Raw genomic sequence first — 288,358 nt, forward strand, 5'->3', positions numbered from 1 at the left:
CAAAGGTAGTGTAAATAGTAGGTTCCGACAAAGAACAGTAATTTTAAAATAGAACCCAATTTACGAAGAACCAAAAATAGCCCATTTCACGAGTGGACCCAGATTAAAGAGGCTAAGGGAAAAAGACTTATCTATCCTGGCTGTACGCAAGAAGTTCAAGTGCTAGTTACAAAATTTGTTCTTACTCTGCCAGTGGCAAAATGGACTTTTAAAAACCCTAATTCCTATTAACCCTTATATATAACCCATTCTTAGTTTCTCTTCCCTCTGCTTCGCCTCATTCTCACTCGCAAACCCTAACACTCCTTCTTCCTCTTCTATTACTGCAACACAATGCCGCCGAAGTTTGACCCATCCCAGGTCGTCGACGTTTTCGTCAGAGTCACCGGTGGCGAGGTCGGAGCGGCGAGTTCGCTCGCTCCTAAGATCGGTCCTCTCGGTCTCTCCCCCAAGAAGATCGGAGAAGACATCGCCAAGGAAACTGCCAAGGACTGGAAGGGCCTCAGAGTGACCGTCAAGCTCACCGTGCAAAACCGTCAGGCCAAAGTCACGGTGGTTCCCTCTGCCGCGGCGCTCGTCATCAAGGCCCTTAAGGAGCCCGAGCGCGACAGGAAGAAGACCAAAAACATTAAGCATAATGGAAACATCTCTCTCGATGACGTCATTGAGATCGCGAGGGTTATGAGGCCTAGGTCTATGGCGAAGGACCTTAGCGGCTCGATTAAGGAGATTCTCGGAACTTGCGTCTCCGTGGGATGCACAGTTGATGGAAAGGATCCTAAGGACTTGCAGCAGGAGATCACTGATGGTGATGTTGAGGTCCCTCTTGATTGAGGAGGAAGAAGGCTTTGTTACTCTTTTTTCTCTTACCTCTGTTTGTTTCGTGTTTCTTTTTATTATATAAATTTGGGGAAACTATTGAACTTTTTGTTTAAGTTTATTTAATGTTTTGGATAATTTAGATGATTTCGAGAGATCTTATCATGGGCTTATTAGTTTACATCTGCTCATAAAATGATATGTTTTTCGATATAATTTTGTCAATGGATTGTAGTCGATTTTGCGTATATATTCTGGTGTTGCTCTGTTTGTTTTCATTAGTTAAGTTGCAATTGCCTGGAATTTGAATTTTCACACCTTGAAGTCAATCCATTGTTTTTTGGGATATACGTGTAGATTAAATCATATCGTTCATTGTTACGGTTATTAATTTCTTTGGCATTTTGTTCTCTGTTTTTGCTTTGTTAGCATTCAGTTTATTTTTAATATTTAAGTAGTTTGATTTTGTCAGTTGATTTAGGGTCATAATTTAAGTGATGTTCCATGTAGGTGCGTTTGTTTTCTGGTTTAATGAAATTAACGTTAGACATTATTGATATTTGTTGAAATTGCTTGATGAAAGTCCTTGCCATACAGTTTCGTAAAGAAATTTTCAACGTGCAGATATGATGAGATCTACTGTGTTACTCGATGTAGAAAATCATCAGTTTCCTGGTTAACTCACCTAGTGTGTGTATTTTGAGAATTATGTTAGTGTGTAGTTTGTAGAAACAGTGCCAGATGCTCTCTAGCTTATATCAGATTGTGTTAATGTTCAGTATTAAGCAGTATTGAATCTTTGCGCAATCAACATTGAAGATACTGGATTACATGAGATGTCTTGGTTTGAAATCTGCTTTTTATTTCATGCATATTGGATGATGCTTTTCGTTGACAGTAAATCATAGTGTGGATTTCCTTTATTTTGGTAATTGTTTTAGGGGATTTAGATTTAAGCTATGATAGTGTTTGGTTGATCATTGCCGTTTTCCTCATATTTGTTTGTACTTTTTTAATAGTTTACATTAGTTGGTTGCAATGCATCATGCGTTTCCTGGTATCTTGTGAGAATTGCTTTATTACTTGTGAGTGGTAAGTTCGCTAGCTGATTGTAGATGCCTTGCATCATTTATTGCCCCTATATCTGCATTCTTTATACAACTTCCTTCTAGCATGTTTGTTTTATGCATGAGTTTTCTCAGTGCACAGTGATTTTGTCATATCAATTTGCAAACTTCTAATGGCTACTCTTAACGTGTAGTGTTTTAGGATTTTGGTGTATGACATCTGAATTTAAGGGTTCAATATGACATTGATATGTGGAGTGCGGGTTTTGGTGTGTTTTGCTTGCCTGTACATCTGAAGTTAGATAGGGTCTCAACAAATTGCAGGTTTTTATCCTTGTTGAAAGTGTTATTCTTAGACAATAGTTAACTGCATGTGCATCTAAACTGGCAGTTGCTGGTGGTAATCTTTCAATCATAATCATTACGGTTTCCGTGTTTGGATTTCAGATAATACATTTGAATCAATCATGTGTTTCCTGTTTGGTTATAGTCATAAATAAAATCTGTTAGACTTTGATTGCTTGTAGGTTTTGAGTTTCTTTTTTTATTTGCTGCTGAGTTTAAAAAAACTTAATTTTCTGCTTAAATTTAAAGACGCATGTTTTGTAATTTTATTTGCGATCCAGAATTTCTGTTTGTTTCCATGTGCCATACATATCACCGAGTGACTCAAAAACTATGTTAAGTCTGAGGAGCGAATTGTTTAAGAATTGTCGTCCAGTTTGAATTAAAAGTTTTGATAGAATGATTTTATTTGTATAAAATGTTTTTAATCACCTATTGTACGAAAAATCGAAAAAGAAATCAAGACTTGTCGTAACTGCAAAATTGATACGAATCTGCCAAGATAAAGTTTCTTCGAATATGTGCACGACGCTGTGAGTTCTATGTTCTTTTGCAGTATTCTTTACGCTCTGCTTGTTTGTTTATAAAAATCAACAGAAGGTCTTACGATCTTTTCCATGCAGTTTCCGTATGTTCTGGAACAGTTCACAACGTCTGAAATAATTTATAATTTCTTCGTAATTAATTTAACATAAATAAAAAGTTCTAATAGTTTATGAATAGTGTGAAAACCATATTTAGAGAAATTAATTGAAAGCACTTAGTGCAAATGGTTCAAATTGTAGTCTATGGAGATTTAATTTTACTCTCTCGAAAGTACATGTTTGTCAATCGGGTTAATTTTTATAAAATTTTGGAAAATTGATCTTTAAAACTTATTTTGTAGATAATTTTTTGTAAGTTAATTGATATATTTTAATTTTAGTTTATGAAGTTGTTTATTTTATTTATTTGTTTAATGTGTTTATGAAAAAATTTAGAAATATACTAAATGACGGTTTTATTTAAGTTTAAAATTTAAAGTATGTTCTTAAATCGGAAGATGTTTTGGTTTGATAAACCTTTAACTTAGTTTTCGAAGTAAATATATTAACCTAAAAATTTAAGGGTTTTAATTTAATGTTTTTTTGATCATGTGTGAATTTAATTGAAACTTGGCACTGCTACTGTTTTAGTAAACCCCGTATCTTTACTAAAAAAATTGGGTTTTCTAGTAGTTGATCCTGTTGAGAGAAATGTTTTCTCTTGGAATTGTGTACATGTTATTTGGTAGCATTACTTTAGGTTTTCTTTCTTCTTATGGTGGGGAGATTTTATTTCATCACAAAAACTGAGATGAAAAAAATAGGAATTTCATCTTACACCTCTAAGATCTCATCTTCAACTTCAAAAATTCCACTTTCAACCTTCTGACATCTCATCCTTCACCTCCAATTTTTTTAAAACTTTCAATTTTAACTTAAATAAATATTTTTCCATTTTCTTTTTTTTATTAAAAACAATTTTTACCAGTTTAATAATAATTTAATTTAATTTAGAATTTAAATATTATTTAAAATAATTTTGTATTTTAATAATTATTAAAATATAATTTATAATATAATAATAGTTATATTAAAAACCTAAAAATAAAATAATAAAAATAAAAATGATAATAATAATAATAAATAATAATAATAGATCTGATTTAATATATTCAAATATATTAAATTATAATAGAATATTAAAATAAATTAAATAATTATTAAAGTTTAAATAAAAATGTAAATTTTTAAAAACTTATTTATATATTAAAATCTGTAAAATATGTTAATACTTTTTCTTTTTATTTAAAATTTAATAAATATTAAACTTAAATAAAAATTATAATATTACTTATTATATTTTAATAATTAATAAAATATGATTTATATTTTTAAAATAGTTCTATTAAGAAAATAAAAAAAAAAACTAAAATAAGAATAAAAATGAAAATAAAAATAATACTTAAAATCATATTTAATATATTTAAATTATATTAAAATTTTAAATTAAATTTAATAATTATTAAAATTTTAGGAAAACAAAATTTTGAAAAATTTGTTAATTGGATATATATATGATAAGTTATGAATAGGATATGATATCCGATAAAGAATGATATGAATAGGATATGATATCCGATAAAGAATGATTTTTAAAATTTTATTTTATATATTAGTTTTAATAATTATTTAATTTAATTTAATATTTTAATATAATTTAATATATTTAAATATTTTATTTAATATAATTTTATTTGTTATTTGATAAATAATTGTTTTAAAATTTTATTTTTTATTTAAATTTTAATAATTATTTAATTTAATTATATAATTTAATATATTTGAATATATTAAATATTTTATTTAATATAATTTTATTTTTATATTTTTAATATAACTATTATTATAACATAAATAATATTTTAATAATTATTAAAATATAAAATTATACTAAATAATTTTTGAATTTTAAATTTAGTTATTATTAAGGTCGTGTAGAGTCTTTTAACAAGAAAAAGAAGAAAATAAAAATATATTTATTAAAGTTACAAATAAAATTTTCTATAAAGTTAGAAGTGTAGGATAATAATGAGATTTCAGAAGGTTAAAAGTGGAACTTTTGGAGGTGCAGGATGAGATCTTGGAGGTGTAGGATGAAACACTCAAAAACTAGTGTTGAATAGCTGTCCGTAATAACTGGGCCTTTGTTTTTAGTTGTCCAAATAGTTGGGCCTAGCTATTTTGTTGTAGGGTATTGCTTCTTGCACCCCATGGTTTTTAGTTCCATTTCTCCTTTCATGATTTTTGTTTAAAGTTGTCTGTTCTTGGGTTACTGAGCTGTTAGTGAGGTATGGGGAAGGTGGTGAAGATTTCCGCAACCGAGGCATATTGTGAGATATCGGAAAACAATACGGTTATCATTTTTGTGATGTGATCTGGGTTATCAGAAAACAGAACAGGCCTTCGGAAAATAGGATCCCGAATAGGGATGGGAGGGGTAAACTGGTTTTCAGATTACTCTTTTCGGAGTTGATTGTATTCCACAAAGTTAATTCCGAAATGGGTCTTGGGTGTACTGGAAAGATGTTGGGTTTGGGCGTCCAACTAGTCCAAAATAGTGGTGAACACATTTTTTACTTAACTTTCACAAAAAGCCTAAAATTGTGGTTAACGCATTTTTTACTCACTTAAGTTAAGTGAGGGAACTGCTAAGTCAGTGTGTAAGTGTCCTTAGAGTCTTAAAATAGAGTCAAGCGGTTTGGGATAGAAAATTATGTAGAATTTTCACTATACAATCTCGATAGAATGATGATCATGGATTCATTGAATGTTGAATTTTGGCTTAAACTTTCACGAGATGTTCTCAACACCTGGTTGTTCGTTTTAATCGATCATATCGTTGATTGGATGTCTAAAGTCAGAGATGTCGATCTCGAATAGTAGTTGATTTTAAATTTGTCTTTTCATTTTATAAGTTTTCTAGCATTACTTTGTGTAATTAAGGAAGATTATTTTGTATCACTGGTAAGATATTGTCCGCTTTGGGCTAAGTCTTCACGGATTTGTTTTAGGTACCACTCCTAAAAGCCTAAAATTGTGGTTAATGCATTTTTGACTCACTTAAGTTAAGTGAGGGAACTGCCAAGTCAGTGTGTAAATGTCCTTAGAGTCTCAAAACAAAGAGTCATGCAGTTTGGGACAAAAAATTATGTAGAATTTTCACTATGCAATCTCGATAGAATGATGATCATGGATTCATTGAATGTTGATTTTGGCTTAAACTTTCACGGGATGTTCTCAACACCTGGTTGTTCGTTTATCTTATGTTATATAAATCCATGTCAATTTCTTATTTTATTTGATGTGAGACTTTGTTTGTACCCAACAATTTGAACTATGATTTTTATTTTTGAATTGAAGGATTTTTCACACAATTTTTTGGTGTGTTTGAGATATGATTTTTATAATTTATTATTGTTAATCATTTGTTATTGTTCCTCATATATTCTAGCAAGTTAAAGAGAATTTTATTTGCTGCATTATTTAGTATGTTGGTTGCATTGAGTTGTTTTTCTATTAAAGTGGTACCAAAGCTCTTGGTTTAAGGTTATAATTTTTTGTTTGGATGACGGAGACAAATATAAAGATGATTGTTTTGAATGGTAACGATTATTATATATAGAAGAACAAGACAAAAGACTTATTGTTTGTGAAGAAATTGCATCTTCACATATTTGCTACACAGAAGTCAGGATTTTATGTTTAATGAAAAATGAGACTTTGGGAATCAATAAGTGTGTGGTTTTATTCAACAATATATATAAAAGTAAGTGTTTATAATCACATTACTAATGAATGAGACACGTGTTAGAACTTTGTTGGAGAATATTGAATCTTATGCTTCTAAATTGGATAATAATAAATTGTATTTATTGAAGTGCATGATGAATTTGAGGGATTGGGGAGAATTATTCTATTTCAAATCATTTAAATATTTTCAGGGCTTTTAGATCAATTATTAGAAATAAGTATAAACTTTGATAATGAAGTTTTGGTACTATGACTACTAAATCTTGGGACGTATTTTGGTTTTGAATTACAAATTTCACCACGAATAACATTGCTTCTTTGCAAATGAAAAAAAAAACGACAATCTTAATGAAGAAATGAAAATGAATGGTTTTTCATTTAAGTCTGCAATGTTTGTCACAAAAATTAGGAGAAAAGAAAGTCATAATAAGGAATCAAAATGTGGTAAAGAGAAGAGTAGGAACAAGTCCAAGTCAAAATACACAGATATAGAGTGTCATTATTATAGTAAAATTGGATACCTACAAAAGTACACGTGGATTATTGATATTCTTATAACAAAATATATTGACAATTAATTCATTTTATCTGAGTTATATACCAAGTTTATCGGATATGGGTAACTATAAATATTATTATACTAAAACATTTATTATAAACTAAGTTTTTAACGTGCATCTTAAGAAAAACGAAAATCAACTTCCTTGAACAGTGATTTTTAAAATTTTTAAATAGTGGTTTAGTCTCATGATAGTAAGGTTTTGGGAGAATCTATCATCTGGTTTCTGGTTATTTCTACTACATTTAATAGTTTCACTTTAAAAGTTGATGGTTTAAATATTTTTTATTTATACAATTTTAATTTAAAAAATGAACAATATATTGTAATCATAATTAAAATTTTAAGCTCACAAAAATTAAGTACCGAAAAAATTGAAATACTTTTTCTGCAATTCTCACATGTTATTTTGTTTTATTTTTCTCATTTATGATAAAATTTAAAGTTTAAATCTTACATTAAATAAAAATTAGAAAATAAAAAAAATATAAAATATTATTATTATCACAATATATTTAGTTAAAATGGTATTAGTGCCACATGGAAATATCCATAAATATTACAATACAAGAAAAACATTAAGATGCACAGACCAAAACAATTTGTGGTGCTAAAGTGCTTAGCTCATGGAATTGCACTTTTAAGTTTAAAAACTTGGAAGCAGCCACCGTCCAGTGAAATTATCATTCTCAAATCTTAGGTTTTACACACAAACCAAAAGAGAAAATGTATTTTATTTATGTCCACCATCAACTGTTCAACACATGCCACTTTTCTCTCCACAACATCATAGTTTACAAAATATTGTTCAAAATTCAGACATTAAAATTAATTATCAAATAATTATGAGTTAAACAATGAGATTAATATGAAGATGCACTGAATTAGAGGTCATAATCATGATCATCATCATGACAACTCAGAAATGATTTAGTTAATATATATTTGGTGGTCCATATGTTGATGTTGTATAGCAGGGTGGTTCGAAAATTAAGTCCACTATGTATTTCTAATCCTAGCTACTCTGTAAAGAGGACCAACCAAATTTTCTCCCCACAACTACTCATCAACCCTCTCAAATATATATATATATATATATATATATATATATATATATATATATATATATATATATATATATAACATATTTCCACTTCAAATCATTCTAACTTTTAATTATTAGGGCTTCCATTTTCTCACCTAGTTAGTAACAAATGAAATTTTAAATTTTTTTGTGTTTATTGTTGGGACTTTTCGATAAGTATACCGAATCGTTCAAGTAATAAAATCGGTAAGACCAGATATCGTTTTCCAAAAGACTCGTGTCACCAAACAATCGTATGCTTTCTAACTACTTTAGATTAAAGAATGATTCCATAATTTGAGTTTTTATGCAATTAAAGTAACGATGAAACGTGAATAGTAAAAGCGATCTTTGATGACTCAAACACTTGGAAACGGATAAGATTAGAAGTGATATTAATTGATATTGTTGGGGTATGATTTCACCTACTTCACTCTTATGCATGCAAATTTACACCTTCTTCATTTACTTACTAATGTCAATCTTATAATTTACTCAAACCTAATCCCTTGGTAGAGAGAGCCTAGACTTCCTTATTAAGCTCCAATTCCTTGGAAAACCTAACAAGTTAATCCGCTTTAAGACTTGAGACCTAAGACAACCAAAAGTTCAAGTTCTATCCCTAGATACAATTCCCTTTGGGTAATTTGTTCCAGTTCTAGGTTCACACAATATTTCCCAACATCAAGCAAACCCTAAAATCATGTCATGGATAGCAATGTCACAAGAATCTTTAAGAGAAGGAACAAAATACTAGTAATCATGAAAGAAGCATCAAATACATTCAAATCAGTAGCAATACATAAGAGTTTGGTGGTTGCATCAATACCCCAACAACAATGAAACTAGCTCTCCATGAATGGAGAGCCTAAGCTTACAACAAGGATGGAAATGGAAGAACAAAGAAGACCCAAGGAAGAAGATGGACTGTTCCCACAACTCCTAGCTCACCTCCAAGTGCTCCAAATGAAAGAAAACGTGTCTGGGTCCAAAAAGATACAAAGCCCTTCGAGTTTCAGCCCTAAATAGACCAAATTTTGTCACATCAGCATCGCCACCGCTCAGCTGCACCCCAGCGGCAGCATTCCAGTATCAGGCCGCTCAGCAGCACCCCAACGGCAACAAGTCGAGATGAATGGGTCTCAGCTGCACGCCAGCTGCACCCCAACCACAACACTTATGTTCAATGTTCTTCTTTTCACACTTCTTCTTGCTTCTGTGGTTCTTTGATTCTTTGGATTGACACATAAGCTTCATGTGAGTGATCTCCAAGTAAAAAGTGAGGATCGGTGATGAAATTAAATCAATACAACTCAAGATGTAACTACTTAGAAACACAATAAAATGAGGTATAAAGAAGGCGGAAAGGTAAGAAAGAGTTGATTTTGTTTACTTATTTATAAAAGAAATATAGGTAAAATTCAACATTATCATTTATGATTTTATTTAAGTGACAAATGAAATTTAAATTTTTTCATATTTTTATAAAAAAATTTACTGTACGCATTAGTTATTTGACTTTTATTTATACAGAATAATATGAATAGTTTTTATGTATTTATTTAGAATATTTTTATAATAAGTCTTATATTTATTTATGTTTTTTGATGTTTTCTTTATTATAAATTTTGTTGGTTTTAATTTGTTTAAATAAAATTATCATGTGATGACTATTATTAGACTTTAAAATGTTAATATTATTGATATATTAAAATTTTGTAATATTTAATATGAACTTATTTGATATTACGTTATTTATTTATTTTGGATGCATGTGAAATTTTCTTCCTCTATTTTACATTTTTAAAAGTTTATTAATTTGAGATAAGTTTATAAATAGATTTTATTTATTTATTTATATATTATAAATTACTCTTGATTATAGTTGATGTGATGATTAACTACCCAATTAATTAGTAAATTATCTATAATAAATTTTTTTGGTGAGGAACAGTAGGACCCTCCCTTTCCAGATAAGTTCTTCTCACATGTCTTCGTCATCCTACAGAGATCACAACTACCTCTACTCTTATTTTTATACGCTCATAATAATTGCAATACAGAAAATAATTCATAATTTTTTTTTCTTTCAGGATAATATATCTTAATCTCTTGCTATTTTATTATGCTTCAATATTTCTTAGCCACCAATTCTCATGCTACAGTTCAAGTTCAACGGGTGTATATAGTCAATAATTAAAAATAAAAAAAACGGTAATTAAGATGCAACTTCCTAAGCTATAGAATTATATGTATTATTTAAAGAAAAAGTTACCACAACATCTTTTAATGTATCAATCGGCTACCTTTCTTTTTCTCTCTCCCAAACACAATTTGACATTTTTCTCGGTTAAAGCTATTGAAATAGGTTAAAAGTGGTGAATCAATCTATCCCACCACTTTTGAATAAATTTGTATGTCTAAATGTATTTGAATTATATTGTGTGTGTGATTTTGAATTATATTTAGAATATAAATTTTTTGGATTGTATTTTTATTGAATTTTATTTTTAGATTTTAATTTGAAAAAATTTGTAATTCTTTTAGGATTATAGAGAAAAAAATTATATTTAAATAAGCAAACTTGTTTAACCCACGATAGAATCGTGTTCAAATTTTTTAAACTTATTAATAAGAAAACCAAATTTGATCGACTCACTGAATAGTGAATGCATAATGAACTAGATCTTATCAAATTCGATAATCCGTTTTAATAACTCTACGTTAATTAATTAAATATTAATTACTTAAAAGTTCTAACACTGTTATGAGAGAGTTTCATAAAACATAAATTCTAATTACATTTTATTAATTGATTATTTTAAACATATTTATCTTTAGTTATTTTACAGGCCTTTGTTTTGTTTTTCTTTTTCAATAAAACAAAAGTATATTTCTAAATTTTATGATTAGGTTCTTAAGATTTTAATTTTTTTTTTACTAAATTTATTCACTGAATACAAATTATTGAAAATGAATTTAAAAGTAATTAAATACAAAACAAATAAAAATAAAATCCCGATAACAATGTTGTGAAACTATATGTTCATTCAAGATAAAAAATTAAAAAAATTATCTGCCTGTGTGAGAGATAATTTCTTTTAACAAATATAAGCTCTTATAAAATAAAATTTTAATAAATATAAGAAGCTAGTTTGACTTAAAAACATTTTATATCTATTTATGAACAAACATTCTAAAATCAATACAATACATTAAAAAAAATCATAATATCTATGTGTACGTAACTGAGAGGCTTAAATACATTGATCTAATACATTCAATAAGAACTGACCAATCGAAATAAATAACAACAATGTACACTTGAGAGTTGTCATTATTTGTTTTCTCCCATGTGCAATGAAGCTAACAAGATAGGCTTAAGTAGGTGGAAATAGGAAGTATCAATATAATTAAATATATAGATAAAATGATTTGAAAAATTGTTTAAATTTTATACAATCTAAAATTTAAGTCTTATATAATACATATATGCTAGTTTCTGATTCAACAGATTAAATTAATTCATATCAAAACAAAAATTTTATGACCATAGTGATTCATTCTATTTTAACAAGATCGTTAATTTCAAATGAAATAAATTATGATGCTCTGAAGAGTGAAAGTAGCAAGGACTGAGGAGGACCCATAAGGGACCATAGTTATTAATCAACCTTGGCCAAACTTGTGACAAACATTGCAGCAAAAACAGTATACAGTAGACCCCTTATTGTTGCTGTTTAATTGTTGTCATAATTCCTTTATCTACAGCATTACATTCAATCTTGCAATTTGCACACTTTCCCAATCAACCACATGTAGCCGTTGATACAGAAGAAAGCTTTTAGATCACACTGGGTCATGGCCATATATATAATGTATCTATATGTGGCACACATGTACACATGGTATGTATGTATATGATAAGAAGAAGTGCCGTTGCAAAGGTGGTCGTGGCGTGGGACCATGCAAGCGAAATCAAGCTAAGAGGGGCGGCAAAAAACTATGTTAATCATGTCATTGTCCATAGACAAAAAAAAAACACACACACACACACAGAGGTTAATTATTTGATTCATTACTATTCTCTCTCTCTTTCTTTTGTTACTTAAATACCACCTCTTTCCACTAGACTTATGCATACAGCTATCACAAACACAGTTACCTAACTATAGTAGTACCGATTGAGGCTTGAGAAATGGCTAAGGATGTTGAGGTTCAAGAGCAGGGAGAATACTCTGCAAAAGACTATCATGACCCTCCTCCAGCACCCTTGTTCGACCCCGAAGAGCTCACACAGTGGTCCTTCTATAGAGCCCTTATCGCTGAGTTCATTGCTACCCTTCTCTTCCTCTATGTCACTGTGCTAACCATAATTGGCTACAAAAGACAGACCGATACCAACGTTGGTGGCACCGAATGTGATGGGGTTGGCATTTTGGGCATCGCTTGGGCCTTTGGTGGCATGATTTTCATCCTTGTTTACTGCACTGCCGGTATCTCTGGTATACATCTCTCACCCCTTTCAATTTCCTCTCTCACAGACACCAAAACTTTGCCCTTCTATGCTTTCAAGTTTCAAGTTTGTACATGAAAAAGGCAAAATTTGGACAACTTTTGTATATGCTCACACGTTAAATCTGCTATAAACAGCCATTCAATAAACTATAAGCACACCATACTACTAGTTCGAAGGTAAAAAAGTTGAAGGGGTGTTAAAACTAGGTTAAAATTCTTGTATAAAATTGTCCATCTTGTTTAAAAAATCTTGTTAAGTTCGCGGTTCTTTTTTCTGGTTTGTTTGGATATTGGACAAGGAACGTGGGTGAGTATGCATGCAAGAAGAAAGTGTAACATGTTTTTGGATTTGGTGTTGTAGGAGGACACATAAACCCAGCAGTGACATTCGGGCTGTTCCTAGGACGCAAGGTGTCGTTGATAAGGGCGTTGTTGTACATGGTAGCACAGTGTGCTGGTGCTATCTGTGGCACGGGACTGGCGAAGGGGTTCCAAAAGGCGTACTACAACAGGTATGGAGGTGGTGCTAACTCTGTTGCTGATGGCTACAACAAGGGCACTGCTTTGGGTGCTGAGATTATCGGTACCTTCGTTCTTGTCTACACTGTCTTCTCTGCCACTGACCCTAAGAGGAACGCTAGGGACTCCCATGTTCCTGTAAGCACCATATATATATATATATATATGTATATGTTACAAACTTATTTCTTAAAAAGTTACTCACTAATTTTTCAATATGAAGGTACTAGCACCACTCCCTATTGGCTTTGCTGTGTTCATGGTTCACTTGGCTACAATCCCAGTTACTGGCACTGGCATTAACCCAGCAAGGAGTTTTGGAGCAGCTGTAATCTACAATGACGACAAAATCTGGGATGATCAGGTAAAAACTTGTTAATTATTTGAAGATGAAAACACATTTTTGTCGAAGAAAACAAAATGCTGTTTATGTTGTTATGGATGTTGATAGTTTTGGTGATTTTTGAATGAACAGTGGATTTTCTGGGTTGGACCAATTGTTGGAGCAGCAGTGGCTGCATTTTACCATCAATACATCCTTAGAGCAGCAGCTATCAAGGCTCTTGGATCATTCAGGAGCAATGCTTAATTAATTAATAATTAATTGAGCTACTTTTCTAGCTTCTTAGTTTCCAACAAGGCTATGGTGTTTTCACGAAGAATAATAATTTCCATGTTGAGGAGTGCTAGTCTGTCTTGCAGCTCCCCAATTTAGGCTTTTTCGTCTTTTCTTTTCATCAGCTGCAGTGATTGCTGTTGTGGGGTTTGGAAGATAAGGCGAAAACCATGGGGAGCATCAAAATTGTAGATAAGCATGTTTGTGTTAAGGGTGTATTTTGTATCCCTTTTCTGTCTTTTTTTTTTAACGTCCTTGTAAGTGTTGCTTTTCATTTTTCATTTTACTCTTCTTAATTAAGTATTCATCTTTTCTTAATCATCATCTTTATATGTAATGTATCTTAACTTGAGTAATATTATAATGATTAAGCTGTTGGTTTCTTATATACACATTTAAATTTAGTATATATGTCTTACTAATTAAATTAAGGTTTACGATATGATCACTTATGTATCTGAGTAATTCGAGGTTCTTGAACCTTCGTTGTTGTAAAAAAAAAAAAAAGCTTATCCTAATCCTAATAATGTATATGTTAAACTAATGGAAACTTGTAGTAGTGAAAGAGCTCAATGAGCACCACAATTAAACTACTATTCCACTTAAAAGCTCCACTATATATTAGATAAACTAATATAACTCGGCTTTTGTGGTGGTGGTTAATGATGTGACATTAAATTTTGGATTGGGGACACTATAATTTAAGTATAGAAAAAAAAAGCAAAAGAAATAAAGAAAGATAAAGTAAACATGTTAGGTGGGTGACTTTGGATTCCTTACAAGTGCACCCCTCATTTCTTATAATATACTGGTGAGCTAATATACGTTATGTTCACCCTATTTTATGTCTCCATAATTTTGATATGAAAAAGTTGAGAAATTTAAAGTTTTTTCTTTAACAAATAATCTTTGTTGCAATATAAAGGTTTGTAAATTTAAAAAGAAATGAGAGAAAAGAAGGGTTTCGATTATTGGTTTCTATATTTCTTATGAATAAAAGAAATTATGTGAGAAAGAAAATGAAAGGTAAAAAAGAGAAGAAAAAAGGTTGGGGTTTCCGCATATTCTATTCGGAAGAGCATATCCATGGTTATAGAACATGAAGGTGACAGAACATTTGAGAATTTTTTAGAGAAACAATGATCATTATCATGCAATGGTGCTTAAGTTAAGTATCTTAGAAAAAAAAGTAAGATTATGACGTATTACCAATTAATGGACTTTCATTAATTATTCTTGTAAGGTTCATTAGTTCTGTAATTATCATATTAAGCTAACGTGTTACTTCGAACTCTCTCGAACCAGCTACATATTCTCAAATGTTATGCCCATATATTTAACTACGATGCTTAAAGTTCTAGATATGAAGTTTAAGATATAAGAATTTTAAGAATAATTATGGAAAAGAAAAATTCTAATTACGGTGTGAGTATATTAGTCAACAAGATTTTTGTTTTAGATATTTTCGTAATTTTGGTTTATTTTGGTATATTTAATACTTTGATCTTAAAAATCGAGTTCACGAAAAATTTAAATACGTTAACAAAGTTATGACTCCTCGTGACAAAAAAGAAGAAGCAAAATAAATAAAACAGAAGTATAAGTATGAGAGTTTTGAAAACAATGTATTATTATTTTACAGGATGATCAGATTTTTTTATAACATTTTTGACATAATTTATATGTTATTTTTTTATCAGATTTAAAATACATAATACAATAACAAATAAATAATTGAAAAATTAATACCTGTATAGTTAAAAAATCTATACTAAAATATTTTTTTTTGTTTTTTATTTGTAATTATGAGTATATATTTTTTGGCGTCTGTCCACATATATCAATTCATGTGATAGAAGTCCCAATCAGCCCAATATAAATTACGTGTGCCTAAAATCTTTTATTATATTTGGTAATTGTCTATCTAATAAGAATCAAAGTACGAAAAACTTCAGAGTAATAGAACATTTAGTACAATTGTTCTAATAAACAGATAAAATTTCAAGTTTGTGAAATTATTTTATAAAGTGAATAATTCTTATAAAGTAATTAATAAGATGATCAATAATAATTCACACACCAATCTAAAGAGTATGTTGCATTCCAATAGTTCATCTTTTAAATTATTTATTTTTCTTCTAATTACTAAAGAATGACTTAGCTTGTCTTAGGATTCCAACAATGTCAACAGTTGGAGTGTCAAGAGTGGCATCACTTGGTGATTGTGGCAATAAGGAACCAGTGGCTATTTAGGAGCCTCAGCTGATGGGGGTAGGGGTCGCTTGAACTGGTTTAAGATGGACAGAAGCTGGTGATAATTGAGCTAAAGTGGTGGTGGAATACAAAAATGAAACTAGCAGTGCTACTGAGAAAGACAAAACATGTTGCTTTTTCATCATCTTTTGGTTTTGTTCAATGAAGGTTTGGATGATATTATAATTGATTGCGAGTGATAATATAATGAAATGCACGTATGTAGACTTTTTATAGAGAAGCACAAGTAGGTGAAGGTCCATGTTATATAACCTTTAATTCTGATTTATGAACTATCTTATTTGATATTAAAAGTTTAAAAAATAATTCTGATGTATTATTTCAAATAGTAGAGTAACACACACACATACATATATATATATATATATATATATATATATATATATACACACATACAAGGATCATATAATTTCTCATATATTACAGGAATTATAGCCAACACAATATTTAATTACCTAATATTTACTAATAGAATATTAAACATTCTCAACTTGAATAAGGACTCATTAAACAATATGTTTGACACTCCTTTGGTGAGAACATCAACCAACTGCAATTATGATCTTATAAAAGGAAAGAATATTATTTTAGTTTCAAGTTTCTCTTTGATGAAATGTCTATCAATAGAGAGATGTATATCGCATTATACATTGATGCGTATGTGTTTCCCAATATTGTCAACTTTTATCAAATTTTAATTAATAAACTCACTAGTTGTTGGTACATGATAGGGGTCATTGGCAACTACTGGTGATCATTCCAAAAGAAGCACAAGTTGTATGGTTTTGTTCTCTTCATAGGAAGATGAAATCGAAGTTGAAGTCCTTGTTACAAACGTAAGTATTACATTCATTCATATCAATTCATTATGATATTTATATATTAACTTATGTTTCTAATGTTTCAAATTTGTTTAGAGTTGTGGCTAGGACCAGAGGACAACAAATTGAAATTATATATCCTTAAGGTTGGAATTAGTTGATCTTTAACTATTAATTTTCGTAGTCAAATTTAAACCATTACATTTGACTAAGTTCTTTCACGTGTTTAGTGTAATAAGCATAATGATTCCTGGGCATGTGGCTACTACATCATGTCATGGATGAAGGCAATCATCCAAGCAGAAATCAGAGAAGATTGGACTGAGGTAGAAATTTACATTTGAAAATCTTACAAATATCAATAAACTTTTCACAATAAAATGAATATAATAGTAAAATTTTCTTGATTTTGCAGCGGTTTAACACTACCTCTACATTGTCAAATGCATTAATAAAGAAGATAAGAGAGGAATGGGCAGAATATTTGAATAAACATTTTAAATAGCTATAGCTTTAAGTTTTTCCTTTGATGATAGTAGCATTTGCTTAGCTTTTAGTTTTACTTGTGCAACTTTTTGAATGGATGAATTGATAATAGCATCGTTTAAACTGTGAATAGATGAAAAATGTGAATAGATGAATACTGTGTATAGATGAATACTGTGAATAGATGAATGGAAAACTAGGTTCTTTTAAGTTTTGATGATAGCATTGATAATGACATATTTTACGATGAATTCAGTAATGAATTAAGAGAAAATGTCAACCCTTCCTTAACTTTTTGCCTTGTAAATCCTAGTTTTCTTTTAGTTTTTAAGTGGTTGCACCTTAAGCTTTAATGAGATATTTTGATCACTAATCCCTGCTTTCATGTGCTTAAAGTAGTTGGAAGAAGTCTATGCATCAAATGAAGACACTGGAAAGCAAGGAAAGCAAGAAAAACAACAAAAATGAAGAACCAGATTTCTACTGAAGCTAGCCCGGGCGCCCCTGGTCTATGGGGGATTGAGCTCCAGTGCATCAGGACTGTCGTGCGCCTGAGACTCCCTCTTTTTGGGGGCTTGAGCGCCAACTTTGTTGACATGGCATATTTGCCCTATTTAACTTAGAGGTGCGAAGAGCTTGACATCTTTTGACACCAGACACGTTTTCTATCATTTGGAGCTCTTAGAGGCGAGCTAGGAGCTATGGGAGCAGTCAATCTTCTTCCTTGGGTCTTCTTCCTTCTTTCATTTCCACCATTGTTGTAAGCTTGAGCTCTCCATTCATGGAGAACTAGTTTCATTGTTGTTGGAGGATTGATGTAGCCATTGAACTCTTATGTAAACTACTGTGTTTTGAATGAATATGTCTCTTTCATTGATTGTTAGTGTTTAATTCCTTCTCTTAATGCTTGTGTTGAAATTGCTACCCATGACATGATTTTAGGGTTTGCTTGATATCGGGAAATGTTGGGTAAATCTGGACTTGGATTAAACACCTAAAGGAAATAGTATCTAGGGATAGAACTAGGACCTTTGGTTGTCTTAAATCTCAATTCTAATGCGGAAATAATTGTTAGGTTTTCCAAGGGATCAGAGCCTAATGAGGAAGTCTAGGCTCTCTCTACTAAGGGATTGGGTTTGAGTAAATTAGTAGATTCACATTGGCACATTAATGATGAGGAAATGAGTTACCATACATAAGAGTGAAGTAGGTGAAATCATACCCCCTACAATATCATTCCATATCATTTCTAGTCTTTTCATTTCCAAGTGTTTGAGTATCTAAGATCACTTTTATCATTTATGTTGAATGATTACTTTAATTGCACAAAAACCCAAATTATGGAATCATTCTTTAGTCTAAGTTAGTTGAAAATTACACGATTGTTTGGTGACACAAGTCTCTTGGGAAACGATATCTGGTCTTATTGATTTATTACTTGAAACGATTTGATACACTTGTCAAAGTCTCAACAAGTTTTTGGCGCCGCTGCTGGGGACTCGTGGTCAACATTATACTTTTGTGTGATTCTTAACCAACTTAGGCTTTATTCTTATATTCTTTTTTACTGTGTATAATTTTGTTTTAATTCTTCTGGGCTAACTTGGTGCTCTAGTTTTGATGCTCTCTAGTGCATGTAGGGCATGTTAGGCGATTTCGACAAGCGTACCGAATCGTTCAAGTAATAAACCGTGGTAAGACCATGTATCGTTTTCCCAAGATACTCGTAATACTAGAAAATTGTGCGATTAACAACTCATCTAGACTCAATAACATAACATCAATTTACAAACAAGTGCAGAAACATAAATTTATACATAATTACAAGGTTGGACTTTGGTAGTGAAGACACTTAGATATGGATAAAGGTCAGAAATGATATGGATCGGCTTTGCTCAGATTAGATTTCACCACTTTCACTCTTGTGCATAAAAAGTTTCATCTCCTCTCCATTAATTACTAATGTCAACCATCGAAATTACTTTATCCCTAATTCCTTAGGTGAAAAGCCTAAATCCTCTATTAACAATCAAATCCATGATCAATTAATAAGAAAATTCGCATTAAAGAACAAAGATCTCAAGAAAACTAATGTAGTAAGTTCCCTACTAGATTTCATACATTCACTAGGCCCCTTGTTTCAGATCTAGATCACAAGATACGTTCCCATACCCCATGAATCCCAAAAATCAATTCATGAATGTTTCCATTACAAGAAAGCATTAAAGATTGGAAACAAGAAACTAGAAATTAACAGAGCAGGCATATACACAAGAATTTCAAATCATTCAACAAATACACAAGAATCTATTAATTACATCAATTCTTAACAAGATAAATTTGGTTCTCCATTTCCATGGAAGAACCTCAAGCTTACAAACATGGTGGATGGAAGAAAAATAAGACCCAAGGAGGAGAAAAGAGATGCTTCCATATGCCCCAAGCGGCCTCCATGAGCTCTTGCAGTGAAGTCACACCTCCACATTGTCGTCCCTGAGCTCTGGCAGAGTTTCCCCCTCCAAAACTACCTTCTCTGCCTCTGGTTCGCGTCCTTAAAGAGATGGGTCTTAAGTGATTTTTCGCTGGGCGAGCAGGGTCAACTCGCTGGGCCATTGGGTCCTGGTCGCTAGGCCATTGGCTCCTTTTACAGGCCAATTTGCTCCCTCTGGCTGGGCCACTGATGCTCTCTAGCTGGACCACTGATGCACTCTGGCTGGGCTACTGATGCACACATGGTCTCTTTGATATTTTCCAATCCTTATTCTATTGCGAAATAAACACACAAAAACACTCATATTGATATAAAATCAATTATATATACATTTTATACAACTTTTCATGAGATTTTACTCCATAATACATCAAAGGAGATTAAAATAAGTGCTTAGTATATGTAATTTTTGACACTTATCAGGGCACAATCTATACTAGGAGCACAACATCATCTGAACCTCTCCTTTTAGACCCTGAAGTTGAGAAAACTGCCCGTAGAAACAACAATAGAAGAAGAAGACAGAACAAGGCTTCCAGAGAAACTTCTCTCATTCCTGAGATTCCTGAGCAACCATTCATCTCTGTTTTTTTATCAGGAAGGAGAAGATATGGCCGTCAATCCAAATGGTCATGGTGATGGTCAAGCTAGACGCACCTTGGAGGACTATTCTACATTCTCAGGGCCTCTTCACTTCAACAACATTGCTAGGCCAAGGGTTAATGCCCCAACATGGAGATGAAGCCTGCTCTCATCCATTTGGTGCAAACAATCAGTTCAACAACCTATCTCATGAGAATCCTTATAATCATTTTGCCACCTTCCTTGAGATATGTAATACTGTGAAGATTCATGATGTGCCTGATGAAGCTATAAGGTTCAGCCTATTTCCATTCTCATTGGGAGGTAACGCCAAGGTGTGGTTGAATTCGTTGCCTGAGAATAGCTTCACGACATGGGAGGATGTGATTTCCAGGTTCCTCAACAAATACTTCCAACACTCAAAAATCAACAAAGGGAAGCAGGAAATCTCATCTTTTCAGCAATATGGTAGTGAAACTTTGAGCCAAGCATGAGATAAGTTCAAGGGATTACTAAGAAAGATGCCCACTCATGGATTTGATGAGCCTATCGTCCTGAATATGTTTTTGGGAGGCCTTGAATCCCAAACCAAATTGATGTTGGATGCCTCAACTGGAGGAAACATCAAATGGAAGACACCTGAAGAAGCACATGAACTGATAGAGAATATGGTTGCTAATGGCAATGAAGTGCAGAATGAAAGGGATCAAGTACAACAAAAAGGTGTTCTTCAACTACAATCTCAGGACGCCTTGTTAGCTCAAAACAAAATAATGACCCAACAACTCGAAGCTCTCATGAACAAGCTCTCTCAGCTGCCTAAAGAGCTCCAAAATGTTTCTCAAGCTCAACATCAAGGTTGTGAGTTATGTGGTGGAGATCATGTAAATAGTTAGTGCGCCATGCAAGCAAATTCCCAAGAAGAGGTGAACTATATGGGTAATCAAGGTCGACAAGGTAACTACAACCAAGGGTGGAAACCTCACCTAAGCATGGTCCAAGGATAAGCTGGGCCATCAAACAGACCACCTCAGCAACAATATCAACCACATCCCTCCTTATCTAACAAGATCTCAAAGTTGGAGGACACACTTCAGCAGTTTATGCTAGTATCCATCTCTAACCATAAGAGCACTGAAGCTTCCATTAGAAACTTGGAGATACAAGTGGGTCAACTTGCTAAGAAGCTGGAGGAGAAACCTGAAAAGAATTTTGTAGCCAACACTGAACTTAACCCTAAGGAGGAATGTACTGTCATTACAACAAGAACTGGAAAAGAGGTTGGGCTTGATTACAAGGAAAAGCTGCCAAATGAAGAGAAGAGAAGCAATGAAGATAAGATTCAAGCACAAAAAGAAACTAATAAAGAGATTGTTGGGAGAGAAGAAGAAAATAAAGGAAAAGAAAAAGAGAAAAAGCAAAAAGAGAAGGAAATATTTGGCTCGATTCAAGCAAATATTCAACGAGCTTGAGATCATCATACCCTTTACTGAAGCATTGCAACAAATTCCCGCCTATGCAAAGTACATGAAGCAAATCCTTAGCAAGAAGAAGAAGTATTTAGATGAGAAAACAATTGAGGAACAGAGAAATTGTAGTGTCATCATGCAGAAGACTCTCCCTCCAAAATTTAAAGATCCGGGGAGTTTCACCATTCCTTGCACCATTGAAGACTATGATATAGGAAAAACTCTTATTGATTTAAGGGCTAACATCAATTTGATGCCCTTATCCATGCTTAAAAATATTGGTGATCAGCCAAACCAATAAGAATGATGCTTCAGTTGACAGATAGATCTATCAAATATTCATTTGGTGTAGTTGAAGATGTGATAGTCAAAATAAACAAACTCCAATTTCCTGTGGACTTTGTAGTTATCGATTTTGTAGCATAATGGTCATAAGAGTTTGAGATACATATGTATATAAAATATAAAAATATGTGAGCGAGTTTCATGGTATCATCTTCAATAGAAAATTAGTTTAAAATTTTAACTTCATTATATTATTGTTAATACTCTTACTTATTTAAATTTAAAAATTTATCTACTATCTATATTAATGTTTGATAAGAATATATGGAGTACATCTCACTTGTGAAGAAAAAGATTTCTTTTTGTAATGATGATTATTAAAACAAGATTGTGAAATAAAATAGAAAATAAATTTACTGCCCACAATATTATTATTTACATTAAAAAAAATAGTTTTGATTTAGTCATTGGTGGTTCAATTTTATAAAAGAACAATCTATTAAATGTATATAATTTTTTTATTGTTATAATTATATTAAATTTGATATTCATTTTTGTTATGTTAGAGAAGATAATAAAATTATAAATTTTGAAAATATATTTTTCCTAAAATTAGTGGTCAAAATCCACCAGCGATCATGGCGTGGAACCATGCAAGTGAAATCAAGCTATAGGGGAGGAAAAAAACCTATGTTAAGGAAAAATAAAACAGAGTTAAATTATTTGATTCATTACCATTCTCTCTCTTTCTTTTGATACTTGAATACCACCTCTTTCCACTAAACTTTGATGCCACACAACACACAGAGAGAGTTACCTAACTATATATAGTAGTGATTGAGCTTGAGAAATGGCTGAAGATGTTGAGATTCAAGAGCAAAGAGAATACCCTGCAAAAGACTATTATGACCCTCCTCCAGCACCTTTTTTCGACCGCAGAGAGCTCACACAGTGGTCCTTCTATAGAGCCATTATCGCTGAGTTCATAGCAACCCTTCTCTTCCTCTATGTCACTGTCCTCACCATAATTGGCAACAAAAGACAGATTGATAGTGGCACCGAATGTGATGGGGTTGGCATTATCGGCGTCGCTTGGGCCTTTGGTGGCATGATTTTCATCCTTGTTTACTGCACTGCCGGTATTTCTGGTATACATCTCTCACCCCTTTCAATTTCCTCTCTCTCAGACACCACAACTGTGCCCTTCTATGCTTTCAAGTTTCAACTTTTCTACATGAAAAAGCCAAAATTTGGACAACTTTTGTATATGCTCACACGTTAAATCTGCTATAAACAGCCATTCAATAAACTATAAGCACAATTCGAAGGAAAAAAAGTTGTAGGGGTGCTAAAACTAGGTTAAAATTCCTGTATAAAATTGTCCATCTTGTTTCAAAACCTTGTTAATTTCGTGGTTCTTTTTGCTGGTTCGGTTGGATATTGGACAAGGAACGTGTGTGAGTATGCATGCAAGAAGAAAGTGTAACATGTTTTTGGATTTGGTGTTGTAGGAGGACACATAAACCCAGCAGTGACATTCGGGCTGTTCCTAGGACGCAAGGTGTCGTTGATAAGGGCGTTGTTGTACATTGTAGCACAATGTGCTGGTGCTATCTGTGGCACTGGACTGGCGAAGGTGTTCCAAAAGGCGTACTACAACAGGTACGGAGGTGGTGCTAACTTTGTTGCTGATGGCTGCAACAAGGGCACTGCTTTGGGTGCTGAGATTATCGGTACCTTCGTTCTTGTCTACACTGTCTTCTCTGCCACTGACCCTAAGAGGAACGCTAGGGACTCCTATATTCCTGTAAGCACCATAATATATACATGTTACAAACCTATTTCTTAAAAGATTAGTTAGTAATTCGTGGTCTCACATTTTCACATGAAGGTACTAGCACCACTCCCGATTGGCTTTGCTGTTTTCGTGGTTCATTTGGCTACAATCCCAGTTACTGGCACTGGCATTAACCCAGCAAGGAGTTTTGGAGCAGCTGTAATCTACAATGACGACAAAATCTGGGATGATCAGGTTAAAACTTCTTAACTATTTGAAGATGAAAACATATTTTTAGCGAAGAACACAAAATGCTGTTGAAATGTATATGTTGTTATGGATGTTGATAGTGACTTGATAATTTTGGTGATTATTTTATGAACAGTGGATTTTCTGGGTTGGACCTATTGTTGGAGCAGCAGGGGCTGCATTATACCACCAATACATCCTTAGAGCATCGGCTATCAAGTCTCTTGGATCATTCAGGAGCCATACTTAATTAATTAATTATGTTTTCAGTAATAGATAAATCAAGGAATTTTCGTTCCTATTAAAATTTTGTAATGTATTGAGTTAGATCTTTCTCTTACCATTTTGCTTGAATGTAACCTCGTTACAAGAGTTCATGTTGACAGTATTTTTCTAAGAAATTCACTGTATTTAATGAAAAATGTTTCTAAATTAAATTAAAATTATAAAATATTAAAACAAAAAAAAATTATAATTCAAATTAACTAAGCACACTCATCAGAACACGATTAACACTGTATAACTAAATCATCATATTTAATTTTAAGGGTTAAATATGTTTTTAGTCCCTAAACTATTGACCGTTTCTGGTTTTCGTCACTCTTCCAAAGTAAGGTACAATTTAGTCCTCAATCTTTAAAAAACGTTCGTTTTAGTCGAAAAAACGAACGTTTTGAGGACTAAAACGAGGACTAAAAACAAAATTTTGAGGACTAAAACGAACGTTTTTCTAAAGAATGAGGACCAAATTGTACCTTACTTTGGAAGAGGGACGAAAACCAGAAACGACCAATAGTTTAGGGACTAAAAACATATTTAACCCTAATTTTAAATACTAACAACCACCAATTCATGCTTCATAATTCAAATTAAAGATAGTCACTAGCTTCCTTTACCTGATCGAGAAAGCTACCATGATTTTATATAGTGTACTACTCATGTCTCATCTCAAGAAACTCTAAAAGCGTCTACAATCAGAGAGTTGTGCTCGGAGTAAGACCACTAATTGACAAGAAGCCAGAAAAAGAGATCAGGTAACACATATAAGGAATTCTATATATATGTGTCTTAAACTAAGAATTAAAGAAAAAAGAGCATAAACTTACTTTGTAAGCAAAATCGATCGGTAAAGAATGGAGGACTCACTGCTGTGATCTCCTAGGCAACTCCTGATGGTCAAATAGATGTCTCAAGTGTCAAAAATTTTAGAAAAAAAAGAGAAAGAACTCAAAGAATGAGTTTTAGAGAGATAGCGAGTGTTTTGAATATTGAGAAGTGTTTAAGAAATTATACTTATATTATTGAATTATTTTAATATTAAAATACTCTGTCTCATTATTTTAAAACGTCTGTCAACTCTAATACTCTATTTTCTAGGTTCTTACCCTTTATATCATATGATTTTCTAATTTTATAGTTTTATAATTTTGTAATTTTTATATTTAAATAGAATGACAATGCAAAATAATTTTCAAGTCAGGTAGTTAACAGGAACATTTATTTACATGAATTCAATGGAAAAGTTTTAAAATTTTGAGATTTTAATTTATCATAAAAATTTAATAGAGATTCAAAACCTAATTAAGTCTTAATTAATAATTATGCTACTTTTCTAGCTTTTTAATTTCTAACGAGCCAGGGATTTTCAACCAAGAATAATAATTTTTGTGATGAGGACTGCGGGTGAGTTTCCTAATTTAGGCTTTTTCGGTTTTTTTCTTTCATATTCTATAGTGGTAGTGGGGTTTGGAAGATTAAACCGAAAGGTAAAAATTTGGATTATCTGATAGAATTTTTTATTGTTGTTTTTTTTCTGGGTCTTAAAAAATTATGGATTGATACTGATTTTGATTTTTAAAATATTTTTAAAATAGTAATATAGGTGTATTTTTAATGCTCAGAGAATTCCAAAAAATTCAACAAAAAATTTGGACTCCAAAATTGTAGATAAGTATGCCTATGTGCAAGGATGTATTTTGTATCATTTTCTGTTTTGTTTTTTTTTTAAACTTCCTTGTAGGTGTCTCTTTTTCATTTTTTTTTTGCTTCTTATAATATGTTTTTCATATAATTTTTTTTCCTTATTCTATTTTAACTATTTTGAACTATTAATGGTTCGTTTACTAAAAAAATTAGCTAATGTTTAAATATTTTGTGATAATATACAATTAAATAGAATTGTTTGTGATTTAATAGTATATAACAATCTCCATGAGTTATATAGTTGAGTATTCCAACATTTGATTGATTTTGATATATTTAATAACAAAATATGAATTAAAATGTTTTACTGCCATTTTACCAAAACTCAACATGAATGAAAAGATTTCCATTGGAAGTGAGACTTTTATACGTAATTTTATTTAGCAGATTTTGACACTTCTGATGGAGAATCTGTGAGTGCAGCCATGGAGAAGGAAGGATTAAAGAGAGTCACAATAGGAGGCACAGAAAAAAGGAGAGAAGGCGTGAAAGCTGAGATGATTTTGAATTAACATCACTATGATTTTCACATATAGTGTGTGAGGCTAAGGAAGAACAGAATGCATTTGGTATTCAATTATTGCATGCGTTTTGTGCCCTCGCAATAATGTGACGGAGCAGGCCAGCAATGCCCTTTGCTGGCCCTCTAAGCTAAGCCAACCTTATGCTTTAATTAATTATCGTTTTCCACTTTCAGACAAAGCAAAGTACAAAACTTTTTTCTGATAAAGTATGAGAAGCCTAATAGTGTCAAGCTGAAATACCCAGCTGCATTGAATACTATGGACATATGCAGATTTTTCCCACCCTTTTGAGATGGGTGGTTATTGCTCTAATTATGCAAGGGTGACAATTAATGTTCTAATCTTCTTTCTGCTTACTCTGTATTGTATCTGTATGCATTAGAGTAAGACACTTGAGCACAATCATGAAAAAATAAGTACTCTTGTTCTTACTCGAGTATAAGGATTATTTCTCCAAGTGCCTGAGTGAGTGGACCTTTTTCTTCACTGAGGAATTCATTTCGATTACAGAACAATACATTCATGGGTGACATAATTTTCCAACAATTTTGTTTCTGAAGTCGATAATTTTCCATATGGTGTCCCTTAGTTAATACTTTTACCATCTACCCTTTCCTCCTCCAATAAAGATATCAGCATCATTATTCCTCAAGTACAAGCATAATTTTTCTTAGAGCCACCTCTAGCTAATAAATAAAGCAATAAGATGGTGTTGTTATCAGAACAACTATGACAGTAATGCCACTGCTGCTTCAATCAATGCAATCTTTAAATGGGTGTCATTGTGAACCATTTATATACGTGTGTAACATATAGCCATGGGCAGTTTGGGAATAGCAAATGCTTTCAATGTTGGGGTTGGGGTCTGTTGAAAGCAAAATCCACAATTTTGTTCCCTCTCCTATAATTAGTCCAAGGAACAACCACTTGTTCAGAACCTCAACACATTTATAAAAGCCAGAGCAACCACCTACAAGTTTTTATCCAAAAGCTACTCTTTCTCTGATTTCAAGTGATCTACACAAAACAAAAGAGAAAAATGAGTTCTATTGGTTTGTCCTTCCTCTTCCTCTTTTCTCTAGCAATTTTCTCTATTGCTAGAGGGCAAGAAAGGGCCCCTCACGGGCTTGCTTATGAGAGTCCCATAGCTTTTCCACCAGCAGCATATGATTTTTTTCATCCCAATGCTCAAAAGCCTCAGACTAGAGACTCATGTGCAGCATCCAAATGTTCACCGCTGCCTCTAGCAGCTCAAGTGGATGGCACTCAAATATATCAAAACAAGGCTTCAGCAATCCAGAAAGGTGGGAAAGATATCGGAGCTGGGGGTGTGGCTGCCATTATCACTGTTTCTGCTTTTGTTGTGATTTTAGCTATGGGAATCTACTATGTAAAGGTCACTCGCCAAGCCAACATGAATCGAGCATGTAGTAGTGTTCAATCTCATGCTTGATGTGCTTTTGTTTAATCACTTCACAACCAAGCTTAGAACAAGGCATAAATACTCTTTCACTGCCTTAATTCCCAAAAAAATCGTTTCCTTGACCATGTGTGTATCTCATTTTCTTATTTCTTAGCACTAGTTCCATTTCCAGTGTTCATGATTAACAATGTAACTACGACTGTCATAGTGATTAATATCAAATTTGGATGTTTTAACAGTTATTATAGTTACGTGTTTCCAACTTCCTACTAACTACTGAAAATAATAAGATAGTTTCGAGGCCAGGCAATATCAGACACAAAATAGCAGGTCTACTGCAGAACCTGGACATAATCAAACACATAGAAAGAGTGCTAAAACATACATTCTAAAACTTCCTTTGAACACATTCTAATTGGTTGAAACTCACGTGACCCCGAGAAGAGTTTGTACTGGAAAAGAGTGTTAAAAAATGTGTTCCTATCATCTCTCACATAATTTACGAACATGAATCCTGAACTCACTGCAAGCAGACAATCGATAAACTCATTCAGAGTTTTGAGAGGCTTCTCGTCTGTGATACTAAACCGAAGATTTTATAAAAGAAACATACGATAAAATAGATCTTCATGTTTCCCTTTTAGACTTCATAAACGAAGACATTTCCATGAAATACCTGAATAAAAATTAAAATAACGTTGAAATGACTTATTAGTGGTAGCTATTTGATATTCTTATCAATTTCCATTCAAATTCTAAACTTTTGTTTTATTAATTTAAATAGCTTTCCTCGTAGAGAGCTTGAACATGAAAACTGTCTACACTCCAAAGCCATATAATTACAGCAAAACGTTGCTTATCAGTGTGCAAATCATTAATTGGCAACAGGCAACTAGGGAATGCTAATTCATAGAGACAATGTGAGTAAATTCTCATATTCAGATATTAGAGTGCTGCAAGGGAGAAAAATCAGGTATCTTGATTCAAATATTAAAGCAACAGCCAAGTATTGCAGAATACATTGCATTGGTGTTCAAACATCACTAGCTGTGTCCAAGTGCACAACCATTTAAAAATCTAAAATGTCAAGGTAAAAATAAGGCCTTGTATGGTATGTTTTGATATCACAATTACAAGAGATAATATTAAAATAAATTTTCTCATAACATTTGTACCATCCGCGTGAGCTGAGGGACTTTATCAAAGGTCCAAATGTCTGATCCACTGTTTTGTTCCACTTATGAGCAAATTCAGAACGTGATTTTTTTCCAAATATAGGTTCTCCGACCTGGAGAGTGAAAGCTGAAAGGTTATAGTTTAAAAGTACCAAATCAAAAAACAAACTTATCTGCACCTTGTGTGTCAAAAGGGGGTATGTAGACTTGCAGAAAAATAAAATAAAGTTTTCAAAAAGCAATTTTGAGGTAAAAGTTTCCAAACACAAATCATAATGGGATCATAAATTATCAAATACTTACTGTTGTTGGTCCCAAATTGCCCAGGCTTCCTGTAGAAGAGTGAAAAAACAGAATTGAAGGTATGGTTATGCCTCCAGATAATGACCCTTGTATGCTACTAATAACTCCTCTGCATTTTCCCTGAACTGTGATATATACTTGTCCAAAAACATCTCCTCAGACAAGCACAACACATGAATATAACTGGGGACTTTCTTGCAGAGATTTTTTGATTTCAACAACTGGAAGACTTTATATCGAGGAAGCACGCGATCCTCCATGCTGTACATTAAAATCCGAGGCTGGTGAATAAGGACTGACTTGGGCAGCATAACTGTGCGCAAGAGGAATTTCATTCCAACTTTCAACTTCATCTCTGATGTTCTGAACAAAGTCGGGGTTCTCTTGAACATTTGTAGGCCCTCATCGTTGGAAAACCCAAAACTATTAATTAGTTTCAGCTTTCTCTCAAATGTTTTATCGCTCAAACAACTTAATGTATGAATTGCATGGACAAGCATTCTTGAATTTTCACGGAAACCCAAGTCTACAGCTCGAGAAACACGGTTTTGAATAGTGGACTGCTGTGCAATGAAAAGCCTTGGGTGAAGTTTGAGTAGCAATGCAAGATGAGTCCCAAGAATGCCACACCTCTCCAAGAAGACGGCATTATCCATAAACCTTTTGTACTTTGGGAGTATCCAGCCACATCTGTGCAACACAAGAATAAAATCTTTCTGGTCGCACACAATTTTCCTAATAGCTTCAACTGAGGGGACCAATGTTTTCTTCAAGCTATGAGTCAAAATGGAGGGATTCTTTGAAATGAAGCTGCATAACTCGCGACCCTGGAATCCAGACATCTGAAAGAACTCAATTTTGGATCTTAAGATTTTGTCAACGTCTGTAAACAGTATCTGAGGTCTTTGACGAATCGCAGAGAGAATCTGGCTTTGCGAAAAGCCTATTTGTTTGAAGAAAGTGAGCACTGATAAGGGGTTTTGAGGGAATTTGCCCCGTGAAACACGTTTGGAGATATAAAGGGATTGGGTTTTGGAGAACTGGAAGTTGGAATTTAGGTAATCAATCATTGAAGTGGTTTCGTTGAAGTGTAGGCAACGGCATTTAGTTGAGAAATAGAGGAAGGATGTCAGAGACTGAGAAGAGAATTGATTGAAAAGTGAAAATAAAAGAGCAGGGTGTGACTTTAGAGATTGCATTAGTTTAGTGAACGAGAACGAATGAATGTTTTATTTGGCGTCAACGAACAAACAAACTATTTCTTAGGTTGTCTATTTCGAATTTCCAGCCACCAAAACGTTGTCTGTCTCCTAAATCAGGTATCTTGATTCAAATATTAAAGCAACAGCCAAGTATTGCAGAATACATTACATTGGTGTTCAAACATCACTAGCTGTGTCCATGCGCACAACCATTTAAAAATCTAAAATGTCAAGGTAAAAATAAGGCCTTGTATGGTATGTTTTGATATCACAATTACAAGAGATGATATTAAAATAAATTTTCTCATAACATTTCTACCATCCTCGTGAGCTGAGGGACTTTATCAAAGGTCCAAATGTCTGATCCACTGTTTTGTTCCACTTATGAGCAAATTCAGAACGTGATTTTTTTCCAAATATAGGTTCTCCGACCTGGAGAGTGAAAGCAGAAAGGTTATAGTTTAAAAGTACCAAATCAAAAAACAAACTTATCTGCACCTTGTGTCTCAAAAGGGGGTCTGTAGACTTGCAGAAAAATAAAATAAAGTTTTCAAAAAGCAATTTTGAGGTAAAAGTTTCCAAACACAAATCACAAGACTTCCAAGTTCAAACCCAGTTTTAACCAAAATTAAATGTACAACCTTTCATCATACCACAGATTAAAATACAACAAACAAATAGCCCTTCCCAAACACAACAGATTGTGGATTGTCTGTTGTATAAGAAAAATGACAGCCAAACTTGAAGGGTAGTTATAATTTAAAAGTAAAACTAGCGCAGGCCACACCACACCACACCACTTATTCAATCAAGAGTCAATAACAATGTGAATTCATTTGGTGTATCTAGTATCTGTGATTCCATCTACGCAATTAGATAAACTGAATTGACAGGAATAAGGTAAAGAAGGAAGGGATAAGCGAGTAGTACCTGATATTGGTTTTGTGAAATAGAGGCGTAGATGTATCTGCGTTGCTCAAACACAACCACCCCCGTCAATACCACTCCCAGTGAAGCTCCCAGAAGCCGTTCCTATTTCAAACCCAAATCCGCCATTAAAGTCCTCACCTTTAAATTGAAAGAAAACAAAAAACCTAAACTGATAATATTCTGATAGAGGAACTCGTACCTGGGTGAGAATGCTGATCATCCTTTCCTTTTTGTTTGTTCGCTGCAACAGATTTATCGGAACAATACTTCTCCTTCAAATGCCCCTTCCGGATCTTGCTTCGGGAAAAGCCTACGCTCCTCACGACGTCGTATTCGCCGCTTACTTCTCCCTGCTTGGGCCTGTTTGTTGCACTGCCCAAACCACTAGGCCCAAAGGATGCACTTCAACACCATCTTTTGAAGGTTCTTTATTATTTTTTTTATTTCTTCACCCCACAATTTCTTTTGGAGAAAACTGTCTCTAATCAATGGTGGTATACTAGTAGTAGTAGTAGTGTACAAGTGTTTACAATGTGGTTTACAAACCATTTAAAGTGAACATGGTGGATCCCAACAATATTTTTGGTATAATTTTCTTATGTTTGTTATCTAAAACTTTTATGGTTGGGTAATTCCATAATACGATTTAAGATTTTTTTTTTGTCGATAAATTTTGTGAAAAGGTAAATATTGCACTAATACTATCTTATTATTTATGATTATATAATTTGGAAGATATTTCTTTTATCGACTTCAAATAGGTTAATTTGTAATTTGAAAGGTGATTTATGACTTTCATATCAGCCAATTTCAATTTGACTTATACACAATAACTATGATAGATAATATAACATACAGTGTTTAATTTTAGACTTGGAGTTTACTTTTAAAATGTAATTTCTTTTAAAGATATTTGATTTAATATTATGAATTTGTCTCACAAAACTACCATAAAAAGTTCAATTTTAGAGTAAAATATATATAAAAAAAATAACATGTTGAGAGTTATGGATGAAATTGATTATATTATAAATTTTGGATCGAAAATAAAATGTTAAAGAGTATTACAATTATATTTTTTATATTTTTATGATTCGTAGAGATTTGCTTTAGGAAATACAATTAGAGAAATTCCAATATTAGATAAGTTATATTCATGCATTTTACATTATGGTTATTTTGTTATTAATAGGTTGAAATTATCATGTAAAGACTTTTTAATATCATTTTATTCTTAAATATTTTAAGTAAGATGTCTTCATATCTATATCTCATTCTCAACTGAGTAGAGTTGTGAATTGTGTCTGCAAAAGACACTCTAATGCAGAAGTCAATCGAATTCGTCATATATAAGTGAATAATGTAATGAATGTGTAATAATTAATTACCTTGAGAATAATGTTATTTTATACTAAACTTATGAGTCTTTACATGGTTGAGCTTGAACTTGCAAACAATTACCTTAATTAACCTTCATTAGTGACCTATGTAATATTCCTTAATTTTAAATCATTTGTTTAGTTAACCAAAATTATTTGAGTCATCTTAGTTGAGAATATTTAAACTATCATAGGCTAAAATGTTATAGGTTGTCATAGATTGAGATATACCTGACCATCATAGGTCAGGATGCTCCAAGTCATCTTAAGTCATGATGTTTTAGACCATTATAGACTGAAATATTTTAGACCATCATAGTTTGAGATGCATTAGGACACCATAGATTGAAATGTATTAGAACAATATATGTTGTGATATACCAAGCCAACACAGAGTGTGATGTACTCGACCAACATAAACCAAGATGATTTTAAATACATATAGTACACTAGTAATTCATATTAAACACGGCTCAAATGAGAGTCTTAAAATATCGAGATTATTTAGACCATAAGGAATTAATACGATATACAGTAATGCAAAATATATATTACCGAATTATTTGATAATTAAAATTTCTTAATAAAATTAATTGATAGTTCAAATTTATCGACAAATTTATTTATGTCAATGATAATTCAAAAAAACTTTTAATTTTGATTTTTTTTTAAAGTTACACTACCTTCGTGATTTTAAAATCACATTACTTCACATTAAAAAAAAACCTTGTGAATAATTATTATATTTTTTTCACTCTATCCCATCCAACAAAATAATTTGGATATTATCAATTTTAAAGTATATTCGGGACATTAATAAATTCTCCATTGTAGATCTTCTACATGCACATTTTAATAATCCACAGACCCAACGTCCACATGTTTCTTTTCTTTATATTGTAAGATCGAGACACTATATCAAATCCATAACACTCATTAATTATGAGTCATCACCTTTTATCATAACATTATATTCCATCTAAATTTCTAAACCATTAAAATTTGATACACCTGACAAACAACCAATTCAAAATAATTTATCATATTAGTAATTCATAAACAATTTTCAAATAGTCCTATTTAAAACCTTCATTCTATTTTCTATTACTATTTTTATTTTTAAATTGATAAATTAAAATCAAATATTAATCACACAATCCAGCAAGTCCTTAAACTAATCTAAGAGAAACCAAAACTATACTATTAGAAAAAAACTTTTCTCTTCCTTGAATAACTATTGTGACCTAAAATAAAAGAGTAATATTTGGATCACACACTTTTAGACGTACAATTAAATGATAAAATAATCATTTTACAATAGTTATTATTAGGTAATATTATTTTGCAAAATAAAGATAATATAGTAAACAAAAATAATGCAAAACTTAATGAACAAAATAATGTATTGAAATAAAACATTTATTATGGAATGAGGAGAGAGTGATGTCGGTCAAAGGTTGATGACTCATACTGAATTCATTTACTTCACTAACTCCAATTTCTCCCATATTCACCGGCGTTCCGTTCGATCTTCATCGCATCCACAATGTTAACTCGTAAAAGATTCCTCCTTTCGCTCTCACTCGCCACTCTTCTTCTCTTCTCCTCCCTCTCCCTCTCTCTCTCCGACAAGCCCTCTCCAAACGACAACAAAAACAAGGAAAACGACAACGATGACGATGAAGATCTCAGTTTCCTCGAGGAACCTGACGACGTCGCCGCTACTTCGCACCGCGCCCAGTTCCCAGATCCGGACCACTTCAACGGCGATGAAGACGACGACGACGACTTTGGCGACTTCTCCGGCTTCGACTCCTCCACCGAGGACGCGTTCAAGGAGCCCGCGGTCGACGACAAGGACGTCGTCGTTTTGAAGGAGCGCAACTTCACCACCGTCATCGAGAACAATCGCTTCGTCATGGTCGAGTTCTACGCCCCCTGGTGCGGCCACTGCCAGGCCCTTGCGCCTGAGTACGCCGCTGCCGCTACCGAGCTCAAGCTCGACGGCGTTGTTTTGGCCAAGGTCGACGCCACCATCGAGAACGAATTGGCGCACGAGTACGATGTCCAGGGCTTCCCCACTGTCTTCTTCTTCGTCGATGGCGTTCACAAGCCTTACACTGGCCAAAGAACCAAGTAAAATCGCTGCATTTTTTCGATCTTGGAATTTTTCTTTCAATTGGCGTGGCATTGTTTTTGACTTTTCAATTCGAATTGACTGTTTGACTTCTTTGTTGCACTGCAATGTAGAGATGGTATAGTGACATGGATCAAGAAGAAGATAGGACCTGGTGTGTCTAACATAACCACCTTGGATGAAGCTGAACGCATATTGACCGCCGAAAGTAAAGTTGTTTTGGGCTTCCTGAACTCTTTAGTTGTAAGTTTTCAAACGCAATTTGTTTGTTGAATGTATTTGGTAATTTAAACGACTTTTAAGGTAATTTGTGTAAAAGTTAACAAACTTATCATATATGGTAGTTTGTAACTAGATGATAATGCAAAGTCAAGTGCTTAGATTGTGTTCTCTTACGTTCATCATGCTCATACTAAGGTAAGTTTTGTGTAAAATTAAGATACAGTGATAGACTGCCTCATTTCCAAATCAATCCATTGTAAATAAAAGGGCCATTTGTCATTGTTGGTTTTCTGGATTAGATTTGATTGATCCGATCTTTGCTAATCTATCATACTGTTAATTGTTAGGCTTGATCTTTGGTTAATACTTATCCGTTTATAATGTGCAGGGTGCTGAGAGTGATGAGCTAGCCGCAGCATCAAAGCTCGAGGATGGTGTCAATTTTTATCAAACTGTGGTACCTGAGGTGGCAAAGCTTTTCCATATTGATGCTAGTGTTAAACGCCCTGCTTTGATCTTGCTCAAAAAAGAGGAGGAGAAACTCAACCATTTTGGTTTGTTCCTTGTTCTTCTCCCTCCCTTCCCTCTGAAAAAAAGAAGTGATATTCTGTTTTTTATTTTTTTGTAAGAAACTCAGATATATATATATATATTTCACTGTCTCTGCAGATGGCAAATTTGTGAAATCTGAAATAGCTGAATTTGTATCTTCCAACAAGCTTCCTTTGGTTACAACTTTTACAAGAGAAAGTGCCTCTGCAATATTTGAAAGTGAAATTAAGAAACAGGTAATTGCTTGCGTTATTTATTTTTGTTTTCAATGTAGCAACAATTATACCTTGAAAATGGAATCTTGACTGACTTCTAATCTTGTGTGTTAAAATTTTCATTTTTAGTTGTTGCTGTTTGCGACTTCAAATGATACAGAGAAGTTTCTTCCAGTATTTAAAGAATCTGCAAAACTTTTTAAGGGCAAGGTATTTCCTCACGTTATATTACTTGAATAATTCTGTTATTTCATTCTTTCGTGAAGTCTGTAGACAAATTTTGTATTGCCATTGCTGAGTACTGAATCTTCAGATATCTCAAATTTGACATCTCTTACTGTTCATGAAATAGTCCCAATCATTTAAAAATTGAGAAATAATAAATTTCTTTTTCCTTAATTTTAATTATAACTCATTCACCCACCCTTCCCCCACAAAACTTAGTTTCTGTTAAAGACTCAATAATGTATTTTCTACTGTACAATGTTCTGTTGCAGCTGATATTTGTTCTTGTGGAAATGGATAATGAAGATGTTGGAAAGCCGGTTGCAGATTATTTTGGTATCACTGGGAATGACCCCAAAGTAATAATTTCCCTTCATTTCTTAATTTCATCCTGTGGTTTAGTCATGAGATTCTGCACATGTTATGTTGTTTAGACTCAATGTAGTATACTAAGTCACTGATGAAATTTCCAATATAGGTACTTGCATACACAGGCAATGATGATGGAAGAAAATTTTTGCTTGATGGGGATGTGTCTGTTGACAAAATAACGGTACTCTTCTTGTCCTTTTTGCCATGGTTCATTTCTGTTACTACATTATGGAACAAGCACAAATGTTTTCTTCTATGTTTTAGTAGGGCTCATAACAGATTGTGGCTAAAAAGTTGTATTCTTTATTTCTTCTCAGGCGTTTGGAAATGATTTTCTTGAAGACAAGCTAAAACCTTTCCTCAAGTCAGACCCAGTTCCTGAAAGCGTAAGTTATTTTGTTGTCCATCCATGTTTTATTGGCCAAAATTTCATACCTGACATGTTGGCTTACTTGATGACAGAATGATGGTGATGTGAAAATAGTTGTTGGAAATAACTTTGATGAAATTGTCTTGGACGAGTCAAAGGATGTTCTGCTTGAGGTACAATGCTAACCCATTAGTTTCCAACTCATGTATTTGCTGTGCAAATTGTTCATGTTAGTTGTCGTATTATTAGATTTATGCCCCCTGGTGTGGTCACTGCCAAGCTCTGGAACCAACATACAACAAGCTTGCTAAACATCTTCACAGCATTGAGTCTATTGTTATAGCCAAGATGGACGGAACAACAAATGAGCATCCCAGGGCCAAGGTAAACACAAATTTAAACTAGATGTTGACAGAATATAGTATATAGTCTGTGCTATTGCTGTTCTCAATAATTGGCATTGCTCTAACTCTTGATGAGTTTTGAATTTTAAAAGTACTGACTAAGTATTTTTCTCCACTTTGCAGGCTGATGGATTTCCCACTCTTCTCTTCTACCCAGCAGCAAACAAGAGTTCTGATCCTGTACGTATGAAACAACCGTGCACAGTATTTAGCTTCCCGTATCTTCTTATACTATATCATGAGATGATTTAATATGTATCTGTTTCATGATGTATGCAGATTCCTGTTGATGTGGATCGTACGGTGGTATCTTTTTACAAGTTCCTCAGGAAACATGCATCAATCCCATTCCAGCTCCAGAAACCAGCCACAACTTCTGAACCCAGTAGCGATAGTTCTGATGTGAAGGAAAGCCAGAGCAGCAGCACTGATGTGAAGGATGAATTGTAAGAATTGAAAGGCACTTCTATTTACGAGAGGTACGGTTCAGACAGATGATAACGGAGTGAAAAGGTGCTTAGCAAAGGAATGATTGGATGCGAAAAACCGACCAGTTTCCCTCACTCTGACCAAGACAAATAGCCAAGGACAGGGTAGTGGTGAAACGAGGTAACATAAGTATTAGATTCTTCAACTTTAATGTCTGAGTATTAGAATTTTGGGCGAGACTTTAATCTAAAAGAATTCTTCGGAAATTTTATTTTATCTGCTGTCAATTTTATTTCGGTATTAGAGTATTGGTTGTGTTTTGTTTTGATAAAAACTATTGAATAATAAGTAAAAAAAAAATAGAGCTTTCATTGAAAAGTGAGTTTGCCATGCAGCTATTTATTCTATGACCAACCATTCCAAATAAAGTTGGTAGACATTCCCAAACTACCGACAAAAGGACATCCATAAACTCAACTATCAGTCCATCACCAAATAGCAACCATTCCAAAATGAAGGGTGGTACGGTCTGATTAATGTTGTTTCCATAAGGAGTTGGGTCGTACAAATTGGGAGTTAAAAATAACTTTTGAAACAATTTAGAAATTAAAATAACTTTCGGAATAATTTGAAAGTTATTTGAATACACAATTTGGAAGTAATTTGATTTCTGGATTACATAATTTGAAAGTTATATTTGATTGGTTGTGAAATTTGAAAGTCTTTTCCTAAAAATGAATGGTTTCTAAATTACATAATCTAGAAATATTTTTTGTTTTTGATTGAACAATTAAAAAAGAAAACAAATGAAAAAAAAAGGTGTGCGGGTGGTGCAGGTAGAAACTGTCCTGAAATTGCAGTTGGTTTGTCCTAGTCCAAATATGGATCGTGGGTCCATGGGCTAAAATGGAAAGAATGAAAAGAAATTCAAAATACTTAAAAATCAAAGAATAAATTTTGAAAGCTTTACAGAATAAATTTTTCAGAATTTCCGAAACAATATTTTCATAATTGAATTTTTTAAATTAAATTTTCGGAACGAAATTAAATAAGGGTTAAATATGTTTCTAATCTCTAAACTATCAAGTGATTTTGTTTTTAGTTCTTCTTTCAAATTTTGTTATATTTTGATCCTTCTCCTTAAGATTATTTTTCGTCCTCTAAAATTATCGGCATTAAAATTTAGTTGAGTTGGCTAAGGTCTGGTCACGTAGTGTTTGTCACGTTTGAGAACATGTATGATGACCGTGATACTCCTCTGCTTGTTCACCTGTACCTACATTTTTCCAGAGTTCCAAAACTACTTCCACTCAAAAATATCGAAACTCCTCTCCTCTTTCTCCACAAAACGCACCCTTGTCATTAACAAATTGAACGGGCTCACTCTGAACCCGCTTTTCGCAGTGGCAAATCTCTACCTCTAATCGTAGGAGACACTAAACACGAAGCCCTTATGCGCCACGATGTCTTGAAAATCGTGCCACGTGTCCCTTTTCATGGACGACAACGACGAGATCACATACTCCTTTAACGGTGTGCCGTTTTGGTAGAGGCTTGTGTCCTGACGCGACAAATCGAACATCGCGGTACAGTTCTTCGAGATTTATGACTATGACGATTGAGAATTAAAGGAGATGATAATTAGGGATTTTGATAGGTTTGTAGAGAGGAAGGGTTTATATAAGAGTGTTGGGAAGGCGTGGAAGAGAGGGTACTTGCTTTCGGGTCTTCTGGAACTTGGAAATCGAGTTTGATTGCTGCTATGGCTAATTATTTGAATTTCGATGTCTATGACTTGGAACTCACTATTGTTAATGGAAATTCTGATCTTAGGAAGTTGTTAACTACCACCAGGAACCATTCCATTCTTGTTGTGGAAGACATTGATTGCTCCCTTCATTTGCAGGATAGGCTTGCAAAACGTATAATAAGGTCTGCCATATATTTAAGCTGTTTCTTTTATTATAGGTACACCTATAACAGAGTTTATCGTTGATCAAATTGAAAAAGTCATTAGCTATGTAAGCATAGGTTACCCATTCGGAATGACTGCCTCAGTCCTTTTTGGACGACAACACAAAGCCATCCTCCAGTCCCCGAAACCAAAACTCTTTGTTATGGGAACGAAAGATGGATTGATAAGCGTAAAGCAGTTGAACAATAAGCTTAACTCTGCTTATGATGTCGAGATGGTGGATCTTATCATTAAATTTATTGCATCATTGTAAAGACATATAAGAAATTGTTGAGTGTGAATTGCATCTCTATTGAGATTAATTTCTGTACATAATCTGACTTATTAAATATTTATATTAAACTCCTTATGTGTGTTTCCTATTCTGCCTTCTAAATCAAAGGAATCAAATATAAACAGAATAAGCATAAAAAGCCATGCTTTCATGATTTGTAATTTACATGTTACAACAACATATCACCAGTTTCTATAAAAAAAAAATAACATTTCTAGTGCACTCAACCTTACGTAAAAACAATCAACACATCATATATCCAAGTTTCACCAATCCCCCACTTGTGTACTTGAAATGCATCTCCATGGTCTTGCTCGTGTTCCCTTGTCTAGGAGCATCAACAACCAACACTTTCAGGCGATATACCAAACATATATCTATAGTCACACGTTAAAGAACCTATAATAGAGTTAAAACAAGAAATAATAGACATAATTTTTAATTACCCGAAAATCTAGGATTACGAAAATCTATTTTCCTTCCTGGAAATGGTTTTGACCAAGTTTTCCATGAAAGCATTTTCGCGTGGGAATGTGGGAAACAAACTTTTCCAATTTGAAATAACAAAATTAAATGAAAGAAAATGTAAATTTATACTTATTAAAGCATTTAATAAGACAGTAAACTAAAGATTTTGCTAAATTAATATAAATATTACTAGAAATATAATCGTCTATCCAAACAAAATTTAGTAATACGAAGGAATCATGATTGCAGGGGATGAAAAAATTTCTCTTCTATCAAATCACACTTAAGATTTAAAATAAAGCTAGAACTAAGAAAATGGTCATACCCACTTTCAGCATCTTCTTTGCTTTCTCCATTTGAATGGGATAAGGAAAATGGACAGTGGAAACTTTTTCAACATGTGCACGAAAACGAAGAATGAACTTATTTTGAAGACCAACTCCAAGCTTTTCTTTTTCGTGTTTTTTCCAGTGATAAATAGCAAACAAACTGCATAACAAGCGCACCTCTAATCTCATGAACCCTAATCAAGATTTCGTTGAAGTATTCGTAAAGCACCCTAATCTTCTATGTTGTGGAGCTCTATCTCGTGAAGGAGATCTCGCTTCGCTTATAAAGAAAACTTTACCAATGAAGCTAATAAAGCAATGTTCACACTTTGCATTAAAAAAGATCCAACATGACAAACGTTATAAAGAAAGACCACATCACCTAATTTTTAACGCGGTTGGTTTTAGAGGACGAAAAATTATGGTTTCCTTAAGAAGAGATCAAAGTGTACCAAAGTTTGAAAGAAAGACTAAAAACAAAATCGTTTAATAGTTTATGGAAAAAGAAATATTTAACCCAAAAAGTAAAAACTTTTCTGGAATTCATAAAATATCTTTTGAAATGGGTTTTTATAATTGGAAATAACTTTTTGAAACATGAAATATATTTTGGAAAGAACCTTTCAAAATGAGCATTTTCTTTCTTTTTTTTCTTCCTCTCCAACATCCTCCATTTTTCCTTCTTCCCTTGCAGTGATGCGGTGGTGGTGGTGGAAACTGTGAAAGTGGTGATGTGTTGTAACGGGAAAAGATATTCTAATAATTTTTATAATTATTTGACTTTTATTTAACTGATTTACATCTTTAACTTAATAATTTTTTCATGATAACAAAACGAAAAAGAAGCTTTGAATATTATTTTAATTAACTTAAAATGGTGTAATACAAAGGAGACAATTTTATTTATACTTTTTCTAAACAAACTATATTTTAATGAAATAAACTTAAAAAAAATGTTTGATTTATGGTGTAAAGTGTCCATCACATAACGAGTCATATATATATTGAGTTGAGATGTTAAGCATACTGTCCTTTTTAATATAATTTTACAAGTCATCTTAGTGAGTTCAATGTCCGTCTCCGACGGCACATAACAACAGCGCTAAAATGATACAATTAATAATCACTTTTTCTTTTTAATTTCAAATTAAAGTAACGAAGAGCAGTAACACTTTTAAGGTATACATATGGAAAATGATGCATGTTCTGTTACACACGACACAAACAAATAGAGACAAAAACATAATAAGAAAAAAATTGTGAATTCCAGCTTAGTCAAAGTAAACCATTAATTATATGTACGATAAATAAAGAAGTCTATGCTATGAAGTTTAAACCTAACTTTTATATAAGTTTCTTTTTATCATTTTTAAAAGTTGACTTAGGCCACAAAACCTAAATACGTAAAAAAAAAATTATATATATATATATATATATCGAAGTTAATTAGTCTAACTTGAATAGTATCATAATTTAGATATAAGTTAGATGTATATACATAATTTACAAGTGCGTGATATATGATATATATTAATATTTAATTAAGTATTACTTTTATAACCAAAAAAATATCTGCCTCTTTGGGTTGACATTAGAAAACTTTCGGGAATTAAGTGCTGAATTACAATTTCACGCTTCGATATTTCATCCTACAACGTAACTTTTACTTTGAAGCTACCTTATACTAAAATCAAATAATAATAATTATAATAATAATAATTAATTAATAATAAACCAAGGTAGTGTTTTTTTTCTTCCCTTTCTCCAATCCAAATACACCTTAAAAGCTGTCCAAGTGCTTCTTCCCATGTATCACATTCACGTCACTTCCTTCTCAAGTTTCCACAATAAACAGTAAAATACTGCACTTTCCACTCTTCTTTCTTCACTCCACGTGTCTTTCATCGCCGCGCCGATGAGATTTCTTCCCAATATACGCCGTTCGATCTGCTCGAATCGCGAGGGATTACCCCTTATAAACCCCAACTCATCATTTTCTGTCCGCACACTTTTCCAGATCTAGCACTGAATTTCTCCGTTCCGTTCAAAACAGTTCATCCTTTTCTCACACACTTTCAATATCAGATCCAACATTCTTCAATCCAAACTCAATTCCTCCTTCAATGGCTAATCCTTCCCCCGCAGCATTCTCCGCTCTTCTTCTCCTTCTTTCTTTTTTAGTCAACATCGCTTCCGCCGGCGAATCGCCGGGACCGGCTCCGCCTCCGGAATTTTCTCCCTCTTCTCCTCCTCGACATTCTCCTTCTCCTCATGTTGCTCCTCCTTCCCACAATTCCCCTTCCGAGCCGCCTCAATCTCCGTCTCCCGCGCCTTCTCATCACGATTCGCCGCCCGTTCCCCCGCCTCAGGAAAATCCATCTCCTTCGCCGGCTTCATCACCGTCTCCGGACGCTGCAGATGACGGCGGAGTCAACCATGCCGATTTGGCTGGCCACAATGGTAAATCGTCCTCAGAAGGAATGAGTTCCGGGAAGAAAGCGGGAATAGCGCTGGGAGTGATTGTCGGTGCTGGCGTGGTGGTGTTGGGCGCGGTAGTGTACAAGAAGCGCCGCCAGAACATGCAACGGTCCCAGTATGGATATGCTGCGAGGAGAGAACTTCTTTAGGTTGACCATTCGGTATTATTCATCATACTGTTCTAGTTTTTTTTTTAATTCCAATTCTATTACATAGTATTCATAACATCTGAATGATTTGAATTTAAATTTCATTTACAAATCAGAAATTTGTTTTGTTGCTAGCAAGTAGTCAAATGTAGATCCATGTATTGAATTTTGAGGACTCTTTATTAGTCAATTCCACAGGAATCCCTACCATTGTTTATTTTTTCGTGTGTTTTTATTCGAATGGCGTGATTATTTGATTATACTGTAAATTACTTATATTACTTCAATTTCGGTTAAAATATATCTCTAGAGTGTATATTTTACTTTTATTGGATGGATTCAAATTTATTATATCAATTTTTTCTTTCTCACTTCCTGCCCCTAACATATCTCATGTCATTTAATAATACCTATGTTTTTAATTCACTTCACCAAATACCTTCTAAACCCTTGATTCACCAAATACCTTTCTAGACCCCTAATCGAGAGGGACTCCCCGTTCTACTGTTTTCTGTGCTCTGATGATAATTCTGGAATATTTTTGTCTAAGTTGACGTACACTTCTATTCTGTTGACGTATGCAGGATATTTGAATCCAGTATGAAATCCTGATCGTGATTATGATGGTTAGCAAATAAGTCTATTGTGTGATTAGGATTTCGATTTTTATATTCACGACTTAATTGGAAAAGAAAAAGTCAATTTCTTCAATACCCCGTTTCATAAGTTAGTTGAAATCATGTCATTTTTTTATGAATATATTTAAAATATATAGGCATAACTTATATAATAAGTTTATAATTAAAAAATATATTCACATATATAAATTTAGTTTGAACTGGGTTAGATCAATTTTCAAAATCAAATACGAAGCTCGATCCAATCTGATAAAGATGTTGTAGTTTTTATTTATTTATTTATTTATTTATTGAATTTCAGTGTATTTGTTTTCAATTATTTGGATTCTTTTATTGATTGGTAATTGCATTAGTTAATTTACTTAGAGTGCTTTAGGTAATTTAAATGCTAATTGCATTAGTTAATATATAGACACACATCTTCTTCAATCCCTATCAATACAGGTATGTAGAAAGAAGTGTTCATGGTTTGACGGAGGCAGAGTAAATGCATTCTGGTTGGTACCTATCCATTTTGGATGATGGATCACGGACCCATCTTCAATTGCGCTTCCACTCTTTCAACACTTTATATCATTCATTGTCAGTAGTTATTTTATTGTTTTTGGTATATTTTTTTTGGAAATATCTTTATATGTTTCGTAATAATAATTATAAAAAATTCAAAAAGAAAGATAGTGGGGGTAAATCGGTAATTCACACAACAATCACTATAAATCACCCACTTCTCGTGTCATTCCCCACTGAATATTACAGATAATCCACATTAAATACACATAATCTTCATAAATCAACCTAAATCAATCCTCTTAAATGTAATGAAATACCTATACCAAACAAACTGTTCCATGTTATGTTTTTTGCCTTTTGGAAACCCTCTTTATACTTAAAATATCAAGCGCTTACTTTTCTTCTATGTTTTGCACCATTAATTTTTAAGATTCCATTTAACACTGTATTTCTAAACTAAAATGTAAACTAAATTAAATACTTTTACACTAACTAATTATAGTTATTAAGTTTATCTAGAATCTTTTTTATACAATAAAAGAAATACTTTTTTTTTATCAAATTATATTCAATATATATATATTCAGGATGATATTCAACTTTAAAAATAACAAATTATAGGAATGGAAAACTTGGATAAATATTGATGTTTCTATGTTGGTTTGTATCGGTTTAAGTATATATTCTTAAATGAGCCAAATTTTTTGTCAAACCAGCCAGTAACATTTTACAAATACACTTTGATATATATATTTATATCCAAAAAAGTTGAAGATACAGGAATTAAGCTATTTATTGCTTGATTCACCGAAAATTGATATTGGGTGAACAACTAACTAATCTTGAGTAGTTCCAAACCAATAACAAAAAGTATCAAAGTTGACAAATAACCAATCTCTGACATCGTTTATGTTTGACAAAGGACGTGCAACAAAATAATTCTGTTAGCACATTAAACATGAAAGGTTATAACAGTCCTTGATTATTTTTATTTTATCTCATTAAGTAGTCTCAAATTCAAATTCGAGCTATGCAAGTATATTAAATGAAAGAACTTCATTGTTTAGTGCAATCCTACCTAATTCAGATAAAAATATCTCCATTAGATAATATGAAAAGAAAACAACTCCAAACTCCAAGAGTCTATTAAGAAACTCAAATTTGCAGGTTTACCCTTGATCAAATGAAAATTATAGATTCTCTATTCAGGGTACGTTTGTCTGTGTTTATTTAAAGATTTTTTTAGTTCTTTAAAGTGTTTTTTTTATAATGATTATTAGAAGTATAATCTCAATATTTCTGATATAAAATAATCTTCTAAAATACTGTTGAAAAGCCTGTTCTGTGACGCAAGACGCAACTCAGTTCAACATCCATATCCAGTGGTTGCTTTATGTTTCAAAGATGTTCGAATATTGAAGGAATCCCACAGTTTACAACGCACTACGGTCATAATGTATCAACTGCAAGAACAATAACATGAGTGACTTAGCAAAATGCAGGTTTTTACCGTAAATCTTTTCGGACGAAGGTCCACAACTCTTCTTGTAATGGTTTTGTAGGTCCCAAATACAGGTTTTCCCTCAAATTTGGGTTGCTTGAATCTTTTAAAACATTGCGGCTATGAAACATGCCTAAACACCATGCTTACACAATTCAATAAAACTTTTAAATAAGACAATTAGTTACCCATACATTATTTCAGTTCTACATAAAGTTCTCTACCAACAAGGCAAATGAAAAAAATGTACTCAGGATGAGCAATCGTGAAGCTAAGGAATCGATTGCAAACAAGTAAAGTAAATAAATTGGCGAACAATGCTAATATGACATTTGAGGAATAAAAGAGCAAGTTGAAGAATGGTATAAAAAAATGCCCCTAAAAGTAACAATCCGATATTAGTATTTGTCGTACCAACAGCTCGAGAAGCCTAAAATGTGTAAACAAAATACACTTGATAACATAATGAAACAATATGCCTAGTTTAAAAGTAGTGTTCAAATTAGAAAGCAGCGATGGTCGCATATACAATGCACACTGTTTCACGAGAATTAGTTTTGGCTCGTTTAAGATGCAAATCAAGTCCAATGTCATAAATCCAAGTATAGCTTCTTTGAATGACAGAATTTAAGTACCTCAAGTTTTCCAAAATTACTGACTGTCTATCTAATTCGATAACCAAAATCTTTTTCTTCACAGGAAGTATATCAAACTAAAGGATAGAACTACTCACAACCTAACAATCAGAAAGAACAAACCAGGGCGTTTTATTCGTCACTAGTGTGAGTCAAAAAATCAATCAAATGAAGTCTGCAGAGTGAACAGACTGGGCAGGGGCTGGGGCTGTGGCTGTCGCTGTGGCTGGGCTGGGGCTGTGGCTGGGGCTGTGGCTGGGCTGAGGCTGTGGCTGTGGCTGGGGCTGTGGCTGGGGCTGTGGCTGGGGCTGTGGCTGGGGCTGTGGCTGGGGCTGTGGCTGGGGCTGTGGCTGGGGCTGTGGCTGGGGCGTGGCTGTGGTTGGGGCTGTGGTTGGGGCTGGGGCTGGGGCTGGGGCTGGGGCTGGGCTGTGGCTGGGGCTGGGCTGTGGTTGGGGCTGTGGTTGGGGCTGTGGCTGTGGCTGGGGCTGGGGCTGTGGCTGTGGCTGTGGCTGTGGCTGTGGCTGGGCTGTGGCTGGGGCTGGGCTGGGGCTGGGCTGGGGCTGGGCTGGGGCTGGGCTGGGGCTGTGGCCTGAGCTGGGCTGGGGCTGGGACTGTGGCTGGGCTGGGGCTGGGACTGTGGCTGGGCTGGGGCTGTAGCTGGGTTGGGGCTGGGCTGGGGTTGGGCTGGGGCTGGGGCTGTGGCTGGGGTTGTTCAGTTTCCACTTCTACCAATTTAATTAGTCATGTTAATAGCCCATGGAACCTTTCAACACTGTAGTTTCTTATAACCTGACATCATTATTGAATGATACAACAAGCTCATAAATCACGTGAGAAATGTAGCCAAAAATACAAGTTTGCTGTCTTACCAGTCATGTCAAATATGTTCTGCACTAATGATTACTTGGTATTTAGGGTATAGCCTTTAACACAATAATAATGCTATCCACAAAAAATATTCTGTGAATTGGATTTCACTAGACTGTCTACATTTCCATAGCACCCGCTCAAGATATAAAGATGTTTTATGCAAATATATTGATGAAAAAAAAATAATATAACCAAGTTGAAGCACAACATCATCGATTTTTTAACGTATTTTTTTATGCATCCTAGAGATTCTATAAAACATAAAGCAGACAATGGGAATAATTAGCCTGGGTGATAGCTTCTCACTTGTCCAAGCGAAAGAATTGTTTGATTTTGCAAGTGGGACATTAGGTCTACAATGTCACACTGAAAATGAATCACAACTTATTTAAGAGGTCACTGTCTCAACGAAAGAATGCTTCTCCAAGATGGAAATTGTCTCTTCCTTTGCACTGCAAATGATAGGTGAACAAGAACACTTGATTTAAGGCAACATAAAACTCATACTCACAAAATATGAAATATACATGGCAACTAAATATTATGAACAGGTTTGTTCAAAACATGTAAACTCAGATATTGCATCATTCTGCTAGTAAAACGTCAGTTTTGAGCCACTATTATTACTTAAGAAAAGGCTTCAGACAGGAATGATGGCCGTGTTTTATATGCATTTTGCAGAGGTCCACACATTATTAACTGGAGAAGAGCTAATGAAAGTTCTCAGAACTGGATGAATTTGGTGTCATCATTTTAAATGGTGAAATATTAGAACAGAAAAATCCAAGCATTTCCGTCGTATATTGGAGTGGAAAAATGATATAACAGAAATAGTTTTGAAATCTGCATCTTACCGCACAGTACATGTTTTAAACAGTGTAGTATATTAAAGTTTAGACCAGCTACCTTCCAGGTCTAAGTATCCTGTATCTTTGTGGTGTAGTGAGGTCCACAACTGTAGAACCTGCACGACTTGATGGAATCAAACCACCATCATAAACAAAAGCACAGTGTTCCCAGAGGTTTTCAAAATCTTTGGTGGAAAGACTACTTGGCTGTCCACTTAAGTTTGCACTGGTGAGGGCTAAAGCAGTTTCTGAAGCACGGGCAATGGTCCTGATGAAATTGCAATCAGGCACTCTAACTCCTATACTATCCAATCCTGGGTTCAAAGATCGTTCAAGAACACTTGACTCTCCTGCAAAATATCAAGGTATACGTACTATGAGACAAGACAATAAATAGGATCTTTATAACAGAACCCGAGGTACACAGAAGATATTTTGACAACGGGATCGAAGAAATAGGAATAAATTGCTGCATCCTAAACTTTGTTAGTTGATTGCTTTAGGCATATGTTATAGACTACTCTGCATATTTAATTTCCATAAATTTACTTTCCATTACTTACACACACTCTCAGATATGACTGACAAACCTCGTTTTAGTACAACTGTAACAGGCCCAGGTAGGAGGGAATCAAGCAGACCATGAGGTAAATGGTCAGTGACAGCAAAACGGGTTATGTCTGATACGTCGCCAACACAAATAGCCAGAGGGCTTGTGTGTCTACGGCCTTTGATCTCATAAATCCTGTTAACCGCTTCCAATGAGCTGCCAACATGCCCCAATAAAAAGTAAGAGGTAACCATTAATCATTTAGAATGTAATTTAATAGAGACATAAGAAGGTGTAGACACAAGAGTGTAAACGAAATTTTAAACACATTGCATTAAAACAAGAAAACACGTAGGCATTCAGTGTTGGGTTTAGAATAAAGTTAAATGAATTATCCATTGGAGACTTACTGGTAGTTAATGAATTGGCCGTTGGAGTCTTAAGAGTAGTTAATATATTAGCCACTGGAGACTTATTGGTAGTTAATGGGTTAGTCATTTATAGCCATTTTTATCTGTTTTGAGTACAACCATCAGAATATGTGAGTCTATTAATTGTATTTGTTGATTGCATGAATGGAATAAGAACAACAAGAGCTAAATCAAGTTTTTTCACAAGAAGTTTGTTGTCTACAAAGTGGTATCAAGAGCCACTTAATCAACTACTCCAAATGAAGGGAGAGGCTCACAACACTCAAAGTAGAGGACGATACCGAAGAGGTAGAGGAAGCGATCTTAGTGGTGGAAGAAAAGGATAGGAAAGGGAGAAAGAACAGTCCAGTCAACAAAATTAGTACAAAAGAGAACAAGGTCCATGGAGAGGAAGTCAGCCAAGACACTCAAATGTTGGATGCTTTCAAAATGGCAAGGATGGCTATTATGCAAAAGAGTGCTACACGTATAAGTGCTTCAGTTGTGGTAAGGTCATACGTTTTACTAAAAATTGTCGATATGATGGAAAAGAATAGACAACCAACATCACAGAAGAAGTTGAACAAGAAGTAGTGTTGTTGATGGTGGCACGTAGCTCGGGGGACCGAGCACAAGCGAGTGGAGAATTCAGCAAGACAGTCTAGTAGAGTAATTAATGTATTAGCTGTTGGAGACTTATAGGTAATTCATGAGTTTGTTTGTTTTGAGTACAACGGTCAGAGTGAGTCCATAAATTGTATTTATTGATTGCATGAATGGAACAAGAGGTGAATCAAGTTTTTTCACAAGTTTGTTGTCAACATTTACAACGATGGGAATAATGTGGAGCTAACTTTTCTCCCATATGATGTTTATGAAACTTTTTTTATATCTTACGGAAACCTGTATGAAATGGATATAAAGCAATTATTCATCTGCTTCCTTTTAGGAAGATCGAATTTTACTGACCCAACATTTCATTGGATATATTGTCAGGAAATACTATGAATTGCTTAATATTAGGTTCGTAGATTAAAACAACAGAAATGTTATAGAAATTCAAAACTCTTATACTCCTTTTTGGTAGAGAAAAATAAACTCTAGATTTATATTCAAATACAGAAATTCATTGAAATTTCACTAGTTTAGGGTGCAGTTATAACTTCATTCTTTGTTAATGCTATACTATACAATAGAGTTTTCATAATTTTCCAGCAGAAGGTATTTCCGTCTACATTTTTTCTCTATGTTGATTATACCAAGCTTGAAGTTAATTTTCAAACATAGTTAGAACTAAAATCCAAGATAGTACAACTGCCACAACCAATGTTTCTTACATGTACCTAGAAAAGTATAAAATGCAACACAGAAGAAAAAAACTAGAGGGCCAGAAACGCAAGTGAAGCTTGAAGGACTTTAAGCATCTACAAAGGCAATATAAGTTTTGAAGCAGAGATTGAAATAGCAGCATACCAAGCATCACAAGCAAACCCATAGAGTGTATCGGTGGGTACCGCTATGACTTTCCCAGCTTTCAAAGCTTCAACTGCCTCTCCAGCATAGGCATCCGTGGCTGGATGAACCACCCCATTACCCATATCACAATTTTCCACACTGCAAGCCATGCTTTTCGAGAAACCTCTTCTCAGCCCGTGACACTGCTGCGAACGTTGAACAACTGACAACCTGCGAAACCCTGAAGCACAAGTGTCACATATAGAGCTCAACTTTAGAGTTGACCAGAAAAGGTAAAGTAACGCATAAAATTGGCATTTTTTTATCCAAAATGCCACCAAAGAAAGCATTATTGACCATGAAATTCAAGTGGGTATACAAGAAGTTAAAAAAAAACGTTGAAGTATTACAAATTTGGTTTATTGATTGACCCACCAACTGTTTGATTGAAGTTTCGAAAAAAAAACGAAAGAGAGAGAAGGGACTGACAAGGGTCGTGACTAAAGGTCACCTCGGAAGGAGAAATTGGAAAAGAAACTAGTGTTTAGGAGAAGCAGTCCTTGCGCAGAAACATTCATGGTATGCAAAATCTGTATTCACCTATGCTCTGCTCCATAGTCACTACTACACGAAGACCTTATAGACACTATGTGTTCCTTCAGTTCTTCACTTTCTACAAATTGTTTTTCTATTTTATTTTAAAATTAAATATATTTTACGTTCTTCTAAAATTAGAAATCATTCTATTTAATTCTTTTAAAAAATATATAAAATATTACTTTTCATCCTTTAAAAATTTTAATCACTAACTTTGATCATCATGCTAATAGCATATATTTTACAAATCTTACCTATTTTTGTTTTTAAACATTATTTAAACATCATTAAGAATCACTAAAACGTTGAATAATTATTTGACTCTTCATTTTATAACCCTCGAATTGTGTTCGGTAAAACCAATAAGATAATCCAAAATATATAAAAAAATTATCAATTTTAAAAATATATTTTTTAAACATTTTATAATGTGTACTTTGAAAGCTTTTTAATATTTAAAAAAAAGAATAAATATTTAAAAAAAGATTCTTTTTTTTCATTCCATCTTAGTAGAAAGGTACAGGAAAAAAAAATAGAGGTGAAAACAACAAAAACCTTCGACTCTTCAGGTATAAGACGTGTATTTCGGCTAACACATGCAAACTTGTACCATTTCCAAAAATGTTGCATAACATTCATATTTTATTATTTATCTTATGGACATCAATATTCTAAAACTTCATCTTAGACTAATCTCACTCAGAAAAAAAATAAAGTTTGGTCAAAAATTATTTTCACCAAAAATCAGATTTGGACAATATCAGATCATTTAAATCTTAGATCTACTACATTATTTATTTGAATAGTCATTACTATTCAATTTTCAATAATAATCTTTATGCTCAAATTTTCTCTCTTAAATGAAGTCCATAATTTGCTTTTACTCGTGCAATCAAATCCTTCAATATAAATATATATATATATATATATATATATATATATATATATATATATATAAAGTTTTATGAGACCATTATATCATCAAGATACAATTTTAAAGATTGAGTTGACTTGAATTAGAAGTATCAAACTATAACATTTAGGAATTATTTTACTATTTTGTAACACATTCAAAGAATAAATAAAATTACTAGTTATTTCAAAACTTAAAGTAACATCACTTCAAATATTCAAGCAAAAAAGTTTTCATTTAGCTTTAAACAAAAGAATAACCATTATTTTCAGTCAATAACTTTGTGAAACTTAACCAATAAACTAGTCATAATAAAGGCAATTAAGCAACCATATTAATGTTATCAGATTCTGCTTTTCTGCTCCACATTTGATTAAAAAAAGTCATTTTCACTGTGAAACAGCTGACACGATTTCTTATTTTCCTTAAACAAGTGTGCTAGCAGATAAAGTAGATAATACAATTCAGTGTCAGCTTGAATAGAATAAAGCTAGCTTTGTAACAAAAATTCAATAAAAGAAGAAAGCAAGCTTCTTTATCTTGGTGATAGATTGTGGCAAACATACTTGGTCAAATAAAGAACATGGTAAACACTACCTGTCACAACAACTTTTGCAATGATCTTGTCATATACAAATATCAGTAATGACAAGCCAATCAATACCTAATTGAATAAAGATAAGAGATTTCCATCTTTCTAAGAAAGACAATATATCATTCACAAATTTCCTCCCTCAAAATATGTTGATTCTTGTAACATAACATGCAATTTTCTAGAATGTACTCTAGTCCTACAGTAGAAGGTAATAAAGCTTCATTTAGTTTTCTACATCAATGATCCAATCACCAAGATGAACTAAAAAGACTTGTTCTCCACTCTGAACAAAAACAAAATCATTCTCTCACCCAAGACTACAAAAAAGAAGACCAGACGCCTTCTGGTTTTAGTGTGCTGAAAATTGTAATTCCCATATTAAAAAACAGAAATTCTATAGCATGAGAAGCTATATTCTAAGTCACTATTGCTTGCTGCCATAAGCTGTACAATGAAGTCTGGTGAAGATGTAAAAATGTAATAAAGTCTAATTCCCTATACACGAAAGTACTTCCAAATCAATAATGAAAAACGATGAGTTGCATCCTCTAGTGTTAAGAGAAGCCAAACAAACAAATCAATTCAACTCTGATTTGAGTTCTGTTCATTTTGCACCACAGGTTGACTGTGGTTTGAAGGACCTGAACCTGAATCTGAATTAGGAGTGTTTGAAGATTGTGGATTTTGTCCTGTTTGTGGCACCAATTGAGGGCCTTGTCGGTGTTCTGATGCCTGCAATCTTCTTCTCCATCTATAAAACTCCACAAGAATAGAACTGCCACTCATCACCACACCAAAACCAGCAAATGTGGCCAGAAGGATAGACAAAACAGCTTGCACACGAACCTGTAGGAGACAAAACGACACTAAGAGAGTCAGAATGCTTGGCCTTCTGCATTTAGTTACACACTTTCATGCATCCATATAACCAACCAATTATGCTACGCTATACAAGAAAAATGTGGTGATTGGACTTTGGAATCAGGATATGCATAAACCAAATTAGATGGAATCAGATTGAATATCCATTGTACCATCACATCCCCCAAGAATCTGCATGTTCTATGAAAATTTGGAGACGGCATAATTTCATCCCTACCACATCTGATACTGTTGTTTTTCTTTTAGAGATAAAAGCCTATTATTCTATTAATTTGATCATTTATTTCTCATAAAATATTGCCTAACTTTGTTTCAAAAGATAAATACAGGTAACAAGAATTTGGTTCAGACAAAATTCCTTACCACGGAGTAAAAAATATGCGCAAAGAGAACCACCATAGCAAACTGGACAGAAGCATAAATCCAGATGAACCTGCTCTTCACTGGACACCAGAGTTTAAAACAAAAATGTTAGGACACATAGATCAGCTAACCAACCTAGCAGAAAAGAACAAAACCGACATGAATAAAAACAGGAACAGCAATTACTTGTTGAGAATAAAAGAATCATTCAGTGTCATAATAACAGAAATTGCCACATCACGTTTTATACTATCCAGACCTCAATAAAGAGTGCTATCAGCCTATTACAACAAACAGTGGCTTTGACCAGTCTACTCTGACTCTAATGTGTCGGTACCACTCTTATTTAATTAAGTTTTATAAAACTCCCCCAGTTAACAGTTTCATTAGCCCAGAAGAAGGATATATTGGATAAAAGGCATTTAAATGAGTGGCAACAGATACATGAAAGATGCAACGGACACTCCCTATATCATATCTGATGAGTTATTGAGAAAAGTATATTTACAATATTTACCAATGTTCAAACCTACCCATGGTTGATGATGTCATGGAGGAAAGTAGACCCAGTACACAGGAAAATGGAAGAGATATGGCAATTGCACCAGTACTCATTTTTCCAACCTGCAGAGAGCTGAATAACTGAGCCTACAGAAAATTGCAAATTTTATAATTCTGAGAGGACTGATGTTCTTACCAATAGCTGCTCAAGAAAGCAGAAATACGCTAGCATGCTGACAATGACAAGAACTGGGACTTCCTGCCATACCCTATTAAAATTAGCAGACAAATTAAAGGCGTGACTATAATAATTAATAATCCACAGTGAAAGAATTTATAAATAAAGATATAACAAAAACACACTATTCCACTAGTAGTAACTGCACAACTTCAAGAAAAACTATTGACTTATAAGCATCACAAATGGTCTGTATAGGAAACAATGTTTGAATCATGACATAGTATGTGAGTCCATTAGTTCAATTTCTAAGGCATAACAGTAAATTAGCTGTTCTGTATCTTAGATGCAGTGATAAGTTAATAACCATTATTACATGCATGAAGCAGAGGAGACATGAGAATTTAGTTAAATAACAACAAGCAAGGGGCAGGAAAGTGATTCAAGATTATTAAAGTCTGAATTCAGTTCATACAGTGAATAGGCATGACTGTATTTAATATGCCTGTATTTGAGATTATATATGAACTAAATTCAATTCATATATTAAGATTCTATGAGTTTAGTTCATATATAATCTCAATATACGAATTTAGTTCATATATTAAGATTATATAATATCCATTTAGTTCCTCACTGAAGCATATTGTTGTAACTCATTCATCGGTAAGATCCTTAAGAAACAAAAGTAAATAGACATGCCTGTATCCGTTTGCATCTTCCAGCTGAGACCTATTTGCACCAATATTCCGATTTCGAACACTTTGGATCCTTAATAGAGTGACAGGTAGGTTCCGAACTTCCTCCTTGCACACATCACAGGTCTTGTTACCCTTTATACTAAACCATTTAATAGCGCATTCTTGGTGAGCCAGTGCAAGTTCACCTTTGCAGCTGCATTCCAACTTGAAGGTCTCACCTCCTTCACACAGATCAACCAGACAGATTCTACACACGGCCTCTTCTTCGGCTATATCTTCACCATTAGCATCTTCATTTTCTGCACCATGAAAGTATTTAAGACGAGTTACTAACTTCATGGAAGTTAAGAAGATGTAGGTGTTCTAAAATTATAAATTAAACTAAAATGTCTCCAGAGAAAGTAGGCTTTTTTTTTAAACAAAATCTGAAACTGGGAGAGTGGATTCTATTCCGCCAAATAATTCAAAGTTGGCATATAAAATTCTACAATTTTCCATGAGTTCAAAAGCAAATGTTTATAATGAGATACCAGCATCGTTTGTTGATGTGTCTACCAATACATCTCCTTCCTTTATTCGAGGAGTGGAAGGAACAATGCGAAAAAATGAATCCATCCTCCTTAAGCTTTTGTCTTTGTTGTTGGCAGGTACTGAAAGAGAGCGAGCTATCTTCCTCTGGGCTTCTTTTTTCTGTGAAAATGAACTAATAGGTTAAAAACAAAGGTTATTAAAACGACTCAAGATTTATCAACAATGTCTACCATATATAACTACAGAAAAATGGAACTTAAAAGCTTTGTTAAATCTTACATTTAGAGGACCACCAACACTTCCACCATGAGAAGATTCATTGTTTGATTGTCTAATTTCATCTAGTGGTAACGATGACGTTCTCTTAATCCGAGGAGTAAATATCTTAGTAAGAGACAATGATCTTGCAATTGAAGGCTTTTCTCCAATGCCTGAAGAGGAAACTTCTGGAGCTGCGGTATTTGCCTTTTCAACATCTGCTGCTGGTGTTCGATACCTGAAGCTCAGTTTTGGGAGCAGGCTTCTTATGGCTGATTTTCCTCTTGATGTTGAAGGCCCAGGAGAGTTATGTGCTGGAGGATCAACAGAGCGAGAACTCACAAGAAAATTCACTCTCTTTGGAGTAGGAGTGGGATTGGAACTTGGTGTTGGTGGCATTTTGATCGCAACAAAATCTTGAGAACTCTCTTCTGTTCTTGATGGTATTTCCAGGAGAAGATTCTGTCGCTTCCGAGGAGGAACATGGGAAGCTTCTTCAGTTATCCCCATTGGATCATCAACCTACAAATAAATATGCAACTGATAAAATAAGTGCTGCGGTTTTGATATACATGTAAACTACATTCAACCTAATAACATTATTTCAGTAGTCAATGAATCCTTTTTCCTAGTCATAGCTTGAAAGCCATCACACACATAATTAGACTATATTAAACAGGGATACCGAGTCTTTCTTCTTTTCTCCTTCCAGCCAATCCATTAACTCGCCTCTTCACTTGTAAGTACAATGTCGTAGTTTTGAAACATGGAATTTTGATGTAAATAAAAAGGCAGTGCATAAAACATGTTCTGATATATTAATGACCGAATCAAATAGAGATCTTCAGAATTCAGATTAATAGCAGTATCATATAACAAAAACTAGAATATTTAAATGATTTCATCTCTTAAATCTTTTATTATAATTGTCATGAAAATATAAACTAGCACTCAAACTGCTTCTGTTTAGCAACAAGAAGTAGGAAAGTGTAATTGGATGTGTACTCAAACAATAAACAGTTATGCAGTGATTGAATGTCGAAATCCTCCTGTAAAACTTCTATATAATGTTTCAGGAGAGAAAAACATGAAATCAATTTCTCTATAAGATAAAATTATCTCATACGCAAGTTAATTTAAAGAAATTCTCTTGTATCACTTCACTATATCTTTATCTTTTGACTGTGCATGAGCTAATTTTAACTTATGAAGAGTCTATTTCATTTTTTTCTCTCCTAGAAATCCTTATGGAGAAGTTCATTCAAAGACTCTAAATCAACAAAAGTGTAGCCAAGATTTTCCACAGAAAGGTATCACAGAATCAGCAATTCACGTGGCCCAATGTTGAATATGAAGTCTCCCTACAGTGAAATTAAACTCTTATTCAAATCCTATTTGAAATAAAATTCTGAGCAAATTATTTAGTGATTACATATTTATGGAGTGAATTGAATAATAGATGTTTGGCTGAACATATTCAACTCTAACCGACTGGGTCCTATGGACGCAAACTACATGACATATTCAACTGCATAATTCAAAGTACTCGGGGGAAAAAACAAAAGTAGCTGAAAGCTGGTTGCAGTCAGTTCTCATGCACACACAAGAGATCAGAACAAACACGCTAACAATTAAAAGGAATAAAATTCACACCAAGAAATAACATACTACAGGAATAAATCCCACAGATACAGTTTATGAAAAAAAATCCAGACAAATCAAGCTCTGGGTATTATAAAATATATGCGTATGATATATATTAGTCCAAAAACTGACCCAATTATTCAAATAAAAGAATAAAATACATAAAAGAACAAACTTTGTCATTCGTAATGATTATTTTCAGTGTTCATAGCATGTCTACTATAACAAAAGAATAGATTTGGAAATTTCGTTCTGAAGAATCAACAAACAAACAAAACCAAAACTGACAGAAGGAGCGACAAATGATATTATTTATTAAGAAAGAGAAGAAAAAAAAAAGAAAGATCATACTCAAGAGTTTAAATTAGTGACTAATCCTTGAAATAAACCAGACCCTATGCCCCAGATTGAAGCTAAAGAAGATGCAAAACGAATAACCGAAAGTGGTACCTTTTGAACTGGAAGAGAAACTGTTCGTCTGCAAGAACCTGCTTCATGTTCGTCATTCACAGGCTTTTCCTCTGTACTCATTTTTCTGTAGCAAAAGAATTCAAACCCAGAAATTGGAAATGGAAGACCAACCGAAATTGCAAATAAAATTCAGTTCTTGGAGACACCAATTATTCCCATACCACTTATTGCTGGGTACATGGAAGAGATGAGTATGACAGAGATAACTAAGATTTATGGGTTACAAAAATAAAAGGAAGTGAGTGTGATTAAGCACAGAGACCAAGCTTGACATTTATGACACTTAGTGGGGTACCCTTCCCTATGATCTGCTGCCACTAACACACTCCATAAGTTATTCTCACTGTTAAAATATGCAGAATGTTTATATTAACCAAATAATAAAATAAGATTAATTTACATAATCAAAGAAGTTTAGTACATCATAAGTCCACTTATTTACAAAAACTAGTGTAAGTTCCCCCACAAGACAGGAACTTTAAATAGTAAAGGAGTGGTGAGAAAGTTAGGAGAAGAAAACAAATACAACCAATCTCTTTCACCACACCTTCCTCTCACTCCCAACTTCCATGATCAATGACATTCAATGTCTTTAACTTCAAAACAAAAAATAAAGGATGCATTTATTACTTAGCTTCCCATTTTTGTTCCAAAATTATTAATATTTTATCATTTCCAACTTTTTTTAGTAGTATTTTATATTTGCTTAAGTATAACCATGGTTTATAGAAGTAGCAAATATTAAACAAGATAGTTAGATCTATTTAAACATGGTAATATAATCTTAAGCACAAAAAATATTAAGAATAGATGAAGTATTAATTTAATTTGAGAGATATTTTACAATTTGTCAAATTTTTAATACACATTTTTTATTGGTAAAAAAATCAAATTTAAATATGTGAAGATTCAAAATAATTCAAATAAACTCATTTCTTGAAATAAATATATTTTTAGTTGTTTGAAATTTTTGTTTAAGTTTGGCCTAGAGTATATGTTTTGTATAACCAGTTTATTAGTAGTTAGATATCTTATATATTTAAGTGTTTAGGCCTTAAAATAAAAGCTCGTGACAGAAAGAAAAATTACAGTTTTTTTTAAGATAGTACTTAAATTGTACCTTAATTACAAATTAAAACGTCATTTTCCATTATAAAATAATGTAGTAATATATATTTTATTTTATTTGAATTAAACTAATTACGTGCTAATTTAGTATTAGTGAAAATAAAGATATTTATAGTAAACTATATCTCCACCGTACACTTTATAAAAGATAGACTTACTTTAAAAAGAGGAACTTTTATGGATGGGATTGCAGCTAACTGACGCTATAATATTTATTCCTGTTTTCAGGATCATTCACCAATTCACTTTCTATTCACGCATATATTGTGAGATTTAGTTTCTTCTCATTACTAGGTAATGAAAATATTGTGTTTTTGTTTCGAGTCACCAAACGAAATAATAATTATTTTCTTATGTTAACATTAATATAGTACTAATAAAAAAACTAACGTATTTGAATATGTCAAAACGGTTTTAAGAATTCGAAATTGTAAATTTAACAAAATTTACTTATAAAGTGTTTAGTTTTTTTTTTAATATTCCAAAACTGAACCAACAATTAAAATAAATACCAATAAAAAAACTTCTAAACATACGGAAATCCTTAATTAAGATTTAAGATTTTTTACTATAATCCTTAAAAACATTGAATAGTAAGAAAACAACTTTAAATTTATCATAATAATTAAAGTAGTAGATCTACCAGATATCAAATTTCTTTAAAATCTAATTTATACTTGTTTCGACAGGACTTAGAACCCTAATCCAAAACATTCAAAGTTGTCTGATGTCCAGGGGTGTTGTCTTCTCTCTTCTCCTTGTCCAAGCCGTGGGGGAGGGTGCCTACAAAAGACACTCTGACGCTCAAGTCAGTGACTTTGCGTAATAGTCTTGTAATCAAGATTTAGTTATCAGAGCTCTAGGTTCAGTTCCAATTCAAGTTACCCGTACCCTTTGCCAGACAAATATTTATAGATTATAATGAGCTTACCATTAGGTCTGACTCATTAACCACCAATGAATGATAATATTAATTGTCAATAAATGACAATTATTTTCATTAACTCTTCGACAGTTATTACTATTAATTACCTTAACGGCTGATTTAACCGATCGGTTCACTGTCCTGAGAGGTATCATCGGTCGACGACTCTTCTGCACTTCTACTGTTCGGTCGGCTATGAGCCCATAGTAACAATACTAAAAGTAAATTATAAGTTTAATTAAATTTTAGAAAATCCTAAAATGAGATTTGTATCTTAAAATTCTTTTTGATATCAAATTTGCAATATAAAAATTGAATTTATGCTTAAAAGCAAATAGACTTTAATATCAAAGAACTAAGTTAAACTACAATGAGTTCACATACGGTAGATATAAGAATGTTTCGGAAAATATGATGATGTTGGGAAGAAAGTGACGAGGGGGAACAACATTTGTGTACAGCCACTTTCATGGGACATATGATTATGATTAATGTGGTGAGCCTTTAGCCACCAAAGAATGTGTATATAACGGTTAAGGTAGGGCATTTGCATGTTCATATCATATCAATAAGCTTCTTCATTATTCATTCATTCAAGAGAATGCATATCAAAAGAATGAAGTTAACAGCACTGTGTCATATGAAGAAACAGGAGAAAAAAGAAAACAAAATCAACTTCAGATCTTTAGCAAAAGAAAGTAAAAGCAGTGTCCTGTGTTGAACCCCACCACTTATTTTTTTCAAATTATGTTAACATATTTTTATCAGAACTGTATCATTAAGCATGCTTTAACTCTGCCATACTTATCCAGTACAGATCAATAGGTTCTTGTCTTTTGCACCCATTTACCTTTTAATTCTAAACAAATCATTGCATCAACTTCAACTAGATTCTAATATATATTACAGTATAGTGTATAGACTGGTCGGTTAAAAATATAGAAGAATAGCTTCGAAGAATCACAACCTTCTATATCGAATGGATTAACCGATATCATGATTTGTACGAACCTCTTAACCGTACTAACCATTTAATCGTACGGTCGAAACCTCTATTTCGGATTAGGAAAGTACAACCATGTTTAAGTAACATTAGACCTCAATTAGGATATTTCTAATCAAAGTCCTAATATGAAAATTATAAATACAAAAGGAGGAGATAAATGACGTTTATTAAGCATTTAAAATTTAATAATTATAATCGATCGATAATCTAATACTAATTTAAACGTCGGAGTGTCTTTATCATGTATTCACTGCTCATGCATTATGAAAAAGAAAAAAATTATAGATAATAGAAACTCGGGAGAACTAAGAGGTAATCCGAAATTGTGAAGGTACACATCTTTCGATCCTACAAACAAGTAATATATATTAATTAATCTGTGTTTCTGCATAAATATGTGTGTAAAGGGTAAAAATGAGATGGGTTTGTTCTTTATTGTTATCTCCATGCATTACTATAAAGATGCATTGCCCTTTTCACCTTTCTCTCCTTTCCTTGCTTCCAGATAGTTTGAATTAAAGTATGAAACAAAGTGGTTTGACAGAAGCATTTGAGTAGAAAGGTAAAAAGCTTATATGATTATATTTAAGTTTAATGATCAAAATCTTCCAATTTTGCTTTATGCCACGAGATCGATGCTTAAAGAATTCAAACGTGAAGTCAAGAGCATCCCTTCTGTAACCTTTTCAAAATTATAGCAAACATAATCATTATTTTAGAGACACAGGAATAACATTTTATGTGTTACATTTGAGGTTCACGAATAAATCCAGCCACTTTTAAAAACCTGAGATGCTAATGATATTATTCACTTTGTTTGTTCTTGTTTACTATAATAATTAGCGTAGCTGGTTTTAGCGTCCTTGGAATGTGACGTGTCGGTTAAACTTATGGATGGCATGCAAGATGGGCCAGAAGATTAGCCACCCAATCAATTCATCTTCATGACAGTGAAATGGAAAGCCATAATTGTTGACATATCATAGCTCCATTAATGCTCTTTTTTTATTACCTTTATTATTGTTCATTGTTCATGCATTCATTCCCAAATGTGTAGATTCTTCTGCGTTAAGTAAAAGGGACGTAGTTATTAATCATTTATTACAAAACTTGCAGGCTTTTTAATATGTTTTCATGATGATTCTTTTAAGAGAACAAAATTCGTAAAATTAGTAAAGTGTGTATTTTTGGAGAGGCAAAGAGGGAATTTGAAGGTACAGTTCTTGATATGCATTTTGGGAGGATTAACTTTGTGTTTTTTGTTTTGTATCACTTGAGGTTGTTGAGAAAATGAATTCATACTTGAGAGAAACATAAATATAAATTTGAATTTAAATTTTACATTGATTTAAATTAAAAAAAAGTTTAATATCATATAAAGAAAAAAGTTCATTGTTTTAAAGTTTTAAAATAAAAATATTATAATTTTTTATATAAATTAATGAATAATATTGATAATTTTTCTTGAAATATTTATTACAAAGTATTTTTACCACCTTTTCTCTTTAAGGAACATGTAAAATATGGTTGTTTTTTTTATAAGAATTGATAAAATGTTTTAAAATTTTGAGTTGAAAGTAATAATTAGATTTAGATTTGATTGGTATTGTATTTATAAATCTAAACCGATGTTAGAAACATTTAGGATGTAAGGCAAAGAAGCAATGTAAGAGATAAGGAGAATATAAGTAGATGGTTCCTTTTGATTTTACTGTTCTTAACTTTCTTTGGTGTCTTCTTCACATTGGTTGTAGTCAAATTTGGATTGTGTGGCTGCGTCTGCAGAAAAAAGAGACAAAATCATTAAAGTAGAAAAAAGAACACATGGAAAAATGATTGAGTGTGAAATAGAAACTGGATAAAGACTGACGGCTAAATGAGATAAGACCACGAGATTAGTTGCTTGAAATTGACATATATGGCAACATTAGGGTGTGTATCATGCATGTCATGAATTTTTGTATATATATTACAAAAGTAATTATATATATATATATATATATATATATATATATATATATATATATATATATATATATTAAATATTAAAATCATTATACATTAATCTATTTTGAAAACATAATAACAAAACAACAAAAACTACAATTTCATTTTGAATACATTAGAAAGAATAAAGTAAAAGTTAGCCAGAGATTAATTAAATTAGAAAAAAATAGTTGAAGATTTTACTATAATTAAAATAATAGTAAATTACAATAAATAAATAATTTCTAACTTTATTTTATAAGTTAATTTTGTAAAACTAAGCAAGATTCAAAGTTTATTTTTTAAAATAATTATAAATTCTATCGTAATAAATTTTATTAAATCTATCGTGTTTTCTATCATTGAAATTTAATCAGTTATAATTCATATCTAGTTCAATACTTAATATATAATAATCCATGCTTAATGTATTATCTTATCCAAATTTGTGATAAAGATGAGTTTTATCTAAAGTGTAGAAAATGGATATTAAGGATAGTCTCATCCTTTGTTAAATTATGTATGAATAATGTTTTGTGCATTTTACTTGCGTTGACCAAAATCTTCCATCATCAATTATTTCTTTAGTTTCAAAGGTACTTTAGTTAAGGCATTGTCTTGTGTTTTAAATCGAATCAAACTATCTTTAAATTGTCAAACAGATATGAAGTAAGAAAATGAATTAAGTAAAAAAAAATGACATCTTTTTAAGTCTATTTTAGGGTTGTATACTTATATCTATCTTATTTAATGGATAGTTAATATCGTGGTCTCCTATTATAATCTTTTAATGGTTTGGATGTGTATTTATAATATATCAATAGGAACCAATTTTAGTAGAGGAAAACAAGATGAACTCCAAGAAAGAATAATTTTTAAACAAATACTCACTTTAGGAGCTCTAAAATCACACATAAGGTTGCAAACATCACCATTGAGTACCGAGTTGACTCGTTAGGCAAAAAATTGGCTCGCCGAGCAAGTTACAAGTCAGGAAGAATCATTTTTAGGCGTCGCTGGACAAGAATGAAGTCGTTGGACGAGTTTGTCAACCCTGATATACGAAAATAGATATTTAATCATGTTGTCGCGAGGGTTTTGGGGCAATCTTCATTCTTATTTGAATAGAATCACATAGGGTGCTTGAGAGAGGCTTTTGAAGGTTGTTTGGAGTGTTGGAAAGCTCTCCCTCTCCTTCTTGGGTCCTCCTTCATCCATGGTGATTTTTTCCATTTTGGGGTTGAGAGGAAGATGGACTACAATCATGAAGGTGCTGGTGCGAATGAGAGGCGAAATTAGAGCATGGAGCAGTTATCAAAGAGAAAGCTTGCATCTTTTCTTTGGTTTTCATTTCTTCCATATCTCTTTTATATGTAGAACCATAAGTTCTCCATCATGGAGTGCTATTCTTATTTATTGGGATTACATGTAATAAACTGAATCTTATGTATTTTGTGATGTTAATATATATGTTTTTTCATTTCAAAGTTAATATTTGATTTTTATGTTTAATGTTTTTTGTGGCTTGATTACCCATGACTTGACTTGTGTTTTTTGATGTATTGGGAAATATGACTTGAACTTAAAACTGAAATTGAATATCTAATGGAGCTTGTATTTAGGGATAAAATATATTTTATTAGTAATCTTAACACTCTTGAACTTAATGCATGATTGTTGGTTGAGGATTCAAGGGATTGAAACTTGATGAGTTATTATAGACTTAAAGTCACTAGGGATAAAATTTGAGTATTTTGGTGAGTTGATTTTAACTTGAATATGGAATTGAAATGTTTGTTAATGCACGAGAATGAAGTGGATGAATTATAGTCTTAACAAATTGTAAACACTTTATGTTACATTTTCTTCCACACCAACTGTTTGATAAAAATACAAAAAAGAGTTTATTGTGGTTTTGTTATCTTTGTGTCTAATTGAGTTGTGAATTGTGAGACCTGTTAAGTGTTACACAAGTCCCTTGGGAGCAATATTTATCACTTGATACGCTACCACCGATGCACTTACCGTTCGTTTTGCAGCCAATCATCGCCTTGTGCATCGTTGTAGAATGCAACCTCACCATATCTCCAGCGTGCCAATGACTCTCGTCGGAGAAGACAACACCTCCATGCGAGTGATAACACCTTCTATTCACATCTGGTTTATAGTGTGGGAGATGATGAAGGAGAAGGAAGTGAAAGTGAGAAAGGAAAGATAGAAGAAAGGTTAAAGATTTTGGAACCCTCTCTTTACAAATAAATAAAAAAAACAAGAAACTATTTTTTATACCCAATTATAATTAAAACTAGTATAGAAAGTTTTCTTATTTATTGAAAAATGTCACCACAGTATAAAATATTTCCTCTTTATGTTAAAAATATTATCACGCCCACTTTCTATACATATTATAATTACAACCAATATAAAAAGAATTATCAAGTTATGTTATTATACCACTTTTTATATCTAGTAGATTATAACCCATATAAATAGTCATCATACAAAAAATATAGTTTTGCATTGATGTTAAGACCATTAAATTAAATTAAAAGTAATACAAAATATATATTTAATATGAAGAATACACATATTTCAAAAATATATTAAAAATAAATGAAATTAGTGTCCATTAAACTCATATTAATCTTATTTATTTTAATTTTTTAATTAGCATTTGTTTAGTTAACATTAACTTATAAATAAATAAAATATTATAACTAAATAAGATTAACATCTAATAGTGAATCCTAGTCGTATTTATTTTAGTTTTATTTTTATAATTAATGTTGGTTTAATCAAAACTTAAATACATATAAATATAAAAAATAAATAGAATTAGCTTTTCCTAAACTCACCTAACTTATTTGGAGCGGCATAGCTTCTTGGGAGCATAGGAAACTTTGGCTGCCCCAGCTTTTTTTAATATAAATAAAAGATAATATATAAATAAAAATATTAGTTTTAACATATTTGTCTACTTTAAATTTGTATATACTTATAAATAAAATTTTGATATCTTCAAAAGAAATACTTTTGAAGAGTTTTCACTATTTATTTATTTTTAATATTTATTTTAATTAGCATTTAATAAGATATTAATACAAATATTTATTTAATACAAATATTTATTTAATAAATATCTTAATTTTGTTTTTAAAAAATAATTTTTATGTCATGTTAGAATCTGCTCACATTAATAAGATCGTAATTTAATCTATACTAATATTTAAAGCTAAATTTATGTTTTTTACAGTGAAAATTATGATTAAATTTTAATTTATGTTAATAAAAAAGCATCACCTAAATCACAATTTTATTTTTAATGTGATATTTAAATTAGAGTTAAGTATATTTTTAGTTTTTAACTTACATGATTTATTTTTGTTTTATACTTTAATGTATTTTGGTTTCTAAATTTTGAAAATAAATATATATATAAGTATTTAATTTAATAATAGTATTATTTTATACTTATTAAATAATATTTTAAACTGATATTTGAATTAAAATGTATTAAAATTAAGAAAATTATATTCATTAATTTTTAAAATTTAAACAATTAAAATGAATAAAAATTTGAAACAAAAATAAATTATAATTTTACATAAACTTAAAAACATATTTACCTCTATAAAGTTATCTTAGTTTCCATAAATAAACGAAACTACATGGCAAACACCTGCTCAAGGTATGATTTCACCCATCATTTACCAAATCTTTTTTTGTGATATTTAAATTTCAATATCAAACAAAAATTTAACAGTAAACCTTTTGATAGAGATGATGGCACTAAACCTGTCCGTAAATCATGAAATCATTAATGGAAGCAGAATAGTAAAAAAATTGTATTAGAAAGTGATATATAATAGTAATACTCTTGCTATGATTTCCTTTGCTTTATTAGAGTGATTTTAATAAAATTTAATTACATTATTTACTAATACTTTTAGGGCACTGCTATTAAATATAAATTTTACACTATTCAAGCAATTAGTTGAAGTAAAGTCAACAACTATAGTGGAGGAAGGAGACATTATGTCCATTAACAAATTGCATTCCAATTCAGACCAGTCAAAAAGAAACACTAAAGACAGAAGGGAAATATTTATAATAAAATCGGAAAAGAAATAAATCACATGAACTTAATATATTTTAATAAGAACGAATGTAGACAGGATACTATAGTATCGAACTTATGTATATAATAACTTTTTTATGTAAATAACTATTTTATATAATTTTAATTTTAATTTTAAATATTATATCAAATAATTGTATTTTTAATATTTTATAATTGTGACCTGTATTTGAATTAGTTATTTTTACTGTAAATATTGTATTTAAGCGATTTAATAGTAACATTTTAATTAATTTGATTTCTAAATTAAAAAGAAAAATATTACAGTATAATGATGATAGTATAAATAATTTTTTGGAACTTTCTGTGGTTATGTGTTAGGCAATTTCCCCAGCTTTCATAAATTATAAGGTTTTTTTATATATATTATTATTTTGTATGCATTGATTCAATCTATCAAATAAACTGTTTTAAGTTATATTTTACATATAGATTTGTTATATCTAAGTAGTAAAATTGTTTTTCGAACTATATTTGTTCTGTTCTTGTTATTGTTAGTGCCGTTAAAATGAATTGAAACCCGTGAGTTAATCTGGTTCATCACGGATTTGAGCCGGATTGGATTGAAAAAAAATGTGAAAATTTTGATCGAGTCAATTTTGACCCGGCTCGCTAAGAACCCGACTCACCCGAATTGAACCCGTGGTGAGCCGGGTTGGCTCAGTAGCTCACATATTTTTTTTTAATGAAATCAAATGAATTAAATTAATTATTCAAATCCTATTTTTTTTATTGAAATCAAATTAATTAAATTAATTATTCAAAACGCATAACGTTTAGGTCAGATGGTTGTGTATGTCTCATTAAACTAAATTAGCAAAATTTTATGCTTGATATCTTAGAATATATAACAATATAGTTCTTTTGTTCATGTTATAATAATATAAGAAGAAGAGGGTGAAAAAGAGTTAAATGAGCCAACACGTTTAACCTACCAACCTGTGGTGGGTCAGATCGGATTCAAATTTTTTCGGCTTGCTAATAAATGAGTCGGGTTGGATTGATTCACTGAGTGATCAATATGTAGTAGGTCGGGTTGAGTCGGGCCAGATTACCCGTTTTGACAACTCTACTTCTTGTTCTTGATATTTGATGTATTGTTCATTTGTAATTCAAATATTTAAATTATTGTTAATCTGGACTCGAATGAGAAATTAATAGAAAAAAAAATTCAAAGAGAACGAGAGTTTTTATATAGAATCTCTTTTCACTTTTACAAAATCTTATATACTAACAGATTTTGTAAAATTGATTTCCAAGAAACTACTCACAGTTAAATCAATTCAAAATCAATAGTGAACCCAAATACATAGTCTAACTTACAGAAATATTTTATCATAATTAAATTAATTTGACAGTATAAAATATATATATATATATATATATATATATATATATATATATATATATATATATAGTCAAACTTACATTATTATTTTATTATAAATACTAAATAGGCACTAAAAGTTATAATTATTTAGAAAGGGGTGGTGTAAAAGTAGTGAGTGATTAGGTATGGTTTTATGAGAGTGACAGCACTAAACAGATGGAGCCAGAAATAGTTAATGTAAACATTTGCAGTGTAAGGTGAAAACCAAAAATCTCAGTTAACATCAATTGATGTTATCAGCATTTGTCCAACACTTCAATAACCACTCTTTTTATCATCTTTAAATACATAAAATTAATGTTTCCCACTAATTCCACTTAGACTCACTGCTACGCGTTAAAATGGGTTTAAACTTATCAATTAACTTGTCTCATCACCAGATTGATCTGGATTGGACTGTAAAATATTCTTTTCTAAATGTAGGTCAAAATGAGTTTAACTTATATAATATGTAAGTTAATTAACTTCGAGTGAACTTTAGATGAGTTGATCAGTAATTTATTTATGATCATCAATCTTTTATTACTTTTTTATAATTATTTATTATTTTTAATTATATATGTTAATAATTTAATTTTTTTAATTAGAATTTTATTTAATAATATTTAAATTATTTAAATATTTAATTAATTCATTTATCTAATTATATAAGTTAATATTTTAATTTTTACTTACTAATTTTGTAATAATATTTGTTGAAATAAGTAATCATTACGAATACACAGTTGAATAATCTACTTTATTTATATTATTATAAATATATAAAATTTGAGAGAATAAAATATATTTCAAGTAAGTTTATTTCTCTAACTTATGAATTTATAGTGGGTCATCAGGTTCACAAAAAAAAATATTAAATTCATTTATTTTATAAATTTGATTCATTTTAACACTTTTTGTCACTGGTTTTTAATAAATTATTATGGATAAACAAATTATTATGGATAAAGAAACATTAATACAGATTTTTTAATACTATATATATATATATATATATATATATATATATATATATATATATATATCATTTTGATTGAGTTTAGAATATATCAATATAATAATGAATAAGTAATAAATCTGTAAAAAAACAAACGAATTCTATGTCAAAAGATTTAAATAAAAAAAGTATGTCAACATATTTTTTTCTCAATTATTATTCATATATGTTCATGTTTTTCTCAATTATTATTTATATGTTCATATTTCGTGTCTTCCTGGTTCCCATAAATGATAGGAAGAAAATATAAAACGATAGGTGAAGCAAATGCAATTCTAACTAAATCAGAACACGTAATTATGTATCACTTTATTCCTAACTCCTTCCTCTGTTAACAGTTTTAATTATCATAAATCATGCTTAACAAGTGCCACCAAAGATAGTCAGATGTAGTTAAGGCTTTTTCCTCACGCAGTCCCTTAATTTTCAAAACAACTATTTAAATCCCCCAAAATTTCTTTGTAAAAGTGAATTTTTGAATTACTTATTATAACAATATTCTAAAACAAATTTTTCAAAATTTTCGGGACATAATTTCTAGAATAAAGTTCTCAACAGGAATTTCAAAATAAATTTTTTCAAACAAATTTCAAAATAAATTTTCTAAAGCTCAAAACACATGCTTTTCAGAACTACAAAATAAAGTTTTTCTAAAGTCCAGTTCGTATTTATCAATGTAAAAGGAGAAATGGATAACTCAACGAGTTTCCTTAAAAACAACACCACCTAGAGAATGAATTTTCAGCGTTTTTCTTTTTATGAAAAGAACTGCTTCCTATAATACTCAAGCGTAAACAAAGTGAATCCAAAATGAAAGCCAGAGAATTGGAGATCTTGGAGTGTTACCGTTCAGATAATTTGTGGTCACCAGGTGCCACAATAAAATTAAAAGAATGACATAAGAAAAAGACAAGACATAATTCTTCATGATAAGAAAAGGAAATAACGTAACAACTGAATATCCAAGGTCGTGCCTGAACATAATTCTGTTTGAAAATCAGAATAAGCACTAATTCCACAGCCAAAAAAAAAAAGTATAAAAAAGAAATTTGTTAGGCTAGCATATAAAGTAAAAATTAAACGAGAGTTTGGTGTCTGGTCCACAACTATGGTCTATCTCTCAAGAAGCATAACCAACTCACAGTGTGGAGTATGGGGAAAAAGATCAACAGCCATAGCCTTTACGGGATGGAAGGCCTCTGAGATGGGCATAGACTTGGCCCTGTGCCGTGCTAGACCAGCACTGCTCATGTTTCTCCATCCTCTGTTGTCTTTATTACCTTTCTCAATTTTTGCGGGAGATGGCGTACAAAGCTCAATAGCATTTGCCACCAGACTTTCAGGATTGCAGGATATGTAACTGCATTTAACCGTGCAAAATTAGATAGAGTGCATAGAAAATAAAAATTAAAGAGTTATAATAGTTCTGAACAACTAACACAAGTCTCCGCAAGCGTGGATGAGTTCTCAAAGCTTTAATTACCTGTGATTTCATAATTCATAAATCAGAAATTTAAATTTGAGAGAAAAAATTTAAAAAAACTAACTAAAATTCAACAGCAAGAAGAACAACAGTTATTCTACTGTATTCTGCAATCACATGGAATAAGAAAAATATTGCAATAAAAAGCCATGTTTGCCCAGTGGCATGCAAAGAAAATTCCTATATAGTGATCATCAACAGAACTGTGGAACAGGACCACAAAACCAGATAGTGAATGACGGGTGGAATCACAATAATACATGGTCAAGTGTAAAGCAATTGTTAACCTGATTTATTTATTTATTGGTCCTGGAGAGGAAGGTCTTTTAGCACCAAATCGGTGGAATGGGAATGTGTATGACGCGGACATTCACATAACCCTAATTTCAGCTGTGCTCAAATTGAACTTTATGTGGATAAATTTATTTATGAACACTTAAAAAAAGTAAGAAAAATAAAATTTTAGTTTCTCTAATAACTAATCTTAACTTATGCATAAACTAATTTTGTTTATGAAATAAGTTAATTTACTTTTTGTTTTTTATTTTCTTCTACAAATTCTTATGGAGAAACCTATTTAAACGGGACCTGATCTTGGAATCTTCTATCACTCCAACACCATAGAAAGTACTTCAATCAAAGACAAATGACATTTTCTCAACATACTTTTTCAAAATGGCATATATAGCTAAACAAGAGAACAAAACGAAAATTTCCAGGGAATTAATGCCATGTTTTGGACTCTAAATCATATTAGTTACAGTTGGAATCACTTGCATAAAGGACATGGTTCTCAGTTCTTACAGTTGGATGAAGTCCAGCACGTGGAGGATCAACAATGGCAACGACATTTTTGAACTGTTGCATGGAAGTGTTCCCATTTTCAGAAGAATTACCCTTCCGAATTTCACTTCCAACTTCTGCATTGTTATTTTCTGAACGAGGCGTCATATCACTGGTTTCAGGCCTTGAGCAGGTACTATCCCCAGGAATGTCATTGCCACCTCCACAGACATTTGGATCGTCACTTTGTTCCTTAGGCACATTTCCATCATCCCTTAACTGAGATCCTGTCACGTTCTCTGTCTGTTCAGATATCCCGTCAACTTGTTCAGAAGTGCCACCGTTCTGAACTTCACTTCCAACTTCTGCATTGTTATTTTCTGGACAATCACATGTCATTTCTCCCTTTTCAGCCTCTGGGCAGGCACTATCCTCAGGAATGTCATTGCCATTTTTAGGGGTATTAGAATCATCCTGCTTCTTAGTCATATTGAGGTATTCCCTTAACAGAGATCCCATCACGTCCTCTGCCTGTTACCTCACATAAGAGAATTAAAAAATGTAATGTTACAAGTCAACAATTAAATTGAAAGAAAAATATTTCCACGACATCAACTAAAATTCCGGTAATCCAGTTTCTGGTCAGGAGCCATTAAATAATTCAACCAGAATATAAAATTACGTTACCTTAGAACATATAAATCTAATGTTTTTTATGCCATTAATCTCAGCGTTCCTATGGGCATCAGACACTGCAGAAGCATTCATTTCAATTCCAATCACCTGAAGAAAACAAAACAAACATGGCTGAACCAACTTCTTAAAACTCGGGAATTTCAAAAAAGAAACACTTCATTCATAGAGGAAATAAAGAACAGTCTGAAAAGTCCATTGAACCTCTGCAAAAGTAATCATGACACCATATATTATTATTTCCCAAACGGACACATTAAAGAGTCAACAGCCAAGATACAAGAATTGAAAACCAGAAAAAGAAGGAACATAAATGATGATTATTACCATACCAACTCGATGTGCTAATGTCAGGCCAATTGTTCCTGTCCCACAGCATACATCGAATAGTAGTGTATCAGGACCTAAGCATGCCCAATCTCCAGCAAGTGAGTACAACTTCTCAGCAGCAAGAGTGTTAACCTACAGCAGAAGTAGATTCAAAATTCAAATATAAAAGGGGAAAGAATGCCCTTAGAAATAGATCAAAAAATGATTGTGAACCTGGAAAAATGCGGTTGGAGATATAGAGAACCGGAGATTGTTGATATAATCATGGATTCTTACATCCATGGCATTATTGTTTTCATTGATCTCAGGATCCCCACCTGCTTTAGGAAGTGGTAGCAAATGCAGTGGTGCATCAGCAGGTGCCACATTGGATATTCCTTGGTGATCCTAAATGTAAAATCAACTACCATATTAAAAATTGTTTTTAGAAAATTAAATGAAATCATATTACTCTATTAAATTTGATAGTTTGTTATGTTAAGCAAAATGAAGTTTTTTTTATACACGTGGCAATGTTACAGATACTTTTAAGGAACCTAACCTACTGATGCTGGGAGAGGGAGATGGATAATAACATAGCTAGTAGCTAGCAAACAATGGAACAGAAACATCATTATCCTTCCAATCTACATTTACCAAGATATGCTCAAGTATAAGGGCTACTGATACCTGAACAAACAGAGCCGTGAGGGGTAATGTTGGACAATGCGAAGTAGCTCCAGCAACAAATGCGTGAGCAAGCCTCTTAAATTCAGAAGCTACTAATGCATCATCAAAGTTTGCAGTAGAAACCTATAATCAAGACCAAAGGCAAGGAGTTATAAACATCATTTAAAAACAAAGGAGTTATACATACAAATCATATGCTTCAAGTAATCAGCAACCTTGTCTCCCTGTATAAATCATAACAGTTTACAATGTTTGTATGATAATACCAGTACAGATTAATTTGGCTTGTCAGTCAATTCAATCTAAGTGCTCACAGATTACAGACAAAAAAACCATAAAATCCTTCACCTACCCCAAAGTATGTTACCAACACCATTTTTTATGCTGTACATGTACTAAGAAAGTCTGGCTTGTCAGTCAATTCAATATAAGCTGTACGTTTACCATGAAAATTAAAAGAAAAATACCTGCACAATAAGCATGACCTCTGCAATGCCACCAAAAGTTTCAGCATGATCAGTATTCCCATTTGTTCTGCCTTCTCGGACCTACAAAAGAAATATGAGATAAGAATTGCTTCAAAAAGGGTCAGTCGTATATAATAAAATGAATATAATCAGGTCACACTGAAATGCGACCCTAAATTTTCAACACCAAGTCCAGCAAAATTACCGTCAATTGACGCCAAAATCCAGTATTTTTAAATCTGTTCCAAACTGGTAAATCACTATGCTGCAGAAATTCCTGAAACATTGTAGCATATTTGCAAGCAATTGTTGAAACATTTGGGCACTCGGTTGCTTCCTCGACCGCTGTTACACCTTCCCTGCAATAATGTTTTTAGTATACAACTAAAACTTACAAGCAATGCATTCTACAAACAGAGAAGATGCAGACTACCTGAAGTTTCCCAGCATGAAACCTACAGTCACATTGCCTTCCAGAGAATATCCAACAGAGAATTCACACTTGTTCCGGTATCCATTTACAATTGGAGATGCAATAATACCTTCTAGTTTGCACGGAAGACCACCTGCAGAAGTGTGAGAAAGAAGTGGTAAAAGTACTTCATATGCCATTAAAAATCTTATATGTTTCCAGGTAAAACAGCTCTCCAGATCTCGATAAGAGAACATACGGGGGTGCACTAAATCATGAAGACAACTGTATAAGTTATTTCCAAGACAACATCCAGTGCTAAAACTAAGAACTACAAATAAAATCATTCTTGGAGATTTGAAAGAGTTTGCAGATATAAAACAACACACTACCTATTTCCCTCGACTTGAGAATCCACTCAGGAAGAGAAACCCCATTTGGACAAGCTTTGCGAGCATTTCTGGTCTGCCAGGGAAAAATAAATCAATTTTCTTTATTTAACTAAGGAACGTGTAAATAGACGAAACTACAAAGGTAAATTGGAAACAATCATGACTAACAAGCTTTTTGAGAATCTGCATGAGAGAGGCTTTTTTCTGCTCCAACTGATCATCGTAGGTGATGTGAGCCAGGGGAGTCACTACATCACGCAAATTTCTTGTCTTAGACAAAGAACCATCAACAGACAACTTGTCGTTGTTTGTTTCAGCATCCAAAGCTCCACTCGAAGGATCGTCTCCTTCATCCAATTCTTGATTGGAAGCAACACTGGAGTTACTTTTCTTTTGAAATGACCGAGGAATGACATCAGCAACCTTTACCGTTTTGTTGCCAATTGTTTTTCCTTCTAAATCCTATTAAATTGGAAATTATAAACCATCAATTGCCAATTTCCAGTGAAAACACAAAATAAATGGATCATTAGTCATTAGGAAACACCTTTGATGAACTCTTCAATTGTTCTTCATCTTCAAAGGTAACAAAACCAATCATCATACCTTTCTTTTTCTTAGCATGCTTAAAAGCTATACCCTGCAAAAAAAGGAGAAAAAAATAAGTATTAAATTGAAAATGTCAACTCAAGTGAATTGAATGTCAACTTAAGTGAACTGGAAATCAAAAACTCCAAAACAAAACCAAATAACCAAACAAGCTTGCCTGTTCGCTGAGAAAATTCCTCAAATCCTCGGAACTCCACTTACGCGGCAAATGCACCAAGCATTTGCTAAGCGCGTGATTGGAATCGTAATCGTCGCCGTCGACAACAGCCTCCGTCATCATCACGTCCTCCGAGACGGAGCACTTTTCGCCCGTCTCTGTCTTTAATGCCTTCTTCGCGCGCTCGGAGGTCGGGTCCCATGTGTTATCGGGGCGAGGGCGGAGTTCCTCCTCGCCGTGCGCATAGCGGCACGTGTCGCCGTGGTTGCATGAGTTGTTGTGGCTCCTGTAGTAGGAGCAGAGGCTGGTCTTCCACATGGGATGAAGCGATCGCTCCTCGCCGTCGTCGTCTTCCCTACTCCGTTTCCTCGTCGAAACGACGCCGTCGTTTTCGTGATTGAGTTGAGCGTCGTGTGGAAGCATTTGATTCGGTTCCAAAGTAGAATCATGACCGTTAGTTGAGTCTAGGGTTTTCGAGGGAGAGAGTTGGGTGTTGGCGACAGGTTCCGCCATTGCCCACTAACACACTACACTGTCTTCGCTGCGATAACTGCTTGTCTCCGATAGCAACTACCTGCGTTTTCGTAACGAGTATCTATTGAGCCGGTTTGTAGATTGGCCCAAATCCTCTGGCCCATCAACTTTCAACCGCAATCAGGATCTAGTAAATTTGAGTAATCATATTACACTACTGTGTCCGTTCGAGAAACGGTAAGTTTCAAAACAATTTAAAACGCGAAGTCCCATCATACATGCCAAATTAACAAAAGTGTAATTGTGAAAGCAAAATGTAAGAAGATAAATTACTAAGGATGAAATAAAAAAGAACTTCAACAAAAAAAAGGGGAAGGAGATAGAATTTGCATAAGAAATTTAAAAAAAAAATTATCAACAACACAATATCATTCTTACTTTTTGTGATTTTTGTTGTAATTTTATAATTCAAACATGACAATTGTTTCTGTTATATAGTTGTATGTTGGTTAGATCTGTGTAAGAGTTCTTTATCTCTTGTTGCTACCAAATCAATAATCTAGAAGCATTTTACTGTATATAAGTTGTGTGCATACCTTTTTGTGATTATCTCTCTGCATGTGGTATCAACAACAATGTTAAGGTTATGGAAAAATTTATGTAGTGTGTATCTACCAATAATGAAAGTGAAATTTTTTTCACAAACCTATAAATTATTTATGGAAAGAATTATAATCACCAAGGATGTAGATCATTCTTGGCTACCAAAAATTGTTGGAGATTGTGATGAAGAATGTCCATGAAAAGGGTGAAGTTGTGTAAATAGGAAGAAAGATTGCAATACTCGTTATCTCTTGCATCAATTGGACATAGTGAATTTTGAGAAAATTTCAAAAACAAAAACAAGGGAAGTGTGGAAGAGAAGCAAAGAAAATCAAGAAGGTGAAATTACAATCCTTAAGGAGGCAATATGAGCTACTGTTTATACTCGAATCAGAGAATATGACAAATTATTCTAACTAGTTGTAGCTATTGGTTAATTCAATAAGAGCATATGGAGAATTTGTAACAAACCAAAGTATGGTTGAAAAGATATTGTGCACACTCTAACCAGAGTTTGACTACATTGTGGTAGCCATTGAAGAATCAAAAGATATAGAAAAGATGTTAGTAGAGAAGTTGCAAAGCTCGTTACAAATGCATGAGTTGAAGCTTCTGTCACGCAATGCCAAGAAAGTCAGTGAAGAACAAGCTTTGAAGGCTTAAGTTATGAGGAAATAAGGTTTTTCTGGACTCAAATGGAAGAAGAACAAGACAGATGGGCGATTTAACAAAGATTGCAATTCTTTGAATCAAGAATAAGGTTCTGGTGAGCACACAAAACATACAAGATCAACCAAAGGCAATTTTGGCAGAGGTAGATGGGGAAAGAAGAATCAAGATCATAAAGATTCAATACTACAATTGTGAGAAGTGGGGACAATATGTTGTTAATTAGACATGACAAAGGAAACAAGAGAACACATATTGCAGTTCTTTGAATCAAGAATAAGGTTCTGGTGAGCACACAAAACATATAAGATTAACCAAAAGCAATTTTGGAAGGGATAGAGGAGGAAATAAGAATCAAGATTGTAGAAAGATTCAATGCTATAATTGTGAGAAGTGGGGAAAATATGTTGCTAATTGTTGGCATGACAAAGGTAAGCAGAGAAAAGAATATGTTGAAGTTGAAGCCAATATTACTTAAGATTATTCAAAAGAATAGCCTATAATGTTGATGGTTACAATTAGTGAAGATGAATTTGTAATTGGGAGCTGGTTTCTTGACACCAAATGCTCCAATCACATTACTAGCATAGAGATTGGATGTAAAATTTTGATACAAGCGAAACCAGTAAAGGCAGATTCCATATTATAATGTGATTAAGGTTGAAGGAATTGTAGATATTGTAATTAAGAAGGATGGGAAAGAAATTATAGTTATTGAAAGTATGTTGTATGTGCTTAGAATGAAGTGCAACCTGTTAAGTGTTGGACAACTAGTAGAGAAGGAATTTCCAATCACAATGAAAGAAGGTATGTTAAAGGTGTATGATTCAAGGAAAAAGTTTGTGTTGAAGTCACTATTGTCAAAGAATAGTACTTTTCAAACAAGATTGTATTATGCTAAAAATCAGTGTCTCACTGCAATATTCACAGATAAGATGAGTTGGTTATGGCATGGGAGGTTTGGCTATTTAAACTTCCATAGCTTGAGAAAGTTGGATGCTAATATTCTTGCACCATACAAGATGCGTGAGGAGTGCTTGTTGGGTAAAAAACCAAGGAATGCATTTAATTCACATATGCACATGATTGCTAAAGGTATGATACATGTTGTGTATTCAAATGCATGTAGACCATTTAAGCAACAATCGTTGGGGAAGAATGAATATTTTTTTTATGAGCATAGTCGTATGGTTTGAGTTTATTTGATTATAGATAAATGTGATATATTTTCCTATTTTCAAGACATTCAAATTGATGGTTGAAAGGCGGAGTGGGAAGGTGTTGAAAATTCTCAGGATAGATAGGGGAGGAGAATACTTGTCCAACGATTTTAAGAATTACTACATTGAAAGTGTGATACAACATGAGGTAACAACACAATATACTCTCCATAACATAATTGCCTCGTTGATAGAAGAAACTGGACAATTCTTGACATGGCTAGGATTATGTTGAAACAAAAGAAATTACCACATTCATTTTGGGGAGAAGCAATATCAACAATTGTATATGTGTTGAATAAATGCCCTACCAAGAAGCTGGAAAATAAAGTTCTAGAAAAGGTGTAAGACCCGGGAAAAACTTAATGTAATAAGAGAATGATATCTTGTTAAGTGTTTATTAATAAGGAAGAATATGTTTTTCATAAGTATTCTGTAGCTCATTTGGTGAGAGATCATTGTTGGGCTTGTGGTTATATGTTCATACCATGTAAGGTGTATAAAATGTTTTATTTGTTTTAATTATGCCAATATTGATGAGTGGTACATATATGTGTTTGTGGTGTACGATATAATCAAATGAATATTGATAGCCTGATAGTTGAAATGGTTGTACGACACTAAAGGTGAAGAAGCTTGTGTTGTGCTTTTGGAACCACGCACAGGCTGTAACTTTTATTAGTTTAAAAAGGTAAGGGAAGCTGACCTATATCTTTTGTTCTATACATTTTGATATGATGATCATGAGTGGTGTTGCGGTTATATGGTTTTATGCTAATTGTGTATTTTGTTGTCCTTGGTATGTTCTTTATAATAGCTCTTTGTTGTTTGACTTAACGTAAATTAGGTTGTGAGACATAATAATATGAGCATTTGATTTTCTTAGTGTGAGATATGTTTTGACATTTTGTCTGGTAATGTTTTAGATGAATGCATGAGCAGTAGATCAAGTATGTGAGATACATTTATAGTTTAGGATTTTGATCTCTCGGAGCAATGTGATGTTTGTGGTTACTAGTATAACTAAGTGATGATACTGCTTGCTGTTCTAGTATGAACAAATGGTTACATGATGTGTGGTAGCTTGTTTATGTTGGTTTTGATTGAAGGCCATGCTGATTTAATTGGTTTTTAATTGTAGGTCGTGTTGTATATATCAGATCATGTTGATTGATTGTTTTGGTTTTGAGTGGTACTCATTGTTTTTGGTGCAACCGCAATTTGGGGGGTAGGAATCTAAGTTTAATATTTGAAATTGATGTAGAAGGGAGCGTAGTGATTGATAATGCTTAGGTTAAAATTTGTAACCTTTGATATATATATATATATATATATATATATATATATATATATATATATATATATTTAAATCCTCGGATGGTTATTATATTTGTATGAGAATCTGGAGTGGGTCCTCATATTTGCAACTGTATCAATTGGGTATAATGTTTGTAAAATTGAGCCAATTTTTTCCTATCTGTTAAGTTGTCACAGACGACGTTAATTGGTGCTGACGTGGTACACGTTGATGTAAAATTGTTTTATTATGTGGATTTTTTTTTAAATTAAGAGTTTTTGACGTGGCAAAATTTATTCGAACCAAGAAATTTGTTTTCAGATCTGGTCAGACTCCCTCCACCACCCACTCCACTCGGCTCACTTTCCCATCGACCTCGTCGCAAGTCGCTGACCGTCGATCACGGAGCTCTCATGGTCGATCTAGACGGTGTTGGTGCTGAGTGATGGAGATGGTGGTTCTGTGATTCCCCATCTTTCTCGCATGTTTGGTTGAAGTAAGCGACGAAGGCGGTGGTGGAAGAGGGGGAGGGAAGAATTTGAAGTGGGTTTAAGAGCTCCGTGGCTAAACCTGTGTAAAATGGTTCTTCATCTTGTCGTTGCTGACGGTGTAGAAATCAAAGAGGATGAGGTTGCTGGAAATTCCTGTGAGGATCAACATGTATAGCTTCTTGATAGGCATCTGATAATGGAAATTCAACATAAAATAACAATCAGAATAAGTACCAGTATCATCATGCAATCCATGTTCTTTGCGAGCACTGCGAGCTTTGGTATTTTTGTTAGCGTTTTCATGGGATCAGTATTTCTCCACTCTGATGTGCGAAATTGCTACGTTCTAGCATCGTAACAGTTGTTTCAGGAAAAATACTAACTATTCTTTAAAAAATATTTTCTTTCCCCAGGAAGCTGGTGATGGTAATTGATTTTTTAAAATAAATATGAATTAATTTCGTATTTTGCACCATATGTTGGATCATGGTTCTCGGATTTGAGAAAAGGAAAATGACACTTGAACAACCATTTTTGACAACATTTAGACACGCGCACACGTGTCTAAATTTGAGTGGTCCATTTTCATTTAATTTTTCCAACTGGACCACTCAAATTTAGACACGTGTGCACGTGTCTAAATGTTGTCAAAAATGGTTGTTCAAGTATCATTTTCCTTGAGAAAATATCTAGCAAAGAACAGGAAAATTGTGCTCCAAGATAGATCTTTTATAAGCCAATCCGACCAACGTGAGTTACGTGTCCCATGATTGGGGTTCAAAGTTCTCGGATCATTAGAAACTTTTCCCTTGATTCATCTGTTTCTTTAACCGAACAAAGTCATTACATCATCTGTTTCTCTAACCCATATATCTAGCCTTAATTGCAGAAAAAAAAAATACAAATATTAAAACATCCACATACCCAATTGTTGAAGATTGAAAACTAAATTCTCAGCTAGCACAAACAATTTGAATCAATTACTAGCTTCCACAAGAAAGAGAGAAATTTCACAAGGAGATTGTCAATCTTTATATTGCATTAAGCATCAAGACCCTTGCTGGTGTTGATGCTAGTGTTGGGATTTTCCTCTTCTAGCTTTTTACAACCTCTTTCTCTTTCTCTTTCTCTCAATTCACAAATCTTTACCAAACCTTCAACGAACCCTTACTCTCTCACATTTTCTCTCTACTTTTGAAGTGTTAGTTTCCAGAACACTTCATTTAATGGCCAACACTCGTCAGTGCCAATGAAGATCTCCGACGAGACCACCCGCGCCCATTCCCGTCGATCATTGCAGTTCCCTCACAGAACTTCGATCTCCAACTGCACCGTCGGCTATCCCACCGGAATCCCCAAACTCCAACTCGCCTCAAGCGGATCGCCGAAACTTCGGCTAGAAAATGGAGCAGGCCAAAAACCCCCTTGTCCAAGTGGAAGATCCACGGCGGCGGTGATCCGCTCGAGGAGCTCGACAGCAAAAAGGAACTTCTGCCTCTTCCAGCTTTTTACCAAACCAACAATGTTATACCAAAACCCTTTTCAGCCTAACCCATCTTCTCTCTTTTCTTTTTTATCTCTCTCTCCCTATACATCACTTTTTCCTTTTTGCTATTTGAGCTCCTTTTTACACTTATGTAATGTAGTAAGGAGAGTGGAAGCAGAATACAAAGAAGTAATTTATGTAATCCAGATGTTCTTCCTTCGCGCAAGTACCAGTGGAGGTGTGTGCTGCAGTGGCGGCTCTCCACTTGTTCGTCACTTCCTTGACACCACTCTCCTAACTCAAAGCAAACAAAATCCCTAAATTTTAACATAAACCAATTAAATTTTGTTATCTCATAATCTCTTAATTTAAATAAAAATTCCATGTAATCAAACAATACACATCAACATATTAAGTGTGCACCACATCAGCATCAACTAACGTCGTCTCTGACAACTTAACGGATAACGGAAAATTGCCTCAATTTTACAAATATTATGACCTAATTGAGACAGTTGCAAATATGAGGACCCACCTGAGATTCCCATACAAATATGAGGATCATCCGAGAGTCTAAACCATATATATATATATATATATATATATATATATATATATATATATATATATATATATATACATACACACACATACATACACCATAAGAACTCTTCGAGGTTAGTAAAGACTGGTGTGGTGGTGTGGACTTGCAAATTTGTGTTTCAGGTAGTGATAATTAGAGTCCGTGAGGTTAGTGCAAGGTCTGTTAACTGTTTTCAAAATATAAAGTCAAGTTGGGTAAAATCATAACTGATATATGTTTAATAGTGAAGGGTAAATTATACAAAGGTTGGTTTAAGGTGTACCTTATCTTTGGTTAAGCAGAGGCTACGTTAGGATAGTTTATGCAATAAATAATTGTCGCAGTAAACTTTAGGGAGTGACTTTGAGTTTAAGTGGTTATTTTGTTTCCAAATATTATGGTTATGATGCCTGATGTGAACATATGTGTTTGATGTATGCTTTGTTTCTGTTTCTGTGATCAAATTGTGTTGTTCCATGCTTAAATGCTTTATTTTTGTATTGTCTGGTTGAAGTCGGGTTGTCCGAGCTGCGTGTTTTGAGGTCGATCATGTTTGGGACCCAAGGTGACGAGTTGTCCAAGCTTCAGGGTGTCGGGCTGGGTTGGTTAGGATATGTATGGTCGGGTTGGTCGAGTTGTAGGGTGGTCGGCCTAGGTTGGTCGGGTGTTCCCATCCGAGCTATTGGGACCTCAGTTTCATGGATATAAAGATCTTTTTTTAGCGAGTTTGATGTCGATCTACGATTTTTTACTCTGATCGAGCTGTTGGTGGTGTTGGCCGAGCTATTCAAGGTGTTGGCTGAGTTGTTTGTAGGTTGGTCGGGCTATCTGATCGAGTTGTTATGGACCTTGATTTTGAGGCTCTAAGGATTATTTTTGGGTGGTCTATAGGTCGACTTAGGGGTTTTATACCCTGGTCAGGCTTCTGGTGGAAGTGGCCGAGTTGTTTCTCGTGGTGACCGAGCTTATATGTGTAAGGTCAAGTTGCCTTTTATGTGTTTCTGAGTCTTGCATATGTTAACTGAGATGTTATGAATGGTTGTCGAGTTATGTACCTTGTATGGGTATGTGTGTTGAGCTGTTTGCATGGTTGTGATGATATATGTATTGTGTCTTATTATCGTACTTCGTAAACTCGGATGTGGTTATCTTCATCTATAAGAGATGGTAGAAGAGATGAGGTTTGAGTGTTGCCCTTTCATCTTTCGAGATGGTAGAAAGGAAGGATGTCTCGATCGTAGGTTTCTAGCTCGTGCTAAGTATAATGTCTGTTGTAAGCACCAATAAGTTTTACTCGTATGTCCTTGAGGAGCAGGGGATATAGATTCATAGCTATGGTGGAGGACGACTCGAACTGCCCTGTTTTAGTGAATATGTTTTGTATGTCAGAGTATGATAGAATGCACATGCTTTGGAATTGCTTGGTTGTGGCATGTTTTGGGGGTGACTTATATTTGAGATGACTTTGTTTAATGTGTCATGTTGATGGTGTTATTATGATGACTAATGTTTATTATTCATGTTCTTTTTTTGGATGGTTATTCTGGTAATTCACCCTTATTGTTTCTGTGTTGAAATGATCGTATAACTTGTGTTGTTATACGGGAACAGATGATATTAAAGATGTTTCAATTGATAAGTAGAGTGGCGAGATGCTTGGAAAATTTTATAGTTTATGTTTTTAAACACTTTTAGGTAATTTTGAATATTGATTTTGGATTAGTATTTGAAAGTTTTCAACATTGGAATAAATTTTCATTTATTTGGTGTTAAATCAATTAAGTTTTTTTATTGCTTCAATTTTTTCGCAAAGGTATTAGATTTGTTTTTAATTTTTGCGAATAAGAATGTTTTTATACTTTACAAGTGGCATCCTAAAACAGGGTGGTACAAGAGGTTTGGTGTGAAAGAAAACCAATGGTAAATAATCTACAAGAAGAGTGAAAGCAAGGTCTACAAATTGCCTTGAATGGCCTGAAGCAGGCATCAAGAGCCTAAAACAAGGTGATTGATGCTTTTATGCTGAGACATAATTTGAAGAAATGTCTAGTGAAACATGGAGTAATGAAACATGGAGTATATGTTAAACTCCAAGATGAAGCCAATTTACTTTTGATGTGTATATAGGTGGATGAATTGCTTATTATAAGAAGAAACATCATCGAAATTGGAAAATTCTAGGATTTTTTTATGGTTGAGTTTTTAGATGACAGACCATGGTAGGTTAAGGTATTTTCTTAAGATGGAATTTGTTGAGATAGAGAAGAGAATGATATTTCACAAATGAAGTATGATGCAAAGATTTTAAAGAAGTTTAAAATGGAAAACTATAAGGTAGTGATTATAGTTGAGAAAAAAATTGTTACAAAAGAAAGGGATGAAGAAGAGGTTGATGGCGTGATTTTTAAACAAATGGTTAGATATCTTAAATATCAAAGCAATAACATACCTAACATTTGCTTCTTAATGGATGTACTTAGTATATTTATGCATCAACCAAAGAAGAAACATGTGTTGGTTGCAAAGGGAGTGTTGAGTTATTATATAAAGGGGCTTCATTCCTCACAATTCAACCTCGTTTAGCCTCAACCATTCAGCTTGATCATTCAACCTCAACCAATCAATCTTGACCTCTCAGCCTCGTTATTTGAGAGGACTTCATTCTTGAAAGCTCGGTCTTGCCCTATTGGCCTCACATTCTTGGTGTATCGAGGTGATCAATTGGTCAGTTTAAGGAAGAGTTCACCTAAGTGAATTCTTGCTGATTGAACATTGAGACAGTCAAGGAAGAGTTCTGAAAAGAACCTTTATTGTCTCACAAGCGATCGTTTAAGGAAGAATTCTGTAAAGAACTCTTGTCGAACCACTCACCTTAAAAACGGTTGAAGCCCAACTAATCCATGTACAACAAAGCACATGATTAATGGTTAAGGACGAGTTCCAACTAAGGAACCCCTCTCGATCGGGTTATAACTTTCGGCATATGTAAGCGTTAAGTACCAAAAACAGTCAAATCCAAACCCCTATGCAAATTATTTAATGTTTGGACTTGGGAGACCTGTGAACTGTATGTCGTCCAGTCAAACCTAGATGACCAACCATCAACTAAACGATCTAACTACAAGATCGATCACACCATTGGCCAACTACTCTAGGCCGACCACATTTGGCATACTACTATAGATCGACCTCTCTTTGTTGTTCTCTCTAGGCCGACCTCCTTTGGTCGACTACTATAGACCGACCTCTCTAGGCCGACCTCCCTTAGCCAACCACTCAGACCTGCCACTTTTGGTCGTTAATCCTTTGGCCGACCTCTTGGACATATCACTCGTGATCGACCATACTAACTGAATAGTGTGACCGACCTATTACAAAATGATCAACTTAATATAATGGTAATTATGAATCAACTTGTTAATGCTGATTAAAGTATGATTGGGTCGTGATTAGGTTGACAAAAAGGTAAAAACACATGTAAACTACCATAAAGGTTGACTTTCAGACACAAACATTAAACATGCAACGCATGCATCACTACATTAATAATATATTGATGAGTCATTTACTAACTTTTACATACCTTATGCAGGAACTATTCAAGTACTCTAAACACACAAGAAACTCTTACCGAACAAAATTTAAACTTTGGACAACACGTCGAAGAGTAAACCGTTGACTTTAACCCCACACGCCAAACAAAATTAAATATTTTTTAGTATTTAAAACACAAAAATTATATATATAACTATTATTTTGAACCAACGGATAACCTCTTTCTTTATATATCATGGTTATTTTAATATATTATCCATATCAATCATGATTATTTGATTTATTTAATTCTTTATCTTTGAAAGTATAAATGTTTCAATAATAACATCTAGAATTATGCTATAATAAATATATTGAAGTTTAAAAGATAAATTTACAAATAGAAATATATCCTAACATTTTCAATGGTTGAATTAAAAAAAACTATTAACCTACCAATTTTCAACATTTTATATAATGAATCAATAAAGGTTGAAAACCAAGGTTCAACTTCTCATTAAAAGAGAAATTCACATTTAGAATTTGACTGTGTTTAAAACAAGAATGTCTTTGAAGAGAAAACACTTAAGAAGAAAACAGAAAAAAATGTATATATATTATATTCAAAAACATTAAATTCAACCCCAATTTGGAAGGTGTGTATACATAATAACGCTAGTTTTTTTCTTTCAAATTTTCACAGTTAATTATAGTTTTCAATTCATTGAATTGTTTCCTTTCAGCGAGAAATTTACAAATTTGCAACACAACAATTAACTTTTAAATTAAATAATTGTGAAAAAATAATTAATACAACAGGTCAAATACAAATAGTTGAGTCTGTGTCTTGTTATCAACCTGTTCTGTAATAAAAAAAAGACAGAGCTTCTTTGTTCTTGCTCATTTCAATTTTCTCTTCTGTACCAACTCTTCACAGGTATGTTTCCTCTTTCATGCATTCCTTAGTCTTTTCTTTGCTTTTATAAACATAGTCATAGATTTTTCCTTAATCTATGGGAAAAAAATTGATTGAAATTAATAACCTTATTCTAACAAACAATTTTCTTACATAGGAATTCATATTCCACCTATATATCAATGAACTTTTCAAAAAAATTAACTCAACTCACTTTGTAAAAACTAATGTTAACAGTTATTTGTAACTTCTTAGGATTTCACTTCCATCTTAATATCTTTTACTGTTTTTTTTTATGTAAGATGAATTGACATTTTTCATAAATGTTATTTCTTTTCTGTTTTTATTTTCACATTTTTCATAAGTAGCTAAAGAAACATGTGGGCAAGGATTACTAAAAATATCTTTTTTTTCTTCAATTTGGAAGAAGAACAGGGTTTAATTATTTATTTGGCTGTGTGGAAGTAATTTAGCACATTAAAAATATTGCTTGAGATTTTATTTTGCCTAATTCAAGTAAAATCTTGAATTTGAATTTTATGAATTAGATGAAAAAGGAAACTCCATTACAACTATTGTTAAACTAAATTTTGTGATAGAGCTTAATCATTAGTAAAACTAATAAATATTTTACATGTACAACAAATAATCTTAAAACATTATATTTAGGTTATTATTTATTTATTTATTTATTTTGATTTATGCAATTACCTTGGAAGTTTATTAAGTTTTCAATGTGATTTAGGTTACAATGTGATTTTTTTCTTTTAATTATATGTTTTTGTTTTTGTTTTATTTTGTGATATATGGATTAGAAAACACCAAATGTTCTTATGTTTATATTACTCATTCTTTTTTTCTGATAAAAAAAATACTAACTAATAATATAAGATTAGTATTATAATTAATTTTTACTTTTTTTTTTCTATCACATCACAATGCCTATAAAATCACTTTTGTTCGTTTATGTTCCTATATATTTTTTCTTTTCTATTTGTTTTGTCTATCAACCTAGTACACCTCTGAATATTGTCAAATAGATTGGAAAAGAGAACAAAAACTATAGGTTTATAGGATATAGAAAATAGATATAAAACAAAAACAAGTATTTAATAAGTATATATAAAATAAAAATATATGTTTTAAAATAAATCTGTATTTGAAAACGAATTAATTGCATGTTTATCCTGAACGATTAACGATCACTATAGTTTCATTATAGAAATCTCATACTAGTTGTTTATGACAAGTTTCTTATAATAAGATAGTTTGGCTTTTGTCAAGGGAGAAAATGGCTCAGGGAAAGATAATTGCACAAGAAGTAAGGAAAATGGTGACATGGAACAGAATTGAGAAGAGGGACATCATAAGTACCATGCCAAATGAGATCCTTGCAAATGTTCTGTCTCGGTTGACATTGAAAGAAGCTGCTAGAACTAGCGTGTTGTCAACTACATGGAGATATCAATGGACCTATTTCTCTGGGGACTTGGACTTTGATAATTCTCTCAGGACTCTTCTCTTGCGCCATGAGCCTGTTGGACTTTTGACCAAGTGCAAAGTTTTTATTCGTGAGTGGGAGAGCTTCATGAGCCGTTTGCAACATGTGATGAAATCGCTGAAATGCCACTCCATGCATGGATTCAGAATCTGCATGGATTTGGGCAACCCTTGGAAGGTGACTGAGTGGATGAAGTTTGCTGCAGAGAAGAATGTTGAAACCTTGGACCTGGACTTTTCATACAATTTCATGGAACCATTCATTGAAATAAGTGAGAACATTCGAAATGTGTTGTCAAAGAGTTTTGAAATGAGGGCACTGAGAGTCCTGCGTTTGGCTTCTGTGGACGTGAGTGCTGAGATCATTGAGAGTTTTCTAGCATCTTGTCCAGTGCTTGAAACATTATGTGTCAGAGGATCAAAAACCATTGAGAGTTTGAAAGTTAAGGGTCAAGGACTGAGGTTGAAGCATTTGGAATTGGTTGAATGTCATATTTTGCATCTTGATATCTGTGCTGAAAATCTCATGACATTTACGTACACTGGAGATTATGGAAATTTTAACTTTGAAAATGTTCCAAACCTTGTGGAAGCCTCCTTTGGAGGAAAATGTTGTAATTACCTGCTATCGAACATGCAAGATGTTGAACTTTATGCAGTACTTTCGCAGGTTCAAGTTCTGAAATTGGAACTGTTTATACTTTATGGGGTCAGTGATTATAGCATTTTTACTTTCTTTCCTTTGATGAGTCATTTTCTTTTATGTTTCATGACATGATCCACTTTCAGGGAGTTCTTGAAAATCTTCCTGTGTTAAGTAATGTGAAGAACCTGGAACTACGAATTCGTCACAGGTGTGGAGGGGAACTTAGTCGTACTGTTTCATTACTGAGTGCATTCCCTTCAATAGCTGTGCTTAAGATTAAGGTAAAGAGTGACAAAATATCTCTCAATAAGTACCATTTATTTATGTGCTGTTGTCCATGTCACAAAATTACAACTCACACAGACACATTCTGAGGTTTGAATTAAAAACGCAGCATTTTCACAACCTTAACTAAACAATTCCAAATTTAAATCAAAGAGCGTATGTTAAACAAACATGCAAGATCTACAACATGTTCATCCAACATGTTGTTGTAGCATCTATGTGAATGCTGATCTCAGATGTTGATGTCAATCACAGTTAAATATGTGTTTGTTTCTGTGATTTGGCAGTTCATGAGGACCACTATCTGGGAATTGGATGAGGGGTGGAAGGCCAATCTGAAGCATGAGTATCCAAACCTGAGGGAGCTGGAAGTGTCTGGGTACAGAAGAGACTCCTGTCAAATTGAGTTGCTGATCAGCATATTTAAAAAGGCACCAAATCTCAACAGGATTGTTGTGGATCCCTTGGCTTCAATGCATGTGCAAAGATCACCTGATGTCAAGGCCAGCATTAGAGAAACGCAACGTGATATGACCATATGGTATGTTGATGCTCTCAAACCTTATGTGTCTCCTTCAACTCGGTTGATTGTCCTCTAATACCAAAAGAGGTTACCAATGGAATGGAGGAGGCTTCTTTGGAGGTTTATGGTGCTATGTCAGTTCAAAATTTTCTGCAGACTGTTTTCTTGCTGCTCTTGTCAAGCATTTTGCATGAACTAAGAGTGGTACTTTTCGGGCTTTCTAACTCTTGAGACTCTTCAAACTCAACTTGATAGAATAATTTGACTCCATTCCATGTTTGTTCTTCTACATTTTAAAATATCTGCAGGAGCTGATATTTCCTTCTTTCTGAGCATGATTTGAACTTCGACTAGTTTTGGTTGCCGTGCATCATATAGATATGTTACATGGTTAACAATTTTATTTATATTGAAATCCCCTCCTCTGTGCTGCCAGAGTTGTACCAGACAATTTTTTTGGGGAGTTAAACTGTCAATGAAGCCTAGTTTTCAACTAACAACATGCTTTTAAGAACTGAAGTAATGGTGATTTTATCCGATGGAAAATATTGGTTGAGTCTATGATACGCATGTGACTTTCTTTTGGAAAAAATCTCCAACTTGAAAATAAACAAACAACAAAAGAAATGGCCACTAAGCAGTAGCAGTGGTTCTACTTCATCAAGCAAAAAAGAATATATTTTGAACATGCTATTGTGAATTTCCTGAATTTGGATTCTTTGAATTCTTCTTCTGATATGCTTTTAAAATACACTTATGGACACTGATTTTGATGTTTCAAAATATATTAAAAAAGATTTTAATATACCAACATCATTCAGTGTATTTTTAATGTTTAATAGAGCAACACTAAAAAAACCCAGCAGAAAATCTAGACTCTGAATTTTCTTCAGGCGTTTTCTTTGAAACTACGTGACGTTTTACATTGTGTTTAGATGAAAAGGCAAAAGGAAATGAATCAGAATTTCAAGCCGTTTTAAAAACATACAGCAGATTAAAGAACCATGTAAATACAAGAATTAAGCATTTAAAACAGTTAAGTTAAACTTGTGAAAAAAAAAATATTTATTCTCCTTCAGAATTGTTTTTCATTTGAAGTCCTAGAAAATTGAAAGATTGTTATCCAATCCCCTTTCACCTAATTGGTAGATAGAAATATAATTCTAGTTTCTAAGGAATATAAGCACCGACATGTAGTACAAAAGGATTCCAAAATCACTTGTTGGGAACACACACCAATGTATTTCCAACAACATGGCTAACATAATTAGCTAAGGTCAAGGTAGTAAAAATAGGAAAAGGATGAGCACAAAACAGGTACACATCAAACCGATAATCACGCACTGTGATCCCAAATAGTGAATATAATATAATTATGAGATATTTATAAAAACTTTTCCCTTTTATGAGGGAACAAGAGGGTATATTTTTTACAGCACGGCCCAAGCATGAGTGAACTATAAATTATTATAACTCAATGAATAGTGGCCATTGCACTGAACCTTCTGCCATGAATTTTAATTTAGTTAATCAAGGTAATAAAGGATGGTCCCAGTCTCCCACTTAAACCTGCTTATTAATGAGGAGAATCATTTCTAGTTCAAGTTGTATAACTAAACAGATAAAGGAAGATGAAAACAGTGCCTCAATGAAGGAAATACAGCTGGAACTGTCGACAATGCGTAAAATGAAATCATAGAACTGAGGGGACCTCATTTTCTTTTGGCGGCTATCTAATATTATTGACCTAATATGAGATGCAGTCTTCATCAGAAAAATCAGTTCCACAACCCATGGAAGCTTAGTTTCAGACTCTAGAGTACCTCCTTCAAACACTGTTCCACTGAGCATACACACAGGACATAAATTTGGAGAGATATAACAATACACTAAAGCAAAGAATGAGCATTGAAGTATTAAAAAAATAAAACTATGATTTATTGGTTTACATAGTTGGATAAGAAAAGGATACCAGAACATATCTGTGTAAGCCTACTAAGTAATGTTGAAAGCAAATAAAAATTGTGGACCATGAAAGGGAGAAACGCATCCAAATTTTAAGATGTCAAAAGTAGAAACCCCAATTCTCAGACAATTAGCTTAGTAAATGAGATGAATGAACTAGGAAGCACCCCTCAAAGCTAAGTCAGATTGTAGATACCAGCAAATCTTGTGTCGAGTCAATCAAGAAGCATCTCACCAGACCATCCCATAACAGCACAATTGTAAACAAACACCCCAACATGCTCCTTAACACCAAGTACTTGCCAATCTATGGTTCCACTCCTGACCCCTGTCCTAGGACACCATGAATTCAGTACAACAGCTTCACCTTCTGGGCCCCTTTGCCCACCCACAACCAGAAGCTTCTCTGCACAAGCCTTGAAAGCCAGGCCCCATCCATTTGAAGAATCGGCCCGAACTGGTAGTCTTCCCAATTCACTCCAACTGTTATTTTCCTTGTCATATTTCTTCACCATGTTGGTAAGATGCTCAACTGCGTATAACTCATTATCCACAACTGCCACAAGTGGAGGAGCCTGAGCAGCCCCATTAACATATGGATACATACCCTCTATTTTCCGCCAGTTTCTTGTCTTCAGATCATACTCCTCCCCACAAGTCAATGAAACAGTAGGACTTGACATGCCACCGATCACATAGAACTTGTCATCCATGAAAAAACCAGAGCACAATCTACGTGGTGTGTGCATGTTCGGCAACAGTTCCCATGTACCTGAAGAAGAGTCATACAACTCAGCAGATTCAAGAACATTTCCATATTTATCACTTCCACCAGCAACAATAGCAATTGAACCAAGACTGCCAGATGCGAACAAGCACCGAGGACGGTTCATCTCCTGACACTTCACCCAGCTACGGCAAATCAAGCTGAACTTCCAAATGGCAAAATCCATCAATTCCCGACCAAACACCAACAATTCACTCCCCACAGCCAAGGACTCCTTGTCTGCATGATTAAAACACTCATCACAAGGTATTTTAGGTAATGTTATCCATCTATTTCTCTTGGGATCAAATGCCTCCCACCCTCTTGGATCACAAACCAAATAAACCAAATGCTCTAGCTCCACAATCCCCAACTTCTTCCTCAACCCGGATAGATATCCACTCTTAATCAACATGTTGTACCTTTTATTTATACATGCTAGTGAAGCATAATCAGATCTACTAACCCAAGCAAGACAGTTTAGCGCAACATCATCAAAAAGACCAGGGAGAAGCGAATCATTTGGTCCAATTCTAGGAAAACCATCATTACCTCCTACCCTTGTATCCAATTCCACAAAGCTATTATTCCCTTTCTCTTCATCCTCCTTCAAGGAACAAGCCAAACGTATTTTCTTTATCATGTCAACAAACCTTCAGCAGCTAACCCCTACAAAAATCTTCACAGCCCCTTCATATGCAACCCACAGCCACAAAGTACATGCTACCAAACTCCATCTCTGTATTCTTTCCATCAAATCTATGAATTTCAATTAAAATCTGTAACCATCTTATAATCATCCCTTTACAGGTCTTAAACCCATTTGGTACATTAACTGGAATACCATAACCTCAGATAAAAGAGAGAAAACAGTAAATAGAGTTGTGGCAACAAAGATTTGAGATTCTCGCAATACCAGAAAATCAGGTTATCTGTTTTCCGGCTTCAGAGACAGAATCATCTGCAAATTCATATGAACAAATATAAAATGGAACAAACTTGCATGCAGAGACAAAACACAAACTCCCAGAAAAAAAAAATCAAATTTTGAGATAAAGGGTGTGCTCTGATCCAATTCAAGCAGGTACCATTTGGATCCAAAATAAAAAGGAAGGAAAAAGAAATGGATGAATTTCTAGAGTGGAGAATGAGAGAGAGAGCATAAAGTGGGTGTACCTGCAAGTGGGGGGAAGGACCGGATCTCGGGTACGCCGCATGATTCGACGGAATTCACGCGCCGTCAAACATATTTTGCCGGAAACCGGCGACAGGAAGAAAGGGTGAAAGATGTGTTTAGATAACTCACAAGTTGGGACAGAAACAGTACTTGCTCCTAACACTAACCATATAATAATATGCCACCCTGTTACCAATAAAATCTCCTCAATTGCTGCTTGCTTTGCTGCATTTATCGATAAATTATTCTTACATTTTCATTTTCTTAATATTTGTCAATTTAATAGTTTTAAACTTGTATCTACCTCTTGCTGTTTTCATTGTTAGTAAATATATATTATATTAAAATACATTTAAATATATACTATATTAAAATATATTTAATAAAAATAATAATATTTTTAAATTTATAATTAAATTTTAAATATAATTAACATGAAAAAATTTATAAGTATATTTTATAATGTTTTTTATATATTAATCTAATTAACGTATGAGTAAATTAGTCAAATATCTATTGGAAAATCTGTTTAATATTTTTTATTATATTTATTTAATTAAGTCATTTAATATTTTTTTATATTTTTAATTAATATATAGATAAAATAGTTTAATGTATGTTGTTAATTTTTTTTAATTTTTTTTATTTTCTATATAAACAAAATGATTTAATATAAATTATTAAATTCGTCTCATTTTTTTACTTTTATATTGTACTCATGGACTTTATCTAATATATATTTTATACTTATTTAGTTTTTTTTTCTGTCTTACTAAAATTAAAATTATAAGTTGTTACATATAAAATTAAAAATAGTAACAAATAAATTAAAATAATATAAAAACAAAAATTATAATATTAAGAAATCCAATAAAATATCCTCAATGCTTTGCTGCATTTATCTATAAATTATTCTTATTTTTCTTTTTCAGATTTGTTAATTTTTGTCAATTTAATATGACATGTAACTATATTTTGTAAAAATTCATAAAAAAAAATAAAGATAGTCCAAAAATTAGTTGGACCTGAATTACCATATAGCAATAAAAACTTTCCTATATTTCAGTGTAAGTTGTATGTTCTCTTCTATTGGGTTGGGGTCAGTTTATTCAGATGTTGTGTTGTGTTGTGTTTTGGTGTGCAGGAATATTTATTCTAAGGTTAATTTTGACTTACTGGTAGAATCAAAATAATATATTTATTAAATATCAGGTATAAACACAGAGAATTATTTCAAGATATCAATTTAGTTTTGGAGTTATTTAACATTTATTTAAATATAAATCACTAGTTTGAAGCAGGTGATATGTGTGTATAGTAAAAGAGTGTTTCTATGATAATAATAATAAACTTTTTTGAAAAAAATATATAATTGAAATGCACACAAATGTTCATAGGCATCATGAATAAAAATGGGTAGAAGAATTTTTTATTTTTAGTATAATAAAATATATATTTAGTTTTAGTATACAAAGTTTAATTTTATTATTTTTATTTAAACTTTATTAATAATGATTGAGATAATTGAATTTTTATTTAAAAAAATTATACCTGTTTATCAAAGAACAAATTTATATTAATATGTAATTAATCATAAAGTAATTAATAAGGATTTTAAATATATAAATAAAAAATAAAGATATCGATGTCAATTTTTCTTTTAATAAAGTGTGATAATCACTGAGAGATACATTTAATCATCTCAACAATTAACTAAATTCAAATTAAATTAACAAACTTAAAGTTTTTTACTATAAATATACTCTCTCTTTTTCTTTTATTCTAAACTTACTATTTACCAAATAAAATTAAGAAAATTGAATCATATTTTCATCAAATAAATTTCGTAAATACATTAATATTAGTTAACATGATAAAAGTCTCAACTATTTAGTAATTGTGTAGTTTATTCATAATGTTGTTTTAATATTCTAAATGTGATAAATAATTTTTAAGAAAGATTTATAGGTTGATTTTAGTTAGTTATTTTGAATTTTGAAAGTTACATTAATTAAAAGTTTTAGAATAAAACTTAAACAAATTTAAATAAAGAAAAACCCTAATATTAAATTATTTAAAATATTTTTTTGTACAATCTTTTTAACATTATTGTTGCATTAACCATTCTCTCTGCCCATAAAATTAAACTATCTCTCTTTTTCTCTCTCTAAACAATTAGATCAATTATTATTGATTAACATGTATTAACTATGTACCATATAATTAGAGTAATATAATAGACATTTATATGATGGAACATGACATCACATCAATTAAATTCAACTACTAAGAAGATTTAATGTTTTCTGAAGTGAAATAAACAGGGTAAATTTACTGATATGGAATAGTCTATAATACATAACTTGTAACTTATATGATGAGGAATTTTTGGTATTATTTGGTAAAATGTAAATATTAAAGAAGTTAAGCAATAATAAAAGACTAAATGAAAAGATATCACCATTTTCTTTAAATTCTTACTCTCTTTTTTCAAATATTGAATATTCTTTCATGCTTTTTTAAATATAGATTTATAAATATAATGGTGGATAGTGGTAGCAAAATGGATTAACCTCTTATTCATCTTTTGTGTGCCAAAAATAGGTTGGGTCGAGTTGGTCTTTATGTTTAAGAATAGATTGAATTTTATAACTTGACCTATCGAGCTATCGAGCTAAAATAGACTCATGTCGGACTATGAGGCGTGTTGTCAGGTTGATGTCCGACTACTAGGTTGTATTTGAATAATTTATCACTTATTTGAATATAACATTACTAATCTCGGACTATCGGTCTTGATTTGAGTATTATCGGGGCGAGACCGAATTCCTTATACACTAGTGCAACGAAAGGATATTTGTCTCGGTTGTTTTGGCTTTATAACAACGGTTACAGAATATTCATACGAGGTAAAAAATTGAGACTTTTGACCTCTGTTCAAAAACCGAGACAAAAAGGTTATGATTTTGTCTCGATTTAAAAAATCCGAAACTGTAAAACAAAAAAAGAAATTAGGTCTATTGCCTCGATTGGATCCAGATCCAAGACAACAGACTATTTTTTGTCTCGATTTTTATCAAAACCGCGGTCTAAAGTATAATTTAAAAAAAAATTAATTGTTTTTGTAACCATTTCAAATAACATAAACTAATTTACATTATCCCAGAAACACATAAAAAACTTGCACACAAAACACTATCCAAAGATGTGTACGTAGGTTTCTTTCTGTCTGAAAACAAGTTTATTCAAAATGTAAAATATATATAAATACTTAACAGAAACTTAAACCTCTGTTCACTAATAAGTTTAAATGAACTCGTACATTAATCTCAGCTTCTACGTAGAGTTATAATAATATATAGAACATTACATTACATATTATAACACTGAAATAATGAAAGAGTTTCTGAAAAATATAATGTATGTTTTTGGTTCAATGTCTTGTCCCTTAGTTCCTCTCTCGTCCATGTCAAATGCTTATCTGCACTTATTCCAACACACCAAGATAAGCCACTCTGTGACATGTAGTTATTGTCTGCAACCATTTTACTTCCAAAAACAAAAGTTCATTTTATATACATACATATATATTATCTACGTAACACATATGTCACTTTCTCGTTCATTCTCGTCCATTCTCGTCCATCACTAACAATAACTTCATGCAAGTAAACACACCCTTTTAACACTTTTGTCCGCTTGAACGAAATAACTACTCATGAAATGACGGATTTACGATTTTATTTGAATTAAGAAGGAACGATGCACAATGATTTGTGGGATCCACTTTTTTTCCATGATAGCATAAGATTTAAGGGTAATTACTGAAGGTGACTGTTATCATCGAAATATAGTGGAGCCTGAAGTTACAGTGTCAAGAACTGGATGTTCATGATGAAGACGGAGGTTTATGATGAGAATGGAGGTAAGATGAAGGAATTTAGTGAAAAGGTAACCGATTTCAAAATGAGGTGGAATTGATTCTATCAAATGTTCTATAAAAACTAGTAACCAGTTTTGTGCTTGGAGTAACTAATTCCACATGCAGAAGTAACCGATCTCACGTCTCCTTAATCGATTATGACAATTTTATTTTATTTTTTATTTAATTTTAATATTTTATTTTTAAATACAATTTTATTTTAATTTAATTAATTTTAATTTTTTTATTACTTATATTTTTTTATCAATAAATATATATTACTAATAAATATTATTTTATATTACTTTTACAATTAAAAATATTTTATTAATTTTCTAAAAGAAATTTCAAAATTTTAATTTTAAATTCACTTTCAATTATTTTCAAATCACTTAAAAAAACCAACACAACTCTGATCATTTTCTGAAGTAATACTGTAAAGACCTGAAAAATAAAGTGTTATAGAATAGATAGGTGTATTAAAATAATGAGATAGATTATTTTACTTTAAAACAATCTTATAATATAAATTGAATTTTATAAACACTTCTCATTATTCTAAGAACACTTCATCTCTCTAGAACTCTAGACGATCCTGGCGTTGAGGGCTTTGTTTTGGACCGACCAATTTCGTGTTCTTCAACTGGTAAGTGATTTCCGCTGTTATCTGTTCTTCACTGGATTGTGAGCATGCAATGATTTTGTATTGCATGTGGTTAACAGTTCTTCTTTCCATTTTCTAGCTCAAATTAGGTTCCAAGTGTTGTTCTCTATCACCAATTGGTGAGTTGTAGGTTTTTGTTGAGTTTCCTTGCAGTGCAAAGTACGGTTGGAGCGTTTCTATGTTTGGGGTTGTTTATCTCTGAGGTAAGGGAAGCTAGGTTGTGTTTTAGTTATCTGTTTGTACTGTATGTGATAAATTCTGTGTTATAGTGTTGTTTGGTTGAAATTTCATCTTGTGAGTGTATGTTCTTGAAATGTTAAATTGTGAAAACTGTGGAATGATGATTATGAAATGAATTGGATGTTGTGTGCTGCTGTAATTAGATATATTCAGGTGTGAAATTTGTTATTGTGGTGATTAAGTAAAATGTGAGGTGAATTGAGCTTGTTTAGTGTAATTTAGAGGAAGTGAGGTAGTGAATTTGAGTATTAGGGGTCAGGTGCTGTTTTGGTCTGTTGGAGTAGCTTAGATAAGTCATATGGCGGTTTGAGTCATCAAAATGGTCAAAAACAGGTTCAAAGTGGTAAAATTGGTTTTGGGTCTCTAAGTTAATGAAATTGAGGTTTTAGAGGGGGATTTGGTGCAAAAACACTTTAGATTGAGGTTAGGAAGGTCTAGAATCATTTAGTCAAGTTTAATTAAGTATATACAACAATTTAGGAGTGTTAAAAGTTGGCAAAGTTGAGTGGAATTGGTAATGAGGGGTTGAGTTGCATAATTCTGAAGAATTTCGTTCTGCAGATTATGCAGACTCGCTGTGCGAATGGATTCGCATAGCGAGTCACCTTGGCGAGGTGCTCTCTGCCAGGGCACTCGCATAGCGAATGGGTGCGCTGTGCGAGTGAAGTGAGAGGGTTGCTCTCTATTTGTCAATCCGCATAGCGAATCAAATCGCTATGCGACTAGTTAGGGTCTGAAACCATTATTCATTTTATTCGAACAGCAAGTGGGTCTTGCTCTGCGAGTGATTTGGAAGTCTGAGTCTCTATCTGAGGTTTTTGCATTGTAAATTGGGACGCTATGCGAGGGGTTGGGGTCTGATACATTTCACAGTTTATTCGCATAGCAAGTTTAGTCGTTATGCGAGGGGCTAAGAGTAGTTGGTCTCTGTCTAAGGTTTTCGCAAGGCGAGTTAGGTCGTTGTGCGAGAAGCTTATGCTTTCGCTATGCGAAGGTGTGCGCTATGCGAGGGGTTCAGTCTTAGTTCAATTTCTCTGGTGAGCTTATGTTGTTTTAAATGAAACATTGAGTGCTGTATGAAGTAAGTTGAAGTTGTATCATGTATTATCAGTGGTTATTGATGTATGTTGTATTTCAAAAGTATAAAGTTCAAGTATGGTTAATGGACGTAATTCCATGATCCTCAAGGAGAGGAGACATGGTGGTGCCCTATGTTGTGATTCAAAGTAAAATCTCTAGTTGAGATTCATGTAAGTTTAGAATGAATGCAGGAGCTTAGTATTGGGGGTTATCCTGAAACTCCAATGGTCTTTCATTCTCAAGTAGAGAGAATTGATCCATGTCGTGAGGAGTAGTAGGAGGTCCTAGTCTTGGGTGCTTCCAGTATGGCCCAAGGTGAGTGATAAACACTAACTTCGTGAGTATGGTAGGATGAAACCCATTGGCAACGGCTTTGCAAAGCAGTAGAAGCCACCACGAGTGCACAACCCGCCATAGCTCGACAATCATTCTAAGTTCGGACAGTCAAAGTCAGTATGGTGTTATGTGTGAAGAGTTTAAGTGATGTGAATGAATAATATGGTTGTATGAAGTTAAATAAATTGATGTATGATTAATCTTTGTTTAAACTAGCTTACCTTGTTATATGCTTGTATTTTGTATGTTTTGTTGTTCTTCTTCTGTGATGACCATTATTTGGATGTGAGCGGCGGAAGAGAGGTCTCTCTGGAGCAGACATTGGATGGAGGTGATGTTGCTGAGTAGCTGATTTAGTTCAGTAGAGCTTTGTGTATAGTTTTGAATAGTCTTCGGTCTGTATATAAAATTTTAGATTTATAGTTATTTTTGAATGACTGTAAAGATATCACTTTATACTTTAGATGGATAACTGTACTATTTTATCATGTAGTTTTTCTTTAATATACTCTATACTATATATTTGGAGATGTTACAAATTCAACCAAAACGTTACCTCTCGCTTCTTTCTCGTCGACACTATATACCTGAAAATAAACACAGGCCTAATTATCAATGTAAACTAAGCTAGGATGCAGTTTTTGTTTGCTGTGGGAAGTTGTGAATAACTGAGAATTAAACTGCTTCTGATTTTCACTTTGACTATGTCTGGATTACAGTCAAAGCAAAAGTAATGTCAGTGCCACTTTCAATGAAAAAGATGTTTGCTTTCTAAAATATTTTTAGAAATAATACAAAAGAAAGTTGTTTTTTTAAGAACTTGTAATTAAGTAGTCAAAATTCATATTATCCGAGAGAAAAGGTAATCACAGTTACAAGATAAATTGAAGTATCAAACATATATGCACATCCGAGTCTAATCTGTGTTTAGTAGTAATACTTTTTGAATTGTTTGTAGAAGTAAGAGTTAAGTACTAAAAAGTTGGTGTTAATTTAGAGTGGCTCTTGGATCAATGGATTCACATGGGAGTAATTAATATCAGTGGCATTGCACTGAATGAAAGGAAAGGTTTTATCTTTATTGAGTATGTGATGTGATTGAATAGAAGAATAATTTATGAAGATTTTTTCTTTCTTTTGTAGCAGGGTAGTGTCTCTCATTCTGTGTCAGAAAATGGAGATTGGTTTTTATGCAGATTTGAGAGAGGGTTGCTGACACAGGCTGTTTAGGGCACACCATCCATTCATCACAGTAATCTCCTGCTAGATTAGTCAGTGAGTGACTGTATCATGTGGTCCCTTCAAGCTCTACTTTTGACCTAACGCACCCATCCCATCACACCTATATGTTTATAAATTCCACACATTTGAAAACCTTTTCATTTGAAAACTTTTTCATTTATCAAAGATTTTTTATTGGTTTTATTATTTTATTTGTCTCTATTTTTAGTATATCAAATTAGTTCTAAAAAAAATTTCAATTTAGTTCACGATAAAATTTATTTCAATCGAATCCATTATGTTAAATATGAACAAACATAATAAAAGAGTATGATAATTTAACATTGTCTAGAAATATTAATTCTGACGTGTAAGCTAATTAGAGAGTGACATGGAATTAAGGTTTATAATTGGAAAAAAACTTAATATTAATAGATTTAAGGTTTACAACTGCGGGCACACTTAACCTGAACAGAAAAATTCAAAAATAAAATAAGAAAGAAGAAGGAAAAAATATTCTCAACAAGGCCGAACAAAAAACAGAGAAAAATGGGAGTCTCTTTCATCACTGTTTCTTGCGTCACCAACTTTCTGAAAAAAAATCAAGAACCCAATAACTTATGTCCAAAAAACCCCAAATTTTAGATAAAAACACAAGAACAACAAGCTCCAAAAACCCTAATCGAAACCCTTGCTGCGAAGTCGTTGAGGAGAGAAACCCTTGTATTGGGGAGATATCGCTTCATGACCACTACGTCGCGAAGAGGTTGTGCCTGCACTACCTGAACGCTCCTCCCCTCCCTACGAAAACAACCAAACCGAAAGGGGAAAATGAACCCCTCCAAACCACCATTCATGCACGACGAAGAACCCACACGAATTGACAATATTGTAGCACTGTCATCTTCTTCCTGCAACTAGAATCATGAGTTCTCCACACCATAAATCGTAAGTCCAGAGCCTCGCTACCACCAAGCCCCAAACATAGAAACCTTTCCCCCTCAATTTGGGTTTTCAGTTAAGAGAAAGAAGATTAAAGTTTGAGGATCAAATTAGGGTTTGTCATATTCAATTGTAATGAGAGGGGATTTATTTTAGAAGTAAGTAATTAACAAAAGAAATCCTAACTCTTAATTTATTTTTAATTGTAATTAAAAGAAAAATCTCAACCCTAATTTATTTATAATTCTAATTAGGGCATCCACTTATAAACTCTCTCTTTGTCATCACAATACATTTAAACATTTATAAACTTTAAAAAACTATTTTTGCTACCTTAGCATACTCTTTTGACATATCACAAAACCAGATTATTTACTTGTTTAAAATTCTATCTACTACTCGATCTGTAACAGAAAATTTGATCTGTTACTCGTTTTGCTACCGATCATATACCTGTTTAAAATATAAAAACCCACAAATATCCAAATACATGCATATAGTTAAAAAATATAATTTATCCATTTTTAAAATAAAATATAAAAACATTACAAAAAAATAAAAAATATAATGTAAATTAAGTAAAATATAAATTCACTTTTATTTTTAATTAAATTTAAACTGATAAAGTGTAAAATAAATTCTAATTTTAATTTTATTAAATTAAAATAAAATAGATTTGAATTTTAATTAAATTTAATCTAATAAAATATAAATTAATTTCTAATTTTAATTTTTTACCGGTAATGGATACTCGTGGATATAGAAAGTATAACAATTGCACTTTGTTTATAAACAATTATTAAATTATCCGTTACTTGTTACTCATAAATACCTAGTGAATTTTAGATGTAGATAATCATAAATACAAATATTTTTGCCATCTCTAGTTTTGTTCAAGCAAAATACCAATGACTTGTGAAAAAGTAGAGAAACTGATTAAGTAAGAAAAGTTCAATGAAGCTATGTTGGGTTGGAAGGTGGTGATTTTATGTGGTGTTGTATGCTTTTATATATGCTTAATGATATATTTAAGGTATGATGTGTAAAAGGTACAATTATTTTATATCTTATTAAAGTAATATGATTAATTATGACATGTATGACATGGCATATGCATGATATGTATATTGTTGATGGTCAATCTTGGATGAATTAGATCAACTTATATACATGTATACATGAAATGAACCTAGTTGAGTGACATTGGATGAATATTTTGCTCTTCACTACCACAAATTAACACATTATACCAAAAACTAACATATTATTGACAATTATAATTAATTAATAATAGTAAAAACCTATCAATAAATTACTAACACACAGAAATTCAATGGTAAAACTCATAGATAAACATATACATCTATTGATAAGTATTAATAACCACAACAGAAATTCAATGGTAAAACTCATAGATAAACATATACATTTATTGATAAGTATTAATAACCACAAATTCGTCAATAAATACTTGTTAGTAATATTTGTCGATAAAATGTATAATTGAATCTTCTTCTTCCTATTCCTCTGTTTTCTTATTTCGTCATCTTTTTTCTCTCATTGTCCACTGACCACCACTACCACTACAAATCATTTGCATCTTTTGGGTTTCATTCTCTTCTTATTTATCTTTCTATATCTTCGTTGTTGAGCCTTCACATTATCAACAAACCTCTGCTTTTCTTAAGCCACTATTGTCACCCCCAACCACCTCCAAAGTAAATGTCATAACAAGCATCCACATCACCCGCATCCACATCACCCGAATCACCTCCTACTCTTAATCTTTCTCCTCTCTTCTCCTCTTTTTTTTTTATTTATCTCTCATTAATACAAAAAACAAATTCACTCGATTAGGTAAGAAATGTATTGTCCAAGACCACAAACATTTTCAACAACTCTAACAATCGATAATTGTTACGATAAGTTACCAACAAAAATATTTATCGATAATAACAATCAACATATCAACAAATTTTACTCTTAAATTCCTTAATAATATAAATATTCACCAATAATTTAAAACGTAACATATATTAAAAAAATATATTGATAAACTACAATTTATTGATAAACGTGTGATCGTTGATAATATTTCATTAGTAATTAACAAAATCCTTGTAGTTTTTGTTGAGTGTTTTGTGCTTCTTGGGATGAATTCATGTCTTGAATGGTGGTGATAAATATAAAATTCATGTTGATAGAAATATTTTGGCTTCAGTGATGATCTAATCATGTAAGCTAGATTGTAGGAGGTAAGAAAATAAAAAGACTTGTTACATTTGACTTGGTAACATATGTTTTTTGTCACATTAATATTGAACACAGAAGTCAACTAAGGTTTAGAGGATTCAGAATATATTAAGTACTAAGCTATAGTGAGACTTGTTTATTATGGTTTAAAGTTTTCGAAAAGATATCTTGTATTTAGTTATGACATAAGATATGACTAAGTATGAGTTTATTACTATTTTTATACATGATGACGATGATATATGAACATGATAATGATGATGTTTATAATTTATTTATATTACCTTCGCATGTTTTACTTGTACACTAACTGCAATAATCATCCAAACAGACTCTGTTATAAGTAGTGATGGAATAAAAAGACTTTCAATTGATCAAATATGTATATTAACATATGTGAAATATTATTTTGGAAATACATATATACGTACATATATTATAGATAACTTAGTATCTTTCTCCTTTAAACTCACTTGGAACATCTAAGGATAAGGAGAAATAAGGTTGGAACAAATATATATTTCAGTAAAACTAATTTCAAAATATTTGACCTCAGAAATATATTTAAAATAATCAATTTATACTTGTAAAATATTAGTGTTTGTTTAAAAATGAAAAATGTTTTTATTTGAATAAACTATAGTTTATCCTAAAAAGTTTACCCTTTAATTGAGCAAGAATAAAATCCATATTCCCAGTTTGTTTTCTACAAACATGCATGAAAAAAGATGGTGAAGCTGAAGAAAAGGAAACTCATTATATTCTGGGGAAATTTCCATCATAATACCAAAAATAGTCTTTTGCCTTTGAATTTAAAACCAAACTTTACTTCAGAAACAATTTTCTGTCTTTTCCTCTTACAGTACGACTTTCTAGCATGCACAGGCTGGGGCCAGACAAAAAAAATTGATTGATTACATAAAATATAATTTATGGTAGTTATTGTATGAAATTGGTTGAGTGCGTCCTACATACATGAGATACCTCCAATAAGAGAGAGCATGAAGCAAAATACAAGTATAAAAAAACAATGCTCCAGCAAACTGATTATGATATAAAACCAAAATGTATCCCTGGTTTGTCTGTTTCTGAGGTATAAAGATGAGGCACATGCAGAGGAGGGAAAAGTCTAAATAATAATAACAACGAGGGCAACAAATGCTTCTTTGGGTTGGTGCTTTTCACCCTTTATCATTAAAAGCACATAGAATAAGAACATGATACCTGCTTTATTCCACGTGACATCAGAATCAGAATTTATAAAGTTGTTCCAGCTCATTGCGGTTCTTGATAGTATGTTGTCAGAACAGGTATTTTACTCTGCATCTTTGAAGCACAAAATTTACTTAAACTTTAGAGACCGTGGAAATTGTTAGGGTAGTCATTTTCCTCAATTGGTAGCTATTATGCAAAAAAAAATGGACCTAAAAAGCCTTGTGCTTGTTGATGGTCAATGTATACAAAGATAAACATAAGTTTCTACTTCTGAACATCAAATTCTTTCACCAAAAAATAAGTAAACATTTTTTATCCTCTGCTACTTATCATGCCTAGATGAGCCACATTTTCTTAAAGTTTGAGATTCCTTCAAGACTGCCTCTCTAAAATCATAAAATACCACGAGTCTAAGGGAAAAAAAATCAGAGTTTTCAACTGTACATAAATGCAAGCTAAAATTAATTTTAGTTGGTCTTGCTCTCATCATGGTTTTCAATCCCTAAGCTCTTCCTTTTGCACCAACAAAGGTACTCGGGAATTGGCCCATCATCTCCGATAATCCAACTATCTTCCGCAACATCACCCAAAGTCATCCTTAGTCTTGGATCTGCAGATTTCAAATGTACCTTAATCATTAACAAGGCAAATATAATCACGCGATATGACTTAAATACAGAACGTTATGCATACCTTTCGAAAGTAAGCCTTCTATCAAGTTCTTCAATGGCGGATTCAAATTATTGGGGAGTACCAAAGGATTATTTACTATCTGGATTAAAAAAAAAACACAGCATGTTAAGTTTGTAATATAGGCGCTGATAAAAAAAAAATTGTGACATAGGCACCAGTCAACGTGAATGTCATGTATTAGGTGAAAAAGTTGTTATATGCGAACTTGCGAAAAGGGACAATTTTCTTGTGATTATAATAAAAATAAAAACTTGCATCTTTCTTGCTTTGTCATATATATGTCTGTGTAATTCTTACTTTGTCGTATGTATCTTGAAGTGTGTCTCCAAGAAACGGGTATTCACCCAATATCATACAGTATAAAGTAACTCCTACTGCCCAGGTGTCGGCAGCTTTACCACCATAGGTCAGACCTACAAACATAACCAGACACAACAGCAGTGAGAGCCTGTACTTCAACTAATATCAAAAGAACCTTGCAGGCTTGAAAAGTAAAAGCAACCTAATATACACTCTGGTGCAGTGAAAACAGGAGTGCCAGGTGATCGACGAAGCTCATCCTTATTATCCTGCAATATTAACCGATAAATTTTGTTGTAAAAAAAGTAACGAAGAATAGAATGAACTAGGATAAGATGTGAATGATCCAATTAAGAACAGATTTAGAGTTTTGTCTTATATACTAAATTTTTTCTCCTTTGTATTTTCCTTAGTCATAGAAGATTAGCTGGTTTTTGCCGGACCAACTCTGCCTCTGTATAGTAGCATTAGTCTGTTTGAATTAGGGGGGGAAGCATTGCTTTTTATCTATATATGCTCATCATTAGTGGGATATGGCAACAGACTGGGGTGATGCAGCCTCCAACCACAACGGGGGCATGGTTGCTTCACTTTTCCATGTGATGGGGAGTTAGAAAAGCATGGCCACCAAAATCACTTTTGGTATTCTACACCGAAAATTTTCAGAGCCATCGTCACACAATGCGATAAGAGTTTGTATTATACACTGGAAAATACCCTTTTTTACCCTGTGCTTTATTTAATTTGTTATATGCTTTTGATGGATATTTTTGTGATTCCCTTATTTAAAACACAAAAGAGCAGAGGGTGTTTGTTTCACGTCATTTTCTTTCATTTCTGCGGGTGTGAAGATTAGAATAAACATTCTCATGATTGCACAACTCCTTGATCTCTCTTTCTATCTCTGTCTTTTCTGTTCTGTTATTCTTCTAACTTTACCTCTTTCCCACCTAAATTCTACATCATTATCTAAACTCAGTAGGTCAGAATCAATTATATGATTGATGATCAACTAATCACCTTAGGGGAAATCAAGAGTTCCCATGCTTTGACACACTAGCAAACTTCTTTATTACAATTTGTGATAAACTTGTTTAATCAAGTCATTACTTTATATCAACTATTGATGAGTACATAACTTTCATCCTTTGCTGTAATCACATTTAAAGTTTCACACATTTGCAATCCTATTTCAGTTTCCCCTAAAAGAAAAGTTTCACATGTTGCAGTTGAAGAAAGAATAATGCCCTGTAAACTCAACAGCTTTGATGTTATTTTAAGTAATCAAATTTGCATTTGGAGACCGGAATAGCATTACCTCAACAGCCTGGCTGACACTGAAATCCCCTATCTTCACAGTACCATGACGAGTAATCAACAGATTATCCGGTTTAATATCCCCATGTACTATGTTCTGCTTTTCCAGAAAAAAAAAATCATTAAATTGATCAAACTACTTTAAACATATTTGAAAATAAGGATATGAGCATCTAAGATAAATGGTGTCATTTTATAATTTCTTTTCGTTGTGTAACATGAAAACCATCATATATTGCTATTTATATGAAAAAACTGTGTTAGAGAGAGAGAGACTTAATTAGTTTGAAGCACACAATGATAGATAGAGAAATATTACATGAGCATGAAGATATGTTAATCCAGAAACAATATCACGCAAGTATGTCCTAGCAGTCTCTTCACCTAAGCCACATGCGGGACCTGTACCCTCACAGACCCATTTGCCTTCTACGTATTCAAGTACTGTATGAGAAAAATCAGCAGTCAAGCATATGACTTCAATTGTATTATTTATCTTCATTTCAACTCAAATACATATAATTTTTAGTAAATCACTAAACAAGAAAACCAGGAAGAAACTAGTCCTCAGTACCCATATAGAAGTGATCCGACTCTGGGTCATCAATCACCTCAATGAGATTGACTATATTAGGATGTTCCACCATTTTCATAATGAGAACCTGGAAAAGAAAAATAATATTGGCCTTTTAACATACTATAGGGACATCAACAGCTAAAGCAGATAGATTTAGAAAACATAGTTTATCATAAATACCAAACCAGAAGCATAATAAGCTGAAAAGCATGCAACGGAATTTTCCAGAAAATGGGATGTACAAATTTTGCCAAAGAAAGAATGTGGGTACTTTCTAAAAGTAAATAAATTGCAAGTACAGTCTAAAGAGAACCACAAATAAAAGCAGATGGCCCATGAGGTGAAACCATATAGAGGCATACATGAGGGAATTATATAATGTATTTACCAAAGTTGAACATATTCATGTTTTAAACATAGAGTTTAGACTGAAAACCAAAGATACAAAGAAATATACCTCTCGTAGTACGTCAGTCATGGCTGTTTCTGAGGGTGCAACTCGAAGTTTCAGTAAATGAGATTTATGGAAGGCCTTCAATTGAAAAGATTTCAAGCTCAACAAACGACAAAAACACCACTATCTTAATAATTATTGGAACATTCAATACATGTTAAAGCCCAGTGTAAAAAAACTGTCCGTATGGTCATGTTTCCTACAGTAATGAATAATCTGTCTACCAACACCAAAATTTTTCCTTACCTTGATTGCATAATGCTTTCCATCCACAGAGCTACGATAAAGAGCCTGTAATGCATGTAAAAAAGAGGCTTAGGAAAATTGTCTTCATTGAGACTGGAAAAGTAATCAAGTACCATGAATACTAACCACTTTTCCGTAGCTACCAGAACCAATCTTATACTCACGAATATACTCATTTATCATCTTGTTCCCATTTTCATCCTGAAAATAAAAGTTCAATATGACTTCCAAGTTCTGAGAGAAAATATATTCACAACAACAGAGAAAATATATTCGTCAATACTAGTAATCTTCAAATAGCCATTATAAGTGTGAGAGATGTAAATTTCATTGCAAGGTTAATAAACCAAGAACTTATGGCAGGTGACGAAGCAGATAACACAATAACTTAAAAAAAAAATAATAACCCAAGACATTTCAAATATTCAGCGACAACTTCATGTCTAACACTGAAAATGTTGTATGTATGATATAAAAAATTACACTCTTTGACATGTAGCATTCCATTAAAAATCTATAATAGTTCATTTTCCATTTAAATTAAATAAATATAATAAATTTAGATTGCAGCTCATAATATAAACACACCACATCATAAAAGAGAGGAAGTAACTGGAAACCATAAACCACATAAAACAGTGAAATTTTCATTCAAATATAATCAAGATCAACCAGCACAAAAAAGGTCAAATCCCCATTGGAGCAAAATCTATAATGCTACACCCACACAACAATTACCTCCATACGAACAACTTTGTGAGTATCTTTAACAGGAAACTGCCTACAAACCATGCCATTCTCTACTCTCAGGTTCAAAATTTCTTCTGATTTCTTGGGCCGAGTTTCTTCCTCGGCATCATCCCCACTAGTGTTATTAACCTCATCATTATACAAATGGTCGCCCTCTTCATCTTCAATGTCGTCATCAACATCCAACAGAGGCTCCTGGTAGAGATTATTGTTAATGGCAGGCTTAGAGCTTTGTCTTTGACGGTTAGGTGTCCTGATGAACCCAAAACAACTACAGCACCCCATCACACAGGCAAAAGAAAGAGTCTTTTCGAACATGTGGAGCTTGGACCCAAAAGATGATTGATTATAAACCTAAAAGTTTTAAAATCTACAACAGCAACAAAATAGTTAAGTTCACTATGCCAACAACAATAACGCATGACATCTTCAAAATCAATAATTTTATCAAAGAAACACTAGAAGTTCTTACCCGAATTAAGAGGGAAGAAAGGAGGGCTTCAAGGTTCAAGCCCAACTCAACGTTGTTGTTCCAATGGGTGCCATTCAGCTAGGTGGAGAATACGAGTAGCGATATAAAACCCACAACTACGATTCACATCCAACAACATTATGTTGATAACTCCAGCTTAGAACAATCGTAGGAGATTTCGTTGACCTTTGGCGTGAAAAAGGAACAGGTGTAATTTTAACAAAAGAAAAAAACAAAAAATAGGCAAATGGGTCACGATTGGAGAAAATAAAATTGATAAATTTACTAAGAACCTTGGGTAATGCCGAAAACGACAGATGCATGCCAATGTTCATAAAGTTACCTCCTTTTGATGCTCGAGAATGACAAAGTGCGATAGCCCTGACCGTCACCCAAGCTACAGAGCAGACCTAGATTTCTAGCGCGAATCGAGGGTCTTTCGGAGACCCATAAACCCTAAGTCCCTAAAATCAATAGGGAAAAACGAAAAAGTGAAGGGAATCGTAATTCAGAATAGTAATTGAAAACCCCAATTGTAAGAAATTAATTCAATAAAAAAGGGAAAAGGTTAAAGATTAGTGATGAAGAGGGAGAGAGTGAAGTGGAACTGAGAAGGATGAGAAGTGTAACTAGCCATTTGGAGTGAACAGAAAAAGAAACAAAAAAGGAATATTTTGGAACCGCCTCAGAGGAAGAAAATACCTATATTGTCTTTATCATTTTAAACTGAATAATCTAGTAATGGTCGATTTAGGTCTTTCATGGTACTTTGAAGTACTTATTCTAAAACTAAATTCATTTGTTTTCTTAAATTGACTAATTGTTGATGTGAATTTATTTATTTGATCATATTTTGATTTTGTCTTTTAAAACCACTAATAAATATATTTTTTTTTTTATATTTTAGAAAGGAGTTGTGAGGTTTTCTGACAATTTAGAATTAAAATTATTAGTAGTTTAAATATATTGACGACAAGTAAAAGTTATCATGAAACAGCTACTTGAATAATTTTAGTAAATAGCGCTTTTATTTGAATCTTTTAGTAAATAATTGGAATAATTTTACAATACGTGGGAAAAAAAAGTGGAAAATGGGGAAGGTGTGCAAGTGTATATAGATTATTTTAATTAAGAATAAATATATTTTCAATCATAAATTTTGATTCTTTCATGTTTAAATTATGATATATTTTTGAACAAAAATAAATTAATATTTTTATTTTACTCTAACTGCATTAAATTTTTTTGTGCAAACATAATTCAAGTTAATGTTAAGATATTTACATACATATTTTAACTTAAATATTAATATGGAATATCGTTTAACAAATAAAAAAATTAATGTTATTGAATTAAAAAAAATATTCTTTCAATTTTAAAATTTAATGATTAAAATATATAAAAGTTTGAGAAAAAATAAATTTTAATTATTTTCTAGTTTAAAAATTAAAAATATATTTAACTATTTCGTTTAGTCATATTCACATTTTTTTATTGCATTAAATTATATAAAATTTCAATTTTATGAGTATTTAATGAAATAATAATAATTTTTAATATATATATATATATACTTTTATTAAAAGATAAAATTATTCCATTAAGGGAGTTATACCAAATAAAATTAATAGGTATTTTTTTATAATAATGATAATTGATATTATATCTTCGAAATAACATAAATGATAATAAAAATGCATGTATAATTTAAAAAAATATATAATAATCATTGGAAATAAATAAATTATTACTAAAATTTATATTGAAATTATAAAAGTAAATATTCGTGTTAATTTTTATAATATCATTGATGAGTTTATGCTTATAGCCTTCGCATTTGAAACATCTTAGAGCACTTGTCCTATCTCTTAGCAATGATTTTTTTATCAAGATTGTGTTTTCTTCTAAGATTAGCAAGCTTGTCATTCAACTTTACAATTTTGGACACTAAAACATTGACATCCTCAACCAAGGCCAAACATATATGAGGTGTCTCTTGCAGTTCATGTTTTTTTCTCCTTTGTGAGGCCTTCAAGAGTTGTCATTTTCCTTTTGTATTTTGCAGTATTGCGTGTTACTTCCATGATACTTTCAAGTTCTCTAATCAATGGAGCTCTATAAGGAGTAAAATAGGTTTACTCATATGTAAAACCACTTTTAGAAGAATTCCTTTACTGGAACATGTTACATTTTTTAGTATTACTAAATTCACTCATTATTTGGTGAAGAATAAACCGTGCCCTACAATAAAAGGTTAGTAATAATAAAAAAAAAAGATCTAGGACTTTGTCAGTCTTTTAAGTGTTTCATTCAAATTTCACTATTACACTTGTAAGTTTTATTTTTTAATGTACTATTTTGTCTTTTACCACTCAAATTCCCTTTAATGTTTGACAAAGAAATCTCATAGCTTCAGTAAAGATTGAACAAAAAATGTGAAGAGGTCAAAGAAAATATAAAAATCTAGACAAAATTTCAAGGAATTTTAAAAGACACAAAATAATAAAATTAGAAAATAATAGAATTGCAAAAAAAGTTAAATGAGACAACGGAAAGACTCTAAGAAAAATACTTATTGCAATTAATAGATCAATAAACCACAAATAAAAATTACAACAAAAAAATTGTATAGGACTCTTCAATTTTTTTTTGTTCTTGGATCCTTACTTTTTTTAATTACAAAACTATCCTTTTTACTTTAACCTTTTACCTTTATACCTTTTTTACTTTTTTAAGAAAACCCTAAATCTCTACCTCTCATTTCCACTCTCACGATAGTCTCCCCCAACTCTGATTTTCACTCTTAGAGCAGCCTCACCCCCAACTCTCATTTTTCACTCTTTCTCTCCGATTGTTTCCAACCAATTCTTATGGCATCCCAAATATATAATAACCACAATCATATAACTTAGGCGTCCACATTCCAATAAAGAGAACAATCTGAGTAGAATAGTAGTTTAGTAATTGATATTACAGTCATCCACAAAAAGACAAAACTTAAAACTTAAACAGTTTAGAGTACTTCAAAATAACACCAATTTAAATTTAGAAATCCTAAAAATACTATACTGCATCATCAACATCCTCCAACTCTTGCTCCAAGGGAACCTCCTCAACAACATCTGCTCCCATCCAAGTGGATGATCATCGCAAAGGAAAACATACACAAGCAGCACACAACAAAGAAAGCAAGGGTGAGCTAGATAACCAAGCAGTAATCATATAGTTCAATCAATAAATATCATCGTGCTTAGCTACATATAAAGAACAATCAAGGCATACCACTTTAAACCATGACTCAAACACTCACACGACTCATCCGGATTGGTATAACTGTCGAACTATTGGTCATCTTTGCACTTGCGTAGTTCAGGTGGCACTCCCCAACACTATGCAAGGTAAATCCCCCATCTGTCTATGTCTAAACTCTAAGACTATAGACGAGGACCTCCCTCTACTCTCACCACTTACACTGCTCTCCTCTATTTGAGCATGAACAGTGCTTCGAGTGTAAGGATAGACATACCAGTTCAAAGCTCCATACAGTTATACAAAACAACAACACCCCACACATCACTTTCAATCATCTCACCCTGAGATGTCCACTTCATACTCAATTACATCATTGTAGTTCACATTCATATGCTTTACAACCACTCAACAACACCATACATACATCCTGACAGTCAAACAACATCAATCAATCCAAACAGAAGAAAAATGAGTGAGATCCCTTCCATGCACCCGTTTACGTTCATATATATATATATCCTAACTTATGATATATTATATTTCCATAACATTTAATAATATACATATATATATATATATATATATATATATATATATTATGATAACAATTTATATCATACGTTTCATATGTTAATATAATATACATATCATGCTTTCCTAACTTATATTTCCATAACATTTAATAATATACATATATATATATATATATATTATGATAACAATTATATATATATATATATATATATATATATCATGGTTCTTATTTGATAAACTACTTGTCTAATTTTTATCATAGTAGAGATCTTACTTTTCCCAAATTGGTCACCATAGAGAGGGTTCAGATGTCTGAACGCATCAGACTCACCTTCAGCGCTAGCACATATGACTAGTCACAACGTACTGGACCAGGCCAGGGCTGCTCTATGATCAGGGATGTGCCAACTCAGGTTTTTAAGTCCCCTCTATCCTACCAACAAAGAAAGGCTTTTAACAAGTTATGATTTAATTATCTAAGTTATTAAAATTGTCCTACAGTGTTCTAGACATCAAATACCCAATTATATATATCACCCTTCCCCTCACAGTAACCTTAAACAGTACCTGCCCATATACATGCTATCACAGAGCCCTTACTCCAAACCCTCCAACCAAAACAATTTCAACCAAAACAAATTAATTTCAACAGAAACACTTACAAACATAATTGCCACATGTACCAGTTCAACACCAAAGCATAAATTATTTAAGCACAATTCCACAGTCTCAGTTATAATTATCCAATAAAAATTAACATCGTAGAACAACTTCACAAGAACACACCAGTTCAACATTCAACCTGCATATATTTATACAAAATAAATTCATACAAAAATAATTAGCTCCTCTTACCTGGAAAACTTCACAGTTTACTTGACAAGGATGATCTAAATAGTGCTCCTCACAGCAAAATTCAAAGACACCCTATAAATCACCCAATGGTGATAGAATTAGCTTTTTAGGCTAGAAATTACCACAAATTTGAAGCAGAACACTTCTAGTGGCATGCATTCAGTAAAATAGCAATGCCCTAGGTGCTAGAAACGGTGGAGAAAAGGAGAAAGTGACTTACCGGTTGGAACAAGAACCCGTTTGGTCCTTTACGGAGCCCTTGACGCGGTGAGCGTTTGAGCACCACCTATTCAAAAATTGAACGGTTCAACAGGGTGGTATTTTAGAGAGAAGGCAGAGCAATATTTAGAAGATGAGTTTTTAGAGAGAAGGAAAAGTTGACAGAGTGGAAAGCTGACTTAGGAGAAAGACCCCTGCTAAGGTCATGTGCCTTTGATCTGATGGGCCTGGCTGCCCCACATAAGGCCTAAAGGCCCCTTTATTAATTTTACAGGCCCTTACAATTCTTCATAGTTATCATTCCTTTCTATTGCTGGTTTTATACCTGTTAGACCTTTGGCAATTTCAAAGTGGAGGCAGTGTGCCCAAAACTTATCTCTTGGGCTAAGAGATGCATGCAAAAGCAAAGTGTATTTGAAACTCTTGTACATGAAAAAGGAGGTCTATGAGGTTGTTTTGGATTATAAGACAAAATTTATATTGAATTAAGGTAACTCTAGATGTTTCTTGAAAATGTAAGAATTTGCCTGTATGAGATAGACTTATTTTTTGTTGTTGCAACAAATTCTGCTATTTACTTTTGTTTTAGTTAGGCAATCGTAATAAAATTTCAGTAGTTTATGCCTCAATTTTTATCTCTTAAAGTTCTAGTATTTTAGTTTTCTTAATCAGAATATGACATATAAAAGTTGAACAAATATATCAAAGTTAGGAAATTAACATTAGTTATACATCTTTTTCGTTGAGTTCATACCATGTATTTTCAAATAATACTATGGGCAACATAAAATATGAGTGTCGTGATGTTATGGGAAACAGATGTGGCACATTCGTTTGGTCTTGAACGGATGTCAATATCTGTATACGGATGTTGACATCGTTTAATAGTTTAATAATTCACTTAAGGATAAAAAGGAAAGAGAGAAGTGCAAGAAGCATAGTGTGGTAGTGGAGAAAGTAACTCTCAAATTTTGGCATGTGTTGGGGCCAATTGGGTTTGGCAGAATACGATAGATAAATGTACGTTAAGGATTTCTTCTCTTTTCACCCCATATTTTCTTTTTCCACTACCATAACATAAAATATGATTGACGTGGTTTTGTTATGTCTTTACGAAGTCACTTTGAAACTATATTCCAAATTAGCGTAATTTGAAATATAATTCTGAATTATGAAATCTACGATATAATTCCAACCCCAATGCCATCAATCAAAGCCAACTCGACAACCACGTTCCTACAGCTAAATTCATTGCTCAAGTCTCAAGTCTCAATTAAACTGCCTTTATTAACATGACAAACGTAACCATAACGTTTACGTGTAGCTTAGTATTGAAGCTGATCATTGGAAAATCAAATAGACTAATGATAGTATGAGATATTTTTATATTAATTTGATACAGAGTACAAGGTCATAAAAATATAAACTTTTATATATTTTTTTTGAAAAAAAGAGAGTAAAAAAGTAAGAAAGGATTTATGTTAAATGAATATAAAAAATTTAAGTTAAAGAATAATTTTTTAATTAAATAAAATAAGACAAAAATTAAGATGATGCATGGCATTATGCTTGCTTTCTTTCATACCTAGCTTAATATGGGTCGAGGTTATAAGGTTATTGAGTCCTGAATGTTTTTTATTGTCACTTATCTTTCACTCTATTCGGTCAAATTGAGAAATTATTTGTAGAAGGTAATTTCATGCCAAAGTTAGCATAGATTTACAAAGTCTAATTAATCAGGGTCTTTTTTTATATCCTACGCAAGGCTCTTTATCTTTAGCAAAAATGAACGTGCTACTCCACCGTCGTAACTATGTTAGCGTTGCGTTTACGTGGCCAATAAATAACTTGTGAACTTTAAAAATCAGCATTCAATAGTCAACGTCTTATACTACTAAGCAACCACAACCTTTTGAAGAGTTTAGAATAAAGATCATGGCAAAGCTTAAGGCCTAATTCTTGGCTAATTTGCATCCCAATTCCCCTCTCTTTATATTCTCTTCAGTGCATGCTCTCTTCAACATCCTCTGATCAGTCATTGAAGAAGTACTTCAAAACCATCACATAAGAGGAAAGAATAAAAACAAAACTCTACCTAGATCACGAAGATGGGTGGAAGAAAGTGGAACATCTTGGTGGCCATCTTCATCTTACTTATTGCCATGGAAGCTGCCATTGCTCAAGGTCAAGGCAAAGGAAATGACAATGGCAAAGGCAATGACAATGGCAAAGGTAATGACAATGACAATGGTAATGGTAATGGAAATGGAAACGAAAACGGAAACGGTAATGGAAGAGATAAGAAAGAGAAGGAGAAGGAAAAGAAGGAGAAAAAGCCAAAAGAGAAAAAGCCAAAGAAGCAACGTGATGAAGCCTCGGATTATGACAAGCTGTCAGCACTACCATCAGGTCAAGAACGAGGGTTCTGCAGAACAAACACCACCTGTGAGTTCAAGACCATTGTGTGTCCAACCGAGTGCGCAAAGAGGAAGCCCAAGAAGAACAAGAAGTCGAAGGCATGTTTCATTGACTGTAGCAGCAGCAAATGTGAAGCCACCTGCAAGGGTAAGTTCCAAGGAACCTTAACTTTTGTAAGGTCAAAGGGTAAACAGTTCTTGTACTCAATCATCATCATACAAACCGGATAATTAATTATAAAGTGTTGAAGAATTGAAAGTGGAACTTACGTTGAATTTGTTTGTTTGACAGTAAGGAAAGCTAACTGTGATGGGTATGGATCTCTGTGTTATGATCCTCGCTTTGTGGGTGGTGATGGTGTGATGTTCTACTTCCACGGTGCCAAAGGAGGAAACTTCGCCATTGTTTCTGATGAAGAGTTCCAAATCAATGCTCACTTTATTGGTACTCGACCAGAAGGAAGGACTCGTGACTACACATGGGTGCAAGCACTTGCTGTGATGTTTGACTCACACACTCTTGTTATTGCAGCCAATAGAGTGTCTCATTGGAATGACAACGTTGATTCTCTCACAGTGAAGTGGGATGGTGAACTAATCAGTGTTCCAACTGATGGAGATGCTGAATGGAGGGCCAATGGAGATGAAAGAGAAGTGGTCGTGGAGAGAACCGATGAGACCAACACTGTGAGAGTGATGGTTTCGGGTTTGGTTGAGATGGACATAAGTGTGAAGCCTATTGGAGAGCAAGAAAACAAGGTTCACAATTACCAACTGCCATCAGATGATGCTTTTGCTCATTTGGAGACACAGTTCAGATTTAAGAAAAGTACAGATCATTTTGAAGGAGTTTTGGGTCAGACTTACAGACCAGGGTATGTTAGCCCTGTCAAGAGAGGGGTTCCTATGCCAATGATGGGTGGGGAGAACAAGTACGAGACTCTCTCTCTCTTTTCCACATCGTGCCAACGATGCATGTTCCAGAGGCCATCCAGCATAGCAAGCACTGAAGGACTTGTTGCTCAGTACTGATATCATGCATCATGAAAAGTAATACATTCTTCGTGATCACACTGTTGACATCTTGCATTTTGGTTTCTTTTTAATGTATTAAGACAAATAAGGGCCTAAAATGTTGCCCATGATCATCATTTTGTAAAATGTAATAGTGATTTAACGTGTACTGAAGATATGAAGAATCATTTTTTTTAACTTCTAATCCATGACCTACTTAGTTATCCCACAATAAAGTGGAGTTTTTTAATTTGTTCAACCAGAAAGGCCATTTATCATACGAATCAATCGGAAGCAGAGAAGGTGTAGGTTCATTAACAGCTTTAGAAAGGTTTAATACAAAGAGTCGTTGGTCATAATACCTTACTCTGCAAAAAAGTTGTTCCCTGGCATTACAATCTAATCAGATTAAGATGATTCTTTAATCCCAACATTTCCTAGCAGTGCTGAAGAAATCAAATTAATTGTAGTAGTGGACATACGTATCACATCATCTAGATGTTTGTAGATGTAAGTTTCAGAAGAACTTTTGTTTTTCTCAAAACTGAAGTAGATTTAGAATCATCTCAATAAACATATTCTTTTCCATCCTCTACAGGATTGTAGGAGGTAAATGCTGTTGGATGATTTCGGCAAGTGCACCGAATCGTTTCAAGTAATAAACCATGATAATACCAGATATCGTTTTCCCAAGAGACTCGTAATACTAGAGAATTGTGCGGTTAACAACTCATCTAGACTCAATAGAACAACATTCATTTACAAGCATGTGCAAAGAGATAAATTCACAAATATACAATGGTTGGACTTTGGTCATTAAAGGCACTTAGATATGGACAAGACTAGAAATAGTATGAAATGACATTGCTAAGGTTAGTTTTCACCTATTTCACTCTTGTGCTTACCCAATTTCATCTCCTCTCCATCAATTTACTAAAGTCAATCCACAAAAGCACTCTAGCCCTAATCCCTTAGGTGAAAGAGCCTAAGTTTTCCCTATTAAATTCCAATCCCTTGGAAAATCTAACAAGCAAACCCGCAATAAAGAGCTAGGATCTTAAGACAACATGTGAATCATCTTCCATCCCTAGAATCAATGACCACAAGGACTCTTGTTTTAGTTCTAGGTTCCATCTTACGTCCCCATAATTCATGAAACCCCAAATTCAAGTCATGAACATTCCTATTACATGCAAGTTTTCAGATTGGAAACAAGAATACTAGCAATTGATAGAAAATGCATATATATAATCAAATCAATCATCCATTACACAAGAATTCATAGGCTACAACAATCCCTAACAAGATGAATCTAGTTCTCTACTTCCATGGAGAACCCTAAAGCTTACAAAATGGAAGATGGAAGAAGGAGACCCAATGGAAGAGAAGGAGATGTTCCCACAAGCTCCTCATGGCCTCCATGAGCTCCATCAGTGAAATCGTGCCTCTAAAGAACCAAAGACCTGAAGCTCTTCGTGTTTCTGAGTTAAATAGAGCAAATCTGCTATATCAGCAAAAATTGCGCTCAAGCGCCCCTAAAGAGTGGGGGCCCGGGCGCGCGTCAGTCAAACTCAGCAACCGGTGCACTGGCGCTCAAGCGCCCATGGAAAAAGGGGGCTCGAGCCTGACTCTACTGCACTGCTTCTTTTTCTGGTTTTTTCTGCAGATTTGCTTGCTTTTGTGGTTGATTCAGTTCTCTACATTGTTGGATATTCTTCCAAGCATAGTTTTAGCTACAAAATAATGGGATTAGTGATGAAGTTACATCAATGTAGCCTAAAACACATTTATTTAGAAAACAAGACAAAAGACGAGGATTAAGCAAGTTACAAGCTAGACAGGAGTTAATTTTGCTACTAAAATGATGCTTAGATAATGATAAGAATTAACATTATCAAATGCGTTGACGTGTATGGAATCTACCACCTGTTAGTCATAGGCTTGGGAAAACTCTTGTTCTTGCAACACCATACCTGTGCTTAGGTGAGTGATGATTTCACATTCCACAAATATAACAGAAACCCCTTCTTCTAGAAGGAGGGGTTAGCAAGACAATAGAGATTGTCATTTTTATTGATTTCTCTTATTGTGATAAGGTCTTGTTTCTTTTGTGGTTAAGTTGTTCTGCACAAGATTTTTTCAAGAACATAAAGCTTCCTTGCAGCTTGACACTTCCTTCATTTGGTGTTTCAATAAAGATGCATGTGATCAGGTTTGATAGAGAAATTTTCTTGTGCCTGTGTTTCAATTGCTGCTTGTAGCCTAGGTTGTCCATGATTTTGGAAACTACTTGATCAACATCTCCAACATGAACTCATCCAAGAAGAAAACATTACATTTTCCTTCCAGAACGTTACAGAAAGATCCCAGGCTTATTTGAAAACATTAATGATCAATTTCTCACTCATAACAAGGCATCACAAGTATCCCAACCGTGAAATTCTATCTATTGACTCACCTATGTGACAGATGTGCGTGCAAATGAGAGATATTTCAACTCAACTAAAAACACTTAAGATTGATATATCTGAATCTTTTTTTTTGCATTTCGAAAACCCTTTTCAAATATTTCCTGCAGTACAACTGTATAATGACCATATGTATATTTAGAAAGGATAATAATGAAGTAGCATAACACTACTACTAATGAGACTAACATAGTTGTCAACGGCTCAAACCAATTGGAAGGAAAATGGTAAATACCACCTTAAGTTAATATTTAGTATAGAAGCAATGTGTTTCTTTTATGTAAAAAGATGAGGGACATATAGTGAAAAATAACCAACCTTTAAAATATTGTTTGAAAAAAAGAAAAGTAATTGAATCTTGTTTGTTTGTTAAGAAATCTTTTATCTTTGTTGACTTGACCAACATCTGATATAGTATATACAAACGAGTAAGAACGCATGAATTGACTTGCATAGTTGCATATAAAGTAGTCCAAGGTGGTGCTGTTCCAGATCCAACGCCATCGATCAAAGCTTCTTCTCAACTCACCCACGTTCCTAGAGCTAAATTGATTGCTAATGCTCTCTCTCAACGTTGAAATTCACAAAAATAGCTTCCTTTCGTTACATTACATGACATACATAAATGTGATGTAACCATAACATTAATGTGTATCTTAGGATTGAAGATAATCATTTGAAAATGTGCAATAAGCCTATAATCTTCAACTGCAAGTCTTTCCTTTTGCACAATTCAGCTCTTATGTAGATCCTAGAGCTCCCTTTTAATGTTAGTCAAAACAAGGTGCTAGGACATTCATAGGAGGAAGGAATTGAATCTGTTTAAACATAAAGTCAGTGTTGTTTTTAGTTGGTCAATAGCTCTCCTCGGGACTTTAAAAATTCAGAATTGAGTATTTTACACATCAGTGCATCACACGACTACGCAACCACAAACTTTCAGCAAAACTTAAGCCGAACATCTTGGCCAATTCTGTTTCACTCAGTGTTCTCCCAACCATCCTCGCAGAGGATTGCAAATCATGAAGATGGGTGGAAGTAAGTGGAGCATCTTGGTGGCCATCTTCATCTTGCTTATTGCCATGGAAGCTGTCATTGCCCAAGGTCAAGGCAATGGCAATGACAATGACAACGACAATGGTAATGGTAATGGAAACGGTAAAGGAGTGATAAGAAAGAGAAGGATAAAGTAAAGAAGGAGAAAAAGCAAAAAGAGAAAAAGCCAAAGAAGCAACGTGATGAAGCCTCGGATTATGACAAGCTGTCAGCACTGCCATCAGGTCAAGAACATGGGTTCTGCAGAACAAACACCACCTGTGAGTTTAAGACTGTCCAACCGAGTGCGCAAAGAGGAAGCCCAAGAAGAACAAGAAGTCGAAGGAATGTTTCATTGACTGTAGCACTAGCAAATGTGAAGCCACCTGCAAGTGTAAGTTCCAAGGAACCTCAACTTTTGTTTAAAAGGTGTACATCTACAACTTGTAATATATAAAAGAGCAAATAGTTCAAGTTGAATTTGTTTGTTTGACAGTAAGGAAAGCTAACTGTGATGGGTATGGATCTCTGTGTTATGATCCTCGTTTTGTGGGTGGTGATGGTGTGATGTTCTACTTCCACGGTGCCAAAGGAGGAAACTTCGCCATTGTTTCTGATGATGAGTTCCAAATCAATGCTCACTTCATTGGTACTCGACCACAAGGAAGGACTCGTGACTACACATGGGTGCAAGCACTTGTTGTCATGTTTGATTCACACACTCTTGTGATTGCAGCCAATAGAGTGTCTCATTGGGATGACACCAATAATTCTCTCACAATAAAGTGGGATGGAGAACTAGTCAATGTTCCCATTGATGGAGAAGCTGAATGGAGGGCCAATGGAGATGATAGAGAAGTGGTTGTGGAGAGAACCGATGAGACCAACACTGTGAGAGTGATGGTTTCGGGTTTGGTTGAGATGGACATTGATGTGAAACCCATTGGAGAGCAAGAAAACAAGGTTCACAATTACCAGTTGCCACAAGATGATGCTTTTGCCCATTTGGAGACACAGTTCAGGTTTAAGAAAAGTACAGATCATTCTGAAGGAGTTTTGGGTCAGACTTACAGACCAGGGTATGTTAGCCCTGTCAAGAGAGGGGTTCCTATGCCAATGATGGGTGGGGAGAACAAGTACGAGACTCCCTCTCTCTTTTCAACATCACGCAAACGATGCATGTTCCAGAGGCCATCTGAAATAGCAAACACAAAAGGATTAGTTGCTAAGTATTGATATCATGCTTCATGAAACAGTATAAGATTTTCTTAGTAACCAAATATTTAACATCTTGCATTTGGTTTCTTTCTATTGTATTCAAAAAATAAGGGCCTGAACTGTTGCCCATGATATCATTAAATTATACTGATTAATGAGTATTACAGATATGAAGAAGTGACTATTCCCTGATGAAGTTTTTTGCCAGTGTAGAATTTTAAAAAAACTGTGGCAACAAACTATTTCAAATTCACATTGTGTTTCTTCCCCTTGATTTAAATTTGTCTTTAAGTGAATCTAACGTGGAGGGTATATTTTTCAATCGTGATCAATAAGTAGTGAAATGTCTTAAATGAAATAGACAATTTTTGTTCACTTTTTTTTGGATTAGATGGATGAATTAACTATATTTGTATTTGCAAATGAAGTGTTATTGGTAAATGTAACTACTTTTTTATCAATGATTTTATATATAACCTTGATTTGAGGAGTTAGAGTTATAAGCAAGCTCCCATGTCGTAATAAAATGTTTCGGCAAACTATTTTGCAGGTTTTATTTAACATAGATACAGGTGGATCATGTTCTTAACTTTCAATATATTATTTAGACTACCTTGTACCAAGTGTAGGTTTAATTCTTAGTTAACACGGTCCTAGAAAGCCTTAAGTCTCCACCTTTAAGGTTGAGCTAGAATCTAGATTAAGACACACAATAAAGTTGATAAGGCAAACCTTTCAGGTTGTTCTAGATGTGAAAGTGTTAAGCTGTTTTGCTTTAACATCGTAATTCTTATGTTACTATCATACAATAGTTGGATGCATGTATCTATGCAAATGTTACTTGAGAGGTGCACGGTGACTCTGTATACAGGTTGAGTACTTACATCAAATAAAACTGATTTGGCCTAAACATTTGTCTTTGGGCCATTCTGCTTATTCTGATATTTATAGAAGATCTACAATTGAATTGAAGCCTCATTAAAATAAGAAATGTGTGGTAAAAGGCTTTTTGATTTGCTTTAATGGGTTATTAGTTGCAAAATAAAGCATAAAAGAACTCAAAAGTAGGGATGACAAAACGGGCTAATTTGATCCATTTAACTAATTAAAAATGGGTTGGAATTTAGAATCTAGCTTGCTGAGCTCAATCAATTTTCAATCATGTTAAAAAGTGGAGTTTAAGTCCAACTCAAACCCTCGAAACCAACCTGTAAGGTGAGGTATGCTCCCACTTATATACTCTAAATTGATCTTATCTTCAGTTGATGTAGAACTTCCAACATTTAATATTGAACTACTTCAAGCCCATGGCTAACTGGAAACTTGGGTATATGTCCATTGATGTCTTTCTGCAAAGTGAAACCTTTTTGTATTGCCACACAACCTATTATTTGGCTTAAATTAGCCTAATTCTTTTTCCCGCCTCCTTTCATGACCCAAAACGTTTATAACTAGTGAGTGCTCAAACTCAAACATTGAAACATGACCTGATATACACCTAAATACATCTAACAAATTGGAGATTTTAATTATTGAATTTGAGACAGTTTTTCATGATTTATTTTTCTTTGGATTACATTAGAAACATGGAAAATATTGTAGCAACCTCCGTCAAGTTTACATAAATAATATATTGAAACAAGCATAGCATATCTCATAATAAAATCAGAGGGATACAACAATCTCTGATAAATTCACCACCAATAGTACTCAACACTCACTCCTTTCACGCACGAAATCATAGCACTCTTGAATATAACTGAATGGTATATAATGGATTATAGTCTATTCTGGTTTACGATGAGAAAACAGTCACGAGAACTACTCCAAGAACAAGGGACAGCCACTTTCCATACACATTGATTTTCACTGTGCCAGAGTTATCCTTTGAGGAATTAATCTGTGATGATTCTGAGGAGTCTGGGGACAGCGAATTCTCCTTATCTGCTTTAGGAGCCTTTGCAGATGGTTCTGGTGCCAAAGAGGGTGACTTTGCAGGTGCCTTGGCCACTGTAAAGAAGTCCATAGGAAGAAGCACCTTTCCCACCTTATAAATAGCAAGATGCTTATCTGTGTATACAATGCCAGTGATGGTGGTGTTGACCTCTCCTGTTGAGATGTTCACACTTCCTCCGTAACTTATCACATTCAGTTCCACCTTTCCAGGTTTAGCTCCTGCAAGTGTTCTCACAGGGTTGGTAAGAGTATCAAAGTTGGAGCTAGACACATACTCTGAAAGAACATGGAACTGTAAGAGCTCGAGCTTTTGGCCATCAGACAGAGAGTTGAGGAAGCCTGCTTTGAGTTCAGAGAAGGAACTGTCATCAGGTGCAAGAATGGTGATGCCACCTGATTTAGTAGTGAGGAGTTGTGCATTGAGTTGGTTGATCAATTGAGTGGTTTTCATGAGACGGATAAGGATGTTGAATGACTTAGCCTGCCTCAGGATTCCAACAATGTCAACAGCTGCTGCAGTATCAGGGGTTGCATCACTTGGTGACTCTGGCAACGAGGGAACCAATGGTTTAGGGGCTGCAGCTGGTGGTGTAGGGGTAGGTTGGGGTGGTTTTAGAGGGGAAGCAGCCGGTGATAACTGAGCTGAAGTGTTGGTGAAATACAAAAATGAAACTAGCAGTGCTAGTGAGAAGAAGAGAAATTGCTTTTGCATGGTCATTTTAGTTTTGGTGTATGAAGGCTCTGGTGCTTTTGGAAAACAACAGATGCAGGATTTGTATCACCAACGAGCTCTTGATGCATTGATGATACGGAAGAGATGGCTTTTATAGAGCATATATGGCAATGTGAGACAATGATAGTTAGGTGAAAGGCTTTGTTTTAAAACCTTATATTGTGATTTCTGAACATACACACAGTTGCTAGCTGGTAAGGATATTGAGGCGTTGCATCAATGATGATAAATGGATGAAATCATGGAGCAGTGTTGTTTTTATGATCGAAGGCCACACCAATCTCCAATCACAATCAATTGATTTTGTGAATTGTTGTCTTTTGCCGAAACCATTTTAATCAAGCACTACCTTTTTTCAGCAGTGAAGATAGGTGAAGGAAAGAATTGTTGATCTATCATCATGAGCAGGCAAAACAATTTCCATAACCAATTCCCATTGATTATACGAACCATACACATGGGTCTGATATGTTAGGGAAATTACATTCTTTTTTCTTCAGTCAAATGGATATTGCACTCCTAAAACCAAACATTTATACATAATGACGTAGTACTTTGGTTGCAATTCGTTTTGGGCAAGGATGATGAACATGGGAAGGCTTATCAATATCATAGACATGAAATTATTTTAATTCACAAAACAATGTGTAGTTTTTGAGAAGCCTTTCTTTCTGTATGTGTTGAAAGGGTTTTCCCCAACAAAGTGGTGTACGGAGAGCACACATGTGAGCTCTGCTAGGGTTCCATCACCCCCAATAACGATCCTTGGCACAGGCTCTCTCTGTTTCATGTGACTTCCCCTTAAGTCAGTTACTCAAGCCTTTCATCAAATGCAATTATGTCTCCATAAAGATTACGAGAAAAGAATACAGGAAAGGGCTTCTCAATTGCAAGAACAATTTTCATGGAAGTTTAATCTTAGCCAAAGGAACCCAGAACCTCCAACCAGCTCTCCATCGTTTGTGCCGATGGGGCAAGGATTTCAGCCCGAACAGGCTGCTTTTGACACATGCTAAAATTCAACCTTCCACAAGTGTATTGGAGGCCATAAATTTTGTTCGGGATTGCAGCTGGGGTGGGTGCACCCATCACGCTTGATGCCTCTACCAAAAACAGATTTATTGGTTATTCTGCTAGGATCCTCATTTATATTGATCTAGCAAGCAATCTTCAAGGTGAGATTATGGTCTAACGCGATGACTTTTGATTGACATGGCAGATGAGGATGAGATCTCAGATCATGCCAACCAAGGACAGCTTGCGGATCGAGATCCAGATTTCACCGTGGTCATCTCCAAATTTGGAAGGTAAAAACTTAAGAAAGCTGCACATTAAAATTCTGGTAGATGCACTAACAAAAAAAATCCTCCCAGGAAGTTTCAAAAAATACTTCCTCATGAAGTCAATTTTCTGGAGTATTAGAGGAATAGGAAATCCTGCCTCTAGGACAGCCCTTAGTTTTGTGAATCACAAACTAGATTTCGTAATAATTGCTGAACCTTGGGTTGAACCATTAAAGACTCATGTAGCCTTTTGGAATAGTATATCTTTGAAACTCTTTGTTGTTAACAATAGGAAGACTGCCCCTCCAAAAACCTTTGGTGCCTTTGTGCAGTCACATCTCGCCTTCTACCCTATCTGTCCCACATCAAGACGTAACCTTCTCCTTAAATTTGAATGATCAAAACATTTTTTTAACTGCCTATACCTGTACATGTCACATTCATAGGCACAACCTTTGGGAGGAACTTAAGCTTTAATAGAATCATGCTGGCCCTTGGAGTTTAATAGGTGATTTTAACTGTGTCTTGGGTGCTCATGAAAAGAAAGGAAGTTGTCTCCCTTAGCGGTAATCTTGTGATGATTCCATTTCTTGGACTAACGGTTGTAACTTGGTCCACATCCCTTCTAAAGGGTCTCAATTTACTTGGATGAATGAAAGGAGAGGAAAACATAGAACTCACTGGAGACTTGACCAGATAATCTAAAATGGTGATGGTCTTCACTTTTGTGACTATGTTTATTGCAATACGCTTTGTAGAAGTCAATTTGATCACCATCCGCTTCCCAACCCTTGCTTTTTACATTGACAAATGTAATTCTATTGCGATAGTGCAATCTTCCTTTTCATCAGCTTTCCCTCTTTTAATTGAAGAAAGGGTTTTTGGAAGGGAGTCTAGTAATGTTCTAGTTTTGTTGCAGAGGTTTACTACTAACGAAGAACATGGTGAGTGCTGATATCCTCAATATTCATGATAAAGTTTCCCGAAGCAATTGTTGACATGCCAGTAATTTGGTTTCTAACTTAGTGACGTGCATAGACAAATAAAGGCCAAACATTCGTAAATGGAACTTGATTATATGTACTGCATATATGATTTATTTTGCTTTAGGGAAACTTTCCATTGCAAGTGAATTTATTTATCCAGCTTATCTTATCAGAAAATAGCCGTACTGTTAATTAAGAAAACAATTTCTTGTATGGCTTTTTAGAAACCTTCCTTCCAACTTTCAAGTAGAACATAGCAGTGTCACACATCATGCATAAGCGAGACTTTCCTTCTATATTAAATAAATATACACTGCTTTCCCGGTTTACTACCAGAATAGCATTTTACATTGGCTTATCAGGGATCATCTTCAATAAAGAGTACAAGACACTTGGAGTGCAGAGTTCTTTTCAGCTGAGTCCAAGTTAGGAAGTAGGAAGGTTTTAAGCGAAAATGTCTATGCACAAGAAGCTTCAACAGCTAAACTCTTTGCTACTCCTTTACACGGATCTCCAAATGTATTAAGTGATAATCCAATGCTACAACTATTTGATCCAATGCAGGCCTGTTAATTAATATTCGTAAGAGTCAGTATAATCCAAATGAACAAAAGTCAAATTAACTACACAAAAAGCTTATATGAAATTTTAAAGAGGACACAGGACAACACCTTCTGAACAATGGATAGAGCCTTATTACTTCTGCACCGTCCATGTTTGAAATTTCCACAAGTCCCATAAGGCGTTCCAAAACTTGCAAATTCAATGGAAGAGATCAACTGATTAGGATAAGGGCACTCCAGTGACAGTACAGGCCCTACTTTTGTTTCTGAATTCCACAAGTCTACAGGTGGAGGGTGAGATTCAGATACATGTGAACACACGCTTCCTATCTGTTTTGTAGCAAAAGAGATTTGCGTAGGGTCACCTCCACTTTCCTCAAACAATACAAGTGTGTTGGTATCTGGATGTAACCATGATCGTGGTACATGGTATCTGCAGGATTAGTTGCTCAATTAGTATTTAACAGGATTGCCTTCAGTTCCTTCAAAGAATTCAGGATGAATTTCAAGTTTCAACTTCTCTAATACAAAATATCTAACTACTTACAACGTCTGTGATGGTTTCCCACAGTTCTTGAGACATTTGGATGAACTATAGGCCCCTCTATAATTGCAAGAGTCAGCACAACCGCCATTTGGAGAGACAAATGTAGGCCAGTATCGCCCAATGCTCTGTCCGTTCACCCAAGCTTCACCTTTTCCCATCCCCGTGAAGTCAATAGCAACCGGATCACTTCCCGAGGGAGCAACAAAGTTTGTCTAATACAACATGTATTACCATTAGTTAGCAGTAAAATCATTTGTCTTATATCATTCCCTTAATTTTCTTTAAAGTATGTGACTGTGAAGATATCAGATGCAAACATGGTTGAATAAACATGGCATTGGACAGTCCATAAACCAAGGAAGTCAAATAGGTGAAGTGATACTCTATCAGCTTATGCAGTTATAGCAGTTAGAGAATAATTTAGGAAAACTCGAAAATTTCAATAGATGCTATATTCATATAAGGATTACCTTGTACCAAGTCAAGGGTTGATTTATAGGTAAATCAGATTGTGAATTCCACTGTCCAGAACTTCCACTTGATGGACCTAAATCTTCATATTTAAGGCCAACCTGAATTTACAAAAATACAGATGGTGTATTCTGTCAATGCACGACTTCAGTAAAAAGAGGAAAGCAGAAGTCCAATTTACTATTTCAGTTGTATCTGTTCAGTTAATTGAGTAAACAAAACTCAAAATGGGAAAGAAAAGAACTAAGCTGAGACTAACCTGATATGTCCACTGTTGGGAGGAGAGATCAATAGTGCTTCCATTCTTCAAACCTTTCAATATCACGGGACCAGTTATCCCCGCACCCCATGTGTCAAAAAAGGCTCCGTAGTTCTGAAGCACGTAAGGTTTGCATTAGTTGATGGAGTAAGAGAACACGTTTGATGATGAAGGAAAGGATATGAGGAGGGATTAACAACCCAAAACATATATAAACCAAAATTGCCTCAGCCTTACATTCTTGTATACAACATAAGAAATAAAGACAAACCTGAAGTCCCACTGTTAAACTCAGAAGATCAATTATGTTCTTCCCAGCCACTAGTTGGATGGGGATGTCTACTGCGACCTTAGCTTTGTTACTGTTGCCAGTTCCACTCCCTGAAAAAGTTGTCCATAATGTCACAGATAAGTATTATTGGATAAATCACAGAATAATTTGCGATGTCGTGAAATAAAGGATTAATCACACAATATTCCGTTGAAATAAAGAAAAAAGTTGAACATTTTAGGAAGAAACAATGACGAACAATTGATGTCTACTCTGTTAACTTTGTATGTATTTCACTACATCCTAAAAGAGAATAAATTTTGGGATGATGTTACTTATCCATCAATTTATACAATGAAGAAGTCTACAAATTGCAGATAGACAAGGGACAATAAACCAAACATTGTCATTAGATGTCGTTGTTTTTAATTTTATTTTACCTGCAAGCTTCCCATTTATGAAAGCATGTAGGGCGTGACCAAGGGACTCAATGTGAAGGACAGTTTGAGAACCAGCATCATCTTCCATATCAATTCTGCAGAAAAATATTGAAGTGTTATGCGGCATAGTGAAATTCCGAAGAAAAACTCCTCAGCCTTGAAGGCATACTGTATACCTTAACGAGTACCACAAATAATCACTTTTATCAGCGGTTGTATTTATTTGCTCCAGTAATCCAAATTTGGAGAATGAATCATCCTTTGAAATACCGACGGGTTCACTAATCCAACTCCATCCTGAGCCAGAACCAACCTCTTCTTTTAAGGATTCAGTTCTGAAGCTTGAAATCATTGATGCAGAATTAATCTGCCATACCGTAATATAATTGTAGGTTATACTATTTCTTGGACTAGAAACTATCTAAAGTGTAGATAGATTGAGCATTCATTTTGAAAGTAACTTGATTCAATTTAACCATTAATTTTTATTGGGAAGTTGACGAGGCAAACCTTTGCAGTATTGAGCACTACATTCTTGCAGTCTGGTAAGATGCTCACAGACCATGCAGGCAAGTGATATGAATTTCCGTTAAAGGATACTGTTGCATCAGATGTGGCAATGTTGGCAAGGAAGGCTGCACATGCAGATCCCGTCTTGTAAACTGCAGCCTGGATTTTGAATAGTAACTGTTAAAGAAGGTAACTGAACAATTCATCTCATCTCACTCAACAGCGTAAGCCTTTGGAATAATTGGATTTAACTTATAAGGAGTTTGTGGCCTCTAAGACACCAACCATTCATGTTCCTTTCTCAACATTTATCCTTATGGGATGGTTCACAAACAGCAGATATTATGTACAGAAAAGAGACTAGACCTTTATAAAGCATATAAAACAACTATACCCATACAATAAAACATTAACACCATCAGACAATTTTCTACAATCAATAGAAGGTACCGGTCACGAAGTTTGAAAGGCGGCAGTAACCAGAGAAATCTATGACAAAGTGACAAAGATCCAGTGGATCTCCACACTATTCAAGGCATGTCTCTGGACAGAAAATTAAAATTTGAAAATATGAAACATTTAAGGCTTCAAAAGATAATCCAGAGATCCTGTCCACTTATCACCTCTATATTTGGTCCAGGAGTTGTAATTGTTGGATCAGTCGCTATCAGTGCTTCTTCACAAAGTTTTATGGCCTTATGCACATCTTTAAGGTGCCCCCACTTTGGCTGCCTAACAATTCCTGCATCATATAGTTCAGACATTTTAAAAACATATTTTCATTGTAAAACTGTTCGCTCATCTTCATGACTTCATATAGAATCAAACTTGACCAGTTTATATAATTCTATAGAATCGACAATTAATATGAGATACAAAGGTTTAAAGAATCCATACCATACTCATCAATTGGAGCATCATAATCATAACTAGTAGAAATGAAAGGTCCACCGGTAGTTCGGCCAAAATTAGTCCCTCCATGGTACTTTTTCCAAGCAAGGAACAGAAAAAGTAGAAAGCATCAGCTCTTTTCCTATCTTGAATAGCTTAAATCATTAAACAACATGCAATATTGTATCACCATGTAGTAATTCTGAAAAGTTCCACCTCGCTGGTAAAAGCGTGCCACAGCAAAAGCAAGATCTTCCACTGGTCTGTAAGGCACAGCACCACCAAACGAAAGAAACCTACAGTTTCACAGAATTCAAAAGGTTACAACAAAAAAGAAAAGTAGAGTTGATTGAGAAAGTGCTACACAATCAATCAGATCATATTTTGAGTATGACATTCAAATAACTAAATGATTTATATAGCAAGGACACTAACCATCCACTCCAGTTCTCAGTCCACATTTTTGGTTTCGAGTTAGAGTTTGGTTTGAATTGATCGCAGTAAAATCCATTGCATGTGTTAATCTGAGTACAGTTGAGATTACAAATTATGGAGTAAACAATCAAGTAGGATAAGTGTAGACAACAACATAGTAAGATTGCTCTATTCAGGAATCAGGAAAATAGACAATGCAGTAAAATATGAATTATATAACAGTTTACGTTGATGGCTAAAAGGAGAAAACTTACAATTGGGTCAGGAGCATCTGCCTGTTGGCACATTACCCAAGGAACCCCTGTATCAAGAGATGTTGCCATTGATGCTGCCCATTTGATGTAGGATTTAGCAGCAGAACCATAGGCCGCATCAATGTTTCCATATTCATTTTCGACCTGGCATTACATACTAAGTATTACATAACTTTTTCATATTAAAAAGTATGCAGTAGGCCATTCAGAATTCGAGAATGTCTGTCTATACTACTCTTCCACCAGTGGATGCCGTGATTTCTTCTAAAAGAAAATAGACATGTATTTAATTAAGTTTAAGAAAAACCTGAGACAAAATAATTGGTCCTCCCTGTGATGCATAGAGGTTCTCTTGCTTCATCATATCCACGATCTTAGCAGTGAACCGCTGCATTTCTGCCTGAACACAATTCAATTTCGCGTGATAGAAGGAAGCAGATGCAGCAAGATGAGATATGGAGAAAAAAAGGGAATAATTACCTCGAATGGTTTGTTATCAGTTCGGAACTGAATTCCCGGAATAAAATGTAGCCAAAGAGGGAAACCACTGGTCAAGAAAGTTAAAGACCATGATCAGATATGAACTTCCTTGTGAAAAAATACATATAAAGATCATATTTTACCCGTAGTTCCATTCAGCACATGCGTATGGACCAATCCGGAGATGCACATATAGGCCTGCTGCTGCTACTGTCTTCACAAATTTAACCAAATCTGCCCTACCTTCAAAATTATACTGCCAAGCCAAATCACACTCCATCATTAATTTCTTAACAAGACCCCAACTCTAAGAGTTGTTTGTTCCAATCTATGACTTTTAATTGAAACTCAAAAGTACTCTACCCAAATTGAATTTATACTTTTATGAAACGGTATAAAAATACGTTCAATAACGATACTTTACTTTTGGTTCTGGTTTGAACCCTCCATACACTTTTTACTAGTTTGGAAAATGACAAAACACACCCCAAAACTCAATAGAGTGCAAGAGACAGTAAAGGACTGAAACAACAAAAAAATGGTAATAGTGGCATTAACAGAACTAGAAAAAACAGAACCTGGCCCTGAACTGGTTCATGTAAGTTCCAGAAAACATAAGTCTCAATGACATCAAGTCCTCCATCTTTGGATTTCTGAATGAGGTCTGGCCAAATCTGCAACAACAAACACCATCCCTTTTGAGTCCAGACTTCAGGAACACAGTAAAAAGAAAGAAAGAAGGTGAACGTGTAACATTACACAGAAACATAAAGAGGGTAATGAGCAGAACCTCTGGAGTGCTACGAGGGTAATGAATAGAACCAGAGACCAAGACTCGGCGCTTGCCATCAATGACCAATGCTCTGTGGTCATACGTGACATTTGCGCAAAACGCAGCAGGAGAATAAACGCAGAAGAACCAAAGCAAAACAAACAGAATACGTGTCGCTCTCATTGCCTTTTGGGGAAAGAACAAACAAAACCAACAAGGAAATTATTCCCTCTTTGTTTTCACTTCTTATAGATTTGAAGACACTGGTTTTCTTAAGAAACTTATCTTAAAGCAAATACCAAACCTGGCTTAAGGATGTAGTTTAAAGGAAAATGGAAAAACTTAAATGGGGTTGGTTTTCTAAGACAAGCAAATCAATCTTTCACTCTTGCAGCACTTAATGTATCAGTTTCTTGTTTCTTTTTCCCACATGCATGCGTGTGAGTGCAAGACGTTGTTGCTTGGCCGCTTCGTGAAGAGATAAGAGTGAAAGTAAGAGGAAGTTGTGACTTTTTGAAATTGATAAACTTGAAGAGGTGGAAGAGAATCAAGTTAAATGGGAAAGAAAAAGTGAAGAGCAACTTCGTTAATGGGTTCTATTTATTGCAGGCGTTGAAGGGCACGACACGCATGCAAATAGTATTATAGTATTTAAAAGGTTGTCAATGTCGTCATCATCTTCCTCAGCTCATTCTGCCGCAGCTTTTGGTTTTAGCATGCCTTCATTTCTGTTTGGATTTGGATTGTGTTAACTTCATCATCAGCCATAGCTGAAGCAAGTTATTTTCATAACAACTGATTTTAAATTAGTTAATCAACTAAGACAATCAATCAGAGATTATCATGACAGTAAAAGCAAATAACTTAGATTATCACATAATGGTGGTTTCAAATGAATCTGTTGGAAAATATGAAATTATTTTATACTGCTATGTGTGGCTTAATTTTTTATTAAGACGTGGTTAAAATTAATTTTACTAATAGAATTTTGCTAAAATGTATGTTTATTTATTATGAAAATGGTACGAGTTGCACGTGTTTTATCATCTTGCGTCAGCCACTGAAATGATGACGTAATGTGAATTTTAGCGTCTCCCGTGCACGTTTTTAACTAGGTTCTGATAATAAGAATTTAGATTTTATTTAACTTTTAAATCGAAAATATGATTTTGTTGTCAATTTTTTTTTCGAAAATTAATTGATAAAGGAGAAATAGAAACACAAAATTCAAAATAGAAAATATCCCGAAACCAATTCAAAATTTTAAAAGTTCAAACTAAACTTTAGCATTTAAGAAAATAATAATTATTTTAAATTAACGTGTAACAAAAAATAAGGTTGAAAACTCAAAATAAACCAATTAAATATGAAAGGGAATGTCGCGCTGGAGTAATAGACAGACAGGAACACGCTGTCACATCATAGTCATCATTCACATGCCAATATAATAATACTTATTATTATATATTTTTTCTAAAATTATTTTTTATACATCATTAATTTATGAATGTATAAATTGTAAGGATATAAATAGATTTGTCTGTCTTTATATGTAAGTTTTAAATCCGTCTTCGTTTTCATCAAGCAATTTATGTATTGACTAGATATGGATTCGGGTATGAGTTATACTCATCTTTATTGATTTAATTATTTTCTTGATCCTTCCATTTTAGTTGACAAATTTAAAGTTGGTTACTCATTTTAAAAAATGTTTTAATTGTTATGACTTTTGAACAAAAAAATCTCAATTAGATACTTTTTAAAATATTATTAACTAATTTATGTTTTTTTATTTTTATTTTTTATTTTTTATTTTTTATTTTTAAATTTTTTATTTTCTTTATGAGTATCATATGAAAGAATAATATTACATATTAATCTCAATGTTGTTATTATCTTTATTTCAATCTAGTTCCTATTTTTTATTTAATTTAGTTTTATTTTTTTAAAATATAAAGATATTGTCACTTTTTAATTTGAGACTAAATTTATTATTTATATAAATATTATAATGATATTTGTACTAAAAATGACTTTTTATCATATTACATTATTATATATTATTAATCCATATTTTTTATAAAATTAAAACTAATTAAGTATAAATATTTAAAAAATAAATAAATAAATATTTAAAATTAATATATTATTAATCCATTTTTTAATAAGAATAAATTAATTAATATCATTTACACGAGTTCTTAAACTATATATTTAATTATTTATATAATATATATGATAGAAAGTTTTTCTTAATTACTATAAATATAATATTTTAAGATATTAGTTTTGAATATATTTGTAAAAATTATAATTTAGTGTGTTTTGGTAAAATTATTTTGTAAAATATTTTGGTTCCTGATTTTAAAAATTCTTTTAATTTTTTTTTCTGAAATCTTTTGACATTTTCAAAAGTTTTTGCTTTTAAATAAAATTCAGAAATTATATTGTTATAATTATCAAATATTTTTTATTATTTCTTAACTATAAATATTTTCACATAATTATTTGAATTATCCAACAAATATTTAACCACATATCTAACATTCTTCTACAATATTTTATCATGAATCTAAATCGTCGTACATACTTCTCGAATGAAAGAAAACGGTGTCATAACACTTATTTCCTTAATCTTGAAGCTCAATTAAGAAAAGAGTTATTCTTAGAAAATCTCTTACCCTAACGATTATAGTTCTTCAACCTAATTTTCCACACCAACACCATTAACATCATCCAACTCATCTTTCATTCCAAACATGCCTTCAATACAACCTTGTCATTGATAATATAATGATTTAATGGCTAAGTTTAAATTATTATTACTCTAATTTCTTTATGCGTGTATAATTGTTATTAATGTATACGAAAAAATATATTTTATTATCATTTAAATAAAGTAAATAAAGAGATATTTGAAATATTATTAAATTTAAATATTTTTTTATATGATATTATATATAGTTTTGATCATGTAATTACAAATATATAATTTATTTGTAATTACATGTAATTACAAATATATATAGCTTTTACTTAAATTATTTGATTTAAAATTTATAGAATTATCATTTATTAATAAATATTTAACATTAAATATGTTATATAAATATTGAATATGTGATAATATTATTTTTAATAAATTAATTAATTAATATTAAAAAGTAAGAAAATGGATACTGATACGAGTACGGATAATCTTACCCGATTTTTTTTCTAAAAAGTCCTTCCAAAATTACATAAATTATGTTTCGTAGAATATTATAATAAAATAATAACAATAGTAACAAAATAAAAACGAATCTCAATGAGTGAATTGGTATTGGTTAATGTGGAATATCAAAGAAACAGTTTGTCTGCATAAAAGAAAGTGAAATAATTCAAACAAATAATTATTTTTATTAAATAATTTCCGAAAAACTCGCGACTCGTGAGCTTATTTTGTCATTATTGAATCTCTAGTATAAATAACAATATATATTTTTCATTCTTATTTTCGTATAATAGCTGTACTCGTGTGGATTCTTTCTTTGGCATCTAAATTTCAGTTTTCTATTTTCTTTTGCCAATTTAATTTTCTAAATTTAATTCTATATATTAGTATTTAAATATATTTGTTGGTATTATTTTCATATGTTTATTTTCAAACCTTTTCCCCCTAAATTAACAAAATTAAATGACTTTTTTACAATAAGTTACACTAATAATGTGTTAATATAATAGTTTAGTCAGATTCAACTCCATTAAATAATAATTATTTCACTTTTGGTTTTTGTGTTTTTCATAAATTCAGAGTATTTAAATATTGTTCTTTTTTTGTCTGAAGTGTTTGATGTGTGGCACAAAGACAGAGGAAAATACCATTAAGGCCAGTTAACAAATTGAAGATGGCAATCTTTTGATGTTAAATAGGATCGCGATCTTGTTGACCAAGTTCAATGCTTTTAAACACTACTTTATCTTAGGATTATGATCCATTCCAATTAAAAAAAGGGACATTTATTTATTAAAAAAAATATGAATTATTAAGTGAAAGGTGCACCTCATTCCAAAATGATTTTCCATAACCCAACTATAAAAAATATGAAGTCCAGGTTTTTGAAAATCAAATTTTAACTATAAAAAATACGAATAAATGTTATAACTAATACGTTATTTGAAAAAAAATCATTTTGGAAATCATGCTATTCTAAACAAAGAAATATATGTTTTCAACACAAGAAAAGTAATTTTTTACTTTTATTATCTAGATGTTATGTAAGATTTTGAGAGAGTTGAAATAATCTACTTAACAAAAAAGTTCATACTCCTATATTTTAACAACTTTTTAACCATGGATTATGTATCACTGTTTTATTGATTTTTATATTTGAAATGGATTAATCACAAGTTATCACATAAATTGTTGTCAAAAAATTATTAAAAAAAATTGTTTAAAAGACATTTTCCATCATAAATATTAGAAAAGACCACGTACGTAATCCACTAAAACACTTATCCAAAGTTGATTAAGTTAAACTAATAACTTTCTTACCTAATTAAACCTCTAAATTTTAAGGTTATAAAAAAAGTTGAAACTACGGAAAGATCCATACATGTTAAAAAGGTCCACATAATCAATCAAAACAGTCACTAAAAAATTGTTAAATAATAATAAATTTTAAAGACAAAAAACAATTTATCATTAATGACTAATTTAAATACTAATTTATAAACTAAAAATTACTGATTTTTAAATAATCATGAATAAAAAATTATAATTAGTGAATGATTAGATTCTAAATTAATCACTAATTATAATTCTTTATTCATAATAATAGCTATTTGAGATACTAATAATCTAATTTATAATTAATATTTAAATTAATTATTATAGTAATGAGTTGTTTTTTATCTCTAAAATTAATTACTGTTTAAACATTGTTTAATGACATATCAAAACGTTGAATAAGTTAAGCTAATGAATTTCTTAGCTAATTAAATCTCTAAAGTTTTATAAGAGTGACACAGAAAATTTAGAGTAAAAAAATAACTTACTTTCAAACAAATTGCTATTAGTCATTAATTATTTACATTTTTTTCATCTTAACTCATACATTATGTTGAATAAAAGATGAGAAATCATTTGTGAAAATTATAAAGGAGAAAGAAAAGAGAGAATATAAATAGATAAAGAGAAGTTATTATTTAAAAAAAACTATAAATTACAAATTTTGTAATGATATGCGTATATTAAACATTGTCATTATTTACATACTCAATTATATTAGTTGATGTAATATAATTAATAATTGATAATAAAGTAAAAATATATTCAAAATTGAATTTTATGAACTCAATTCATTCAATATAATCTCTAAACTCTGTCATGATGTCAAAACATTAATCTCTCAATTATTTTTAATACATAATTTGCATGAAGAGCAGCTTATATATAAAAAAAAGAAAAACATGATGTTGTGTTGGTTCAATATACACAAATATCCATATGTCATCCCATTAGTAAGATATTGTCCATTTTGGACTAAGCTTTCACTATCTTATGTGTATATAAACCCATGTGTATTTCATATTTTATCTGATGTGAGACTTTATTTGTACCCAACAAGACAAAACAAAACACAAGAATACCCAAATCACTAAATATGATGTCTAATATAAAATTTTCAAACTTATTAAGTACATAATTTTCAAAACATTTTTCAATGCAATAAACATAATTGAAAGTTAAATTAAAACACGGAATTTTGAAAATATATATAATAGAAAGAAAACTATATAAAGTCAATTGCTATTATATTGCACAATAAAATTATTCTACACATTTTTTTGTCCAACAAAAAAAGAGAAAACACTAGTTATGATATTTCCAAATTTAATAGTTGAGCTTAATGATCATGTTCCAAGCCAACGAGTCATTTGGAAAATTGACAAAGATAATATTTTCCACAACGAAGTTACAACAAACCTATCATACTCATACAACATTATTACTACATACAGAAGAGTTATCAATTTTAGAAGATCAAGTCTTTAATTATGATTAAGGAAGTTTGATTAAATTTGTTTTTGTATGTTTAAGATATTGTGTAAAATCTTTCTGATTATAAATAAGGATGTAATACAAAATATTAAGGTTTGAATATTACTTTTTAATATATTATATATGGATTGGAACATTCCAAATGCTTCACTTAATTCAAATTTGTTGAGGATAAAAAAAAGTGGTAGAAACAAGATTATTTTTTCTATTTGACATAGGTTGTTTTTTCTCTCTCTCTTTTATGATGTCACGTACGATTAGATATGATGGATGAATTTTGAAATACGAATCTAAATACCATGTTAAGGTTTCATAATTACTCCTAATAAGATTTAATTAAAAAAATTGTCCTGATATACTTAATTTCTGTTATATGATATTAAAAATAAAATCATTTATTATAATCCGATAATAAGTGACATATTATGAAAATAATTGTATTTTGGGTCCAGTAAATTAAGAACAAACTTAAAAGTGTGAATAACTCTTCGAACAGGAAAACTTAAGATTACATGTTTAGATTAAATTAACTTGCAAGAGAATACAACTTTTTCTTTAAAAAACAAATATATATATATATATATATATATATATATATATTATATATATATATATATATATATATGACATGAAAGATGTTTTTCTTCAATTAATATGTTTTTTCATAATTAAAAGAATGTTTTTCCAACTATATAGCAGTTTAGTTTTAATAACATGAATGTCGCCTGCCAGGTTTACGTTTTGGTTAACTTTTAATATACAAAAGAACATTTATAATAATAGATAATTTGAATACAATTTTTAAACACATTGAATGGTTACATCTCGCCCAGTCAGTATTGTTTTAAATTGATTTTAATCAAACATAACTCTAAATCAAATGAGCATTCAAAATGCTCTTATAATAGAATAATTGAGTGAATAATGTGTGTTGAAAGCCTCTATGTTCATAGAGTTTTTAGGTCATTTCTAAATCAAGGGATTCAACTTATTGAAGTTGATTTCATTTTTGGCTAAAATACTTTCATCTTGGGTGGTAATAAGACCCATTGAGAACACATTGTACCACTTTTTTTAAATAATAGTTATTTATAACAAAAAATATGTATGCATTAAATTTAACCTAAATTGGTAAATCATGATGATAAACTTGCACTTTTAGTTGAAAAAACAGCAAATTAACTTATAAAAATGTAAATTACTTGACAAAAATGAAAGTGGGGAAACATGATATTGTATTATGATAGATAGTGGACACTCATCCTTCCATAAAAAAGATCGATGATGGGAGTGAGCCATTAGCATTTTCTTTGAATGTGGTCACATTCATAGCCACAAATTCAACCTAAACCGACAAGGAAACATAAAATTAGGTGTTTATTTTTAGCTTCCACTTGTTCCTACCTAATTGAAATTTCTCCATTATTCAATCCAAGTTCTCCCAACAAATACTAAGAGAGTCTATTCGGCTTATAGCTGCGCAATATATTGGTGCGTACTGCATTTCTAGAACAAAGAATGTTATAAAATTAAGATGGAGATATAATTAATAAATGGAATTTGGGACACTAACACCAATAAATGCAAATCAAACAAATGTTAGGTAATACCATGTTTCTGTCTCATCAATATAAGATAATTTTCGTATATTCTTACCAGTGCATGTTTCAACATTTCGGTTGTGTTACAATGATGGTGGCCTAATCTATATTCCTTTTGGACAAGATAAAAAAATAGAAGGAATTGGAGCAAAATATAAGTATTTGCTTAAGTTAAAGGGTAGGGATATTACTTCCTTCACATTCATACTCTTCTTCAATAGTTTCATAAAAATGATTTGATTTTGTATTTTTTGTATTGTTCAATTCTGACTTTTGAATTATACAATTTGAAATTTGTGATTCATTCCATTTCATGATGTATTTCAAAACATTATTGTTTTTCTTCAAAGTATCTCTTAACTTAATTGCATGGTTTTGAGACGACGAAGCAGTGTAGCTTAGAAAAATCAGACTTTGAATATAAGGTTATCAAAGAGAGAAATAGATAGACCATGGAAGGAGATGAGGGGAGTTAGAGAAGAGAGAGTGACATTTATAATCTAGAACTTTAGGATTATGCAATTCAAAAAGTTTTTTTAGATTGCATAATCTTGGTGTTATTTTTTACTTTTCGATTACACAATCCAAAATGGAGAAAGTAGAAAATTTCATATTTATGAGATACAAAGGAAAAGTACGAAGGATTAGAAAGAAATTCCCAAGGATAATAACCACTCTGCGAGTAAAAAACTATCAAAAGGAAAATCTCCATGTAACATGGACTAAAAAAATTACATATCATGGTATTTTGTGTTCGAGGGTTAAAGAAAAAAACTTAGGATCAGGGATCCCAAAAGAATCCGCGTTCGTGGATATCTGTGGATAAAATCCGCGATGGATAGTTGATACTAGTGGATATTTACTATCTCCGGATTGCAGGTAGCGAGTTTTTTGATATTTGCTTATAAACGGGTCGGGTGCGAGTATTATACTATCCGTACCCGCGAATATCCACTACTCGCAAAACATAAAAATAAAAATTTAATTTATCTTTTATTGAGTTAAATTTAATTAAAATTAACATTAATTTATATTTTATAAGATTAAATATAATTAAAATTAAATTTTAATTTATATTTAATTTAATATATATTATATTATATATATTTTTTGTAATTTTATTTAAGTTTTATTATAATATTTTATAAAAACATATTTTTTTAAATATTTACGGATATCCACATATATTCGCGGGTTTAAAAATACCCGTGGACATTTTTAAGCGAATATCCATACAGGTAGCGGATGATTTTTTTTTTGTCGAGTCAGATTGCGGGTAGGCACTATCCGTGTCCGACCTGACCCGTTGCCATCTTATTTAGGATGCATGGAATTGAAAAGGAGAATGATTGATGTAGTGAGAAGAGGGGATAAACTATTGGAATAAACCAAGAATTGTTGATCTTGGACCAACAAATTGAATATGTAATTAAGTGAAGTTTTATTGCATGTGATCAAAGAGTAACACACAATTTTGTTTTGATAACTTTCATTTCAAAAAATATATTTTTGTTCCAACTGCAGAAATGAAAATAATTAAACTAAGATAAATTAAACTATCAATTAAATATAGTGCATGATTGATAAATTCTTTCATACTTGATGGTTAAAACATCAATAATAAAATACTGAAATTGAAGTTTTAAACTAATCTTAAATCTAAAAAATAAAATTTATTTACAAGAATGTATATATTCTCAATGTTAAAAATGATTTTTTTTATATCATTGAATTGATTTGAACTAGATAGAGAAATTAAATATTGATAAGCATAATTAATAAAAAAATATATATTATAGTTAAATCAAAATTAAAAATTCGTTATGAGAAAACAGATAACAATTAATTTCTTTTATGTTCTTAATAGGAATTAGTATACAAAAGATTCATAAGATAAAAAATTCTATATTATCAAACAAATTTTTCGATATTAAGTGAAATAAGATAAAGTCACAATTTTTTCTTTTTCTTCTATAAGAATGGAACATAATAAATAAAAAATTAGAATAAAAATAATGAACTTGTATTTAATTTCTTTATTTTTTATATGAAAAAAAATAACTCCAAAAAGAAAACATAAAAAAGTATCTTAATTAGATCTTTTTATTTTTTCAATATTTAATTTTATATTTTGTCATTTATTAATATTGAATAGTTTTGTAAAATAAAAAAACTTAATTTAATTCTCATAAATTTTCATTATATATACTCAAAATTTTACAAGTTTATATTCATCACATTCCCCCAACCCCATAATATTTCGCTCTTGCCCTATAAAATAGTATCTAAACAAACGTGATTAATTATTTGTTGTTTTTAAGAGTGATTGTTGTTTAACGATTTTATTTTGTAGTGTTTTACAAATTATTTGAATGATATTTATTATTTGAAAGTATATCTTTTTAAATTTATTGAAATATATATATTTATATAGTAAATATTTAGAAAATAATATTTTAAAAATTATAATGATTTAGAAATAATAAAAACTGATTATTTAATATTAAGTTTTTAATATAAATAATTTTGTTGTAAACAACTTTCATAAAACAATATTCATATGAAAATAATGTATTTTAAAATAATAAAACTAATTTATAATAAAATATTTATATTAAAAATTTTAAATATAAAAATAATTAAGTTTATTATTTTTCAATATATAATCACTTAGACATTTTCATTTTCTAAGTTTTTACATTTATTTTTATATAATTTAGTTAAAATTACAACTCATTTTCATAACATGGAAAGGGTTAAAAGGACCATATGTAATTGAAAAAAAGAACATATGTGCTTTTAACAAACCAACATTACATGGTATCCTCGTTTAATTTGTTGTCGGATAAATACTAAATAATGCATAAAATTATAGTTAAAATATCTGTCATTTATTTAGTCGTTATGTTATATTGTATATACTAAATATTATATAAAATTAAAATTTATTATACCGTTATTATTATTGTATTTTGTTTTTATGTGTTTGACATCTTGAAAGTTGTATCCTAAGAGGAAAATCTCGTGAAAAAAGAAATTTTCCTGTTTCAATAACTAATAATCAATCTTATTAAAAGCACTTCCAAAGAAATTCGAATTGCATCCCCTTCATCTTGGAGACGCGCTTCTGACAGAGGCTGAAACCCCTCTGTAAAACAATGGCTTCCTCCAACACTCCCAAATCCCATAAATCTCCCAAAGCCAAGAAAGGAGAAATCTCCACCACCCAAATTAAAGCGAAGGAGAAAATTCGAGACATCACCAAAGAGGAGAACCAAAAGAAGAAGAATAAGAAGCCCAAGCTCAGCAATGGCAATTCCAAACACCCACACGAAAAGGGCGCAGAAGGAAGCGGCGAAGATGGGAAAGCCAACGTGTTTCCCATGAATCGTATCAGGACCATGATCAAGGGCGAAGATCCTGATATGCGTGTTTCGCAGGAAGCGGTGTTAGCCATCAACAAAGCTGTGGTGATTTTCTATTTCTTTTTTCCTGTTTATGTTTGCTTGTTTGGCATCTTTTTCATCGGTTTTGTTTTTCTTGTAGGAGAAGTTTCTTGAGCAATTCACGCAGGACGCTTATGCTTGTTGTGTCCAGGACCGCAAGAAATGTTTGAGTTACAAGCACGTTGGTAAGGTTTTATGACTGAGATATGTGAGTTCAATGAAGTTTGAAATGGCGTTCTGTAGTATTGTGCGTTTTGGTCAATGGATTTCCCAATTTCAACTGCACTTTGAATGTAAATCCTACTGTCACATAGGTTCACCTTCTTCGGAAGCAAATGTGAAGGCTAACACAGCCTGTATAACTGTTTATATTAGGAGAATACACTTGTTGGGGAGTCCTAAACTTAGATATGAGCTCAGTATAGCCAACTGAGCCTCTACTGTCCATTCAACTTCTTTGACTGTTGCCTCCTTTTTTAGGGTTGGATTGCATGGTTTCTTCCTCGCGTGTGAGGAGGCCGTGGAAGAATATAGAATATTGCTGTAATGGCCCGCTGTCTGTTTAAGCCCTAAAGCCGCAATGTGATAGAGTGAGACTGTTATAATGGTTGGTTGGTCTAAATTTGGTCAGTCTATAAGTGAGTAGACCCATATTAGATGTTACTCCTCGGCTAGAGGTTCTCTGCTTCTTGGTTAGATAGTCCGTAGCCTTTCGAGGGTTGAGTCTAAAAGGAGAAAGTGGCAGGTATTCTCCGATGGATGATCCGGTAACATTTTCTAGCTGATTGCTTTTCTAACATTGACGATGATGTTGATGTTTTGAGAATTGAAGGATTAATTCTTTATATTTATTGAAAAATTGCTGGCCTTTTTAGTTTTAGGCTTATACTTGTAGTTTGACCTTTTTTAAAATGTACTTTGAAGATGAATGGCTCGAGTAGAATTCCTGATCATTCTGTTGGTTACACTTTTGAGGTGAGGGTGGTAAGTTTTTGAAAGGGTTTAGTCATGAGGTATGGAGTATCATACTGATTTCGATCTGATTCAGTGAATCTCTCAGTCTAGACTCTAGTAGTATTCCACATCAAATTCATAATAGTAAATATTGGGTTCTTTCCATGTAGTGTGAATTAAAGAACACTTACATCTGTGCTACTAAATTCACCCTAAGCTTAATGAATGTACCAATTCACAATTTATTTTGCCTGTAGTATGTGTTGAAGATCTCACATTGACTAGAGATAAGGTGATTTCATAGTGTATAAGTGGGTGCAAGCCTCGTCTTATAAGTTGATTTTGTGAGGTTGAGTTAAACTTAAAGTTTGCTTCTCAACATGGTATCAAAGTCACGATTTAGAGTCTATCTTAGTGAAATTTGTTGTTTGTTTGGCCTATTATGCTATAAGGGAGATTTGTTTATTGGATAACCATTACCCGCTCTGCTGCAACATTTTCTGCTCTTTGCAGGTGCACTATCTGAGCATTTTACTCTCTGGCCGTAGCTGCACCTGTTGAGCACTTTTTCTTTATGAGAGGTGTCTCACTCTCCAAGCAGTTTTTGCTCTTTAGCAGCTGTCAGGCCCTTTAAGCATTTTTGCTCTTTGGTAATTGTTGCACTCCTTTAATGACTTAAGGCAGGGACCCATTACTAGAAGTATGACTAGAAGAATCCAAGAAGAGCTTGAAGATATGGACACAACAGGGCACGTTCTTTTTATTCATTTTAAGTGGAATTTGGAGACACCAAGAGAAGGGGTAAAACTGTCCATATGATGGTCAAAAGATGCTAGCTGCACCACCACTCTTGGATAAGCACACCACCGTCCCTCAACACCACCAGATCACGTGCTGCTGTAGTTTTTAGCACATTTTTAATAAGTATCTCTAGAAAACTTTCACATTTTACACATGGGCCACCACATGGCAGCTGATCCACCATTCTCGGATCATGATTTCCTTACTGCAGCTCCATAGATAGTCTATAAAATCATGGAAGCTATCTTTGTAGAAACACTTTTGATGATTAATGAGTTTTGATTCTGCTGATGCATTTTCCAGCAACCGAGACTCTACCAAAAGTCACCATAGATTGAGCTTTCTTTCCTCCACCTACCTTCCTTCCAGTGAAGGCCGTCTGAGCTAGTTTACTCACTCACCTAGAGCTCTTCCTCCATCTCTGCATCCACTGAATTCATTCTTCCGCTGCTGCCAAACCACAATTGATATCACCTGCTGCATCCAATTCATTCCGCTGCCAGTGCGCCAACTTCGACACTGCTCACGATCCATTTCATCATTCCACTGCCTTCAACCCACACCTCTTCTGGAGCAACTCATCATTTAAGCATCTTTTTCTTCTTGACAATTGCCACGTCCTCTAAACATATTTGGTTTCTAGCAACTGCTGTGCTCTTCGAGCATACTTTTCTCTCTAGTAGTCGCTTCCCCTTTTAGAATTTTTTCTTTTCGGCAGCGTTAAACCTTTTGTCCATTTTTGCTAGGTGACATTCGTTGCTCTCTCCTGCATTCTTTTTTCTCTCTAACAGCCATGCACCCTTCAAGCATTTTATGCTCTTCTGCAACAGCCATTCTGTTCTTTGAAATCTAATGCTACCTTGCGATCCAAGCTGTGCTTCTTTGACAATGACTATGTTGTTCCAGTCATGGCCAAATGCCACGAGCTCCTCAACATGCCATCTTCATTGTCATTATTGACTTTGTTAGCTCTAACAACCAATTGGCTAACATGTTCAATAAGTCTCTCAAGGAGTCCGATGTTGATGACATTTGTGATAAGCTTGACTCATGATACACATGTTCTAGTTTGAGGGGTAGTCTTAAAGATATGATTTGGTTACATTAAATAAAGGAAATATAATATGGTTTCATCACATCAAATAGGGAAATATCTTAGCAAATATTTCTCACTATTAATTATTGATTTTATTCCTTATTACTGTATCTCTTATTTATTATAAATAAGAATACTTGTGTATGCATACAACACATAATTATTAGCAATCCTTTCAACATGGTATGAGAGTCTGTCCTATATCAATTGTAAGAGTCACTCACCATTTCATTCATGTACCAAGTTCAATATTGTTGAACTTGAGAGGGTGTGCTGAAAAAAAATCCAATTCTCACATTGACTAGATAGTGCCAAAATAGAATATATATATAAATAGGGATGATTCTCATTTTACAAGTCAATTTTGTAGTATTGCGATAGGTTCTAACCACTTTGTAAGAGTAATATTTAGTATGAAGGTGTAACCTAGGTGTATTGTGTATGTTTTATGACCATTCGAATTGTTCCTTCATCCTTGTGTTTGATAGGCTCATTGAGTCTATTAAATATTTATTTTCCAATCACTGATCTGTCACCCACTTATCCTTTCAGCAAATGTTGTTAGTAAGAAGAGGAGATACGACTTTCTTTCCGGTAATTTCGTATCCCTGTTGCAATGCTATTATATTCTTAACTTTACCTTTCCCTGTTTTCACCTTACCTACCCTACAAGCTTTTTACGTTGCTTTTACTTCAGATTTTGTTCCTGAGAAAGTGAAAGCTGAGGATGCATTAAGAGAGAGAGATGCAGCAGGCAATGGAGTATTTCAGAAAATCTAAAGCGAGCTAATGGAGAATCTAAAGTATAGTACATTATAGAATCATGTCACATTTTGTAACGACATGCTTTAGGATCAGTATTACTGTTTTATAATTTTCGATATTTTATTTATTTTCGCACTTCTCTTTCTTAATAGTTTTATTCTCGTAGTTGTATTACTGTATATGGTTTTTCAGTGACCAGGCATGCTTAATGCTTGAGTCTGTTTTGGTAGCATGCTGCAAATTTGCCCGTGGAAAGCTGTGGAACACAAATGATTTTTACCACTGGATGGAATCAATGTTTAAGCTATGTTTGGATGATTTTGTGTCGAGTTGGAGAAGAAAGTAGAGGAAAATGTAAAGGAAGGTTGGTGATTGGATGGAGGGAGAGTATTTTCCCCCGTTCTAGGATACTTGAGGAAAGAAAGGAAGCAAACCTTTTTCCCTTTCTTGAGATTTAAAGTTAAACCATTTATCCCCCCTTGTTTAATTTTAAAAATCTTTTACTTACCCTTTTACCTGGTCTATCCCACTAAATTATAACATTTGAATGTTTGGATTAGAACGCCTGAAACACTTCTGTATCTTCCATATCTTGTTAATCCTTGCTTCAGTTTAATAATCCTCTACAATTTGTTTCGAATCCTCAATTTCAAGCATTGGAAGCTCATTTCCCTTTCAATATTAAAAGACAAAAATACGTTTAATTTTTCTCTTGTTTTTTGACTTGATGTATACTTAAAAAAAAAATTGTATTATCACATGGTACATTCTTAAGGACAAACAAAATGCTAGAAAAACTTTTACTAAACCCGTTTTATCTAATGAAGTCGGACTCCCCGTGAATACTCTTTACATGCTATCTAGAATATTGGATCAAATCTAGCCTAGCAATCAAAGCTACGTTGATGTTCGAACCAAACCCGAAAGAGAGATATGCATACTAGGTTCTAGATCATGAGATTGTTAAATGTCTCTTTTGGATTTCTAGAATGCCGAAAAATATTAACTTGAAGTGGACCTCTCAACATACACGCCGTGAGATACTCAAATGTCCGTGAATGAATTACAGTGGGATTCTGCGGAACATACGATTAGAGAAATTATTCTCGAATCTAGTAGCGACAAGTAATTTGAAACTTCTCGGTCTTATGTGCTCTACAATATATGCTTTTGAATGTCAAGTTTGCCAAAATTTCCCATCTGATCGACATATGATGTATCAGGTAAAAAAAATTCCAAGAGTGACTCAATGTAAAGGATGAAAAAACATCCAGCAACTTGTGGTAAGACCCTTTTTTGTCTTGTCTAACATATGATGATATGTTAAAGCGTCGTTCTTCCCCATCAAAGACATTTAAAAAGACAATTAGTATAATCAACAAATTAAGGAGTCCCGGCGGCATTGAACACCGACCAAGTTGCACAAACCATGCATCGTAAGGTCAGATGCTAACATCATCAAATTGTCTTGCAAAAGTTAATTGCAGACTCGTTCCTTAAGTTAGCCGCTAGCACTTGATTGTTTTGCTACTTCACTAGAATTACAAGTGAATGCTACGCTATCATGTTCATCTTTTTTTTTTCCTACTTAGATCTCACTATTCTTTTCCTGCCTTCCCAAGCAAAATCCAACTGGCTAACACAGTATTGCATTTCCATGACAAACCACCTTTCATTGATGTGTAAGCATGCAGATCTGCTACAACTACTGAACTTTCTACAGAAACACTCCACCTAACCAAGAAAACAAAGCCCTTTCACTCTTTTAATGTTTCCATATATTACCCTCCCTCCATCATCCCCACATCGAAAACTCTCACTTCAAGGATCACTCTTTCTTTCTCACCACCATCCTCACCTTCAGTCAACAAAAGATGGCGATGATGAAGCACCAATACTACTCTTTTCTCACCCTCCCACTTCTTCCAATACTACTCTTTTCTCATCCCACCATCTCTCTAGCCCAGTCACCCGCCGCCGCACCAACCGCCCCCGCCAAGGCCACCACGGCCATCACTCCGGCCCCGGTACCCTCCTCACCCCCCACAGACATCATCAGAATCCTCAAAAAGGCCGGGGGTTTCACCACCCTTATCCGTCTCCTTCAAGCTACGCAAGTTTCCAACCAAATAAACTCCCAACTCCTTACCACAAACGGCGGCTTAACCTTATTTGCACCAAACGACAATGCCTTTTCAAGCCTCAAACCTGGCTTCCTCAACTCCCTCAACGACCAACAAAAGAACGAGCTCATCCAGTTCCACTTGCTCCCCACATTCGTTTCCGTTTCAAACTTTGACACTCTCAGCAACCCTGTGAGAACACAGGCCGGTGAAAACCCTGATAGGTTGGCACTGAACATAACAAGCTCAGGAGGGAACCAAGTGAACATGACCACGGGGATCGTCAACGTTACATTAGGTGGGACTGTGTACACCGATCACCAGCTTGCGGTTTACCAAGTGGACAAGGTGCTTCTTCCTCGGGATTTCTTTGTTGCTAAGCCTCCTGCTCCAGCTCCAGCGCCAGAAAAGCCTAAGGGGTCTAAGAAGAAATCTGCAGACAGCACTGGAACTCCTGCTGATGATGCTGAATCTGCTGCTATCAGTGTGAAACAGCAGCATGTGATATGGGTTGCTGTTGCTGCACTTTCTGTTGCAGCAGTTTCGTGGTGACAATGAGAGGTTGAAGTTGAAGAATATAAGTATTGAAGTGAAAGTATACCATCTAGGGTGGATTCAAAGATGAACGATCAACATTTTGCAGATACATTGGTTTTAAATAATTGGCCTTTTTTTTTCTGTTCTTTTTCATTCGCTAATGGTTCAAGTTTCAGGTTGTGGTGGAAATTATATTTGATTTATAAAGGTTATCTTCTGTATTACTTATGAGAATTTAAAATTTGTGTATAAGTTGCATACAATGATCATAGAGAAATGATACACAGAAGTTCTTTTAAGTTGTTAAACTTGACATTATGCAATCTGTTTAGAGTATACAAAACATTCTCTAGTACACTTCTCATATTATGTATCAAAATTGATTAATGTTTGGGCTGGATTGAATGATCAGTTCAAATAATCTTTACTTCTCAATATTTTTCTAGTTGTTTGTGCTCTTGAGCAGATGGACTATTAAAAATACTTTAATGTCTAAATTAGTATAATATTCTAACGGTTTAACTAATGTCATATTTTTTATTTATATTTATAAATTTTTCTATTTGATTAGGATTAATTTAATTACGATTCAATTTTATTATTTATCTATTTAAGTTAATTAAATGATTAGTTAAATCTGATCACCTATCGATTCTCGACTCAATTATCGGTTTTCAATAATTTGGTCAGTATATATACCTATCAATGTATATAGAGTACAATTAAAATTATACATTTTTTAAGGTTTAAGATATATAAACATCTTTCACCTACCAAATTTTTATACAATTTTTTTTTAGATTCATTACTTTACTCTTTAAACTTTTTTCTTTATAAATACAAAATTAAACTTTTTTTTTAACGATCAAAATAATTCTGAAACCTCTAAAATATTAATTCCTTAAATTTATTGTTATCTCAGTATACTAAATTAATTGTCATATTTTTTAGTTATAAATTAAATATAGCTTATACTAAGGACTAAGAAACACTGTTACAAAAGTCAAAAAGTAATTTTTTATACATATTAGAATAAGAAAAATAATAATATTATTTATATAAATTTAAAATATACCTAAGTCAATTATTTTATATTAGTTTTAAATTGGGTAAGAATAAGAAAATGAGACGAATAACGGTTATTTTTTTATATTATAAGATAATTTAAGATTTATACAATTATTACTTTTTAAAATTAAAATATATTATTATTCTTATTTCAGAGATAAAACTACTGCTTACTGTATAATAATTTGATATTATAATATGAAAATTATTTTAATATATATATATATATATATATATATATATATATATCCCATATTTAAGAACATATAATTTACAAACATATTACAATTATCTCAAACATAATTATAATACGAAAAATATCCATATATAAAGATCCTATACAACATTTACATAGTCAAATTAACACATGCAATCACTGCAAACAATATATAAATATTCAACACAAACGAAATTTCAGCAAATCAAACATCATAATGTTACTCAATCATGCAAAACATAAATTATAAGACATTTATAATTTAGAAACAAATATAATTAACTTCTCTTACTTGAAAGACAAACCAACAACTTAAGAACCCCTATAACACCTTTAGAGGCACACAAAACTCTATATATTTCTATGAATAACACAAACATGATTAGAGTACATCATTATGATCAATGATTAGTAGAGTTTCTTAAAGAAAACTCACACACCACATGCGAACTAAGACAATTCACATACACAAAAAAATGTACCGACAAAGAAAAATGTCAAAAAAACTAACTTATTCTTTTTGTAGAAACTAATCGTTATATAGAAGTTTTTGAGAGCTCCTATCAAGTATCACCTTAGTGGTCTCCAATATTCTAAAGGTTTAAACCCTCCGTTGGTCCTCAAGTTTGTATGAAAATCTCAGTTGGGTCCTCAAGTTTTTTTCTGTCTCAATTGGGTCATATTTTTTGTAAAAATGAATACATTTTACCCTAACCGTTAAATTGTAACAAACGGCGTTAGTTGGTGCTGACGTGTTGCATAGTTACGTGGAATTTTTATTACGTGGAATTTTTATTTAATTTGAGAAATTATGACATGGCAACCTTTATGACGTGGTGATGTTTTGACTAGATCCAGATCTTCTCCTCTCTCCCCCTCTGCTTCCTCCCCCATTGGCAACACCGGACTCAACTTTATTCTTTATGGGCTGTTCTCTCTGATGCTGATGCAGTCCAACACTCACTCACGCCATTGCCTACTGTCACACTCCATATGTCTTTCCATCTTCAAAGTTTCACCCTTTCCTTTCCACTTTCAAAACTCCAGAGAATCTTCTCTCCATCACCTCATTCACAGGATTCATCATAATCGGAAAAGTGAAAAACAAATTGATACAAAGCCCTAACTGAACCAAAAAACTAATCACCCCAGGACCCAAATTGGTTGTGATAATACCCTTAGTTTCTTTCCCAAATGCAAAGTAACCTAAACCCCCAAACAAACCAAACAACACTGAAATCGATCCCATCCCCAAACCCAAAATCCTACCGATTCTTTTAATCTGCATAACATAATTTCTTTTAATCCTACCAAACAACACTGCAAAACAAGAGATGTCTACCAGATTCTTTTAATCTGCATAACATAATTTCTTTTTACCAATCATCTAAAGAAAGCAGATTAATAAACCTTCTGTCCTTTTCATATCATTTAATTTTATTGATATTTTGAAACAGGTCCTGAGCATGAGTAGACTAGGGGGAGCTGGTGCAGTTGCTCAACTTGTGGCTGATGTTCCCCTTTCTGCAGTGGAGGTGATAAATACTCGAAAGCTGTTTGAAATGCTACTTTTCTTCTTCTTTTTTAGTTTCATACCTTTTTTACCATTTCAATCTACTTTTACTTTATTTTCTTCAAGCACCACTTGCAAATTTTTGTACCACGGTACGTATCTAAACCGGGATATGAGATAACATCACAGCAATCATATCACTGCGCACTACAAAGGCGGAGCCTTCCCGAGGAGAGGGGTGTCTTCTCTGGGGTATGGTGGAAGGGAGTAGGAAGACGATCCAGCTTCCTTGGAGAACACCATTGCTTCTTTCTGTTACTCCACACTTCTCAATTCTCAACTCTGTTCTATCACAACAAATTAACGTCAATCGCTGCTGTTTCCTTGTCAGAATTTTGGAATATTGCTGCAGAGGGACTTGAATTTGCCATGTCATAATTTCTCAAATTAAATAAAAATTCCACGTAATAAAAATTCCACGTAACTATGCAACACGTCAGCACCAACTAACGCCGTTTGTTACAATTTAACGGTTAGGGTAAAATGTGTTCATTTTTACAAAAAATATGACCCAATTGAGACAGAAAAAAACTTGAGGACCCAACTGAGATTTTCATACAAACTTGAGGACCAACGGAGGGTTTAAACCTATTCTAAAAGATAAATAAACAATAAAAAATTCTAAAGAGAAAAGAAAGAGTTTTAGAAGAAAGGTGTTTCAGAGATAACGAAAATCGTTTACAAAAATCTATTTATACTTTAATTTTTTATTATTAAAATAATCAAGTTTTACTATTTTAAATATAATATAAGTTCTAAAACACGATTTTCTAACCTATTAAAATATTAATATAAGAGATAAATTATAAGTTCTAAGTAAAATATAATTATTTTAATAAATAAACATTAATATATAGAAAATATTACTTTTAAATTATACAAGAATAGAAAAATAAGAGTAATGAAAAACAAAAATAACATTAAAAATAATAAAAATGTATATTTAAAATATTTAAAAAATTTAATTATACAAAATAATGATATAAAAGTAAATATACTTGTATATAATTTATTTATATTATAGTCAAAAATCAACAAATTGAAACGTAAAAACAATACTATTAAGAACAATGTATTAAAGTAAATTACAAGCATATAAGTTCTTTCACAACAGTCTTGAGAAGAAAAGAAGGTATCTGAATTTAGAGGGTTGGTGTTAGAGGGTATTTAACATGTGAGTTGAATAGAAACTTAGCATGCAATTCATCTATCAATAGTACATACTTTTCTTTTTCAGCTTGCCATAAATTATCAATACTTTTTGGTGGAAACAAACACAAGAAAAAGAGTAACACCTGATAAAAGCAATGCCCATAGATTTATCTGAAAAACCTAACACTGCAACATTAATTAAATAAATGAAACGTGAAAGGAGATTGGAAGCAATAACCTCCACACCCCAAAACTCAAAGCAGCATCCTCATACATGTAATTATCCTCAACAAAGGCACTAGTTAGTGTTACTGCAAAATTGCATTTGAACCCTAGTAGCCTCTGAGGAATAAGATACTGAAATAATGTTTGGTGCTTGGTTTAATGGGATTCATATCCACAAAGTTCAATTTATATTGAATTCAATGAAAGTGGTAAATGTTCATTCATAAAAAGATATAAAAGTAGGGGAGAAATATACTTTTATTTTCAGAACTGTATCAAAAGGTGGCAAAATATTAACCTTTTATTGCATCTAATGTACTGATAACAACTATATTACAAATGTTCTAAGTCTCCAGAGATCTGGGCCCTCACAATAATGTATGAAATTCATAAGTTTTAATTACAACTTAAAAGTAGGCATTAAGATGTCTCTTTCTCTTGCAAAAGCGAACCTGCATAGTTGTGCAGCATTTGAATTAACTCTCTTGCATTGAGATTTGGGAACTTCAGACATTCTTAATTATATTTTGTACCTATAAGATAATATTATCTGAAATGCTTAAGATTAACATTTTTATCATATAGCATGTGTTTGTAATGCAAAATGTAATTATAATTATAGTTTATAGCAATTATGTAAAGCTCAGAATCTAAATGCAGTACTGCATCAGTGGAAGAAGCATCACAATTTCATTAATGTGCATCTGGCACCCAATTGAGCTCTAACTTCTAACTCCTCTTTTTCCTGCATTGCCAAGCAAAAGGCAGAAAACATTGTTCTCACTCACCTTTTGCTCATCTACCTTGATGCATCACCTTAATCTCCTGCAGGACCACCACAGATCTCACACATAGCACAAGTATATATATATAGGGAAATTTCATGACCAAAGCTTCATTCATTTCTACCTATCACATTCTTAATCCCTATAAAAGCCACCCCATTCCAACACCATTCGTATAACAATTACTAATCACCAAAGCAACTTTACTTTATAGAAAAATGAAGCTATTAGTTTTATTCTCCCTCTTACTCCTTATACCTTTTTCCTCCTTATATTCAACCACATTAGCCCAAGCACCTGCTGCAGCTCCATCTAAACCGATTGTCTCAACACTATCCCAGTCACCCTCTTCAGACACCTCTGATTCTTCTCCTGATGACCTCATCGGAATATTGAGGAAGGCTAAATCATTTAACATCCTAATTCGCCTGATGAAAACCACCCAATTGATCAACCAACTCAATGCTCAGCTCATAACCATAAAATCAGGTGGTTTAACCCTCTTTGCCCCAGATGACAGTAGCTTTTCACATCTCAAAGTAGGGTTCCTGAACTCTCTTGCCGACAATCAAAAGATAGAACTTCTGCAGTTCCATGTTCTTCCCACTTATGTTTCAAGCTCAAACTTTGATTCTTTGAGCAACCCTGTGAGAACACTAGCTGGGGATAACCCTACCAGGTTGCAACTAAACGTGACAGCTTATGGCAACAATGTTAATATCTCAACAGGAGTGGTCAATGCCACGGTCACAGGAGTTATATACTCAGATAAGGTGCTTGCTATATATCATGTGGACAAGGTGCTTCTTCCTTTGGACTTCTTCAAGCCTAAGCCACCAGCTCCTGCACCCTCTCCAGAAATAGCACCAAAAACTGATAATGATAACTCATCTGCTGCTGATAATCTTGGAACATCCAAGGACAGTTCTGGTGCATTCAGTTTGATGAGTTCTCCAGGAACAACGTTGGTGTCCCTCGGAGTTTCTTTAGTTGCATTGGTGATTATTTCAAGTTGAAGGCTGGACCAGACCAGACAATCTATTTGATGATTTTGAACTTATGTTCTTTCTCTGAGCTGCATAGCCTTTGAGGGACATGTGAGCTGCGAAGGATTGAGTTGTTTAGATGTGTTTCTTTTGATGCAATTAAGATTGTTTTGTGTGAATTTTGATGCAACTAAAACAACCAAAATTTTCATCTCCAACTACATGGAGTTATATTGATACATATTATGACGTGCAAACATATCTACCAAGACTTTTCTCAGTTTCCAATAATTGTCATCGTAAAAACTAGGCATTGATAATTTACAACAGTTTGATAAAGAACTTGAGAAACAGATCAAGAACATAACTGTATTACATAAATTTTCATAAATAGTTTCTTTATGAAAGTCATTTCTCTTGTATTTTTACTTAAATATGAATCAATGTATGAAGAATAGTATGGTTTAACAGAAAATAGAAAATGACTCTGTTTCTCTGTTCTATTCATGTTATGGTTCCGTTATATGGTTTAAGCTGTCTTCTTTCAACAATTAGACATTGTTTCTGAAGTACCCATGTGTAATGTGCTTCATTAACCATGGTCTTACAGATATGAATCTTCAGCTAGAGGCTAATGTTATTTATTCATGATTATAGATATCTTGAATATAAAGATCCACCGTGCATGAAATCCAATAATTAAATCAAAATTAATTGTCTTTATTTTTTAGCAATAACATCAATTACTTAGCACGACGTGTGAATCTATATCCAAAAGTGAGATCTTTATATGGGTTAAAATGTCTTGTCTCAGTTTGTTTGCACTAAAATCAAAAGGTTGTGATGTCTTTATTTATATTTGCCATGGACAAGATAAAAAGATCAAAGTTTTCAGAATTTAAATTCCGTGGATGTAGAAAGTTTTACTCTATCAGTAAATTAAAAACCATAATTATATGACTTTTAAAGAAGGTATATTTCAAAAGTTAATAAACTCATCATACACGTTGATTTGTAATTAGATACTGTAAAATCCCTTTCCATTATTAATGCATATATTATGTACTAAGTTAATCTGTAGCCTCTCTACATTGTCATTCCCCTTCTCCAACAACATATTACAAACATCTTAACAATGAATTTAACCTATTTATTTATAAATATACATGTGCTATTCACAGCTCACCATATATTTTACATAAAGCATCTGTTTGGCAAACATGGCAACAATAATTAGATAAATGATCCTTGTTCTCTATGATAGATGGGATATATCCTCACACTCCACAGCTAACAGATTTCATAGCCATAACATTTCACCAACCTATCATTTTCTTGGCCTTTATATAACCCTCTCCCTCATACATCCCAAATATCAGACACAGATTGCAAGAATCATTAATTCAAATAATTCACATTCTCCCAGAATCATCAAAGCTCATCCACAGGCTTTAGTTGGCAACTGGAAGATGAAACAAGCAACCCTTTTCTCCTTATCACTCTTCCTACTCTTTTGGTCTACCACCTTGGCCATTTCACCAGCACCTGCAGCAGCTCCAAAAGCCCCAGCAGCAAAAACTCCTCATACCCCAAAGGCTGCAGCACCATCACCAAAACCATTAGTCCCCACATTACCTCAGTCTCCAGACTCTCCTGACTCTGTCCCTGATGACATCACCAGAATCCTCAAAAAGGCCAAAATGTTCTCAACCCTCATTCGTCTCCTTAAAACCACAGAAATCATCAACAACGTCAACTCACAGCTCATAACAGCCAAGACTGGAGGCATAACCATTCTTGCACCAGATGATTCTGCCTTTTCAAACCTCAAAGCTGGCTTCCTCAACTCCCTCAATGAAGGCCAGAAAATCGAACTTGTCCAATTCCACATATTGCCAGAGTATGTGTCAAGCTCAAACTTTGATTCTCTAAGCAATCCTGTGCAGACAGTGGCTGGTAAAGATCCTGTAAGGCTTCCACTGAACGTGAATGCATTAGGTAACAGTGTCAACATTTCAACTGGAGTTGTCAATGCCACCATTCTTGGAGTAGTATACTCTGATAACAAACTTGGGATTTATCACGTGGACAAGGTGCTTCTTCCTCTAGATTTCTTTGTAACCAACAAGGCTCCAGCTTTGGCTCCAACGTCTCTTGCAAAGGCTCCCAAAGCTGCTAAAGAAAACTCTTCTGATGACGATCAAGAAGAAACAAACCAGGATCACAATAAATCTGGGGCACTCAGTTTGAGCAGAACACAGTTGATGTCATTTGGGATAGCCTTGGTCGCTATGGCAACCATGTGGAGTTGATCATTTAGCAACTGCACTTTCAGTTTTCTTTTTCGTTAATTTCTTTGTTTGTGCTTCTCTATTTGTTTAAATTTTCCTCTCTTCGTTGTTTCTTTTGAATGGATGTTTTGGAAAGGGGAAAAAAAAATGCTTGAATGATTAACGGTTCTTATCTGAAACCATGCATAATCGTTCCTATTATTATGGTTTATATGGAAGGCCAGCAATGAATTAATGTTTCATAAATTCTATCCTCTTTTTCTTTCAAATATTTCCCCTAAGGTATAATCTATAACTATATGAAAACTGTCCAAAGCATCCAAATATAAATAATTCATTTTGAATGTTCTTGAGTTGAAAAGGATCGAGAGAAACTATCTTACAAGTTTCGTTTAATCAATATTGAGTACAAAAAATATTTATATTTTTCAACTTATTTTATATTGTCAATTGGGATGAGGTCACTTTTTGATCTTGCAATCTCAACAAGAACATTACTAACTTGGACAACAACAAAAATTACTGAACCTCAATTATCTTTATAAAAAATCAACATTGTTTTATTTTAAAAATTAAATATTAAAACAAAAATGAAATCAATGTGGAAACACTATGTTTGGTAAAAATAATTAGGTCCCAAAAGTTTCATTCTTTTTATTGTTCAAGTTCGTGATATTCGGGTTAATATAAAAGTTTTGAACATTTAATAAAACAAAAAATTTAATAAGAATTCAATTAAAATTACGCAAATTTATAAGAGACTTAAACTTATTTAAGTTATTTTTTATTTTCTGTCGAGACACAAACAATGACGATGCAAATATACTATCCTAAAATATAAAAAATTTGAATACTTAATAAAACAAATTTTTAATAAGAAGTAAATTAAAAATATCTAAATCTATCTTAATTTTAAGCCTTATTGTTCATGGACTGGGTGAAAGATTAAAATCAAAATTTTCAAGCTTGATTTTTTCTTTAAAGTTTGCATCAAAGCTTAAAAATATGAAGTACAAAATCAAAAGTTCGAAGTCTGCTTGAATCATTTGCATGGACAGATACACTGTCTTGGATTCCGAAGTTCTATTAAGAAATATGTTATTCATATAATTTGTAATTAATAATCTGACATGCTATATGGAGCTAATTTACTAAAAGGAAAAATCAGCTTTCTCTCAAGTCCCAAGTAATATTAGAAGACTCTAGGCATGACAAGTTCAATTTACAGAAATCATAGCTCCCAAAATTGCTGACTTTCTTGATTTTATTAGTAAAATTGTACTCTGATCTGCATCAATGTCTTCTTCTCTGTTTTGTGATCCATGCTAGAAAGTTTTATTAGGAAATGGTTCCCAACTGCGATTTTGATCAGAATGTCAAAGTTTACTTAATATAAAATGCAAACTTTGCAATCACAATATCAACAATCATTATTGCAATCACAGTTTAAAACTTTGCATCTTATAGAAATACAAACAGTTGCAACAACTCCTTACTATTTTGTCAGGGATCCACCACAGGGTGTCACTCCCTTTCTCCAACTACATTATATTTCTTACAAAAGATGTTAAAAAACAAGTTCGATTAATATGTCTGCATTATCAAATTATCAGCAAAGATGCAAATAATAGTTAGATAGCAAATCCTCATCTCCATGACAGAAGGGATATACCTTCCACAGCTGCAAATTTTGCAACCTGTTAACCACAACATTTCACCAACACATAATTTCTTTGGCCTCTGTACTACTCTTCACATTGGAAATAAATTGTAAGAAGCGTTTATTCACATTCTTTCAGGAGCATAAAAGTCATCTATAGTTATTTAATGTGTCCATTCTCAGTTCACCATATCCGAACTTAATACTTAAACTAATTTATGCTAATATCATTTAGACTAGATAAACTATCCTTATTCTCCATGACAGATGGGATACACACCCTCAGACTCCCCAGCTAACAAATTTCACTGCCATAACATTTCACCAACCTATCATTTCCTTGGCCTCTAATCACTATATAAGCCCTCTCTTTTCACAAATCCAACATATCAGACACAAACTGCAAGAATCATTAATTCAAACCATTCACATTCTTCCAAAATCATCAAACCCCTCAAAAGGCTTCATTTGGCAACTGGAGGATGAAACAAGCAACCATTTTCTCCTTATCAGTGTTCTTACTCTTTTGGTCTACCGCCTTGAGCATTTCACCAGCACCTGCAGCAGCTCCAAAAGCCCCAGCAGCAAAAACTCCCCATACCCCAAAGGCTGTAGCACCATCACCAAAACCATTAGTCCCCACATTACCTCAGTCTCCAGACTCTCCTGACTCTGTCCCTGATGACATCACCAGAATCCTCAAAAAGGCCAAAATGTTCTCAACCCTCATTCGCCTCCTCAAAACCACAGAAATCATCAACAACGTCAACTCACAGCTCATAACAGCCAAGACTGGGGGCATAACCATTCTAGCACCAGACGATTCTGCCTTTTCAAACCTCAAAGCTGGCTTCCTCAACTCCCTCAACGAAGGCCAGAAAATCGAACTTGTCCAGTTCCACATATTGCCACAGTTTGTCTCAAGCTCAAACTTTGATTCTCTGAGCAACCCTGTGCAAACAGTGGCAGGTAAAGACCCTCTAAGGCTTCCACTGAACGTGAATGCATTAGGTAACAGTGTCAACATTTCAACTGGGGTAGTCAATGCCACCATTCTTGGGGTAGTATACTCTGATAACAAACTTGGGATTTATCACGTTGACAAGGTCCTGCTTCCTCTAGATTTCTTTGCAACCAGTAAAGCTCCAGCGTTGGCTCCTTCATCTCTTGCAAAGGCTCCCAAAGCTGCCAAGGAAAATTCTTCTGAGGATGATCAAGGCGAAACAAAGCAGGATCAGAATAAATCTGGGGCAGTGAGTTTGGTTGGCTTTGTTGGAACAACGTTGATGTCTCTTGGAATAGTTTTGGTCGCAGTGGCAACCACGTGGAGTTGATGATCCATTTGGCAGCTGCTTTTTTCAATTTTCTTTGTCATACATGGTGTTAATTTCTTGTTTCTTTTTTTCCATTCTTGTTTACACTTTGCAACCTGTTTCTGGTTTCGTATCAGTGTACTGAAATGGATGTGATTCCTTCAATGAGTAATTGTTTTTCAGTTTTCCTGTTCTGAAAAGAAAGTTTGAGTTGGAGTAATTTAGCACAGAAAATTTGTGCGTTGTACGTATCATGCTTGGAGAATTAAGGAGTTTGTTCGTATTATTGTTAGCTAAAACACAAATTTCAATAGACCATTAAAAATGTATAGTTGAATTGATTTGATAAACTCTAAGGGCATGAGGTCAAAATTCTTATACTAGAAAAATCTCATATAAGTACAATTTTATTACAAGCTGTGAATCTGATTTTCAGCCTAATAAATTGAGAGCAAAATTGTAACATTATTCTCTATTATGTTGGTAAGAATAATAACTTTGAAAGCATTAGTGAATGAGTTTCAAGAGTTGAAATTGATCCAAAAAATTTGAGATTATGAAAATGTGGTATTTAAGTGTTTCTATTTTTTCAACCTCTGCTTTGTAAATTTTGATTTGAACAATAGTTAGATTATTTAATAGCAATGAAATTTGTTCACACCTTGGAAGAGGTATTATTTACTAAGATAGACTTCTAATTTAACATCTAAAAGAGATAATGTTTACCATTAAATAATAGAAGGTCAATAGAAATGAATGAACCTTTTGGATTCATTACGATGTTTGTTTATGGGTAGACTCACTTAATTTCTCAAATCCATATATAGATTAGAAAACTATGATACCAATTATTAATTATTTTATATATATTTACAAAATAAGAGATTTATTATGTGAGGAAGAACAACTTTTTTAATTTTTTTTTTAAAATAGTAGCATTATCTTTAAATCAAACTAATAATTTCTTACATTTTAAAATAACTTGTTTTTCTTTTTTCTAAACACTATGTTAAAATTTAAAACATAAAAAAAAAATATTCTTAGTAAAACTAACTTATTTAAATTTAAATAAAAATTATTCATTGATTTTTATCGAAAATTAAAATTATGATATTTAAAAAAATAGCACAAAGTGAATTTAGTAACTTGATGGTTGAAATCAGGTGAAGTTGTAAAATATGGTATAATATAAATAGTTGATTTAGATTTTGATAAACAAGGTATGATTAATTCAAAATATAGTTTATAATGATATTGCAAACAACTGACAGAAACATTCTGTGCATAATACAGTTTAGAAAGTGATATAAGACCAATCAATTAGGCAACAGATGCGCCACCGTAATCTCCTTGTCAGATAAAGAGACTATGTCTCAGCAGTGTCTCTCTATTTTTCGTGTACTTTTCAAAGAAGAACTCACTGCTTTGTCAATCTTATATACGATAATGCAACACCTAAATATCAAACAAGATAGTTCATAAATCAGAATTAAAGGTTGTATAACATGACCCTTCACCTACCTGTGCTTCTCTATAAAAAGCCTACACACATGCATTTCATTGTATTATCACTCGCAATCAATTGTAATATCATCCAAACCTTCATTGAACAAAACCAAAAGATGATGAAAAAGCAATGTGTTTTGTCTTTCTCAGTAGCACTGCTAGTTTCATTTTTGTATTCCACCACCACTTTAGCTCAATTATCACCAGCTTCTGCCCCTCTTAAACCAGTTCAAACGACCCCTACCCCACCAGCTACCCACAAGTTAAGGCTTCTAAATAGCCATTGGTTCTCTCATTGCTACAGTCACCAAGTGATGCCACTCCTGACACTCCAGCGGTTCACATTGTTGGAATCCTGAGGCACAGGCTAAGTCATTCAACATCCTTATCCGTCTCATGAAAACCATCCAATTGATCAATCAACTCAATGCACAGTCCTCACCACTAAGTCAGGTGGCATCACCATTCTTGCACCTGGTGACAGTTCCTTCTCTCAACTCAAAGCAGGCTTCCTCAACTCTCTTTCTGATGACCAAAAGCTCGAGCTCTTACAGTTCCATGTTCTGTCAGACTATGTATCTAGTTTCAACTTTGATACTCTAACCAATCCTGTGAGAACACTTGCCGGAGTTAAACCTGGAAAAGTGGAAACTGAACGTGATAAGTTACGGAGACAGTGTGAACATCTCAACGGGTGAGGTTAACACCACCATCACTGGCATTGTATACACAGATAAACATCTTGCTATTTACAAGTGGGTAAGGTGCTTCTTCCTATGGACTTTTTTACTGTTGCTAAAGCACCTGTAAAGCCTCCCTCCTTGGCTCCACAACCTTCAATTGACGCATCAAAGCCACCTAAAGCTGATAAAGATGACTCGTCTTCTTCAGATTCCTCACATGTTAATCCCACCGAACAAAGCTCCGGTACCGGCAAGATCACCATGTACGGAAAGTTAGTGCCACTTGGACTAGGTCTTGCACTTGTGGCTATTACCATGTAAACTTAACTTAACGGGACAATTTGATTGTTTTCATTCTTTAAAACACGCATGTTCCTTTTATGTATGTTCCTGTTTTGAGCTTAAATGATTGTTTCTTTTTTCATAAAATATACAGAGAGATACTTATAACTTAAAACACACTGCAAATAGTCTTCTTAGGTTAGGTTGGGATAAGGTAGGTCAAATATTTTATTAATAAATATTAAATAATTAAATATTGTGTTAATAATAATTTAAGGTATTATTATAATTTGTATATACAGTTGTTCGTTTTTTAATAGATAAAGAATTATAGACGAACATTATAACAAGAGTTTGAAATATAAAATTATGTTAAAACATGATGATTTCATTAAACAAGTCACAAAATGTTTTGTAGTTTTAGATAATTTACTATTTATATTTCTTTTTTCATCCTCTAACTTTTGTATTTTGTTTACATTTTTCTATGTGGTGTATCTTTTGTAGTTTTATATTGTCTACTTAAAACAATTTATGTATTTTTCATCTTTTTGATTATCAAGGAGTCTATTATTTATATTTTTCTACATTATCTAATATTTCATTTAAATTGAATTTGAATTCTTAATTTTTATTAACTCAATCTTAACAAAATAGAATTCTTATATTAAATTGTAACCATATTTTATAATCTCAAATTAATATGATAAAATATTGTAGTTTTTAAATTTTTGTGCAGATAACATACTAGTTTAGAAACATTTCTGAATTATATATTGAAAATGAAAAAAAAAATGAATATGGAAAAAATGCCCAAGGATGTATATGCCAATGGGTTCAGATTCAAATACCCTACTGAATCTTTACTGAATTAGGGTTAGGAAGGAGTATGGTACGTTACACATGAACCACATGAGCTTCAAAATTATATATGAAGAATTACTTTATATATATTATATAACTTAAGCATATAAAAAGATGTAAGATGTAATAATATAATGAAGGGACTATTTTTTTTATTTCCATGTACAACAATGACATGCACATTCACAATACTAATAGTGTAGATATAATTGTTACATAAAGTAGAACATTTTATCTTGGTATAAGAAGTCCTTTCAATACAATTCCTTTTCACTGGAGTTACAGAAACAAAATATAGTAAAACACAGTTGCACATGCCTTGGATTCTTAACAAATCTGAAACTATGTGAGACACAAAAATACATACAAAGACCTAACGTGTCATAAAAGGAACACATAGGTTTTGCATGCAAGCCATGCATGAAAAGCTCTTCAACAAGTGTCACCATTCTTTCAGGTCCTGCCACCCAATCCTCCACTTACTCTATCCTCCATATATAATCATTTCCTGCACATCAAACTCCACCACATTCACCACTAACCCTTCACTTTTCTCTCATTTCTCACCATGGCTGACTTTCCCTACCACCAACAATCACAATCTGCACGACCATCCTTTCACTATTGTGATGATCCACACCAACAAACCCTCTGCACCCAGGTGACCAAGGCAGCCATAGCCCTCACTGCTGGTGGCTCCCTCCTTGTCCTTGCTGCCTTAATGTTGACAGCCACTGTCATTTCTCTGACAATTGTTACTCCTCTATTTTTCATTTTCAGTAGTCCGGGGGTTTGGGGTTAGTAATACAAAAATCGCATACAGAGAGTTGTTGATATTGTTAGAATTCTGAGCCAGGCTGAGTCAATGTCTCCAAGTGATTGTGGTATATGTTCATTTAGAGATTTTTTTTACACTCCAGTGTAATGTTTTAATGTTTTAATGTGAAAACTCTATCGGCAAAGTCAATGTCTCCAAGTCAAAGTCTCCAAATGAAAGTTTCCTGTGAGAAAATCACTAGGTGATTGAAAACAAAGGAAAGAGTACACGAATGATGATAGTGGAAAATGTGGCATTTGGTGGAGACATTCAAGAAGTTGGGAGAAATAATTTTGTTGCTTTTTTCTTATTGTATTAAGTTTGTTAGAAATATATACCTTACCGTGCATTTAAAAGCTTGAATGCAGAATCCAGACAAATAATGGACAAAGAAAAACGACAGATTTTTCCTCACTATTGTTAATTTTATTTTAAATAAAACAATTTATAATCAATATGTCATATTTATTTTGTAACATTCTATTTTAATAAAACATTATAATTAAAATAAAGCATCAAATAATTAATATTATCTGTAACATAATCATAGTGATAGTAGATAAAGAAAATAGTTAGTTTTCCAAAAGATCTTATACAAGAATAATTACCATCCTAGGACTATACAAGTGCATCACCATCTTTTTAAAAAAATTTGAATAAATTTTTAAAAAATTTAGTTGAGAATTATGTATGGGACCTATCTATTTTTCTCTTTCCTTTTTAGAGAGGACTGTGTAAATTTTATTTTACAAATAAATATATTTTTGTCAATTTTTTTTATCAATAATTTAATATATTCCTATAGTGATATCCTAATAATTCAACTTTAGTGTTTTGGTTGAAGGGTCCGAGTTCAATTGTCTTCTCGGCTTTGTTCCTTTTGGTCTTTCCTCGTTTTTTTTCTTTTTAATTTTCAATGCTTTCCGAGAACGTAAATATATATTTTTAGACAATCAAATTCTATAATCAATTATTAATACTGTATATTTATAAAGCGTAAGATAATCTAACTCATTAATACTTGGTAAGTGTTCATAAATGACTATTAGCTCGGATAAGTTATATTTCATATGTATACTTAGTATATTATTTAACTATATATAACTCTTCAATTTATTTTCATGTACTTGATTTTAGGAATACTATGTCTGACTTGTCTATGTTTTTTCTTTCTTTTCAAAAGAGGGAGCTTTGCAAGTAGAAAAAAGAGTGACAGTGTAAATTTTATTCTAACTATTGAAAGGATAACTTATTTGTATTTTGTAGTGTGAATCTGATCCTGAGTTGTTATTTCATTGCGGATCTTCACGTTACTAGCTAAAATGATTATTGTCTCTACTAATAATCTTAGACTATTAAATTTCAATATCTAATCATTTCTTTAAATTAACACCTAATAAATTATAAAATTCTATATTTATTGTATTTCACTCTAATATTATATAATTCTTTCAACTTAACGAATATCATGTTTCAATATTTCAAATCTTATCAATAATAATACAAGAGACTCAATGAATGTCACTTTGCAATATTCCAAAACGTATAACTGACAAAATATTAACATGAGATATTAAAATAAAAAGTTTTAAGGCACCGAATTTAAAAAAAGAATATTAAAAAACGAAATTTAAAACATTTATGATTTTTTTTATTGAGTTCTGTGTCACAACTTTTATGAAGGAAAAAGGTTCTTTTACACTCTCATTTGAAAACTCTTAAAGAAGTAAAATGATTTTAACAAAAAGTTAATTTTTATATTTTTAAATAGAAACAAATTTGGTGTCAAATAGTCTTACTGTCTTACTGCTAAAAGACTATTCTTAAAACATAAGAACAAACAAGCGATAAAAGCACAAAAATAAAATCCAAGAAGAAAGTAACATAATAATTATACTGTTATTACACGTGGCGACATAATTTATTTGAGGTCAAATGTCAAATTTCATATTCAATTTAAATACACGATAATAAATCTGTGGTGATAAGATAATGAATCTACGAGTCATACAATTTGCCGCCACACGTGCATTTCCAGACCTCAGGTTTGGCTTGGCTGGAAAGCTGGGAGGCTATGTCGGATTGCTTGGAGGCAGAGTCGATGTGTGTCGGAACAGGTGGCAATGGTACAAGGATTGGTGTGCAGGGTGTGCATTTCTCACACCTGGAAAAGCATGTTGGTGGTCTTGATCCAATAAACGTATCAGGCCTACCCCTTGATGACACCAAACTTTCTTCAATTTCACTGTCTGCTATCACATGATCACATGATGAAGTCAAATACAATTATATATATATAAAGATTAATGATTTTATAGCCAAAATCACAGTTTAAGTAATAAGAAAGAGTATATATGAAAGAACTTTATACCCTTGGTAGAAGCAGCACTGCTAGTGAAGATCAGTGTGCAAAACAATATCAATAACAAGACATTGCCACAGACACGAGTTTGATTCACTGTGGAATCCATGTTTCCCTTCCTCTCTTTGAACAAAAACATATTCTTCAGGTTATATTCATTCTGCAGCCATGGATTTATATAACCAAAATCTCAACTTCTACTCTTAATTAAAAGTAATCGTATAAAATCCAAACAGATAAATAACATTAAAAGGAATATCACCAAGTTAACTAATGTAATTAATAAGATTTTATAACTTCTAATAATGTTTAGTATCATTTCTAACTGATAATAATTACATTTATAAAAATATTTCTAAATTTTTTCACTGACATTTTTTCAATAGGAAATGCTACAAATGTGTTTTAATAAAGAATTAATATTATAAAAGTATTTTTTGAAAAAACAAAGATAACCTTATAACAACGGTACACGATTGTTTTTGGTGGATGTGGCAAACCTTTTAAAAGCCTCTTAGCCTCAGTCGTTGATGACACCAAACTTTCTCCAACTTCACTAAGTTTAAGTAATACTAATGAGTATGTGTGAAAGAACTTTCATATCTTTGGTAAAAGCAGCACTACTGCCGAAGATCACAGTGCAGAACAAAAACAAGAAGAAGACATTGCGACAAATACCAGTTTTGTTCACCAAGATAACCATGTTTCCCTTCCTCTCCATCAACAACGACAGATTATCATATATTCCTCCAAATAATTCAAAGGTTGTGTTTATAACCAATATCTCAAATGAAAAACTCTTCAATACAGGAAAGGAAAATCTTTTTTAATTAGAAAATAAAAAATTAACTTTTTTTGTTTATAAAGAAAGAGAGATTAAATGATAAAATAAGAAATGTAGATAGATTTACCAAGAGTAATTAAATACTTTTATTTTTATTTTTATAGGATTTTAATTAATTTAATTGAATATATTTATCTATATTAATAGAATGAATAAATGGAAAACTTATTGAAATAAGATTAGATTAAATACTTTTTATTTTTTTAAGATTTTAATTAATTTAATTGAATATAGTTACTTATATTAATAGAATGAATAATTGGAAGTTTATTAGAATAAGAAAAAATTAAATAATTTTTTAATTTTTTAAGATTTTAATTAATTTAATTGAATACAATTATTTACGTTAATAGAATGAATAATTGGAAAGCTTATTAGAATAAGAATAAATTAAATACTTTTTTTTTCTTAAGATTTTAATTAATTTAATTGAATATAGTTATTTATATTAATAGAATGAATAATTAAAAAAATTATTAGAATATAGGACAATATTTCTTCCTTTGGACATTTTTACTGTGGCACATGCAAAGCCTCCCTCATTGGCTCTAGAATCTTCAACTGACGCATCAAAGTCACCTAAAGCTGAAAAAGATGAATCATTATCTACGAAAAGTTAGTGCCACTTGGACTAGGGCTTGCACTTGTGGCTACCACCATGTAATCATGACGGAGACATGTGGATTTTTTCGTTCTTTAAACCACGCATGTTCCTTTTATGTATGTTCCTATTTTGTTTCTCATTCAGTACGATGTCTTAGCTTATGTAAAAGGCTTGCATGATTGTCTCTCTTTTTCATAAAATATATAGAAAGATACGTACAACGTAGAACACACAGCAAACAGTCTTCTTAGATTTTGTCTTTTAGAACTTGCAAACTAATAATGTGCTACTTTTATCATTTGATAATACACTTTAGAATGGTTTACTCCTAAGCAAAGAAATAAATCCCCATTGGAGCCAAAAGAATTCATAAGACATAAGAAGAAACAAGCGATGGAAGCGCAAAATAAAAATCCAAGCAAAGAATAATTATAGTCTTATTACACACATTTATCACTTATTTCATGTAAAATGCAAATTGGGTATGAGTATGAATACACAATAATGAATCTATAAGTTGTAGAGCTTGCCGTCACACGTGCATTTCCAGACCTCAGGTTTAGGTTCGCTGTGCTCGGATTGCGTCAGAACAGGTGGCAATGGTACAACGATTGGTTTGCACGGTGTGCACTTCTCACACCTCAAAAAACAGGTTGGTGGTCTTGATCCTATAACCATACCCGTTGATGACACCAAACTTTCTTCAATTTCACTCTCTGATATCACATTATGAGGTTTAAATACAGCTTTACACTTTTATATTTACTTAACACCAAACATAATATAAAATAATTATAAAATAGTAAACTTTTGTATTTAAAAAAATAGAGAATAAAAAATAAGAAATGATAGTTTCAAATAAATGTAAAAGATTTAGAGGTGTGAAATAATCGTTTTTGAATACAATTATATAAAAGTTAATGATTTTATAGCGAAAATGACAGTTTAAATAATAACAAAGAGTATAGATCTATGAAAGAAACTGATACCCTTGGTAGAAGCAGCACTGCTGTTGAAGATCAGTGTGTAAAATAATATCAATAACAAGACCTTACTACAAAGACGAGTTTGGTTCACTGTGGTATCCATGTTTCCTTCCTCTCTAACAACTCCAAACTATTCAAGGTTGCCTTCTCTTCTTCACTCTCCGACCATGTATTTATATAACCAAATTCTCAACTTCCCACTCTTAATTAAAAATTAAAAATAATATTATAAAATCCTATAACCAATAATGTTATGAATGATTTAATAGCATTTTATAAATACTAATTGCTTTATTTTACTAGTAATTTTTAGTATCATTCTTACCTGATAATAATAATTACATTTATAAAAGTATTACTAAATTCCTTTACTGCAATTTTTTCCATGGGAAATATTCCAAATGTGTTTTAATAAAGAATTAATATTATCAAAGTACTAGTTTAGTAATTTTTTTTATTAAAGATAACCTTATAAACACGTCCGAGATTTTTTAGTATAATATTAATTTGCGGCAAAGGTTATAAAACAATTATATTGATTAAATGTATACTCTTTTTTCTTTTGGTAATTAATCCTGTGAATGAGATTTCAGTCGTTTCTGGAAAGTTTTGGCCATGAGAGAGAATGTAAGGACAATGGAGAAATGTTCAAATTATTTCCTCGGTGAGTATTGTATTAAATTTCACTCTGTTTTTAACTAGACAGTGGTTGGCAGCATTACACAACATTCTGGTCGTGTTTACGAACGAAGGTGTGAAAAAGATAGAATAATATTTTTGAATTATGGGTGTTTTGAGAGAGACATTGTTAATTTCTTTTGGTTATATATGTTGGAGATGTCATAGAGCAATCTTCCCTGAAAAGGTGGAATCAGTACTATCCCATTAAAGAGAATATTTAGAGGAATCACTACTTTTAAGAATGTCTTCATGTACTTGTGTTTGAGGTGGTGAAATAAATGAAGCAAGTTGAATGGATTCGTTTTCCTTTTCACATTTCATCTTGGTACAAAATATTCTTTCTCACTGTTGAGAGAAAACACTAACTTTTACAATCTTTAACCAAGCCGCGTTTTCTTTACTTGCTTATCATTTTGGCTTACATATATTTATCACTGTCATAACAGTCACCTGCTAATTTACCATAAATTCTAGTACTTATTGGTTCTCAATTAATCAGAATACATAAAATAAATATGTAAGAGAAAGGGACAAACAAGCATATCTCTGTCAATACGAAACTTTAAACGCTCAATGAATGAGGTGAAACCAAACCTAAGTATAAAAGAAAAGCGAAATGAAAGCTGGCACACATAATAATACTAAGAATCATTTTTACAATACTAATGAACCCCTATTCTTACAGCTATGGAAAATTAAATATCTCCTCATGATAAGACATCAATTAAACAAAGAAGTCTCGCATGTATCATTTATCATCTATCAAATAGAAAAGGTGATAGATCTTTTAGCAAAAATTATACTAAACAGATATAACTGGAATATATGCAATTATTCAGAATCATAGGTACTAAGTTTACAAATAAATTAAAAGATTACTTAAAAGATTATGATCTCATATGCGTGTTCCAATACAATTCCTGCAATAAGTTATACTCTTTTTTCTTTATCTTTTTCATCACAATTTCTGCAAAGCCTCCCTCCTTGGCTCCACAACCTAAAACTGATAAAGATGTCTCGTCTTCTTCAGATTTCTCACACGTTAATCCCACCGCGAACAAAGCTCCGACACCGGCAAGATCACCATGTACGGAAAGTTAGTGTCACTTGGACTAGGTCTTGCACTTGTGGTTATCACAGTGTAAACTTGACAGGGACAGTTTGATTTTTTTCCCGTGTTCCTTTGTTTTCCACTCAGTACGATGTGTTAGCCTATGTAAAAGCTTGCGTGATTGTCTCTTTTTTCATAAAATATATAGAGAGATACATACAACTGTTGCTTAACGTGCGAGTTTGATCATTTTAATATTACACTTTAGAACGGGTTGAAAGGTCTAAGAAATAAATAACCATTGGGGACAAAAAGAATTCGTAAGACAGAAGAAGAAACAAGCGATGGAAGAGCAAATAGAAAATCCAAGCACAGAATAATTATAGTCTGATTGCAAACATTTAAATGTGAAGATATCACTTAATGTAAAATGTAAATTCGATATCCAGTACGAATACGTGAACATGATGATAAATCTATGGATCTGGATTGTACAGCTTGCCGCCACACGTGCATTTCCAGATCACAGCCTGAGGCCCAAAGTCATCGGATCGCTGGAAGGCTGTGTTAAGTTGCTCAGAGGTAGAGTGGGTTTGCAGTGGAACAGGAGGTGGAAATGGTACAACAATTGGTGTGCAGGGTGTGCAATTGTCACACCTGGAAATGCAGGTTGGTGGACTTGATCCGATAAACATCTTAGGCCTACCCGTTGATGACACCAAACTTTCTTCACTTTCACTAGCTACTATCACAAACACGATGAAGTAACATACAATTGTTAATGATTTTACAGCTTAAGTAACGATAAAGAAAATATGTATGAAAGAAGTTGATACCCTTGGTAGACACAGCACTGCAGCTGAGGAAGATCAGTGTGCACAATAACATTAACATGACTTTGCCAGAAAGACGAGTTTGGTTCCCTATGGTATCCATGTTTACCTTTCTCTCTATGAACTCCAAGCTCTGCGATCATGGATTTATATACTTGTGTTTGAGGTGCTGAAATAAATGAAGGATTCCTTTTCCTTTTCACTGTTTCATCTTGCCACAAAATATTCTTTCTCACTGTTGACAGAAAATAACTCTTATATTTTTTAAGTAATATTAATTTCCGGAAAAGGTTATAAAACAATTATCTTGATTAAATGTTTACTCTTTTTTCTTTTGGGCAATTAATCCCGTGAATGAGATTTCAGTCCTTTCTGTCGATTTCTCAATTAATCCCGTGAAGTTAGAACTTATATCTTTCGAGTTGATATGGCTTCTTTGCAACTGCGTTGTATTTTACCATTTCTCAGTTCTATTCTCTCTGTCAAAGGCTATCTATACATTTCTTCTTTTGCGTTTCTCAATCACTATGATTCCTTCTGTTCTAACTTCATTTTCCAAAATGGCCCGATTTCTCGTTTGGTTTCATGCCATTGTCCAGTGTTCTCTATTTGGTAATTAACATCTTAAATTCGTAATATCTTTAACCTAAACCCCTTTGTGATTCAAAATTTGAATTTTGTTAGGGTTTAAATCGATCTACTTTGATATTTTTAGGGTTCGGATTTGAATTTGTAAAAATATATATCAGTGGTGAACTTTGGCACTTACTTTGATTTATCAGTTTCTGCATACTGTGCACACTCTATAGTGTCTTTTATCACTGAAAAATACTTGTTCACATGTATATTTTACACTGATATGTTATTTAGAATTTCAAATTCAAATTTGTAGTGACTATTGATGTATATTTTATAGATAATTAATATTATCTATAACATAATCATAGTGATAGGGTATATATATAAAACTCAAGTATACCAAAAACTAGATAAAGAAAATATTTAGTTTTTGAAAAGATCCTATACAAGAATAACTACCATCCTAGAACTATACAATTGCATCACCATCTTTCTCTAGAAGTAGATTAACTTATACTTCCTCGTCTGTTCATACCAAGTGATCATTGTATTTTGTAAGTAATTATTACTTAGAAAAGAGAGTGAGAGTGTAAATTTTATACTAACTATTGAAAGGACAACTTATTTTGTATTTTGTAGTGTGAATCTGATCCTGAATTGTTATTTCACATTGACCTCTGCCATTCTGGATCTTCACGTTAGTAGGCCTTTAGAACCTAAAATGATTATTGTCTCTATTAAAAATCTTAGACTATTAAATTTCAATATCTAATAATTTCTTTAAATTAGCACCTAATTAATAAATTATAAAATTCTATATTTATTGTATTTCATCTCTAATATTATATAATTCTTTCAACTTATTCAATTATTTTTAAATTTATCTTTGGATCTTTAATGAATGTCACTTTTCAATATTCCAAAACGTATATAACTGACAAATGTTAACATTAGATATTAAAATCAAAATTTTGTATCAAAATGTAACCTTAAATTTTTTTTAACATTATTTAAATTTTATGGGCCTAAAAAAATAGAAATATATAAAGTCAAATTTTAAAAATTATTTAATGATTATTTTTTCACTATTAGTTTTATCTTGATACTTTATTTTAAAAGAAATCAAAATAAAATTCACTACTAATTACTTTTAAAGAAAAAATATAAAAATAATAATAATTGAGATATTCGCAGATAGAATACCATAATATCCGTATCCACAAAATTACCAAACAGATAATTAAATATTTGTATAAGTACCTATTAAAATTATATTCGCAGATATCTATGCAAATGAATTTTTTTGTCATCCTTAATAAATGGCATAGTGTTATGGCATATTGTCATGGATTGTACAACTCAGACTTAATTAGTTTGGATTGAATTGGATCATATCAAGTCAAGTTCATTTTGGTGTCCAGTGGAATTGGAACATATTATATTATTATATTATATATGCAAAGTTGTGTTATATGAAAAAATAGCAGTGTACAGGGTTATATATTGTATTATGTTTATGTCGGTGCTAATTTAATGTAAAACTTATCCTCAAGAACTTGAATATAAAATAGAAGGTGGTGGTTATATTGAAAAGAAAAACAATTTTTTTAATTAAATTCTTGTTTTATTATATATGATTTGATTCATGCATCAAAGAGATTAAAAGTTATAAGTTATAGTTTATTCCTTTTATTTGAAATGATTAAACATTTATTATTAGATAAAAAATTATAGCTATTCATCCATATAACATATGCTTGGAACAATTAATGTAATTAATGCACATAGTAAATGTTGTAAAAATATTCATTAGATTTTGCTGAACATTTACCATGAGTAACTTATATTATGAAAAAAAATTTAGTTGAATAATGTTATCTTCATAAAAAAAATTACCAACAGGCAATACTTTTATAATATTATTTTTTAATCAATTAAAAATGTCATTTTTAGTAATACTTCTAGCAATGTTACTAATAAAAATTACTGGTAAGATAAGGCACAATTAATATTTATAAATGATTTCATGATATTCCTCTAATGTTGTACATGGTTTCCTACGGGTACAATTATCTTGGTATCCAATAAATTTTTACACACTTTACATGTTATTTTATTAAATTTATTTCATAAATAATCATAATAGATAGGTTAACAAAAGTTAACAAAACTTTTTGGACAATGATTATTTGTGAAAAATGTATTGATTCTTTTTAAATATTTTTTAAGAAAATTATTTTAAATGTACCAATTAAAAGCCGTCACGAATTGTTAAATGGTTGTCATGGAGAGTTGAAGAAATATTTTCCAAGAATAAATTGGATTGTAAAACAAATTTTATAGACAAATTTTAAATTTTTTTATCCATAATAAATTTGTTCATATAATATGTTAATAAATTCAAATTTTAATTAGTAATAACAATTTTTGTTCGTAAATTAAAATTTTAATTATATAGATTTTTGTTACTAATGAATCCGATAATAAAATCTTTTAATAAATTTTTAAATAATGATTATTTTTAAAAATTTGTTAGTACTTGAAATTTTAAAAGTTTGTTTATAAATATGTTAAGATCTTAATTTTCTTAAATCGGCATGTACCAATTATTTTGCTAAATCTAATAAAAAAATGTTTATATATTAGCTAGAGATAGACGAGAAAAATCAAGGAAGAGAAGGAAGTAGCAATAATAGTGGTGCATCACTAACAACGAGACAAACAATAATGGTTTAACAATAAAATGACGACAAAAAAGAGCAATGATTGATTTTTTTTATATATTAGTAACATTTATCAACAAACAGAATGAATTTTTGACAATTGAATCATCGATAATTTGTATTTACCAACAATTTTTTTTTATTATCGATGAATTTTTCCTTCAACAATTTTATTTTTTTTTCTTGTTGTCTGTTACTCAAGTAGGCCAAACAATTTCAATTAAAATTTATTAACTTTTTAATCAAATCAAATTAATCTTCGTTTGATTGAAAACTCATTCTAAGTCTCATTATATATCTTGGCAAACTTTAAAGCACATCAGTTATTTTTGTCATATGAAAAATTATTATTAAAAAAAAATAATCACGAGGAACCGAGAACAAATCCATGAAAAAATAAAAAAAAATAAAAGACAAACTTCAAAAGATGTTAGAGACACTCCTATACACAGAAAGTTGATACCTATTATAAAAAAAATCCAAACTAAATAGTGTCAAAAGAAAAAGACGGGTATCTTCCTTCAATAAAGAATTTGATGATAATGATTCGTTGAGAAGTCTTGAAGACTTAAAAAAAATGCTTGGATTCAAGAGATATATTGAAGCCTTAAAAGTTTAGTTATTGAAGTATTGTAATTTGTGTATCTATTTTAATTAGAAGGTAATAGTCAAAAGACAAAACTCAAGCAATAGAATACTTAGGAAAAGTTTTACTTTTCATAAAATTCGATATTTTTCACAAAAAACTATGTGATAATTGATTATCCACTCTTGATAATTGATTAGTACATCGAGAAAATGTTCTTCGAAAAGTTTCTATGATAATCGATTATCACTTATGATAATTGATTATCAACGACAATTGTGACTTGTCTATCTTCAGTTTTTTGACCTAATTTCGAAAAAAAGACTTTTATAAATAAAGCGGTAGATTTCATCAAATGAGTTCTTGTGTTATAGATTGTTTATGTTGTTGATAGGAGAAAGTGCTCATTCTATTTGTGATTAAAGGGAGATGTTCATTTCTTATGGATTCAAGAAAGGTGTTTCTTCATCTCTTACGTGATTGAAGAGAGGTGTCTATATCCTTTGTGGAACTCAAAGGAAGTGTTCATCCCTCTTATAGATTTTAAGGGTCATTGTTTAAAAAATTGTACCAAAATCTATCTTAGTGTCTCTTACTGCTAAAAAAAATTCATAAAACATAAGAACAAACAAGCAGCGGAAAAAAGAAAATCCAAGAACAAAGTAACAAAATAATTATACTCTTGTTACAAACATTTATGATGTCAAATTCCATCATAAATATAAAGTTTAGAATTTAGGATTTAGAGTTTAGGACTTAGAATTTAGAGTTTAAAATATCAAACTTTTTTAAGAAAATATATCTACAATTTGAAATATAAATTATTTAAGTTCATTATTTAAGTACATAGTTATACAATCTTAAATATAAATTATTTAAGTTCATTATTTAAGTACAGAGTTGTACAATCTTAAACTATATAGTATCAAAAGAATTATAATTCGTACCATCTAAAAACTATAATAATATCAATTAAATAAAATTCTAGGAAGAAAACATGTTGTAGGAAAAACTTCCTTTCTTTTATTCCTACTTCTAAAAAAAAAAAAGAAAAAAAAAATCTAAGTATGTGTTTGTTGGAAAATGCTTGTAATGTTGGAATAGCCAATGGAAACAATTTGTAACTCAAAAGAGATTGATACATAGTTTCAATGAAATATAGTTTCATAAAATGGAGAAGGTAATACTTTTAACGAGAAATACACATAAATGATGTAAGAGACGTGACATAACTTAGTTGTATTTTTAGAACTTAAAATGATTATTGTCTCTACTAAAAATCGTAGACTATTAAATTTCAATATCTAATAATTTCTTTAAATTAGCACCTAATTAATAAATTATAAAATTCTATATTTATTGTATTTCATCTCTAATATTATATAACGCTTTCAACTTATTCAAATATTTTTAATATATCTTTGGATCTTTAAGTTATTTTTTATCATCGTCAATATAGTTTTCATCATGATCTACCACATCAATAATATAGGAGACTTAATGAATATCATTTTTCAATATTTCAAATCTTTATCAATAATACAAGAGACTTAATGAATGTCACTTTTCAATATTCCAAAACGTACATGACTGTCAAATGTTAACATTATATATTAAAATCAAAAGTTTTAAGACACCGAATTTTAAAAAAAAATATTAAAAAACGAAATTTGAAAGATTTATGATATTTTTTTATTCTATGTCACAACTTTTATAAAGGAAAAAGGTGCTTTTGACACTCTCATTTAAAAACTTTTACAGAAGTTAAATGATTTTGATTTTAGTTGAATTGTTCCGAGGGTCGGTCATCCTTCTTTGATCCGTTCTCTTTTGATTTTCAATCCTCTTCGGGAGCGCGATCCACTTCGATGGGTGGTTGACCTGCAGAAGGTACTTCGACTCAAGTGAGATATGTTTCTTAAAGAGAAGATGTCTATATTTTATTGTAATAAATTAAGATCCTTGTACCTGGACATCAATTATATATTTATAGGACTTATGACAACCTAGTCCATTGATTAACAATTAGTGCAATATATTTTTAGATAATACAACCTGCCAATGACTCATAAATAACGTATATTCGCATTCAATATGGTAATTAAATGTAATAATTGGCCATTAATGATATTTACCTTTTCCTTATTAGTGTTTGACTAACAGTCGATCAGTTGCCTGTTTTGGCTCCAGATTCTCCTTAGCTGATTGGTCACCAGGGTATAGTACATTAAGCCCCCAAGTCCCGAGCAGTTGTTTGCATGTGCGAAGGGGTTTAAGTTTTTGTAGTTGAGTCGTGGTAGGAGCGTTTTGAGTTGGTCACTAGAAGACCATAGTTGAATGTCTTCGTATGACCGCTCGGGATTGCTAGTGAGTAGATCACTAGAAGACACAAGTGAGCTGATCACTTGGCCGCCCAGGAATGCTAGTGAGTTGGTCACTAGAAGACGATAGTTGAATGTCTTCGTATGGCCGCCCAGACATGCTAGTGAGTAGATCACTAGAAGACACAAGTGAGTTGATCACTTGCCACCCAAGATTGCTAGTGAGCTAGTCACTAGAAGACCATAGTTGAACGTAAGTCTAGGACCTTCATGTCAAGGTTGAATGTAGGACTGAACCTTCTTGTGCAAGATATTTTTACTCACAAAAATATGAGTTAAACAAATATATTATAATTCGTAAATTATAATCAAAAGTGAAACCTGTCAAGGTTGAACGTAGGACTGAACCTTACAGGATATTTTTACTCACAAAAAATGAGTTAAACAAATATATTATAATTTATAAATTATAATCAAAAGTGCACCCTGTCAAGGTTGAACGTAGGAATGGACCTTCTGGGCACAATATTTTTACTCACAAAAATATGAATTAAAAAAATATATTATAATTTATTAATTATAATGAAAAGTGGAACCTGTCAACGTTGGACGTAGGACTGAATATTCTTGTGTAGGAAATTTTTACTCACAAAAATATGAGTTAAACAAATATATTATAATTTATAAGTTATAATGAAAAGTGGAACCTGTCAAGGTTAAACTTAGGATTGAACCTTCCTCTCTGGTGGATATTTTTACTCACAAAAATATGAGTTAAACAAATATATTATAATCTATAAATTATGATGAAAAGTGGAATCTGTTCAATGTAGGACTGAACTTTACTGTGCAGAATATCTTTACTCACAAAAATGAGAATTTATAATGAAAAGTGGAACTGTCAAGTAGGTGCAGGATATTTTTACTCACAAAAATATGAGTTAAACAAATATATTATAATTTATAAATTATAATAAAAAGTGGAACCTGTCAAGGTTGAATATAGGACTGAATCTTCCTCTGCAGAATATTTTTACTCACAAAAATATGACTTAAACAAATATATTATAATTTATAAATTTTTATGAAAAGTGGAACCTGTCAAAGTTGAACTTAGGATTGAACCTTCCTGTGCAGAATATTTTTACTCACAAAAATATGAGTTAAAAAAATATATTATAATTTACAAAAATATGATTTAAACAAATATATTATAATTTATGAATTATAATGAAAAGTGGAACCTGACTGAACCTTCCTGAAAGTTCTCAAAACAAAAGACATGCCTTTAGAAATTATTACGGAATTTTTTACTCTTGTTGCAAAACCTAGTATTGATTTGAAGTAGTGATGTCAAGACCGAGCGCACGTCTGGTTCCTCGTCGAATCATGGGGATGCCGCTCGGCCCCACGATTGGTGCCAAAATGTTTCGGTTGAATTGGGTGGTTGAACTGCATAAGACACTCAAGTCAGTTTGATAAAGACGTCTATATTTTATTGTAATAGATTAAGATCTTTGTACCTAAACATCAATTATATATTTATAGGACTTGTGACACCCAAGTCCATTGATTGATCATTAGTGCGATATATTTTTACACAATACAACCTGCCAATAACTCATAAATAACGTATATTCGCATTCAATATGACCATTAAATGTAATAATTGATCATGATATTTACTTTTTCATGATTAGTGTTTGACTGACAGCCGATCAGTTGCCTGTTTTGGTTCCAAATTCTCCTTAGCCAATTGTTCACTAGTATTTAACAAACAATGTTATCTTACTGTCTTATTGCTAAAAGGATTTTTAAAACATAAGAACAAATAAGATAAAAGCGAAAAAATAAAATCCAAGAACAAAGTAATAGAATTATTATACTCTTATTACACACATTTATGGTGTAACGACAACATTTATTTCAGGTCAAATGTCAAATTCTATATATCCAATTTGAATACACGATAATAAATCTATGGGTCGTACAGTTTGCCGCCACACGTACATTTCCAGATGTTAGCCTCAGGGCCAAAGTCGTCGTATCGCTGGGAAGCTGTGTCGGTTTGCATGGTAGCAGGTGGCAATGGTACAACGACTCGTTTGCAGGGTGTGCAATTCTTACCCCTGGAAATGCATGTTGGTGGTCTTGATCAGATAATCATCTTAGGCCTACCCGTTGATGACACCAAACTTTCTTCAATTCATGTTATGAAGTCAAATACAATATTAATTATATATATAAAAGTTAATGATTTTATAGCCAAAATAACAGTTTAAGTAATAATAAAGAAGATGATATCCTTGGGGCCTTGGTAGAAGCAGCACTGCTGCTAAATATCAGTGTGCAAAATAATATCAATAACAAGAGTTTGCCACAAAGACGAGTTTCGTTATCCGTGTTTTCCTTCTTCTCTATGAACATCAACAGATTGTTCAAGTGTTCTATTCATTCTGCGACCATGGATTTATATAACCAAAATCTCAACCTCCTACTCTTGATTAAAAGTAGAAAGTAACTGTATAAAATCCAACAAGATAAATAATATTAAAAGGAATATCACGAAGTCAACTAATGTAATTAATAAGATTGAACAGAGTTAAATGTAGTTAATAGCAATTTTTCAGTCTTTAGTTTAGAGTGGAAAGATATGAGTTATTTTGTGTTGACTTGGAATAATTAGCAGACATTAAAGGCTTGAAATTGGAAAGTCAAATTTCACTCTATAAGTTTAGAGTTATATTCTTTGACTAATTAATAGATGAAAAAGTGAATTAGACTATTCATACGAAATATTTATTGTCAATAAATTAGTATCCAAGTTTGAGAACTTGAGTGTTTGAATACACCGAGTTTTATTAAAATCATAATAGAAGAGTAATAAAAAGAAAGGAAAACTCCAAAACATCTCAAATGGTTAATAGCTAGGAATGATAATTAGTTGGTTCAATATCCTGGAGTACCCGACTCGTTAAAAAAATCTATCTCATTACCTGCTTTATAGATATTTACGAAAAATATTTTTGGATTTACTTTATACCATAGATAACCACACATATTTTTTATATTTTATATTTTTAATTTTTAATAAAATTACTTAAAATTAAATAATTTTTTTTGCGATAAATAAAATTACTTAGTAAAATATTAATATAATGAAAACTTAGTTGTAATAAAATATAAATTTTAAAATTAATCTCTTTTAAAATAATTTCAATTTTATAAATAAAAAATAAAAATATATAAAGTCAAATTTTAAAAATTATTCAATATTTTTTTTCACTAATAGCTTTATTTAAAATAAAATCCACTACTAGTTATTTTTAAGAAAAAATATAAAAAAATAATTATAATAAATAGTAGATATTCACATGTTGAATACCATAATACCGGTACCCATACAATTAACATCCAGATAATTAAATATTTGTATCTTGTCGTGAGTATCCATTAAAGATATTAATTTAGTATTGTCTTATATGGAGGAATAGTAGCGTATTTACATAGTTTTAGGTTATATATATTGTACTATGTTTATGTTGGTATTAATTTAATGTAAAACTTAGCCTCAAGAACTAGAATATAAAATAGAAGGTGGTGGTTATTGAAAAAAAAAACAATTTTTTAATTAAATTCTTGTTTTATTATATATGATTTGATTCATGCATCAAAGAGATTAAAAGTTATAGTTAATTCCTTTTATTTGAAAGCATGGATTAAACAGTTATAGTTAATTCCTTTTATTTGGAACCATTAATGTAATTGATGTTATCGTGCACATAGTAAATGTTGTAAAAATATTCATTAGATGTTGCTGAACATTTACAATGAGTAACATATATAAAAAATAGAATATTACGAAAAATAATTTAGTTGAATAATGTTATCTTCATTAAAAAAAATTACCAACAGGCAATACTTTTATAATATTATTTTTTAATTAAACAACATTAGTAACGTTAATTTTCTATTAAAAATGTCATTAAAATTGTTTAGTAATACTTCTATCAATGTTACTAATAAAAATTACTAGTTAGATAAAGCACAATTAATATTTATAAATGATTTTCATGATATTCCTTACATTACATGGTTTCTTATGGGTACAATTATCTTGGTACCCAATAAAATTTTACACACTTTACATGTTAATTTATTAAATGGGATCAATTTATGTGTAATGAGGTTAACTTTAAAATATAATAAGATTTGGTGAAGTCGTGCAAAGGAAGACAAAAATATGAGTGTGTAGTTCTATCAAGTATAGTACAACCTCAGTTCAGATGTCATGAGTTAATACAATTTTAAGATGTTTTTTTAAGTAAAATGGTCATACTTAACACGATTTCAGAGTAAAGTAATTTTTGTTTAGAATTTAATATTTTTTTAAAGTAAAGTTGTCAAAATTGCTTTATGTTTTTTTGTTATGTTAAAGTCATTTTTACTACTATGACTTCAATTGTGAAAATTTTTTTATTTTTTTTTACAAAAAATGAATTCTATATTTTTTTTTAATTTTTATTCTATGTTTCAATGATATTTATTTTGTTTTTTTTACTTAATTAATTCAATAATTTAATAAAGAATTTATAACAATTTTTATTTTTTAAGATTTTAATTTAATAATTTATAGTGATTTATATTAATAAGAATTTGTAAACATCCTTTTTAGTAGTATAAAGCTATTAAAATAAAATATTACATTGATGATAACTTACCAAAAATTACAAACTTCCACCGAAGGAGAGCTTACACTTTGGAGAACAAAACTCTATTTATGATTGTGGCTATCCTCTTAATCTCACGCTGAAAAGACTGAAAATGTATTTATCCAATAAGATATATTAGTTATACTTACAATATTATGATTACATTTTTATTTTATATATTTCCAAGTGCAAAAAAAAACTAAATTGTATAAATAATTTGAGAAGAACTGTCCCAGAAAAAATATTTAGTTGAGTTAGAGTGAAAGAATTTCCGTGCCAGGATTATTTTGAGATATTACTATTTGATGTTATTAAGAATTTATTAATTCATCTTCAAGAAGGCTTCCAAATTTTATTATACAATTTTTTTTTGTTACCCAATTCATCAAGGGTTTAAACATTCTCATGTAACAAATAAATAATACATAAAAATATCAAGAAGAGAGATAATCAAATGAATGTCTGACCATGAATTATTCGATTCAATGAAATTAAGAACATTCATCCCAATATAACCCCATACAAAGGAAAATGTGGGTAAAGACGTTGATAAGAGGAAAAATACTTGAAGATATGATTAAACTTTATGAATATAAAACAAACCAACCAATTATGAAATATATATATATATATATATATATATATATATATATATATATATATATATATATATATATATAAAAGAACTTTTAGATTACATAATAAAGGGTTAAATATGTTTTTCGTCCCTTAAGTATTACACGATTTTGGGTTAGTTCCTACTCGAAACTTTGATGGCTTTTAGTCCTCGTGGTTTTGAAACTCTTACTATTAGTCCTAAAAAATGAACGGCGTTAACTTTTGTATGATGTGGCAAACATCAAGGACACGTCTTATCGAGCTTTCCTCTTCACTCTCTGCCACGTTGATGGTTTAATTTTTGAAATGAAATTAGGTATGTTTATTTGGAGGGATCGAGCTCTCGATCAACCAAAGGGGAGAGAAAACCAATCAAGAGATTGAGGAGGTAGATTCCGAGGCCATAAGAGACAATGTAAAACCCCTGCACATAAACAATACACAAGACGTAGATGGATGCCATGACCAATGTCCCAATCCATCTGTAGGCGGAATGGGGGTAGATTTGTCGAGATAGTACTGAAACAACTTAGAGAACTCCTGCAAATATTGCTTCACCTGTGCAGACGACGGAGCAGCGCCACCGCCATCGCCACTGCCACTTCCCTCCATTACAACGGATTCTGACGCTTCAAATTTAGAATCTCAACAAACGAAAGCAATCGTTCACTGTTAATGTTATTTATCAAGGTTTATAAAATAAGGGAAAAGGAGATCTGGGAGGGTAGTGAGGTTCATGTTTCTATAATTGTTTCCAAAATGAAATAATAAAAAAAAATAAGGGTTTTCTGATGTTGAGATTATGAGTATTTCCTCTACCTTGACCGAGAATTCATGGATGGAATTTTCCGAGACTGATAACGAAGAAGAGCAAAACAAAACCTATCAACTTACCTCCTCAAGAAGACGACCTTCAAATGTACCTCCTCAGCTTTCTTTGCCCTTAACTGCAATGATGAAGAAGAACCCAACTTCTTAAAATTTCATTTATGAGAGATGACGAAGTAAGGTTCAACCAAATTAAACATACTTAATCTCATTTCAAAAATTAAACAACCAACGTAGCAGAGAGTGAAGATGGAAGCTGGCATAAGAGTGTCCTCACCGTTTGCCACATCACACAAAAGTTAACGCCGTTCATTTTTAAGGACTAATAGTAAGAGTTTCAAAACTATGAGGACTAAAAGCCATCAAAGTTTCAAGTAGGGACTAAACCCAAAATCGTGTGATACTTAAGGGACGAAAAATATATTTAACCCCATAATAAATTATGAATATTTTATTAATTTAAACAAGAAAAAGTATGAAAAAGAAGATAGACATATATAGATGAGAATTATAGAGTATATCAATAATTTTTCATCTCCATATTCAATTTAAAAAATTGGGTTATAATATGTATCTATTTGTCATTATTATGTGTATGAAAAGTATTTTGAAAATCTCATATCAACCAAAATAAAAGATCCATATATAAATAGAGAAAAATTTAACTTTAATGAGTCAATTTTAAAAATTAATTTCTTAATAATTTTAGAGACTACGTTTTACATTTAATTAGTACTAACATATTCTTAATATGCTACCTATTCAATATGAAAAACCGTCTTAGTGTGTTGAAAAAAAATATTTTCCTTTTCTTGCTTTTACGATATAAAACATTAACAATACATAATACATGTATAAAATTATGTAATAATAAGAATTATATAAAAATGCATCAATAGTTTGATTCCTCCATCATCTTTCACAATTCTTCACAGCACTTGCTACTTTCTCTAAATCAGACAACATATCACAATATTGCACCTTAAAAATTAACTGCATGGCAGCTAATAGTTCACACTTTTTGTTTCAAACCCTAATCCAGATTACGATGACAATGCAGTCACGAGAAGTACTCCAAGAACAACACCCACTTTTCATGCACATTGATTTCTGTAGTGCCAGACTTCTCCACTGTGGAATTAATCTCAGATGGTTTAGGGGTTGCAGCCGGTGGTGTAGGGGTAGGTTGTGGTGGTTTTAGAAGGGAAACAGCTGGTGATAACTGGGCTAAAGTGGTGGTGAAAAACAAAGATGAAAGGAGCATTGTTAGTGAGAAGGACAAGAAAAGTTGCTTTTTCATCATTTTTTTTATATGAAGGTTTGGATGATATTTGAAGTGATTTCAAATTATAGGAATTGTAATTGCAGTGTTCAGTTGATGAGTTGATGGCATGAAGGAGTAGGCTTTTATAGAGAAAGTTTGGAAGTGGGAGGAATTGATAGATAGGTGAAAGGCTCTTTTTTAAAACCTTAAATAGTGATTTATGAGCATACACACAAAGTTTCTAGCTGGCAAGGATATTGAGGTGTTGCATCAACATGATATATTGAAGTAAGGATGGACAGAGCAATGTCTTTTTATGATTGAAGGCCACACCATTCTCCCATCACGATCAATTGATTTTGTAAATTTTCTTGGTTTTTCTGACACCACTTTTATTATATAACATGTAATTTAGCAACATGTGTGAGTAGAATGGTACATATAAATTACTGCCATGTTGTTCTTCCTTTGTCACTGATATCAGTTGGGAGAAGGTGTTTTTTATTTTCCTTTTACCTTTATATCTTCCTAACATCTTTCTTGATTAATAACAAATTCAGGGAATGACTCTTAATTGGTTATCCAAAACAATGTTTTTGATGAATGTTACGGAAACGATTCAAGAAGACTTTTTAGTTTTGATTTTTCTCCAATTTATAAATTCTTAACAAAAAGAATTTAGAATATAAACATGTTGGAACAATTACGGTTTAACAAATGAATCGTGAACCATTGAAAGATTTTCGCCCTTTCTGTAACCTCAACACACCAGATACCAGGAACAGAGCAAAATTTAAACAAAAAAAGCAAAGAGAAATAAATTAACAGCATATTTGACATAGAAAACTGGAAGTGCAGCTGCGACATGGATCATCAATACCACATGGTTGCCACTGCCATCAAAGCTATGCCAAGTGACATAAACTTTGTTCCACCAAGGCCAACCAAACTCACTGCCCCAGATTTATTCTGATCCTGCTTTGTTTCGCCTTGATCATCCTCAGAAGAATTTTCCTTGGCAGCTTTGGGAGCCTTTGCAAGAGATGAAGGAGCCAAAGCTGGAGCCTTACTGGTGGCAAAGAAATCCAGAGGAAGAAGCACCTTGTCAACGTGATAAATCCCAAGTTTGTTATCAGAGTATACTACCCCAAGAATGGTGGCATTGACAACCCCAGTTGAAATGTTGACACTGTTACCTAATGCATTCACGTTGAGTGGAAGCCTTAGAGGGTCTTTACCAGCCACTGTTTGCACAGGGTTGCTCAGAGAATCAAAGTTTGAGCTTGAGACAAACTGTGGCAATATGTGGAACTGGACAAGTTCGATTTTCTGGCCTTCGTTGAGGGAGTTGAGGAAGCCAGCTTTGAGGTTTGAAAAGGCAGAATCGTCTGGTGCTAGAATGGTTATGCCCCCAGTCTTGGCTGTTATGAGCTGTGAGTTGACGTTGTTGATGATTTCTGTGGTTTTGAGGAGGCGAATGAGGGTTGAGAACATTTTGGCCTTTTTGAGGATTCTGGTGATGTCATCAGGGACAGAGTCAGGAGAGTCTGGAGACTGAGGTAATGTGGGGACTAATGGTTTTGGTGATGGTGCTACAGCCTTTGGGGTATGGGGAGTTTTTGCTGCTGGGGCTTTTGGAGCTGCTGCAGGTGCTGGTGAAATGCTCAAGGCGGTAGACCAAAAGAGTAAGAACACTGATAAGGAGAAAATGGTTGCTTGTTTCATCCTCCAGTTGCCAATTGAAGCCTTTTGAGGGGTTTGATGATTTTGGAAGAATGTGAATGGTTTGAATTAATGATTATTGCAGTTTGTGTCTGATATGTTGGATTTGTGAAAAGAGAGGGCTTATATAGTGATTATAGGCCAAGGAAATGATAGGTTGGTGAAATGTTATGGCAGTGAAATTTGTTAGCTGGGGAGTATGAGGATATATTTCATCTGTCATGGAGAACAAGGATCACGATACATATTGTGTGGTTAGAATGATGAAGCCTTGTTTCTAATTCCTGAAATAAAACTCTTTAAGACACAGGTAATAATCACACTATTGTATTGGTGAGAGAGGTGTATTGAGTTGACAGGGAGAACATTAAGATGTGAACCATGAATATGTGAACTGAACTATTATGCCTTCATTCATGTCAAATGTCAAATGTTATTGTCAGGATTCATCATATATACCAAATTGGATGCATGCATATACATTTTAAAATGTAATTTAAAAGGTGGCTTACTAACATAATAGAAAATGATATGGCCAAAATGATGAAGACCTCCGTTTTGGAAATTAAACGGGTCCAATCAAAGAATTGCATTCTTTCAGTATCTTTGAATAAATATTCTTATTAAATAATAAATAACTTCATTGTTAACATAATAAATGCATTCACTCTTTTATTAACTAGTAACAATACAAATTGGGATTGTAAAGACTTGCCAAGAAGAAGTGATTGTATTTGCCAAAACAATAATTACTATATGGTTGGTCGGTCTTATATATATATATATATATATATATATATATATATATATATATATATATATATATATATATATATATATATATATATCATTACTTTTTATGTTTTTATGAGAAAAGAGCATGGTTTTTTGCAGAGTGGTATAATTGGGATATATTTGAAAATTGATAATTGAATAGTTGATGTGAAAATCGATGGAAAATCTTATAGAATATCCTCCCATATACAAGTATAGAAGAGAATATGATATTTGAGTTAATACTTTTTGCCGGATCAATTTGTATTTAAAGACTTTTTGAATGTAAGTTAAAATATCAAAAGATATTAAAATAAATAAAAATGTATGGTTGATTAATTTCAATCAATTATAACCACATATTTGACACACATTCGGGTTAGATTTATAAAAATTGTTTAGTAATGTAAGACACAATTACTGGAGATTTATTTTATACGAATTAGATTTGATAATTTCATTTGCTTTATTATTATTATCACGAAACCGTGTATCTTTTTTAGATGCTCGTGTAAATAAAATACTTTCTTAAAGAATGTTAAACACTGTCGACGGAAGCAAAATTTTTTTTAATCTTAATTAAGTACCTAAATCATATATTAATGAATATGAGTTATGTAATACATTAAAGGACATGTAAATTATATTTATTACTTGCTTAAATAGTATTTACACTTGATCAAGAATGTTCTTATACACATTGTTAACCTTCTCATTACTAAGAAAAGAAAAACAAAATTGCAGAAAGCATCTGATGAAGTAACCTTTTAACAGTTTAGTTTGTAACTTTTCATCCATACATCTTCATTGATGCAACACCTCAATCTCCTTTGCCAGCTACTAACTCATTGTATGATCACAAATCACATTTCAAGATTTTCAAACAAAACCTCTCACCTACCTTTCACTGTCTCCCACTCCCAGACATGTTATATAAAAACCATCTCCACCACCATATCAATTCATCCACTGCACATTGCATATACAAATCCTACCATTTCCATTCCTTTCTTATATCTTCCTAACCATTATCATCTAAAAATACCAAAAGATGATGAAAAACCAATGTCTTCTGTCTTTCTCAGTAGCACTGCTAGTTTCATTTTTGTATTCCACCACCACTTTAGCCCAATTATCACCAGCTTCTGCCCCTCTTAAACCAGTTCAACCTACTCCTACTCCACCAGCTGAGGCTCCTAAACAGCCATTGGTTCCCTCATTGCCACAGTCACCAAGTGATGCCACTCCCGACACTGCAGCTGTTGACATTGTTGGAATTCTGAGGCAGGCCAAGTCATTCAACATCCTTATTCGCCTCATGAAAACCACCCAATTGATCAACCAACTCAATGCACAGCTCCTCACCACTAAGTCAGGTGGCATCACCATTCTTGCACCTGATGACAGTTCCTTCTCTCAACTCAAAGCAGGCTTCCTCAACTCTCTTTCTGATGGCCAAAAGCTCGAGCTCTTACAATTCCATGTTCTGTCAGACTATGTTTCTAGCTCCAACTTTGATACTCTAACCAACCCTGTGAGAACGCTTGCAGGAGCTAAACCTGGAAAAGTGGAACTGAACGTGATAAGTTACGGAGGCAGTGTGAACATCTCAACGGGTGAGGTTAACACCACCATCACTGGCATTGTATACACAGATAAACATCTTGCTATTTACAAGGTGGGTAAGGTGCTTCTTCCTATGGAATTTTTTACTGTTGCTAAAGCACCAGCAAAGGGACCCTCTTTGGCACCAGAACCTTCAGCAAAGGCTCCTAAAGCGGATAAGGAGAAGCCACTGTCTCCAGATTCCTCAGAATCATCTGAAATTAATTCCACAAGCGACAACTCTGGCACTGTGAACATCAACGTACGAGGAAAGTGGGTGTCCCTTGTTCTTGGAGGACTTATCCTGCTTGCATTGTCATCATGAACCAAAGCAGGATTTGATGAATTTACAAACTGTTGTGAGTCTCTGTTTTCAGAGACTTTTCTGTTACACTGTGTTATCAGTTTTAACTGATAACAGTTTATTTTCTTGCTACATATACATGAGCTATCTTGTATCTTGGAAGCCTGCTTTTCATAAATAAAAAACAAGTTTTTCAGCTTTAAAGTTCTTATATGCATGAAGTTGATATAGTTTTCTTAATTATGTAATTATAAAAAACTATGCATCAGGTATAATAATTCCACACTTTGAATATATACCATAGTGCTGTTACTTAGTACTCAGTTAATATTTAATTAAGTATGTTATGTATGTTATCAGTGACTACTGGTGAACTAACAAAACCGGCAAATGTAACCCATAGATACACAATAGTAAGTGATACTAATTCATCCACTATTCCTATATTTACTTAAAATCGAGATTAAAAGTTTAAATATATTTTTCTCCAAAAATATTTTTAGATATACGATGATTGATCTAAAGTATTTTTATTTAATGTTTGTCAAGTTGTTTTATGTAGTAAGTATTTCTTGAGAAATATTATTAATAGATGATAAATAATAATTAACAACATAAAGAATAGGTTGCATTACAATAATTCATCTTTTAAATTATTATTTTTAATTACTAAAGAATTTTATTTTTTTAATGTTGAACCAATTTTCTTTTAACAAAATGATTCTTAGAATAGAGTGGAAGAGATTATTCACTTTACATTTTATATTAAGTTTAAACGAAGAACATTTTTTAATATAAAATGTTTTTATTGTAAGTAATAAATACCGAAATTGAAACTTTAATGAATAAAAGAAGAGTAGCTCAAAAAACGAAATTAATAAAGCATATATATGATAGTGTTGAATTTCTTATCTCTATGGTTTGGGAGTTCTCCATAATCTCCTGTATATATTATGTTTTTGTGGTATAGCTAAACCTATTTGTTTGGGATAAGTGAACTTCAATGTAATATACAGATTTCTGAATCGGTTTAATGCAAAATTGATTTCTTTTATTTTGTTTGTGTTCTATATGTTCACAATTAATTTAATAAAGTTTGTGAGAAGCCCCTTTGATGTTTAATATATATTAAAATTATTTTGTTAATAAAATTTGATTGTGAAAATAATATTTAAGCTTCACTTTTCCCCATAAAATAGTTTGTTAGTTTTAGAAATTTCTAACTCATTCTTTAAGGATATTAGTTAAAAAATTATAAATAAAAATATTTCATTGGAATACTAAAACTGTTGCATTTTTTAGGATTCTTTAATGCACTTACATATTCATTTCAAAAAGAAAATATTTTGACTCCATTATATTAACTAATTCTCTAATAACACTGATTAACAAAAACTATTTTGATTATTAATGATATTTTTGGTTCGTTATTTTACTTATGAATTTCAATTAGTAATTTGTCTTTTAAAAATTCAATTTGATTCTTCATATATGTGGATAAATTTGTTTTATTTTAAAATAATTATCATTTTTTTCCTGGCCAAACTTTATTCTTTGGTCGCATTAAAGTAGTATGACGTGAAATCTTAATATATTAGTACACCAAGTTTATGAAAAAAAAAGTATTTCTTTTAAGATTCAATAACTAAATTTTTTTCTATTAGACTCATGGCTAATATAAAAAATATAGAATTCAAATTAATAATAATCGTAGATCTAGTGAAAATAGAATAAAACTATATGGGTCCAACCATGAACTAATTAAAAATTGAAAAATGAATTGTATACTTTTATTTTTATTGTTCGGAACTCGATTTCCTCGTAAAATTCACTTCAATTTATAGTAATTTTTGTTTGTCAATTGAGTTTCATAGTTTATTATGTAGGTTGATCAAATATGACAAATTTCAGGTCAAGAATCGGTCAGAAAAGGACACATATTGAGATGATTTTTGAAAGAGAAATGATCAAACTAAAACTTATATATAAGATAAAAGAGACCAAAACTTCAATTCAATCTATTATTTTTTATAGCCTTTGTTGAGAATATAAACACAGCGTATTGTTTTTTTACTTCCTTTTTAAATATTTTGCATATGCGTGCCGTACCCTTTTAATGCTTACAATAAATAACCTTTCTCTTTTCCCATGTTTATCAATTTCAACTAACAACTTCTTTTATTTCCACAGCTAATTAAAGGAGTATCTTTCAAACAAGAGGCCAAACAGCAACATGATGTGCAAAAAAGACACAAGAAATCGATGGATGAACCTAACTAGCCAAACATTGATTCTTGACAAACTTGTTTTTTCTGTCTGTCCTGAAAGCTGTCTGCTTTTAAATTTTATTCCTTTCTTTCCACATTGTTTACAAGACTTTTTCAATTCATTTCTATCTTTCAAGAAAAGTAACTGTGTTGAGATGAGTTCAGAAAATATAAATAAGAGAGAAAGTGTTTAATCAAAGAACCATAAAAGTAGTTAGATAATTAAAATTTGATACAAGTGATTGTAGTTAATGAAGCTTATAATATTGAAAATGACTTGAAAAACAAATTAAAAAAGAAGTTATCCATAACATGAGGAAATAAATTATAGAAAAAGATATGTATAAGGTGTTAATGAAAAAGGAAAAAGATTATTGAGTTTGAGTATCGCTTCTCTTTCTGGAAAAGTAACAGTGGAATGAGCAGAATCTGTGTTGATTCTTAAGTCCGTTTTAGCACTTGTTTTGCTTCCAGTACTACAGCAAAACGCAAAGAGGGTATCATTCCCTTGTTGCTTTTGTTTGTTCTTTTTGCACTAACAATTCCAGAAGGCAATGAGAGCATCACAGACTCTGTTTGTTTTGCTTTGGTTCTTCTGCATTTATGCCCCTTCTTCGTTTTCCACAAATGTCACTTACGACCATAGAGCATTGGTCATTGATGGCAAGCGCCGAGTCTTGGTCTCTGGTTCTATCCACTACCCTCGTAGCACTCCAGAGGTTCTCTTCATTACCCTCTTTCTGTGTCTCTGTAATGTTTCATGTACACTATTTTTTCCTTTGTTTTTGAAGTTGGAGTCAAAAGGGGTGGTGTTTTTTTGTTTCAGATGTGGCCAGACATCATTCAAAAGTCCAAAGATGGAGGACTTGATGTGATTGAGACTTATGTTTTCTGGAACTTACACGAACCAGTTCAAGGCCAGGTCCTCTTCTTTCTAGTTCTGTTAACGTTATTATTACTATTACCATTCTTGTATAGTTTCTGTTGTTCACTGCTTTTTGCATTGCATTGTGTTCGTTTTTCAAACATGCTCAGTAATCAAAACCGAAAATAAGTATATGCAGCTTAGGAAAGTAAATGATCACTGCTTCACATATTTTTCTGAGTTAATAAGAACAATGAGACAAAGGGTATTTCTTAATGTCAATCAGAAGCTTAAATTTATGAAGAAATCAATGATGGAATATGTGCTTTGGCTTGGCAGTATAATTTTGAAGGTAGGGCAGATTTGGTTGAATTTGTGAAGACAGTAGCAGCAGCAGGCCTATATGTGCATCTCCGGATTGGTCCATACGCATGTGCTGAATGGAACTACGGGTAAAATATGATCTTTATATGTATTTTTTCACAAAGAAGTTCATATCTGATCATGGCCTTTAACTTTTTTGAGCAGCGGTTTCCCTCTTTGGCTACATTTTATACCAGGAATTCAGTTCCGAACTGATAACAAACCATTTGAGGTTATTATTCCTTTCCTTTCTCCTTGTCTCATTTTGCTAAATCTTCTTCCCGTTATCATGTGAAATTGAATTGTTTTCAGAAAGAAATGAAGCGGTTCACCGCTAAAATTGTAGATATGATGAAGCAAGAGAACCTCTATATGTCACAGGGAGGACCTATTATTTTGTCTCAGGTTTTTCTTAAATTTTACTGAATACATTTTTCTTATGCACATGTCGTGATATACAGAGAGTTCTGAATTTCTAATAGCCTACTGCCAACTTTTAAATGTGAAAATGCTATGAACAGATTGAAAATGAGTATGGGAACATTGATGCGGATTATGGTCCAGCTGCTAAATCCTACATCAAATGGGCAGCATCAATGGCAACATCTCTTGATACAGGGGTTCCTTGGGTAATGTGCCAACAGCTAGATGCTCCAGATCCAATTGTAAGTTTTCTTCTTTTAGCCATCAACAATTATGCTGAACAGTTTATGTTTTAGCTGTCTTCTAGTGTTATTTATTTGTTTTACACCGTTGTTTGTTTTCTTGATGCCTGAATTGAGCAATCTTACTATCTTGCTGTCAACAATTATCCTAATCCATTATTAATTTCACATTTTGTCATATCAACCACTCTCAGATTAACACATGCAATGCATTTTACTGTGACCAATTCCAACCGAATTCTAAGGCAAAACCAAAAATATGGACTGAGGGTTATACTGGATGGTTAGTGTCCTTTTCTGTAAAAAATTTTAGTCATTTGAAAGTAATACTCAAAATATGATCTGACTGATAATATCTCCATTCGCATTCAACTCTAATTTTGTTTTTCTTCCAACCTATCGAAACCCACAAAACTGTAGGTTTCTTGCATTTGGTGATGCTTTACCTCACAGACCTGTGGAAGATCTTGCATTTGCTGTGGCACGCTTTTTCCAACGAGGGGGAACTTTCAACAATTACTATATGGTAATGCAACATTACATGATGTAATTAAGGCTTTTTTAACTTTAAAGTATTCTAGATAACAAGGAAATGAGGTGATGCCCCAACTTTTTGGATTGCTTCCAAAACAGTACCATGGAGGGACAAACTTTGGCCGGGCTTCTGGTGGGCCTTTTGTTGCTAGTAGTTATGATTATGATGCACCAATTGATGAGTATGGTATGGAATTTTTCAACCTTTATATATGTCATATTTATTGTCGACTCTATAGAGTTATATAAACTAGTCAACCTTGCTTCCATATACAACCAACAAGAAAAATAAACAAACTTGTAACATGACAACATATTCACATTTTATATCTGAACTGCATGATGCAGGAATTATTAGACAGCCTAAGTGGGGTCACCTTAAAGACTTGCATAAGGCCATAAAACTTTGTGAAGAAGCACTGACAGCTACTGATCCAACAATTACATCTCTTGGACCAAATATAGAGGTAAAATGTAGTCCTTTCAAAATTAGGCCACATTTTCTGGATTATCTTAGTGGTTTAAATGTCTCATTTTTCACCTGATTTTGTCAATGTTATAGTTTTCTCTAGTTCCTGCTTCCTTCCCAATACTTGATTAACACTTGATTTGCATGTCTTTTGAAGATTAAGTCTTTTTCACTACAAATAAAGTTTTCCCTTTAGCGAACCATTCATAAGTGTAATTGTTGGGTAAAAGGATCATGAATGTCAAACTCCTCAACATTTAGAATCAGTTATCCCAAATGGATAGTTTAGTTACATCTCTTAACATATACTATTCAAATCCAGGTTGCAGTGTACAAGACTGGAGCTGTGTGTTCCGCTTTCCTTGCCAACATTGCTACATCTGATGCAAAAGTGACCTTCAATGGAAATTCATATCACCTTCCCGCATGGTCCGTGAGCATCTTACCAGACTGCAAGAGTGTAGTGCTTAATACTGCAAAGGTTTGCCTTGTCAGCTTTGAGATCAAAATAGATAGTTCAATTGAAGGAGGTTACTTTCAGAATGCATGTGATTGATCTATCTACACTTCAGACCTCTTTCATTTTCTAGTGCATGAAGTTGAATAACGAATAGTTATTTATGATTACAGATTAATTCTGCATCTGTGATTTCAAGCTTTAGAACTGAATCTTTAAAAGAAGAGGTTGGCTCGTTGGATGATTCTTACTCGGGCTGGAGTTGGATTAGTGAACCTATCGGTATTTCAAAGGCTGATTCATTCTCAAAATTTGGGTTACTGGAGCAAATAAATACAACTGGTGATAGAAGTGATTATCTGTGGTACTCATTAAGGTATATAATATATCTTCTAGGTTGAGAAAGTTTCTTCTGACTTGGAATTTTCTGTCTGACAGTAATGATTTTCATTGTTTTTTCTGCAGCATTGATCTTGATACTAGTACTCAAGCTGTCCTTCACATTGAATCCCTTGGTCATGCTCTTCGTGCTTTCATAAATGGGAAACTCGCAGGTATATTAAATTTAAATCAATCCTTCTTGTGAGTTCAATATCTTTTTATGCTTCTATATTATTGTTTAAATTCCCTGGTAGTATCTCGCTCCACCCATCCTTCTTGAAGTCAAAGCTTCTCTTCTAGAAAATGCTTTAAAATGAGGTAAACTATGTCTAGGTTGGCAAACATTATGTATTCTGGAGTCATTACATGACAAATAAGGAACATCCCTGTATCTCTATCTTCCTAGTATGTGTGGTTGAAAATCCAAAAACTTCTACACAAGTTTAAACATTTAAATGTATACTGCATAGATGTAATAACTCATGTTCTGTTGAATAATGTGTCAAGTGTTTAATGGAAATGTGATGCTTATTGAAGCTTATATTAAGAGTATTTAGTGGTATTCATGTGACTCTGTATCTGTGTAACTGCTAGAGTACTGTTAAGGAATTCTAAGAGTTATTTCAGTCTATAAAATACATTTACAAAAAAATTAAAAAAATATATAAATAAATAGAATTAACACTTAGGTCATTTCAATCTCCAAACTACCTTCCTTTTGTTCTAAATTTTAACTGCACAATTTTTCTTCCTCTGGACTACCTTCAACATTGATGTTCATCAAAGATTTTATGCATTCCTTCAAGCCAAAATCAGAATAATGACACCCAACCAATTATATAGCAGCCTTTAAAATTTCCTTTTATGTTTTGATCTCTCAACAACTTATAACTCATGTTATCCAACATTTCCTTCTCTCAGTTGTAAAATTTATTATATAAAAACTCATATACCAGCATCTCAATCGATTTCAAGGATGTAGCAAAATGAATTCTAGATTGATTAGAAATAAAGTAAGAACAGTTTCAAGGATGTAGCAAAATATTCAGTTCTTCATTTAAATGAAATATTTCATTATCTATCAACAATGACACTCATCTGTAACATTATGGAGAACTTTTTCAGGGAGTGGAATGGGGAACCATGAGAAAGCTAACGTCAAAGTAGACATCCCCATCACTCTAGTGGCTGGGAAGAACACAATTGATCTCTTGAGTTTAACTGTGGGACTTCAGGTTCTTCTTTTCTTGTAATATATTCATCTGTTAATCCTCCCAGTATTATTTCACTGTATCACCAAAACAGATCTCATTGCCACATCAATTAATGCAAACCTTATGCACATCAGAACTATGGAGCTTTTTTTGACACATGGGGTGCAGGGATCACTGGCCCTGTGATATTAAAAGGTTTGAAAAATGGCAGCTCTCTTGATCTGTCCTCCCATATGTGGACATATCAGGTTAGTCTCATGCTCTCAGCCTAAGTAAAGCCAATTTTTTTTTTCTCATTTTGAGGTTTTGGTTGGACCCATATATAGAATACACTGTCCATAATTTGTGTGAATTCAGATTGGTATTAAAGGTGAAGATTTAGGTCCATCTGGTGGCAGTTCTGGACAGTGGAATTCACAGTCTACCCTACCTGTACACCAACCCTTCATTTGGTACAAGGTAATCTTGAATAGAATATATAATCTACCGAAAAGTCTCTTTACTTTACTACAATTTGTTTCCTTTTGTTTATGGATTGTCCAATTTTGTGTTTACATTTGCATCTGATATCTCCATAATCACACACTTCATAGAAAATTAAGGCAATGCTACTGTAGGACAAATGATTTTGCTGCTGCTAGCTAATGTATTAACTCATTCTATCAGATAAACTTCGTAGCTCCCTCTGGTAGCAATCCAGTTGCAATTGACTTCACGGGGATGGGAAAAGGTGAGGCTTGGGTGAATGGACAGAGCATTGGGCGATACTGGCCTACCTATGCCTCTCCAAGCGGTGGTTGTACCGATTCGTGCAATTATAGAGGGTCCTATCAAGCATCCAAATGCCTCCAGAACTGTGGAAAGCCATCACAGACATTGTAAGTGCTACATATTCTGCATGAGAGAAGTTGAAACTTGAAAGTAGCTCTTAATTGTTCAAATAAAGTAAATGCAACCCTGCTAGATACTTATTTGAGTACTAATCCCGCAGATACCATGTACCACGATCATGGTTACGACCTCAAGGCAACACACTAGTATTGTTTGAGGAAAGTGGAGGCAACCCTAAGCAAATCAGTTTTGCTACAAAACAGATAGGAAGCGTGTGTTATCATGTATCTGAATCTCACCCTCCACCTGTAGACTCCTGGAATTCTGATGCAGATTCAGGAAGAAAAGTAGGGCCTGTACTGTTACTAGAGTGCCCTTATCCTAATCAGGTGATCTCTTCCATTAAATTTGCTAGTTTTGGAACACCTCAGGGGACTTGTGGAAACTTCAAACATGGACGCTGCAGCAGCAATGAGACTCTATCCATTGTGCAGAAGGTGTTATCATGCTTTCTTGTTAAACAAGAAGTTCATATATGTATTTTGTGTTGCTAATTCTATTTTGTTTTTTGACTCGGATTATACTTACTCTAAAGAACATCTTCTAACAGGGCTGCATTGGATCAAGCAGTTGTAGAATTGAACTATCAATTAATACGTTTGGAGATCCATGTAAAGGAGTAGCAAAGAGTTTAGCTGTTGAAGCTTCTTGTGCATAAAATTGTTGCTAATTGGACTTGTCTGAATAGCACTCTGCACTTTCCCAAGTCTCTGACACTCGTTGAAGATGATTCCTCATTGGCCAATGTAAAAAGGCCTTCTGCTAGTAAACTAGGAAAAACGTGTCAAACACTCTTTTATTACAATGGCCTAAAAAATCCTATTTATGATTTCGATGGCAGATTGGTGTGGCATTCAATCATTAAAATGCATTATGCCTAATACATCAGTAGATAGTTGATGCAAAACCTCAATATCCTTAAAGCAAAAAAACATAAAGCAAGTGTCATGTATTGACAACTTTACTTTAAAAAAAATATTAAAGTCTAAACCAAAATTACTTTACACTGAAATCGTGTTAAGTAGACCATTTTACTTAAAAAAAAACATCCTAAAATTGTATTAACTCATGACATCTGAACTGAGGTTGTACTACATGATAGAACTACACACTCACATGTTTGTCTTCCTTTGCATGACTTCGTCAAATCTTATTATATTTTAAAGTTGACCTAATTACATACATTCAGAAGTAAATTGATCCCATTTAATAAAATAACAAGTAAAGTGTGTAAAAAGTTATAGATAATATTAATTATCTATAAAATATACATCAATAGTCACTACAAATTTGAATCTGAAATTCAAAATAACATATCAGTGTAAAATATACATGTGAACAAGTATTTTTCAGTGATAAAAGACACTATAGAGTGTGCACAGTATGCAGAAACTGATAAATCAAAGTAAGTGCCAAAGTTCACCACTGATATATTTTTTCAAATTCAAATCCGAACCCTAAAAATATCAAAGTAGATCGGTTTAAACCCTAACAAAATTCAAATTTTGAATCACAAAGGGATTTAGGTTAAAGATATTACGGATTTAAGACGTTAATTATCAAATAGAGAACACTGAACAAAGGCATGAAACCAAATGAGAAATCGGGCCATTTTGGAAAATGAAGTTAGAACAGAAGGAATCATAGTGATTGAGAAACGCAAAAGAAGAAATGTATAGATAGTCTTTGACAGAGAGAATAGAACTGAGAAATGGAAAAATACAACGTAGTTGCAAAGAAGCCATATCAACTTGAAAGATATAAGTTCTAACTTCACGGGATTAATTGAGAAATCGACAGAAAGGACTGAAATCTCATTCACGGGATTAATTGCCCAAAAGAAAAAAGAGCAAACATTTAATCAAGATAATTGTTTTATAACCTTTTCCGGAAATTAATATTACTAAAAAAATATAAGAGTTATTTTCTGTCAACAGTGAGAAAGAATATTTTGTGGCAAGATGAAACAGTGAAAAGGAAAAGGAATCCTTCATTTATTTCAGCACCTCAAACACAAGTATATAAATCCATGATCGCAGAGCTTGGAGTTCATAGAGAGAAAGGTAAACATGGATACCATAGGGAACCAAACTCGTCTTTGTGGCAAAGTCATGTTAATGTTATTGTGCACACTGATCTTCTTCAGCTGCAGTGCTGCTTCTACCAAGGGTATCAACTTCTTTCATACATATTTTCGTTATCGTTACTTAAGCTGTAAAATCATTAACAATTGTATTTTACTTCATCGTGTTTGTGATAGTAGCTAGTGAAAGTGAAGAAAGTTTGGTGTCATCAACGGGTAGGCCTAAGATGCTTATCGGATCAAGTCCACCAACCTGCATTTCCAGGTGTGACAATTGCACACCCTGCAAACCAATTGTTGTACCATTTCCACCTCCTGTTCTACTGCAAACCCACTCTACCTCTGAGCAACATAACACAGCCTTCCAGCGATCCGATGACTTTGGGCCTCAGGCTGTGATCTGGAAATGCACGTGTGGCGGCAAGCTGTACAATCCAGATCCATAGATTTATCATCATGTTCATGTATTCGTACTGGATATCGAATTTACATTTACATTAAGTGATATCTTCACATTTAAATGTTTGTAATCAGACTATAATTATTCTGTGCTTGGATTTTCTATTTGCTCTTCCATCGCTTGTTTCTTCTTCTGTCTTATGAATTCTTTTTGTCCCCAATGGGGATTTATTTCTTAGCCCTTTCAACCCGTTCTAAAGTGTAATATTAAAATGATCAAACTGGCACGTTAATTAAGCAACAGTTGTATGTATCTCTATATATTTTATGAAAAAAAAGACAATCACGCAAGCTTTTACATAGGCTAACACATAGTACTGAGTGGGAAACAAAGGAACACGGCAAAAAAATCAAATTGTCCCTGTCAAGTTTACATTGTGATAGCCACAAGTGCAATACCTAGTGGCACTAACTTTCCGTACATGGTGATCTTGCCGGTGCCGGAGCTTTGTCCGGTGGGTTAACCTGTGAGGAATCTGAAGAAGACGAGACATCTTTATCAGTTTTAGGTTGTGGAGCCAAGGAGGGAGGCTTTGCAGAAATTGTGATGAAAAAGATAAAGAAAAAAAGAGTATAACTTATTGCAGGAATTGTATTGGAACACGGATATGAGATCATAATCTTTTAAGTAATCTTTTAATTTATTCATAAACTTAGTACCTATGATTCTGAATAATTGCACATATTCCATTTATATCTGTTTAGTATAATTTTTGCTAAAAGATCTATCACCTTTTCTGTTTGAAAACAATCTCAGGTGCACATACAATTGAAACCACAGCATATGCTTCTTTATGACTAAAAGACTGTACAACTTTTTTCCAAGTGGTAGAGGATCAGACTCATCAATTATTTCACCACCTCAAACACAAGTACATGAAGACATTCTTGTGAATTTACATTAAAAAAACTCATGATGTTCCATCTTCCGATCGTGCTTGTAAAACAGATGACAGTCAAAGGGAAATAAAAAGTACTATATATTCTCTTCTACAGAAAAGTAGTGATTCCTCTAAATATTCTCTTTAATGGGATAGTACTGATTCCACCTTTTCAGGGAAGATTGCTCTATGACATCTCCAACATATATAACCAAAAGAAATTAACAATGTCTCTCTCAAAACACCCATAATACAAAAATATTATTCTATCTTTTTCACACCTTCGTTCGTAAACACGACCAGAATGTTGTGTAATGCTGCCAACCACTGTCTAGTTAAAAACAGAGTGAAATTTAATACAATACTCACCGAGGAAATAATTTGAACATTTCTCCATTGTCCTTACATTCTCTCTCATGGCCAAAACTTTCCAGAAACGACTGAAATCTCATTCACAGGATTAATTACCAAAAGAAAAAAAGAGTAAACATTTAATCAATATAATTGTTTTAAACCTTTGCCGCAAATTAATATTATACTAAAAAATCTCGGACGTGTTTATAAGGTTATCTTTAATAAAAAAAATTACTAAGCTAGTACTTTGATAATATTAATTCTTTATTAAAACACATTTGGAATATTTCCTACGGAAAAAATTGCAGTAAAGGAATTTAGTAATACTTTTATAAATGTAATTATTATCATCAGGTAAGAATGATACTAAAAATTACTAGTAAAATAAAGCAATTAGTATTTATAAAATGCTATTAAATCATTCATAACATTATTTGGTTATAGGATTTTATAATATTATTTTTTATTTTTAATTAAGAGTGGGAAGTTGAGAATTTGGTTATATAAATACATGGTCGGAGAGTGAAGAAGAGAAGGCAACCTTGAATAATTTGGAGTTGTTAGAGAGGAAGGAAACATGGATACCACAGTGAACCAAACTCGTCTTTGTAGTAAGGTCTTGTTATTGATATTATTTTACACACTGATCTTCAACAGCAGTGCTGCTTCTACCAAGGGTATCAGTTTCTTTCATAGATCTATACTCTTTGTTATTATTTAAACTGTCATTTTCGCTATAAAATCATTAACTTTTATATAATTGTATTCAAAAACGATTATTTCACACCTCTAAATCTTTTACATTTATTTGAAACTATCATTTCTTATTTTTTATTCTCTATTTTTTTAAATACAAAAGTTTACTATTTTATAATTATTTTATATTATGTTTGGTGTTAAGTAAATATAAAAGTGTAAAGCTGTATTTAAACCTCATAATGTGATATCAGAGAGTGAAATTGAAGAAAGTTTGGTGTCATCAACGGGTATGGTTATAGGATCAAGACCACCAACCTGTTTTTTGAGGTGTGAGAAGTGCACACCGTGCAAACCAATCGTTGTACCATTGCCACCTGTTCTGACGCAATCCGAGCACAGCGAACCTAAACCTGAGGTCTGGAAATGCACGTGTGACGGCAAGCTCTACAACTTATAGATTCATTATTGTGTATTCATACTCATACCCAATTTGCATTTTACATGAAATAAGTGATAAATGTGTGTAATAAGACTATAATTATTCTTTGCTTGGATTTTTATTTTGCGCTTCCATCGCTTGTTTCTTCTTATGTCTTATGAATTCTTTTGGCTCCAATGGGGATTTATTTCTTTGCTTAGGAGTAAACCATTCTAAAGTGTATTATCAAATGATAAAAGTAGCACATTATTAGTTTGCAAGTTCTAAAAGACAAAATCTAAGAAGACTGTTTGCTGTGTGTTCTACGTTGTACGTATCTTTCTATATATTTTATGAAAAAGAGAGACAATCATGCAAGCCTTTTACATAAGCTAAGACATCGTACTGAATGAGAAACAAAATAGGAACATACATAAAAGGAACATGCGTGGTTTAAAGAACGAAAAAATCCACATGTCTCCGTCATGATTACATGGTGGTAGCCACAAGTGCAAGCCCTAGTCCAAGTGGCACTAACTTTTCGTAGATAATGATTCATCTTTTTCAGCTTTAGGTGACTTTGATGCGTCAGTTGAAGATTCTAGAGCCAATGAGGGAGGCTTTGCATGTGCCACAGTAAAAATGTCCAAAGGAAGAAATATTGTCCTATATTCTAATAATTTTTTTAATTATTCATTCTATTAATATAAATAACTATATTCAATTAAATTAATTAAAATCTTAAGAAAAAAAAAGTATTTAATTTATTCTTATTCTAATAAGCTTTCCAATTATTCATTCTATTAACGTAAATAATTGTATTCAATTAAATTAATTAAAATCTTAAAAAATTAAAAAATTATTTAATTTTTTCTTATTCTGATAAACTTCCAATTATTCATTCTATTAATATGAATAACTATATTCAATTAAATTAATTAAAATCTTAAAAAAATAAAAAGTATTTAATCTAATCTTATTTCAATAAGTTTTCCATTTATTCATTCTATTAATATAGATAAATATATTCAATTAAATTAATTAAAACTGAAAAAATATAAAAAAAATATTTAATTTTTTCTTATTCTAATAAATTTTCTAATTAATCATTCTATTAATCTAAATAAATATATTCAATTAAATTAATTAAAATCCTATAAAAATAAAAAAATTTATTTAATTACTCTTGGTAAATCTATCTACATTTCTTATTTTATCATTTAATCTCTCTTTCTTTATAAACAAAAAAAGTTAATTTTTTAATTTCTAATTAAAAAGATTTTCCTTTCCTGTATTGAAGAGTTTTTAATTTGAGATATTGGTTATATAACACAACCTTTGAATTATTTGGAGGAATATATGATAATGTGTCATTGTTGATGGAGAGGAAGGGAAACATGGTTATCTCGGTGAACAAAACTGGTATTTGTCGCAATGTCTTCTTCTTGTTTTTGTTCTGCACTGTGATCTTCAGCAGTAGTGCTGCTTTTACCAAAGATATGAAACTTCTTTCACACATACTCATTAGTATTACTTAAACTTAGTGAAGTTGGAGAAAGTTTGGTGTCATCAACGACTGAGGCTAAGAGGCTTTTAAAAGGTTTGCCACATCCACCAAAAACAATCGTGTTTTTTAATCCAAAAATGAAAAGATATTCCAAAAACATATTCAATATTATTTAATCATAAAATTAAAATTTACAAAATATATAAATATAAATATTAACAAAAAAACTATATAAAATATTAACCAAAATAAATTAAATATACTAACATAATATTTCATACATATATTTTTTAAACAAATTTAATACTATAAATAAATATCAAAAATACTAAATAATAAATAATATAAAGAAATACAATTTATAAATTTTAAACAAATTTAATTAAATATAATAAAAGAAAATAAAGTAATAAAAGAAACCCTAAAAAAACAAGCGGCGCAGCTCCAAGTGCGGCCACCGTAAACCGCAGGTCAAAGTGCGGCTAGCCTCATTCGCAGTTCCAAGTGCAGCTGCACCCAAAAGTGTCGAACACCAACCGCAGGTCCAACTGCAGCGACCCGTCAACCGCAGCTTCAAGTGCGGTTCTCATCCCTCTCAACCGCACTTCCATGTGCGGCAGCCATAGTTCCATGTGCGGCGGTGCCTGATCCGCAATTCCAAGTGCGGTTAAGGCCCCCAGAGATCACAGAGAAATAAAAATGAAAAAAAAAAAACGGATTTTATCACACTCAATGCATGACCTTAAGGAAATTTACCCTTGAAGTTAACTCTCTGAGAAGAAGAAAATCTACACTGTTACACCTAAAGAACTTAAAAACAAATGAAGTTGATGATGAGGGAGGAGGAGAGGAGTGCGGGAGGAAAAAAAATATGAGCTTGAAATGAAATACGACAAGAAAGAGGAAGGGGTGTAGGGTTTACAAAATAATCTGAAATGCGATAAGGTTGAACTCAATTAGGAAGGAATGTAGGACTATTGCTTCAATTTAATCATTAAATGGGTCAACCACTTTAAAATAAATTGTTCTTTCTGAGAAGGGTAGAATTGTAAATAAAAAAAGAAAGAAGTTCATAGTTTTATGAAAGAGGAAACTCGGAAGTTTTTTACCCAATTGTTCTCGTAGATAATTGTGAGGGGCGATGGGGCTATTTCTCTTAAAAGAAGTTGGATTAACTTTGAAATAAAAGTTTCCCAATATAAATTGCTTAATTACTCTATTAGTTTCAATTTAATTTTCACTTTTAAAAAAGTTCAATTAGATTTAATTTTTGAAAAATTACTTTATCCAGATCTTTTTAAAAAAATATATATATTAAAGAATTGATGACATGCCATATGTTAATTTTTTATTTTTTTAAAAAAATTTATTGTCACATATTAAGTATCTTGTATAACATGTAACAGTGCTGAGTGTCACTATTTTGATTTTAATATTCTTCATTCAATTTAGTTTCAAAATAGAATTCTTTCTGTTTAAATTAAGATTAGATTAATTGTTGGTAGAGTATTATACAAATATTTTTATTAAAAATATTTTTTAATTATATTATTATATATTATTAATTTATTTTTTATAAGATTAAAACTAATTAAGTACTTTTAAAAAAGTATTTAAAATTAATATATTATTAATCCATATTTTTTATAAGAATGAATTAATTAATATCATTTATATAAATATAAATCTAATCTTTTTAATGAATTATTTATACAAATAATAAATTTAAGAAGGACAATATTGTTTTATTTTAAAAAATGAAATTAAATTGAATAAAAAAAATATAAAGAGAATAAGTTGAAATCAAGACATTAAATATCAAGAATCTAGCACATGACAACAAAATATTTTACAAAACAAAAATTAAAATTAAAAAAAAAAACAAAAAATACCTGACATAGAGTTAATATTGTAGTAGTGAATTTATTTTAAGGCAGTTTTTCAAAATTTATGACTTGAAACTTTTAAAAAGAAACTGAAACTTTTCTCCATGACTAATTAAGTCTTGGTGTATATGTAGAACATGTAATCACTATTTCCCTTACGAAACATTTTTGGCTTGTCTGGATACATCTCCAAGCTAGAAACCAAGTTATTCGAATATTAATAAATCCTTCACGAATCTTTTATCACAATTATTGATAATAACAGTACTCACCAATTTCTTCCTTGGTAGAAGACCACAATCAGAACGAGACCGCTATGAGATTCCCTGTCCAAAGTTTAGTCAGTTACATACAGATAAAGTTTCTCTAAAATCTGGAGAACACTTTTGTATCAAATAAAACAATTGCATAGCTTTGATATCTGTATACCCTTAATCTTCATCATCCTTGCCCACTATGTATAGAATATACATTACTTCATATGTGACTTCCAACCCAAATAATATGCATTATGTACAAATGTAGAGTTTTAGGAGCGTAACTTCCACAACATACCAGACCCATTTTATGTTTCATTTGCGTCTGTTTCTATTGCTTGAACTGTTTGATCAAGCAGTCTTTCTTTCACCCAATATATCCTCACAGAAAAAAGAAAACACTCTTTAATTACAATGGCCTAAAAAATCCTATTTATGATTTCGATGGCAGATTGGTGTGGCATTCGATCATTAAAATGCATTATGCCTAATACATCAGTAGATAGTTGATGCAAAACCCCAATATCCTTTTCTAGCTTACAAATGTGTGTATGTTCACAAATCACAATTTTAAGTTTGAAAACAAAGCCTTCCCACCTACCTATCACGGTCTCCCACTCCCACTCTCGCTCTATAAAAGCCATCTCCACCATATCATCAATGCATCAAGTTCTCATTCCCAATAAAAATCCTACCACTTGTATTCTTTTCCTCTAATATACCATTATACCCTTCAATCCCCAAAACTAAAACCATGATGAAAAAGCAACCTGTTTTCTCCTTTCAAATAGTACTTCTACTTTCCATTTTGTATTCCACCACTACTTTAGCTCAATTATCACCAGCTTCTGCCCCTCTTAAACCAGTTCAAGCAACCCCTACCCCACCAGCTGAGGCTCCTAGACAGCCATTGGTTCCCTCATTGCCACAGTCACCAAGTGATGCCACTCCCGACACTCCAGCTGTTGACATTGTTGGAATCCTGAGGCAGGCCAAGTCATTCAACATCCTTATCCGTCTCATGAAAACCACCCAATTGATCAACCAACTCAATGCACAGCTCCTCACCACTAAGTCAGGTGGCATCACCATTCTTGCACCAGATGACAGTTCTTTCTCTCAACTCAAACCAGGCTTCCTCAACTCTCTTTCTGATGGCCAAAAGCTCGAGCTCTTGCAGTTCCACGTTCTTTCTGACTATGTTTCTAGCTCCAACTTTGATACTCTAACCAACCCTGTGAGAACACTTGCAGGAGCTAAACCTGGAAAGGTGGAACTGAATGTGATAAGTTATGGAGGTAGTGTGAACATCTCAACGGGTGAGGTTAATACCACCATCACTGGCATTGTATATACAGATAAGCATCTTGCTATTTACAAGGTAGGGAAGGTGCTTCTTCCTATGGACTTCTTTGTTGTTGCTAAAGCACCTGCAAAGGCACCCTCTTTGGCACCAGAATCTTCGGAAAAGGCTCCTAAAGCGGATAAGGAGAAGTCACTGTCTCCGGATTCCTCAGAATCATCTGAGATTAATTCCACCAATGATACCTCTGGCACTGTGAAAATCAATGTGTATGGAAAGTGGCTGTCCCATGTTCTTGGACTTGTTCTCCTGATTGCATTGTTATCATAAACCAATTAGGTTTTGCGGAATTTACCAGATTTATATGTAGTATATCTTTCATGATGAAGAATGTAATGTTTTGTGATTGCGAGAAAGGAGTGAATGTGGAGAGTTTATCAGAGTGATTTTTTCCTCTATTAATTTAAGTTTTGTGCCTTTAGTTTATTGTTTATTAAATAATGGTTACAAGCTTTCTCATGTATTTTGAAGAAGAAACTAACAAAATCTTTGTCCCAACTTAAGCCTCCAATTTTTGTTAAACATTGGATTTGCATATTAAAGCTAATTTTCCCTTTAATCAACACACATGTCAAAATCAACAATGTCTAATTTTCTTTCTTTACAGGGAAGGATTTATGTCCTCCTTTAAGAAAACCAACAATGTAAACTTTACACGAATCTTGGAAGGAGAAAATTTATTTGCACTGTGGAGAAATAAGTTCAATGATAGTGTGAATTCTTATTTATCTTTACTTCAGTTGTCTTGCAACAGTGTTGCTTAGCTTTGAGAGTAAAAGTACTTTTGAGTTTCCAAAGTCCAAACACGCACAGTAGGAAATCTAAGGTGAAAAAATACCAGGTAGATTTTCACCAATGAAACTTCACACCACACATAACTCGGATCCTTCTAACTTGTATAGTGTGAGATTTCACATTCACACTTAAACACATTTATGATATTATGTTTACGGCGCGACATTGGTTAGAGAACTGAATTTTCAATCCCAACATAAACTTAACCTATAACACAAAGGAAAATTAAACATTAAACCGAAATATATGAATGTTTGCAACATATTTTTCTATTTTGACGAGGCTTCAAGCTCTGTTCCAAGCAATGTAGACCAAAGTACATGATTTACTCTTTTAGATTTTTATATCATACAGTGAAAGAGAGAGTGGCAGATCTCACCATCTCACCTAATACAAGTTCTCTGCACAATCAAACACCTGTCAGTGATCAAGACATGAGTATCGATTTTTATTGATGTAAATGTTAACTAGTACACTGTCGCCATGGTGCTTTCAGGTGAGATTTTCATAGATCCATCCATGCATCCAAATCCAACTGATGTATGATGACAACCTATGAATTATGACGTGAAAGTAAAATAGTTGCAGATGTTCACATACCAGCCAATACTTCTTTTCTTCCACTTCTCAATTTCAACTCGGTTCTCCTCGGTCTCTCACCACCAATCCTGCTTGATGCACCAACTTTCTATGATAGGTAACTGAAAATTGTTTACAGAGCAAAGGTTAACCTTTCTGTGTTAGAAAAATGAGATTTTTACTTTCTAGAAAGTGGTGATACTAACAAAAATATTGATGATGACAGTGGTATTCCGGTGGAGGCTTCTGGTGGTTGCATGAACTTCAACAGCGTACTTGTAAAGTGAATGTCGTTTGTTGTTGGGGTTGCTTTCATGGTGGAGCCATGACTTGACATGATATGCATGTCGAGGGCAAGAAGAAAATGATGGTCTATTTATATTTATCTTGTAGTGTATGTGGTTTTGTATGCATTTTGGATCAATTATATATGAATAGTTTTTTCTTTGAATACTCTATTGCATAAGAGTTAAGACCATAATTTCTTTTCATCTATTTTTTCACTGGTAAGCATTAGTTAAAAAATTAAAATGATTATTGAAAAAATATTAGAGAACACATTAAAGAGTATTAAAGAGGACACTTTTATACAGTCCAATTTATTTTTTTTTAATTTTCTTTACAGGTGCTTAAGCACAGTTATTATTAAATTCTTTATTTAGTACCTTTTACTTTGAATATTTAGTGCAATATTACAAAGAGAAACGATACAATATAGTTTATCTAGATTTGTTATGAATAATTTGTTTTATTAAAATCTCAAATTCTCATTGAGGTTCTTGAGTTTCTACTGGGGTTCCTATTATTTTAAAACAATCAATAATTAATTAATATAAACTTGAATACAAAAGATTAATTGTTATGTGTGTGACAGAGTTACTTGGTAAGTTTTCCAATAACGATCCATGACAGTTGGGATATCCCTCCACAGCTATCAAATTTCACCAACCTATCATTTCCTTACCCTCTGATCTCTGCTTTATATAACCCTCTCCTTCACACATTCCAAATATCAGACACAGATTGCAAGAATCATTAATTCAAATCATTCACATTCTCCCAGACTCATCAAAGCTCATCCACAGGCTCTAGCTGGCAACTGAAAGATGAAACAAGCAACCTTTTTCTCCTTATCAGTGTTCCTACTCTTTTGGTCGACCACCTTGGCCATTTCACCAGCACCTGCAGCAGCTCCAAAAGCCCCAGCAGCAAAAACTCCCCATACCCCAAAGGCTGCAGCACCATCACCAAAACCATTAGTCCCCACATTACCTCAGTCTCCAGACTCTCCTGACTCTGTCCCTGATGACATCACCAGAATCCTCAAAAAGGCCAAAATGTTCTCAACCCTCATTCGCCTCCTCAAAACCACAGAAATCATCAACAACGTCAACTCACAGCTCATAACAGCCAAGACTGGGGGCATAACCATTCTAGCACCAGACGATTCTGCCTTTTCAAACCTCAAAGCTGGCTTCCTCAACTCCCTCAACCAAGGCCAGAAAATCGAACTTGTCCAGTTCCACATATTGCCACAGTTTGTCTCCAGCTCAAACTTTGATTCTCTTAGCAACCCTGTGCAGACAGTGGCTGGTAAAGACCCTGTAAGGCTTCCACTGAACGTGAATGCATTAGGTAACAGTGTCAACATTTCAACTGGGGTCGTCAATGCCACCATTCTTGGGGTAGTATACTCTGATAACAAACTTGGGATTTATCACGTCGACAAGGTGCTTCTTCCTCTAGATTTCTTTGCAACCAGTAAGGCTCCAGCTTTGGCTCCTTCATCTCTTGCAAAGGCTCCCAAAGCTGCCAAGGAAAATTCTTCTGAGGATGATCAAGGCGAAACAAAGCAGGATCAGAATAAATCTGGGGCAGTGAGTTTGGTCGGCCATGGTGGAACAAAGTTTATGTCACTTGGCATAGCTTTGATGGCAGTGGCAACCATGTGGGGTTAATCCATTTCGCAGCTGCACTGCCATTTTTATACGTCAAACACATAGTTAATTTATTTCTCTTTGCTTTTTCATTAAAACTTTGCTGTCTTTTTCTGGTTTCTCGTGTATTGGTGTAATGGAAAGGGCAAGAATCCTTCAATTGTTCACATTTCAGCTGTTGCTGTTAAACCATAATCATTCCTAAATTTTTCGTTATGCATCAAATTACTACACTCTTACCTTGTTCAGATTAAGAAAAGAATGAACAGCAAAAGAACTACTCTTTATCTTTGTGCAAATGTGTAGGCGTATAAAGAAACTAGTGGAAATAATCATTCTATCTTTTATTAACTAATGTATTGTTTTAAACAGATTAATTGCGAACTTTCCATATTAGAAAGTCATTGGAGAACCTAAACTGTGGTTATTCATGTACCCTTAAGAAATGTTGGTCATTTGGTCTTGGCGCCTCTTCGGATTTTTGATATTTCTAGTTTTCTTCTTTCTATTCCTTTGTTATTTGATGTTTATAATGTAACTTTCCTTATAGTTTTTAGGCCTTCAGACCATCCCTTTCAGAAACAAAATAAACATAACAAAAGATTAGATTCTCTTAAATTAAAATTTGTACTGAGTTTGGTGTCTAAGATCACAATTGAAAAGGTAAATTATGTATCATATGTAAATATTCCTTGCTTAATTCATATTTGAAAGAAAAAGAAATAAACTTTCTTGGGTTAAGACTCACAAAGTGAGAGAAGCAATAACATCTATTATATTTAACATGAGTGCATCTACACCTAAATAGGAGAACTTTATATCAGAAGAATGTGATATCTCCCTTTTGTGTGAAACAAAATTGTAATAAATATCTTTATATTATTGGAAAACAGGGTGAAAGAACAAACTTTTAAACTTGGAATTTCAAGCTTGATTTTATCTTTGAAGTACGAACCGAATCTTGAAAAGTTTGAGTAAAGAAAACAAAATTAAAACCTCCTTGAAGTATTTTCATCAACATGCATCAGAAACAATTTTTTTGGTAATATGGTAAAAAGAAAAAACTATCTTCTGCAAACCAATTATAGAAGTGCAAAATCCCAAAAGAGTTACATGAATTTTTTTTGTACAATTCAAGAATAGATTTGTATCGTTAACTTCTGTCTCATTCTTGTAACTAAATGTCATCTTATGAATATACAAAACAATTGCAACAGCTCCTTGCTGTTTTCCCAGTTTTCCTCTGCACAATTCCGAGTTCGCTTTCTCCAACTACATTGTTTTTACAAAAGATGCCATAACTTGTGCATCACAATAGCTATTTCTTTCACCCTATTTTCATTGCAAAAAATTGCTCTGTTTGATAACAGAGGTTCCAGCAGAAAAACTAAAATTGATTGTGATGGGAGATCAGTGTGGCCTTCAATCATGAAAAAACAACGCTCCATCCATATATCATTTTTGATGCAACACCTCAATATCATTGCCAGCTACCAAGAGTGTATGCTCAAAAATCACAATTTAAGGTTTTAAAACAAACTCTCTCACCTACCTATCATTGTCTCCCACTCCCAAACATTCTCTATAAAAACCACCTCCACCATATCAACAATGCATCAACAGCTCATTGCAATTACAATTCCTATCATCTGTACTCCTTTCCAACTTCATTCAAACCTTCATTGAACGAAACCAAAATGATGAAAGAACAATATGTCGTGTCCTTCTCACTAGCAATTCTACTTTCATTTCTGTATTCCACTACCACTTTAGCCCAATTATCACCAGCTTCTGCCCCTCTTAAACCAGTTCAACCTACTCCTACTCCACCAGCTGAGGCTCCTAAACAGCCATTGGTTCCCTCATTGCCACAGTCACCAAGTGATGCCACTCCCGACACTCCAGCTGTTGACATTGTTGGAATCCTGAGGCAGGCCAAGTCATTCAACATCCTTATCCGCCTCATGAAAACCACCCAATTGATCAACCAACTCAATGCACAGCTCCTCACCACTAAGTCAGGTGGCATCACCATTCTTGCACCTGATGACAGTTCCTTCTCTCAACTCAAAGCAGGCTTCCTCAACTCTCTTTCTGATGGTCAAAAGCTGGAGCTCTTACAGTTCCATGTTCTGTCAGACTATGTTTCTAGCTCCAACTTTGATACTTTAACCAACCCTGTGAGAACCCTTGCAGGAGCTAAACCTGGAAAGGTGGAACTGAACGTGATAAGTTATGGTGGGAGTGTGAACATCTCAACGGGTGAGGTTAACACCACCATCACAGGCATTGTATACACAGATAAGCATCTTGCTATTTACAAGGTGGGTAAGGTGCTTCTTCCTATGGACTTCTTTGTTGTTGCTAAAGCACCTGCAAAGGCACCCTCATTGGCTCCAGAACCATCAGCAAAGGCTCCTAAAGCGGATAAGGAGAAGTCAATTTCTCCAGACTCTTCAGATTCATCCGAGACTAGTTCCACAAAAGAGAATTCTGGAACTACGAAAATCCACATGCATGGAAAGTGGGTTTTCCTTGTTCTTGGACTAGTTCTTGTGACTGCATTGTCTTCGTAGACAGGAACTGGGTGTGTTGATTACCAAAATCCAAACCATTACTTACCATGCAGTTAATAATTAAGAGTGTTTGGTTGAGATAAAGATACTATATGGTGAATTTATCAGAGTGGATTAAGGGATGTGTAATTTGACCGATTGTTGTATCCCTCTATATATTTAAGGGTTTTTCTTGACCTATGGTTCCTTCAAACAATTTGCAACCTTTATTATGTTATATCAAGAAGAAATTAATGGAAACTACACCCCATTTTTACTGATTTAAATCTCCAATTTGGTAAGCATACTACAGAAGTTACACAATGAATAGATATAATGTTTGTAACCAAAGGATGTGGAAAAAGAATATTTTTGTGCATAATATAAGCAAATAGTGATTGAACTGCAGTAAAGAAAAATACACCTTTTTCCCAAAGAAATTGATTTCTTCTTTTCTGGGTAAACTTTAGATTAAGCTCTGCCATCTGTTAGCCATTGCCTGAAGTTGCTGGAAAATAATAGTCATGTCATTAACAAGCTAAAAAGACACCAAATTATGATTTGTTAAGAATACAGTTGATGATTGATTAACATGATATTAATATGATTGATTAACTTTCTTTCTTTGAAAGTTTACAAGGGAACAATTCATGTAACTGTGAAAAGAAACTGTTAATGTAATTGCACCAATCATAGGAAGGAGAAGACTTTTGTGTATTGTGGAGTAGCGAAACCAACTGAGAAAAAAAAGTAGTTAGAAAAATAATTTCTTACGCTAAAAAATTGCCTACTCATAAATCTCATAAATAAAATATCTTTCAATTTCAATATCAGTACACTTTTTTTATTAATTAAAAGACTGTTCTTATATAAATTTTAAAATAAAATCATATTACAAAGAATTTAATTAAGTTTTAAGTTATTTGTAATTAAATTTTATTGTTTTATTGAATGTTCAAAACCATTTTATTTTTCAACTGATTTCATTAAGGAGATAACATAGTTGTTATTTTGTCCTATGCCTTACTTGTCTTGTCTCCACATGGAATTTTTTTTATTAGTATAAAATTATATTATAATTATATAAAATGATACGTTACTTTAATTATTTTCATTATATTGGAAAAATAAGGTTACCATATTCTTTAAACACTTTCAGATCATATTTTCACTTACACTGGTTGAAGAAGTGTCACTGCGACCATATTAATATTAATGTAGGTGATGGTATTGTCCGATTTCAAGAAAAATAATTTATTGCATCTAAAATTCAAAAGCTAAAGGGTATAACTACAACAAATCAATGTTAAAACTAATAAATCCTTACATAGAAAAACACATTCCATCCAAAAATTTAGAACTCAATTTTCACAAGAATTAACGAATTTCACATCTACTTCAACCATAAAATTCACACATAACAAAGAAATCCTAAATCATAAACACTAAACTCTAAACTCTAACTATACACCAAAATTCTAAACTTTAAACCATAAACTATAACTATAACCCTAAATCCTAAAACCTAAACCCCAAAACCTAAACTCTGAACCATAAACCATAAAGCCTAACCCCTAACCACAACCTTAACCTCAACCATACACATAAACCCTAACCCTCTAACCTTAACCCTAATCCCTAAACCCTAACCTATAAACTATAACCCCTAACTCAAACCCTAAACCCTAAACCTAAAACCTAACCATAAACCTAAACCATAAGCAAAAACCATAACTTTAATCCCTAACCCTAATCCCTAACCCTAAACCCTAACATTAAACACTAACCCTAAACATTAACCCTAAACTTTAAACCCTAATCATACCCTAACCCTAAATAGTAACCCTAACCATAAACCTTAATCTTAACATTAACCCTAACCCTAAATCATAAATTATAAATCATAAACCCTAAACACTAATAGTAAACCCAACCCTTTACTTAGCCCTAACCTAACTTAACATTAACCCTAACCCTAAACCCTAAACACTAACAATCAACATTAACCATAACCCTAACCTTAAACCCTAACCCTAAACCCTAACCATAACCCTAAGTCCTAACACTAAGCCCTAAACCTAAACCCTAACCATACACTCAAACCCTAAACCCTAACCCTAGCTCTAAACCATAAACCCTAAATCTAACCCTAAACATTAACCCTAACCATAAACATTAACCCTTAACCTAAACCATAACTCTAAATCCTATCCCTAAACCATATCCCTAAACCCTAACCATAACCTTAACCCTTAACCTGAAGCCTTAACCCTAAGCTCTAATCATAAACCTTAAATCCTAAACTATAACCTACACCTTAACCCTAAACCCAAACCTTAGGCCCTAACCATAAATATTAACGTTAAACCACAACCTTAAACCCTAACCCTTACCTTAAACACAAAACCTAAACCCTAACCTGAAATCTTAACCCTAAACCCTAAATCTTAAACCTAACCCTAAATCTAAACCTAACCCTAACCCTAAACAACAATCATACTGAATTTGAATAATTAATTTTATTTATGTAAAATTTAAATCTTTTAAAAATACTGAAATTTATGAATAACATAAAATTTAACTAAATTATAATATATATATATATATATATATATATATATATATATATATATATATATATCCCATTTAGAAATAAAGTTAGATATTAACCTTCATGTATTTAGGTTCTATTTTTGAGTATCATCTATCAATATTCGAAGAGATTGGAACAAGCAAAAATTTATTTATCATTCTTAGTTAGTTCCAAAATATTTATTAGTTTTTTTTCTCTCTCTTTTAATCTTATCATTTTAAAGTCTGTTAGTTGCATTTTAAAAAATGAAACTTAACCAAAAGCAATCATTATTCTCTAATAAATACTGAAACTATTTTAAAATCTGTTATCTTTCAACCCTTTTAACCCAAACAACATATATTGATAAACCTAGTTAGCCAAACATTCATTCTGAGGCAATTAAGCAAATTACCATATATTATATTTTATTCCTTTTTGGCCTCTGTCTTCAGAAATTATCTACAAGATTTTTTTTCAATTAATTTATTTTCAGAAAAATAATTAATTTAACTGTGTCTTGAATTGATTCTTTTTCCCTTGAACTTTTACCTAATTAATTGATTTAAAATGATAATAATGATTAAATGATTTGTGTCTTCAATCTAATTAACAAGAGATACAGATAAACTATTCCATTAACTTTTAGCATCTATTAAGTTTTGAGTAAAAAAAACGATTAATTACAAATTTGTCTATTATGTGAAATTTTGATACATTAAGCTTTATTAATTATCCATTTTTTATTATGTAATTATTATATACGGAATATTATCTGTATCTAGTAATTTATTTCCTTCTCTTTTTCACTTGATTTTCTTCACCAATTAATCAGATTTAAAAGGATAATAATGATTACATAATTTGTGTTTCAATCTAACAAGAGATACAGCTAATTATTTAATTAACTTTTAGTATCTGTTAAGTTTTGATAAAGCTTTATCAATCAGAAATTTGTCTACAAGGTGCAAGTTTGAATATCAAGCTTTATAAAATATTATTTTTTTACTAATTTCGATTATGTAATTATTTATTATTCTTTAAAGCCACTTCCTCTCTCCTACTTATTTTTTGAACACGTTTTAATCAATTGTTTTTCAAGGAATAAACTTATAAAATTTTTTCAAGGAATAAACTTATAAATTTTTTAAGAGAAAATAATTATGTTAAAAAATTGTGATTAATATCATTTGATAATGAAAAAAGAAATTTTTGGTTAAATTTGACATTTAATAATAATAAATTAGATTTTTTGTGTCACAAAAAGATTAGCTTATTACAAATGTCATTATATTGACGATGTTGCTTGCGTAATATGTCATCATAACACTTAAAAATTTATATATAGTATTAGACATAACTTCAAAAAGTATTTTATTGGTAGTAGATATAATAATTTAAAAATATTTCATTGTGATTAAGATTATAGTATATGTTTAGATTTTACTTAGAAAGATTAGTTGTTTAGCTTAATAAGAGTTAAAAAGACAATTTAGACTAATATGTATTCCAATTAGTTATAAAAAGAAAGATGTAAAACACAGTGTGAAAAAAATAAAGATGATTTTAAGTTGTCAATTGAACTCCAAACAAACATTGTTTACCAATTTCTATATAAATGACGTCATTAATTAATTATAATCTTAATCTGAAATGCAATTTTCATCTTTATATGTAAAGTTTAATTAATCATTATATGTAAAGTTTATCCAAAATATTCTTTACGCGTTTTCTTAAATGAATATTAATTATATTCTTTAAAAAGTTATTATTTTTATCATACTTATTTATGAATTTATTCTTTAAAATAATAAGGAATGTTTTTTTATGTTTTTGTGGGAATAAAAAGGATTAGTTTCACTACATAACCAACTATAACTAATCAAAATTAAATAAAAGTTTATAACTGGTGAAATTTAATATGGAAAAAATATAAACACTCGTGAACAATATTAATTATATTAAAAAAATTACATTAGGTGAGTTTGGAAAATAGATAAGAGAGTGAAAAGGAAAACCCTTTATTAAACAAGATGATATCATTGGTAAAGTTTAATATTTACAAAAAGATACAATTGCATGTTTAGAAAAAATTTAATATCTACGAAAAAAGTAATATTATATATATATATCTATATATATATATATATATATATATATATATATATATATATATATATATATATATATATATATATATATATATATATATATATATATATATATATTGGTTCAATTACGTTTTTGATCTTTATATTTAGAAGTTGGTGTCTTATCAGGATCTACTTTTAAAAATATCTCTATTACATTTCTATGTGATATAATTATATCAATCAAGTTTTAAATTAAAATAAACAAAATTAAATGTTTGATGATGTGATAAAAAAAATTTGCATATATATTTTTTATGGGAACAAAAAGGATACAAATACAAAAAAAGAAATTATATATTTTTTTTGTGGGAAGAAAAAGATTGCATCCTAGTAAGTTCAGAAAATAAATAATGAGTGGAATTTTCTTTAGTAAAGAATCATAAATATTTAGATAATCAAAAGAAAGTAAAGATGAATGATTAACAAAACTGTGTAAACTTCCACAAAATAAAAATAATTTAATTGATTAAGAGTATTTAGAAAAACAGCTAATCCGACAAAGTATCATACTATCACAAAACGATTTTCCTTTTTTTTTTAAGATAAGGTTTGATGAATATTCACAGTATGTCTTCAAATTCGGAGACACCATATAATTTAAAAAGAAGGCATATTTTTAATCTTTTAAAATCTTCAAACTACATTATTTATATAAATAATATCATCCAAATAAAATAATAAATTAAAACAATTTTCTGAAAAATAGCTTTCCTTCTAGCCTTTTTGAAAATCTATGGAAGATCTTGTTCATGTGCTTGCACAGACTCTTGTACAAGATTAAATATTCAGACATTTTATCAAATAAGGAAAGATAAGATCAAAAAAATGATAAATTTGTAAAAAAAAAAAAGTAATAACATAATATGAAATGAATACATAAACAAAAAAAAAAGGATAATTGTGCAATGCACTCTTGCTTGTAACAGTGCAGTTTTAGCACTTGCTCTGTTCAAGTGTCTTAACTACAGAATCCTTGGTGCCTATAAATACAGGAAATGAAAACGAAGAGGGACTCATTCCTCAGTTGCTTTTGTTTGTTTGCTTTGCACTCACAATCCCATAAAGGCAATGAAAGTGACACAGATTCTGTTGGTTCTTGTTTGGTTCTTCTGCATTTATGCCTCTACTTCGTTTTCCGCAAATGTCACTTACGACCATAGAGCATTGGTCATTGATGGAAAGCGCCGAGTCTTGGTATCTGGTTCTATACATTACCCTCGTAGCACTCCAGAGGTTCTCTTCATTACCCTCTTTCTGTGTCTCTGTAATGTTTCATGTACACTATTTTTTCCTTTGTTTTTGAAGTTGGAGTCAAAAGGGGTGGTGTTTTTTTGTTTCAGATGTGGCCAGACATCATTCAAAAGTCCAAAGATGGAGGACTTGATGTGATTGAGACTTACGTTTTCTGGAACTTACACGAACCAGTTCAAGGCCAGGTCCTCTTCTTTCTAGTTCTGTTAACGTTATTATTACTATTACCATTCTTGTATAGTTTCTGTTGTTCACTGCTTTTTGCATTGCATTGTGTTCATTTTTCAAACATGCTCAGTAATCAAAACCGAAAATAAGTATATGCAGCTTAGGAAAGTAAATGATCACTGCTTCACATATTTTTCTGAGTTAATAAGAACAATGAGACAAAGGGTATTTCTTAATGTGTCAATCAGAAGCTTAAATTTGTGAAGAAATCAATGATGGAATGTGTGCTTTGGCTTGGCAGTACAATTTTGAAGGTAGGGCAGATTTGGTTAAATTTGTGAAGACAGTAGCAGCAGCAGGTCTATATGTGCACCTCCGGATTGGTCCATACGCATGTGCTGAATGGAACTACGGGTAAAATATGATCTTTATAAGTATTTTTTTACAAGGAAGTTCATATCTGATCATGGCCTTTAGCTTTCTTGACCAGTGGTTTCCCTCTTTGGCTACATTTTATTCCGGGAATTCAGTTCCGAACTGATAACAAACCATTCGAGGTTATTATTCCCTTTCTTTCTCCATATCTCATCTTGTTGCATCTGCTTCCTTCTATCACGTGAAATTGAATTGTGTTCAGGCAGAAATGCAGCGGTTCACTGCTAAGATCGTGGATATGATGAAGAAAGAGAACCTCTATGCATCACAGGGAGGACCAATTATTTTGTCTCAGGTTTTTCTTAAACTTCATTAAATACATGTCTATTTTCTTTTAGAAGAAATCACGGCATCCACTGGTGGATGAGTAGTGTAGACAGACATTCTCGAATTCTGAATGGCCTACTGCATACTTTTAAATATGAAAAAGTTATGTAATACTTAGTATGTAATGCCAGGTCGAAAATGAATATGGAAACATTGATGCGGCCTATGGTTCTGCTGCTAAATCCTACATCAAATGGGCAGCATCAATGGCAACATCTTTTGATACAGGGGTTCCTTGGGTAATGTGCCAACAGGATGATGCTCCTGACCCAATTGTAAGTTTTCTTCTTTTACTAAATAAACTGTTGTGGTTTACATTTTGCTATATTATCTATTTTCCTGATTCCTGGATAAAGAAGTCTTACTATGCTAATGTCTACACTTATTCCAAATTTGTAATCTTAAAAACTCTCAGATCAACACGTGCAATGGATTTTACTGTGATCAATTCAAACCAAACTCTCTCTCAAAACCAAAAATGTGGACTGAGAACTGGAGTGGATGGTTAGTGTCCTTTTCTATATAAACCGTTTAATTATTTGAATGTCATACTAAAAATATGATCTGATTGATTGTGCATCTCTTTTCTCATTGAACTCTATTTTTATTTTTGTCAAACATTTTGAATTCTGTGAAACTGTAGGTTTCTTTCATTTGGTGGTGCTGTGCCTTACAGACCAGTGGAAGATCTTGCTTTTGCTGTGGCGCGCTTTTACCAGCTAGGTGGAACTTTTCAGAATTACTATATGGTAATGCAATCTTACATGTTGTTTAAGGATTTAAGCTATTCAAGATAGGAAAAGAGCTGATGCCACAACTTTTTCTGCTGCCTGCTCGGAAACAGTACCATGGAGGGACTAATTTTGGCCGAAGTGCTGGTGGACCTTTCATTTCTACTAGTTATGATTATGATGCTCCAATTGATGAGTATGGTATGGAGTCTTTCAACCTTTATATCTCATTAATTGTCACATTCTCATTTTATATGTAATGACAAAGCTCAAAATGTGATGCTATTCTTTTAAAAATATCTGAACTGCATGATGCAGGAACTATTAGACAGCCTAAGTGGGGTCACCTTAAAGACTTGCATAAGGCCATTAAACTTTGTGAAGAAGCACTGACAGCTACTGATCCAACGATTACATCTCTTGGACCAAATATAGAGGTAATAAGTGGTCCTTTCAAATAAGTGGGCTCTTCTGGGTGAATACTTGTTTTACTAGTTTTATCAAGATTCAGTCTCTTCTCTTTAAATAATGTACCATTTAATGAAGCATCCTTTAGCATAAATGTTGGTTAAAGGATCATGAATTTCAAACTAAGATTTAGAGTCAATTATCCCAATGGCGTAGACACTTCAGTCACATGAACCGTATAATTAAACACAGGCTGCAGTTTACAAGACAGGATCTGCCTGTGCTGCCTTCCTTGCCAACAACGATGACACATCTGATGCAAATGTGACCTTCAATGGAAATTCATATGACCTTCCCGCGTGGTCTGTCAGCATCTTACCAGACTGCAGGAATGTAGTGCTTAATACTGCAAAGGTTTGGCTCATCAGCTTTGAGATTTAAATAGATAGTTCAATTGAATGAAGCTACTTTCAGGATGCATGTGGTGAAACTATCTACAGTTTAGATCTTTTCTTTCTTTCCTATTACAAGAAGTGTCATAACCTATAGTTGTTTATGATGTGATAGATTAGTTCTGTATCTACAATTTCAAGCTTCACAACTGAACCTTTAAAAGAAGAGATTGGTTCTTCGGATGATTCTTGCTCAGGATGGAGTTGGATTAGTGAACCTGTTGGCATTTCAAAGGCTGATTCATTCTCAAAATTTGGGCTACTGGAGCAAGTAAACACAACTGGTGATAGAAGTGATTACTTGTGGTACTCATTAAGGTAAGTATACCTTCTAGTTGGTAGAGCTTTCTTCTGATGTACAATTCTCTGCCCCATAGTGATACTTTTCATGGTTTTTTTCTGCAGCATCGATCTTGATGCTGTTACTCAAACTGTCCTTCACATTGAATCCCTTGGTCATGCTCTTCATGCTTTCATAAATGGGAAGCTTGCAGGTATATAAAATTTAAAGCAATGACATGATGATATGTGTCCTTGTGAGTTCAGTATTTTGGATGCCTCTATACATTCTTGTTTAAATTCCTTGGTAGTATTGTAGGGCCTGGCAAAGAAGCATTTCTCTCACCCCACCCCACCCCACCCTTCTTAAACTCAATGCTACTTTATCAGAAAATGCTGCAAAATGAGATCACACTATGTCTAGGTTGGAAAACACTGTGTAGCATGTTGTCTTGTGTTCTTCATCTTATATCACCCATGTCATCCAACACTTCATTCTCTTCTTTTTCTTTAACTGTAAAACTTATGATACAAAAATTGATATGAGACACATTGTCCCCAAATATTAGTAGCCCTTTAAAAATAAATCCATGGTCGATTAAGATCAATTGTTCATAGCCTGTTTCTTCCTAAAATGTTCAGTTCTTTATACGGAATAACTCATCCTTCACCAATAACGATACTTATCTCTGACATTATCGAGAACTTTTTCAGGCAGTGGAACGGGAAACAAAGTCAAAGTAGACATCCCCGTCCCACTAGTGGCTGGGAAGAACACAATTGATTTACTGAGTTTAACTGTTGGGCTCAAGGTTTGACTTTTCTTGTAATATACATTGGCGTCTTAATTCATCCCCACAGCATTTCACTTTATACCAAAACCAGTTCTCCTCACCACATCAACTAATGTAATCCTTACGTGCATCAGAACTACGGAGCATTTTTTGACACAGCGGGTGCAGGAATCACTGGCCCTGTGATACTGAAAAGTTTGGCCAATGGTAGCTCTCTTGATCTGTCCTCCCAGAATTGGACATATCAGGTTAGTCTCAGGCTCTCAAGCGTAACCAAAGCCAGCTTTTAGTTATCATTTTCAGGTTCTGATGAAGGTAAAATACACTGTTTATAATTTTGTGAATTCAGATAGGTCTTAAAGGTGAAGATTTGGGGCCATCTAGTGGCAGTTCTGGCCAGTGGAATTCACAATCTACTTTACCGACAAACCAAACATTGATTTGGTACAAGGTAATCTTGATCAGAATATGGAATCCATTGAAACTAATTATCCTCTTATCGTTATAACTGCATAAGTAGACAAAGTCACTTTTACTAAACTGTGTGTATCTGATGTCTTAGCAATCATACACTTCATATAAAATTAAGGGAATGCTACTTTATGGAAAATTATTTTTGCTGTTAACTAATTAATGGAAATGCACGTTGTATCAGACAAACTTTGCTTCCCCCTCTGGTAGTAATCCAGTTGCAATTAACTTGACGGGGATGGGAAAAGGTGAGGCTTGGGTGAATGGACAGAGCATTGGGAGATACTGGCCTACAAATGCTTCTCCAAATGATGGTTGTACTAATTCCTGCAATTATAGAGGAGCCTATCAAGCATCCAAATGTCTCAAGAACTGTGGAAAGCCATCACAAACATTGTAAGTGCTACATATTCTGCATGAGAGAAGATGAAACGTGAAGTAACTTGAAATCATGCTAGATACTTATTTAGTAACTAATCCTGCAGATACCATGTACCACGATCATGGTTACAACCTGAAAGCAACACACTTGTTTTGTTTGAGGAAATTGGAGGCAACCCTGAGCAAATCACTTTTGCTACAAAACAGATTGCAAGTGTGTGTTCTCATGTATCTGAATCTCACCCTCCTCATGTAGACTTGTGGAATTCAGATGCAGAATCAGGAAGAACAGTAGGGCCTGTACTGTTACTGGAATGCCCTTATCCTAATCAGGTGATCTCCTCCATTAAATTTGCAAGTTTTGGAACACCTCAAGGGACTTGTGGAAACTTTAAACATGGAAACTGCAGTAGCAATAAGGCTCTATCCGTTGTGCAGAAGGTGTTATCCTTGCCTTTTCTTTAAATAAGAAGTTCATACATGTCTTTTGTGTAGCTAATTTATTTATTTTTCATTCGGATTATACTTACTCTAAAGAGCATCTTTTAACAGGGCTGCATTGGATCAAGCAGTTGTAGAATTGAACTATCAATTAATACGTTCGGAGATCCATGTAAAGGAGTGGCAAAGAGTTTAGCTGTTGAAGCTTCTTGTGCATAGACATGATGCTTCAAGCCCACTTATTAGTCTGTATTTGGCTTAATAACACTCTGCACACTCTCACAGGTCTCGTAGACTCATGGTTAGAAATTATTCTTCATTATTTAAATGTTAAATGGCTTTGTGGTAGTGAACTGAGGAAAAAATGTCAAACAAAACAGTGTCTTTATACTTTTTGAAAGAGGAAAGTCTTCAATTATAAATGGTGTGTTAAGTGATAGTCGTCTTTTTTACTCTAAAGGAAGGTTTCTTATACCCACTAGACAAGAAATTGTTCTCATACGTATAAGGGTGAGAAAGACCAACAATGAACTATTTCTCTAAAATAAAATTCATTGTATTTGTAGTACATGTAACCACCATTTCATTTAATCGCGGGGCAACATATTATAGCCATTGATTGTCTCTCGATACATCTCCTAGCTATTAACCAAAGTTATGGAATGTTAATAATTCAGTCAGGAAACTTTTATCATAATTATTTATAATAATTATTGTTTGGACCTCAAGTAAGTTAAGATAATATCATCATCACATTCGAAATATGATATGCTTTAGAGCTTAGAACTTCATTATAAATTTTCACTTAAAACACCCTTCAAAAGATTAAAAGAATTTAGAATCGAGGTAAAACTATTGAATATAACAAGTCTCTAGAGTAACGAGGGTGTCAATTATCTATGTCTCTTAAAATAATATCATTAGGATCAATCATCGTATTTGAGTTATTATCTATTTTGGAGAGCTCCAAAGTAATCATGCATACTATACTATATAACTCAGTTAGTCAAGGATCGGGCAGTCGACTATCTAACAAATTATCGACTGGTCCGGAACTGTCAATAATTGATAATTAATCTGAGTAATAATAACTATTAATGGACAGTTAATGAGAATAATAGTCATTGATTGAAAATTAATATGAATAATGAAAGTCATAATTAATGGGTCAGACATACTTATAAATATTTCTCTGAGGAGGTCAGATAATTAATTCTAATTACTCATCTTTCTTATAGAATTATTGAGTAAAATTGACTTCGAGCGTCGAAGTGTGCTTTGATAGATACTCACCCACTCGACTTGGATAGGAAGGAGAGAGAACAAACAACATAACCTGCATGATGATGGAAGATCATTGGACAACTTTGAGTGCTTTGAGTAAGAGATTTCAACTCATACCCGAAACACATACTAATAGAAACAATCATGATGAAGAGAAATGAGAAAACATAAATTCCTAATAGGTAACACCTTCCAACATAGATTGAATTATAAGTTTTTCATACTAACACAAATAAAACGTTTCATGTCTTCAATGATCAACCTCCACTTTTGAAGGAGGACATCGACCAAATAAGAGAACAAAGGGCAATATTTCTCCTCCAACTTATAGAATAGTTTAGGTTATTTTCTCGTTTAACTAATTAGACCTCCTTTTTGCTTGAAAAAATTATTTAAGTTTCCTATTTTCAAAATTAATTAAACACTCATGGGAATTATAGAAAGTTTGTAATTTTTTTCATTTAAAAAAGTTGTAATTAAATGAGCCAGTGAGTCAACCCGTTTATCCACCAACTCGTGGTGAGTCAGACCCAGTTCGAATTTTTCTGGCTCGTAATAAATGAGCCGGGTTGAGTTGGTTCACTAAGTGATCAATCCGTGGTGGGCCGAATTGAGTCGGGCCAGGTGGCCCATTTTGACGGCACTAAATTTTTCTTTTGTAATTTAGGTTTTGGTTTAAGCCACAACCAAACGAATTTTGAAATAAAAAATGTAGAAAATTACAGGGTGTTGCTCCTTCCACCACCACACCCTTCTCTCTCCACCTCCCTTTTACTATTTTGTCCCTCATTAAAATTTTATTTTTAGGGTTATTATTTTTTAATTTTACCCATTCACAACCTATTTCATTAAATAACCTATTCTAGTCCCCTACATGAGTAAAATACTTTTATTTCATTTTAACATTATATTTCTTCCTCTTTCTTTCTTCATTGTGAGATACTACAAGTTGCAAAGATTGGTGGTGGTGGAAAGAATTATCAAGCAGTCTCTCTCTCGTGGTGTAGTGCGTGGAGTGGTGCAGTGCGTGGAGTGCTTCCTCGTATTCGAATAAACCTTGAAATAAAACCCTAAAATAAAAAATGTTACCTTTAAACGGAGGTGACATCCTTCAACGGATGTCAACATCCTTCAACGGATGTCAACATCCTTCAACGGATGTCAACATCCGTTTAAGGAAAAACGGATGTCGACATCTGTTTTATCCGTTTTTCCTTAAACGGATGTTGACATCCGTTGAAGATGTCACCTCCTGTTTAAAGGTTACGTTTTTTATTTTAGAGTTTGTTTTATTAGGGGACATCCGTTGATGTATACTTCCTCACGCTGGTTGATGTATACTTCCTCACGCTGGTTGATGCTCTAGACGTTCCTCGATGTTCCTCCACACCACGGCGGCGACGCTCCTTCACACCACGGCGGCGACGCTCCTTCACACCACGGCGACAATGGAAGCTTTCAAACAAAAAAAAAACTGGGAAGAAAAAGGAATGGAAGTGCGGGAGGTGGGGAGGTAAAACGAAAATGGGGAAAGGGGAAAGGGGAAGAGAGTTCCGTGAGTGGGTGCTGGAAAAGTAAAATTAGGGTTTCAAATTATTTAAAATAGGGTAAAAGTAAAAACCTTTTTAACTTAAGGATATAATTGTATTTAAAATAATGTGGAGAGGTGGAGGAAGTATAGGATGGTGGTGGAGGGAGCAACACCCAAAATTACATCAGACGCTCCAGGGTCCAACATAAATTTTGGACGCTTTTTTCCCTCTTTTAAACCATTTATTTGCGTATAGTGCATTAGTATCGAACGTAAATATGAAATTTTTACGTCAAGGTGTACGTTATACCTAATATAAAAGGTCAAAAATATGCTATGTAAAAAGTCTTTTGCTGTGATAGTGTGTCGGGACTAAATAGTGGTTGAATACTAATCTACACTTCTTGCTTTATACATACACTAAGCCTTTAATGTTCCATAATTCTGAACCAAGATAATTCCTTAATACCGCATACTCACTTAGCGGAATTTGGTTGCAGTTTGCATCACTCTTTGGAATAAATCCGCTCAGTGCTCGCTCAGCGGATCTCTCCGGCGCTACTAGCCCCTTTCTGCTTAACGGATTAGCTGTCTTGGATTTTTCTACTGCACTCAAATATGTAAAACAGAAACCATAAATCTCAAGTAACTTCTCTTAAATGCAAGTATATCTAAGTTTCAGCAATAATAGGAGTTCTTTTTACATAAAGGTATTCAACTTTACATGAGCTAAGTGTCTAAATCAAGTATACGAACATGCCCTTTTTGACACTAATCAATGTTTCATGTGCGAGAGTTTATATGTAACATATAAGAAACATACAATGGATTCAAAAGATTATGTACTACAATTATGATTGGAAATGCATGATATACACCTAATATTATGCAAATTGTTCGACCTGCTCATGATGATGAGAGACATGGAAAATAACTGACATTGATTTTTCTGTTTAATCAACCAGTCTTTTCGCCCAACCTTTACACGAAAAAGAAAAAACTTCTACTGTTTGATTACATGGTCTCAGCGAAAAAACAATACTAATCACAAAATCAATTGATTCCAATGACAGATTGAAATGGCTATCAATCATGAAAGTGCATTGCTCCAAGCTTAATAAATGGGTATATCATCATTGATGCAACACCTCAATATCCTTTGCAGCTTACAACGGAGTGTATGCTCAGAAATCACAATTTAAGGTTTCAAAAACAAAGCCTTTCACCTACCTATCATTGTCTACAACTTCCAAACTTTCCCTATAAAACCCATCCCCACCATATCAAGAATGCATCAACTACTCATTACAATTACAATTCCTATCATTAACACTCCTTTCCAGTATCATCTCTAATTTCTAAACCATCATTTAACAAAACCAAAATGATGGAAAAGCAATGTGTCTTTTCCTTCTCACTAGCATTGCTACTTTCATTTTTGTATTTCACCAACACTTTAGCCCAATTATCACCAGCTTCTGCCCCTCTTAAACCAGTTCAAGCGACTCCTACCCCACCAGCCGAGACTCCTAAACAGCCATTGGTTCCCTCATTGCCACAGTCACCAAGTGATGCCACTCCTGACACTCCAGCTGTTGACATTGTTGGAATCCTGAGGCAGGCCAAGTCATTCAACATCCTTATCCGTCTCATGAAAACCACCCAATTGATCAACCAACTCAATGCACAGCTCCTCACCACTAAGTCAGGTGGCATCACCATTCTTGCACCCGATGACAGTTCCTTCTCTCAACTCAAAGCAGGCTTCCTCAACTCTCTTTCTGATGGCCAAAAGCTCGAGCTCTAACTTTGATACTCTAACCAACCCTGTGAGAACGCTTGCAGGAGCTAAACCTGGAAAAGTGGAACTGAATGTGATAAGTTACGGAGGCAGTGTGAACATCTCAACGGGTGAGGTTAACACCACCATCACTGGCATTGTATATACGGATAAGCACCTTGCTATTTATAAGGTAGGGAAGGTGCTTCTTCCTATGGACTTCTTTGTTGTTGTTAAAGCACCTGCAAAGGCACCTTCTTTGGCACCAGAATCTTCGGCAAAGGCTCCTAAAGCGGATAAAGAGAAGTCACTATCTCCGGATTCCTCAGAATCATCTGAGATTAATTCCACCAATGATATCTCTGGCACTGTGAAGATCAATGTGTATGAAAAGTGGCTGTCACTTGTCCTTGGACCAATTCTCCTTATGATATTGTCATCATAAACTGAAATTGGTTTCATTGAATTTACCAACAGTATATATCTGATGTTCAAGAATGAAATGTGTTGCGTGATTGCGAGAAAGGAGTTGAATATTGTGAGTCCAGAGCGAAATTCGAATACTGTAGCGGTGAATTTATCAGAGTGCCTGTTTTTTCCTCCATAAGTTAATTTAAGTGTTGTGTTTTGACTTAAGGTTTCCTCAATATAGTTTACAAGCTTTCTAATAACCTCTATTTACGGTGGCAGCCACATGAGCATGAGCACCACCGGTGCCGTCAATGCCACCATTACAGGCACCAACAAGCTTGCTATTTGTAAGTCTGTACGTATTTCTATAATGTAAATTAAATTATCCTTGGTAATGGTGTAATCAGTTTAAACTACTGCTTCAATCTCATGACAAATGCAAAAGTATTTGACCGCGAGTTGCATTATTCTATAATTTGGCATTATCCACTGATAGATTCAATGTGAATACCCTGCAATTTGAGATGCTGTGGCCCAAACTTAAAATTGTCTTATATGTATAATAGGAATTAAAGAACATTGATTTATAATTTTTTTATAAAGTATATCATTTAATACTAATAAATAGCAAAATATATAATTAAATACAATAAAAATGAAAAATTATTAAAATAACTTTTATTTTTTTCTTTGTTGATGGTTGAGTTATTTATGATTTATGTTCAACTCTCATCTCTCACGTGTTTTCTTTTCTTAGGAAAGAAAGAAAATTAACACAAATTCATTATTTATACTCACATTTATTATTTATTGTGTTACATTTTTGAAAAAAAAAATAACTCTTTAATTTCTTTTATCTCATAAATATTTTATATAGTCACTTTTGTGTGTGTCTAAAAAGAAAAAATATGTTTTATGTGTTATTTCATAAATATTTTTAATTTGTTGCTTTATTATCATATATTTTCTTTCTAGTAATTATGTATCTTAAAATTTAATTAGTTTTTGATAATTTATTTTTTAGTCTTAACTTTCTTTTTTTAAATAGATATATTAATGAAAAAAATAAAAAATAAATTTATTTTTTCAAAATAATAAAGAAAAAATAATCTATAAAAATAAAAACAATACAAATTCAACTTTTTATAAATTATGTGCTTTTATTGAATTTGTTGATTGAATTTGTTGAGTATGTTATTTGAACTCTTTCAATTTGTTAATTAAAATCTGCTACTAAACAAGACATAAATAAACAATACTCTAATCACGGAATATCAAACTTCTTCGTTAGAGGATGTGTAGGTCGAATATAGTTAACAAATAATTTTAATAATTAAGAAATTAAAATATAATATTATATAAACATGTATGCCATATATAAAATATATAAATTTTTGTGAACATCACTTACTTTATGACTAAGTTAGTCGCATGGGAACACGACATCAAGTTTCCTTCTTAACACGTACTAATACAGTGTATCGTTGTCGGTTATGGGAAACATTATCGCAAATTAAATAGTGAAAAATGGAATAAAGCATTTTTGTATTAATTAGTGTAAAACATGGAGACGTAAGGTTAGGTAAGAAAATGACATAAAGCAAATAAATAAATTAAACTTAAATAAATAAAACAATAATGAATTCCGTGAGAATTATTTTAATGTTTATCTCTCACCATCTCGTAGAAAAAAAAATAAAAATAATTGATGTATTAATTTAATATGTGATTTCCCAATCTCAATCCCTTTCACTGCTAAATCTTTGGAATCTCACCAAACTACTAGGCATAGATGGATGTAGCACTTTAATTTCCTGGGTAGGTAAGATGCTTATTCTCATAACTAACGTAACTACACTTTAGATATAATACATTAATAAAATTTAATTAAATTATACAATTACTTAAATAAACTGAACTGAATAATCATTTAAATAAGTTGAAATAAACCAAATTATTTTAACATTTTAAATTAGTATTTTTAATATCTAACTTATTTTAAGATATGGTTTTAATATAGTAAATAGTTCACATAGTTCAGGACTATGATAATTTAAATGAGATAGATAGTCATTTCATCCATCACCACACCACTATTCTTAAATTAATTCATAATTTTTCTTTTTTATTCTTTACTTTAATGGGTATTTGGTTAGATATACCATAATTTTTTTAATTATTATTTCGGACGAATGCTTAAATTATGTAGTATCTTAAATTTAAATCTAATTTTTATTCATATTAGTGGAATACTAATACTTCAATATATTTATGGAAGAATTTTGCTTTAGATGTATTATTTTAAAAAAAAAAATTTAGTCACATTGTCTAATTTGTACAACTAGTTATAACATTGCGTTTAATTGTGCCATTGCTTAGATAAAATGTTATTTTTATGTTATTTTTCTTATTCCTACATCTCTTATCTAATCAGTATCAGTATAGCCAATCATCATCTAATCAATATCAGTATAGCCAATCATAAAAAAATTCTATCTTTGAGGTATCATAAACTTCCTTTAAACCTTGTAAACACACACATTGCTATTCCATGAATCTTTTAAATAATCTTACTTCAAATACATGCCATTTGTTGTTGTCAAATATATTAGACTTCTGATCAAACTTTTATAACAAGTTGCATCTACTATCTTGTTATCAATTTTTTTTCAATTGGTGTGAAGACTAACTTTTAATTTTTTTTTTATTTTATATTTTTTCATAATACTCACTAACATATATGTTTTTTCCCTGTGATATGAATTGATGGATGACAACAATGCATAAAAAAATATGTAAATTTGTCATTATTATTGTCACTAAATATTAAATCATCAAAATAAAGACACGAATACGAGTTTCTTTTTGTTTTTTTTTTTTTTGTTTTTTTTTCATTTCCTCAAATCTATCCTTTACATTTTTTAAAATAAAAAATTTCTCAAATTCTATGAACAAAATTAAACAGTATATCATGGTTTGAATAACCAATAATATCATCTATCTAAACATTGAAGAAAAGTTATAGTCACCCAAAAAAACAATCAAACTAGCACCCTCGATCATCCAACCATAACCATATATGAGAAGATTTCATTAATAGACTTCATCATGGTCATTATTGGGACTATGATATAGTGTAACTTTTAATACTATGATATTATATTAATAACTGAATATGTCTAATTCAGTTTTATAAAAATTGATTTATAAAATAAGATTTACATATTAGTTTATATATTATGATTTGCTCATATACTTTTAGTGAAATTTTAAACAAATTATCTTGCAAAAATTAAATATAAGATTAAATATTTATAAATAGTTTAACAGGATCTCAACAATAATGACTTGTTAACTTCAATGAATTGGACTATATATGATAAAGTCTTAATGACTTATATTATTCTAATAAATATTTTGTTTAATTTAATATGATAAAAATTGGTTTATAAGACAAAATTTACACTCTATGTATATATTATAATTTAATAATATCCCTAATTAATATGAAGTTTTCAATAATGACTCTCATGAAGAGATTAACAAACATTGTTAAAGAAGTGAAAACATGAAAAAAAATCAATTGTGTCATCATAATGCAAAGCACAACGGAAACAAGAACAACAATTACATAAAATCGACAATGAATTATGCATCACGCAAAGTTATAAAATAAAAAAGTTATATACATATACATATACATACATATATATATATATATATATATATATATATATATATATATATATATATATATATATATATATATTAGTAACCAAACCAAATTTTTTTATTATTAACATCAATTAGAATGGTAACTGATATAATTTTTTTTTAATAACAAAGCTATCACTGCATTTTTCTAAATCGTAATTATTCGTAAATTACGTAATATGCGAGTTTGTAAAAACTTGTTTTCACACTAGTGTGCGTTGCCGATAAAATAACAGCTATTTAATTAGTTCAAATTATTTTTTACACAAAACTAACAATTATGTCAAGGCATTTTATACACAAAACAGCTATATGATATGTCATAGAGTGGAGCTTAATATATATATATTTTACATGAAACTAGTATCAATTTATGATAGCAGTGACAGTGTAAAGCTACCACAATAATGTCTATGTAATTTTTAATTCTTTAATCTATACTATTAACGTATTATAAATTAAACTTTAATATCATCATTCTTCATTGGAGTGCATGCTAAAAGCTGAAACAACTCATGGCATGCAGATTGTTCACAGAAGAAACATATATATGTATATATGGTAAACGACATAGCTTATGAAATTATGAAAGCATATTTAAAATGAGTAGAAAAAAAAAAGTGTTTATTTACCTCTATGAAAAGCATTTCACGCCCTGCACAGTTAAAAGGCCACTGAAAAAGAAAGAAAAACTAGGTCACAGACACCAGGTAAAAGGTACGACAATGTAAAGTTGTATCAACCTTACACGTCAGAGAAAAGTCTGGTTGAATTGGTAAGAGAAAAGACAGTGTTTCTGCTTCATCCATGGACATGCATGGCCATGGAGGGAGGGTAGGACCTTCCATAACGGAGAATCAAATCACCCTCTGAGTTTTGGACTCATCTCATAGATATTCACATTCATATGAATATATATATCACTTTTGTCCCGTCTCACATGCATTGGCCCCCACCTCCCTCACGAGACCCTCCTTTGATATCGAATATATTATATCACACGTGAAATCTTCACGTTTCACTGTGCATCACTTGCTTAATTTCTCCATTGGTAATGTTGTTCAGTTTATGTGCTCCAACTAGTAACAGTAGCTAGCTATATATATCACTATCACATAACTTCATCAGCTTCTTTAGCTCTAAGCTATGTTTCTTTAAAATGGAAGTTTCAAAGTTGAGACTCTAGACATAGTGTCCACCGTACTGGCTCTGCAGGTTCATGCCTGAGCCTGACCCCATTGCATTAAATTCAACAAGATCTTGCTCGAAAAAAGGTCTCCTTATTGATTCAATGTTGTTATCTCCGACACCCAAAAAATCTCGGGTTAAACCGAGTTGATTTTTGCTGTGTGAGCTTATGGAGTGTAATTGTTTTCCCATAATTGATGCTGCTGTTGTCTCTTCATCCACCGGCATCACCATGTGCTCCAAACCCTTGGTGCCATTCACAACCACAAACGAGTTGTTTGAGTCACCATTCAATAAATACCCACCACCACCACCTCCAAGGTTGGTGCACCCTTCCACACTCACCAAGTCGTCCAGCTTCTGAACCTCAACAACAACGTTGTTGACAACATTGTTGTGGTTGCCGTTCCTATTTCTGCCCGTGGAGCAAAACGCGTTGTCGTTCACCCTAGTAGATCCCATTTGAACAGTTTTCTGCAACACTGTGGTGGCTGACATGTAGTGAGGTGGGTTCTGATTACTACTCAAGTACAAGTTGGAGCTTGCGCTATGCGACAACTCTCCTTTGTTTTCTTCTTGTTCCTGCTTCAGTCCATGTGGCGGCAGCACAGACAGGTTGGCACCTCCAAATGACGCTTCTGGGTAACGGTAATTCACAAACTGTGGCCCAAACATGTCCATCGTTTGCACCACATCAGGCACGGGGTTTAGCCCCGAAGAACTGAAATCACTTGGTTTGGTTGGGAAGTTAATAAGGGGGTGGTGAAGTACTTGTGAATTCGCCTGGTGATCTAGCCAGAGTGGTAACCTTAGCTTTTGCTGCAGCTGCTGTTGTTGTTGATGATGATGATGGTTTGCCTCAGCATAATTCACCAATGACTCTGATGTTCCTGAACCACCGAATTGATCTGAGTGAAACCCTGAAAAAATCTGAGGGATCCTCGAAGCTTGAGCATTGGTCAAATGATGATCATTTCTCAAGTTGCTTAAGGCCGCCGGAACTGTTGTTATCCTCACACTTTCTTCAGCCAAAGCGTCGCAAAAGGCTCTATGCGTTATGAAGCTATCCTTCCTGATTTGTTAGAATATGCACAAAAACATCAATTAAGAACCCTCATTTATTATTCCAAACAAATATTCTCTCATCAGTTACTACTGCTACTGCATATATACATATATATATATATATATATATATATTATATATGGCGTCTGTTTCCATGGTTATCTTATCTGGCATCCATTTGATGTAATGAATTAACTGAATATTAAATTGCAACCGTATGTAACTATGTCTATGGATGAACTAAAGGAACAAATTAATTATGAGAGGATGAGGCATTAAATAGTATTAACTATTTCTGTGGAAATGCAAACCTGGAGAAAAGTGTGCCACAGTCACATTTGTACTCTCTAGTCCCACAAATCTTGCTATGGGCCTTCCAATCAGATTGAACAGCATATTTCTTGGAGCACTTTTCACACTTCCACTTCTTCTCCCCATGCTTTCTGCTATAGTGTTTCTTTATGCCAGTCAAGTCTCCCAAGGCTCTAGAGGGATCGTGATGCACACAACTCTTCTCAGGGCACACATACACCTTCTTCCTCACTTGATCTTTGTTTGTTCTCTGCTTCAGCTTCCACGGGAGGTTGTGGCCGCGTCTGTGGAGCTGCAAATTCTGGTCTCTCTGAAAACCCTTGCTGCAAATTTCACATATGAAACGGTTGGTGGCCATGAGGGACTTAGGTGACAGAGCCACCACTTCTGCATCTGGATCTGCATATGCACAATTCATATTACTTATAACTATATATTAATTAATGTAAACTAGAATTTCCTTGTTGGAAATGATAAAGAAATGGAAGAGATTGAGAGATAAGAAGTGGATTAACAGTCATAATCACTTGCCTGGTGTTCCGGGTAGACTTCTCCTTCTCTTAGCTGGATTTGAACTAGGATTAGGATTGTTATTATTAGGGTTTGAGCTGGGGGGTTGAACATGAACCAAGGAGTCTCTGACGGTGTTGGGAGGAACAGAAAAGGATTCTTCAGACATCATTTTTTGAAGTGAAGAAAAATTGTGTGTCCTAAACTAGCTACCTATGGGAAATTCCAAAAGCACTAGTAGTAGTTTGAGGAAGGTACTGCCAAAACAAATATAAAACCAAAAAGCAGCTTGTTGCTAGCAGCTACCAGTGCTCATGCTGGGAAAAGATAACATAATATGCAGACATGTTGAAAGGAAAACTTCATAGATACAATTGATCATTTTCACTGAGTTGATTTTGTGGTTTGAGACACAGAAAAAGAAAAGGAATATACGTGTGGGAAGAAATTGAAATTGGCTTTTCATGTGAATCGTGCTGAAAGGAAAGTCATAGTTGTGAAACAAGAGTTAAATGAAGAGAGAAGAGAATAATGGTTTATAGAATCTTTCTCCCTTGGTCTCTCTTTCCTTCTCTCCTTATCTAACACGGCTGTTTCTGAGATGAGGGTCAGACAGCCATAGACTCTGTGGACCACTTTCTCTCTCTCTTTCTCTCTTTCTCTCCTTCTCTCTGTCTTTCTCACTCTATATATACTAAGTAGTGGTATAAATTCACCCAATCAAGAAACAGTTTCAACTAAGCTAAAGCATAAATCTCTGTTACAGTTACCAAATGTGTGTTCACAACCTTAGAATTGGGTTAAAAACGTTAGTTTATTTCAATTGAATTACTTTCATTGTAAAAAGCTAAGATTAATTATGGAAAGTAAAATTTATAAACAATGAATTTTGTAAACAGAAGGTGGAATATATAAATAAAAGGAAGAAGTATGGTTAAAACTGGATGACTTAGTTTCTGAACAGAAGCTGATTGCACTAGTAGGTTTTGAAATAGAATGAATAATATTCTGCAACAAGAAGATAATGTGTAACTTTCAATGCGTCATTGTTTGATGACGGAGCATTCCTTTATTTTACTACTACCTAGTACTATTACTAGATAATAAATTTTAGGGAAGGAAGAAAAAAAGGGGACAAGAAAAACGCGAGTTTGGCTGGTTGGGAAATAGTAGCAGTATGATTGAAAAGAGAAAGAAAAGGGAAAAAGAGTGAACTTTACAGCCAGGTATGAAAATGATTATGCCATAATTGTATTAGGACCGTAATCTCACAAAAAGTTAGAGAGAGAAAGAGGGTGGTGCCGTCCGTGAGGCCTCACTGGTTGAGAGTAGGGGCCCACCAAATGACTGTCAGAATGACTGACAGAGAGAGAGAGAGAGAGAACAAACACAAGAAATGACTGCTACTGGTTCATGTGTCCACCCACCCATCATCACTCACATAACAAAATTCAATTTTGAAGTCAGTTTTTTTCTCAAATTACAAAACAATAACCATTTTTATTACCCAAGTTAGAGAGTAATCACATCAGAAATTACAAAATTCAAACTTTTCTTGTATAAACATAGAAAGAAAAAGAGGGAAAATTCGGAGTGAGTACAGTGTGTGCAGTGCAGCACATTTTTCCAGAAATTCGCCGCAGTGGGCCATCTCTGATCTCTTCGGAACAGTGACAACTGTGCTCCATTGCCAACACTCCTCGTGAAATTCTCGTACCATAATCATTCAAATGTTACTTTTAATGGAACTGGCTTCAAATAAATTTTCCCAATCATTCAAATTCATTATGCCTAATAATAAATTTATGCAACCATTGGGTCAATCAAAAAAGCTTCATTACGTGTTTGCCTCACCAACAACACTCGCTTTGTTTATTGAAAGTAACATTTATGGTTTGAATTAAGAATAAACTAAGTTAAGTGAGCGAGTTGAGATTTGTAGAAAATTATGAGTGAATTGAAGAACAGTGTTTGGTGTGGTGCATTGATGTACTTTGTCTGTGAGTCATACTGGTTCTCCCCACACCCCTGATTGATTGACTGAAGAGTCAAATGTGACAATTGGCAACAATCATGGAAGAAACAAGTAAAAAACACGGTTTTCCACTGAGTTGACTCGGTCATGCATCCACATCTGCCCCCGCAAATATCGTACCTTTCGTCCTTCCCTCACATTCGTCTAGTTTCATTCCCAACTTTGCTTTGCCTATTTTAAAACCATAACTGTCTATGTTACAACTTTTGGGGAACTCCTCACATGCTTCCTATTGTTATTTTTGAATTCTTAATTATTTATAATTACTAATATACTAAAATAATATTTTTAATGTATATAATATGAATAATTATATTTGTTAGGATTTCACGTCTGACTCCGTTCATATATTAAACAAGAATGGGTCACAATAACATTATAAAAAATAAAATCTACACACTATTGACTTAAGATTGAAAATAGTGTCTAAGTTTTTTCTTTTGTATGAAATATTTATGAGACTGAGAAGTTAACTAGAAATTTAATTTAATTTTACAAAATTAATTTATAAAATGAGGTTTACTTTCATTTATATATTTTAAACTGATTTTATCTTTAATTAATATAAGATTTCTAACCTTTGTGTTAAATATTTTTGACATAAAAAATTTAACTAACATGTTCAAGGTAGGTTAAACATATAAATGATTGAATAATATTTTAAAGTTTTAGTCTTAAAGAAATCCAACAAACTAATGTAATGGGTTGTGTATAATTTTATATAAAAGATTAAGACATTACTTTAAAAAAAAACCTCAAATAATATAATATATATATATATATATATATATATATATATATATATCTTTAAATTTATATATTATTTATTATAAGTATATTTAAATAGCGTGAGACTTTCAACTTACCTTTAAATAATACGAATATAATATATGAAAACATGATTTGTTTGTGGCGTTAGAATAATTAACTTGTTTTACTAGAAGAATTGTATAATCTCTAAATAACTCTCAAGGTTAGATGAAGAAGGAATATTCATTTTTAAATAACAGCACTGATTGAAAAGGTAGACATTTGAAGTAAGAATGTGTCTTGTCTTAATAATTGTATGTGTTAACTTGTTGGTAGGCATTGTGTTGACCACAAGTGTAATTATTATGAATGCAAATAATTGAGTGGAGAAATTTTAGCAAACCTTTCATAATTTAAGCAACTATTCATGGTTTGACTTGTATTTAATGATTTAACGTGAATTTTCTTCATATTTAAATTCTCAAGGTACGTTTGTTTCTTACATTAGAAATAAAGGCAAAGAAAAAGGAAGAATATGGGAATGGGAAAATGTCCCTCGTTTTGTGCCTCAACATGACATAATTGTTTCAAATCACAATTTTTCAAAAATAAATTAACTAAATTAAGTGGATAATAGGTATGGATTTTGTGTTGGGTCTATTGAAGATGAGGTTTTATAGGGGATATACAATACCAGTGGTATTAGAGTTAATGGTTCGTCTTGATGACCGATTCAGGCGAGTATAATGATTTGTATCGAAAGTCTTATTGGCAAAGAGTTCTAGATAAACGTGTTTTGTTAAGATAAACGACAGTACGATGAGATACCCGTGGTTGTGATTGGTTGAGAATGCTTCCGTTGGAGGGAAAGTGTACCAATATAAAAGGGACTCGCCTTTAAAGAGAATATTGTTGAAAATCCAAACGTGAGTTTAAGTCTCAAGTTGGATAGAAATGAAAAAGTAAAAATATTTTCAAACATTTTTTTCATAAAATTAAAAAGATTTAGAAGTTAAAACTCAACTATTTTTCTCTCTTAAATCAAATAAATGCTTTCTCACCAAAGATGTAACAACAACCAACTTTTTACATAACTTATAACAAACATATGACAAGTGACACACATGTTTCACATGTATGATGTTTACTACATATATACCTTTCTAGTTTTCAAGATGATTTGTACTAATTAAGTAAAGGAGGTACACTTCCAAAAGTAGTTTTTTCTCGTCTCAAATATGTTCTCCAAAACCCTAACCAATGATTTACAAATTCAAGTAAAAAATTTACAATAAATTTATGAATCCTATACCTCATAAATCAAGCCAAATTTAATACATGTGTTAGTTATTGGAGAATGTGTGCATGTTGTGTGGTATCAATTGCCGCTGGTGTTTCCTCATTTGATATAGAGTCACTTAATGTTATTGTTGCATGGTGACACTCATTTCATGAAACATATTTATCATTATTTTTATAGTCTTCATCATCTACATTATATCTAACTGTGGAAGAGGGAGGTTTAAGCATCATATTCATTCATAAAAAAAAAATAATGATAAGAACTTTTTATATAGTTTTTCCAACCAACATTTTTATATAAGCTAAAACAAATAAGTTAACACAATAAAAAATTGTAAGATCTCTTTCTACACAAGTTATACTTCAAATATAACACATATAACATCCATGAATATTTTATTAGTTAATAACTATAACACCGCATAAAATATAAGTATATAGAATAAATGTGCCCCATAATTTTCTATGTATAATAATAAAATGAAACATTATATTATTGTCCACGAGAAGATCTATCACCTATATTGGTATCTCAGTAGTACAGGGAAAATATACGGTAGAGGCTGTTTTCGACAATCGAATTCTACAACCAAAGCATATTAATATGAAGTAAAAAATGGAGAGCTTTTAGCATCGATTATGAATCGAAGTAAAAATATCAACATCATGCTTTGATTAAAAAAATAAGAACTAAATCAAAAATAAAAAATAAAAAATTTAGTTATTTGGTCTTAGTTTTGCTCAAAATTTGAGGCCATATATCTTTTTTTTATCTATAATAATTATTTCATGTTAAGATTTTTTATATCAATTTTTACAAGAATCAAGACAAAATCACTTTTGTGCTTTCGTTATAGGAATAACAAAGGTCGAAAGTTGTTTATTTTTTTAAAATAAATTAAATGATATTTGGTTTCAGTTATTCCCAGAATCAAAATCAAATATTTCTTTTAGTTTTGGTTTTAGTTATGATTAAAATCTAATTTTGATGTTTTTTTAAAATATTTTTCTTGTTTATATTTCATTCTATATATATAACTTGCAAGAAAATCCAAAACACAAAGTACCCATAACAAAGTTTTTAATGTTTCTGTTGTATATTATCATTTAACCTTAGTGTTTATAAGGTTGAAAATGTATCTCAATCCCTATTTATTTTAATAATTTTTTCATTAATTATTTTATTTTATTTTATATTATTATTGTTTGTTATAAGAATTTGTTTTCCGTGGTAATTTTATTTATTTATTGTCTCTGTTTTATTACTAACAATTACAAGTTATATTGTCACTCCCATCAATCTAACGCATTACAATTATAAAACTCAATTCTCAGGTAATTATTCACTTAAAGCATTCAAGAAAAACATTTAAATTTTATATTTAAATCAATTAAATTATAATTATAAATATCAAAGCCATTCAAACAATATAAGCAAATAACAACATTGTACTTTTGTTTTAGTATTCTGCCCAGTAAAATTGGAAACGTAATCCAAACCCCAATAGCATATTATATTATTTGATACTGACGTAATCAAATTTCAATCCATTAAACAAAATTCTTAAAGATTCTGTATTACTTTCATACCATTGCTAAGTTTTTTTTAGAAAATATCAGTGTAAAAGTTACGTTTTATAGCAACTTTTTATATTGGTTATAATTCACTCGTTATAAAAATTGATAAATTACATAACTATAAATAATATAAGATTTTTTATAATAGGTAGAACTAGAATAGACATAAAAAATAATACGGGGTGAATTTTTTTTGTAATAAATAAGAATTTTTTTTATATTATTTAATAATCGATATAAAAAGTTAACGTGGTAACATTTTTCTAATAAAAAGTAAATTTTCTGTACCAATTTATAACTCGTATAAAAACTAGTAGTCGCATTTTTTTAATAATTACATTAAAATCCTTTTAGTTTCCAAGAAAGCACCAAACGGTTCTCTCAATCTAAGATCCTCAAAAATGCAAGTGGGCACCAATGCTTCAAATGTGTTCATCAGCATCCTAGAAGCATTATGAAACAGCTTCAACTATGGTTTCTTCCTTAATCTAATCAGTGAGCCATCAAAGTAATAGTAAAGAATTTCCAACACCATGTTTGTTTCGATCTAAAGCAATACAATAAGAAGAGTGAAGCTCTGTGCCATGTCAGCCACCCAGGGAACGAAGAAAGTGCAGATTACATGCGTGAAAGGGTTTCCCTTGACAATGGTGAAGACTATGAGTTTGGACATGAAATCTGTGTTGTAAAAGCTGACAATAGTAGAATAAAGATCAAGAACAATATACTTCCTGAGGCGTGTAGATCACTGTCCTTAAGGACTCATTGCGCAAACCCCCCAGGATACAATAGGAACTTCTCAGAATTTCTGAGGATCTCAGAACTAGTAAGGATCTCTTAAAAAGAGAATAAATAAACCCAGAATATTTTTAGGGAAAGAGAGAGAATGAAATTAGGAGAAAAGAGAAAAAGAGAAGAATGATTCTGATCATATTTTCTGAATGAAAGTAAAGCTCTATTTTATAGAGCCTAGGATGAACTAACCCTCCTCAGCTTGAGGAGTACTTCACGTAAAAAGTGGCACTAAATCTTAAAATTAAAGTACAAAATCGGTGGCTGTTTAGAGAGAAAAACACCGTTGTAAACAAACAAGAACGTTGCACACCAAAAGTGACGTTGGCTGCGTGCATATAGGAAAATATCTCTAAGGCAGAGACTTGCGGTCCAATCTCAACTTCCTCCGCAAGTGATGACACATATCTTTGCAATATTTTATTAATAAATAATAACAATCTGAAGTACGATATTGGAGCTCGGATAGGTAGAAATGATAATCAATGACAATTTTGTTGATAGAGAAGAAGTTGGCTACAAAACTATCGAAGGAGAGATAATAAGAAGGAACGCAAACATGACAAATTTGGACCAGCATCACTTTGTTTTTCATCCATAATAACCACCATTTTCAAGTTTTTTATTCTATTTCACATTAAATCAAATTGTAAAGAGGTTCATGAAACTCGTACCTCTACTCTTTGTTGATTTGTGAAAAATGTTGCACAATAATATTATGGATAGGTCGATTCTTGAAGTATTCTTGTTTACTATTTGAAAGATTGAGAAATAAGGATTTTATTATTTGAAATATTTTATAACAATTGTGTGTTTAATTAGTATAAAAAATAAGACTTTTACATTGTATTATATAAATAGCCTTTTTTAACTTGTATAAAAAGAATTAGGTATATTTTTAACCAATCAACTCTAGCTATGCATATCTTTTATATTTTAGAAAGTTTATTCTAACTTTTCACATTTTATCTTTTGTACTTTTATAAAAGTCTACTATTTATATTTTGTTAAATATATTAACTTTCTAAATCTACTATTTATATTATAAACTTAAAAATATTTTTTATTTTTTTTATTTTAATTATTTTTTAATAAGCATACAAACCAACATCTGATGACGAATTTAATTCTAGAACGATATAATAAAGAGATATAATAAAGTTCTAATTAACTACTTTAATTAATTAGCATGAATGGTGTAGGATATAGGCATCTACCACCTAATTTTTCACCAATTAACAGACCTTTTAAAAACTTCCGTGCACGTAGGTCTGATTTGAAAGAAAATAATTATCTATATGAATATGCATATAGGTTGATAATATGTTATTCAAATCTTTGACTTAGGTTAAAGCTATGGGCTAAAATATTCCCTTCCCACAGAAATTAAAGATCTCTCTCATATAATTAAACAGACATATATTTTATTTCAATTCATGGTGATAAAATAATTCATTAAGAGAGCCAAAACAAACAATATAGTGTTGAATGTAAATACTACTTAAAGATTATTGTAGTTTTACCTTCTCTTCTTTGAATTGCTTGATATTTTAATTTTTAATAAATATTACTTTTTTTCTTTATTTTTCAAAATAAATTATATTAATATTTGTCATATTTGTAGTGAATAAAAACAACAGATTTACTAAGAAAGGTTATATCAAATTATTTTAACAAATAACATATTTTCTCTATCTATATATGTGAAAATGTAAGATTAAAAATTAGTGTTTGAAATTATATTTTTATTGAGTTAAATATGTTTTTGTTTCTTAAATTTTATAGTTAAAATTTAGATTAATTTTTCTTTAAAATTTTGAATAATTTTGTATTATATTTTTTAAAATGTATGAATTTAGTTTTTTAAAATAATTTTAGTTAAGTTTATTATTAACATTTCAAATGAGTTTTTTAATTAATATTGAAACAAAAATATGTCTAATAGTGTAACAATATAATCATGAATATAATTATAAAATGTGTTTGAAACATCAAATAAATTTAACAAAATTTAATTAAAAAGACTAAATTCATATACTTTTTAAGTTGAAAAACTAAATTAAACCAAAATTAAAAAAAAATTTAATTTTCACTAAAAAACAAAAATATATTTAATATTTTTTTCTTACCTTGTTTTAAAATTAATTATTATTTTTTATGTAGATAAAAATGGCACACTTAGTAACATTATTTAAGTAAAGTTGTTTAAAAAATAGTATATATGTGGTTATTATGGAAACACTTAAGCTGAGATAGTACTCGCTAGAAGACATTGTTTTACTTAGAATTATTCTTAATTAAATCTTTGGATTTCTCTTGTATAAGGATAACAATGTTAATTATCCTTTATTTTTATGTTGTTCTTTTTAATTATATAAAACACCCTTATATTCCTTTTCCACGGTGATATTATTAAATTATATAAAGACGTGTTTTTCAAAAACAAATTCTGCGAAATATATTTAATTTCTCATCCTAATTATTTCTAGAAATGGAACCATGAACCACTTCATTACACATTTTAGGTTAAATTGATTAAAGGGAAATGAACTTGATTCATGAAAAATTAATAAAATAAAATAAATGGGTCAATATTTTCTCTTATATTATTGAAAACGAATAAAATGTGTCTATATCTATAACACTATAATCAACACCTATTAAAAAATATATTGAGAAAAACACTGGGACTTAACTCTCACAATTAACTGGGCCAAGATAATTTTTTTTTTACCTCAATCATAAAATAAGAATTAATATTTCATAGAAGAAAAAAAATCATTCTAAAATGTTGTAAGACTTTATATAAGCCTACACGAGAAAGATATAAATAACTGAACAATTTGGTAAGATTAAAAACAATTTCAAATTATATTTAAAATTGTATTTTGGATTACATTCAGAAAACAATTTCAAAAGCTTAGAAATTAAAGTCAACGAAGTTTCATTGTAATTTAAACAACAAAGGACAACGTAAAAAAATTAAAAGGCTTTTACTTCCTGCAATTCAACGATCTCCTCATGCACGCTCTCAAATTTTTAAAATGACCATTATGTTTCAAAGTTTTCTTAATAAGGATTTTTGAAGAAAAAAAAAGTTTGAAACCATATTTTGAAATAAAATTTTCAGAATAGAATTTTTGAAAACATATAAAATGTATTTTGGAATAAATTTTTCATAATGTATATAATATTTTTAGAAGAGTTTTCCAAAATCTTTTTAGATAAAATATGTTCATAAAAAAAAATTCAAATCACATTAAACATATTTTGAAAAAAACTTTTCAAAATCAGTTTTTTTCTCAGTATTTTCTCTCTTCTTTCTACTTTCTTCTTTTTCTGCAACAGTGTTATTTTTATTGTTGGCGGTGCAATTAGTAATTATAGAATTGCTTGAAGTAATAGACAATTTAAAATTTAAGGGGAATGCAGGCCCAGTACCCAATACCCAATCTGACCCAAAAGGCAATAATCTATCACCCACCACCTTCTTCTTTTCCCAGTCTATTTCTCTGCAATACCTGTTATCTGGCCGGAGTCATAGAACAAAATCTCCTTTCCTTTAATTCTTGCTGCCTCGCCGGAAAAGTGAAGAAAAGTTCCGAGTCGTATTGGAATCGCCGCCGCGTACACGCTCGACCACCACGATTTCGCCGCAAATCAAGGAATCGCGTCGCGGACTTTAATAAGTAAGCTCAGAAACACTCTATAAATGGAATGGTTGGCTTGAAATTGAAAATTTGTATTATATCGTAGTCTTCTATTTAAGTTTCATTCTCTTTATTGTTGTTATTTATCGAAATTATTATGATTCTACTGCTGTTTGGTCCTTAAGCATAAAAATATGACAAAATAACTGTCTTACAGCAATCGATTCAAAATAATGAACAGTCACTGTTTCAGGCTCATCCCAAAGTTTCATTTAGTTACCACAATTTAGACATGAGGTTGTTTGGCTCATTTATATTTAATTTCTAGAAAGAATTTGATTTGTATTAGCTTAACTTTCTCCATTAACAATGCATATTTGTTCAAGCTTGTTAGTATGGAAGAAGAGGTTTCTTCCGGCACCTCCACCATTTTCAGCCTACACCTTCCCATTTTCTTGTAATGACAAAACTGTCCTGGGTAAAAAAAAAAGTACCTTTAAAATATTTTTTTTTTCCTTTTTCCTCAAAACCGTAATCCCTTCTCTTTAATCTTCTTCCTTTGCGTCGCTGCACTGCACCTCGCCACCTCACTTCTCATTTTCTTCTTCTTCCCCTTCTCATCTTCTTCTTATCAACTACTACGTCCTTCTCCTTACTTCCCATCTCTTCCTCGCTGCACTCTCTTCCAGTATTTTCTTTTTTTTCGTATTCCACTCTCGCGGCCCCTCCCCCATTTTGCGTTCCCTCCCGGTGCATCGTATAGGTAGGTTAATCCTCTCTTCAAACTCATTGCATTTTGGATTTGTAGATAGATGAATTGATGAATGGTGGTTGCTGCATTTCAGGATTGATGTTCGAAAACATTAACCTTCAACAAATTTTTTTTCTCTTAATTTTTATTTAATTTAATATCTTTTTAATTAATTGTTTTTAAATTTTTTTATAGTTTTTCGATATGTTAGTAATTCATATAAATAATTTATAAAATTATAATTTTTTTAATTTATTTTATTTTATTTTTACTTAATATAATAAATTTGTATTTAATATTTTTTAAAATTAATTTTGTTGATTTTTGGATAGTTTTGTAATTTATATAATTTATTTTTTTCTAAATGAATATTTTTTTAATTTTTAGATAGGTATATAATTTATTGAATTTAACTTTTTTAAAATAATTTTGTTTGATTTTTATTAAAATTTATTTATTTTTAATTACATTTGTTTAATTAGTTTTTAATAGTTTTTTTATAGGTTTTTAAATTATATAATTTAATATTTATTTAATTAATGTTTTTTAGTTTTTGGATAGATTTATAATTTATTGAATTTAAATTATTTTTAATTACTTTTTATTTAGTTTTTGGTTAGGTTTATAATTTTATTTTTAATTAAATTTTGTTTACTTTTAGATATGTTTATAATTTATTTAACAATCCTAGGATGAACTATAAAATATTATAATATATACATATATGCCTTTCAGTCTAACATTTCTAAAAAAACTTTACAACTTCAAATATTGTTCCGTTCAACCCCTTACTTAATTTTTTTGTCACGTATAACATATAATTATCGCTGGTAGAATTCCATAACAGAGCAGAAAACACATGGGTAAACTAGTGAAAATTTCTGGTTTTACATATAAACATATGATCATATATTGCAGTCTTCAACAATCAGTTTTACAGTTATATATTTCTGGTTTAATGATGAAATCTTATGTGCTACCTACACACTCAGTCTTAACTATCTCGCAGACTAGCACTTTCTGCTCTGTTCCTAAACACATGGATACTGGTGCCATTGGAGATCTGGTTGACAAGCTCAAGGCTATGCAGAATGACAATGTAGAAGATCAAGATGAATATGATGATGTTGACGACGATGATGAAGAAGAAGAACATGAACCCATCACACTTGGCTTTGTTGACAAGCCAAAGAATAAATGGTCTCTTCAACGTCAATATTTCCCAAGCAAAGCTGGAGGAGTCCCTGTACTTTACCTTTTCATTGAATTCATTTACAATTTACATCTATCTTGCTTTATTGGGTGCACAAAGAAAGTGCCAGTTTGTGACAGGTGATGTGAATAACAGGCTTGGCTTGACCCTTTGAATATACCATCACGGGGATCATTTGTGTGTGACATTTGTGGAGACCCTTTACAATTCTTACTTCAGGTATGAAGTTAATGTCTCATGATTGTTTGACATATGTATGGTTTGTGCTATACCTGTGGATTGTGACATATTGTTAGGGAGTTGATTGTATATAGGAGGAGGGGTAAAGTCACAGAGCCTAACTGCCAAGGCAGTTAGGAATAGTTCTGTTAAGTGCTGTTAGTAAGTGATATAAAAGGGGGATTAGTGGTTGGTTGGGATTGGTTTTGAGTATTATTGTTTGGCGGGAACTCTGGTAGTTCTTTGGAGGGAGGTTAAGCTCTCGGGTTACGTTGTATCACCATTCTTGTGATTCTTTTCAATAAAAGGAGGGCTGTATAATTCAGATAAATTGTCTTTGTGTGTTCTTGAGTGTCTTTCCATAGGTTCTTGATCCCAAGAACCTATCATTTGGTCCGACCTGCCGGATCACGAAGGGGAGGAGCCAGCTATGGGGAGCGAGACGGAGGGAAGGTTAGATAACTTGGAGATCACGGTTGAGGGAATCAAAGATGAGACCGCGGCAATCAGACGCGACGTGCAGCAATTGATGAGAATGATGGGGGGAGGTTCGAACCATCAAGGGGGTGGTTCTGAAGGGAGCAGTAGCTCGGTGAACGAGAACCCAGGGAGGGGCGATACTGGGGAATCGGGGTCAATTGGCGGAAGAAGGTGGAACTGCCATCATTCGAAGGCGGAGATCCATACATTTGGATTAATCGGGCTGAAAGATTTTTTGACATTCAGAAGGTAGCAGAGGGGGATAAGGTCGAACTCGCTTACATTAGTATGGAGGGAAGCGCGAGTTATTGGTTCAAGTATTGGCGGGATAAAACCAGGAATCGGACGTGGATGGGTTTGAAGGATGGGTTGATTAATCGATTCGGTGGTGGGTTCCGGGGAACGGTTTACTAACAGATGGCCACCTTGAGGCAAGAAGGAGCATTGGAAGAGTTTGTAAAGAGTTTTGAGATGTTACTAGGTCAGACCCAGGGCCTATCGGAGGAGCTGATTTTGGGTTTCTTTCTGGCGGGGTTACGTGAAGATATTAAAGGCCAGGTGAGAATTCAGAATCCCTCTGATTTGATGGTCGCAATCAGAGTTGCGAGAGACGTGGAGGACGCCATAAACCGTGCATGCGGAGGAGGTTGGAATGGGCTCAAGATGACCCACGTGGGTAATCGAACTGCGACGGCGATAGTGAGGGCTGATGGAGATCGCAGTATCGCGACGAGGGTTGGTGGTTTAGAAGGAGCGGGTACGGCCAGGAGAGAAGGTGCGACGGTGGCTAATAGCACCAATGCGAGGGCCAATGGCTCGGCCGGAGGAGAAAATAAGAATCGAATGGTCAGAAACTTACCTTATCCAGAGTATCTGAAGAGGAGGGAAGAAGGGAGGTGCTTCCGATGCGGAGGGCCGTTCGCACCGGGTCACCGGTGTGCGGAGAAGGGCTTGAGAGTGTTGCTTCTGGCGGAGGATGAGGAGGGTGAGTTGGAGGAAAACGCTGACTTTGAGACGAAACCTATGGAGCTCTCGGCTTGTTCGGCGGAGGGTCTAACGCCTCCCAAAACCATGAAACTGACCGGTCTGATAGGAGAAAAACAAGTGGTAGTCTTGATCGATAGCGGAGCCAGCCATAATTTCATCAGCCGGAAGGTGGTGGAGGAACTGAGGCTTCCGGTAACAGAAACGGCCACATACGCGGTGAGTTTGGGTGACGGGTGTAAGAAGTGGACCAGGGGGCGATGTGAAAAGGTGGGATTGATGCTGGGAAATGTGAAGGTAGAGGAGGACATGCATGTGTTTGATCTCGGTGGAGTGGATTTAATATTGGGTATTGCATGGTTGGCAAAACTGGGTGAGGTGGTTATTAACTGGAAAGAGATGTCTATGCAGTATGTGGTGGATGGAGAGAAGAAGAAAATCTGCGGTGACCCAGCTTTGGCAAGACAGCTGGTGGAACCGGGTGCACTTACAAAAATCACAGACGCTGAGTCATGGTTCTTGGTGTGGGAATTGTGCATAGTGGAGGCCAGGGGAAACGGTGACGTGAAGGATGATTTGACGGAGCAACAGAAGACAGACCTCATAAAAGTCTTGCGGGCCCACTGCAAGGTGTTTATGGAGAGAGAAGGACTACCTCCTTCACGTGATTCACAGCACCGAATAGTGCTTAAGGAAGGTAAGGATCCTATAAATGTAAGGCCTTATAGGTATCCTTTCTTCGTGAAAGAGGAGCTCGAGAAACAGGTTGCAGATATGCTTCGAGCTGGTATTATTCGACCCAGTCAAAGCCCGTTTTCCAGCCCGGTAATTTTAGTGAAAAAGAAAGATGGGAGCTGGAGATTTTGTGTGGATTATCGGGCATTGAACAAGGCTACGGTACCGGATAAATTTCCTATTCCGGTAATTGAAGAACTATTGGATGAGCTCAAGGGTGCTAGATATTTCTCTAAGCTGGACTTGAAGGCGGGTTACCACCAGATACGAATGAGAGAGGAGTACATTCACAAGACTGCATTCAGAACCCACCAAGGCTTGTTCGAATTTATGGTGATGCCTTTTGGGTTAATGAATGCCCCGGCCACGTTTCAAAGTGCCATGAACAGATTAATGGCACCTTATTTGAGGAAATGGGTACTGGTTTTTTTTGATGACATATTGGTGTACAGCCCATCCTGGGAAGAGCATCTCCACCACTTAACAGCGGTACTGCAGCTGCTGGAAGAGAAGGAGTGGGTAGCAAATCAAAAGAAATGTGAGTTTGGGAAAAGGAGGATTCAATATTTGGGGCACCAGATTTCGGAGCAAGGAGTGGAGATGGATCGGGATAAGATAAGGGCCATGATGGAGTGGGAAGAACCCCAGAATTTGAAGGCACTGCGAGGTTTTTTGGGCTTAACGGGGTATTATAGGAGGTTTGTGCCGAAGTATGGGGAGCTAGCTAAACCTCTCACGGAGTTGTTGAAAAAGGGAAAGTTTGAGTGGTCTGAGGAAGCCCGGGCAGCTATGGGATCTCTAAAGAGGGCAATGACAACGGCACCGGTGCTAACACTGCCCGACTTTACACAGGAATTTCATGTGGAGTGTGATGCTTCTGGGAGTGGAGTGGGCGCTGTATTGATGCAACATAAGAAGCCCATTGCTTTCTTCAGCAGGGCATTGTCTGAGGGGTCTCGGTCTAAGTCAATTTATGAGAAGGAGTTAATGGCGTTGGTTATGGCCATCCAGCATTGGAGACCCTATCTATTGGGGAGGAGGTTTGTGGTTTATACGGATCAGCGCAGCCTCAAATATCTGTTGGAGCAAAGAATAACGACGCATAGCCAGCAGAATTGGATAGCCAAGTTGATGGGGTATGATTTCGAAATAGTTTATAAATTAGGAAGTTCCAACAAGGTAGCAGACGCCTTGTCTCGTAAAGAAGAAAGGGGTACAGAGGAGGGAGAACTACGGGCACTTTCTAGGCCTTATTGGCATGACTTTCAAGAGGTTTTAAAAGAAGTAGAAGAAGATGACATGCTGCGAAAGATTATGGATGATCTCAAGGAGGACCCAACGAGCCATGAAGCATACACGATGGAGAATGATCGCCTTCACTATAAAGGACGATTGGTTTTATCAGCTAAATCGAGTTGGATTCCCAAGCTTCTTGCGGAGTTTCATGTGACGAGTACAGGAGGCCATTCGGGTGTGTTTCGTACTTACCGGAAAATTGCCCAATCACTATATTGGCCAGGAATGAAGAGAACGGTGACAGATTTTGTCGCGGGGTGCGTAATTTGTCAACAGCACAAGTACCTGGCTGCCTCTCCTCAGGGTCTTTTGCAGCCATTACCGATCCCACAAGCTATTTGGGAAGAAATAAGCCTTGATTTCATTGTTAAGCTACCCAAGTCACACGGGTTTGACGCAATACTGGTGGTAGTTGACAGGCTGAGTAAGTATAGCCACTTTATTGCTTTGAAACATCCTTATTCGGCTCGCACGGTTGCAGAGAAGTTCGTTCAAGAAATAGTAAGGTTACATGGGATCCCTATGTCAGTAGTCAGTGATAGAGACCCCCTGTTTTTAAGTGTATTTTGGAAAGAGCTCTTCAGGATGCAGGGTACTCAGCTCAGTATGAGCACCGCATACCATCCTGAGTCGGATGGCCAGACTGAAGTGGTGAACAGAATTTTGGAGGGATATTTGAGGTGTTTTTGCTCAGAGCAGCCGAGGAGTTGGAAGTTGATGCTTCCTTGGGCTGAGTACTGGTATAATACCAGTTATCAAAGTGCAGCCAGGTGTTCCCCTTTTGAAATAGTTTATGGAAGAGCACCTCCAGCTTTGAGTCGGTTTATTCCTGGGGAGACAGCGGTGGAGTCGGTTGTTCAAGATTTGATGACAAGGGATGAAGCTTTGAAACAGCTTAAAATGCATTTAAGGCAAGCACAAGAGGCGATGAGTAATCAGGCAAATAAAAAAAAGGAAAGAATCAGACATTAAGATAGGCGATTGGGTCTATTTAAAGATTAGACCCCATAGACAATCATCCATGCCAACTCGCTTACATCCGAAGCTATCGGCAAGGTATTATGGACCCTTTGAGGTATTACAGCAGATAGGGAAAGTTGCGTTTAGGTTGCAATTACCAGAGGCAGCCAGAATCCATCCCATATTCCACGTTTCCCAACTGAAGAAAGCTGTGGGGGAGAAGAAAGTGGAAAAAGAGCTTCCAGCTGAGTTACAAGCAGATGGACCAATGTTTAGACCAGCCAAGGTGCTGGACAGGAGAACTCGACAACTGGGAGCAGAGGAAATACCACAAGTTTTGATAGAATGGCAAGAAGGGGGACAAGAGAGTGCTACATGGGAAGATGAGGTGACTATACAAGAGCAATACCCGGAGTTCAACCTTGGGGACAAGGTTGTTGGAGGAGAGGGGAGTAATGTTAGGGAGTTGATTGTATATAGGAGGAGGGGTAAAGTCACAGAGCCTAACTGCCAAGGCAGTTAGGAATAGTTCTGTTAAGTGCTGTTAGTAAGTGATATAAAAGGGGGATTAGTGGTTGGTTGGGATTGGTTTTGAGTATTATTGTTTGGCGGGAACTCTGGTAGTTCTTTGGAGGGAGGTTAAGCTCTCAGGTTACGTTGTATCACCATTCTTGTGATTCTTTTCAATAAAAGGAGGGCTGTATAATTCAGATAAATTGTCTTTGTGTGTTCTTGAGTGTCTTTCCATAGGTTCTTGATCCCAAGAACCTATCACATATTGTATTAAACCCTTGAATTTTTAGGTTTATGCACCAACGGAGCAGGAAACAGCATTTCACCGAATGTTGTATGTTTTTATGTGTCCCTCTATGAAATGCCTCCTCAGGGATCAACATGAGCAATGGAAGCACCATCCAGAGAAGCCATCTAGAAGGTCAGGAGTCATCTTCTCTTACACAACCCTTTCCATTGTTTTAGTTCCTTTCATTGTTTATATCTGATTATGTTATGTTTTAATTAAAGTGTGAAGGTCTTCCGTTGTCAATTACAACGTGTTAATCCATTTTATTCTCAAGAATGCCCTCAGTATAATGAGAGTCACAAACCTGCTGGCTGTGGAGGTTGGTAGTCACCTTTATAATAGTTTTACTTTATTTGTTGATAATAATCCCATTCATGTTTGTAGTTGTTTAGAGATCCTCTGCTTTGGTACAGTGAAGAGAGATTGTTGTTTCTGTTGTTTAGATGCGTATTTACCTTCTGGCTTGTGTTTGTGTATGCTAGTTTTGAATAGTTATACTCATGATTGTCTCATTTTGAGTACTGAGTATTCAGTACTGGTGTTGAGGAGTCCTGCATGAAGTGAAAAGGAGTTCATGACTACGATCTGTTACTGCACACAGTGGGACCACACTTTTATCAGGAAAGAAAAAATTATCTGATGCCATTCTAACATAATTTTTCAACCCGAACAGGTCGCTTGCATAGTTGCATTGTAATATATAAGTCATGTATGTCGTGCTTTCCCATTAAAGTGGGTTAACACTTTTGATGACTTAGGTGTTGGACTACATGTAGGTGTATTCTATGAAACAAATTGTCCTGAATCTAGCTCGATTTTGATAGAATGTGTGCTTATTTTTCAGCTGTTCTTTGTGATTGGTGTGGCACTTGGAAGGGAGACAAGCTCTGTAGTAGCTGCAGACAGACACGGTATTGCTCTGAGAAGCACCAGGTAATGGAATTAATTCAATGTATCTGTTTGTTTTCTTCCACAAATTTGATTCCCATGATATATTTTTTTGTCATCCAATCACAGGCTATGAGTTGGCGCGCAGGACATAAAATTGCTTGCTCTCAGATACAAATTTCTTCGCCTGTTTCTGGATCCAACAAAAGTGGAGCAACCTTGCTCGAGTCACATAAAGGTCAAGTGGTTTAAAGTTGTGTACTTTTGTTCAATATTAATTTGCTTTGATAGCGAAATTATTAGTCACTTTTAGATGAAATGTAAAACCACTTTGACAAGATATTTAAATTTGCATCTCTTATGAAACCTAAAACCACCATTTCGAAATAAAACATGTACATCACTGTATAATTTTTTGACATCTACTATTTAGGTTCTTGTTAGTTTACACCTGAGGTCATTCTTCACTATCATTCAGGTGGAAGCAAGAATCTGTGGCCTGAATTTGAGATCACCATTGAAGATGAAAGTGAATATAATAGAGACATGTCTGAGGAAAATAAGCTGTCTAATTCCTTGATCTCAAGGAACAGGACGGATGACACAATGAATTCGATTTTTGATAGCTTTCAGGTATATTTTTATCATTTTAATAAGATTGTTTCTAGTTTATGTATATTATTCGCTAATTGTATTGTTTATGAACAGGGTGACGCTGACAAAAAGAGTTGGGCCTCCTTCCAGGAATGCATCGACAAGGCCCCTGAACAAGTGCTAAGGTGATAAAGATTCGCCAAATTAGAATGCTTAACTATGGTGAATTTCCTTGTGTGCCCTTGGAGGCAGATTAGTTACTAAACTGGATGGGTGAAAATGTTTGACAAATATAATATCTTGCCTTTTAAGATAAAAACTAAAATAAGCAGGAAAATAGTAGAAATATTTTCATTGCTACTTGTCTCTGATTAGCCTAACATTTTTTATGATCCAGTCATTTGGAACAAAAGTATCTGAAGTGTTAACTATTAGCTTAACACCGTTAAGTTATTCATTGAATTATAAGTATGGAGACAATTTAGAATTTTTAAATTATAAATCCAAATTTCTCTCATCCCTTATAAAAGTGAATTTCCTTATAATAATATTGTGTACTGTGTGTTCAAATAGATTAATTTGCATAATAACCAGATTGATGGGATTGGATTTATCAATATATTGGGTCTAATTACAGTTTTGGAAAATCAGGTATTATAGGAATACTAATGCGAAGCCAATGTGGCCTCTTTCAAGTGGTCGGCCATCAAATGCTGATATCCCTGGATGTAGTTACTGCAACGGACCTATGTGTTGTGAATTTCAGGTACTTATTTTAGATATCAGTGGTTGAAGCTGAATGTTGTTCTACATGTAAAGCTTTTGTTTTTTTGCTTGCTCAACCAAATGTTTGTATATTTTCTTTGGATACTGAGTTGTTAATGTGGGTGGTGCCAGATTTTGCCACAGCTGCTTTATTACTTCGGTGTTGACAATGAAGTGGACTCTCTGGATTGGGCTTCAATTGTGGTGTATGCATGTGAAGCCTCTTGCAATGCAAGTTTGCCTTACAAACATGAATTTGCCTGGGTTCAAATTCATTCACCTTCCACAGCCTTGTAGGGAAATAACAGGGAAGTGTCTTTTTTTAATTATTTTTTAAAATTTTGGGCCCAGAAGTTTGAAGTAATACTTCAACCATCGATTTTGAGGATTGAGTGTTGATTTTGTAATTTACTTACATAGGTTTTTTTGTGTCCTTGCTACAATCAATTTTGATACGATATGTAGACTGTTAATTCATTCAGTTAAACTTTAGGTATAACACTAAAGTAATTGTATAGAAAGTTATTTGTTTTCAATTTGATAATTCATGATTTGAATTGTGATTTTCCAATCCCATTTATACAGCACTTCCATTATATTTACACCAATTTCTATTTTTAAATTAAAATTACCAGAAAGTCAAGATTTTTATAATGCTTTTTTTTATCCAAAGATTCCCACAAAATGTTCCTACAGGAAAAATGAGTATATTTTCAGAGAATGACTTTACACAATTTTTTAGAAGTGAGAATCTATCTTTGCCCAGTTAAATTAAAAAAAAGTACTATCATATTACTTTTATTAAATTATTTAATATGACGATGAACTAAAAATTAATAAAAATAATGCATTAGTTTTCAATCTCAAGAAAATGTGTATAAATATTTCTAATAATGTATTTTTACCAACAAAATAGAATTTAATTATCATTAGAAATCATAATTTCTAATATGTTAATGATCTTGATTTTCGGATATAGAAAACTTTATCTGCTACCATATATTCTATTAATGCTATCAAATTTTAAAATTGTATCACTATCAAATTTTAAAATTGTATCACTATCAAATTTTAAAATTACATCACTATTTATCACTATCAAAAGAAAGACAAGTTAGGAAAGAGACAGACGAACAGCATAACACTTACGTTGTTTATTTGCTGACAATGTTACTAATTTAACTTTCACAATGAAATAAAATTTTGGAAACCTTTTGTGATTTTTGTTTTCTTTCAAAGATATTTGTCGGTGCTTCACACTTTAAAAGTTCAATATGATAATATATTGAGAGACATTAATTAAATATATATAAATATTAATAAAATTTTGAGGGGGGACATACACTTCATACTATCGAATCTCTCTTCAATGACTGAAGATAGTTTCTGTAGAATGAATTCTCAAGTAAGTGACCTAACAATACCTTCTTCGGACGGTTACACTTACACTCACTCTGGAAATAAAAATCTAATGAAGATAATTTGTATGGAAATCTAGTTAATTAACCAAACAAAATCAGTCTAAGATATGTTTAAACTAGATTTTATGTAAGCACTTAAAAAAATGGAAATCAGTTTTTCCCTAAGCCAAATTGTAAAAAAAATTATAAGTTTTTTTTTAACTCTTTTTTAACTTACACTTAATTTTAGTTTATAGAAAAAAAAAGGAATTATTCTCTTTAATGATTATGAACGGTTTATCCAATAATTAACGGAAGAGTTTATAAAAAAAAAAATTACCTTTACAGCCAGGTGGTCCATCCAATGATATAAACGTGACAATCCATAAGATAGGCATCAGTCCCTTACTTCAAGGGTCAATATCAAGTATTAGAAATAGACGTCTTAAGAAGAACCTGGAAACTGATGATTTACATTGTTCAAATATAGACAGACTTAAACCTTTTATATATATACAGACAAAGGCAATACTTGCTGCTAATTTATCTAACATAACTACTTTGGTACATTCAATTGCGTAACCACATTGATGCATTCCTGTTGTTGCAATTATTATGTTGAGCCTTTTCTAACAACCTTTCCAAAGCAACGTATAAATCCTTATTATGAGCTTAATAACATCGAATATAGTATTTGCAATTGTATCAGTCTCCTATTCTCATTAAAAAGTATTCTATAATAAATGTGGAGCTAGTAAAGCAATAATTAACAGAATTTTTCTACGCAATCAAGCTACAGTGATAACAGAAATGGCTAAAATCGCAACCGTTATTTTTTTTCTTTTTGGAAATTTAAGCAAAAAAGTGTAACAATGGAATGAATTAAAAAAATAATAAACGAATGAAGAGATTGATTTTCACGGAAAGGCGAAATGCGACTTCCTTCAACAGCAAGAAGAAGATCCAATCATTTCACAGCTAGGAGAAACAGGAAGCCTAATCAAGCCCTAGGAAGATTTACAAAATTAAAAAAGTAGCGCGTAAATTAAAAAGCGAAGGTTTCGGATACCGAGACGAGAACCGGATTTCGTGATCCAGATCAGGAACCGGTCACCGTCAGATCCATGACCTGGAAGTGGAATCATACGGCGGCGCCGGATCGATAACGGTAGAGCTTGCCGAACACATGCAGCGCGGTGACGAAGCCGATGAAGCAGACGCTCATCACGAGCACCACCGTTGGCGAGATCTTGAGGCCGGGAGCGTCGTCGGTGTAGAACCGCAGCATGTTGCTTCCTCCTGTGCCGGAACCGCTTCCGACGGAAGCGGAACTGTTACCGGCTCCGAGGCGGCGACGGCGCATCCCGGCGGTGGCGGCAGCGGAGCCGCGGGGAGCCATCACGCCCGGTCGCGTGGTGGCAGCGGACGTTGATGATTGAGATTGCGATACGCCTCTCGCCATGTCGAAGAGATGCGAAGATCACGAGGGAAGAGTGGTGTCGGAGAAAGAACAGAGTTGAGAACGGAAATTTGCGAGAGGATCGTTAGAAGCGTAAAATTATTTATCTTGATAAAAAAATAAAAAGTTATTAGTATTATTTAAATATCACTGGCTTCACTTATCCACTTGTTAATTGAGGTATTAATAGTAAAATATGAGATTTATTTAAGGATCTGAAACTATATAAGTTTACAATGAATCTTAATCTTGCACATTCAAGTTATAAATAGGTGTGGAAGATATTTCAACTGATGTTAATTAAAACTATGGTTATTTCTTAAATAGGTATATCATCGTTATATTATTTAATATTAGTAATTGTTTTGAAAAATGAAGACTTCAATTTCAATGCTAATCTTTTATTATAGAAATCATAAAAGCCAACTACAATATGATGTAGCGGGATCAACTCACATACCAACCATATATAATGCCGTTGAGAATGGAATCACCGTGGCTATGTTTAACTAATTAATGATACTTCTTAATTACATCATAGTGATAATGAATTCGTTACAGAAGACGATTACAACGTGTCATGCACGCATCTTTTTATGTACGATGATGCCAAAGGAATGGCATAGATAGAGTTACATAATGTTTCAATTTACACAGACGCAACACCTTGAATGAATGAATACGGTGGTGGGTGACTACGTGGCAGTGGTTGGTCTATTATCAAAGGAAAATTCCTTGGTGTGTGCAACGGTAACAATTTCATGTTGGCTTGTGTTAGTATTGGGATCATTGGTGGGACCCATTTCCACTTCGTGCTGCGAGTACGAAGGAGAAGGGGAATCGATTTCCCAGGGCTGAGTGTGGTCGCCGTCGAAGTTCGAACGCCGTGGAGAGGCGGGGAAGCTGTCTATTTCAGAACGGTAGTAGCGCAAGAGGTGCATTGGAGACATGTGGTGGCTCGGGGTCGTGGGTCTGCTCGACATGGGTGTCCCCGACAACGACAAGGGTCCCACACGGTTCTGTCTTATTTGCTTCTTCGCTGTCTGGTGCCACTTCCGCAGTGCCTCCGCAACTCTCTCGTTGAATATCGTTGGCTTCATCGTCGAACCCATCTGTTATACATACATTAAATGTAATTAATCTTTCATTAATGATCATTACTGAAGGAAAGCATACGGAGGAACAGGGTTTTATTGCTACCTGTGTCACCAGAGCATATAGAGGAAGAGTGACGTAGCTGCACAGGATTTGAATAAGGACCCTGACAAATCCGATTAACTTATAATCAATAATCAACATTTTAATTATAATTAATACAGATGTAGCTAGTTTGAGTAATGATGAAAGGTGATGATACCAACCCCATTGAGATTCTGATCACTACATCCTCAGTATGTGCGTGGAAACAAGACTTAATCCCAAATTGAAGCTGTGATTTAAACATTGGTGATTATTTAGTTTTTATCGATCGATGGAGTAAGTTTTTGTTTTTTGTTTTAATAATGATTAAACTCTACGATGACTTACCGCAGACCATGAGAAGAAAGCCAGCTGAAAAGCATTCTGTTTGGGTGTGGGGACGAAAATAAGAAAGAGTGAAGTCATAATATATAAATTAATTAGTATATAATGAAAAGAAGTATATGATTAAGCAACATAAGTAGTACCTGAAAGAGCACAAAGTTAATAAGGTAAAGAATAAGAGCAGGTCGGTTAAACCAGAACAAATAATCCCCTGGCTGTACCAATGGCACTCCCTTTAGAATCTCTCCTCTTTGTTGAATTCTCAGACCCATCTCAGTTATGATCACTTGCAACTTGGTTCCAACTAACAGAATGATCTACATTTTTATGCCAATTACAAGGTTATAATTATGGATATATATCACCATCCATCGTTTGGACCAAAAATGAAAGTATAGGAGTTGAATGTGCTCACAATCAAAGGAATAAATGGCAGCCACAGATAAGAGTACGAGCCTGTCCATGCAGATACACATCACAGTAAATAATAATAATAATTATAATAAGTCAAATGCGTGGGTAGCCCGTAGTTGCTCAATTACCATGAGTGTTCAAGAGAAGAAACAGCACCGCGAAGAACCAGAATGGAGGACTGAAATATTTAAAAACATCAGTTAAATCATAATATGTGTAAAGTTTCTTAATTTCTTCGACTATCAAATGACAGTGCACGAAACCTGATTCCGACAACGACTTTGAAATCCTCGTCCAGAGATCGTTTTATGTATTTCCGAAAATCAAATTTGGAGTGACTTTGAGGAGCCAAATGTGCCTGAAATCAAAGTAAAATTCAAAGTCATTAGAATGGTTTGAAATGATAATTTCAAATACCTTTTTTTCTAGGAAAGCTCAGAGAAGGAAAAACCAAAACATTAACGTGTAATTGATGGTGTTTTGATTAAAGAAAATGGCAAATGAAGCTACCAAGAAGGAGACTTATTTGATTACCATGATAAATCCATGTCTTAAGGTCAAGTAATCCACTTTAGGTACTGATCTCACAAATTGCCTAAAGAAACAAACCTGAAATCATCCAATCTCGGCCAAATTAATGAATAATCACACACAAATTAAACACCAAGCAAAGTGGTCCTAATGCAAGAATACTCAGATTTCAGATAAAGAAAAAGGTCCTATTCAGAAAGTCATGAACAAAAGGACCACTACAAACTCTAAATCCGCGTTCAGATTATCTTATATGGAACTTTATTTCTGAACCGTATCATATTTATTTGAATACATTCAGTGTAGAACAGTCTTCTCCAAGTTTTCTCTGTATGCATATGAAAATGCAGTGATCTTTCACATTAGTTTCTGAGATTCTAAGACTGTCACTCCTTTTAGTATCTGGCTCTTACATCTTCATTATATTTATAAAGTCATTTACTTTAATTAAAAAAACTGAAATAAATTGCTCGTACAAAGTCAGAGAGTTACAATTAAATTATATTAAACGAGTGAGGCTAAAATTCAGCTTATATTAAGTAATAAAAATAAATATAATAGATTTGGCTTACAATCCACATAAGGACAGGGTTTTTGGTCCAGAAACTCAAATGCCTTCTTCCAAACGATGTTTCTCTAGCAAATCTAAATCGTTCAGGATCTGAAATATCACACAATGAGATAGATAATTCGATATGTTAATACATTGATAATGTGAGTAAATTATTACAAATTCTTATCTGTGTTAATTTGTGAATACAAAAAATACATATGCAGAAAAGAATTGACCATGTGAAAATTGGTACTCTGGTGTCTTGGTTTCCTCTTCCCATCTTTTCCACCTCTTCATCTATATTGAGATACAATTCAAACAAGTAAAGGGTAATTATATTTTGGCAAAAGAAAATTAAAATTATTAAAAAAAATTGTCTTTGATTATTACCTTTGCTCTTCCTAGAGCCATGGTGGTAATGCAGTAAAGGACATGAAAAACAGTTAGCACAAAGATAAATATATGGAGTTGATGGATGCCGTCGGATGACACAAACGGGACTTTACCCTGAAACATTTTGCATTATCAAAGAATAACATCATTACATAAAATAAATATATTAGTATATCAGCAGAAAAAATGTAGTTATGTTAATCAAACATATTCAGTTTTTATGATCCAGAAAAAAAAGGGAAATTTGAATGAAAAAAAAATCGTCAGAATAAATTAAGACGGCAATTTTATTCTTAAAAAAATGAAAGATTCAGATTTGCATGACATGTGCTGTACCATTTTTCTAGTTCTTCATTATATACACTAATGTAATTCAAAGGCAAAATTTTCTTGGTTATTTGGATAATATATGTGGTGGAGCTAAGCCTGATTTTGTTTTCACAATTTGATTATATCAGATATTACATGAAGACTTTTAACATATTGGCCCCTCAAGACATTATATTATCTCTGACTTGAGTGACACAACTATAGAAGAAATACACAACCATAATACGTATCACTGTCGTATATTTTAATGTAGAAAACGACTTCTTCAAAAACAATTAAGAAACCTTGACATTATTGAATTGACATAACTGTCTTTAATTGTTTTTCTGTCCCATATTGCAAGTCTTTTTTTAAATATTTTTAAAAAAAGTATATTAAATATTCTTATTGTTACTTTTTTAAGCATATCCACTCATATATAACATGTGTTATCGATCATTCTATACCATTGGCATAGTGAAACGTTTCTATCAGTATAGATTTAATGTCTACACTAATAATTTTTTTTGTTAAGAAAAAGTCTTATTTTCTTTCACTGATTTGGAAAAACAGAAAAATAAGAATGCTCATGAAAAATATTCTTTTAACAATTTTATTTTACAACTTATTTATAAAATTTTATGTAATAGTTTGTGATTGATCTGTTTCAAATATATATACTATTTAAACAGTGACACTTAATTATTGTTAAAAAGTTGTTAAAATATTATATGCTACTTGATCATAGGACTCAGCAACTGGTATCACTCTGTATTAAACTGTCTGTATTAAACTGTCTGTTAAAAGAGAACAATCTTCTTAACATATTTATTAAATATCATGAGCAGTAACTTAAAAAAGAGTGTATGACAGAAATGTGTAACAAAATTCCTAAAAGTAAACTTTATTCTTAATCTCTACTTTACAAAAAAAAGACTAAAATCATCAACATATATATATTCGGAATGTGTGAGTAAACATTGATGAACACTGCTAAAACTTGTAAAACCAAACGGAAACTGATGTTGTGCACAGGTATAAAATTAGACCAGAGAAAATTTTTGAAGCAAAATATGGTAGAAATTACAGAGTTTGAAAATGAAAAGAATAACAAAATCCTACCAACCTCGCCACACTTATCGCTTCCTCCTCCAGCCAAAACACGGCGTGGAGTTACCTCGTTTGAACCATGGAACGCCGCCAACAACCTGCGGCTGTTGGTTCCCTGTTCAGACTCTTCAGTGTCTGTGTTTTCGTGGCTACAAGGGTGCCATGTTGATGCAACTTTCTCTGATATACATATTCTTGATATCAGACCTTGTCCCACTGTTAAAAGCAACGATAGGAACCCCAGTAACATAAGCTCTGCAACAACCCAACAACTAGTTATTTAATTAATTAATTAATCATAAAGTTTTCATTTATCAACTGATCATTAAGATTTTCTCATTGTCAACAGTTTAAAAACCTGATTTGATCTTTTCCAGTGACTCGTACAGCGCTCTTTTGTGCTTCTTCTTCAACCACTGCTTGCATGTACGTATTGTGTTAATCATCAATATATGTTACCTCACACATATTAACATATAAAAATGTAGTATGCAAACAAAAAAACTGTTGAAAAAGCTATTTTGGACAACATTGGAGCACATAAAATGAAAAGTTTATACCTTTCCGATGAGGTGGATGATGTGTTCGATGATTATAGATATTAAGATCAAAACAAAACAGACGGTGGAGACGGCCCATGTGGGTGTTTCCTCCAAGTTTCTTCCTCCACCTCCACCTGCCATGGATTAGTTCTTTTTTTGAATGTTTTTTCTTTTTTTTTTTTGGTTTCAATGGTTGGTGATAAATAGAAGAAGATGAAAAGTTATGCAGAAAAAGGTTGCAGAGAAGAGTTTTAAAGAGAAAGAAGATGGGAGTTATGAAAAGGGTGCTTTGTGTTTAACTTCTATCAATGATTGAAGTATTGTTTGGGACAAGCAAGGTTGGTTATGGCATGTTTGTTATATATGCTTTGTAAAAGAGAAAGAAGAGAATTTATTCATAAGAGCTTACTTCTCTTTTCTTAAGCAAACACCAATAACTTTAAGGGTCTTGCTCTTGACTTTGACGTATAAATTCTTGTTAAGATTTAAATATATGAGAAAAGACCAACCCCTTCAAAAGAAACTACTTAGTCACAACAACATGTTTCTAATTTTATATTAATTTATCTTTCCATTTTTTAGTAAAATTTTGTATTCTTTAATTTGTCCCCGAACCGATCAAATTAAATTGTGATGGAAAATATTATTACCTAAATTTTTTACATTCTTACTTATCTTTTATTCTTTTTTTTTTAAATATTACTTTTGTATTTTGTGTCAAATGAATGTAAAAGTATGTCATAGTATCATTTCTCAATTTTATATAGATTACTTATAATTGTATAGTAAAATGTTTAAAATCAAATAATAATAATATACAATAGACTTAATTACTTTATATTAAATGTGGATGACTTTTATGTTTAATAAATAGTAACATATTTTATGAGAAATTACTCTTTCTATAAAGATTTAGGTGGTATTTGACTAACATTTTCGTTTTAATTCAATTAATGGAGAAGTGGGGACATATATATATATATATATATATATATATATATATATATCACTACTATTCTTTATTTACTTAAACCTAACTATATTTTCTTCTTTTTTTTGTGATAACTATTATACAAAAAGCTTGAAGTGATTTAAAAAATATATAATTTGATATATATGAATGTATAACTCCACCTTTATTATAAAAGGCACTTTATTATAGTTTTGCACATCTAACATGTTACTTTATTATTATAAAGATTTGTTTGAGTTATAAGCATATACGTGGCAAAAGTGTAGTTTACTTTTTACACCAAGGATCACACTTTTGGCAGTAAATATTGACAATTCTTCCAAGCAAAATGTCACAACTCATGCAAAAAGTTCCAATAATTAGTTTGATATACAAAAATAGATATTAATCTTGACCTAATAAAAAGTTAGATATGTGATAAAGGACCATAGATGAATCTGTCACATCCAATGCACTTTACAATAAGAAATTAGTTACTTTGTGAAGGAAACTTTACAATCATATCAATAAATGTTGAATTTAAAAAGGATCATAAATGGCTTCATTAAGGTGAAACTCACTTCCAATGATTCCATTACACTTGAAGTACTTGGTTGTAAAATTTAATAGATCCTTTACGTAAACGTTTTAATAATCAATTTATTAACCCTTTTTGGTCAAATGTTTGAGTTATCATCATCTAAAACTTTAGTGTCCAAAAGAATAGTTGAGACTTTGACTTTTTATTACTTGTTTAAAATTTATGCTCTAATATTATTTTTTTAAAATATTGATAAACTTAGAAAAAAAAAGAAGAAAATCTATTATTTCAAGGATATTTGGTCCAATATTATTTTTTAAAATGTTTATAAATTTAGACCAAAAAAGTTATTCTATTATTTTAATTCATATGAATAAGTTTCTAGTTTATTTCGTGGTTGACTTCTAAAAAAGATAGGTGTAGGTAGACCCGTGAACGCTTTATAGTTAGAGAATATTAATTGAAAGTCTTAACTCGTTTTTATTAGTTTTTAATCATTTTTTCTATTTTTTTATTATTTTAAATATACGTTTTTAAAAAATATACCTAATCATGTAAAAGAAAAAATTAGTCTTTAATTAATAAATAGTTTTAATGAAGAAATTGAGAAATTACCATATTTAGATGTTAAATTATTTTATTATAATCAATAATTGAAATTTAATATGTATAAATATTAATAGTTTAAATTACAATATCACTACAAAAATTTATCATTTAAATTAATTTTTTTATTTTTATTATAAAAATTAATCGATTTGAACAAATTAAAAATGTTAACCTATCTAAATTAGTGATGATCCAGTACATCAAATCTCACTGTAACTTTTGATAAGAATTTGTCCCTTGTTTATCAAATAAAATAATATTTTTATTTATAAGAAACTCATATAAACAAATTTATATATATGTTTATTCTTGCTAAAGATTGTTTTAATTTTCGAATTACTTTCAAATTCAATTTCTTTTTTAAATTAAGATTTAATGGGCATCCGGTACACTTATGATATGTGTTTTTCTGTTGGTTCACATTGATTTTTTTATATTTAATTCTTTAATCTCAAGTTCCTCACATCAATTAATTGTGTTGAGTAAATATTTAAATCTTAATTTCAATTTCTTTTGAACCCTTACTTTAAAGATCAGTAAATATTTTATATAATAAAATAATAGTCATCTCTAAAGGAAGGGTTCCATGAAAAATTTTATAATTTTGCAAGCAATAATCATTAAATTTGAAAATGACTTGAAAAGAAAAATAACCTATAAAAAGAACAAAATGACTTAAAAAAATCATTTACATAAAAGAAAATGCACAGCGAAAAAGAAGATTGCTTCCAAAAAAAACTCCAAATACATAATGACACGTATTAAGGCTTTTCATCAATTCGGAATCAACTGCAAATATCATGTAATTTCTTCTTCTTCTTTTTTAATATAATGTCATTTGAACAAAACCATCACTATATAATTAACTTTCAAAAATATCTTTCTTCCAGGGTACATGCTTTTTTATCATATTAAAACATTAAATTCTCATTAAATTACCGTCCAACTTGTATTTCTATTGTAAACAAATTTGGAAAGTATTTTTTCTTTTTTAAATTTCGAAATACATCATTTAAATTGAGTAATATTATATAAATTGTTTTCTTGTCCTATGAGTTTTATCCTCCAACAACTTGTTTAAAATCTTAAGAAAAACTAAAGATACTTTTAATTGTCTAAAACTATTATATAATTAATTGTAATTATGATATTCAAGTCTTCATATTATTTGAATTACAAATGTTTTTCTTCTAATCCTTATTTGTATTAAATTAAAGGATAATTTCTATCATATTCTCGTTATTTAAGAGAATTTGTTTTTAAATTTATACCACTTAAATGTTCTTTTTATTTTATATTGGATAAAGAGATACTCCACTGTTAACATGAGTTTGAATCTTAAATTTTCAAAATATCCTAGCTTTGGCTTTTTCAATCTAATTATACTAAATTATGTGTAATTATTTTATGATTAGTCTAGTGAGGAAAGAAATTCACACAATTTTCATACTACGGTTTAAACTACAAAAATTAATAGGAGTTTGGTATCGATGAATAATTTTGACAAATAAAATAATATATTCAAATATATATATATATATATATATATATATATATATATATATATATATATATATATATATATATATATATATATAATGCAATACATATATCAACATAACAATAACTATAAAAAATTATAAATATATAAATAATTTTCATTTATTTTTATTATTCAAATTCTTAAACTTATTAATGATTAAATAAAAACTAAAATTTTTGAGAACTATAATTACTAAAACGGATAATTAAAATAAGTTCGATTAAAAACTATTTATAAAAAATATTCAAACTAATGAGTGTACTAACTTAAAGAATAAGACAAGATATAATTATTCAAAAAATTTATATTTCAAACATTTCCATAATTTTGCTTTGATAAATAATAAAAGTTCATCTATCACAAATTTCATGTTATGAAACTAATATTTCACTTTTAAATAAGATAAGATAAAACGATTTTTTTATTTTCAAAATAGAAAAAAAAAACAAGTAAGACATGAGTAGAAAGAATGTATTTATGTTTTTTTTTTCTTTTTTGCTCAAAAATAAAGTATGACAGGTAAGAAATGAATAGAAAAAATAAATTTATTTTACAATACAATTAAGAAGAGAATACATTGAACAAATTATAAGAAAGAGTATATAAGATATTATAGTGTTATTTTCCTGTATATTTATTTTTTTCCATTCTTATTCTATAAGTTTTAATATTTATTTTGGACGAAAATAGGGTACCAAAACATTAAACCTAAAATCAAATAACATAAGTTTTAAAATAAACTAAAAATAAGTTAAATGTCTTCTCCTCAACCTATTATAAAAAAAAGTTTTATCTTCAAACTAAGTTATAAAGTATAAATCACTCTAACTTATAAAATTTACTGTAGACTGTAATATAAGTTTCACTTAAAATAATGTTTTACAATACTTTCATAAATTACATTAACGAAATATTTTATAATTTAATTTATGAACGAATAATTTTTTTTATAATAATTAGAAAAAAGTATTTTTAATTTATTAAAAAACCCCATAATTTAATTCTCTTATGTACATATATAGATTTCAATTACTGAAGGTTTTCCTTTATTCATTGGTTGGAAACCCAACCTACACTAATTGTGTTCACATTGCCATTTTCCTGCATCAACTTTCTTTCAATCATGAAACACATGCAGGAATATTAATGAATTCAAGAAAATCTGCATTTCAAAAGTCCTAAAATGAAATTCAATTTCGTTTAAAGATAGAGTGACTGAGTCTGCAATTACCATAACTAGCATCCCACCAATTTCGTAGACAAAAAAAACTCCCCATTCCCATGTCCATCTCCCATATCCACGGATCTCACTCCCTTCTTCAACCACATATTATTTTACTCTCATTAAAATTAGTAATCAAAATGTGTTACTCATGTTACCAAAAGTTTTCCTTAGTATCTATTAATCAAATATAATCTTATTTAGATCTTGAGTGTGGTCATAAAGACAGATATGGTGGTTGGATCTTTCTTTTTGTTTGAAAATATCATTCTTATTATTGGAGAGAAAAATTCTCTTTTAAAAAACTCTTCAACATTCAAGTTGATAAGAGAGTTAAGATCTTTGTGTAATCAAATATATGCGAGTTTATGGAAGACTGGGAGAGTGAGAAGGATTAACCTACACCATAGATTCATGTTTCTATTAGAATACTATTTATAAACAGTAACATAACGATAAATAATAATTAATCGATCAAATTTAGTTATAAATATAAAAATATGACCCAAATAAATATAAGTTTGAACTACTACGTAATGAAAAGACTTAAAACATTTTATTAAACAACGCTCTTTAATATGTCTAAATATTAACAATATATATTCACTTCTCATTTTAAACTTAGGTATATATTTTACTTTAAAGTTCTTACTTACAAAGTTACACTCCTTATTTAATATGTTTAATTATTTTTGAGGTCCCTAATTTTGTTGAGAAGTCTCAAATAGGTCCTTACTTATTTTATGTCTCAATTGGGTTTCTATTTTCTAAAAATTAAAGCAATTAGGTCTTTGCCGTTAATTTCGTACTAACATCGTTAAAGAAGGTGTCACATGTTAGTTCGTGGTTCTTTTGAATTTTTTAAATATTTTATTATTATTATTCTTTTTATTTTTTATTTTTTCTTTTTTATTTACTTTTATTTTTTTTAGAAAATAAAATAAAAAATGCAACGTGTCAAACTAACATTATTCCACGTGACAATGAAAGTGTAGAATGGCACTGCATTTCACTGTCAAGCCACATGTCATTGCATTAGTAAGCCACATGTCATTGCATTAGTCTAAGTTTGGTCCTTATATTTTTATTTTCTCTAAATTTGGTCTCTTTATCTCTATTTTGTCTCAAGTTAGTCCTAATTTTAAAAGTTAAACAATTTAGTCTCTCTCCAAATTCAAACAAAGTTTAATTTTTATATAAATATTAACAAATATTTTTATTAAAATTAATATTTTTATTAAATATTTTTAACAAGATTAATTTTGTTTATATTTTTATTAAATTAATTATGTAAATGTTAATTATGTTATTTAAATATGACTATAAGAATAAAAAAAAACAGTGACATGACATGCTGGTGTGAATTTTCCAAATGATGTAGCTTTTGAACAAATTATTGATGTGAAATTTCATTTTTTCTTTAAATAAAAAATTAGAAAAAGTTTCCGTGAAACGATAATTAAAGATAATTTCTTCTTTCAATGTTATGTCATGTTTTTATAACCCTTATAGGTATATTTAAGTAACGTAATTAAAATTTATATAATTAATTAAATATAAATAAACTTAATCTTGTTAAAAATATTTAATAAAAATATCAATTTTAATAAAAATATTTGTTAAGATTTATATACGATTTAAATTTTGTTTCAATTTTGGGAGGGACAGAATTGTTTAATTTTTAAAATTAAGATTAAATTGAGACAAAATAAAAATACAGACACAATAAAAATACATGGACCAAATTGAGACTAATGTAATAACACGTGGCTTGACAATGACATGTGGCACTGTCTATGCCATGTCACACTGTCATTGCCACTTGACAAGTTTGACATGTGACATTTTTATTTTATTTTCTTAAAAAAATATAAAAATATATTTAAAAAAATTCAAAAAGTTGTAAACTAACATGTGACACCTTCTTTTACTGTGTTAGTATGAAATTAACTACAAAAATCTAATTGTTTTAATTTTTCGAAAATAGAAACTTCGATTGAGACAAAAAATAAATGATTGAGACTTCTAAAAAAAAATTAAAGACTTCGAAAATTATTAAACCTATTTAATATATCAACTTTGTTCCTAAGAGCCAGATTTATAGATTAGAATAGATATAAACTCACATTTAGTTTTATTCTTTTTCATCTTAAAAACGGTAGTAAGAGGAATCTTCAATAATTTCCGAAACATGATAACATTTTAAATATTTATAAAAACTAATTTCTGGAATATACTTATTATATTTAAAAAAATAATTTTCCAACCTTTACTCTTTACTATAATAAATTTTAGAAAGAGAATATTTTTTAGAAAATAAAACCATAAAAAGGAGTGTATTAATTAAATGGAAGAGGATTAAACAGTAATATCTGTATTAATCACATATTAAAGTAATTAAAATCTAGTTAGGTTTCTTTGTGGGCTACATTTGCACTTTGACTTGAACTTAATCCAAAACCATAAAGGACATACCTGCATCGACTTTCTTTCTCTTTAGAAATGAATTTCTTTCGTTTTTTATTTAAAAAAAAAAAAGCCTAAATGAACTTATTCATAGTTTCGTTTCCATTTAACATGTATTTTACAAACTAGAAAAGAAAAATGTAGGATTTATCACTTAGTGGTATTAATAGAGTTAGGCATGTGTTGATATAATGACTTTTAGCTGATTTGATGACTTACCAAAATGTCTAAGAGTGAGCCTTTGAACCAAAAAGGAAACATAATATTTTTTTTTATTAAAAAAATAAATCAATTGATGTAAATTCAATGCCGTGATTTAGCTCTGTCAATTCAAATATATATAAAAAATATATAGCTCAGAGCGAAAAAAAACTGGGAGATGAAAAAAAGGGTTAAATACTTTTTTTCTTAAATTATTTTCAAAACTTAAGCTTCATCTATAAATTAAATATATATTTATTTTGTTTTTAATATTTTATTAGAATTATGTAAGTAAAACACTCTTTCTTTTCAATAAACAGTACATGAATATTGTAATTTAATGTAAAACTTTATTTATCATATGATAAACAATTCATATACAGAAAATATGTTTTATATGATCTTTATAAAATTTAAATACAAAATAAAATATGATACCATTTCACATATGCCTCTTGATGAGCAAAATATTTTTCTCAAGTGTAATATTCAACCCTTTGATCAAAGATTGGGCACAATACATGTGCAACAAAATTAAAGGTGAGTGATAATACCTCCTTCTAGGGAAGGTAAGCTTTCAGTAGCATCAAATTATAATTATTTATTTTCATTTAATGAGATTAATAAAGATAATTTATGTGCTATAATTTGGAGATGGATGGTAGGGTTGAGGAAATTGCTTTATTCAAAAACACTTCCTTCTATCCAACAGCTTTCTTTAAATTTAACATAAGCGTTTTTTTAAATAAATAATTTTTTTATTAAACAGTTAAAGTAATAGAATACTGCTTATTTTCAATGCACAATTATATTAAACAGGACACACCACACAAAAAAAAAAGGTAAATCTGATTATTTAATAAGAACTTTTAAAAAACTAAATACAACCAAACCCACCCTAAAGCTAGAATATATATATTTTTCATTATTAATAAAATGACAGATGATATAGGGTTTTCATTGGGCCTATTTTCAGTGTAACCCTGACCCATAATAAGCAAAAACGGTTAACATTTTCCCTTCTGAACTCCCATAGTTTCTATCTGCACCCTATAACTTTTAAAATGACTTTTTTTTTTCTTTTTCTGAAAGTGATTTTTGGATTATTGTTTTTGAAAATATTCTGGATCAAGCTTATTGGAATTTCTGGAACATGATTTTCATAATAAGATTTCAGAAACAAAAAACTTTGAAAATAAACTTTCCAAAATACATAAAATGTATTTTTTTATCTGAAACAAGCTTTTATTTTCTTTCTCTTTCTTTTCTTCTTCCTTTGCAGTGAAGAATGAAAGTGCAGCAGCAGTGACGATGGAGATGGACACAGTGGTGGCATAGTGTAGTAAAGGGGGGTATTTCAGTCTTTTGGTGTCGAAATAGGAGTGAAATTAGTAATGATGGAAGTGCACTAAGAAAGAAATCTGGGGAAACCTGTTCCCGCTAGATCATTCCAACTGTCACAAAGTTAGATTTCAAAAAGTCCAATCAGTGATGATAGCATCCCAAAATCTCATACACGTTTTGTTGAACTCTTGCAATATCCTTTTTCATGGATTCTCTTGTCACCCCATTTTCAGGTTACAATTCAAGTTTTTTCATTTTCTAATTTCTTTTTCACCATTGTTTGTTTGATATAGTTTTCTTACATGGGACCAGACAAAGCCAACGATTCAAAACCAAATATCAAACAAAACACCAGCCAAGTAAACAAAATAGGCAAGCGTGAAGCCAAAAGGTAAAGTCACAATTTTCGATTTCACTTGCTACAACCTTTGTTTTCGTTTTTCAATTGTTACCTTTGGTTTCGGACAAAACAGGGTTTCTGGTACTGCTACTAGGAGGAGCACAAACATCATACCAGGAAAACCTGAATGGGACAGATCATCAATCACCAAAGCAAAAGTCTCTGTTCCACAGAAACAACCCAAACCCATTTTCACAACCACACATGACAAAAAATCCACAGAAAATGTGAATCATGGAGTGAACAAAAAAAGCGACACGTTCCCACCAGGAGTTGCAGGAAAAACATCAAAAACATCAAAGAACAATTCCTTGGAGAAGGGTTGTGTTTCAGAGCCCAAAACTCCAGCAGCAGCATTGTCCCATGTTAGAACCAATATATCTACACCATTCCACACTGCAGAGCATTGTAGCAAATGCCGCTTTGACAAGCTTGAGACCTCATCTTATTGGGTTGGTCAAATCAAAATGGCTGAGTCTGTTGGCAAGCATTTTGTTGCCTCTGACTTCTTCAGGCTTGCTTTCGAATCTCAGGCTGAGGTCTGCTTTATCAGTCACAATAAATGTCTCTGAATGAATGCTGCAAAACTTGATAAAATATACATGCACACACAACTGAAAAAGGAAAGGTTTAGACTACCATATCTAATTACAAATTTACACACATACACCATAAAATTCTACATTCTCATCTGATAGGATAAAAGTATAGTATTATTGTATGTCTGATAAATAAATTTATTCATAGCACGATATATTGGTTAGAACAGTAAGCGTGAGTTTAATTTAGTAGAGATTAAAAAGTTGAACACTTTATAAGAATCAATTCATGTATGAAGTTTAAGGTTTTGAAGAATCAAACTCATGTATTGTGTTTAAGGTTTTGAGTTAGAACTGATGTGAATGTTTTATTGGATTAGATTCAGATTTGAAAGATCTGTGTCTCTGGAAATAATGTTCTTGAAAGAGATGATATATTTCTTAAAGAATGATTTCTGATTTGTTAGCAGTGCAACTTTTTTAGCCTGACAGTGTATGAACTTATGATCTCGTAGTAATTGTGTTAAAAGTGATTTTCTCCATGATATAAACATTACACAAAGGTTGTGTTGAAAACTGAAGTGGTATTACTTTGTACCTGGTTTTTTAAGTATGTTTTGTGTTATGTTTGAAGCTGATATTGGGTGTGTCTGGTAGCCAATTAGGAAACTGCAGATGGAGCTTAGAAGGTACCTGTTGAGGCATGAGTACCTTTGGGAGCAGAAGGAATGGAGAGAAGTTGCTGCTAGCTATGGAGTGACCTCAGCCACTCATGAATCCAAAAATGGAAGTCATACCTACCAAGTTCATATAACAGGAAAGATATAAATCAAATTTACATCCTTTATTGGGATTTTTCTATACGATGTATTTTTAAAATATACTCATGATCACTAATTTTGATGTTTTACAATATAAGTAATTTGCAATTATAGTACTTCAATGCTTTTTTTTTTCTTTTTTTTTTCTAGTTCCATCTTCTTAAACTACGATAAATATGTGTTATCTATAATACGAATGATCTACTACTTCATGATTAATACTTACCAATGTTAGTATCTTCAAAATATTGATTTAAAAAATATTATTCACATAATATTGTAAATGTATAAGATTTGTTACAATTTTGTCGTTTCATTGAAGATGTCTGATTTGGGAGATTAAATTTGGTTATAAAATATATTGAGTTTGTTAACTAACTTGACAAAGTAATATTTTTCCTATTGAGTTTGTTATAAAATACATTGAGTTTTTAACCACTGTATGGGTTAATTTTAGTTTATAAATAAATTTATTTATTGTTTCGTAAAACATTGTTTGTAAAGTGATAAGTCCATAGGGACATGTAAGGATGTGTTAACATAGGTTGATTTATTTATTTATAGAATGAATATTGTTAAGAAAGAATAAGATTGTTCTATAGTGAAATAATTAAGATGTAAATGAAAAGATTTAGAAAAGAGTGGTGAGACATTTTTGGGTGAGACATTGTTGTGATGATATTCCAGAAAAGAAATTGATTAAGGAGCATGTTTGGGCCATTAAGGAGACAAGCTTGATTTCTAGGTTGTGTTTGTTTACCTTCGACAAAGTACTTTCCGACACCATCGACGCAACTCAATAACCTTCCACGCAACTTGGCAAAGAGATGACACATTACCAACAATGTTTTCCCTCATTCAGATTCCACCTTTAATATTATTTTCATATTAATCACTTTTAAAAAATATTAACTATTTTTAAGAAATAAAATCAAGATCTCATATCAATTCAAAATATAAATAAGTTAAGAATGTATATAGTGAGTGTAAATTAGTTTGGTGAAATTTAACTAAATTTAAATAATCATGTTTTGTGAAACTAATCAGGTTATTATTTTTAAATAAAACTAGATAAATAGAAACTATGATTTTTGTACGAGCTTATTATATATGGTTATTATTTTCTTTTGAGCACTATCATTGCAAATTAAGGAATTGTTTGTTTTATGCTTGGAGAAATGACAAACATACGTAGGAAAAAAAACTACAAGCATGGATGAATGGAGAATGAAAAGTGGTAAAAAGAAGAATTATTAGTTTGAAAAATCGTTCACCAGTGCAACAATAAATATGCATGAAAAAAACATTTGCAATGTAAATTAATTTAAAGTGTTGTATTGGTTCAACAATTACAAAAGAATAAGAATAAAAATAAACTATATTATAATTAATTGTTTTGTATATGAAGTATGTTCTTAAAAAAACATATATCAATACATTGTGATCCAACGAGTATAATAAGTTCTAATGAAGGAAATTTTCTTTCTTCATACTTTAGTAATTTTTTTGTTATAGTATAATAAGTTCTAATGAAAAAAAAAAGTTTATGAGTCTTCACATCTTTGTATGATATTCAACTTTTTTATTTTTACATAATATAAGACTTTCATACTTGAATTTTCAACTATTATTTTAATGGATTGTTGTATTTCTCTCTTAATCTTCTAAAAGAATTCAATAAAAAAACGTATAAATATTGAAACTTACATGGCCAACATTAAATTATATCTCTCCTAAAATTAAAAATAACAACAAGAACTTGTAGGTGATTATCAAGTTTTCTCAGAACTAATAGATTTATCGAAGTTGTGAAAAATTAAGATTCTCATAAAATAACAAATATTCATAATTTTATAAATTAAATACTTCAATTGTATATAACAGTAATTTTTGTCATCTTAACAGCCACACTAATTAAAGGAAAAAAGATTCTTTATTTTTATGTGGAGTTTATCTTGTTGGGAAACCTAAACAAAGTCCTAAAGAATTAGGTGGAAAAAAACAAGGCATGCATTGAAGGTTCTATAAAATTGATGGCTGAAAAAGATTATGACCCAATAACCAACAATGATTAATATTTGAATTTCGACATGGTTGTAACATAAGATTGAGATATGTCTTCTAAACACTCAGAATTGATTCTCCAACAACCACTGACATTTTATTTTCTTTTTCAAGATTTTCTAATTCCTTTTTTTATTATATCTCAGAAAATGTGACCTTTACTTTTAGTGTCTGATATTTAGAGAATTAGTTGCAGAAGGTTGTTTAGGAGAAGGGTGGCAGCAATACATGAAAAAGTACTTGAGATGTCACTGCTTATGTTATGCTAAAAAATGATTCAACATAGTTCCACCACACCATTAATGGGGGCTTCAAATAATTGTACATATATAGTCCTATTTTTTAATTTTATTTCTTACTTTTCTTTTCAATCCAATTAAGCATGTGCATGGTTTTAGTGGGATTTTCACAGACCACTGCAGTACTCTGAAACTGCAGTAGCAATCACATGGTGGACAGAGCAGTGAGCCCTTCACTTATAATTAATGCATTATTTTATGGATATATACTAGAGATTTATTTCACATTATTTCTTTTTCTTATATCTCCACTTACTTTTTTATCATACTTGTTTTTTTTCTTAATATTACATGACATAGCAATGTAAAATTTTTTAAACAGTCAAGAATCATGACTACAACAAAATAAAAGGTTTGACACCAAATACTACAAACAAAAGATAAAGAAGATCCTAAAATAAAGATAAGAGAAAAGATTAAAAATGAAAAATCAAGGCCATTTTAATGTGGAAACAAATTTAAATCACTGTAGGGTCATTAAAAAAGTCATTAAAAAAATTTGTTAAAAAGATTTTGTGATATTTTTATATGAATAAAATATTATGTTTGATTGACCATAAATTTAAGAATATTCTTTTTATTTATATTTAAATTAGAAAATTTTTGTTATTTTAATTAATAGAAAAAAACTTGAAATTGAATGAGTTAGTAAGTCGATCTTTTTAATTCAGTAACCCATGATTAGGGATGACAACGGGTCAGGTCGGGCACGGATAATGTCTACCCGCAACCCGATCCAACAGAAAGAAATTCACTTGTTACCCGATTCGCTATCTGCACGGATATCCGCTCAAAAAATATTCACGAATATTTTAAAACCTGTGGATACCCGCGAACACTTGCAAATATTTAAAAAAATATATTTTTATAAAATATTAAATAAAATTTAAATAAAATTACAAAAAATATATAAAATATAATATCAATTAAATTAAATTTAAATTTTAATTAAATTTAACCTTATAAAATATAAATTAATTTTAATTTTAATTAAATTTAACTTAATAAAATAGAAATTAAATATTTTTTTTTATTTTTTGCGGGTAGCGGATATCCGCAGGTACGAATAGTATAATACTCGCACCCAACACGTTTATAAACGGGTATTAAAATATTCGCTATCCACAATCCGCGGATATCTATGGGTGCGAATTTTTTTGTCATCCCTACCCATGATGGGTTGGGTTGGATTCAAATTTTTTTACTCACTAATAAATGAATCAAGTAAGGTTGACTCACTAAGTGATCAACCAGTCGTGAATCGAGCTAGGTTGAGTCGAGTGACCATTTTGATAGTTTCACTATATATTTTTAGAAATTATATTTTATTACTTAAATTTAATTGTTATATATATTACAGGTACTTAAAAACAATTCATTATAGTTGAATTATTGAGCTAAAGCAAATTATTTATCATTTCTTTATTTTCTATCTTTCTCACAAAACTATCACCAATATAATTCTAATAATATAATAAATGTATCAATGAAAAAAAACTACTTTCTTATAATTTAAAAAAAAAAAAGTGAAACACTCTTAACTTCATTCTTCTATAAATAAGAAAAGTTATTGTTATAATTTATTAAAATGTATCAATAATTTATTATTTTAATATATATATATATATATATATATATATATATATATTAAAATTTATAATAGCATAATATTTTTATTTTTTTAATATTTATTTCTATCTATCACAACATAATTTCAATATAATATATGGTAAATTATATATTTTACAACTTTAATAAATTGTAATATAACTAATATATTTGATTGTCCGGATTTCATATATAATAAGGTCACTATATGCACACAAATACAAAATTAAAATAAATATAAATATAAATTCATTAAAATAGCATAACATGGTTAAGAAGTATAGATATCTATACCATAAATGGAAAATAGACGTAACTCCTTAGATATTATCTGAATTTATTTTTGTTTTTATAGGAAATTCCTACATTAAATCAATACGGGTTGAATATATGTATTATTTAATATTTTTAATTGGATATAAAAATCAAATGTGTATATATGTATATACATTTATCACGTCTTCATCACATGCCCTTATTATTTTATTTCCGTTTAAATTATTAAAATACAAATTATTTATTAAATAACTCAAAATACTTTATATATATATATATATATATATATATATATATTATTTATCTGATTATATTTAAATTTCTACAGTCAATTTTATTGATTAAAAGAGTTTTTACGTCTCACATTCAATAATATCTTTACTTTATTTTAGTATTTTATTTATTGTTTAATTTTTTTTATATTATAATATTGCACTTCCTCATTATTAAATCTTTCATTAAGTAGTATAAAAAAAATTATCTTCTTTATTTAATTTAATTACTTTATTTTGTTTCATTTGTAAAAATCTTTTATTTATTTAAACAACTTTCATATCATATCTTCTTTGTAAGTGACGGTCGTTCTAGTCATTCTTGCGATATACAGTTGACTTCGGTTTCTTTCGTAATCCGATAGTAACCCTCTCGGTCTTATTCTATTCTGGAACTGTAGACCTCTCTGTCTCGTTCTAAGTGTTCGTCCTCGTTCTGAACGAGGATTGAACGTTCGATATCTTGTGTCTTTTTAAAATTTTTAAACAAAGAGGAAATTGAAATGATTGAGAATGAAAGATGGAACTAAGATGATGAAAAATGAAAGATGAAGAAAATATGATATGAATGAAATGTTGTTAAATATGAACGAGCGTTCCGAGGAGGAACGACTCATGAGTGAATATTGGAATTGGTAAAGTATGAATGTGGTAATGCTAAGCTGACGGTTCATCCTGATGTTCCGTGAGTACTCGTCCTCACGTAGAGGAGGGTAGGTCATGTGTGGGAACGACAGGAGGTCCTAGTCCTTAGGGGTACTTTGGACAGATAGGACTAACCTCGGGTGGCAACTGATGAGAGTATTCCAGTTACTACATCACCCGGGTGCACGAACGTCGTAGCTACACAGATTTCATACAGTCCGGACAGTCAGTCTAGTAGTAGGCCTTGCTTGAAACGCACGTTGAAATGTATCTTATGTGTTTGAATATGAGAAATGTATGTTTATACTTGAATTAAATTGCATAAGCTTACCCTGTGTTTCCTGGTTTTGTACTCCGTCCTTGTCGTTGCATTATCATCCGTGTGGATGTGAGCATAAGGAGACGAGCTGCTGGAAGAAGAAAATTTGCTAGAAGTAGAAGTGAAGACCGAACAATAGGACATTCGGTAAATAGTCTAGTTATAGTAAGGTGGTCGTTCGATCACCTTTCCTTTTGATAAGTATGACCGTTCGGTATTTTCTTTTGTAAACCGTTCGGTCAGGTTTGCTTATCTTGTACGACTTAAATTTGTAACTCTTTCTGTAAGGCCGTTCGGCCAGAACCGTATGTTTTCTAGTGTAAGACTGATCTGGATTATTAATTAATGTGATTATTCTATTATATAATTTTAGACTAAATTTTTGGGATGTTACACTTTATATATATATATATATATTATTTATCTAATTATATTTAAATTTCTACAGTCAATTTTATTGATTAAAAGAGTTTTTACGTCTCACATTCAATAATATCTTTACTTTATTTTAGTATTTTATTTATTGTTTAATTTTTTTTATATTATAATATTGCACTTCCTCATTATTAAATCTTTCATTAAGTAGTATAAAAAAATTATCATCTTTATTTAATTTAATCACTTTATTTTGTTTCATTTGTAAAAATCTTTTATTTATTCAAACAACTTTCATTATTTTTTAACAATTTGACTAGTTCGACATTTGAAAAGTTTTCTCATATCTTTAAGTTACTTTCTATTTTACATACCCTTAAATATACATTTTTTTTCCTTTATGAAATTTTGTTTAATGGTGTATTGAAGAGTTAAATATTTTTTATAGTTACTAAACTTGGACACAAAATTAACATCCATTCATGTTCCAAACTTTGACACATGACTTTCTACATAACAAGTGATCTTAGTGGTGCAAAGCTTTCTCTATGTCCCTCAAAGGATAACAATCGACATGGTTCAACTCATGGCCACCTAAGTCAATCGACAGTTTTGCACCATTAAGTCGTTGTTTGGGGCTCAGTTCACCACGAGTCGACCTCATCACTTGACCACTCTCGCCCTGGTTAGCCTCCAGTAGGAGAAATAGAAGTCTCTTCATTTTTTTAATGGATTAATTCGGAAAACTCGTGTGACAGATCATAAACCTGAACTATGAGTTCACGTTCTTTCGTCGATAGCCTATACATGAGGTCGACTAAGACATGGAAGAGTTTAGAGAAAAGGCTGCTGAAAATATATGGGAAGAAAATAATGTGGGAATTCTGCAAGCTTCAAAAGAAGCAAGAGGCCCCGAGGGACGACAAGAGGATATGTGATACGATGATAAGGACATATTTTACCATGATTTCAGTATTGAATTAAGAGAAAATGTCAACTCTTTCCTAGCTTTTTGCCTTGAAAATCCTTGTTTTCTTTTAGTTTGTTAAGTGGTTGCACCTTAAGCTTTAATGAGATATTTTGATCACTAATCCCTGCTTTTATGTACTTAAAGTAGTTGGAAGAAGTCTTTCCATCAAATGAAGGCACTGAAACCCAAGGAAAGCAAGTAAAACAGCAAAAAAGGGAGAATTCTGCAATGTTGCCGTTGGGCTACTGTTGGGCCCTCTATCACTGGAATTTCTGGTGCTGGAAGACCTCCTTGTTGATGAAGTCCCAAGTGACAGTCCGAACACTCGTATCAGACCGAGCGCCACAAGGAACCAAGGCACAAAAGTAGAAGTAGAAGCATAAGCAAACACCTCGAACTCTGTGGCCACATAAACATAAACACAAACACAATCTCGAAGGGGTTCGCGGGAGGTGGACCCTTGTTGTTATTCGAGTCGACACTCCTGGATATGTGGATCAAAGGACTAAGCTAGGAACTTGACAGAATGGCAAGGAGTTGCGTGTGGGATACCTCTTGGTAGAAGCGAACACCTCCTACAACGTGTTAATTGCGTGGTCGTGCTTAAATATGTTCAACGTTATAGTTTGTATCCCTACTTGGATAATGAAGTTCCCCTCCAACAAAGGAGTAATCTGCATAATCTAGGCCGATTAGAAAACCACATGGGAGTTATATGTGGTAAGGTTGAAAGTAACACCCTATGTCGCCTCACAAAAGATCAGACGTTCAGAGCTCGTCATAGTTGACCTGAACCTCTGGATGAACATGAAAGATTGCATGGAACCACAAGGCAAAGTCAGACAGTTGAGCTTGGGGGAGCACGAAGGCCAGATGACAAATATGAGCAATACCTTAAGAAGAGACCAAGAACAGGCATTAACATAAGTGCTTAATGCCAACCAAGACCTATTAGCTTAGACAATTGTAAATATATTGGACATTTATCTTGGGATGATCTCTCACAAGCTCGTCGTGTTCAAGGAGGCCCCGTCCAATGGCATAGAAGAAGTGGTGACTTGGTGAAGAGAAGAAGGCTGTACAAATGTGAAAGTTGTACGTTGATGGGTCATTCAACAAAAAAGGAGTCAATACGTGCTAGAAGGGCCTAATGGCACAATAGTAGAACATTCGCTAGTGTTTAAATTCCAAATTTCTAATAGCTAGGTTGAATAGAAGGCACTGGTTGTAAGTTTTACGTGGCTATGAATCTGGGATCCCGACGAGTGGATTACCGAATGAATCCTAGGCAACTAGACATCTCTTGCCTGCCAACACCATGCTAGGTAGCGAGCTTCGTAAAAAGACCCTTCTTTAGATTAAGGGAAGCCATTAAATTTGAAAGAAAACACAAAATTTAGCCAACTTAACCTAGAACAGTTAGTGAACAGGAAAGGAAAACTTTTTACTAAACACCTCACTATAGAGGTTGTTAGACCCAAGGCAATTTTGATAAGATTTTAGGGAGGGAGGCGGCGTGGTAGCTCATATATCGTTTCTATCAATCAGTCATAGATCGGATGGTCCATCGTTGGTGAGGAGCCCAGAAGAACCATCGCCAAGACCGGATGATTGGTGAGCCAAAGGCCAAACAGTCAATCATTGGTGAGGAGCCTAGAAGAATCATCGCCAAGATCGAACGATTGAGGAATTTGTCTAATCAGTCATCTACCATGTTGTTTGACTAATGCTAAACCTACTTAGAGGTAAATGTGATTACCTACAATTAGGTCATAATTAGGCTTATACTAATCAAACATTCAGTCCAAAATTTATAAATACAGGTTTGCAGTAAGAAGGTAAATAATTTTGCACTTATTACACTATTAATACCTGAATTGTCAAATCTTTATTGACTTTGATATCAAAGTACCTTCTGCAAGTAACCTCTAAATTACAATGAAAGAACGACATAGACCAACGATTGTATAAAAATTTGGATTAAAAGATATCATTTAGACCTTTTCTTGACATACTAGAGAATAAATTGTTGACCATCCACCCTTAAAAATAACCCTAATTATTTTTATGGAGAACGACATTATTAGTTTGGTAAAAGTTATTAAGGTTTTAAAGCTTATAAATTTATGGTGAAGAATGATAATGTTTGTTTGGTAAAAGTTATTATAATCTAAATTCATGGTGTTGTGCTTCAAACTTCAAAGTCAAAATGTTCATGTCTTTCACTTATGATAGGGATTGAATTAAAATATATAAAATTTTAAACACTCGATATAATCAATTTTTTTAACAACTCAACTGAAAATATTTAAATTCATGAAAGAGTTAAAACTTAATTATTATGTCATCTTTATTTTTACATGTAGAAATATTTAAACAATGACAATATCAAATAACGACCACACAACTTCAGTTGTTAACAAAAAGTTAGATACTTAATTAAAAACATAACAATGTTGAACACCTAATAGAATACATTTTTTAAATAAAAATTAATTAATATTTAAATTTATAAGAAACTTAGAATTTAATTGAAATTTTATTTTTATTACTATAACTTTATAATAATTAATTTTTTAATTGTATTAACTAGTTTTTGTAATGGTAATAAAATATTTAACGTATAATACGTATAATGGTTATATTGATATAGATATAAAATGTTTTGAATTAGGTTGATTTATCTTTTTAGAATGAATATGTAATGAAAGAACAAGGTTGATTAATAATGAAATTATTGAGATGTAGGTTTAGTTGGTAGAAAAGATTGAGAAAAGAGTGGTGAGGCATGTGTGGGTGCATTTTTGATGGTTGAAGTGAGATTCCAGAAAAGAAATTGATTAAGGAGCATGTTTGGGCCATTAAGGATAGCAGCTTGATGTCTAGGTCGGCTTTGTTTACCTTCGACATAGTACTTTCCGACATCCTCGACCCATCACTTGTGGGTTAGGTTCATATGCAACTCAGCAACCTTCCTTCCTGTTCCAAACATAACTTGTCAAAGAAATGACACATCACCAACTCTGATTTAA

At 32.3% G+C, this 288,358-nt stretch overlaps 24 protein-coding genes, 2 long non-coding RNA genes and 14 pseudogenes across 36 annotated transcripts; 26 read left to right on the forward strand and 14 right to left on the reverse strand.

Annotated features, from left to right (window-relative positions):
- The first annotated feature begins 256 nt into the window (after positions 1 to 256).
- Positions 257 to 1,069, forward strand: LOC124830537 (large ribosomal subunit protein uL11). The gene has a single exon (XM_047304294.2). It carries the CDS (start codon positions 334 to 336, stop codon positions 832 to 834), a length of 501 nt encoding a protein of 166 aa, XP_047160250.1. The 5' UTR covers positions 257 to 333; the 3' UTR covers positions 835 to 1,069.
- An 11,259-nt stretch (positions 1,070 to 12,328) lies between these two features.
- On the forward strand, positions 12,329 to 14,247 carry LOC124830536 (aquaporin PIP2-7-like). The gene is made up of 4 exons (XM_088108673.1): positions 12,329 to 12,713; positions 13,088 to 13,383; positions 13,469 to 13,609; positions 13,721 to 14,247. Exons 1-4 carry the CDS (start codon positions 12,407 to 12,409, stop codon positions 13,832 to 13,834), a joined length of 858 nt encoding a protein of 285 aa, XP_087964799.1. The 5' UTR covers positions 12,329 to 12,406; the 3' UTR covers positions 13,835 to 14,247.
- Positions 14,248 to 23,054: 8,807 nt separating this feature from the next.
- LOC148201731 (aquaporin PIP2-7-like) lies at positions 23,055 to 24,545 on the forward strand. Its single transcript, XM_088108674.1, has 4 exons — positions 23,055 to 23,417; positions 23,781 to 24,076; positions 24,161 to 24,301; positions 24,432 to 24,545. The coding sequence occupies exons 1-4, from the start codon at positions 23,120 to 23,122 to the stop codon at positions 24,543 to 24,545; spliced, it is 849 nt and encodes a 282-aa protein (XP_087964800.1). The 5' UTR covers positions 23,055 to 23,119.
- A 3,296-nt stretch (positions 24,546 to 27,841) lies between these two features.
- Positions 27,842 to 28,417, forward strand: LOC148201732 (uncharacterized). The gene has a single exon (XM_088108343.1). It carries the CDS (start codon positions 27,842 to 27,844, stop codon positions 28,253 to 28,255), a length of 414 nt encoding a protein of 137 aa, XP_087964469.1. The 3' UTR covers positions 28,256 to 28,417.
- A 1,206-nt stretch (positions 28,418 to 29,623) lies between these two features.
- Positions 29,624 to 30,902, reverse strand: LOC124849176 (uncharacterized). Its single transcript, XM_047327065.2, has one exon. The coding sequence runs from the start codon at positions 30,900 to 30,902 to the stop codon at positions 29,769 to 29,771; it is 1,134 nt and encodes a 377-aa protein (XP_047183021.2). The 3' UTR covers positions 29,624 to 29,768.
- Positions 30,903 to 31,009: 107 nt separating this feature from the next.
- On the reverse strand, positions 31,010 to 32,139 carry LOC148201733 (uncharacterized). The gene is made up of 3 exons (XM_088110783.1): positions 32,035 to 32,139; positions 31,836 to 31,937; positions 31,010 to 31,337 (listed from the first exon to the last, which is right to left on the reverse strand). The coding sequence occupies exons 1-3, from the start codon at positions 32,053 to 32,055 to the stop codon at positions 31,221 to 31,223; spliced, it is 240 nt and encodes a 79-aa protein (XP_087966909.1). The 5' UTR covers positions 32,056 to 32,139; the 3' UTR covers positions 31,010 to 31,220.
- Positions 32,140 to 34,646: 2,507 nt separating this feature from the next.
- On the forward strand, positions 34,647 to 38,416 carry LOC124842643 (protein disulfide isomerase-like 1-4). The gene is made up of 12 exons (XM_047319178.2): positions 34,647 to 35,350; positions 35,465 to 35,594; positions 35,962 to 36,127; positions 36,243 to 36,361; positions 36,470 to 36,550; positions 36,838 to 36,924; positions 37,044 to 37,118; positions 37,255 to 37,323; positions 37,400 to 37,480; positions 37,557 to 37,691; positions 37,835 to 37,891; positions 37,991 to 38,416. Exons 1-12 carry the CDS (start codon positions 34,761 to 34,763, stop codon positions 38,159 to 38,161), a joined length of 1,761 nt encoding a protein of 586 aa, XP_047175134.2. The 5' UTR covers positions 34,647 to 34,760; the 3' UTR covers positions 38,162 to 38,416.
- Positions 38,417 to 43,174: 4,758 nt separating this feature from the next.
- LOC124842650 (uncharacterized) lies at positions 43,175 to 45,067 on the forward strand. Of its 4 annotated transcripts, none has more exons than XM_047319188.2 (2): positions 43,175 to 43,813; positions 44,896 to 45,067. In XM_047319188.2, exon 1 carries the CDS (start codon positions 43,310 to 43,312, stop codon positions 43,811 to 43,813), a length of 504 nt encoding a protein of 167 aa, XP_047175144.1. In that variant the 5' UTR covers positions 43,175 to 43,309; the 3' UTR covers positions 44,896 to 45,067. The 4 variants fall into 4 exon arrangements, with proteins under 4 accessions (XP_047175144.1, XP_087964790.1, XP_087964787.1 ...); XM_088108664.1 differs by lacking the exon at positions 44,896 to 45,067 and adding an exon at positions 44,398 to 44,524; XM_088108661.1 differs by having other exon boundaries at positions 43,176 to 43,825.
- Positions 45,068 to 48,034: 2,967 nt separating this feature from the next.
- Positions 48,035 to 51,901, reverse strand: LOC124842661 (DHBP synthase RibB-like alpha/beta domain-containing protein). 2 transcript variants are annotated; one of them, XM_047319198.2, is made up of 5 exons: positions 51,742 to 51,901; positions 51,249 to 51,471; positions 49,406 to 49,581; positions 48,874 to 49,165; positions 48,035 to 48,419 (listed from the first exon to the last, which is right to left on the reverse strand). In XM_047319198.2, exons 1-5 carry the CDS (start codon positions 51,806 to 51,808, stop codon positions 48,356 to 48,358), a joined length of 822 nt encoding a protein of 273 aa, XP_047175154.1. In that variant the 5' UTR covers positions 51,809 to 51,901; the 3' UTR covers positions 48,035 to 48,355. The 2 variants fall into 2 exon arrangements, with proteins under 2 accessions (XP_047175154.1, XP_047175163.1); XM_047319207.2 differs by having other exon boundaries at positions 51,720 to 51,880.
- Positions 51,902 to 53,434: 1,533 nt separating this feature from the next.
- Positions 53,435 to 59,288, reverse strand: LOC124842687 (RING/U-box superfamily protein). 3 transcript variants are annotated; one of them, XM_088109842.1, is made up of 9 exons: positions 59,026 to 59,288; positions 58,844 to 58,928; positions 56,771 to 57,271; positions 56,491 to 56,650; positions 55,962 to 56,259; positions 55,278 to 55,350; positions 55,114 to 55,204; positions 54,581 to 54,660; positions 53,435 to 54,181 (listed from the first exon to the last, which is right to left on the reverse strand). In XM_088109842.1, exons 2-9 carry the CDS (start codon positions 58,922 to 58,924, stop codon positions 53,918 to 53,920), a joined length of 1,548 nt encoding a protein of 515 aa, XP_087965968.1. In that variant the 5' UTR covers positions 58,925 to 58,928; positions 59,026 to 59,288; the 3' UTR covers positions 53,435 to 53,917. The 3 variants fall into 3 exon arrangements, with proteins under 3 accessions (XP_087965968.1, XP_047175186.1, XP_087965969.1); XM_047319230.2 differs by having other exon boundaries at positions 58,844 to 59,288; XM_088109843.1 differs by lacking the exons at positions 58,844 to 58,928; positions 59,026 to 59,288 and adding an exon at positions 57,435 to 58,053.
- A 12,045-nt stretch (positions 59,289 to 71,333) lies between these two features.
- LOC124842706 (zinc finger (CCCH-type) family protein) lies at positions 71,334 to 77,059 on the reverse strand. The gene is made up of 14 exons (XM_047319259.2): positions 76,430 to 77,059; positions 76,211 to 76,303; positions 75,832 to 76,125; positions 75,664 to 75,736; positions 75,293 to 75,425; positions 75,065 to 75,218; positions 74,860 to 74,940; positions 74,393 to 74,515; positions 73,937 to 74,110; positions 73,721 to 73,855; positions 73,388 to 73,483; positions 72,722 to 73,231; positions 71,874 to 71,917; positions 71,334 to 71,794 (listed from the first exon to the last, which is right to left on the reverse strand). Exons 1-14 carry the CDS (start codon positions 76,940 to 76,942, stop codon positions 71,548 to 71,550), a joined length of 2,670 nt encoding a protein of 889 aa, XP_047175215.1. The 5' UTR covers positions 76,943 to 77,059; the 3' UTR covers positions 71,334 to 71,547.
- Positions 77,060 to 88,993: 11,934 nt separating this feature from the next.
- LOC124842580 (F-box/FBD/LRR-repeat protein At1g13570-like) lies at positions 88,994 to 91,380 on the forward strand. Its single transcript, XM_047319098.2, has 3 exons — positions 88,994 to 89,911; positions 89,992 to 90,129; positions 90,421 to 91,380. Exons 1-3 carry the CDS (start codon positions 88,994 to 88,996, stop codon positions 90,730 to 90,732), a joined length of 1,368 nt encoding a protein of 455 aa, XP_047175054.1. The 3' UTR covers positions 90,733 to 91,380.
- Positions 91,381 to 92,546: 1,166 nt separating this feature from the next.
- On the reverse strand, positions 92,547 to 94,743 carry LOC124842715 (F-box/kelch-repeat protein At5g60570 pseudogene; annotated as a pseudogene). The gene is made up of 2 exons (XR_015785278.1): positions 94,564 to 94,743; positions 92,547 to 94,348 (listed from the first exon to the last, which is right to left on the reverse strand). The product of XR_015785278.1 is annotated as an F-box/kelch-repeat protein At5g60570 pseudogene (transcript).
- An 11,898-nt stretch (positions 94,744 to 106,641) lies between these two features.
- LOC124842722 (serine/threonine-protein kinase GRIK1) lies at positions 106,642 to 111,929 on the reverse strand. Of its 2 annotated transcripts, none has more exons than XM_047319292.2 (13): positions 111,590 to 111,929; positions 111,247 to 111,432; positions 110,763 to 111,144; positions 110,151 to 110,225; positions 110,025 to 110,069; positions 109,782 to 109,856; positions 109,322 to 109,409; positions 109,067 to 109,191; positions 108,749 to 108,844; positions 107,633 to 107,699; positions 107,428 to 107,543; positions 107,131 to 107,209; positions 106,642 to 107,047 (listed from the first exon to the last, which is right to left on the reverse strand). In XM_047319292.2, the coding sequence occupies exons 3-13, from the start codon at positions 111,090 to 111,092 to the stop codon at positions 106,905 to 106,907; spliced, it is 1,239 nt and encodes a 412-aa protein (XP_047175248.1). In that variant the 5' UTR covers positions 111,093 to 111,144; positions 111,247 to 111,432; positions 111,590 to 111,929; the 3' UTR covers positions 106,642 to 106,904. The 2 variants fall into 2 exon arrangements, with proteins under 2 accessions (XP_047175248.1, XP_047175240.1); XM_047319284.2 differs by having other exon boundaries at positions 111,540 to 111,929.
- Positions 111,930 to 118,114: 6,185 nt separating this feature from the next.
- Positions 118,115 to 119,735, forward strand: LOC124842737 (uncharacterized). Its single transcript, XM_047319299.2, has 2 exons — positions 118,115 to 118,671; positions 118,816 to 119,735. Exons 1-2 carry the CDS (start codon positions 118,215 to 118,217, stop codon positions 119,553 to 119,555), a joined length of 1,197 nt encoding a protein of 398 aa, XP_047175255.1. The 5' UTR covers positions 118,115 to 118,214; the 3' UTR covers positions 119,556 to 119,735.
- A 3,143-nt stretch (positions 119,736 to 122,878) lies between these two features.
- On the forward strand, positions 122,879 to 124,361 carry LOC124842746 (uncharacterized; annotated as a pseudogene).
- A 1,400-nt stretch (positions 124,362 to 125,761) lies between these two features.
- On the reverse strand, positions 125,762 to 127,017 carry LOC124842770 (fasciclin-like arabinogalactan protein 11 pseudogene; annotated as a pseudogene).
- A 952-nt stretch (positions 127,018 to 127,969) lies between these two features.
- Positions 127,970 to 129,385, forward strand: LOC124842780 (uncharacterized; the record flags this gene model as incomplete). Its single annotated transcript, XM_088108683.1, has 2 exons — positions 127,970 to 128,071; positions 128,167 to 129,385. Coding segments are annotated over 2 exons (564 nt in total), but the record flags the coding sequence as incomplete, so codon positions are not given.
- Positions 129,386 to 129,492: 107 nt separating this feature from the next.
- BGAL8 (beta-galactosidase 8) lies at positions 129,493 to 135,734 on the reverse strand. The gene is made up of 19 exons (XM_047319324.2): positions 135,128 to 135,734; positions 134,916 to 135,011; positions 134,481 to 134,593; positions 134,338 to 134,404; positions 134,165 to 134,257; positions 133,858 to 134,001; positions 133,604 to 133,692; positions 133,359 to 133,464; positions 133,175 to 133,262; positions 132,901 to 133,019; positions 132,278 to 132,436; positions 131,944 to 132,134; positions 131,768 to 131,862; positions 131,328 to 131,437; positions 131,057 to 131,170; positions 130,797 to 130,898; positions 130,327 to 130,538; positions 129,888 to 130,212; positions 129,493 to 129,782 (listed from the first exon to the last, which is right to left on the reverse strand). The coding sequence occupies exons 1-19, from the start codon at positions 135,290 to 135,292 to the stop codon at positions 129,675 to 129,677; spliced, it is 2,496 nt and encodes an 831-aa protein (XP_047175280.2). The 5' UTR covers positions 135,293 to 135,734; the 3' UTR covers positions 129,493 to 129,674.
- A 10,097-nt stretch (positions 135,735 to 145,831) lies between these two features.
- Positions 145,832 to 150,330, forward strand: NF-YC10 (nuclear factor Y, subunit C10). The gene is made up of 4 exons (XM_047319365.2): positions 145,832 to 146,223; positions 146,300 to 146,384; positions 149,603 to 149,644; positions 149,748 to 150,330. Exons 1-4 carry the CDS (start codon positions 145,912 to 145,914, stop codon positions 149,828 to 149,830), a joined length of 522 nt encoding a protein of 173 aa, XP_047175321.1. The 5' UTR covers positions 145,832 to 145,911; the 3' UTR covers positions 149,831 to 150,330.
- A 1,226-nt stretch (positions 150,331 to 151,556) lies between these two features.
- Positions 151,557 to 152,783, forward strand: LOC124842786 (fasciclin-like arabinogalactan protein 11 pseudogene; annotated as a pseudogene).
- Positions 152,784 to 157,638: 4,855 nt separating this feature from the next.
- Positions 157,639 to 158,660, forward strand: LOC124842537 (fasciclin-like arabinogalactan protein 11 pseudogene; annotated as a pseudogene).
- Positions 158,661 to 159,875: 1,215 nt separating this feature from the next.
- Positions 159,876 to 160,885, forward strand: LOC124842543 (fasciclin-like arabinogalactan protein 11 pseudogene; annotated as a pseudogene).
- Positions 160,886 to 162,841: 1,956 nt separating this feature from the next.
- Positions 162,842 to 163,986, forward strand: LOC124842551 (fasciclin-like arabinogalactan protein 11 pseudogene; annotated as a pseudogene).
- A 1,381-nt stretch (positions 163,987 to 165,367) lies between these two features.
- Positions 165,368 to 166,255, forward strand: LOC124842590 (fasciclin-like arabinogalactan protein 12; annotated as a pseudogene).
- An 8,517-nt stretch (positions 166,256 to 174,772) lies between these two features.
- Positions 174,773 to 175,474, reverse strand: LOC148201734 (uncharacterized). The gene is made up of 2 exons (XR_015785299.1): positions 175,262 to 175,474; positions 174,773 to 175,167 (listed from the first exon to the last, which is right to left on the reverse strand). It is a non-coding gene; the product is annotated as an uncharacterized LOC148201734 (long non-coding RNA).
- Positions 175,475 to 189,588: 14,114 nt separating this feature from the next.
- On the reverse strand, positions 189,589 to 190,712 carry LOC124842562 (fasciclin-like arabinogalactan protein 11 pseudogene; annotated as a pseudogene).
- Positions 190,713 to 192,368: 1,656 nt separating this feature from the next.
- Positions 192,369 to 193,483, forward strand: LOC124842813 (fasciclin-like arabinogalactan protein 11 pseudogene; annotated as a pseudogene).
- A 2,435-nt stretch (positions 193,484 to 195,918) lies between these two features.
- Positions 195,919 to 202,293, forward strand: LOC124842829 (beta-galactosidase 8-like). Its single transcript, XM_047319416.2, has 19 exons — positions 195,919 to 196,280; positions 196,388 to 196,483; positions 196,766 to 196,878; positions 196,955 to 197,021; positions 197,102 to 197,194; positions 197,311 to 197,454; positions 197,649 to 197,737; positions 197,875 to 197,980; positions 198,088 to 198,175; positions 198,337 to 198,455; positions 198,780 to 198,938; positions 199,088 to 199,290; positions 199,380 to 199,468; positions 200,421 to 200,530; positions 200,644 to 200,757; positions 200,867 to 200,968; positions 201,176 to 201,387; positions 201,501 to 201,837; positions 201,951 to 202,293. Exons 1-19 carry the CDS (start codon positions 196,116 to 196,118, stop codon positions 202,056 to 202,058), a joined length of 2,514 nt encoding a protein of 837 aa, XP_047175372.1. The 5' UTR covers positions 195,919 to 196,115; the 3' UTR covers positions 202,059 to 202,293.
- A 1,073-nt stretch (positions 202,294 to 203,366) lies between these two features.
- LOC124842610 (uncharacterized) lies at positions 203,367 to 204,059 on the forward strand. Its single transcript, XR_015784633.1, has 2 exons — positions 203,367 to 203,569; positions 203,664 to 204,059. It is a non-coding gene; the product is annotated as an uncharacterized LOC124842610 (long non-coding RNA).
- A 6,624-nt stretch (positions 204,060 to 210,683) lies between these two features.
- LOC124842617 (fasciclin-like arabinogalactan protein 11 pseudogene) lies at positions 210,684 to 211,739 on the forward strand (annotated as a pseudogene).
- A 1,981-nt stretch (positions 211,740 to 213,720) lies between these two features.
- LOC124842849 (fasciclin-like arabinogalactan protein 11 pseudogene) lies at positions 213,721 to 214,811 on the forward strand (annotated as a pseudogene).
- Positions 214,812 to 216,261: 1,450 nt separating this feature from the next.
- Positions 216,262 to 217,434, forward strand: LOC124842840 (fasciclin-like arabinogalactan protein 11 pseudogene; annotated as a pseudogene).
- A 5,532-nt stretch (positions 217,435 to 222,966) lies between these two features.
- Positions 222,967 to 228,436, forward strand: LOC124842868 (beta-galactosidase 8-like). The gene is made up of 19 exons (XM_047319460.2): positions 222,967 to 223,131; positions 223,239 to 223,334; positions 223,619 to 223,731; positions 223,808 to 223,874; positions 223,955 to 224,047; positions 224,211 to 224,354; positions 224,495 to 224,583; positions 224,723 to 224,828; positions 224,924 to 225,011; positions 225,129 to 225,247; positions 225,471 to 225,632; positions 225,786 to 225,988; positions 226,076 to 226,164; positions 226,664 to 226,761; positions 226,878 to 226,991; positions 227,093 to 227,194; positions 227,399 to 227,610; positions 227,700 to 228,036; positions 228,148 to 228,436. The coding sequence occupies exons 1-19, from the start codon at positions 222,967 to 222,969 to the stop codon at positions 228,253 to 228,255; spliced, it is 2,505 nt and encodes an 834-aa protein (XP_047175416.2). The 3' UTR covers positions 228,256 to 228,436.
- Positions 228,437 to 231,652: 3,216 nt separating this feature from the next.
- LOC148201735 (fasciclin-like arabinogalactan protein 11) lies at positions 231,653 to 233,649 on the forward strand (annotated as a pseudogene).
- Positions 233,650 to 237,359: 3,710 nt separating this feature from the next.
- On the reverse strand, positions 237,360 to 240,485 carry LOC124842633 (protein indeterminate-domain 7-like). The gene is made up of 3 exons (XM_047319167.2): positions 239,853 to 240,485; positions 239,321 to 239,720; positions 237,360 to 239,016 (listed from the first exon to the last, which is right to left on the reverse strand). The coding sequence occupies exons 1-3, from the start codon at positions 240,001 to 240,003 to the stop codon at positions 237,939 to 237,941; spliced, it is 1,629 nt and encodes a 542-aa protein (XP_047175123.2). The 5' UTR covers positions 240,004 to 240,485; the 3' UTR covers positions 237,360 to 237,938.
- Positions 240,486 to 249,795: 9,310 nt separating this feature from the next.
- On the forward strand, positions 249,796 to 260,188 carry LOC148201736 (uncharacterized). Of its 3 annotated transcripts, none has more exons than XM_088109243.1 (11): positions 249,796 to 249,977; positions 251,682 to 251,935; positions 252,038 to 252,121; positions 257,380 to 257,510; positions 257,600 to 257,697; positions 258,223 to 258,311; positions 258,396 to 258,504; positions 258,745 to 258,899; positions 258,975 to 259,045; positions 259,512 to 259,626; positions 259,758 to 260,188. In XM_088109243.1, exons 2-11 carry the CDS (start codon positions 251,729 to 251,731, stop codon positions 259,920 to 259,922), a joined length of 1,224 nt encoding a protein of 407 aa, XP_087965369.1. In that variant the 5' UTR covers positions 249,796 to 249,977; positions 251,682 to 251,728; the 3' UTR covers positions 259,923 to 260,188. The 3 variants fall into 3 exon arrangements, with proteins under 3 accessions (XP_087965369.1, XP_087965368.1, XP_087965371.1); XM_088109242.1 differs by having other exon boundaries at positions 251,699 to 251,935; XM_088109245.1 differs by lacking the exon at positions 249,796 to 249,977 and adding an exon at positions 250,471 to 250,701 and having other exon boundaries at positions 251,699 to 251,935.
- Positions 260,189 to 261,836: 1,648 nt separating this feature from the next.
- On the reverse strand, positions 261,837 to 262,683 carry LOC124839696 (Preprotein translocase Sec, Sec61-beta subunit protein). Its single transcript, XM_047315598.2, has one exon. It carries the CDS (start codon positions 262,485 to 262,487, stop codon positions 262,167 to 262,169), a length of 321 nt encoding a protein of 106 aa, XP_047171554.1. The 5' UTR covers positions 262,488 to 262,683; the 3' UTR covers positions 261,837 to 262,166.
- Positions 262,684 to 262,962: 279 nt separating this feature from the next.
- On the reverse strand, positions 262,963 to 268,304 carry LOC124839698 (MLO-like protein 6). Its single transcript, XM_047315600.2, has 15 exons — positions 267,879 to 268,304; positions 267,677 to 267,734; positions 267,335 to 267,573; positions 265,897 to 266,013; positions 265,743 to 265,803; positions 265,526 to 265,614; positions 264,957 to 265,031; positions 264,686 to 264,780; positions 264,551 to 264,600; positions 264,424 to 264,464; positions 264,152 to 264,325; positions 264,012 to 264,047; positions 263,846 to 263,913; positions 263,685 to 263,745; positions 262,963 to 263,596 (listed from the first exon to the last, which is right to left on the reverse strand). The coding sequence occupies exons 1-15, from the start codon at positions 267,999 to 268,001 to the stop codon at positions 263,180 to 263,182; spliced, it is 1,704 nt and encodes a 567-aa protein (XP_047171556.1). The 5' UTR covers positions 268,002 to 268,304; the 3' UTR covers positions 262,963 to 263,179.
- Positions 268,305 to 276,992: 8,688 nt separating this feature from the next.
- On the forward strand, positions 276,993 to 278,561 carry LOC148201737 (uncharacterized). The gene is made up of 3 exons (XM_088108468.1): positions 276,993 to 277,129; positions 277,212 to 277,677; positions 278,335 to 278,561. The coding sequence occupies exons 1-3, from the start codon at positions 277,041 to 277,043 to the stop codon at positions 278,503 to 278,505; spliced, it is 726 nt and encodes a 241-aa protein (XP_087964594.1). The 5' UTR covers positions 276,993 to 277,040; the 3' UTR covers positions 278,506 to 278,561.
- Positions 278,562 to 288,358: the final 9,797 nt, after the last annotated feature.

The sequence above is a fragment of the Vigna umbellata genome, chromosome 3 (assembly GCF_029865625.1).
Source record: "Vigna umbellata cultivar VRB3 chromosome 3, Vumbellata_1.0, whole genome shotgun sequence".
NCBI lineage: Eukaryota > Viridiplantae > Streptophyta > Magnoliopsida > Fabales > Fabaceae > Vigna > Vigna umbellata.

Excerpts from the sequence above, each read along its gene's own strand:
- LOC148201733 (XM_088110783.1), bottom strand. The coding sequence starts at position 32,055 with ATGATCAGCATTCTCACCCAG. Across the intron at positions 31,938-32,034 it reads TGATCAGCATTCTCACCCAG|GAACGGCTTCTGGGAGCTTC; the intron begins GTACGAGTTCCT and ends GGTTTGAAATAG. Across the intron at positions 31,338-31,835 it reads TTTCACAAAACCAATATCAG|GTCGGAGAACCTATATTTGG; the intron begins GTACTACTCGCT and ends TTCACTCTCCAG.
- LOC124842829 (XM_047319416.2), top strand. The coding sequence starts at position 196,116 with ATGAGAGCATCACAGACTCTGTTTGTTTTGCTTTGGTTCTTCTGCATT. Across the intron at positions 197,022-197,101 it reads CTGATAACAAACCATTTGAG|AAAGAAATGAAGCGGTTCAC; the intron begins GTTATTATTCCT and ends AATTGTTTTCAG. Across the intron at positions 197,455-197,648 it reads TAGATGCTCCAGATCCAATT|ATTAACACATGCAATGCATT; the intron begins GTAAGTTTTCTT and ends AACCACTCTCAG.
- LOC124842706 (XM_047319259.2), bottom strand. The coding sequence starts at position 76,942 with ATGGCGGAACCTGTCGCCAACACCCAACTCTCTCCCTCGAAAACCCTA. Across the intron at positions 74,941-75,064 it reads GATTTTGGCGTCAATTGACG|GTCCGAGAAGGCAGAACAAA; the intron begins GTAATTTTGCTG and ends TTTCTTTTGTAG. Across the intron at positions 71,918-72,721 it reads GTGCTGGACTTCATCCAACT|GTAATTAAAGCTTTGAGAAC; the intron begins GTAAGAACTGAG and ends ATGAAATCACAG.
- BGAL8 (XM_047319324.2), bottom strand. The coding sequence starts at position 135,292 with ATGAGAGCGACACGTATTCTGTTTGTTTTGCTTTGGTTCTTCTGCGTT. Across the intron at positions 133,465-133,603 it reads ACTGAGAACTGGAGTGGATG|GTTTCTTTCGTTTGGTGGTG; the intron begins GTTAGTGTCCTT and ends GTGAAACTGTAG. Across the intron at positions 129,783-129,887 it reads CTCTATCCATTGTTCAGAAG|GCCTGCATTGGATCAAATAG; the intron begins GTGTTGTCCTGT and ends ATTAATTAACAG.
- LOC124842722 (XM_047319292.2), bottom strand. The coding sequence starts at position 111,092 with ATGTTCGAAAAGACTCTTTCTTTTGCCTGTGTGATGGGGTGCTGTAGT. Across the intron at positions 110,070-110,150 it reads CTGGTAGCTACGGAAAAGTG|GCTCTTTATCGTAGCTCTGT; the intron begins GTTAGTATTCAT and ends CATGCATTACAG. Across the intron at positions 109,410-109,781 it reads TGACTGACGTACTACGAGAG|GTTCTCATTATGAAAATGGT; the intron begins GTATATTTCTTT and ends TTTCTTTTCCAG.
- LOC124849176 (XM_047327065.2), bottom strand. The coding sequence starts at position 30,902 with ATGCAATCTCTAAAGTCACACCCTGCTCTTTTATTTTCACTTTTCAAT.
- LOC124842868 (XM_047319460.2), top strand. The coding sequence starts at position 222,967 with ATGAAAGTGACACAGATTCTGTTGGTTCTTGTTTGGTTCTTCTGCATT. Across the intron at positions 223,132-223,238 it reads ACCCTCGTAGCACTCCAGAG|ATGTGGCCAGACATCATTCA; the intron begins GTTCTCTTCATT and ends TTTTTGTTTCAG. Across the intron at positions 224,355-224,494 it reads ATGATGCTCCTGACCCAATT|ATCAACACGTGCAATGGATT; the intron begins GTAAGTTTTCTT and ends AAAAACTCTCAG.
- LOC148201737 (XM_088108468.1), top strand. The coding sequence starts at position 277,041 with ATGGGACCAGACAAAGCCAACGATTCAAAACCAAATATCAAACAAAAC. Across the intron at positions 277,130-277,211 it reads GGCAAGCGTGAAGCCAAAAG|GGTTTCTGGTACTGCTACTA; the intron begins GTAAAGTCACAA and ends CGGACAAAACAG. Across the intron at positions 277,678-278,334 it reads CTTTCGAATCTCAGGCTGAG|CCAATTAGGAAACTGCAGAT; the intron begins GTCTGCTTTATC and ends TGTGTCTGGTAG.
- LOC124842687 (XM_088109842.1), bottom strand. The coding sequence starts at position 58,924 with ATGAGTACAGAGGAAAAGCCTGTGAATGACGAACATGAAGCAGGTTCT. Across the intron at positions 57,272-58,843 it reads TTTCTCTTCCAGTTCAAAAG|GTTGATGATCCAATGGGGAT; the intron begins GTACCACTTTCG and ends ATTTATTTGTAG. Across the intron at positions 54,182-54,580 it reads CGCATATTTTTTACTCCGTG|GTTCGTGTGCAAGCTGTTTT; the intron begins GTAAGGAATTTT and ends TGTCTCCTACAG.
- LOC124842633 (XM_047319167.2), bottom strand. The coding sequence starts at position 240,003 with ATGATGTCTGAAGAATCCTTTTCTGTTCCTCCCAACACCGTCAGAGAC. Across the intron at positions 239,721-239,852 it reads AAGTCTACCCGGAACACCAG|ATCCAGATGCAGAAGTGGTG; the intron begins GCAAGTGATTAT and ends GTGCATATGCAG. Across the intron at positions 239,017-239,320 it reads TGTGGCACACTTTTCTCCAG|GAAGGATAGCTTCATAACGC; the intron begins GTTTGCATTTCC and ends CTAACAAATCAG.
- LOC124839696 (XM_047315598.2), bottom strand. The coding sequence starts at position 262,487 with ATGGCGAGAGGCGTATCGCAATCTCAATCATCAACGTCCGCTGCCACC.
- LOC148201736 (XM_088109243.1), top strand. The coding sequence starts at position 251,729 with ATGGATACTGGTGCCATTGGAGATCTGGTTGACAAGCTCAAGGCTATG. Across the intron at positions 251,936-252,037 it reads GCAAAGCTGGAGGAGTCCCT|GCTTGGCTTGACCCTTTGAA; the intron begins GTACTTTACCTT and ends TGTGAATAACAG. Across the intron at positions 258,312-258,395 it reads ATTGCTCTGAGAAGCACCAG|GCTATGAGTTGGCGCGCAGG; the intron begins GTAATGGAATTA and ends ATCCAATCACAG.
- LOC124839698 (XM_047315600.2), bottom strand. The coding sequence starts at position 268,001 with ATGGCAGGTGGAGGTGGAGGAAGAAACTTGGAGGAAACACCCACATGG. Across the intron at positions 267,735-267,878 it reads TCATCCACCTCATCGGAAAG|TGGTTGAAGAAGAAGCACAA; the intron begins GTATAAACTTTT and ends ACATGCAAGCAG. Across the intron at positions 264,601-264,685 it reads AAAGTCGTTGTCGGAATCAG|TCCTCCATTCTGGTTCTTCG; the intron begins GTTTCGTGCACT and ends TAAATATTTCAG.
- LOC148201732 (XM_088108343.1), top strand. The coding sequence starts at position 27,842 with ATGAGTTCTATTGGTTTGTCCTTCCTCTTCCTCTTTTCTCTAGCAATT.
- LOC124830537 (XM_047304294.2), top strand. The coding sequence starts at position 334 with ATGCCGCCGAAGTTTGACCCATCCCAGGTCGTCGACGTTTTCGTCAGA.
- LOC124842661 (XM_047319198.2), bottom strand. The coding sequence starts at position 51,808 with ATGAATGTTTCTGCGCAAGGACTGCTTCTCCTAAACACTAGTTTCTTT. Across the intron at positions 51,472-51,741 it reads TTCCAATTTCTCCTTCCGAG|GGTTTCGCAGGTTGTCAGTT; the intron begins GTGACCTTTAGT and ends CTTGTGCTTCAG. Across the intron at positions 49,582-51,248 it reads GGGTTTGCTTGTGATGCTTG|CTCATTGGAAGCGGTTAACA; the intron begins GTATGCTGCTAT and ends GCATGTTGGCAG.
- LOC124842580 (XM_047319098.2), top strand. The coding sequence starts at position 88,994 with ATGGCTCAGGGAAAGATAATTGCACAAGAAGTAAGGAAAATGGTGACA. Across the intron at positions 89,912-89,991 it reads AACTGTTTATACTTTATGGG|GGAGTTCTTGAAAATCTTCC; the intron begins GTCAGTGATTAT and ends ATCCACTTTCAG. Across the intron at positions 90,130-90,420 it reads TAGCTGTGCTTAAGATTAAG|TTCATGAGGACCACTATCTG; the intron begins GTAAAGAGTGAC and ends GTGATTTGGCAG.
- LOC124830536 (XM_088108673.1), top strand. The coding sequence starts at position 12,407 with ATGGCTAAGGATGTTGAGGTTCAAGAGCAGGGAGAATACTCTGCAAAA. Across the intron at positions 12,714-13,087 it reads CTGCACTGCCGGTATCTCTG|GAGGACACATAAACCCAGCA; the intron begins GTATACATCTCT and ends TTGGTGTTGTAG. Across the intron at positions 13,384-13,468 it reads CTAGGGACTCCCATGTTCCT|GTACTAGCACCACTCCCTAT; the intron begins GTAAGCACCATA and ends TTCAATATGAAG.
- LOC148201731 (XM_088108674.1), top strand. The coding sequence starts at position 23,120 with ATGGCTGAAGATGTTGAGATTCAAGAGCAAAGAGAATACCCTGCAAAA. Across the intron at positions 24,077-24,160 it reads CTAGGGACTCCTATATTCCT|GTACTAGCACCACTCCCGAT; the intron begins GTAAGCACCATA and ends TTTCACATGAAG. Across the intron at positions 24,302-24,431 it reads ACAAAATCTGGGATGATCAG|TGGATTTTCTGGGTTGGACC; the intron begins GTTAAAACTTCT and ends TTTTATGAACAG.
- LOC124842643 (XM_047319178.2), top strand. The coding sequence starts at position 34,761 with ATGTTAACTCGTAAAAGATTCCTCCTTTCGCTCTCACTCGCCACTCTT. Across the intron at positions 36,551-36,837 it reads CAAAACTTTTTAAGGGCAAG|CTGATATTTGTTCTTGTGGA; the intron begins GTATTTCCTCAC and ends GTTCTGTTGCAG. Across the intron at positions 36,925-37,043 it reads TCACTGGGAATGACCCCAAA|GTACTTGCATACACAGGCAA; the intron begins GTAATAATTTCC and ends TTTCCAATATAG.
- NF-YC10 (XM_047319365.2), top strand. The coding sequence starts at position 145,912 with ATGGCTTCCTCCAACACTCCCAAATCCCATAAATCTCCCAAAGCCAAG. Across the intron at positions 146,385-149,602 it reads TTTGAGTTACAAGCACGTTG|CAAATGTTGTTAGTAAGAAG; the intron begins GTAAGGTTTTAT and ends TTATCCTTTCAG. Across the intron at positions 149,645-149,747 it reads GAGATACGACTTTCTTTCCG|ATTTTGTTCCTGAGAAAGTG; the intron begins GTAATTTCGTAT and ends CTTTTACTTCAG.
- LOC124842737 (XM_047319299.2), top strand. The coding sequence starts at position 118,215 with ATGGGTGGAAGAAAGTGGAACATCTTGGTGGCCATCTTCATCTTACTT. Across the intron at positions 118,672-118,815 it reads ATGTGAAGCCACCTGCAAGG|TAAGGAAAGCTAACTGTGAT; the intron begins GTAAGTTCCAAG and ends TTTGTTTGACAG.
- LOC124842650 (XM_047319188.2), top strand. The coding sequence starts at position 43,310 with ATGGCTAATCCTTCCCCCGCAGCATTCTCCGCTCTTCTTCTCCTTCTT.